This window comes from Spermophilus citellus (assembly GCF_964194105.1).
Source record: "Spermophilus citellus genome assembly, chromosome: 7".
NCBI classification, from domain to species: domain Eukaryota; kingdom Metazoa; phylum Chordata; class Mammalia; order Rodentia; family Sciuridae; genus Spermophilus; species Spermophilus citellus.
In genome coordinates, this window is record NC_138188.1 from 126,296,704 (window position 1) to 126,565,091 (window position 268,388).

The 268,388-nt window shown below is 35.4% G+C and overlaps 4 protein-coding genes, 1 long non-coding RNA gene and 1 pseudogene across 10 annotated transcripts; 2 read left to right on the top strand and 4 right to left on the bottom strand.

Moving 5' to 3' along the window:
- Positions 1 to 65,764: 65,764 nt before the first annotated feature.
- LOC308654027 (uncharacterized protein C3orf38) lies at positions 65,765 to 74,486 on the bottom strand. 2 transcript variants are annotated; one of them, XM_081302859.1, is made up of 3 exons: positions 74,210 to 74,486; positions 71,755 to 71,996; positions 65,765 to 69,758 (listed from the first exon to the last, which is right to left on the bottom strand). In XM_081302859.1, the coding sequence occupies exons 1-3, from the start codon at positions 74,334 to 74,336 to the stop codon at positions 69,093 to 69,095; spliced, it is 1,035 nt and encodes a 344-aa protein (XP_081158985.1). In that variant the 5' UTR covers positions 74,337 to 74,486; the 3' UTR covers positions 65,765 to 69,092. The 2 variants fall into 2 exon arrangements, with proteins under 2 accessions (XP_081158985.1, XP_081158986.1); XM_081302860.1 differs by having other exon boundaries at positions 65,765 to 69,755; positions 74,210 to 74,343.
- A 218-nt stretch (positions 74,487 to 74,704) lies between these two features.
- LOC308654029 lies at positions 74,705 to 91,550 on the top strand. Its single transcript, XR_014023159.1, has 3 exons — positions 74,705 to 74,842; positions 90,716 to 90,797; positions 91,424 to 91,550. It is a non-coding gene; the product is annotated as an uncharacterized lncRNA (long non-coding RNA).
- Positions 90,090 to 165,820, bottom strand: ZNF654 (zinc finger protein 654). 2 transcript variants are annotated; one of them, XM_081302858.1, is made up of 9 exons: positions 165,475 to 165,820; positions 141,013 to 141,158; positions 118,581 to 118,662; positions 106,334 to 106,469; positions 103,546 to 103,748; positions 102,842 to 102,981; positions 96,627 to 96,768; positions 90,746 to 93,092; positions 90,090 to 90,163 (listed from the first exon to the last, which is right to left on the bottom strand). In XM_081302858.1, exons 1-9 carry the CDS (start codon positions 165,664 to 165,666, stop codon positions 90,156 to 90,158), a joined length of 3,396 nt encoding a protein of 1,131 aa, XP_081158984.1. In that variant the 5' UTR covers positions 165,667 to 165,820; the 3' UTR covers positions 90,090 to 90,155. The 2 variants fall into 2 exon arrangements, with proteins under 2 accessions (XP_081158984.1, XP_081158983.1); XM_081302857.1 differs by having other exon boundaries at positions 90,090 to 93,092.
- Positions 165,821 to 165,993: 173 nt separating this feature from the next.
- On the top strand, positions 165,994 to 169,765 carry CGGBP1 (CGG triplet repeat binding protein 1). Of its 3 annotated transcripts, none has more exons than XM_081302861.1 (3): positions 165,994 to 166,167; positions 166,766 to 166,969; positions 169,175 to 169,765. In XM_081302861.1, the coding sequence occupies exon 3, from the start codon at positions 169,194 to 169,196 to the stop codon at positions 169,695 to 169,697; it is 504 nt and encodes a 167-aa protein (XP_081158987.1). In that variant the 5' UTR covers positions 165,994 to 166,167; positions 166,766 to 166,969; positions 169,175 to 169,193; the 3' UTR covers positions 169,698 to 169,765. The 3 variants fall into 3 exon arrangements, with proteins under 3 accessions (XP_081158987.1, XP_081158988.1, XP_081158989.1); XM_081302862.1 differs by lacking the exon at positions 165,994 to 166,167 and adding an exon at positions 166,177 to 166,652; XM_081302863.1 differs by lacking the exon at positions 165,994 to 166,167 and adding an exon at positions 166,177 to 166,606.
- Positions 169,766 to 207,583: 37,818 nt separating this feature from the next.
- On the bottom strand, positions 207,584 to 208,317 carry LOC308653409 (eukaryotic translation initiation factor 4E type 2-like; annotated as a pseudogene). Its single transcript has 2 exons — positions 208,157 to 208,317; positions 207,584 to 208,032 (listed from the first exon to the last, which is right to left on the bottom strand). The product of its transcript is annotated as a eukaryotic translation initiation factor 4E type 2-like (transcript).
- Positions 208,318 to 228,713: 20,396 nt separating this feature from the next.
- HTR1F (5-hydroxytryptamine receptor 1F) lies at positions 228,714 to 229,814 on the bottom strand (the record flags this gene model as incomplete). Its single annotated transcript, XM_081302281.1, has 1 exon — positions 228,714 to 229,814. One exon carries the CDS (start codon positions 229,812 to 229,814, stop codon positions 228,714 to 228,716), a length of 1,101 nt encoding a protein of 366 aa, XP_081158407.1.
- Between the last annotated feature and the right edge of the window lie 38,574 nt (positions 229,815 to 268,388).

Sequence of the window (268,388 nt, forward strand, 5' to 3'; positions counted from 1 at the left end):
CATATTTGTTTATTTATGTTACTAAATATGGTTTGTTTTCCTCTTTGATTATTTTTCCCCCTTTTACTGTACTACCTCCCGCTGTTGGTTTTCATTGTTATTTTCCATTTCCTCTTCCTGAAATGTTTTGCCAAGGATGTTTTGAAGAGATGGTTTTCTAGCTGCAAATTCTTTTAACTTTTGTTTATCGTGGAAGGTTTTAATTTCATCTTCCATCCTGAAGCTTAATTTCGCCGGATACACGATTCTTGGTTGGAACCCATTTTCTTTCAGTGTTTGAAATATGTTATTCCAGGATCTTCTAGCTTTCAGAGTCTGTGTTGAGAGATCAGCTGTTATCCTGATTGGTTTACCCCTAAATGTAATCTGCTTCCTTTCTCTTATAGCTTTTAAAATTCTCTCCTTATTCTGTATGTTGGGCATCTTCCTTATAATGTGTCTAGGTGTGGATCTCTTATGATTTTGCACATTCGGTGTCCTGTAGGCTTCTAGGATTTGGGATTCTGTCTCATTCTTCAAGTCTGGGAAGTTTTCTCGTATTATTTCATTGAATAGATTGTTTATTCCTTTGGTTTGGAGCTCTGTGCCTTCCTGTATCCCAATGACTCTTAAGTTTGGTCTTTTAATGTTATCCCATATTTCTTGGATGTTCTGCTCATGGTTTCTTAGCAGTCTTGCTGAGCTGTCTATGTTCTTTTCAAGTTGAAATACTTTGTCTTCATTGTCTGATGTTCTATCTTCTAAGTGATCTACTCTGCTGATAGTATTCTCAATTGAGTTTTTAAGTTGGTTTATTGCTTCCTGCATTTCTAGGATTTCTATTTTTTTTTTTATTACCTCTATCTCCCTGTGTAATTGATCTTTTGCTTCCTGGATTTGTTTATGTAGTTCCTTGTCAAAGTGATCTTTCATTGTCTGATTTTGCTGTCTCATGTCTTCCTTGAGACTCCAGATCATCTGAAGCATGTATATCCTGAATTCTTTATCTGACATTCCATCTGTTGCAGCTATTACCTCTTCTAAAGTTGAGTTGACCTGCATTGCTTGTGGTCCTTTCTTTCCTTGTCTTTTCATACTGCTTATGTTTCTTTCTGCTTGGTGAAACTGTTGTGTTTTTGAAATTTTCCCTCTATTTATTTATATTGCTCTTGTATAGTTGAAAAATCTCCCTTGCAGGGCAGGTAGTGGCTGTGATCCTCCTCCAATTGGGGTGATCTGTCTACCACGCTGGCGGGCCGCTAGGTCTGCTCTGCCGGTTGGTCACAGGTCCGCCTACCCTGCAGGCGCGTGGGGCAGCTCTGTCACTCTGCAGGTTGCTGGGCCTGACCTGCCGGTGGGTTGCAGGTCCGCCTACCTTGCAGGTCCAGGGGGAGGGGGCGGCTCCGCCCCTCAGCAGGCCGCTGGGCCTGATCTGCCGGTGGTCACAGGTCCGCCTACCTTCCAGGCACGGGGGGAGGGGGCGGGCCTGCCCCTCAGCAGGCCGCTGGACCTTTTCTGCTGGTGGGTCGCAGGTCCGCCTACCCTGCAGGCGCGTCAATAAAAATATTTTTTTAAATAAAATAAAATAAATCTCTTCAGAAATATTTAAGTTTTAAATTTTAAAGATTTTTTACTTTCAAGGAAAGAAAATGGTCAATGCTATATTTAATAAAATGAGTATCATTCTAAAACATAGTAATAAAAATTGTGCTTTATTATTTATGCATAATCCTAGAAAGAAATGGAAACCCCAAAATCTCAGTCAGAACAATATTAGATATACTCTAAAGCAGTATGTCACAGCAGCAGTACTCTTGACATTGGGTACCAGGAAATTCTTATTGTGAGGGATTTTCCTGCACAGGCTGAGATTATGATGGAAAATGTACCATTCTGGAAACAGTATAGAGGATGACTGGAGAAAAATGTTTTTCTTTTTCTCTCTCTTTTTTTTTTTCTAATGACCATGCTGTTTACTTTCATAAAGGAAATTCACCCAGAAGATTCTTGTCATGGCCTCAGTCATAGAAGACTAGAATTTCAATAGCATCTAAATTAATGCAATTTCTCATTTACATATAAAAAAGATAACTGGACAAATGTTGCATATGTTAGCTTTTTGCTTCTGTGACCAAATTATCTGACAAGAACAACTTAGAGGATGAAATATTTACTTTGGCTCATGGTTTCAAATATCTCAGTCCATTGATTGTCAGCCAACTCTACTGCTCTGGGCCCAAGGTAAAGAAGAACATCACAGAGCACAGAAAGGCAGAGAAACGCTGCTCAGCACTGCAATCAGGAAACAGAGATGGAGAGAGGAAGGGGTCAGGAACTAGATAAACTCGTCCAGGGCACACTCACATTGGCCTACTTCCTCCAACTAAATCCATTTCCCAATTGTCTATTCAGCTATCAATGGATTGGTCTACCAAGTAAATAAATCCATTGGATGAAATCAGCCCTAGTCATTGCCCTAATTAAAGTCCCACCTTTGACTCTTTCTGTACTGGGGATCATACCTGTAACACATAAGGTTTGGGGGACATACCAGATTCCAAACATAACACTGCTCTGACAGCAAAGGAAAAGTGTGAGCATGGTGCCAATTAAGAATATGGTAAAGGGTTGGGGATGTGGCTCAGGGGTACAGTGCTTGCCTGGCACGCGTGAGGCCCTGAGTTTAAATCCCCAAGGACTATATATATATACACACACACACTCATACTCTCTCTCTCTCTCACTCTCTCTCTCTCTCTCTCTCTCTCACACACACACACACACACACACACACTGAAGACAATAGTAACAGATGACATTTTTTAATTCCTGCCATTTGCAAGTCACTGATTCTAGTCACTTTCCACTCAGTAGTACTTACTCATTTCACTGTCATGTAAATTACAGCAGCAAATTACAGAAGGCAAGAAGTTCGACCCATCTTTGAATGTTCCTTGAAATGTGATTCCACTCCTTCTATCAGGAATGGAATTTACCTCTTCATCCCTTCATTCTGAGCTTAACAATGGAATTTGCTTTAATTAAAGGACATAGCAAACATGACTCAAGCAGAGTCTAGGAAATGAACTTGCTCTCTATAGCTACCTTGAGATCACTATATGAGGAAACCAGGGCTAGCCTGTTAAACAGTGACAGGCTCATTGCCTTTACCAGAAATGATACCTGGCAGATATGAGTGTGGCCATCCTAGATAACTAGACTGCTAACCTCCAGACATGTAATTGAAATTATCCTAAATAATCCAGCCCAGGTCAGCCACACCTGTCTAGATCAGACATACCTCCAAGTCAATCCATAGAGTTATGAAAAATAGTTGTTTTTGGTTTTTTGTTTGTTTGTTTGTTTTTGAAGAAAGTGGGTTTGGGGTAATTTATCATATAGCAGAATCTTACTGATAAACTTTACGGCAGTGCTAGGATATGATACTGTGGTAATTAGCTTTCCATTAACAGAACAAATACTTGAGATAATTAACTTGTAAAAGAAGTTGGCTCACAGTTTTAGAGGGCTCAGTCCATGATTGATTGTCCCCATTGTTTTGGGCCTGTGATGAACCGCACATCATGGCAGGAGTGCATGGAGAAAAGAATCTTTTTTTTTTCTTTTCAGTATTTAGTAATGAAAGTTATTAATGCATTAATGGTAAGACATTTCTTGTTTAATATAAATTTGAGGATGTTTTCTAGTTGTGCATGAATGCTGGCAACTTAGTAAAGTTTTGACAATTGTTTAAATATGTAATGTTAAACTTATATTTAAAAAAGCTGGTAAACTGGGTGTTTGCCATTTGCTTAAAAGAAAGAAAATAAATGTGAATGTGTTTGGTGTAAAAAAAAAAAAAAACAAGTTAGGGAGCAGAAGAGAAAGAGATCAAGGTCCCACAATCACCTTCCAGAGCACACTCACAATGCCCTAACTTCTTTCCACCTGACTGCACCTCCTAAAAGTTCCAGCACCTCCCAATAGCACCACCTGGGGACCAAGCTTGTAACCCTGAGACTTGGGAGGTGGGGGAAATTAAAAATCCAAACTATAGAAGATACTAAAATTACTGCTATTTTGGGGTGGGGAATTCAAACAAATGAAAGTCAGGTGATTTGACATGGTTATCGAGCTAAGAAATGATGGAGACAGGATTTGAACTCAGTTTCTAGATTGATGCAATTTCTTTGGTGTTTAGTCTGCAACACTATAATAATCAGTACTGAGTTTTCTCAATTAAGGAAACAGATTTCTCTACTGCTTTAAAAGAAAATGAGAGTGAGGAAAACATGAAAATAAGAGATCACAGGGAAAAACCCCCATCAGGTTTGTCACCAACAACTAAGTTACAGCAGAATGACAATTGCATTGCAGTGATTATCAAAAATAGCAACTCACAGTCCATCAGTCAACTAAAAGACTCAGTATTCTGCAGGGGCTTCTAGGGGTCCCCCTGCCAGTTCATGGATATATGATCATGAATGACATTGCAGTTTGGCATGGATGTATTTACCATATACCTCCATGATGTGCTATCAAAGTGCCTTATAATTCTTCATATTTACTCTTTCTTTCTCATTTAGTGGTGGCAAGTGAGAGGGATTTATTACCATGCCATGATCATTAGGCCTGAAATGTTTGAGACCCACAGCAACCAAGCAGACGGTGAAAGTTCTCCCAAAGCATTCCAACCTGCTGAAACAGGAAACAAGAAGTTCCATGATAATGAAAAAGATAGCAGTGGGAATGTTGTTAGGCACAGGCACCACATAGAATGCAGTTATACTGTAAAGGTAAAAAGAAGCAAATTTTGATTTATTGAGCTGCAATTCCACTGAGGGTTTCTGGTGACTCCAGCTTCACACTTGTGGGTAGAGTATTCCCAGAACCCCTCAATGGACTGATTTCCTGAAATGCACACAGCTGCCTCTTATTTATTTTATTAACTTTACATAAAAACCATGGGAGCGCAGCTTTTACGGTATTTGACTATGATCAGCCTTGTCTTTTCAAGTTGGTGGTAAGAGGGAGAAAAACACAAAATGCAATGGAGAAGCATTTAAAAACTAAGAATTTTCAAAGGACTGATAAGTAGAAGGGTTTTTTGCTTGGGGTCATAATTTAACAATGAAATTTCCTTAGACTTAACGTATGATAATTGATTATATTTCAAAACAGATCAAGATCCAGATTTTATACCATGAAGGACAGTTGTGCAATATATAAACACCTAACTAAAAGTCAGGTGCTGAACTCAATTGTAGACTTCTTATTAAGGAGTAAAGTAATTTAATTTGTTATAGAATCTATCATGGTCCATTCTTAATTTTGTTTCAAGTGTCCAGATTACATCTAAAAAGATTCTTTAAAGTATTCATCATTATTCAAAAATATCATTACAGACTATTAAAATAGAAACTATTAGGAGTCTGCTTCCACATTCTAGAGTTAAAACAGGACACCAGAATGCAAAAATCAGTATATTGCAAAGAAAATTTAAGTTACAAATGCACAATTATTCACTAAATTAATGGTACATTTTATAGTTTTGGAATAAATTTGCATCTTTTAATAAATTCTCTTCTATGATTGTTTTGACCATTTATTATAATTATAGAATATTAAGTGAAAATAAACCACAATCTAGTGTTAATGCCACAAAGTTTTCTTAATCGAACAAGGACATAATCAGAAATTCCTCATGAAGTCCAACATATGGAGTTTATAGCTCTTCAATTATGTCAACATTTATTAGTTAAATAGAAATCACAAATCATCCTTAAGAAAGTGATCCCAGATGCCTGCAATTAATATTTCTCAGTCCCACAGAAGATACTATAACTTAATTCCTAATGTCTTTACTTTCAAGAGCTAAAAACTCACAAATTATGTCATTAGAAACAGCAATGGCTAACCAGAGGTTTGTTGTAATGTATTTTCGTTAGCTGAAACTAATTGGAGCCAAATGAGAAGAACAATATAGTAAGGGCACATAGAGAAATCCTGGGTCTTTAGGAACTGAAATAAATGAGGGTAATCAGCAGTATATGCAGAATACAGTGCATTCAATTAATATAAATAGAGTGCAGTCAGCTGCAAACTGCCACAGAGCATGATGGGTTCTGGAGGATAGCAGATGTCCTATAACACTGGGTAAATACAAACAACATGCCAGACTGAACCAGATCAAATAACAAGCAAGCAGGGAACCAGGAGCTCAAGTGGGAGTCTTTGCAAACTTTTCTGGTGCAATTTCACAGACCATGGTCTGGTCTTGATTGTCAATTTGTGTGGGTTGGCTGGTAGGAGATAGGCTGCAGACAGGTTGCCTTTTCAAAGACAAGAAAAAAAATGTAGCTGAATGAGATAAAGCCGCTACTGTATTTCAACCATGACAACAATTATTTTCACCCATACAGCCATAAAATAAGCATAAGAATTATTTTAATTTTGTATTTGATTTTTATAACAAATGTTGTTCTAAAATAGACCAATTACTGAGAAATCTCCTGGGATATTGACATTCAGTTCTTAAGGAGTTAAACTGTGCAGCTTCACTTTTGTTTGCATGGAACTTCAGAAAGATGGACTTTTAATAATGGACCTTTTTGATGAGTTCCTCTTTTAGAATGAAATAACATTAAACTCATCAATTGGAGCTATTTTGAGCACAGCATATCTAAGCATTGTCAAAAAGCTCATGTGTGAGACAACGTAAAAATGTTTAGAGGTAAAATGATGGGGTTATGAAAGCCTTAGCCTAATCAGTGGATTCATCCACTGATAGGGATTATTTGGGTGGTAGGGTGTATCGGGAGGAGGTTGGTCCCTGGAGGCAGGTCTTTGGGGCATATATTTTGTCCTAGTTGAGCAAAGCTCTCTTGCACGCACTCATTCTCTCTCTCTCTCTCTATTCCAATCCCTTTTCCTCTCCCCTTCCTCCTCCTTCCCCCTCCCCCCTCCCCTTCTTGGTGGCCTTGTTCTGACCTACTTTCCTCCACCATACTCTCAGCCATGATGTTCTACCTCACCTGGAGCCCAAATGAATGGATGTGGCCTTCTACAACCTGAGACCTCTGAAACCATCAGCCCACAAATAAACTTTTCCTCCTCTGATTGTTCTTGCCAGGTCTTTTGGTCACAACAGTGAAAAAGCTGACTAAATCAGGCACATTTATATTGAAATTATCTTTCTTCCACTGTATTCTAATTTAGAAAGGCCAACCCTATTGTCATTATCAAACATATATGTAATAGGTATGTTTTCAATAGCCACTGAAATAAAACAATGGGATTTCAAATGAGTTCATATTTTAGTCATAAAAGTAATTGTATAGTGAGATTCTTGGATTCAACCCCAACTCTGTGATTGGGGTGATTGTATGTCAGCCTCTCTGGGTTTCAGTTTACTCCCCTTAAAATGAAGGACTGGTTTGGATAACCTTTAAGGTTTCCCAGCTCTCTGAGTCTAGGTAAACTGAGAATCAGTCAAATCGTATGAAACCACTAATAATTCAGGCAGAATGGTCTGTTTTATTGTAATCTTTCTAGCTAAGAATATTTCTGGGGCTTCTGAAGTCCTAATTATGAGTCATTACAGGAAGTCATATAGGAGTCATGCAATAAGGCAAATTGAAAAATTACAAAATATAGGTCAGCAGAAAGAAGAAAATATAAACCACAATCTTAAAGATCTTAAGACTTTACTAGGTAGAAGGGAAGAAGAGGAAGGTAGAAGAGTGATAGAAGAAATACTAGAAGGAAGAAGTGATAGATAGTGTGGATGTAAAGCTAAAAAATGTTGTAGCCAGTTCAGATGTGGCTATAGACATGGTACCTAGACATTAATTATACAAGAAGATGTAGGTATAACATACTCTTCTCACTTTTTTAACTTGATTTGATGCTCAAAAAATCAATATTTTCTTAGGTTATTAAACTCTTCAAAATCAACATTATTAAGCACTAGCTATTAGTAAAAAGGCTAACTACATGCTAATATAGATATACTCCATATATGTGTGTGTGTCTGTCTGAATATATACATACATATACACTAATATTTTTAATTTTGTAATAAATATCCTATAGCTAATGTTTTACATATATCCATCATTTTAGGTTAAATTCCTAGACATAAAAATAGTATAGGAATACTATGCAAAAATTTAAGACTTCTGGCAACCATTGACAAGTCAAGCATGCATTAATAAGTGCTTTATTTAGGACCCGAGGCACAGTAAGGATAATATTAGGTCGTGCCTAGTAAAAAGGGGGTGCTGGGGTTGTGGCTCAGTGGTGGAGCACTTGTCTAGCATGTGTGAGGTACCGGGTTTGATTCTCAGTACCACACATAAATAAATAAAAATAAAGTTCTATCAACAACTAAAAAAAATATTTAAAAAAATAGGAAAGGGTAAGTAAGGAAGACTCTTGTCCTATCTTAATCTGAATTGGTTGAAAATTAGAGGTCTATCTCCTGAAGCGGGATCCAGATTGGCCCTGCTGAGGTGTGAGAAGATCCCTTGTGAAATGTTCAGATCCCAGGCAACAGCGGTTTCCTCATTTAATTTGTCCCCATCCAGTTCTAAATGGAAGAGGCAGGACAAGTAGAATGCCACCTCAGAGACCAATCTCCGGTATCGCTTTTCAGAGTTCTCCATTTCCCTCAGAAGAAGAAAGCAAGGAGGAGAACAGAAGCCAGAACTATACAAGAATGAAGACAGTCCTTTCAATAAATTCATAAAAGAAAGCTACACTCCTGATTTTTCATTTTTAGATCCCCAACCACATAATGAATAGCTTCTCAAGTTCAGTTCCTGAGTTTTCACGTTTCACCTTTGGAGACTTCTATGACTTTCCACAAAGTATATTCACTGACCTTTATTTTTCTGATTATTAAAAATCAAATATCAAGACATTTTCTGATCAGAAGGTCATTAGTATTGAATTTTGCACTTCAGGGGGATTGTAAATGTAGAGGGCATTATTCGCCTTGGGTGGCTTATTGAGAGGTTTCATTTTCTGGGATTCACCACCCCATGTTGAAGGACTTCTTCTTCCCACATTCCAGTAGATATTTACAGTCCTACCTTCATTTTCTTAGAGTAAAAGAGGATCTCAAGCATCGTTGGGGATGGGCAGTGAAGGTAGGGAATAAGAGAACATTCTATTTTTTTTCCTTTTCTTCTGCCCTTCAAACCTGCATCCTATTTCTCCTGACACTAGCAGCAGTTAGTTTTCCATATTAAAAGAATCTGAGAATTCCTTTCCTGTGAGTAAAACAGTGATGAACTTTTGTAGTAACCAGACAGTATCAGTTGCTCCAGGGAAAGTATGCACATCGTTATTTACCGGAAGATGTGTACAAGTTAGTACTACATTCATACAGGACACCAGGTCTGTCCAGGAAAGGATTCAGAACACCTGTTCCCTGAAAACCCAAGGAGAGGTGGCATTTTATAGAAGTACAGAGTGAGCCACTATGAATAAGCCAGCTCATGGATAAGATCCCAGCAATACGCGACAGCAGATCAATAATCAGATGTGCTATCCTAGGCAGGGGAGGGAAGTTGGAGAAGTGGACTGGGTGGGTGGGATGGGGTGAATTATTTTTAAGACATTTGCTTTTCTACAGAAAGAGTACAATCCCTGGCTCTGATAGGGAAGGGCTGCTGATATTTAGAGGGCTGGAAATGTTTCTGGAGGAAGCCTTAGGGAAGTCACAGTGAGCAAAGGAAACTACACTAACCACCCCCTGCAAACAAGGAACCAAGTAGCCATTCGAGGACAATGTGATGAGTAGACCACACCTGCAGAGAGCCATGTGGCAGGTCCTTCCCAGGTCCCACCCCACTGTGGAAAGATCTCCTTTTAATCAGCATGAAAATTATAAGTACTTGTTATAGGAAGCAGACAGAGACAATGGGCTGTAGAGGGCTGAACATCCTCTTTCATTTTCTTGTGTGTGTGTATAGTGTCAACTATAAATACAGTCTTACATTGAAGTATTTTACCCAGTTTCGTAAAAGTAGAAAAATCGGAACTTGGCTGAATTGTCTGCTTTCTAAGAAAAGACCATTTTAGGTTTCTGAAAAATGACTGGTGTTTAAGAGGCATTTTATCCTCCAAAAACATAACCCAAAATTCTTTGATGTCAATGGCTTTTTTTTTTGTTTTATCATAAAAACTAATAGAAATTCAACATAATCAGAAAGGAAAACTAAACTGAAAAAAAAAGTTCATGTAATTTTATGATATGAGGAACTTGAATATGTGCAAAGTGAAGTAAAAGAAAGGATCTTATAGGTTATAATAGTGAGTTTGTTAAGTAAGATGGGTAAACACATCCTGATGACTCAAAAGAGTAACGATTAATATCATCACCTAGTCTCTTACCAAAAGACAATGCAAGCGCTTTAAAAAAAAAAAAAAGCTACAGCAGCTTTAAAATAAAGATGGCTTAGACAAGGGAATATTATACATTTGTACTGTAAGTAAGTGAAATCCTATCAAAAACATAGCTTATATATAAGATTATCATCCCGCCCCATCCCCACATCACATGAGAAGTCTGCAGTAGGATCGGTACACCTAAGATATCAAAACCAAGGTTAGACCCATGACTCTTCACACTGACCAAAACTGACTGCAGACATTGAAGGGTTTCCATATGTTAACATCAAAGGCAGAAAAGGTCAGCATTCTTTCTTTTGTTGCTTTGAATGACTGAGGAGACCATTTCCTAGAAACTCATCAGAGCACTCCTCTAGCACAATCGGGTGATAGAAATGAAAGTAACTGTAAGATGTTGACCAAATTAGGAGCCCATGTATTGTTGGAAAAGATATGGCTCGGCCACTGGACAGGCCAAAAGTTGGCAGGTTTAACCAGACCTGTACTGACCAGGAGTTTGTGCGCGCGCACACATACACACACACACACACACACACACACACACACACACACACTTGTTCCCTGCCCTCTGTGTAGCCCCCTCCCCCACCCCTGCCCTGAGCCAACCCAGGGCAAAGGCTTTTAGAGTTTTAGAGTTTGTGGGCTGCAAGGAACAGCTATTCTCTGTGTGGACTGGCCTCCAATCCCCAGCCCTTGGGTCACAAGCAGCCACGTGCCTACTAGCCAGGTTATCACCAGGCTTAAGATACGAGATCGCAGAGATTATGTTCTGGGCCTGTGGCTCAGACAAATTCAATCCCACTACCCCAGATCCCCACAATCACAAGACAGATCCTCAGCTTAGGCTGTATTTGCAGGGAGCCACTGCGCTGTTTTTCCAGCGCCCTCTACTGGGGAAAAATAACAAACATCACAATGACTTTCAAGAGGAAGTGAAGAAAGTCTCTGATCCTAGAGCATATATCGAACCGTGCGTTCAGAGCTGAGATAATAAATTAAGAGCTGCCCCATCCCAAGATGATTTCATATTTTATTGGCCCGAAATTCATGAAATGCACATGCTTAAACCAATAGTTGGAATTCACATCATAATGGGCTTAGACTAATCAAGATTTACCCCTAGGACTGAAAAGGAACTTTCTTTGGAGTGCTGGTGAACCACAAGGTCAATCTGGGTGGTGTCTTCAAGAAGAAACCTGCGAACTGACAGAGAGAAACCAAGAAACCATTTCTCTTTAAAAATAATAAAATTGTTCCAGAAATATCTTAACTATAGTAAAAGTTTCTGGAATAGTAGAATTTTATAATAATTAAGTAGCTGAGGTTAGTCAGCTACTCAGAAAGCTGAAGCAAGAGACTTGCAATTTTGAGACTAGCTTTGCCAGCTGAGAAAGACCCTGTCTCAAAAAAAAAAAAAAAAGCCTCTAAGTTTTTCATGGTGTGAAAAATTATCACTGTCTTGAAACCAGAAGCTTCTTTTAAGAAGGAAAAATTCATGCTTGCTTGATAGGAAAAGACAATGGTAGAAAATTTCAAGTACCCATCAATAAAATTTTCTCTAATCCTCATTTACAGAATTCTCCAGAAACTATTTGACCACCTAACTACCATCATCCCAGACCTCTGATGCAGCTTGGCTTTTCCTTTTATTACTTGTTGGTCTCCACTCTTCTGTTGCACCTCTCAGTCTTACCCCTGTAGCACCCCATTTTGGAGCCTGTCTTGAAGGGCCCTGTCTTCCTCTCCATTACCCTGCTTCCTCCACCGGATAAATTCACACTGCCCATATAGACATTCACAACACTGTCTTCTTCCCCTTTCAAAGGGAGTTACACCAAAGGTGTGTCTGATGTTGAGGGCATTGTTAATCACAAATGTTACTCTGGAAATCATGCCTGTTTAATCTGAAACATTATTTGAAAACATTATTTTTACCTATAAAAGGAAATGTGTAGTAGACATTGTATTCCTTTTACAATTCTGTTTTTTTAAAGACATTTTAATTTCACATACTGTCACTTTCACTGGGACAAAGTCAGGCTTACATTTTTTAAAAAATTATCTCAAATTGCTTTTTCTAATGAAGAATTATCTCCTGCCAACTCAATCAGTAGTCACCTCTAGCACATAATGCTTCTCCTGGTGGGAATAATCCATTTAGAGAAAGTTACAAGAATTTGCCACTGAGAGTCATATTTCTAGGTAACACATAAGAAAGCTTTGGTAGCAGTCCAGTGTCATTTCCTTGAAAGTTGATGCGGGATAATGTTGCTGAGGAATATTTGAAAGCTGCCAAGACCTTACTGAAGCACCTATATTTCAGGGATTATGTCCACTTTGAAATGTGGGGGTTGTATTTATCATAAATTTGGCTTTGAATATTGAGTTGGGCATTTGTGAGACTGCAAAGCTTAGCAATTAAGTTGTATTTTGATGTGTGACAACATTCAGACATCACATAGCATAACCAAAATGTATGGGAAACTCGAAGTAAAAATGGGTCTCAGAGATTTTATATTGGAGTCGTTATGAAAGCTCAAACACATCCTAAAACTGACCCAGGCTCAGTATATTAGAGGAGAGAGTAAGGGTTAGACTTAGACTAGATATGAAAGGGGATGCTTCTTTATGCTTATCCCTCCCAACAACCACCTCCTTGTCCTGAAGTTTGCACACACTCCACTCATGCTTAGCCTAAGAAGGGCCTGCAGTTCCAGTTTTCTTACATCTGGAGTCTCAGTGCCTTGACCGGGTATGAGCTGTACAACCTTGACAGTATTATTTAACTTCTTCATGCTTCAATTTTCTCTTCTGGAAAACATAGATAAAATGATACCTACCTGTAATGGTTGTTCTTAGGTTAAAAGACTCAATACACATAAAATCTTTGTAGTAATGCCCGGGATGAAGTAAGTGTATATGAAATCAATATAGAACATTTTTTTTCAAAATTGGGGGATCAAAAAAGAGCTGCTTTAATAATATACAAAGTTTAGATAATTTGAGGGTATAAAAATATAAAAATATAAAAATCTTCACTAATTGTGGCTAGTAAGTCAAATGATCAACTTAAATAATTGGAATGCTGAGTTATATATTATCTGGAAGTTTTATTTTGCAGTCATGCATCAGATAATAATGTTTTGGTCAATAATGGACCACATAGATGATGGTCATCCCATAAGATTGTAATGGAGCTGAAAAATTCCTTTCACCTAATGACACCATGACCATCATACGTGTGTCAGTGCATCATAACACAATGAATTAGTCATGATGTTTATGTGATGCTGGTGCAAACAAACCCATTCTGCTGCCAACTGTATAAAAGAAACACACATACAATTAATTATGTACAGTACACAACACTTGATAATATATTGCATAAAAGTCTAGCAGATATAAGTATCTACACATATAATACTTGATGATAATAAACAACTATGGTACTGGTTTATGGATTTACTAATACTACACTTTTATTATTTCAGAGTGTACTCCTTTTACTTGCGAAAAGAAGTTTACTGTAAAACAGTGTGCTTTTGCTTTTGCAGCCTCTGTACCACCTTTCTACCTTCTCTTGGTTGAATCATCTTCTCTTGTGCTGGATTTAAGCTTGTTTGGTTTTGTTCACAATCGCTGTGGAAGCGAAGGGCACATATATAGGTGTGTGGAGCATCATAGCACTAGCCTTGTGTAAGTACACTACATGATGTTCCAACAATGACAAAGGAGCCAAATAATGCATTTCTTAGAACGCATTCCTCTTGCTAAGTTGCATGTGACCATAAGTAATTGTATGTCCAATTTTAAGCATATGCCTCCTGAAATTTTAAAATAAACAAAATAATGTGAATTTTGTGAATCATAATATTAAATTCAGTGAATATTTATTGAACAGCTACTAAACATAAGGTTATTCCAATTATCTTGTTGTTGAAAAAATGCAGTACTTAGTGATATAACAACTTTTATTATGTGAATTATGTAGCAGATCAGGAATTTGATTACAGCACAGTAGCAGTGGATTGTCTCTGTTTCATTACTGATGCTTCTGCAGGGTCAAGATGGTTGGGACAGCTAGACTGGGACATATGTCCCAGAACTTCATTTTGGATGGTCAGCTGGGTTTCTCAGTTTTCCTTTATATTGCATCTGCTGGGCCCTCTGTGCTCACAAATGGCTTCTCCACCCAAAGGCTATACTGCGATGGCAGGCACAGATGGGTCTGTTGAGATCTCTCTCTCTTCATATGGCCTTTTCATGTGGCTAGCTGGGGCTTCCTTAGAACATGATCTTCTCCATTCTTAGACTTTTTATGTGATGATTCATGGCTCCAGGAGCAAATATTCCAAAAAGCCCAGGTGGAAACTTCAAGGGGGTTAATGATCTATATCCAGAAACCCCACAACATTATTTTGCCACATTCTATTCACGAATACGTCATTAAGTCCAGCCCCAAATCAAGGAAAGAATAACTAAAAACCACTTCTCAATGGGAGAAAGAGCAAATAACTTGGGACCTTTTATCTACATCCAAAAGTAACTAGTCATTGACTCTTTGTGTTCCGAGCTATGCCCTTGACAGACTTCTCCAATGGTTGCTTACCCTGCTATCTCTACTCCTTAATGAACTTTAATCTCACATTAGCTCTCATTATTCCACTAAAATTCTTCTTACACAAGCCTTCATGTTAGAAAATATAATGGTAAATGTCTGTTACCTTTTTCTTTCTTGATCTTCTCAGCAGTTTTTGACAGAGTTGAACACTTTTGTAAAACACTATCTCCCTTAGGCTTTTTGACACTGTACTCTCCAGTTTTCCTCCCATCTCTCTGTTTCTTCTTGGTCTCTTTCCATCCTCTTCTGCAACACCACCAGCATCCCCACACATATTCACATCAGTTGTTACTTCTGTTTTAACTAGAACTCAAGTTCAACATTTATCTTTATTTCTACTGCTATTAACCTAGTCAAAATCAAAATGCTCTTGAATCTGGTAGTAACATTCTAATTGGTCTTCCCCTGGAGACTCCTTGCCCTTCTAATCCGCTCTTCAAATTATCTCCTGAGCATTAATTTCATGATTGGAAACTATTGGGTTATTTTCTAATGATCTTAAAATAAAACCTAAATCTTAACATCTCACCCCATTTAATTCCCTTCTCTACTTTGCTAACTTACTCAAGTTCCTCAAAAGTCCTTGCTGTTTTCATTTTATGATCTTCCTCCCTACTCATCCCTCCAGATTGAAAATGCCTACATCTCTCCTATTTTTATCCTAGCTAACTCCCACTCACCTGACTAAATGTCTCCACTTAAACACCATTGCCTCAGAGAAATCTGCACTTGCGCCTCTACCTAACAAATGTTTTCTCATGATTGTTTCTCATAGAAAATTATTATTTTTCTTCCTGAAAGAATGTAAAATGTCATTTTTCTTCCTAAAAACTAATTTTAATTATGTATTTTCTTATTTCTTTAATGTAGTCTCTTATAAATGTTTGATGAAGTCAGAGATGCTATTTTTTCCTTCAATATTTTAAGTATAATGGTTAAAATTTTGACTCTAGAATCAGACTAAATGGTATATATTCTGGATCTAGAACTGGCCGTGACCTTAGCAAGCTATTTAATATCTTATGCTTCAATCCCCTTGTCACAAAATATCTTTCATTGGTAGTTCTGTTATTATTACTTTATGCACAGTGCCTAGAATATAGTTGGTGCTAAATTAGTGTTTAACAACTGAATGGATAAATAAATTATATTTTTATGTATTAGTCTATATTTTATAAGCATATTATATGCTAGTTACATTTTTTAAAATAAGGTAGTATATGTATATGAAAGAGCTGAAGAAAAATTATTCTTTTTCTACCAAGCTAAGCATTTCCCATGTCTACATGCCTAGTCCATATAAAAATATATAAATGTCACTTATTTGTTTACAACTCAAATAAAGGTTAACTCCAATTAGTGTTACTTGAAAATTTATACTCTCTGAATTAATGACATTCTTATTAATAAGTTTTTCTGTATTTATGGCTTATTCTAAATTAGAAGTAAATTCTATGTAATGACAAATCATTCCAGTTGATTTCTAAAATCATTTCCAATGATATAGATGAGTAAAAAGTTTCACAAATAAGAATATATCCATGATATTATATATCATAGAAAAAAATTTATTTCAAGAACAAAAGCAAAAAGGACTCAGAAGTAGAGCACTTGCTTAGCATGTGCAAGGCCCTGGGTTTGATCACCAGCACTGAAAAAAACAAAACAATAAAAAGCAAAAAAGTATTAATGTATATAAAATATTCCTTAAAATAATAGCACAATCCCCAAAACTTAAATTGTTTTCAATTATAATCATGTGACACATATTATGTAAGGACCATCTAATAATCCATAACTTTCCAACTTTCCTTTCTAATAAATTTTGCCATTTCTATTATGAACAAATTTCTCATGAGAAAACAGAAATGGAAATTTACTCTGTTTTAGCTCAATATCTTCAAATTTTTCAAATCATTATTCAACCATTTCTAAACAGAAAATAAAGAGTCTTGGTTATGGCTAAATCCAGATATAGATTTACTTATTTTATTTTATTAATTCAATTTCATGTTTTCTTTTAAAATAGAACATTCATTAAAATCCCAAAGGATATATTCATGGAATCAAATCATGTGTGCATTTGCATGTGTCATAGATGAAATTTTTTTAAATTATATTGGTTTATATAATTAACCATAATCTGCCCCAATTTTTTCAACAAAAAAATCTTCCTAAGAGAGTTTAAAAAAAAAAAAACATTTATAAGAACATGATGTGTGTTAGGGGAGGGGAATATAAATACATTTTCCTATGAGACTCTCCGAAAAGACACAGTAATTTTATTAGGAAATGTTTTTTTAAAGAAAGAAATGTTTTCAGCTGGGTGTGGTGGTGCACACCTGTAATCGCAGCTGCTTGGGAGGCTGAGGCAGGAAGATGGCAAGGTTGAGGCCAGCTTGAGCAATTTAGGAAGACTCTGTCTCAAAAAAAAAAAAAAAAAAAAAGGAGGCTGGAGATGAAGCTTAGTGGTATAGCTCCCTTGGGTTCAATCCTCAATGCCACAAAAAAAGACAGTAATGTTTTCCAATTCACTGTTTTTTATCTTGAAAAATCGTGGCAATTGAACATTGTATTCCTATGCTTCTCACTGAAAATATCTAAGAATAGTAAATAATTTTATCTCACAACAATCCTTTAATTAACATATATGCAATTTTTGGCATCCTGAGAATAGTTACATACAATGTTAGTAAGTTCACTGACTTCAATTTTACCAAAAATGTCTCCATATTCATTTTTTAATATACCATGTTGGCAAATTATTCTAATTCTTTGAAAATTATTAGTTGAAAAACAATTCCATTCTATCTGTTCTACTAGATCACACTGTAACTCAAAACCACAGTGTCCCATTGCTGATATCACACTGGTACAATAGAAAGAATTTTTTTTTAAATGGCACCCCTGAAAAGATCTCACCCCTGAACCCCAGTGGCTGTGAAGAAAATGTCATTCTTGTGACTATGTTGTGCTACATGCACAGTTAATCTTAGATAGAGAGTTTATCCAGGTGAGCTTGAAAGCAGAGTAGCTTCTCCAGCTGATGCCAGAAGAGAAAATCAGAGAGACCCAGTGCTTGAGAAGGACTTGGTAATATGCTGTGGCTGCTTTGAGAATAAAGGGCAGCTCCTAGGAACACAGATGGCCTTCCTGAGGTAATAAATAATCACTCATTGATGACCAGCAAAGAAAGGGTACCTACTCTTCACAATAATGTGAAATCATGGGAGATGCCCAGCTCCTAATGAGAACACAGACATCCAATACCTTGCATTCAGCTTTGTGATACCCTGAGCAGAGAATCCAGCAATGCCATCCTGGATTTCTGACTTACAGAACTAGGAGATAACAAATGGGTTTGAGTGCTAGCTTTGTGCTAACTACAGCTACAGAAAAACTAATACAACAGGAAATAAACAGTCCTAGCATCCATAAAGCCACCGAACTTAGAGTTGTATGTTAGTTAGGTCTCAAACAAATCATTTAAATTTAACATCTGTTGATATCAAAACCATTGACCAGTATGTATATTAATAAAACTATAGATTGCATTTGTCTTTTAAACTTATTTTTTTGGTAATGATAAACATGTTATTGTGAAAAAAAACCCGTGAAAAAAATTCCAGTACTACTTTCTAACAACTAGACAATTTATTAATAATGTGTCTGAAGGTTGAAGAAACATTGAAGCTACTAGGTTTCTAAAGGGAGGTTCATTTCCACCCCAGACCCATATTTGGAATCATTTTTTATAGTTTGATAATACTGCTTGTCAGCAGCAGTATACATTCTTGTTCTAAAATGTACCCCTATCATCCAAAATATTATTCATGATTACCCACATATGCCTGCCACACATCTGTTTTTAGCTTTATCTCCCTATCCCTGGATTCCATTCTAACTTTTCAAGGCATTGATTTCTCAAAATTTCATCAACCACAAATTAACCACCCTACCAACCCCTCTTCCATTTCCAAGTGACTATCAGCACCTGAAGTCTTTTAAATATCACAGTACTTTCCTTGCCTAGCATTTCTTTCAAGCCAATTTTCAATAAACCTGACACATTAGAGTAGTTTAATAAATATAGATGTGAATGACTCATTAGTAGTAGAGTTGAAAGTAATTAACAATTGGTTTAAAATGAAAGGTGAATAGAGAGAGAGATGTAAAAAGTAAAAAAAAAAAGTTTAGGTGACTTGAATGTGGGGGGAGCCTGTAATAATAACAACAAAGGAAATACAGAAGAAGTCAAATCTGGAAGGAAATGAGTTGATTTTGGATATACTGAGATGTTTATTCAAACACAAAAGGGAAAGATTTGTACCACAAGCTTTAGAATGTAGCCCTATTTTACAACTTTATACAAACTCTTAATCTCCTTTCCTGCATTTTGGACTCCTCAACCCATTATTATTAAATGAATCTATATTTTTCTTTATACCTCGAAACTTATTTTCATTTGTATATAATATGACTGTTCCTAATGTAAGTATAAGCCCACACTCTCATTTATGAAACCATCTATTATGTTTCTCTTTGTAATTCAGGGAGTAAAAATCTTCTTTAGGGAATATTCTTCCAAACTTTATAGCTAGTTTACTATTATGACCAAGCAAGGAAATTTCACTTCCAAGTGTAACCACAAACCCAACTACTTTCCTCTGTAAACTATTGTTCCAACATATTTCAGCCTGAAATTTTCCAGCTGTGCACAAGGGCTTCTCACAACCACATGGAAACTATTTCTTGGGGCTTATTTTTAATTATAGCCTTTATTCTCCTTTGGTTCTTCAGATATTTCTGCTCCCAAGGTTACATGATGCTCCAGAGACATAACATTTGTGACACCACCACCGTATGATATTCTACAAAAATGAATATCATAGGACTGAAGGAAGCTGCACCACAGAATTTGGATTTGTTTTTATAGTTTATTCAGAAAGATGTCCACACTACCATTAATGTATGTGCTTTGAACTCATCAGATGTTATGCATCCTGTTTGATGCCTATAAATACCACACAACTAGGATCCCACAAAATGTCATGCTAAGCAAGATCCATACCCTTAATGATAGAAGTGGTAACATACATTACACATCCTTCCAGCAGGAAAATGTACTAAAGAACATTGTGTAACTCATCCATCTTGAGAAGTAACCTCCTAATGACTGATGTGTCTTTCTGGCAAAAGCTTTCAAGTAAACTTTCTAGTGAAGCTATGTCTATTTCTCAGAAATGGCCAAGAATAAACCAGAATGTCCAGTAAGGTACATATAAATGTTTTAAATTCAGTACGAAATAATCATGGTGGGTATATTCACAATTCTGTCTCAAACAATCAGAATCTCAAAAGTCTAGCTAGTTTAAAAGTAGTTGCAGAATTTGTGCATTTTAAGAAGTCATGGAAAACATTCAAGATGTGATCTATCCAACCAGAACTCAGGGTCCACTACTTTTTAGGGACTATTTCAGAACTGTCCAAGAAGATCAGAGTGATTATTGTGCTCCAGTTATTTGATAAAGGGTCCTCTGGTCAATTGCCTTAATTGTTTGGTATTAATTTAGTAAAAAAAAATCCATACACTATTGTCAACATAATTTTTTCTCCTGTAAAATGGGTATGAGGTGGAAAAAAGGTAAAAGGTAGAATAAAAGTGCTATGTATTATTGAAAATTAGTTAACTTACAGAGATTAGTTGTGCAAGATAGAATCATATAATTATCTTTCTACAGATGATGAATCTGAAATCAGGATACAAAGTGGGTTTTAAAATAATGGATGATTTCCAGTTTTCCCAACACCATTTGTTGAAGATGCTATCCTTCCTCCAATGCATGTTTTTAGCTCCTTTATCAAATATAAGATAGTTGTAGCTTTGTGGATTAGTCTCTTTGTCCTCTATTCTGTACCATTGGTCCACCCGCCTGTTTTGGTACCAGTGCCATGCTGTTTTTATTACTATTGCTCTGTAATATAGTTTGAAATCTGGTATCGCTATACCACCTGATTCACACTTCCTGCTTAGAATTGTTTTTGCTATTCTGGGTCTTTTATTTTTCCATATGAATTTCATGATTGCTTTATCTATTTCTACAAGAAATGCCATTGGGATTTTGATTGGCATTGCATTAAACCTATAGAGAACTTTTGGTAATATTGCCATTTTGATGATGTTAGTTCTGCCTATCCATGAACAAGGTATATTTTTCCATCTGTGGTGAGCCGTTTCTTCGGACTGTGGTCGCCATTACAAGATGGCGCTGGCTCCGCTGTGGTCTGTGACAAACAACTCCTTATTTGGGAGAGTTGGCACGTGATGTTTTAACACCCTATGAGAAAGCTCCACGTAGCAGCTTCGCATTGGGGCTTGGGATGCTTTATTAAGGCTGGGAGGGGCGTCCGAGAGGGAGAAGAAGAAACATCAGGGGCCTGAATAAACGGCTGAAAGAAGATTCCTGTTGTTGCGTCTTCCTTGCGGGCAAGGGGTCGCGACAAGTGGTGCCGAAACCCGGGAACCAGAACTTTCAGCCGTCAGGGGTGGTGCACCGGTTAGTCCCAGGTAAGTGGGATCCGCGACCAAAGCGGGGATAGTCCCAGTAAGTGGGATCCGCGATCAAAGCGGGGTCAGCTCCTCTACAAAGAAAGAGAGAGCTTTATATTTTATTGCAGCTGCACTGTGTACTTTCACTTTTGTTTTCTGTGTTTCTTTTGTTGCTGTGTCATGGGTGCCGCATCTTCAAGTCCGCTTCTTCTGGCCCTAGACGGCCTGTTACGTTCCAAGGGCCTGGAAGTGAAACATAGTACTTTACAAAGATTTTTACAGAAGATGGATATTGCTGCACCGTGGTTTGCATTTTCGGGCAGTCTTACTATACCTAGTTGGGATAAATTAGGCAAAGATCTTGATTTTGCTTCTGAGCAGGGCATATTAGAGGGCGGGGTGATACCCCTTTGGAAAATGGTCCGTAGTTGCCTCACAGATGGCAGATGTCAGGAAGCACTTACTAAAGGACAGGAAGTTCTAGAACAATTACATGAGGAGAAATCGGAGACGGCAGGAAGTGAGGTATCTCGGGAGGATGGAAGTGTGCGGAGCGTGAAACAGGGGAAGAGACGATTGTATCCAGATCTCAGTGCGCTGCGCACACCCCCATGTGAAAGTGGGTCAGAGGAAGAGGAGGATGAGGAGGAGGAGCTTGGGAGGCTGTCTCGCCAGCTAGGGAGTTTAGCTATAGGAGAAGGGAACAAAAATAAACAGGAGCTCAAGAAATGTGATCCTCCGGATCCACCGCCGTATGGCGGGGGTGTTTCGGGGAGAGCTTTCCATGCTCAAACATGGAGGGCTGTTAACGCTGAGATGGGTCTTGCTTATCCAATTTTTCAGGATGATAATAGGGGAAGATTCCATGAGCCTTTAGATTTCAAAATTGTGAAGACTCTGGCGGAGTCTGTGCGCACTTATGGGGTGGATGCCGCCTTCACACTAACTCAGGTGGAGAGTCTGTCTAGATACTGTATGACTCCCTCTGATTGGGCTAGCCTTGTTCGGGCTTGTGTTTCCCCAGGTAAATATTTGGACTGGAGAGCATTTGTGCTAGAGGGCGCAATAGAGCAGGCTGCCCAAAACCATGCGGCGGGACACCCTCATTGGGATAAGGACATGCTTTTGGGGCAAGGTAGATTTGCTAATCAACAGACGGGATTCCCTCTTGAGGTATATGATCAAATTAATAACATTTGCATTCGGGCATGGAAGTCACTTCCAAATAGAGGAGAGGTATCTGGTAATTTGACTAAGATTATACAAGGCCCTACAGAACCCTTTTCAGACTTTGTAGCAAGGATGGTGGACGCCGCTGGAAAGATTTTTGGGGATCCTGATAGAGCCATGCCCCTTGTCAAGCAATTGGTCTTTGAGCAATGCACCAAGGAATGTAAAGCAGCAATCGCTCCTTATAAGAACAAAGGCATAGAAGCATGGATGAAGGTGTGTAGAGAGATTGGAGGACCTTTAACTAATGCAGGTCTTGCAGCTGCTGTCCTTCGGATTACAAAAGGGGGCGGTCCTGCCGCCAGAACATGCTTCCATTGTGGTCAACCCAGTCATGTTAGACGTGAATGTCCCAAAAAAGACAATTCCAAAAAAGACAATTTTACTGGACCTTCTCACGGTGGCCTTTCCAATGGCCTTCGTCTACCGGGGTTGTGTCCAAGATGCAAAAAGGGGAAGCATTGGGCAAGAGAGTGTAGATCAGTGAGGGACATCCATGGACAGCCTATTTCAGCTGGGCCAAAAAACGGCCGACGGGGCCCTCGACCCCAGGGCCCACAAATATATGGGGCAGTGGAGAATGTCACACCCGAACCCGAGACATGGCCATCTCTACGCCATCCCATGAAACGCGGAGAGCCACTACAGGTGCCGCGGGATTGGACCTCTGTTCCACCTCCAGACTCGTATTAACACCTAAGATGGGAGTCCAATTGGTGGAAACTGAGTTTACAGGGCCTCTACCGCCTGGCACTGTAGGTTTGCTAATTGGACGTGCATCCTCTATTTTACAAGGTCTTCATGTTTTCCCCGGAGTCATAAGTCCTGATACTGTAGGGATAATAAAGGTTATGGTGGAAGCTCCAAGGGGCATTGTGTCCATCTCCCCAGGGGATCGGATTGCTCAATTGCTAATTTTGCCTAGCTTACATAATCACTTCCCTGCTGATTCAAGGTCACGGACAGGGAATGAGATTGGTACCACCGGAGGGAATTGTGCCTATTTGTCACTAGATATGAGCAATCGCCCCACTTTGGAATTAAGCATAGAAGGTAAATCTATTGTGGGATTACTGGATACCGGAGCAGACCGTAGTATTATAGCACTTAGGGACTGGTCTAAGGGATGGCCAGTGCAGACTTCTGATCAATCCTTGAGAGGACTTGGATATGCCCAGGCCCCTCAGATCAGCTGTAGACATCTAGTCTGGAAGGATCCAGAAGGACATAATGGTACCTTTCAGCCTTATGTACTTGATTTACCTATCTCTCTATGGGGCCGTGATCTGATGAAAGACATGGGGTTCACTCTTAGTAATGACTATTCCCCAGTGTCTCAACAGATTATGCAAAATATGGGGTATAGGCCAGGTCTAGGACTAGGAAAACATTTACAGGGACGTAAGCATCCTGTACAAGGTCATCAAAAGCTTGACAGATTTGGTCTGGGTTTTTCCTAGGGGCCGCTGGGGCTCAAATACCCATAACATGGCTCACCGAGGAGCCTGTTTGGGTGCCTCAGTGGCCTCTTCCCTCGGTTAAATTGGCAGCAGCTCATGCTCTAGTTAAAGAACAACTTGACTTGGGTCACATCCAGCCTTCTACTTCTCCATGGAATACTCCCATATTTGTCATTAAGAAAAAATCAGGGAAGTGGCGCCTACTGCATGATCTACGAGCAGTTAATGCTCAAATGCAACTTATGGGGCCCATTCAAAGAGGGCTGCCTCTGCTCTCCTCGGTTCCTCAGGGTTGGCACATTATTGTTATTGACATTAAAGACTGTTTCTTTTCTATTCCTTTGCATCCTAAAGACTCGCAGCGTTTTGCCTTCACCCTTCCCTCGTGTAACCACGAGGAACCAGTTCAAAGGTTTGAGTGGGTAGTGTTGCCGCAGGGAATGGCTAATAGTCCCACGATGTGTCAGATGTATGTGGGGAAGACACTCGCACCTCTCAGACAAAAGTATTCCTCCATCAAGATCATTCATTATATGGATGATGTATTATTGGCTGCTAAATCAGAGCAGACAGTTCATGAGGCCTATAAAGACCTAGTGAAGTTGTTAGCTCAATATGGACTGCATATCGCACCTGAAAAGATTCAAACAGGGGATTCTATTAAGTATTTGGGAGCAACAATTGGGTGTGACAAATTACGACCACAGAAAATCACCATACGAGCTCAGGATCTCCAAACTCTAAATGATTTTCAAAAACTGCTGGGAGATATTAATTGGATACGAGGATATTTACATATTTCTAATGTTATGCTACAGCCTTTGTATGCTACTCTTAGGGGTGATCCAGATCTTACTTCCCCTCGTAGCCTCACCAAAGAGGCTAGAGCGGCCCTTATGACAGTAGAAGAAGCTATACAACATGCTACTTTATGCAGGCTCCAGAGTGATAAACCTTTCCAGTTATGTGTGCTTGCCACTATGCGGCAGCCTACTGGAGTACTGTGGCAAGATGGACCTTTGCTATGGATTCACCCACATGTATCCCCAGGAAAATCCTTAGAATATTATCCTGATGCTGTTGCAGCATTAGCACTTAAAGGGATTCAACAAAGCATTCAATTTTTCGGACAATCACCTTCTTCTCTTATTATACCCTACACTAAAGCTCAACTTAGTGTCTTGTGTGCTACTCTAGATAACTGGGCTATTCTATGTTGCTCATTTCAAGGGGATATTGATAATCATTACCCTTCTCATCCGTTACTCCATTTTGTTAAAGAACATCCTATCATTTTCCCTAAAGTAACTTCATCCAGTCCCATTCCGGGGGCTGTTAACATTTTTACTGATGGTTCCAAGTCTGGAATGGGAGCTTATGTAATTAATGATTCTCCCCCTGTCCAGCATCAATTTGCTCCTGGAAATCCACAATGGGTAGAACTACAAATTGTTATTGAGGTTTTTAAACAGTGTTCTTTTCCCTTTAATCTCATTTCGGACTCCATCTATGTGGTGCAAGCACTACAAATCCTAGAGGCTGTGGGAGCTATTAGTGATGCCCGTAATGTATCTGCTTACTTTAATCAGCTTCAACAGCTTATCCGTGGCCGCACTGCTCCTTTTTATCCAGTGCACATCCGGGCTCACACCTCTCTTCCTGGTCCGTTATCGCAGGGTAATGCCTGTGCGGACTCAGCCACTAGAGGTCAGTTGATCTGTTTGGCTTCCTCCTTAGAGGAGGCTAAATTGTTTCACCAAAATTTTCATGTTAATGCTTTAACACTGCGCAGGCGTTTTTCTATTTCAAGAGCAGATGCTCGGCAGATAGTATTACACTGTCCCCATTGTGTCACATTTCTTCATCCCCCTACTTATGGAGTGAACCCACGGGGATTGAAGCCATTGGTTGTCTGGCAAATGGATGTGACACACATACCTGACTTTGGTAGCCTCAAGTATGTCCATGTTTCTGTTGATACGTACTCTGGAATTATTCATGCTTCTGCTTTATCGGGAGAAAAGGCACGTAATGTCATTACTCATTGCCTGGAGGCCTGGGCGGCGTGGGGTGCACCTACGTCCCTTAAGACTGATAATGGACCTGCTTATACTGGAAGACAATTTACATCTTTTTGTTCTACTATGGGAGTGCAACTTACTCATGGTTTGCCTTACAATCCTCAAGGGCAAGGCATTGTTGAGCGTGCTCATCGCACCTTAAAGGAAACTTTACATAAACAAAAGGGGGGAATAGGTGCTGAACATACTCCTAAAGAACGCCTGTCCTTAGCTCTCTTTACCATTAATTTTTTGAATTTGGATATTCATGATCGCTCTGCGGCCGATAGACATGTGTCCCCTCAGCCCTCTGTGATTGGCTATGTTAAGTGGAAAGATGTTCTTACGGGCCAATGGAACGGCCCCGACCCCGTGCTGACATGGGCACGAGGATCTGTATGTGTTTTTCCCCAGGATCGCACGGAACCGTTGTGGGTCCCTGAACGCCTGACAAGAAGAGTCTTGACGTCGGCTAACCAGCAACAGGAAATACCACAGCAATCCCGTGATGAGGATCTTCATTCTGCTAAGTGCTCTGGCTCTGGTGCTGATGCCGATGACACAGATGACACCAATGCAGTGGTGGGCAGTGGCACGGGCTTGGCCAATGCCAATGCCGGTTCATGGTAATTCTAGTGTCCTCCCCACTCTTTTCTCTACCTCATGTGAGATGTCTGCTCCCTGTGCCTCTCCTAGAGGGGACGTGGATAGCATTTTTAATCAATCTCAAGTTAATCTCACAGGAGTTTTTTGTTTCAGCCTTGGGAACACTCATTGTATTAGTCTTAAGACCAAGAATTTGACTAACTGGGAGGACCCATTGCGGTCCAGTCAGGTTTCAGGGAGCATTCTCAGTGCTGTGCTGAGCCAAGTAGTCTCAAGGGAACAAACAGGCTCAGGAACCCCCGCAAATAGCTCTGCTTTAAACACAACTACCTTGGCTATTATCTCCGAGGTACTAATCCCAGTGCCTCCTTCTTCTAATAGTCTTTATAATGCCACCCATTTTAAGGCCTCTCCTTACTGTACCCCTAATCTTGGTTTCCCCCCAACATTTACGCCTTGTCAGGATCATTCTTGGGAGCAACGTCAAGTTGCTAAAGGTTTCTCCCTTTCCCCCTCTCTTAAGAGGTATGTTTATAACTTTAACAACAGTGTCAACTCCTCTACAGGAGTGGGTTGGTCCTGGTTTCAATGGCTGATCTCCAATGAAAAGGGGGCTTCAGCTGATATTTCTGCACTGGCTCAATTGCTGGGAGCCAAAAGTTGGCTGGCTAATGTTTCTGGCACTGTTAGGGAGAGTGAACGAGGTAAAAGACTCACATCTGTTTCGTTCAACTCTCTGTTATATAATGCCGCATTGCCCCCTGCAATGGTCTGTGTCCAATCCCCGTTCTTACTCCTTTTGGCTAATGACACCTCGTCAGGGGTGCTGGATTGTTCTAGTGTTACCTGTCTCTTATCTGAGTGTTGGAATGGTTCTTGGACTGTAGCGGTGGTTATGAAAATTCCAACTTTTGTCCCAATCCCAGTCACTGTGGACCCTGACGAATTCCCCATTGTTGAGCTACTTAGAGTCCGCAGGGATTTTGGAATCACAGCTGCTATAGTGACAGCCGTGGCAGTATCTGCTGCTGCAGCGGTCACGGCCGGAGTGGCCATGGCCAGTCAAGTGCAGACTGCTGCCACCATTAATCAAGTTGTTCAACAAACTTCCACCATACTTGAATCCCAGAATACAATTAATCAACATATTTTGTCAGGGATTTTAGCTGCCAACCAAAGAATAGATTTACTCCAAGCTCAGGTAGAAGAATTGGCTGATTTGGTGCTTTTGGGCTGTGTTGACCAACGTGCACATTTATGTATAACCTCTGTCAGATTTAATGATTCCAGGAATGCCTCCCGTATCATTGGCGAATACTTGGCCGGAAATTGGTCCATGGCAGCGGAAGACATGATCCAGTCTCAACTAACCCAGATAGCTGTCTTGAACAGTACCCATGTCGATCCCGTAACTTTGGGTCAATTCACCGATTGGATATCCTCTGCCTTTTCCTTTTTTAAAGAGTGGGTGGGGGTAGGCATTTTTGGTGCAATGTGTTGCTTCGGTATGGTTCTCTGCTTGTGGTTTCTCTGTCGCCTCAAGGCCCGCAATGCTCACGATAAAGCTATGATCATACAAGCTCTTGCAGCTTTAGAAAATGGCAACTCACCTCAAGTTTGGCTTGCGCAAATTAAACAGTAAATCTTTGACATGGTCGTCGCACCCCAAGTCTTACGGACATTGCACTGGGATCGACATGTCTTTCCTTGTTATTCTCTTAGTGTTGGAAAGCCCTTGCACTCTGCCGGCTTTCCTACCATTGCACGCAGATGGGTTTCCACACTAGTGCTTTTCTATCGCCTTAAGACCCGTGCCTTTCTTTTAGGGTGTTGCCAACTTGTTTGTCGTCGTATTTCTATACAGCCACAGTTCAGCCTTAGCTATCCCCCTTCGTCCACCATCGTCACGATACAGGATGCGAGGCAAGGCACTGCACTTGAGTGATCCTTGAAGTGGACCTCAAGGAGAGCATGTCCTATTGTATGCGGGTTAGACGCGTCCACGCCCCGTCCCACGGAGAAAAGCGTCGGCTGATATGGCCTCAGATCTGGGGAAGGCGCCTCCTTGGGGCTGAGCCATACTATGCAGCCACTTCTGCACAGTGGGATAGGACCTCTACTCTCTCCTGTGTTGTTCTTAGAAAACAAAAGGGGGAACTGTGGTGAGCCGTTTCTTCTGACTGTGGTCGCCATTACAAGATGGCGCTGGCTCCGCTGTGGTCTGTGACAAACAACTCCTTATTTGGGAGAGTTGGCACGTGATGTTTTAACACCCTATGAGAAAGCTCCACGTAGCAGCTTCGCATTGGGGCTTGGGATGCTTTATTAAGGCTGGGAGGGGCGTCCGCGAGGGAGAAGAAGAAACATCAGGGGCCTGAATAAACGGCTGAAAGAAGATTCCTGTTGTTGCGTCTTCCTTGCGGGCAAGGGGTCGCGACATCCATCTTCTAAGATCCTCTTCTATTTCTCTCTTTAGGGTTCTGTAGTTTTCATTGTATAGGTCTTTCACCTCTTTTGTTAGGTTGATTCCCAAGTATTTTTTTTTTTTTTTGAGGATATTGTGAATGGAGTGTTTTTCCTCATTTCCGTTTCAGAAATCCATATGCAACAAAATGAAACTGAATCCCCTCCTCTCGCCATGCACAAAAGTCAACTCAAAGTGGATCAAGGAGCTAGATATCAAATCAGAGACTCTGTGTCTGATAGAAGAAAAAGTTGGCTCCGATCTACATATTGTGGGGTCGGGCTCCAAATTCCTTAATAGGACACCCATAGCACAAGAGTTAATAACAAGAATCAACAAACGGGACTTTCTTAAACTGAAAAGTTTTTTCTCAGCAAGAGAAACAATAAGAGAGGTAAATAGGGAGTCTACATCCTGGGAACAAATTTTTACTCCTCACACTTCAGATAGAGCCCTAATATCCAGAGTATACAAAGAACTCAAAAAATTAGACAATAAGATAACAAATAACCCAATCAACAAATGGGCCAAGGACATGAACAAACACTTCACAGAGGAGGACATACAATCAATCAACAAGTACATGAAAAAATGCTCACCATCTCTAGCAGTCGAGGAAATGCAAATCAAAACCACCCTAAGATACCACCTCACCCCAGTAAAATTGGCAGCCATGATGAAGTCAAACAACGAGTGCTGGCGAGGATGTGGGGAAAAAGGTACTCTTGTACACTGCTGGTGGGACTGCAAACGGGTGTGGCCAATTTGGAAAGCAGTATGCAGATTCCTGGGAAAGCTGGGAATGGAACCACCATTTGACCCTGCTATTGCCCTTCTCGAACTATTCCCTGAAGACCTTAAAAGAGCGCACTACAGGGATACTGCCACATCGATGTTCAAAGCAGCACAATTCACAATTGCTAGACTGTGGAATCAACCCAGATGCCTTTCAATAGATGAAAGGAAAAAAAATGTGACATTTATACACCATGGAGTATTACACAGCACTAAAAAATGACAAAATCACGGAATTTGCAGGGAAATGGATGGCACTAGAGCAGATTATGCTTAGTGAAGCTAGCCAATCCCTAAAAAACAAATACCAAATGTCTTCTTTGATATAATGAGAGCAACTAAGAACAGAGCAGAGAGGAAGAGCAGGAAGAAAAGATTAACATTAAACAGAGACATGAGGTGGGAGGGAAAGGGAGAGAAAAGGGTAATTGCATGGAAATGAAGGGAGACCCTCATTGTTATACAAAATTACATATAAGAGGTTGTGAGGGGAATGAGATAACAAACAAGGGAGAGAATTAAATTACAGCAGATGGGGTAGAGAGAGAAGATGGGAGGGGAGGGGAGGGGGGATAGTAGAGGATAGGAAAGGTAGCAGAATATAACAGTTACTAATAGGGCATTATGTAAAAATGTGGATGTGTAACCGAGGTGATTCTGCAATCTGTATTTGGGGTAAAAATGGGAGTTCATAACCCACTTGATTCTAATGTATGAAATATGATATGTCAAGAGCTTTGTAATGTTGTGAACAACCAATAAAAAAAGAATATAAAAAAATAATAAAATAAAATAAAATAATGGTTGAGCAAGAAGTGAACCAAAGTATTTTGCTCTGCTTTGTTTTAACATTAGTTCCTGTAGTTCTTTTGTTATGCCACATCAACATCTCAAATTTATCACATTATTAACACAATTTTTTGCTTTAAAAATTGCTGTTGCCAGAGATGAAATGCATAAATAACTATGCTATAGGACAGTGATTCTAATGGTGTTTTTCCAGGGCCAGTACAGCAGCAGCACCTGGGAAGCTTTAGAAATGCACATTCTTAGACCCCAATCAATTCTAATGACTCAAAGTCTCAGTGAGTGGGCCCCAGCAATCTGTGTTTTAACATGACATCCAGCTGATTCCAATGCACACTCAAATTTGAGCTCTGGAACTACCATTCTCACTGTTTGCTATGCATCTGTGCCACCCATACAACATTTAAAACTCAGGGACTCCCCAAACCTGCATCTGAGTAATTCTTTCACAAAAGTGATAGTGCTATTAATGTAGAATTTTCAAAATATTAATGAAATTCAATTGTTTAACAAATAACTTTATTATTTTCATGTGCAGTCAATCTCAAAATACATTACATCAATGTTTTTCAACTGAGAATGATTTCATCCCTTCCCAGGGAAAATTGACAATGCCTGAAAACTGTTTTTTTTTTGGGGGGGGTTACAAACTTGTGGAGATGTGCTATTAGCATCCTGCAGGCAAAAGGCTAGTGATACTAAATAATTCTGTAGTACCCAAAGCATAATCCCCTCACAGACACACAACCACACAACAAAGAATTTTTCAATCACAAATTTCAATAGTTCTGAGGTTGAGAAACCATGCTCTGTAGGATGAAGAATTCAAAGATGCAATAAACATCAAGAACATGATGCATAATTATAGCTATTATTCACTAAAAATATTTCACCTAACTCAGGTTGGCAAAATTTCTCTGTAAAGAATAACAGTCAGTGTTTGAGGTTTTGAAGACCACATAGTCTCTGTCCACCAATTCAACTCTGCTGCTGAAATGCAAAAGCAGTACAATAAGTAAGCAAATAAACATAGATGTTTTCCAATAAAACTTTATTATTGGAAACTGGCAGCTGGTAATATTTAGCCTGTGGATAATTTCCAACTCCTGGAATAGGTCATTCACATGCTTAATTATAGTATAGTGTAAGCCACATGGTTACAGTGTTATAACAAAAGAAGGAGACATGGGTGACATATCTGAGAAGGCTTCACAGTGGAAGAAGCTTTTAAACTGTCTTGAATGATCATGGAAGATAATACTTGTATTTAGGGAGAACTTAATCTCATTTTATTATTTGATTCTCACAACTGTTCTATGGCCTTAATAGGGCATCAGGAAGATGGGTTTGGGAGATGAGACTGGATTGGAGACATGGGATGGGAAAGTGGGTGTCCTAAAGAGACCTAAAAGAACATTATAAAATGAGACTTTTGTTTATAAACACTATAAAAGCTTTGAAAGATTTAATATAGGAAATGACCTGCTTCCATTTAGTAATGAGTCATAATCCAATAGGATTGGTTTTCTTACAAGAAGAGGAAGAGACAGCAGAGAGTGCCTGTCTCTTTCTTTTTCTCTCTCCCCCACTTCCTCTCTGAGCATGCACAGAGAAAAGACCATGGAGAACAGAGATGTCCATTTCCAAGCCTGGAAGAGAGGTTTCATCAGAACCAAACTGACCGGCACCTTGATCTTGGATGTCCAGGCTCAAGACATGTAAGCAAATTAATCTCTGGTATAAGCCACCAAGTCTATGGTATTTTATTAAGTAGCACAATCATAGCAATACATTAAGCAATCTGTTGTGTCCCCAGAAGAATATCCCTTACCCTGGAAATGAACTAGTTCTAAAAAAGGTCTACATTTACCCACCCAAACATGGCTTTAAAACAAGTCCAGAAAGGATCACACTTATTTGTAAGTGGTGTAACTGACTGCAAGAACAAAGAACTTATTAAAGGAATATAATAAAATTCAACACTCAACAATGAGAAATTTACACTGTTCAGTACATAATCAAACATTAATAAACATGACAAGAAGCAGAAAAATGTAAACCAGATAAAAATTAATATAAAAAGGCCAATAAATGACAAATGATGAAATTAGTGAACAGAGATTTTAAGAGGTATAATAAATATTGTAAAGTAACTCAGAATTTAAATAAATACAATAAAGAAAGGAATAAAAGATATAAAAAGTCAAATTAAACTTCTAGAATGAAAAATTGCATTATCTGTAATGTAAACTTCACTGGCTAAGGCAGATTAAATACTTAAGGGTACAAAGGAAAGAAAAGTAAATGGGAAGATACAGCAATAAAAGCTATCCATAATATAGCTCAGATGAAATAAAACAAACAAGCCGCAGAATGGGAGCACATGTGGGTAATCCCAGCAACTCAGGAGGCTGAGGCAGGAGCCTCAATTTAGTAAGAAGCCTCAATCACAATTTAGTGAGACCCCAGCAACAAAGCCTCAGCAACTCAGCAAGACTCTGTCTCAGAATAAAAAAATAAAAACGACTGAGAATGTAGCTCAGTGGCAAAGTGCCCACCAAAAACAGAAGGGGGGAGGGGGGAAAGCAAACCAACAATAGAAACCAAATTCTCAACCTAACCTATGAATTATTGGAGTCTTGGAAAGATAAAAGGTGGAGAGAAAGTGTGGGATGAAACAATTGGGGAAATAATAGCAGAAATGTTTCCAACTCTGATAAAAATGATGAACTCAAAGATTCAATGTTAAGGGTCTAGGGATACAGCTCAGTTGGTAGAGTGCTTGCCTCACATGCACAAGGCCCTGGGTTCAATCCCAGCACCACCAGAAAAAAAAAAAAAAAGAGATTCAAGATTAACAAATTCCAAGCAAAATGGAAAGAAAGAAAGCTGGGAGGTGGGGGCGGGGAACTAAACGAAGAGTATTATAATTAAATTGCTGAAATGATTAAGAAAATCTTCAAACCAGGGAAAGACATTATGCACAGAAGGCAAAGAAAAGAATAACTCCAAATATCTCTTTGGCAGAAATAACAGAATGGAGCCATATCTTTAAAATGCTAGGGAAAAAAATAATAATCAGACTAGAATTCTGGACCTAGAGAAAACACATTTAGAACTGAGTGAAATAAAGAACTTTAAAAAAAAATGATGCAATTCATAGTCAGTGGACCTGGACTAGGGGGAAAAAATGCTAAGAGAAGTTCTTATAAAAGCAAAAGAAAAATGGTCCAGATGAAAACTGGAATCTACACTAAGGAAAAAAGAGAATCAAAAACAGCAAGTATTGAGTATATACAAAACATCCTTATCTCAAATTTAATCTCTTCAAAATATAATTCCAAAAAATATTAAGCAAATGAATCTTCCAAATCTGTTTATTTTTTAAACAAATTTTTTATGCACCTGTTTGGGTTAACTGTTCACTTTCTCCCCTGAGGGTAGACTGAAAACAGAGTGAGTTTGAGAGAATACCATATCTTCATTTCATCCGTCCATTAACATCTAGTCTGCATCTTTCCCTCTTTTTTTCCTTTATGTTGCAGCTTTAGAATTGATGAATATAGATGATATATAATTCATTAGAAATCACACAATTTTGATGCACCCCTAGTCACTTCAGAATATAACAGCCACTCTCCTGGACACGCCTTTCAGTAAGGAAGATGCTGGAATTCTCAGATCCAGCAAAAAATGCACAGAGAGAAATGGCAAGTTCCCTGACAGAACAGGACCCAGGCTTTCACAGTGAAATACTATTCAGACTTATAGACCTACATTCTCTCCAATTATGCACTGAGCACAATATTTGAGATTTTTTTCTCCTTAAAAGTAAAGATAATAAACATTAGTGAAATATAATTTGAGTTTAATAGTACAATTTTTTTCAAGTAAAAGTTAATTCCTTTCAACTATCATTACACAAATCCATTTCTGAATGGAGAATTACCTTGTGATACAAAAGTAAAATATAATCACCATAATAAAACATATTTTCAAAGAAGATATTTTTTGGTGTCTTGTTATTGTTGTTACTGTTGCTATAGTTATTGTTTGTTTATTTTGTTTCTTGTGTTTACCTCCAAAGCTCAATATCTTAAATTTCACAAATCTCACATCCAAGTTCCTTTCTGGGAGAGGAAATACAAAACCAAAGGGGCGGCAGGGGGACCTATTTTTAAATCCTTAAAGTTTTTAATGTTTAGGATTAAAATTTATATAGCTAGCAGAAAGGAATATCTTCTTGCTCTCTTCTCACAAACTCCCCAACAGCTTTTCACAGAGCTTGGAAAACTTCAGGAAAGGGCAGTTGGGAAATGTACAGCAACCAATAATAAGTTATGGTTACAGGTAGATAGGAATAGGAAGTTCTGTGTGCAGTTACACAGTAGGGGGACTATAGGTAACAATAATGACCTGTACACTTCAAAAAAATAGGGCAAAGAATATTTAAAGTTCTTACCATAAAAAAGGACAAATGTTTGAGGAGACTGATAAAGCCAATCTAAACATTACACAATGCATATACATATTGAAACATCATGTTACCCTAGTAATGTGTACAACTTTTTTGTTTTTATCCATCAGTTAAAAATAAATTAAATTTTTCTCTCCACATATCCAGGAAGAGTGCCTGACACACAGTAGGCATATTCATACTTGGGACATGAATGAACAGCTAGATTTGCAGGTAAACTCATGAATGCTATTTACAAGGAGTCCCATTTGATTCTTGAATGAAAGCCATGAGCTGTAGTGGTATTTGCTATTATTTTATATGCTCTAGTGCCTCTTTCAAGAGCACTACATTTTGAAATTGGTTTAGTTAGCATTATATGGACTCTTAGTTGTTGTATGGAGAATGAGACCGTTAAAAGCATCATGTTACATGTGGACATAGAGGGGTTCCAGATGCATAAACATTCTAAAGTTCCCTATCAAAAGAAAGTGTGCCACACACATGTATGAACTTATATCAGGAAAGAAAACACTAGTTTATGATAAGATATTATAGAATTGTAAGGAAAATCAGTGCAGGCAGAGGAAATCCATGTTCCAATATGAGAACTCCACATTCTTTGCTCATGGCAAGGTGAATTTATGTTACAACATCTCCACACTGTGGCCAGACCAAGAATCGTTTACTACTCTGGGTGAATTCAAGCTTTTCAGGTCATAAGGGTAATGCTCCTGAGCATTGATTCAATTCAAAATGAAACTGATTTTAAGAGTCTCTTGAAAATTAAAATTAGTCCAAAAATGTTAGTGCCCCTTAATCATCATTGCTTAGTACAATGTTAGCAAAGTTTACTGTGGCTTTTTTGTCATGGTCTATAACAGTCTTTCATCCCACATACATCCAAAAACTATTTTTATAAATTCAAATACAAAAAAAATTCAAACACATTATTAAGGAAAAAAATTTTAAAGAACTATGATAAATCTCTCTCTGTCTCAATTCTAGCAGTACTTCCTTTATTAACCATTACGTGTTAATGATTAATAATGTCAACCAAAATGTGTCTATCTGATCTTCAATAACCTGAGATGCAAACCTGATTTATGTTTAAATTATATGATAATTTTCAAAACTTCTGCCATTAGTTTATATATCTAAGACCTACTGTTATCATGTCTTCAAAATGCCTTTGTGCATAACACTTTTTCTGGTATTGAGTGAAGAGTAGCTTAATGAAGGACAAAGAGAAAAAAATCCAGCTGTACTTCCCAATCCTCCTATGTCAAGCCTTTTTGACAACCTGACTATTTTGTTTGAAGTGAACTCACAAAGCATCTGACACTTGATAACAGGTTTGATTGCTTTGTTTAAAAACCTAATTCTACTTGTGTCTGGTGCTGGAAATTGAACCCAGGGCTTTGCATATTTTGGGCAAGTGTTCTACTACTAAATTATATCCTTAGCCCCCCAAAAAATATTAATCTTTAAAATCCCTTGATTAGTGTATCTGTTACTAATTTTACCACATAATAGAGAAAAGGCATCATTAACTAAAGTCATTCATTCTTCTTTCATCCAACATTGACAACTTTTTATATTAGTCTCTACAGATAGTCCAGCAATGATTATTCCCTAAATATGCACCTCTTGGAGGGCAAGAACAAAGTCAATGTCTGCATGTTTCCTCATCAGTTCCTAATATAGTTTGGTGTCCGTAATGAAAGTCCAATAATATTTAGAATGACTGAAATAAGCAAGTAATTTTTAAACATTATATTTTGTATGTTTGTCATTGTTTAACACTGCATCATAGGTAATGGGTTAACATGCACGTGATTTTACCTTGTCCCCTAATTTTTCTAGGATTCTCATTTCTCGCACATCAGATGATTAAGAAGAAATGACTTTTAATGTCTCTTCCAGATTTGAGACTCTATGATGACTCTGCATGTAAAAACAATAATTGAACAAATATAATTTTTAAAACCCAATGTCAAACATTTAGAATTTACTATCATTTTTTAGAGAAATACCTCAAGTAGAAAGCAACTATGAGTCTGTAAAGATATGAATTAGACCATGTGATTGTTTCAGAGAAAGAACTTGAATATGTGGACTATCAAAACGATGCCATTGTATCTAAGGGAGAGGCTTTGTCATGTGCTTGACAGATTGATAACTTTAGTTAGAAATAAAATCATAAATGAATTCCATTATTTCAAAAGATGTAGCTTAAATAGGTAAACATTATCACTGAAATCATTGGAGCAAGTCATTTTTAAAACCTTGGGGGATTGGAAGATACCTCTGTCAACAGAGAAAAAAATGAAGCTAGACTGTTTGACTGCACTTCGTTAGTCTTGTAAATATTTCTGGAAACTATTGTTTGGTAAATGCCCAGGAGGTGAGAAAGTCTCTGGAAGAATGATGAATAGGAAGGGAAGTAAGACAATCAACTAATTGGAACCAAATGTCACAATTAAGTAAAATAGCATTAGAAATGTTATATGTTTAAAAACTAAGTTACAACTAGAACTTCATTACAGACTTTAACAATGCATTGCATTTTTTAGACACTCTATTAAAACCAGTCTTTCAATAGGTACTGGCGATCTATGAATTATTAAATTCTGTTCTACTTCATCCATATGACTTCAGCATGATTTTGTGACCACCTACTTGGTCCCTTTCTTAGAACTGTTTATGTGACTCTTTCTGGTTCTCTTCCAGCATCCTAAAAATTGTCATTCCAGAAGATTCTCTTCCACAAATATTTTCTTCACTTGTTCTCTTTGCATGGAATCACAACTGCATGGTTTCTAGTATCACCATTGAGAAGACACACGGTTCTGAGGAGCCTTCTCAACATCTTCCTAGGGAATATACCAAATTCAAAGTGTAAAAACGGAACTCATTATCTTTCTTTTCAAAACCCCTGTATATTGATATTGGTTCCTATGCATTCTATAAGTATTTTGCCATCTAGCTTCAAAAATTGGAATTATCTATGAAACTTACATGGCTTCCCTGCCCCTGTGCTCAATCAGACGCTGATCCTTCTCATTCTTACCTCAGTAATGCTTCCATCCATTTTCTTTCCCTCTTTCAGTGCTACCTACCATCTTAGCCACAGATGCAGCTCCCTCATCTATTACCAGAAATATTGAATATAGTTCTCTGAGGACATCTCGCATATAATTCATCATTTTTACATGCTAAGGCTTGGCTTATTTTGTACCATTTTGATATTTCTAAATTCCAGACCAAATCTGTTAATTTTCTACAAAAAAAAATCCTAAATAATGTTTCCATTTCATATAAAACAAAATAGAAAACACTGATGGTCACAGCTTTTCCTAGAGCATCCTAAATTCTCATGTTCCCTGCCTGTCTCCATGTTCCAGTGAACCACTCCCATGTTCTCTCAGTTTGCTCCTAGTTTTAGTGAAGAAGCTCAAGCATCTTCTGATCGGGCATGATGCTCTCTTTACTCTCATCTGTGCTTTCACTTCGTTTGCATCCTTGGCCAGCTAAATCAATATCTTCCTCCAGCCAAAGTTGATCTTGACTCTCACCTCAAATCTTATTATATTGGAATATTTCTCATTGCAATATTATTCACAATGGGCAGAATATGTGAACAAAAGGAGTGTCCATTGATGAGTCAATGAGTAAGGAAAATGTGGCATACAGCTTCTCCTTGACTTATAATGGGGCTGCATCCTAATAAACCCATAGTAAGTAAAAAACAATGTATGTTTAAAATGCATTTAATGCACCTAACCTATTGAGCACCATAGCTTAATACTACCTATACTGTAGAGCATCCATTGTTTATCCATAGTATCTCATGAATGAATGGGAGCTGCAGCTCTCTGTTGCTGCCAAGAGGCAAAAGGGTACTGAACCTCATGTTGCTAGCCCAGGAATAAATTAATCAAAATACACAGTACAGTTTCTACTGAAAAATATAAGTTATACCATGGTTAGTTGGGGACATCTGTATGGGAACAATAGAAGATTACTCAGCATTCAAAACAAAGGAGGTCCTACCATTTGCAATAACAGGAATGAACCTAGAGAATGTTATGCTAAAAAAAAAAAACAGGCTAAACACAGAAAATAATGCATGATTTCACATTCATTAAGAAACTTACTTGGCTTCCCTGCCCCTGTGCTCAATCAGATGTGGAATCTAAATTACATGTGGATTCTGAAGAAAAACCAAAGTTGATACACAAAGATAGACTTGCCAGGGAGGCAGAAGAGATTAGGGGTAAGGAGATGGAGATCAAAGGATACAAGGTAACAAAAGTAGGGTCAACAAGTTTTGAGATCTACCGTACAATGTATGCACTATATTTTAAAATCCCGTGTTTAGGATCTTTTGCTAAAAATGTAGATATTTCTCTCTCTCTCTCTCTCTCTCTCTCTCTCTCTCTCTCTCTCTCTCTCTCTCTCACACACACACACACACACACACACACAAACAAGTATTATGATTTAGACATGAACCCCAAAAGCTCATGTGTTAAGACAATACAAGAATATTCAGAGGTGAAATGATTAGATCATGAGAGGTGCAACCTAATCGATGGATTTATCCACTGATATGAATTAACTGGGTAATAACTGTAGGCAAATAGAGTATGACTGGAGGAAGTAGGTCACTGGGAGTGTGCCTTTGGGGTTTATATTTGGTCCCTGGTGAGCTCACTCTGATTTTTTGCTGCCATGTCCTGAGCTGCTTTCCTCTCCCAAGCTCTTCTGCCCTGATGTTCTGCCTTACTTAAGATCCAGAGCTATGGAGTCGGCCGACCATGGACTGACCCTTTAAATCCCTGAATCAAAATAAGTTGTTCTTGTCAGGTCTTTGGTCACATGGACAAATAAACTAAAGCAATAAGTAATTTTGAAATGACAAATATGTTAAATTGTTTCTTTAAAGTAACCATTTTACTGTTTATATATATTTCAAAACATCATGTTGCACTCCTTTCTTATATACATTTATAATAAATAAGTGTAAATAAACATCTTTCAAACTTACAAAAAGAAATATATGGAAATATGTAAGAGGATAAACAGGAGTCTATAAGTAACAGAATTTAAAACATAAAGAACTCAGTGTATCCTTCCCCAAAAGAATTCCCTCTCTCTCACACACACACAGAACAAACCATAGCCATAATTTTGGCATATTCCAAGGTGCATGCTTTATAACTTTGCCATATATAGTTTTTTTTTTCATTTTTAAATATATTGATTTTATGCTGCATATCTTTTTTCCCAGTATTGAATAGAATACAAAGGTGCTTCACCACAAAACTACATCCCCAGTCCTTTTCTTAACATTTATTTTTTTATTGGTGCATCATAATTTTACATAATATTGGGATTTTGCCATATTCATACATGCACATAATTTGATCAATCTCATTCCACTTCTCTCTCCCCCTTATCTGCTTGCTCTCCTCTACTGATGTCCTTTCTCTTTTAATTATATATAAAAGCAGGATTCATTGTGATATATTCTTTCACAGACACAGCATAATTTGGTAGATTTCATTCCCCAGTGCTGTCCAATGCTCTCCCCTTCTCCCTCCTCTCCATCTCCTTTAGAAAACATTCAACCCTGGACTTTCTGAGTTTGGCTTATTTCACTTAGCATAATGTTATCCAGCTCCATCCATTTATCAGCAAATTACATAATTTTATGCCATCTCCTTTTAGCTACCCAGGTGTAATTATCTACTAATTCTAATTTCCCCCTGTATGATCCATTTTCACCTTTCCTAATTTATTTGTATTAGCAAACACAAAAGGATGACTTTTCTATCCTCGTAATAAAGGGAAGCTCATTTTTTCTCCAGCTCCAGCTAGTACTCATTTTGTTTACTTATTACCCATTTATGACAGTTGTTGTACTCAAAATCATTCTCATTGGTGTATTGTAATTATACATAATGTAGGGATCATGATGCCATGTTCATGCACATAATTTGTTCAATCTCATTCCCCAGTTTCTTCTCTTTCCCTCCCTCTCATCAGATTGCTCTACTCTACTCTCTACTGATTTCCATTATTTATACGTGTGTACTTCCCAATGCCCTTTTCTCCTCCCTATCTCCTTCTACTCTATTTGACTTCTACCTATTTTTGTAAATCTCTCTTTCTTTATTCCTTTTTCCTCTTTCTGTAGCTTCCACATATGAGAGAAAATATTCAACCCTTGAATTTCTGAGCCTGACATTTCACTTAGCATGATGTTCTCCAGTTTCATCCATTTATCAGTAAATGACATAATTTAAGTCTTATTCATGGCTAAGTAAAACTCCATTGTGTGTACATGTCACATATTCTTTATCTATGTGTCTGTTTATGGCCATCTGAACTGATTCTATAACTTGGCTATTGTGAGTTGTGCTGCTATAAACACTAATGTGACAATATCACTATAATATGCTGATTTTAGTTCTTTTGGATAAATAGCTGAGTCAATAAGGTGGCTCCTTTCCTAGTCATTTGAGAAATCACCATCCTGCTTTCCAAAGTAATTGTTCTAATTTGCAGTCCCAAGAACAATATAAAAGTGTACATTTTCCATGCATCCTTTAGCAATTGTTATTCGTTTTCTTAATGATTACCATCCTAACTGAAATAAGATGAAATCTCAGTGTAGTGTTAATTTGCATTTTTCTGATTTCTAAGGATATTTAACATTTTTTCATATTTTTTGGCTCTTTTTGTGTGTGTGTGTGTGTGTGTGTGTGTGTGTGGTGCTGGGGATTGAACTAAGGGCCTTGTGTATGGTAGACAAGCACTCTACCTCTGAGTCACATCCCCAGTCCTTGTATTTCTTCTTTGGAGAAATATCTGTTTAGATCACTTGCCCACTTTGATTGTGTTAATTTTTTGGGGGGAGGGGGTGTTAAGCTTTTTAAATTTTTTATATATTCTGGATACTAATCCTCTGTCAGCTGGCAAAGATTTCCTCCCATTCTGTGAGTTTTCTCTTCACTCTCTTAATAGTGTCCTTTGCACTGCAGAAGATTTTTAATATGATGCCATCCCATTTATTGATTCTTGGTTTTATTGTTTGAGCTTTAGGAGTTGATGCCTGCACCAATATGTCGGAGTGTTAGCAGTTGCAGTGTTTCTGGTCTAATTTCTATTCTTTGATCTTCTTTGAGTTGGATTTTTGTACAAGGTAAGAGAGAATAATCTGGTTTCATTTTTCCACATTTAAATATCCCAATTTTCTCAGCACTGTTTGTTTAAAAAAAAAACTTCTCCACTGTATGTTTTTGGCACCTTTGTCAAAGATCAGATGACTATATCTATGTGGATTTTTCTGTCTTCTAATCTATTCTACTGGTCTTTGGGTCTGTATTCATGCCAATACTATATATTGCTTTTAGCTCTGTAGTATAATTTGAAATCCAGTACTATGATGCTTTCAGCATCACTTTTATTGCCATCCCCAACTCTTTTTATATTTTGTTTAGGGATAGGGTCTCACCATGTTGCAGAGATCCTCTAAGTTCAGCCTCCTGAGTATAACAGGCACGTACCCCTAAGTGCACCTTACCCTATAATTTAGGAGGATTTAGTGCAGCCGATGGGGCGGGAACATGATTAGGTAAACATTCAGCCTTGCTGACATATATAATCCCAATTCATTTATTTTTACCAGTATATTCAGCTGCAATCATGTACAATTTATTCATTGTCAATGATGAAAACATTTAAATTTCTTTTACATCTTTTATCAAGAACAATGTTGCTAAAATCACTTCCTTGTGCATGTATTCCAGGGGTTTTATACCTCCATTTATATACATAGATATTAAATTACTGAGTTGCAGGATTTCTTCCAAAGTCAATGCCCTGGATGACCTAAGGACCTCCCACCAGGCACCACTTCTCATAGGTCCACACCATCACCGAGGGAAGCAAGCTTTCAACACATGGACCTTTGGGTGACACCCAAACCATATTTAAGTCATAGCACACAAATTCTAAAATTTATCAACATATCTACATTTCTCCTGAAAAAAATTAAAGGAGCTTAAATATCCAATTGGTCCTATTTCCAGAAAAGAATTCTAAATAGTATCTTTTCTTATAGCATGTAACTTAAACTTCCTAATAGTAAGGTTATTTGCATATTATTCAAGGTATTATTAACTTCATGTAGGGTACACATATTTCCTCCTCATTTTCTCTCCCATAGAAGGTTTTTAAAGAATACTTGCATAAAGAAAAGATACAAAATATATTTGCAGTTTTAAACTCAAGACTGGCTGTCCTAATTTCTATTGAAGAATGGCAAATCTTTAATATGCCAGTCTTTAAAAGTGATAAAAAAATAAAACAGATTAAGCAAATTAGACTATTGTCATTACTTACCAGAGTTACCTTAGAGTCAAAGAAGTAGATTATGGTAAGCTTGTAAAACTTAGTTTTATTGTGATACTGATACTTCTCCTGTTATGAAGCTTCTGTTTGCTCTTCAGATTGGCCAAACCTGACTTTTGTTGGGAAAATAAGTTCATATCTTTTCCACTTATTTAAAAATATAGTACACTGTACCTCAATAAAGTTAATTCCAAAATTATAAAAAAAGGAAGTAGGGTGTCATGAACTTCAGAGGAACGAAAAGTTTTGAGGAAATTTACCAACCCTACTAAGTCACCAAAAATATGTAGGAAGATAAAATTTTTCTAACTTTATTTTTTTGTAGTTAAATTAATCATTGATGACCTTGTTGAGAGGCATTTTAGTGGAATCATTCAAAGTGAAGCTAGATTGCCCTAGGTTGAAAGGTAAATGGGAAGTAATAAAAATAAAAAAATACTAGTACATATACAGAAGTGTATATCAAAAGAACAAAAAGAAGTAAGAAGGCAGAACTGAGAATGTCTGATAGCTTTGTTTTCAGATATTGATAAATTTTGAGTTCAGTAACCAGAACCTTTTTTTAATTTGTTCTAATTTGTTATACATGACAACAGAATGCATTTTAACTCATTGTACACAAATGGAGCACACTTCTCATTTTTTGGCCTTACAGGAGGCAGAGTCTCACCGTTAGCACAATCATACATGTACATAGACTAATGTCTGTCTCATTCTGCCATCCTTCTCACCCTCACAGCTCCTTCCCTCACTCCCTCTGCTAAATCCAAAATTCCTCCACTCTCCTCTAGCCTCCTCCCCCTTGCCCTCACTTTATGAATCAGCATCCGCAGATCAGAGAAGACATTTGGATTTTGGTGGGTTTTTTTTTTTGTGATTGCTTTATTGCTTTATTTCATTTAGTATGATATTCTCCAACTCCATTCATTCACCTGCAAATACCATAATTTCAGTCTTCTTTAAGGCTGAGTAATATTCCTATACATACCACATTTTCTTTATCCATTCATCTGTTGAAGGGCGTCCTGGTTGTTTCTATAGTTTAGCTATTGTAAATTGAGCTGCTATAAACATTGATGTTACTGTGTCACTTTAGTATGCTGATTTTAAGTCCTTTGAGTATAAACCAAGGAATGGGATAGCTGGGTCAAATAAGATGAAAAGAAAGCCTACAGAATGGGAGAAAATCTTTACCACATGCACATCAGATAAAGCATTAGTCTTCAGGATATATTAAAAACTCAAAAAAAAAAAAACCCACCAAACAAACAAATAACCCAGTAAATAAATGGGTTAAGGAACTGAACAGAAGATATATAATTGATCAACAAATATGTGAAAAAATGTTCAACATCTCTAGCAATTAGAGAAAAGCAAATCAAAACTACTCTAAGATTTCATCTCATTCCAGTCAGAATGGCAGCTATTAAGAATATAAGCAACAATAAATGTTGGCAAGGATGTGGAGGAAAAGGTACACTCAAACATTTCTGGTAGGACTGCAAATTGGTGCAAACACTCTGGAAAGCAGTATGGAGATCCCTTAGAAAACTTGGACTGGAACCAGCAATGTGGAGCTCATTGAGCATGAAGATAATTTGAAGTTATTTGTGCACACATTAAATCTTGTTTTCTAGTATCATGAAAACAAGATTTGTATTTCTTCATCTTTGCACACTCCATACACCTGACACAGTATCTTATATGTAAACAATGCTCATACAGATTTGATGAGAATATCAAAGTATCCTCAAAATATTCTTATTTGGGGGCTGGGATTGTGGCTCAGCGGTAGAGCACTCGCCTAGCACAGGTGGGACTCAGGTACGATCCTCGGCACCACATAAAAATAAAGGCATTGTGTTGTGTCCATCTACACCTAAAAAAATAAATATTTTTTTAAAAAATATTCTTATTTGGAATTATTACAAAGCTGGGTTGCCAATTATCAGTAAAGGAAGTTCTTTCAGTCTTCTGATCTGCGGCTACTATACAAGGAAAAAAACCTTATGTAATAGGAAAGTGAAAATTTCACATGTAATTTCTAATTTGTATTTTCATTCATACTTTTCAGGACAGGAAATAAGTTTCCAGAACCAAAAGCATATTGCACATATTACAGGCACTGCAATGATACCTGTACTTAAAGAAGTGCCAGTCTTATCAATCCAGGAGGATTTTACTACCGCAACACAATTACTTATCTATCCCACCTAAATCAGGATCAAAATTGTTGGATTTTTCTATGCCAATAATACTATTTTCAGCTTTCATTTAACACAGCAAGAATCTCATCCTCACATATGGAAGATATACTTACTTCTGAGTTTGTGTATTAAGCTTTCTTCTCAAAGCTTGATTCAGGTGTACAGGTTGTGTGTGAAAATCCTGTAGATATATATATGGAAATGCAGACGGATGCATGAGAACATGGAATAGAAGCTGACTTACTACCCATTTCTTATTTACTCGCCTTGTGCCCTAACATTTCCTACCCCTTGTGGTCCTCAGTAATTATAGCTTTGGGTACTGAGTCATGGTCTTGGCTCAAACAGAACTTACATGGGCCAGTGATTTTCAAAGTGAGTCCCCAGACAGCAGCATCAGCACCATCATGGAAATGAGAATTGCAAATTTCTTGGAGGGGGGCAGTAGTAGGAATTTCTATTACAGCAAGACTTTCAGGTGATCTGTATGCACGTTAAAGTTCTACTCGATGTAAGATTGTTTTGTATGTTCTTCTGGCTATCTCTAGAAATACTTTTATAAAACATTAGAAAAATTTTCAAGCATTCAAAAGCAGATAGTATAATGTTTCACATCACCACTGACCTGGCTAAACAATCATAATTTTAAAAAATCATTTCATCTTTTCCCACTTTTTAATGTTGTTTAGTTGTCACATGGTATAATTGTTTTGCTAGCAAATCTGTCAAAAAAACTTGCTAAAATATTTAAGGGTGAAATAACATGATATCTTGGATTTGCATTATAAAGAAACATATTGTATTAATTATAGTTGCCCCAAAATTATGGGAATAGTGGCTTCTCTCTTACCCAGTGTGCTATAAATTTTGGTGACTGTGATGGTTAATTTAATGTGTCAACTTGAGTATACCATAGGGTGTTCAGATCATTGTTTCTGGGTCTGGTCTGTCTCTGTTTCTGAATGAGATTAGTGTTTCAATCAATAGACTTGATGTAGTGAATGGCCTTCCCTAATGTGGGTGGGCAACCTTCAATCTTTTGAAGGCCTGAATAGAACATACGCCAGAAAGAGGAAAAAATCTCTCCTTTTTTCCTGCTTTACTGTTTAGAACATCTCATCTCATCTTCTCATCTTACTCTGCCTTTAGACAGTATTTTTCAACTTGTTTTTGAAGTTCCAACTTGTAGGTGGTAGATCATTGGACTTCTCAGCCTCCAGAATCATCTGAGCCAATTCCTCATAATGATTCTCCTCTTAGTTCTGTTTCTCTGGAGAACGTGGATGCCAGTAAATATGGTGACTACTGCAAGAAATGCTATTCGAGGAATTATGCATTACTTTTGGGGAGGAACAGATAATCTTTATGATCTCCACTAACTCTAAACCATATAATTACATGATGAAATGCATTATTTGTATTAAATGGTATTTTTAATTTAAAATATTTAAATTACTAAGATAAATTCCTCTCTGAAATCACAAGAATAATCAAATATATATTCATATGTAAATTTTAGACATAACTAATGTCACTGACATAAAAAGTCTGTTTATATGTTGTAATTATGATATTAGAAATACAGGTTTCAAATCATTGAAACAAATCTTATACATAATCACTATAATCATCATGGAGGATTTGCTGTATTATTAATCATATCCCCAAACCAGAGATGCATTAAATAAATATATCTACACTATAAAGTACTGAAAGCTATAGTCCACATTCATTGAATACAATAAAATCCATAGCTGGAATATAAAATAAATGTTATTAAATAACTGACCATATTTTAAAAAATGGCAATTTGTAGTCCAAGAATATGGCCTCCTTTGAAGAACATAACAAGGGGATTATATTTCTCTGAAGCACAGAAGACATCTAGACCTGAGATGATGGTTGGATTTGCTCTCTTTCTAATGCCAACTGATTAGGAATAGTGCCTAGATAAAAGTATTCAAGAATGTGTGGTCCCCTTTGAGCTCAGTGGGAAAGAATGATAAGATTGATTATCCCTGCCTGAAAAGAGTTTGGGGTGAAGGAGGGAGGAGGAGTTTTGGAGTCAAGTATTTACCAACTCTCCAGTTGATCAGTAAACATTTACATTCTACTATATGTCCACCCTATCACCTCTACCACCTTGTCCAGCTATAAATCATTCATATTTAAATTGTTAGCAGTTCCTCCAAAATATCTCCTCTTGCAGCAAAATTGCCAATGTCTTGGCTGGGCACAGAATCACGAGCCACCACACACCTTGTAGATTCACACAGCAATCTTTATTCCCGAACTCACACCGGCCTCTACACACGTTCTGGGGAAATCCCAGTTCTGCTGCCGCCCAATTCACCTACTCCATGAGGCTTTTTCCCAAAATACTTTCTGAATCTCACGAGAACTCAACGGGAGCTCAGGTAGCAGGAACGCCCTAATTCCAGCAGCAATAATCTTCAACCTCCAACTTCCCTAAAACCCATATTGTCCTAAACCTGAACGCCTTAAACTTGTCTTAAACTGGGAACGCCCTAAACCCAAGGACCCGGATACTTCCTCAAACCTGATCAGCTCTAAACCCGGATCCGCCCTGGTCCTTGAGCAAGGTCACCTTACATGCAATGTCAACAGCGAAATTCCAAGGCAAGTCCATTTAACAAGGGGTACACTGGCAAGGAAATTTCGATGCGTCATTCCTACTTGGCAATGGCCCTCAGCACAAAATAATGGTTATTTTTAGTGGGCAAATCACTTTGTTTTCAAATTTGCAAAAGACCAAGTAGAATTCCAGAACTTCGTTACAGCAGACAGTCTTCATCCATCATCATATTATAATAATAATGAAGAGGGATGGTTAGGCCAACCCAGAGAACATCAATTTGGAAAAGAGAAACTAGAATGGTGTGGATCACAAGAGTGTTAAAAAAAATAAAAGGCTCCTTCAGTGTCCCTTCCCCTATTTGGATCTACTGGCACCCCTTGACTCCTCCTGAGTGGTGATTAAAATTCCCCTTGCTGCAGCCATCAGCACAGCTGTTAACTCTCACTGCTGGCATCTGCCCCAGTACTCCTCTGGTTCTCACATAGCCAGACTACCCTGGCATAGAAGATTCATCACAATCATAGTTGTTGCTTGTGGTGGACCTGTCATTCAACAAAGAACATGAGGAAATGTAAACTAAGAAAGACACAGCACTTCCTGGGAAAATTTGCCATGGTATGTCTTTAAATGATGGGATACTCTATTATACTTAAGTACATTTTATTTTATTTACTAAAATTATAATTATATGCAATTCCCAGGAACTCACATGCTGATAAAAGAGAAATGTGCCAATTCTTTAAAACATCGTGAAAGCAAGGCCAAGACTGTCCAAGTGAAAGTTAAACAAATCTTCAAAGCCAGTAAAGCTTTGTACCCTTGGGTTAATAGAGAATATTTCTTTGTAAATGCCACAGTAGGCCTCTTTTGTGTATGTTTTCTGTTAACCTTCTTGCTCAGGATGCAATTTGAGGATTGAGCTCCTCTGTAGCCTCTTCAAGTACAAGTTATTTTCTTTCCCTTGCTACTACGTCTTTATGAAGATGACCATTCCTTCCTAAAAATTCTCAGCTCAGAATCCACCATTCATCTATGTCAAACACCCTCCTCTTGTTATCATTTACAGTTACTGGGTCACTTTCCATCTTTAAGACTTTTATTTATTATCTATAATAAATGTGATTTTGATGAAATTCTAATAAGCAATAACTGTGCAATTCCTCCTGATCCTTTTCTATTCCTTTTCTCCAATTCTCTCCTCCTTCCCACTTGCCATTGACTGAAATCATATTCTTGAAACATTTATATGTTCAAGCCCTAACTTTCAATGTGCTGATATTTGAAGATGTAATAAGATGTAGGGTATGCTGATAGGAGTAGATAATATTGAACCAAAAATATGAACCCAAAAAGATGAACAGGGAAGAAGTAACTTTTAAACATCTAACTTTCAAATTTCTGTTCAACACCCCCAGTGGGTACAAAATGTTGCTAAGAAACTCTACTTCATTTTCCTAATTCGGGGACATTTCCACTCTCCTAAGCAACTATGTTATATTTCTTCCCCTTTTCCAAAATAAATAGATAGTATAGATAGATCTTATTATATCATACTACATTTGGCCTTTAGGAGGTAATTGGGTTAGATGAGGTCACAAGTGTGGGGCCCCTTATAAGAAAGGATAATGGACAGCTTCCATCTCCTCTTCCATTCCTCTCCCCACCAGCAAGCACCAAAGAAAGGCTATGTCAGGAGGACACAGCAAGAAGGCAGTCACTTGAAACCCAAGAATGGAACTCTTACTAGCCACTGATCCTGAAGATTTCTTGATCTTGAACTTCCAGTATCCAGAAATATGAGTAATAAATTCCTGTTATTTAAGCTGCCCATTCTATGGTATTTTATTATGGCATCCATGATGACTAAAACACTATATACTCGATCAGCATACCCTATATCTTATTACATGCAACTGCAGCCCCTTCCATTTTACTTATTTATTTGTTCATTTGTTTATTAGAGACAAGGTCTTGCTGTTTTTTTCCAGGCTGAATTTGTGATCTAAAATGACCATCCCATTTCAGCCTCCCAAGAAGCTAGGACTACAGGTGTAGACCATCATACTTGGCTACAGCTCCTTTTAAAAATCAATTTCAGGTATCCTGTTTTCTATTCACTACCTCTTAAATTTCTTAGTGACTTTTTTTTGAGAGAGAGGAGAGAAGAGAGATGGGGGGGGGAGAGAGAGAGAATTTTTTTTAATTCGACATCTTTATTTTTATGTGGTGCTGAGGATTGAATCCAGCGCCCCGCGCATGCCAGGTGAGTGCGTTATCGCTTGAGCCACATCCCCAGCCCTTAGTGACTCTTTTTAATGCCATGATTCCAAAAATTTTTAGACCTATAGTCCATTACTCATAATATTTTCAATGTCCCATATGGCTTTTGATCCTTCAGTCCCTTTTTTGCACTATCCAGGCACCACTGTCTATCATCATCTCTCATGCATAGACCTTCAAATCTTTTTTTCTTTCATTGCACTCATCTAGAAAAACCCCAAACTCTCGTTAAATTCAACTCCATTCTTACTCCTTGATGCACCCAAAAAGATGAACATGGAAGAAATAAGTTTTAAACATCTAACTGAAATTTCTGTTTACCACCCTAATGGGTACAAAATGTTGCTAAAAACTCTACTGCTTTCCTAATTCAGGCACATTTCCACTCTCCTAAGCAACTATGTTATCTCTCTTCCCCTTTTCCAAAATAAATAAATAAATAAATAAATAGACCCTCACTCCTCTCCTTACTCCTTAATAATGCCCTTACTCCCAATTTTAGTAATAAGTAAAAACAATCAGAAAAAAATCCCCTCATTCTGTCTCCATCACTCTTCTGCACCTGTGCTGTGCTCTTCTATTGCTGTTGACACTTACTGCTAATGGTCATTCATGTAGCTGTTTAGGGCATGCAAATGCCTGAAGCTGCAGGGTGCTCAGTAGGTTTAAGGGGCATCAAGGAGCTTTTTACTAGAAATGGTTCTAAGCATTTTAAGTCGACTAAGTGCCACATATCAACCCAATGAAACAGGAATTGTTTTTCATCCTCACTTGAAAAATGAGAGATCACAGGCACAGAGGTAAATTAATGTGTTCCCTGGTCACACAGCTAGTGAATTGACAAACTTGTTCCCTTAACTTCTTCCTGTGTCGTCTTCTGCTATGTTGCATTTATGTGATTGAACTCTGCTATCTCACACCATTCCCACCCATTGTGCCCTAAATCCCATTGCCATTTGATTATCATTCCAGTAATTCTATCCCCTTACAGTGTCTTTGGTTTCGGTCTGCAGAATCATTCCCATTAGGGTACACATTTTTTCTCATCTTTAAAACCCTCCCATATCTTCCATGTCCCCGAAATTGCTACTTCATCTGTTTTCCTTTAGAACAAAACCCTTATAATGAGTGCTAATTACTCCAATACCTTTCCCTCTATTCCCTCTCATAAACTTTTGACATCCTCCCTCTGTCACTGCACAAAGTCACTCCTGCCAAAGTCACCAGTGACTGATCAAGTAAAACAGTTGCTCATTCTCTTCTTGAAAACATTTTCTTCAGGAGATTTCTGTGTGACTGCCCTCTTGTGGTTTTCTTATTATCTATCTGGGCACTGTTTTCTATTTCCCTTATGGACAACCTTTCATTTCCCTTTCTCATTTCTCCTTCCAGAAATGAGAAATGAATCCAGAACTCAGTCCTCAGACCATCATCTAAATTCATACCTTGACGGTCTCAGCTATTCTCACTGTGTTCAGTTACATCTTTGTGCTAATGATTTCCAAATTTATACCTTTGGTTGGAATCAATTTTCCAATACATGCTTTGGGTCTTCTTAGCAGTGTTTGAATGTTACTTAAGAAAATTGACAAAGGAGTAATTATTTTGTCATCAATCACAAACTTGACACCTCTACTTACAAAGCTATAAAAAACATGTTCAAAAACAAATACATCACTCCTACCCAATTCTGCTCCTCCTGCAATTTCTTCATCCTAGTACATTACAACTCCATCTTTCCAGGTTTTCAGGCCAGAGCTTTGGAGTCACTGTTGCCTCTTCCCTCTCTGCCCCATTGTTTCAGTTCTCCTTTGAACTTAAATGTGAATAGCTCTCACAAACTCCACTGCAAACACCCTGATCTGATCTAAGATCATTTCTTACCTAGTTTACTGCAAACATCTTCCTAACGGGTCCTACTGTTTCCACCTACCTTTGGTCATACTTGTTCTCATCACCAGAATCCTTTTGAAATACCAGAGGATATCACTTTTCTGCTTTAAATGCTTCAGTGGCTTCTCTGTGTTTGTGGAATAAGCCCATGTTCTCCTGCTGAACTGTTAAGGCCCTGGCATTGTGTCCCTGCTACTTCTCATTTCCCAGTATTCTTCCTTTTGTTCTTATCCATGGTGGCCACACTGGTCTCCCTGATGCTTCTCAAGCCTGCTCAGCACCCTCCCACTCCAGGCTTTTGTAGTGGCTGACCTCTCTGCCTGGACAGCTACATGATCATTCCTTTACCACTTTCAGCTTTGCTTGAATATTGCTGTCTTAGGGAAGTTCACCTTCACCACTGTATGTGACAAATAACCCCTCTTCAAAATTTTTCTCTGCTTTCTTTTTTCCTTAATAGCATTCATCACCCTAGCTTTGTATGGCATGTTTATTGTCTTTCTTCCCCTACTAGAATGTAAACTCCATGAGAACTGAAGGCATTTTTGTGTCTTTTGCACCCTTTCTTTCATTTACCACCAAGAAGGTGTTTAGAACATAGTAGGCACAGAATAAATTCTTAAAACCAAATAAATGTTTTTATAATTGACTAAGTTGGCCAATTGGTTGGTTTAAAATTTAGAGTGGCATCTTATTTTCATGTTTCTATAGAAGAAATTTGAATCAAATCATGTTTAGTAACTTCAGATATAATCTACCTTAAGGTCTTTAAAATGATGTTGCTATTAATTGTTAATAAAAATATTGTTAATGATTTTATGTCTCCTTTATTTATATTCCCCACTGAGCATCATGCTCCAGATACATGTAGCTTCAGATGTATACCATTGCCATAATCTGCTAACTTGCTTCTCCACCCTAGCTATTAATATGGTATTCTATTCTATTTTACATGCTGCCACCAAATTACTCTTTATAGAGAGCAATATGGAAATCACTCCTTGGTTCAGAAAACTGTGGTGAAATCTCAATGCCTAAATGTAAAGTTCCAACTCTCTCTGGCCCTAGTTCACCTCTTGACATTTTGTCTACTACTTACCTTCCTCACTATACTCCTGCCACCTGCCTGTCACTTCTCCTGCTGCAAAGTTTCTCCTCTACAGAAGAAGCAAATGCTTTCATTAAAGATCAGATCATAAATATTTGAGGCTTTATAGGGCATGAAGTCTGTCACAACTACTCAAGCCTGACCTATTCAGACAGAAACAATTATTCCAAGAAATAAATGAATGAACATAGATGTGTTAGAATAAAATCTGAATTTCCCACATTTTTATATGGTACCAAATATTATTAATTTTAATCATTCAAACATATTAAAAACCATTCTTAGCATAAAATTTCATAAAGAAAAAAAAATTTAAAAAATATTGGAACAGCTTTGGTTCATGGGCCATAGTTTGCCAACCTCCTTTCTATATATTATTTTACCTAAGTCCTGCTCTTCTTTCATCGTTCAATCTATTCTGTGAATGTCACCAAATTTGTTAGTACTAAGGGTTCTATCTTCTCCTTATTAAATTTCATTCTGTTTATATAAAAAATTTACCATATTGTATACTTCTGTCCATTACTATATAAAGCCAATCCTACAACATAGACATAGAACACTCAGAAAAATCTTGGCCACAAGATGTCACTAAATTTCCATATTCTTGTTTAAGATATTATTATAAGTATCTTTCCTTCAAAGTAATCAGCAGCAGTATTTAAGTTCTGAACAAAAAGAGGATAATGTGCTTTGATTCTTTCTTAATTTCTTAATTTTAAAAGAAAAAAATGACTAGGAAAGAAGGCATGAGAGAAAGACAAAGTCATTTTGCTGTATCATCTTAGTTGTTATGAGCCTTTACAAATTTATAAAATTTAATAGTAAAATGTAATACAACAAACATTTAAATGGAACTAAAATTTAATAATTTTAAATTGTACTGTAAAATGCAAAATCTATTGCAAAAATTAATTTATCAAAATCTTCAGAAAATTAGTAACTTTTGTTTATATGAACAAATCTACACATTAAAGCAAATTTACCTTAGCAAATCAAATGTTTATTCAACAGAGCTCTATGTGGCCCTAAGACTTTTTTATTACTCAAGTAAACTTAGTCTTGAAAAAATTACCTTTGCTAAGTCATTCAATATTTATAGTATTCACTACACTGTACGTATCTTGAAGAGTTGTTTATCGTATGATGCATCTTTTATGGGTATAAGTTAAATTTATACAGATTAATAATAGTTAAAAGAACTGAAATTTCTCAACATTCTGGATATTCAAGATATGCAGTCTAACTCAAATTGGACATCAAGTTATGAATATTAACTATTTCTTCAATTTTCATAGCATTTTTTTAATGAAATGTTTTAAACCACATTATTATGTATTTTAAGAACATTTTAAGTAATCATTCTAACTCTGGCATAAGTAGACACAAATTAAGGTCAAACTAAAAAAGCCCTGGCAATTCCTAATGGTAAAATATCATTTTACCTGAAACTTAAACTAAACAAAAATTTTTGTTTCTATTTTTCTAATGTTTTACTAAAAAAAAAATTTCAAACATAATGGAAAGTTGAAAGAATTATAAGTGAGCACCTGTATATTTATAAGATTTTACTATTCACATTTCAGTGTACTGACTTTATCATGTCTATCCATTTTATCCTTCCTTGAACCCATTAATTCATCTTATTTGTATAAACATGTCAGAGTAAATTGCAGATATCAGCATATCAGCATACTTCCTGATTCATGTACCCTGAATATATCAACATGCAAATTATTAAAAGAATTAACTGGGAGGTTATTATATGAAGGTGGTTCTGGTGCCCTAGATTCTTATGCAAGCATACCAAAGTCCAAGACACATAAATGGTCCTATCCTAAGAAAACAAAAAACAAAATTTGAGCTGAACCAATCAGAAACTTCCAACTAACATGTAACTAGATACACTGGTAATCAGAAACTCTCAATTAACCTCTGGCTAGAAAATTTACCAGTGAGAGTCTCCCAACTAATCTTAACTAAGGCCTTTAAAGCTACTTTCACACTTTAAGCAATCAAATATTTTCTGTCTTGCTTCTATGAATACCTTGTTTACCCTTGACCCTGGGCCCCTTCAGTGGAGCCCAAAATACTTATAGTTTCATGTTGCCCGACTTATAAATATCTGCTAAAATAAGCTTTTAAAATTTTAACATCGCCTAATTTTAACAATATCATCAACTAGAGTTTAATACTTCTTTGTGTGTTTACATAAAATTTACATACACTACAATCCACAACTCAAATGTGTACTTGCTGAGTTTTCAAGAAATACATATACCTACACACAATAAAACCTTATCAAAATATAGAACATGATGGTTATGATTTTGATTTGGAATGTCCTTCAAAGGTTCATATGTTGAAGAATTATCCCCAATGCAGAAGTGTTCAGAGGTGGGCTTCTGGAACATGATTGGATTATGAGGGGTCTGACCTCATCAAAGAATTAATTCATTGATAGGACTCATAATTGAATGAACTATTGGAAGGTGGTAGAAACTATTGGAGGTGGGACCCAGCTGAAGGGAGTTGTCATTGGGAGTGTTCTCTTTTTTTTTTTTTTTTTTTTTTTTAAAGAGAGAGTGAGAGGAGAGAGAGAGAGAGAGAGAATTTTTTTTTTAATATTTATTTTTTAGTTTTTGGCGGACACAACATCTTTGTTGGTATGTGGTGCTGAGGATCGAACCTGGGCCGCACGCATGCCAGGCGAGCGCGCTACCGGTTGAGCCACATCCCCAGCCCCGGGAGTGTTCTCTTGAGGACAATACTTCTCCCTGACTCCTTACCCCCACGCCTTTCTCTCTCCTTCCTAGCCACCATGAGGAGAGCCATTTTGCTTCACCACACTCTTCTGCCACGTTCTGTCTAAACTCAGGCCCAAAGCAATGTAACCAGATGGACTGAAGCATCGTAAAATAAACGCTGGAGTTGTGGCTTGTGGCTCAGTGGTACAGTGCTTGCCTAACATGTGTGAGTCACTGGGTTTGATTCTCAGCACCACCACAATAAATAATCAAAAAAAAAAAAAAAAAAAAGTCCATTGACAACTAAAAAAATCTTAAAAAAAAAAAAATAAATAAACTTTCCTCCCTTTGAGTTGTTTTTCTCAGTTACATCGTCACAGAAACAAAAAGCTAACACAACCACTATTGCCTAATGAAGTTTAAGTGATTACAATTTTTTACTCACACATTTAAATTTCACACTGCCATCAAATTTCTTTTTATTTACTGTTCTATTTGCTTTAGACCTTCTTCCTAAATAGTCTTGATTTTATTTTCAAACTGGTGCTTTGTGTTAACCTGCCATAAGGCCCACTGGCCTTGGAATCCTAATTTAGAGCAGTTTTATCTCTTGACTATTAGGGATATTGTTGTAAAAGATCCTTTTTTTTTTCCTATAAAAATTTATGCCAATGAGAAAATTTACCATTTTTGATGAGCAATTTTTTTTCTCTTAAACACAAAGGAATATGAGTGTGTGCAAGTACAAATACAAAAGGGAAACAATATTCACCATTTTAATGGTTATGGGCTGTTACCTGCTAAATCATTCCTTCCTGCAATTTCATATATTTTACCAGTACTTCAGAATGTGATTGCATTTGGAGTAAGACTTTCAAGAGGTAAGATTAGAGGAGGTATTTAGGGTGGGGCTCTAATCCAATGTGATGGTTGTTCTTATAGAAAGAGTATAGGACACTTTCCCTAAGCCCCTGAATCCCTTCCTCTATCTTAAACCCAGAGATTAGGCATTTCCAACTTCCTCATGGTATGCTATCTTTAGCTCCATGTTTCATCCAACCAAAGAAACTCTTAGAGCCCTTTCCAACACTACAAGCACCAACATTAATGCAGAATCTCTGCTTTGTGGGCTTGTATCAGTAAATTTGATCTGATTCAACTTTATGTTCCTTCCATCATAGCACATCTTTTAGAGTCATTCCCCACACACATTACTCAGATTTCTGTTCATATAAATTAGAAAACTTACATGATAAATTTATACATTCACTAATTATAACAGTTAATAAAGATTTATTTTGGTAAGGAAATAACAAAGAATATAAAAATCATCTGATAAAATCTCCCCTATCCTCGAAAACAAATTTTGCAAAAATATGTCCTTACACTATGTACTTCTAGAAGAAAGATCATTCACTGATAAACGATGTTATTCTGAAAATATAATTGTGTAATTCATAGAATTTGAAGCCCTCTCTCTCTCTCTCTCTCTCTCTCTCACACACACACACACACACACACACACAGGGCAAGCAAACTCTACCACTCTACCAATGAGTAACACCCCCAGCAGAAAATATGTTTTTAAGTTTTCTCACTTCTGTACTGAAAATATTTCAAACTGAGCCTTGATTGGATGGAAAGTAAAAGCAGAAAGCGAAGTGGAAACTAAATCGCCAAATACTAAGGTTATGAAAGGACAGAAAAAAGGGACCTTGAATGGCTGCTAAAATGCAATTGACAATTTCAGTTCAATTATTTATTAAAAAAAACAGATTACTGATTTTTTAAAAAATACATAAAGTCAGGTCAGCAGAAGCATATAACTTGTTGAAACTTGATAAGAATGATGTATATATTACTATATCCTTATAGCAATAGGAAGCTTGTCACTCTTTTGCAAACATGCTGAGAGGAGATGTGATTTACAGTTTCTTTATTTTTGTGTGGTACTGGGAGTGAACCCAGAGCCTCATGCATCCTGGGCAAGTGCTCCACCCTGAGCCAAATCCTCTGCCTCAATTGTGTGTGTGTTCATTTTCATTTTGAGACAGGGTCTCAGTAATTTACCAACTCTGGCCTCAAATTTGCAATCTTCCTGCCTAAGCCTCCAGAATAGCTGAAATTATAGGCATTTTCCACCTTGTCGGGCTGATTTACAAAGCTTACTATTTTTCTTACTAATTGACCTATGTAATTCTTTTTCAGCCACATACTTTCTCTCACAATAATCCTTATGCCTACTATCACAAAAAGAAAAATCCACCTGCAGATAATGTTAAATGCATTCTCAATCTGTCCTTTGTATTTACCTCACAGGAGTATTCTTTCATGTTCCCTGCAGTATTTGGACGTGGTTTTGAATAAGCCTCAAAATGTATTGTTTCTGAAGCAAGTGGAAACATTGAAACGGTAGGGAGAAAAATGAACCTCTGCAGAACTGAGCCATTCGCATCTTAAACTAATCCTGTCTCCTTGTCATTAAAATTCACATTATGAACCTGGAGGAATGGCTCTTCAAGACAATGGATTGGCTGAAATGTCACTTGAGCAAGGTACCTAATATCAAAGGAAAGGCCATTACTAATATATCAGAGAAATATTTTTTAATTTCATCCCTTATCTCAAAACCTCATGTGAGCACTTTTCCTCTAAGCAGTCACTATCAGAAGAAAAAAACAATGTTGTAACTTCCTGCCCAGTTTTTCCCAAAGTATTATAAAATAATGCAGATTTAAGCACTCAAAACTGATTATATTTCTACTCCCTCCAACAATGCATTACCATCTTGATAGTATTTTATTACACTTCTTTTTAAGAAAGAGGGGTGTCATTGTTTTTTGTATAGTCCTTTTACCCAACAAATATCTTCAGGGCTGCCCAAGTAGCTGGTGCTCCATCATTAAAGGTAATGATCTAATCAGTCTAGTCCCAAGGACATGTTTTATGTCTCAGGATAGTCTATAATGGGTTTTCAGGGATAAATGGAACAAGAAATTAAGAACTCCTCATATATTTAATACACATGTCAAATAATGATTTATACACTTCACATCAGTGGTTTTGTCTGAAAAATGAAATATCTTTTCTAGTACACAATAGGAATTGCTCTTCCATGTTGTCACCAAATTATGCTATATCCTTTTGATAGAACTTTTCTAAAAGCTTGTTTTATTATATTTGTTATTATTGTTGAGACAGTTTTTACAAGCTTCTCAGCAAATGTCTTACGTTTGACTTTAAGGATATTCTGGATGGTGTGTCCACAATTTTTGACTCATTTATCTTGCATGACAAATTTGAAACTGGAATGTTATTATTTAACACTTGCTCAGGAAATAAATTGTCTTAATAAATTCACTTACCAGAGAAATCAATGTGTTTTTAAAATAATGTGAACACTGATTGATGACATATAAATATTTGACAGACAATATGATCCGCTGATCCATAGTGAGTGGGTTGCAGACCAAAGACAATTTCATATAGTCATCATAATCTTCCTTGTTTGTTTCAGCTATTATGAAACATCAGTCACACAAAATCTGCACAGCACATACTAGTTTTTTCTACTATCTACATTGTGGTATTGTTATGAATAGTTGTATTCACTGCTATTTTTATCATTTTCAATACGTGAATTTAGTGAATCAGAGATGTAACAGTGTCATCTATGAAATGCAAACTTACCAAGCATTCAAATTATAGGAAAGATCATTAGTAAGAGTGATGATGAACACCCTGCCAACTTCATGTTGGCTGACCTTAAACTGACCAACCCAATGATCTACAACCAACCAATCATGCACCTATATAAGATATTTAACTTTTAAATTTTATTTTTAAAAAAAAGGTTTTTTTTTTTTGTTTTTTTTTTCCTAGTACTAGGGATTGAACACAGTGCCTCACACAGGCTAGACAAACATTCTACCACTCAGCTACATCCCTATCCCTTATAAAAACATTGTTAAACTTAATGGAATTTTCATGAAAATAATCTTCCATTTAAATCTTTAAAAATATGTAACTTAATTACCCAAGATTTGTAAAATATATATGAATTATGTGGGAACCTACTTTTTGTGCATTTTTCCCCCTCTCTGAAACTGCCAAACTATTAAATGTAGACTGCCAAGGACAACAATTCTTTTAGCAGCACTGATCTAATCAAGAGGGTAGGATTGTACTATCTAAGAAAAACATAAAAAGATGACAATAGTAGAAAAGCATCAACAAAAGATGACAAAGAAGCATTTCATAATAAAATAAACTCTTTAATAAACAGTAAACATTATTTTGTAAAAAAAAAAACAAAATGAGAATTGTATAGGAAACCAGAAGAAACAAACAATATACCGAATACCTCCTGTTAAAAATACGTGGCACATATAAAGTACTCAATAAATGTTTACCAACAAGAATGTTAATAGTAAGAATGCTTAAAGCATGAATGTATTCTTCCCTACCCCTACTCTTTTCTTTTCTTGGTATTGAGGATTGAACCCAGGGGCATTATACCAATGAGCTCCCCAGCTCTTTTTATCTTCTATTTTAAGACCGTCTCACTAAATTGCACAGGTATTGAATTTGTGATCCTTCTTCCTCAGCCTCCCACATAGCTGGGATTATGGGTAGGCACCACCACACCCAGCCATTGATGCATTCTTTAAAATCAACTTTCTCTATCCTAAACTCTTGCTCTAGCATAAGCTGCTCATAAAAGGCCTCTTGTATAATTTCTTCTAATTCCTAGGAGCTTAATGATGTCCAGTGATTTAATATTTACTCTACTGACAGTTCCAGCATTAAAATCCTTGGTATGTTTATATTCTGTTGTTTATTCTTGTTTCTGTACTCTGGGTTCTATCATAAATCTGACTATTCCATTTAGTGCACTAAGTGTTGCAAAACCTTCTGTTTTAATAAGCAAATGTTTTATTAAACTTCTTGAAATAACTTTAAATGATTTTATGAGCAGCACCATCCAAGGGCCATGCTTCCTACAGAAAAAGTAGGAAAAATCTGCCAATGTCAATCTTAAATATTTGCCAACTTCTATGTTAGTCTCTTAAAAGGAATTAACTATATTGGGTCATTTTCTTAATATTTTTATTTTCCTCAAGTTATAGCAACGGAGTTACATCTGGATAGACCCAGTATAAATTGAAAATATCTGAAGTCAGAAATGCATTTAATACACCTAATCGACTGAAAACAGCTTGACCTAGCCTACTCTGAATCATCCTCAGATGATTAGAACACTTACAATAGCCCCCAATAGGGCAAAATCATCTAACACCAGCCTATTTTATAATAAAGTGTTAAATATTGAATGCTGTGTGGAAAGTGAAAAACAGAATGAGTTATTCTGTATAAGCCTGGGAAAAGATCAAAATTCAAAATTTGAAGTATAGTATCAATTGAATGTGTATTGCTTTCACACAATCAAGTTGAAAGCTTAAGTCAAACCATCACAAATTGGGGACCATCTGTACTGGCAGACTTTAATTTGGCTTTCTGTCAAATCATTTTGCACTTTTCTTGACTAAAACATGGAAATATTACCAACACATGCAATAAGGCATAAAAGTTTTAACAAAACTAGTTTCAAACAGCTTTGAAATTTCTAGTGATGAGAAAATTTTAAAAAATTTAAATGTCATACCTTTTCATTTTCTATATATGATATAGAATATCTTTTATTTCATTTTGTTTTTTCCTTCGTATGGTCAAAATATACATATTACCCACATATATACATAAAATGTATTCATGTATATTTAAGGAACGCAAAGGTTTTTAATGAGCATTACTGATGAGGAAGCCAGATAATAATTAATTTCTTCAACAATAGCCTACATATTCCTTTAAAGTAACATTCAATTTCCGAGGTGGTATACAATCACAAACCATGTCACTTTAAAATCATACCACACCTCAGAGGTCATTTAACTTAGATGGATCATTTTTACATATGATGAAATCGAGGATGAGTTTAAATCAGAATGGAAACAAAGTACAAGAAAGAACATTAGCTTTGCAGTTTAAAAATATGATGAATTAAAAAAAAAAAGCCAAGATGTACGATTCTCACAATAAAACTGTGTGAAGTTCAGTATGCTGCTTAACATCAGTTTTTTCATCTTTTACAACAGCATATTAAGACCTTGATAATTCTATTACAGTGTTGGTCACGTTAGAGCTCACATGTCATCATTCAGGAAGATAATTCTGTCTTTATTCATTAAAGAAATATTCACTGAGCAGCTAATACATACATATGCTAGGCACTGTCTGTGACAGGGAAAAGTCTAGAAATATACAGGGCTATGAATAGAAAGTAGAACTGTTTTTTTCAGTGTTGGGGATTAAACTCAGGACTTCATGCAAGGTAAACAAGGACTCTATCACTCACTGAACTACATTTCCAGCCATTTATTTCCTTAATCTGTCTTTTAATATCTTTTGAATACCTACTTTCCGTGCAAGTAATTAAAATATAACCATTACAGTCCCTGATCTCGTTTTAAAATCTAACAGAAAAGATAATTTTGTAAATTGGCAAATAATATCTAAAGTGTTAACAATAAACTAAACAAGATGCTCTGATGAACAGTAACTGAGGATTTACTTAAGAAAAAATATTTAAACAAAAAGTCCTTAAAGATGAAAATGAAGCAATCATGTAAAAAGTTTGGGAAACAATATTCTAGGTAGACATTATACTCAGAACTCCTACAGAGAAAACATGCCTGACTTATTGAAGAAACAGTATTTAGATAAACAATATAGGTCAAAGGCATTGTTGTTTTGGAAAGAAGACAACAAACCAGCAAAGGACTATCTTCATACTGAAGAAAATGAGTAAAAAGGGTCCATCAAAACCTTATATATAATTTGAAGTCTGGGTATAAATCTAGGCTGTAACATTATCTATGACAGTTTAGAAGTCACTCAGTCTTGTATTCCAATAAAAGATGTATCCACCGCCTACAGCTGTCTGCAGGATTGAATGAGTTAAGACACTCAATATACATAGACAAGTAACTGACATATAACTGGCATATAACAAAAATCACTTCAAATTTAGCTATTACTCATCCTATGCAAGACACTTGGGAAGAGAAGCTTGAAAATAACAATCCCCAGTTCTTAGTATCTACAACTTATGAAGACAAAAGTAACCTATATGTAACTATCTGAGAACAAGTAAGCATAATACCAACATTTGCACAGTAAATGATGAGATGGAAAAGATTAATGTAAATTTATAGGCTAAATGCTTCAATGATAAGGATTTCCTCAGTAGTTATCTTTTTGAAAACACTGAATCAGAAAAGTAACACAGTTGGCAGTGGGTGATCTTTCTTTCACTTCTTAAGTATAATAATTCAAATGTAACTAATTTCATACTTGAGTATCTATACAGTGCAGATGAAAATTACTAACCAACATTTCACTGAATGACTCATTAAAAATAGTAATGAGGAGATTTAGCAGTACTAAGAACAGACAATTCTAGTCCAACAATTTCATGACTAACACAAATGGTTCTAGAGTAAATATCACATATAATTTAACATTTTTCTGAAAGAATGTTGGGAAGGCTCATGCCAGAAAAAAATAAAGCTAATGCATTTAGCACATTCTGCTACAGTATGAAAACTTTTTCCTTCCAACTCTTAAGTGATTTGTCAAAATACACTGTATTATGTATTGACAATCTACATGTATTAGGGCAGGCAGGGTGGCACACTGTAATCTCAGTAACTGGGAAGACTGGGGCAGGAGGTTGGCATATTTGAAGCCAGTTTGGGTGATAAATATTGAGACCTGTCTCAAAATGAAAAGGGCTGGGGATGTATCTCAGTGGTAGAGGGCTCCTGGATTCAATCCCCAGAATTGGGAAGCGGAGGGAAGGTCTACATGGCTATTTGTAGCCACAGAGCTATTTGTATTTTCAGTTTTCTTCTTTCTGATCAAATAAAAGGAACTATCTGAAGCCTACAAAGGGACTAATGAACCTCTCACCATAAAAACCACCCAAACTCAAAGGTTGAGATTTGAATTCAACATAAATTTGAGCAAATGGCCTATTTAAGTATTATTTTGTCTTACATTGATTTAGTGACTTAGAAATAGATATTTAATGACTATATATCAAATAAACTTGAAAGACCCCAGATTCAGAAAGTCTTATTTCCTAGCATTGCAACTACACTGTCTGTATCACTGTAGTTAAATGAGGAAGGTGAGAGATATATAGTAAGATCATATATATAAACTATGCATCAGCAATGTTCATATTTTAGAAATCCTTCATGCGAATTACCAATATGCATTGATCCTCAGCACCACATACAAACATCATCTTAGGATAGTTTTGATAAAGATCTTGAAAGTATTAAATTTTTCACACTTTATCACTTTCTCCAAGGCATGTTCAATATTTGACACTAAATTATCTTGTCAAAATAAAATAAATCTGAATATTTTTATGCTCCACTCAACAGCATATTTTGACAGGTTTTATCTTCATAGCTAACATCTTTGGAAAAGCAAAAACCATGTGAGACTACTGTACATTAACAGATTTCCTAAAGATTATCCTTTCATCTTGAATATATTGTCTTAAGTCCATAAGCTAGGACTTAAGACAATGCCAAAAATTTTTACTTCTGAACATGTTAAAGCAGTAATCTGAAGAAATATAACAGCGAGAATTTTTTTAACATGGAGAATAATGTCTATACTCAATGTACTTTAGAAAAGCCCATAAACTTACTGAAATATTCAAAAAATTTAATACTATGTGCTAACATATTTCTTCTGGGAAGAAACAATATATCTTTCATTTTATTTTTCATAGGACTTATTACCACCCCCTAAAACCAACTTAAGAACCAAGGGCATAGTTGAGTGGTAGAGTGTGTGTTAAGCATGTACAAGGTCCTCAATTCAATCCTCAGCACCAAAGAACAGTGAAGAAAGTCATCTAAATATGTGAAAACAGAGATCCTGTTCAATCTTTTTTTTTTTTTTTTGAGAGAGAGAGAGAATTTTTTTTTTATTTTTTATTTATTTTTTTTTTTCAGTTTTCAGCGGACACGACATCTTTGTTTGTATGTGTTGCTGAGGATCAAACCCAGGGCCGCAGGCATGCCAGGCAAGCGTGCTACTGCTTGAGCCACATCCCCAGCCCCCCTGTTCAATCTTATCACCTATTAAACTAAAAAAAAATTTTGTGAAAAATGGTTTCTGAAAAAAAAAAAATAATTTTTTTTTCTTTATACCAGTTCTTTACATTCTTTTCTGGTGCTTTTATAACTTCTCAATGGGACTAGGTAATTAGCTTTCTTTCAGAAAAAAAAATGTCACCATTTGATAACACTGGAGTATTTTCCTGACCTGCCAGTGTTTGCCAGTTGCAAGTAGATGACTTTTTCCTATAGCTTGGTATTTTAGCAAGACATATGAAATATGTATTTGGCATTTTAGGTGCTTGTATGACATCCTAATATAACCACTGCTTACAATTTAGTTTTAAAAGATTTTAAAACATTATCAATGCCGCAGTGTGGCTGGGCACAAAATCACGAGCCACTCAAGCAGGAACAAACTTTATTTCCAAAACTCCCTCGAAAATACCACGCATGCGGCCTTCTCCCGGGCCACACTACACCAACAGGAAATCCCTCCTCCAGAATTCCGTCCTACTGTACTTCCCCAACCAATGGGAACTCTCCAGGAGTTTCCCAGAGCTCCAAAGTAGCAGGCTGAGGTGGACCACAGGGGTCTAATCTCCAATTGAATGCACATCTTAACATAATCATTATCATCTCAATGGCTTCCTGGGGTCACCTTTCATCCAAAAATGCCATGCGTCATTCCTACTTGGCTATGGCTCTCAGCAATTATCTAGTAAACTATTTTTAATTCTAACAAAAAAAGGTATTTAGCTATATATGCCCTATTATTAGGCTATGGGGCAAACCAGCCTGAAGAAAATAAAAAGTTCAAATAATCCCCAACTTTGACTACCCAATTATCAGGCATTATATGTAGTGTTGCATTCTATACTATCTGACTGCAGACTTTCCAAATGCTATTTGGATATAACAAACCAACACAGACTTAAAACTAGTACCTCTGCCATCCCCAAACATAAACAGACTAATGTGGTGGCAGTAAAAGATTTCAAAGGACACTTTTAGCCATTATTGAGGACTAAATCAAGCTCCATATTTCATGAACAGATTTTAATTCCTCCCAACATTTTCTTCCCAGTACTGCTTCTTCATATATTTCCTTTGTATCTTCTGTAGCATTAGTGCTCTTAAACATATCCCAATCACCCTGAGCTTTCAAGGTCAGTAGTTCTCCTCTCAAATCTATTAGTTAGGGGCCCAGAAGTTTCTGTGTATCCACATATAAAATTCAAACAGATTATATGACCAAAAAAAACAACACTGACAAGAAGAAAACGTAAATTATTTTTTCCCCTAGTATGTAAGCTTTTTTTGGCTCACACATTTAACTATTTGATTCAACATGAGGCTCTACTATGTTCTCAGATGTGGGGATTCACCTCCTGAAAAAAAAAAAAAAAAAAAAAAAAAAAAGTCCCAATCCACTTAAGTCTAGATTTCAATTTTTAAGGCTGATTAAAAATGTGAAGAAACTGCAGCATTCCTTGGGCTTTCTACAAATTCAAATATGCAATCCTGAAGACAGCTAAAGGAAATCCCTGCCCACCTGAGCATCTGTAGTAATATTTCTGCACTACCTGACATCAATAGCAAAAGAGATGAAGTGTTTTGAATTTTATCATTTATTTAGGATATTTATATTTTATAATGGTACTTCAAACCTAGGAAATAAGATAAAACTCTAAACCCAAGCAGTTATAGGATAGGTAAAGATGGACTTATGACCTGATTGTCTAGCTTATAAAAGTATGAGATAATTACTTTTCAGATGGCTGTTTTCGTTATTACTAATTATATTATACCAGTAGTGTGACTAGCAGCAAATTTGTTTTATTTCAGCTCAATGTCTAAAATTTTATCTAAGAGCAAGACAAATGTAAAGTAAATCTAAACAATACACTATTCTTACACAGACAAAAGGGATTTCCCTCCTTTATTCTTATTTTTATGACATATCAATTTGTATTCCTCATAAGAAGCATATCATTAAAAAAGTGTTTTCCTCCTGCTTCCAATATTCATCTGTCTCCCCTAGACAATCGTGAGCAGAGTTAAATGTAAAAACTTAACACATATAAAACATCATTATATTATCCCATTAAATTTTTTCCTAAATGTACTTTTATAAATCACAATTCCTAACTAAACCCAGTATCAGCAAATAGTTGTTGGGTGATGAGAAACTTAAACTTTAAAGCAACTACATAGTTGCTTTAAATCTGGCAACTCAAACTTATAAGTCAAATTTTATAACACAAATTAGAGGTGAAACACTAAGTTTAAATTATAGTGGGGATATATTATGCATTTGCATATATGCATGCCCATGTTCTAAGTTTGTTTGTTTGTTTTTGGGGGGGTGGGGGGTCTCCTCTATCAAGATCAATCAGGAGGAAACAGTAATTCATTTTTTTAAGTTGGATCTAGGCACACCTTAAAAATTTCAACAGTTACTTTCTTTTATATGGTGCTACAATAAATGCTCTATAAAACTGTTGGCTGAAGCCTTGGTAAGAATAAAGTCTGTTTTGAGGATAGCATTTATCATTCCCCAAAAAAGTTCAGAAAACAGTGCATATTAAAAGAGACTTTTAGCTTGGATCAGAGCAGCCAACTTTGAGAAATGGTTCTATACTTATATTTTTCTCCCTCTGCTAAATTTTTGGTCTTTTGAATGTTATTTGAGTTTTCTAAAATGACAATACTGAGTTGACATTAACCATCTCTAAAATATCTAAGATTTTTTAAAACAATACTGTACTGAGATGCATTTGGAAAATATTCAATATCCAGACCTTGATCAAAGTAAATGAAAAACTTAAAGAGGATAGCCTAGAACACTACTAATCCTTTGCTGTATGGAAAATACAGATACCAATAACTACTAAGTGAAAATTAAGATATTACCTGGTTTCTAAGGCACACAGTTATATACAACATCTAAAGTGGGATTTATTTGATAAACTGCAGTAAGCTCTCCAGAACATTTGATGAAACTCAGGTAGAAATAGGCCAAGTATTCACATAATGTGTCAGTCTGTAGTCCAGAAAGCATTTGAACTAAAATATGTCAATCCTTACCTCTGAAATCACTTAGAAATTACTGATGCAGTATTTGAAAAGTTTCCACGTGGAAGACTTTTTAAGCTGATATAACAGTGCTCAATGCTCTAGAGGGTTAGGTAAACTCAATTCTCTTTTTTTCTAACAATGCCTCATTTCCACTACATAAAGCTTGGTCTCCAGTCCCACTATCCACTGTCTGCCTTACAGTAAGTTTTAGTTCGTTGTCACCACACGAAGTGATTACATTATAAAAGGCCTCTAGGTCACTCTGTTCAAATTTAACAGCTGGTTTCAATGTTGTTCCAGGAGCAAGGGAACTTTCTCCAACAATTCTCAGATTGATAAATTTGATTTTCCAAGTATTTTCCACAAAAGGGCAGCGGATAAGTCCAAAAATTTGTTCAAAAATGCCCATACAAGTGTTCCCTCGATGAACAGTGCCCGCAACACCAACCATAACTAACCCATGTGCGGAAGAAGCACATTTTAGTCCACGGGAATCTAGGTTGGGGCTGAGAAAAAGAAATTCTTCTTTTACTAGTGACAATAAACGAAGGCTTACAATTTCTGCTCCATAGTAGTCTATCACATTTTGTTCTGAAGTATTGTAATAAAACCTAAGTTTGACATCATGCCAGAAGTGTTGTGGTCCCCATTCACCTTGAGGTGGGCCCAGAAAAGGATTCTGAGAATTAAGAAGTTCAAAGAACCAACGGCAGAATTCTTCTCCTAGGCGACGAAAATCAACTTTTTCAGCATTTTTTCCTTCTTTTGCCTGCTGATTGAAAAAAAATAAGATTTACCTCTTATAACAACTTTTCTATTTAGTTAATGTATTGATTACAAGAAAGGGAAATGAACTACATGTGAACTGACTGAACTCATTATGCATAAAAAGTAATTTTCCAAAAAGGAGAAAAAATTTTCAGAAATTTCCAGCTTAACCAGCTGAAAACTCAGTAAGTAGAGTTTAATGAAGGCTAGCTGGCCTCACTGGCATGCCCCTGTGGTTCCAGCCACTGGGGAGCTTGAGGTAAGAGGATCTCTTGAGCCCAAGAGTTGTTTGAGCCCAGTCTGGGCAACATCCTGTAGCCTGTTCTTTTTTTTTTTTCCCTCCCATGGAAAGATATATTAAAAAAAAAAAAAAAAAGAGATATGACAGTAGAGTGCATTACAATTCTTATTACACATATAGAGCACAATTTTTTTTTCATATCTCTGGTTGTATGCATAGTATATTAATGATGGTGGAATAAGTATACACACGTATGAATGATAAGGGAACACCATGTTCAATGCCCATGAATTTGACGTTTTAGATGAAATGGACAAATCCCTTGAAAAATGTCATAAACTAACAGGGCCCTTCAACATCAGCATGAACAGTCAATAATAATGACTATACAAGCATTCCCCCCCCCCTCCCAGTTTTGGCAGTGCTTTTACAGGTGTAGATTTGTCAAAGCCTTCAAGCTGTATGCTTCAAATAGATGCACTTTGTCATATATAAATCACATTCAATAAAGGTGATAATTAGCATTTTTATGTCTTTAAACAGATACTCTAAGCTGATTGAAATAAGTCATTTTTTTCTATGACTGGAGCTAATTTTATTATTTTTTTTACAAAGGAAATATTACTCCAAAATTATACTTGATATACCTGCTAGTCTCGATCTCGTTCTCCTATGTATTCCACACATCAAAGTACCTCATTGAGATGGTAAAAAAGCCTATGCTTATTGAACGTCTGCTATCTAATATGCTAGATACAAAGCCTGGCACTTAAGTATTATTTCCTCCCATCTTCACAATATGCCTTAACACAGATATTACTATAATTTTTTTTGTGTGTGCATGCTGGGAATTAAACACAGGTCTTCATACTTGCTAATTTTACACTATAAACACACCCAGAACTAACCCCATCCAGCCCTATTATAACCATTTTATAGATGAAGAAAACAAGGTTCAGAAAGATCAAGTTATTTGCCTAAGCTCATGACCTATTACATGCCAGACCCTAATATTAAGTTACATGTGCATGATTTCAAAATCCATTCTCTTGTTAGTATGTTAAGTAAAAAAGTCTTTAGAAGATTTCTAATGTGAAGGCAAAGGAATCACCTACAATTCACTGAATAAGTATTTAAATACTCTCTATAAAATGCTCAGTGGATACACAAGAAATAGGAATAGCCAATGTCAGCTGAAGAAAATCACCACAGGACTTTTTCTAGTCCAAAACTTTAAATTTCTTTCATTTTGCATTGATATCAAAGAAACTCTTAAAAATGAAAAAGAATTTGCCAAGCCCAGTGATATATACTTGTAATCTCAGCAATATGGGAGGCTGAGGCAGGAGGATCACAAATTCAAAGCCAGCTTAGTAACTTAGTGAAGCCCTAAGAAACTCGGTGAGACACTGCTTCAAAATCAAAAATAAAAAGGGCTGGAAATGTAGCTCAGTGGTAAAGAAAACCTTGTTTCAATTCCCAGTAGCAAAAAAAAAAAAAAAAGAAAAAGAAAAAGAAAAAAGGATTTATAATGGGTTTCTTTAAAAAAAAAATATTAGAGAACTAGAGTCCAAATTCAAATTAAATAAAACTTACAGTTTATACTCTGAAAGTCTATTAGTCTTCATTGATAATAAATGAAGAAAACATTTTTTTCTCTAATAAGTCAATAGACTATTATACATGGGATTATCTACATAGTTTTAAATGAAAAAAAAAAAAAAAAAGGTTCAGAATGTAACCACAATATCTGATTTACCTGTTGAAAGAGTCCGAGGTCCTCTGTCTTTGTAACTGGCTCCTGTGTTTCCTTCAGTTTCAGTTGCAATTGCTTTTCCCAGTAATCTTTTGTATGCTGAATTAGATTGTGTTTTTCAGTAGTTGGAGGTATAACCACCCCCTGTGTTGCCAAGTACTTAAATATGACTTCTCGGTGGACTTTTTTACGTTTAAGAAGCTCTTCTACACTTTGACTATACACTAATATTGCACGAATAGCATCTAGAAGAAAATTGCAATGATTAACAGAAAATCATGAGGTACTTGTAAATGTGACTAATGTCAGCAGAAATTCTATCAAAAAACATTTAAGCTATTGTCATGTTATTTGCTTTTGCATGAGATAGCTATTATTTTTAAAAAATAGGAAGTGGATTGTCATTTTTGTTTTTTTTAAATTCATTTATGCTTTAAACTTCCCTTACCCCTCAAAAAATATCATTGGTTACTATTGTTTCCCATAAGTAACAGTAAAATACTCAGATTATTTTAAAAATTCATCTTTTAAGAAAAAATTGAGCCAGAAAATTTTTTTCAATAAAGCCAAGAGATATAAATTTATATCAACCTCTAAAAATCAGTAAAATTACAGTATTTTAGGTGTCAAATAATTTTAGTTCAATTTCCTTATTCCACAAACAAAACTGAAAACAGGAGGTATCAATAACCATATTTCTAAGATATGGCAGATCCAGGACTTCTTTTTTAATTAAAAAAAAAAAAAAAACTACATATAAAACAAACCAAAGAATATTTGTGATGTGTTAGGTATACAGAAAGGCAATATACTATACTCCCAAATACATACCTTATAAAGCTCTTGAGACAGGAAATTACAAGTATTTTTAAGGCCCTACTTCACCCCTCCCTGATGCTATTACTCTCTCTTCTCATCCATCTCAAAGTAGCTACTATCTTAGATATTTTCATTTCCTGCTGTTTTCTATATAATTGTATAGAATATGTATTCCTAAACAATATATTTACAATATTTTTAAATGTTATAAATTCAATCCATTAATGGATGTAGTTTTCTATAATCATCTTTTCACTTAATGCTTTTTAAAATTATCTGTGGACAATGTAGCTCTACTTAATTCATTTTCACTGCTTTATTATAGCTAATTATGATTATACTACAAGGTTTCTATTCTTGTTTAAAGACTTTACTGTGCCTGTCCTATACAAACACTGCAACTTTGAACATTCTCATACATATCTCCCACTACAGAGAGGGGTTAAGTAATCTCTGGGAGCTTGCTAGAAATGCAGAATTTAGAGCGTACCCCAAAACTACTGAATCAAAAACCTACATTTTAATAAAATCCTTGAGGAATGGTACATTTAAAAATTTGAGAAGCCGAGGTTTAGAGGATGTCTCTCATCTTTCATTTTAAGAGATAATGTCAAACTCCTTTTCCAAAGTCATATTCTAATTTACATTCCTCCATTACTTGTCAAAGAGTTGCTGCACCTGGCACCAACACCTGTGATTTGTATTGCTAATGTTTTGTTAACCTGGTACACAGAAAAGACACACTGTGTTTTCGACTTTTATTACTTTGTTTTTTACAGAGGTTGAATGTTTTTCTTTCCTGGAATGTCTTCAAATCATGCAAACAATTTTGAACAGGGACGTTTTTATTTTATTTTATTTTTTTACTTATTTGCTTTAGATCCACTACCAATTATATCTAGCAATTTTAATCTATTACAATTTTGAAATTAAAACTCACCATGATTGTTAAGAAGGCGATTAACAGGCAAATATAATCGATGAAGAAGTATGTTAGTCTAAAACTATTTTCAGTCTAAATTCTTAGGTGTATTCCTTTAACGTTAAACCTAGAAATATCTACCAAAATGTGTACTACCTGGCTCTGAAAGTAATTCTTAGTACACAAAATATTCTCGGGAAAATTTTGGCTCCTGAGAGACAGGCATTCAAACCATTTTCATTTTCATTACTGTGACTTGTTTTACGTAAAAGAAGAATCCAAAGCGTCTATAATACCGGCCCCACTCCTGGAAAGCTTGAAGAAAAAAGCCTGAGAAATGGCAGCTGCCTCCTCAGGAAATCGAAACTGAGAATAGAAAACAGTCTGGCTCCCTGGAAACGTGAAAAACGATTACTGCCATGCTCCGAATCCTCGAACCAACCAGCATTTGCTCACAACATCAAGGATGAAAACCTGCAAGCTGTACCATTGCCAGCGCCACCACGTACCTCCAAGACCAGGCGGCCGGGGTCTGTGTGTGGTTCCAGAGCCGCTGAGCAGCTGCCGTGACCCGGATCCGCAGAATTCCGCCCAAGCATGACTAGAGGACCAATACCAGGAGGGCTAGGCTTCCAATCCCTTCCACTCCCACGCTCCCACAAGCTTGGAGTCTGGGTGAGGTCTGGGCCGCCCTCGGGGAAAAGGGTCTGTCCTTACCTTGGCGGTCCTCAGGGTACACTAGGCGGTTGGTGACGGTGTCGCATAGGGCCATGATCTCGTCGTTGTCCAGTAAGCCGAGCAGGTGACGACAGCCCTCCATCTCTAAACTGCTAAGACCCGACATCTCGACCCCCGGGAAGGGGGGAGAGGACGACGCCAATAATGTTGTCTCTACCGCCCACCGGGCCCGCGCCTTAGCAACAGAAACCGGAAGTGCCTTGCCAGTCGTTCGCCGCCGAAGGGTCTCAGGTATTCCAGGCCCCTGGGCGGAAGTGATCGCTAAAGAGGTCAATTAGGAAACGCTGTGCTCCCGACTTGTGGTTCCGGGCTGTCTGAGAGCAAAGTTCCACCTATCCCGTTTAAGAGAAGCTCAGCGTTTCCACGGAGAACATCGACCTTCCATAAGAGAGCTGGGTGCAAAAAGAATCCCTGAACGCGTCAGGAGTCCTTCCTCTGAAAGAGTGCCTAGGAGGGCTACGCAGGTGCAGGTGCGTGGAAAGCCGGAGGCTGCCAGGCGCAGGGCGAGCTCCCGTGATGCCGTGGGGCGGTCCAATGGAGGCGGCTCTTCCCCGCCCACGGGCCCGGCCCCCGGGAGCGCTTGAATGTCTTCTGTGGCCACTTCAGAGCTGGGTGAGCCGATAGTTTAATATTTTTAAGTTACATAAATTAAAATAAGCGTTAACATTATACTGTGAAAAGTTGAAAAAAAATGACAGTCACCTGTCGAATCCCACGTCTGACCACTTCCCAGCTGACTCCCCTTTCCAGCTGGCTGGGATCTAATACTGCCTTCATTCCACTAGTCGCCGGCTCCATCCTAGGCAATTTAAGGTTAGGAGTTCTGGAAGGCTGGTGGCCAGGTTTTACTTCGCCGTTTACTTAATTGATTGTGAGCTAGCTCCTTAAACTTTTTGACCCCCCCCCCCCAGTTTCCTGTCTCTAAATGAATCTAGTAGAGACACAATGTCTGGCTCCTAATAGAAGCTTAGTATATGTATATTAGCTGTTAGTAGTAATAGTAGGACAACCCACATATACCGAGAGAAAAACAGCCATGCTCTGCTAGATTCAGGAATCACACTTAAACACATTCCTTGCTTCTGCCTTCTGGGTTTTATCTATACTTTAGATGAGTTAACGTTTAGCGTCTTCTCATTTAGTAGATGAAATGTGCAGCTTCTAAATGTCAATACGTGAGGATCCAGGTGAGCAAATGTTAGCACTTTTAAACAATAGCTAAATGTCATAAAATACACCCTGTGGTCTTTAAAACAAGGCATGGTTAAATTACCAATGGATGTTATTTGGTGTACCATTTACCCATTATACACCAATTCGGTTTTTTATTAAGCATTGATGAATTTCTATTTTACTACTTAAGATTGTGAAAAATCTCAATATCTATCTATCTATCTCTCTCTCTCTCTCTCTCTCTCTCTCTCTCTCTCTCTCTCTCTCTCTCAGAGCTTTCAGGAGTTTTTCTAGCAAAGAGCTGTAGCCAGGCATCCTGTCACAGGTCTGTAATCCCAGCAATCCAGGAGCTGAGGCAGGAGAATCACAATTTTGAGGCCAGCCTGGGCACCTTAGAGAGTCCCTGGATTCAATTCCCAGTAAATAAGGGGGAAAAGAGAGATAAAATTAAACGCTTATTTCTACTGGTGTGGGACCTCATGGAAGTCATGCCTGATTGTCTTTTTATTCATTCATTACTTCATTTAAAAATAATATTTATTACGCAGCCAAATGTCAATTTGCCAGGTATTGTTCTTTGTACTGAGGATAAACACAAGGCCTTTGGGGCTTGCATTCCAGTGGAAGGAAACAGAATATAGACATGTAAGAAACTGTATACTCTGCTGGTAGATGTTATGAAGAAAAATAAATCAAGAAGTTGTAAGGAAAGGCTTCTCAAAGTGACACTGAAAGAAATGTCAGAAGGAAGTGAGAACATTCCTAGGAATGATCTAGGAAAAAGAAATAGTACAGATTTTGTAGATGAAGGGATGTTCTTGGCACAAAGGAAGGAGGTATACGAGGCTGGAGTAGCTCAATCCTTAAGGAAGACAGTGATTTTATATTTATTTTGATTTTTATCAATGGTTTGTAAATCCCTCTCCAGAGCAGGCCATAGAAACTAGAATTTTTCTTCCCCAACATGGATCATAAAACCTCTAATCTTCTGCCTCTCTGTCTTAGAACTGGTCATAAAGAAATTCTTTGACCTACCCTTGTCTGAAAGTTGGTGGTAAAACCTTCCTCATTCAAAAGGGGTCTTGTCCCATACCCTGGAGGAAGGAGTGCTGCACAGAGTGGCCAAGAAGAATGCTTAGCAGACAAACCAACCCCACTCCATCTGTTAGCATTAGATCACACCTCTTTTGTTGAGTTACATTTTGATGTGGTTGTTTATGCTTCAGTCATGTTTGTGCAGTGAAGTCTCCAAAAAACAAGTTTCCATAAAGAGTACACATTCCATAGAGCTTGTGACTAGCTGAACAAATGAAACTTCCTGGAGGTTGGCACATCTGGAGAGGACATGGAAGCTCTGAGCCTCTTCTCCCAAAGTTAGACCTTTACAGTTCATCTGTATCCTTTGTATATCCTTTGTAATATCCTTTGTAATCAACTAGTAAATTTAAGTGTTTCCCTGAGTTCTGCAAACTCCTAGAGCAAATTAATCAAACACAGGAAGAGGTTATGAGAACCTGATTTATAGCTAATCAGTCGGAAGCAAAGATAAAACTGGGGCTTCAGACTGGTTTCTAAAGTGGATCAGGGAGCAAATAATCTTGGAACTGAGCTTCAACCTGTGGGACCTGATTCTATCTCTAGGTATAAGGTATTAGCATTGAATAGAGGACACCCAGCTGGTGTCCTCTACAACCAATCAATTAATTTTGCCACTACAAAATTAATTGATTGGTTGTCACAGGGGTCTGGGGAAGGATCTACTGTTGACAGTAATCTGTATTGTGAATATATTAGGAGAAATAGTTTGAATTAGACTTTATTTTTCCTGAATGTAGCACTATTGACATATCTTGGGAAGGATAATTTTTTTGTCATAGGAATTGACTAGTGCATTGCAGGATGCTTTTGAGCATCCCTACCTTCTATCAACAAGGTGTTAGTAACCACCTCCTTTTAGTTGAGATAATCAAAAATACCTCTATTGTTGCCATATGTTAAAATCACCCCCAGTTGAGGACCTCTGATATAAAATAACCTGTCAAAGTGTTATCTGAGATAAAGAAAATGTTCTGTGTATGTACTGCCAAATAATAGTAGTCATCAGCTACTGATAGCTGTTGAGATCTTATAATGTGGCTAGTACAACTGAAGAACAGAACTTAAAGTCTTATTTGAATTTCAGTTAAATCATAATAGCCACATGTGGCTAGTGGCTATTGTATTGGATGATACTTATACTGTATTGTTTGTTGACACTAGTAGAAGATGAGTTCTGTGAAGCAAGGATGTTTGTTTTGTTCCAAAGACCGACACATAGTAGGTATGCGATGAATATTTGTTAAATAAATGAGTGAGTTGTAAAGTCACTTGAGGGTTTTAAGCTGAGGCATAGAGTAATCTGACTTATTTCAAACAGGATCACACTTTGGTGGTGAGAAGAATAGAATGAAGGAAGGCAAGAGTGGAAGAGCCAAGCCCAGTGGCCCATACTATTCCAGCTATTCAGGAAGCTGAGACAGGAAGACCATAAATTCAAGTTACACCTGGACAACTTAGTGAATTATAAAAAAAAATAAAACAAAAAGGTCTAGGGATGTAGCTCAACTGGGTTCAATCTCCAATACCACAATTTAAAAAAAAGTAGAGGATAAGGGTCCTCCAACTAGGATACTACCATAGTAGTCCAGGTGAGAGAAGATGGTGGCTTGGGTGGAGGATGTCATAGGAATGACTACAAGATTTTAATTGGTTTGTACCACAAGATTTTAATTGGTTTGTACTGAGAGAAGGAATACTGGACAAAGTATATTTTAATAGGAATACAGAATAATCAAGGTCAGGCTTGTGGAGCAATGGTGATACCTAAGAAAGATTGAATTAGTAAAGGTGGTGCAGGAGGAGGCTGAAGAATTACCTGCGAGGGAGAGCAGTAGTGAAAAATGCATAGAACAAAATGGCATGATGAGGGCAGTTGCCGTTGTCAACATGACTGGAACCAAAATTGGGACAGTAACCATAACAAGAGAAATTTAGCAAAATCATAGACAAAAATCAGCACCATGCCCCTAACAGACTTAATTCTTATAACCTTGCAATTCTTATATCAACTTTTATAGATAAGGAAGTCTGATTTCAGTGGAATATCCTTAATTCCTTAGGTTTATACTATCATAAAACTATCATGCTAGAATTTTAGTACAACAAATCTTCATGCCTGTTTGACTGTTTTCAGTAAACATTACACTGAATTCTTTCTTGAACAAAAATAAAAAATATTCTCCAAGTTTGAGCAGTTTGAGTTATTAGGTCTTACTAGTTGAATAGCTATTCACCCAACTGTAGTTATTTAAGTACCAACTAATGGGAAAATTTAAATGTCTTAGAAACAGTTCCTGAGAAGGATCTTATTAATCTAAGAGGAAACAGATTACTTTCTGGTGAAATAAAATTAACTATATTACTCTAGATCTGTGGTTTTCAAACCTTAGCTTACACAAGAATTACTTGGAAGACTGACTTGTTAAATGTCAGATTGGTTCTCAACCTGACCAATATTTAGCATTTCTAACAATTTCCCCAGTGATGCTGATTCTGCTGTTCCAGGGTCCACACTTTTACGAATCACTGCTAGTAGAAGATAATGAAATATCAGTCAGACAATGAAATATCTGTATCAGACTTCATCCTGACTCTGAAATTACTGATCCTCAGGCCATGCTAGCCCTTTCTAATTGCATATATTAGATTCACCCATATTCTATATTTGTAGGGAAACTTACATGGCAGAATGGAAATATGGTTTTAGGACACTTATGATTTTCATTCCCACCTCTCCATTTATTAACTGTGTGATTTTAGTTGGTCTTTGAGTCTTGGTGTCTGAAAAGCAGTGTTTATGTTTATGCTTGAGTTAACAAGCATAAATTATAGAGGTACTACTACATAGAAAGTAGCTGATACACAGTAACTTAGTAGAATAAAAGAATTTCTTCCCAATTTAGAGGACCTATCAAAAAAGAATGAACCTCTTATTTTTAAAATTTTTATTCCATATAATATTGGATTGACTCCACTTAAAATTGATATATAGCCCCAACTTCTGTTGCTGTTATCCACTGAGTATTGAAATCAATAGAAATCTGATATTATGCTAGGTGCTTTGGTATTGTGTCCCCCAAATGCTCATACCAACACCAAAGCATCTAGCATAATATAAGATTTATATTGATTTCAAAATCAGTGGATAACAGCAATGGGGGGGGGAGTTCCATCCTTGGTTTAATGATACCAAGGTAGTTGAACTCTTATGAAATGATCAGCTCATGGGGGTACCACTTTTTTTTTTTTTTGGAAGGAATCAATGTAATTCTCAAAGGAGTTGGTTGGCTCCTGAGACACATTTATTATAAGAGTGAGCCTGGACCCCCTCCCCTCTCTTTTGTTTCCTTGCTGGCATATATGCCTCCTTTGCACACTGGTTCCATTTCTGCCTCTCCACATGTTGTGATATATCCAGGTGTGGCACCATGCTGTTTAGTGCTTCGAACCACCAGAATTGTGAACCAAATAAACCTCTTTTAGACTTTATCCAGTGTCAGATATTCTATTAAAACAACACAAAATAGACTAAGACACAGTGAAAAGCAACTTAATTGGGTTATCGTTAAAGCATACTTAGTAACTAGAATTCTTCAATTCTAGAAACTTGGAAGTTTCTGGAAACTTCGAGAAAGTTATATAAATTCCAATAATTTGCCCAAATATCTTAGTACATTCATTGTTCAAAAATAGTTCACATTTAGTCTAAGATTATATTAATGTAATTATGTCACATTTTATTTTATATGACACAATTTTTCTCCACATTTCTTATCGGTACATTACAGTTTTATATACTGGTGGCTTGTTGTTACTTATTTGTACATTCACACAATACATAATATAATAATATAATTTGCCCAAAAATACCAGCACTTTCCCCCTTCCTTACCACCTCCCACCTCTTGGTTCCTTCCCTCTTTTGATATCCCTTTGATTTTCATGTGAATTGCATCCATTTTTCTTTTCCTTTTTCCCTTCTAGCTTTCTCATGAGAGAAAACATACAGCCCTTAACCTTCTGAGTTTGACTTATTTCACTTAACATAATAGTCCCTAGTTCCGGCCATTTGCCTGGAAATTACATAATTTCATTTTTATTTATGGCTGAATAAAACTCCATTGTGTATATATACCAGATTTTCTTTATCCATTCATCTGTTGATGTACACCTAGGTTGACTGTGCTGCAATAAACATGGGTATGCATGTATCACTGTAGTATGATGATTTTAATTCTTCAGCATAAATACCAAGGAGTGGTATAGCTAGATCGTATGGTGGTTCCATACCTAGTGTTTTGAAGAACCTCCATATTAAATACCAAGGAGTGGCATAGCTGAGTCATATGGTGGTTCCATGCCTAGTGTTTTGAAGAACCTCCATACTGATTTCCATATGGTTATTTTCATTTACAATCCCATCAACAATGAAAAAGTGTTCCTTTTTCTCCACATCCTCTCTAGCATTTATTATTATTTGTATTCTTGATGACTGCTATTCTGACTGGTGTGAGATGAAATCTCAGTGTAGTTTTGATTTGCACTTCCCTAAAGTTGTTGAACATATTTATGGGGAAGCAGCCAGCACCTTGCCAGGGGCTCCTTTTTCCTCCCAAGAAGATATAAGCCACCAGAGAAAATAAGTCAGAAATAATTGAAGTTTTCAAGTAGAGCACCTGATAGATCCAGCCTACACAGGAGCTGGAGCTGGACAAATAAAAAATGGCTCCTGTAGTTTATTTAACAGAGTACATCAAAGGCAGAGATAAGGTTTCAGGGTTGGAGTTGGAGTCTTGCTTCTTGATGTCTTGCAGTCAACAGGTCTATTGGCATCTTGGCAAGTCACATCCATCTCTGAGAGGCTATGTGGCTGCAGTAGGTCACCCCCATCTCCGTTGCTGTGTGGGACCTGGGAAAGAGCTTGGATGGGGCTCATAATATGTCTGAGTGGTCTTGGCCAGAGGAAATTTCCACTGGAAGTTCCCAGATGCCAGATTCTCCTATTCAGTAAGCTGTGATGCCAAGATAGTTCTCTCTTCACATTCCTAATTATTTCCTTTGCTGTGCAGAAGCATTTTAATTTGATGCCATCCCATGTATTAACACATGGCACTATTTCCTGAGCTTTAGGGGTACTATTGAGAAGATGTTGCCTGTGCCTCTATGTTGGAATGTTGACCCTACATTTTCTTCTAGGAGTTTCATAATTTCTGGTTTAATTCCTAGGTCTCTGATCCATTTTGACTTGATTTTGGTGCAAGGTGAGAGATAAGGGTGTAGTTTCATTCTTCTACATGTGCATAATCATTTTTTCCTGGCCCAGTTTTTTTAAAGGCTGTCTTTTTACCAATGTATGTTTTTGACATCTTTGTCACAGATCAGATGACTATAGATGTGTGGGTTTGTCTCTCTCTATATATATTCTATTCTGTAATTTTGGTCTATATGTGTGTTGTTATGTCAGTAGCATGCAGTATTTGTTTTTATAGCTCTGTAGTATAAATTGAAGTCAGGTATTGTGACTGTAGCTTTTTTCTTTTCTTTCTTTCTTTTTTTTTTGGGGGGGGGGCTTAGAATTGCTTTGGGTATTCTGGGCCTTTTAAATTCATCCAAATGAATTTTAGGAATTTTTTTCTAGTTCTGTGAAGAATGTCATTGATATTTTGATGGGAATTGCATCAAATCTGTATATTGCTTTTTGTAGTAAGTCCGTTTTAACAATATTAATTCTGCCTATTTACAAACATGGGAGGTCTTTCCTTGTTCTCAGGTTTTCTTCAATTTCTTTCTTCCTTCAGTGTTCTGTAGTTTTCATTGTAGAGGTCTTTCACTTTCTTGGCTAGATTTTATTTATTTATTTATTTATTTATTTATTGGCTATTGTGAATGCAATTGCTTTTCTGTTTTTTTGCATAAATAGATTTATGTGATGAATTACATTTATTGGTTTGTATATGTTAAACCATTCTTGTGTCTTTGGAATAAAACCAACTTGGTCCTTTGTACAGTCTTCTTAATATTGAACATGACTTGCTAGTATTTTACAAAGTACTTTTGCATCTAAAGTTCAACAGGGATATTTGTCTATAATAGTTTTCTTGTATTGATGTGTCCTTATCTGGTTTTGGTATGAGTGTGATATTGGCTTTATAGAATGAATTTCGAGCCTGTAGGATGTGACTTTTACAAACAATTTACAGTTGGGTCTCATTTTTTAATCCATTCTGCCAGCCTATGGCTTCTAATTAGAGTTGAGACCACTTACATTACTACAGAGAGATGTTTATTAATTCCTGGCATTTTTATTTACTTATAATGAGCTAGATTCCTATTTGTTTAGCTACTCTTCAAATGGAAGTTGTTCATCTGTGAACTCTTTTGAGTTTGTTTTTGATTTCTACTGTATGGAGTATTTCACTAAGTAAATTTTGTAGTGCTTGTTTAGTTGCCATGAATTCTTTTAATCTCTGTTTATCTTGGAAATTTTATATTTCTCTTCAATTTTGAAGGATAACTGTGCTGGATATAGCAGCCTTGATTGAGTTATTTTCTTTTGGGACTTGGAATATATCATTACAAGCCCTACTGCCTTTGAGAGTTTGTACTCAGAAATCAGAAATGATTCTGATTGGCTTACCTCTAAATGTGACCTAATCTTTTTGCTTGAGGCTTTTAAAATTCTATTTTTGTTCTGTATATTAGGCATTTTAATTATAATGTGTCATGAAAAGGTTTTTATTTTGATCTCGGGGTTCTGAATGCCTTCTGTATCTGGAAATCCATCTCATTCTGAAGCTTCAGAACATTTTCTGTTGTTATTTTCCTGAAGATATTAATTTATTCCCTTGGCCTACATCTCAAAACCCTCCTCAATTTCAGTGATTCTTAAATTTGCTTTCTTAATGTTGCCCCAGAGTTCTTGTATATTCTGATCATGGTCACTCTTTTTCCTTTAATAATGACTGACTGTTCAAGGCTGCCACATTGTCCTCCAGCTCTGAGATTCCGTCTTCAACATGGCCTACTATAATAGAGAAACTTTCAACTGAACATTTTATTTGATTTATTGTGTCTTTCATTTCCAAGATTTCTGGGGGTTTCCCCTAATATTTCTATCTCCTTATTGAATTTCTCATTCATATCCTGTACTTACTTCCTTATCATAAAGTTGTTATTCTGCATTCTCTTGATCACTTTTTAAATGATTCTTTGAATTCTTTATTTGATATTTCATCCACATCAGTATCTTTGGGTCAGTTACTGGTGAATTATGAACTCTAGGAAGTGTCATATAACATTGTGTGCTCATGTTTCTTGTATTTCTGTTTTTGAATCTGTTGGGAGGCATTTCTCTTCTGCTCTTATGTATGGGCCTTTTTAGGGCACAGTCTTCACTTGCCAAAATGTCCTAGAATAATCTAGATTGAGACTCCCCTTGTAAGTGTGGTATCCATAGCCTTGGTGTTAATTCTGTTTTTGCTGTCAGTGGATGTCTGTAGGTGGGACCTGGGGACCTACCCCTGTCTGTTTCTACTTGGGGTCTGGTCATTAGTTTGGATTTTCATCTTTTGTATGCTTTGTATTAAAGGGTAACTAAAGATTGAGTGTCATTAATTTGTGTGTGCAGCAAGGTGCACTACCAAAAGGTTGAGTTTAGTCCAACAGCAGAGTCTCTAACCTTTGAACTTACAGTATCCATGTAGGTTCCCAGAACCTCACAGAATAGGGCAAAACAAATAATAGAACCAATGCAAACTATATATAGCATTAAAATAAATACCCAGTTCCTATTATGACATGTGTAATATTATTGCCAACAAAACAGGAATGTGAGGTCAGCAATTTTCAGTAGTAAAAACAATAGCCATGAACTAAATCTGGCTTTAAAGCATACTACTGTCAACTGTGTCATCCACAACACTACTAATTTCATCATCAATAATGATAGGGGCAGGAGTTACATAAATCAGTTTTAAAAGATAATCAAGATACAGTTAAGAGAAAATAAAAAATTGAACAGAGACTGCAGAAGAGATGTAGCATGTGATGCTAATAAAGAAGGAAGAGAACAAATACCAGAAACAAAGGAGAGAAAAAGAGAGAATAATAGAATTTGGCTGTTAATAGAAAAAATGCAATGAAAACATACAAACCAACAATAGATAAAGCCAGGAAAAATAACTACAGTAAAAATTGAAAATGTGAAAATTGAAGGAAAAAAGAAACAAATATATATGTATATGTCTCTGAACCAATCAGCACATCAAGAAAACACACACACACACACACACACACACACACACACACACACAAGGGTTGGGGGCGGGGAGACCTTAGTTTCCACTAATGGTGGTCAAAATAGTCACCAAAGATGTATGGGCATTGACTCTGCCCACCTGTCTTTCCATGTCTTCTTGAGCTATGTCCTGAAAGCAAAAGCAAGGGCTGTGGGTTGTTAAACCCTTACTCTTTTTATATTGCTCTCTGAGCTGCGAGTTGTAGTAGCTTAAGTCTGAATCTCATTCAAATAATTCTCAGCTTTCCTTCTCAGCAGTATAAGGTAGAATGGAGTGGAGTATACTGTCAGTTGGAATTTTGTCAACACAGACCAGATCAGTGCACTCCTAGGGTGCAGCTGCTTCAGAGTTAAGGGAATGGACTTCTGAGGGGTGGGGCTTAGGTCTAATCAGGCCTCAGGGACTGTTTTGAGTGGTATCTGCTCTAGAGAAATTTGATCAACACACCCTTAGGGCCTGAAAGTTGCTCCTATCTTTTGGGGTTCTGGATCTAAGGAGCATCCCAAGAATGGGAGCCAGTTTTCCACACATGATGGTACCCAGAACACAGCCTTCCCAGAATTAATCCCTAAGTGTATTCATACTCCCATTCATATTTCCGGCCTGCTTCTGCTGGTCACTCGAGCCTCCAGACTAAAAGAGAAGTAAGCTGGACTCCCCCTTCCTTTTTCAACATGAATCCTCCTAGTTACAATCTTCTCTATGCCTGTTTCACTCATGTTCTTCTAGGTACACCTTACACCGCACAGTAAGCGCTTGTGGACAGAATTTGGCTGTTAACGGAAGAAACTAAACAAATAAACTGAAAAATATACAAATCAAAGAATCCTAACTCTCAAAAGAGAAGGCAAGGAAAATAACTATATTAAAAATGCTAAAATTGCTGATACCCTAGCTCTGCAACAACAGCCGCAGCGTGGCCACTTCAAGATGGCTCTGCCTCAGTTCTCTGAGGTCAGTTGGGAAACAGCCCTTTTCTTTTCAAACACTAGCGCTTAGGGCAGCCTCGGGATCAGTTAAGTTCAGGCCTGTTTTCTGATCTCAGGTTTTTATGTACCAAATCTGTTTCTGTATTCTCCCTCCCTGTGGTAAACCAGTGCCATTACAGCTGCAACTGGCTCAGCTCCAAGGTACTCTGTCATCTTTGGTTAATATACCCAAATTTGATTATGACATTCTGATTGTCCAGTATTGAATTTTAGCGAAATCTCTTTCACCCATCTCACTGAGGAGCAGTACTGGCTGCTTGAATCCCATGCTGCAGAGCAGCTAAGAATGTAGCCTTCCTCTAAACTGCTGTCTTGAATCCCCAATCAGAATTTTACACCTCAGAACTATACTGTTTCAACAACTTTCTCATTTGTGTAATATGTGCAAATCATGATAAATCATTATCTATACTTTCACTTGCAGTTCTATCTCATTGCATTAAAAGTGGTTATTTTTCTACACAAAGCCTCATTTTTCCCACTTAAGTGTTATGCCCAACAACTTCATTTTTGGTTACACATTATTAATTGACCTAAACATTTCCCCAATGAAATACTTTTGTAAGAATGTACTTCATTGTGATTTATATTTTAATATTTGTATGTGCTGGGGATTAAAACCAGAGCTTCACACATGCTAAGCATGTGCCCTACCACTGAGCTACACATCTAGATCTCCCTGTTCAAGAGATTGAGTCTCCCCATTTCTCAGGCTTGCTCCAAACTCCTGTGCTCAAATGGTCCTTCTGCTGGGACCACAGGCCTGTGCCACCATGCCCAGGATATCCTAATATTTTAACATGACTTCAGTCTACTTTTTTTTTTTTATTTTTTAGCTCAACCACAAGTTCATCTTTGTAGAATTACAAATATAGACATGTCCATATCACTAGACAGTGAATGAATGGGTAAGCCTTTGGTGGAGAGTTCTGGTATTTCTTTACCCCCGCTAAGCAGAGTTCTTTATCACACTGAAACCACTTACCTGAAGTGTCTTTAATAATAGAATTCTGTCATCTGTTGTTCCTGCATATGGACATTTGTTAAAATAATGTTTAAAAATGTCTATTTTGTGTAAACTGTTAGATTTTTCTGTATTATAATGTTTATAAAAAAAATCATACAATAATCTGATTGTGGTAATGACAGTAACTGAAATACCCCATTCCTTTAATGATGAGACATAAAATATTTTACCTTAAATAAGCCTAATTCTTTTTGAAAGCATGTACTACATAAAACTGAACACTTGCATTATCAACAAGGACAATGTTTTATTGAACAAATCTATGTACAGTACAAAAAATTTCTTGAAATGAGACACTATTGTTGATTTATTGCAGTTCAATGGCTCAGTTTTAATTTGTACTCTTATAAAATGCAAGGTAAAATAATTTAATGTTCAACAAGGAAGCACAAATTTCCTTTCTTGCTGAATCAGTCATATCTTTCACATATTACAATTCCAAAATGCGTATGCAGCATTTACTCATTCCAAAAAGGTGTTTTACAGTACCAAATAAATTAAAAAATAAACACTATCATCCCTTTTAGGTTTTTTCACCCATACAATAGTATTAAACCAAACGTGAAAGGAGTACGGCTGAACCTTCTGTGTGATTTGAAAAGAATCACAAGTTCAATGATATAAATTATGTATGCGTTATATAGTTGGTGGTTTTTTTAAAAAAAGGAATATGGCTAAAGCCCAAAGTACCAGTGTCCTTGTCCACGGAGATTCCCCTTTTCAGTATAGTCTATGGTGAGCAGCAAAAATTCAGACTTGCTCTTTTCTTGACCTCGCTGACACAGCAGAAAGTTAATATTTAATTTTTTGAAGGAAATTTTTATTCAAAACAAAGATTTGAAACTTGATTCATGTAAGATGTCATATCCTCAAGAGAAGTAGAAAAGAAGAAAACAAAAATAATCTGAGGAGTAAAAAGACATTTTCCTTTTTTTCTGAATCCCAAATTAAAACTGTTAGAATTTTATGGACTCCATAAAAGCAAAAAGATGTAGGTTTACATTTTAGAAGACAGAAGAAAATACATTCGTTCAACAGGCGTTACTTGAGAAGTGTATAAATAAAAAGAATAATGTAGTTAAGTAGAACTTTATGACATTTCTTGATTTATATCAACCAATTTGATATCTTGCAGAAATTTTTCTAACACAAAAGTAGGAGTAAAACTTTGGAGTAAAAACAAAATAATATCACGTGGAATATGTTTGAAACATCTTAGCATGAACTTCAAAATCAGTGAAAATATTAACACTTTGTGGGCATATATTTATGTCAATGATTACAACTTATAAAAAAATTAAAAGTAAAAAAAATGTGGCAAAATTCTATTTTAAACTTCTGGAATGTACAAAGCAGAAATTTTATTTCAAAAAAACTTCATTGTCCAGATGAACCAGTTTCCAAACAAAATTTTTATTACAAGATGTATTTTTAGAATGAACTGAAATAAAACTCAATTATTACATTTTCAGTATCACGAAGTATGGAAAACATTGTCCTTTAAAGAAAGGATTTAAAACCTTGATTTGGAGTTGTTTTTATTTATTTGTTATCTACATGTAAATTCCACAGCCTAATGTAGGCTACATAACAAAACAAACTTAAATTTCATTGGAATGGACGTAACGACCATCATTGCATAGTAGTGAATGCCCATGATAAATAAACTAATATAACTGAGACATAGTTTTTAGATCATCTGATCTAATATGACCTGGAAATCAAATTTAATAAAAGTTTGCATGCTACTCTGGAAGAAATGTCCCATTTTTTCCTAATAATCTTACTCAAAAAGCTCCACTATTCCTAAAATTTATAGTAGTAGGATCTGATGAGATTGTCTGCCTTGAAAAAAAAAATTAACAGCTGAAATAATTGGAATAGTTGGCTGACATCTGTATATTAGTGGGTCAGTTTTTAAAGAATTTGCCTTTGCATTTTACCTTTTTACTCCTGTTTTACATTAACATACTATTAGGTAAAAGATCTTTAAGCATCCTCCTTTCAACAATGGGACAAATGGAAAACATCTGAGAGGGTATTTTAAAAATTTTTTAAATGTATGTTTTAATAATTTATTAAGTTAAATCTTCCTTAGGAAAATTACTGGTCACCAAGGAAAATAATGCATTAATATATCTCTTATTATGTTCCTGCTGTGCAAATTTTTGTGTAAATACTTACTTTTATATATAAACATTACTATGCAGACCAAATTCATCACTAGTGAATAAAAAACATAAGTAGTATGGCTTATTTTGGAATTAATTGTAACTAAATAAAATGAATGAATTCTCAACCTGATTCTTAGCTGACATTTTTTAAGCCAGTTATTTTCATAGGACTGTACTTAGATAACTCATACTAATGTCTGAAGGACCTTACTATGAATCATCAAGCAATGTCCTAACATTATATACAAATAAAATATCCCAGTGTGCTTTTACCATTATTCACATTGAAGAATTTGCAATTCAGTGTTTTCCTTCAACTACGTAGCCTGTAATGGTCTTAGATTCCTCCCATAACACCCCCAAATTACCAATGGTACTTTTCCACTTAACTGACACTGATGTCTTTTAAAATATAATCAATTTATATTACAAAAGTGGAAAGTGGAAGGTTCTATCAAGAGCTCATTAGCAAAGCATTGTTTTTTTTATTGTTTTTTAATTTTAAATGCTGGTATCATCATTCATTGAGGTTTGGTCTGTCTAATCAATCTGGAAACAATTACAATCTTTAATAGATAGCACGGTGATAAAGCAAGCTTTTTTCTATGTATCAGCTACTAAATTATATCACAAACCAAATAGCAGTGGTTCCTTAAAAGGTTGACCAGAAAGAAGGACATAATCTGATTATGCATGACAAAAAAAAAAACAAATTCCATTTGTAGAATGATTTACATTGTTTATTATTTTAAACCAGCTCTCCCTCCACCTCCTTTTTTATACTGGGTTAACTTTTCCTTTTCTGTAAGGCCATAGCAGGGTTATTTTTTTCCTCCGATTTGTTGCCCAAACATGTTTTCACATAAGCAAAACTGAACATGCTGCTATTAATCATAAAGTTTTTGAAAATGTGGTTTTCTGGATAACTGGTACTTTGGGAGTTTTATAATAACCCTTTTGGAGTCTAAAACCAGCACATCTCCTCTGCAAGTTCATTCTAGAAAATGTGCTTTGTCTTTCATCTTTAGTAATCCGAGACCACTCTAAAATTAAGGCCATCAGGGAAATAGCAAACTGATGATGCGTTTTCTTGAAGTAGTGTTTTGTGGTATTTTTTTTTTTTTTCACACTACTGCTTGATCGACAGATCTTTCTGAAACATTTTTATCAGGCACCTGTAAAACAGAACATGTCTATTAATTCAAATTTTATATGTGTTCAAAAGGAATTCTAAGTCTGATTCCCATTTAACTCATACCCTTAGTCAAAGGATATTGCATTAATAGAAAGGCAAGCTCTTTTTTTACTCCTTTTTGTTTTCTTTCAACTATTTTCTTCTGTTTTTTATAATACTCAACTTCACTTGATTTATATTCTGGCATGCAGCTGAAAAAGCATTTCCATAAAAATTATTTTGTTTCTAGAAATTTTATTACATGAAATTTTAATGAAGAAAAGCCTGTGATATAGTGGAAAAAGTAGGATAAAATATACAAAACTTTTATTCAAGTCCTGGCTTCCCCAAATTACTTTCCTATGACTACGCAAAACTTGTGAATTTCAGTTATGTGATCTATAAAACAGGAATAGAATATCACCTAACAGTGCTTGTGAATTAAAGGAAGTAATGTGTGGGGTGGTGCTTTATTACATATGTTGTGCAAATGTTATTTTAGCCCCATAAAGATGTATTATACCTATATTTATGGAACTTCATATTTCTACAGATACATCTACTGAGAACATGGAAGACTTACTTTCATCATCTGAATCAAATCCAAAGAGTGTCTGACATTTCTTTTGTGCAAGGTGAGCCTCAAGTGCTTCTGCATTACAGTAGGTGGTCAGGCATTTGCCACATCTTAATCTTTTCACTGATTTTTTATAAATGTTATCTTGATCAGAACAGGCATCTACTCTATCAGTCAGAAATTTTCTGCGTTTTGGCATACTAAGGTACCGTTCATCAAGGTAACTAGGAGGCAATGGTCTAACATATGGCTTTGTTAAAATTAAGCCATATGAAGTATGTTCACTTGCAAGATTTGGTTTGGATGGTGCCTGAGATACTGGCAGGGTATTATGTTCTTGTGGTACAACAGAGGGTAAAATAGAACCATTTTCTGTCCTGATTCTGTTTCCATCAGTTTTCAAAGCAGGATCTGATGAAACTAGAGGTGCTTGCTCTATTTCACTGTGTCCATTGACTAAATCACTAATACTACAACTATTCTCTGAATTTGGCTCTATGTCAGGCATCTTTTGGTCTATCAAGCTTATATTTGAAACAGTGTCATCAGAATGTTCATTTCCATTCTGGACTAAACTGTCTGATTTGTTTTCCATACTTTCTATACATGTCTTTGGTTCTGTAGAATCTCTCCTTGATTTGCTAGTAGGAACTGGCAGACTAACAGTTTGTTTCTCATTACTAGATGAGTCTTTCTCCTGATGAATAGAATTTGAATCTGTATGAACATCCAAAAGAACTGCTTCACTTGGTTGTGCAGACGATTCTGGTGTTTTACTTAAATAATGCTGAGCCTCATGTTCATATAGCAGAGGAAGATCTTCAAAAAGCTCATGGCATTCTGGAAAACTACACTGAGCTTGAAATATCCTGTGACTTTTTGTATGCTGGGCAAGTTGGAATGGCAACTTAAACGACTCGTTGCAATTAAAATGCAAACAAAAGTACACATTTGGATAGCTGTGTCTATTAAGGTGATCTATAAAATGTTGAGAATCTTCAAACTGCCTTTGGCAAAATTTGCACTTTCCTTTGCTCCACTTCATTACCGTTTGTCGCACATTTAAGTCAGTTGGATGTACAGTCCTTGCATGTGTGTTTAGAAATCCAATTCTCTTAAATATTCTGACACAGCCAAGAGCAGGACACTTAAAATTTCCTTCTTGATCTGTAGCATATATGTCTTTTGGATGGCACACAGTTCCATTGATTTTATGAAGTACTGAAGTTTCTTGATTCAGGTCATAATCATCATCTTCATAATCACCTTCTTCATCCTCTTCCTCCCCGTAGTCATCCTCACATTGAGGTAAAGGCTCTGAAACATTATTTAAAGAAGTATCAGGATTGCCATTTTCAATAATGTTTTCAATCACATCTTCTGGTACACTTAGGGGAATTTCAATGAATTCAGCCACATGCTCAGGAATGACTTCTTTGTTTCCATCACTGGAAGCAGTCAGAGTTCCTACTTTCAAATCCTTGTTATCAGAATTTCCATTTTCAAATGAAATGGAAGGACTGGAATAATTTATTTCTTCCAAAGCAGTGATTTCCTGATCATCTTGTTGAGCTGCAGCAATTTGCTGTCTCTGTATCTTCTTAACATGATTCTTTAAATGCTTCTGCATAAGTCCTCTGTTTCTAAATTTCCTACCACATATTACACATGAAAAACTGCCTTTCTTCTGATGAGCCTGGGCATGCCTTACAATATGACCACCAAGAAATTCCTTGTTGCATAGCATACACCGATGCCTAGGAACATTGTGATCCACTTTGGAAGTGTTAAGAGCTGCAAGGTTTTTCTTTGTATTAACATGACCTCTAGGTTGCACTCCAGACAGATCATCAACATCAGTCTCTCCAGTGCTCTGATCTGTAAGAGAGTCAAGCCCTTCATCTAAACTTTGCTGTTCCACTGTCTTTTTTAGATTACCTGTAGAATTTTCCAGTGTACTTTCATTTAGAAATCTAACTGCTGATTTATCATTCAGTAATGCCACACAGTTCTTCTTAATCATTACAAAGTTCCAAAATTCAGGATCAAAAAACAATCCCTTTTTCAAAATTGGAAGTAATTCAAAACGAACACGATTTTGAACACTACTTGTGCCTTCATTATATTCTTCATCTGGACGTTTGTAAAGCTCTTCAACAGTATGATAAGCTTCTAAGGAGCGCTCTAGAAAAAATATTGAAAGCGCACAAATCCTGAGGATCTCCAAATCATTTGGCAAAAAATGTGCAATTGTTTTATAAATTAGACATTTAGTCTTAGGATCATCATGAAGGTCAAGTTGTAGAGCACAACCACAAATTTCAACACAAATTTGCAAGCCTTCTTCTTCAACCTGTAAAAAGAAAAATATTACTACTAAATAACTTTTTTAAAAAAGTGATTATAGCAACTTTTTTTAAAAAATACAATTATGAAGGGAAACCTTTTAGCACACAGTATTTCAAGGTGCAATTTTCCTTAATTGGTAGCTTTAACTCCTGTTTATTATTCTCTTTCTTTTTTTAAAACAAGAAATCTGAAATAGATAGGACATTAGTTTTCACTTTAATTTTCAAGTTTAACAAACTCAGTAACCACAACAAAATATTTCATAAGATTCTAGTTATTACAACGGCTTACAAATGCAAGCTTGATTACTTTATTACTTTAAATACCACTCTTACATTCTTTGACAGAAGGGTTAACTTGGAAATAGTGTAAGAAATAAATAATTTTATGCCAGGCATGCCTGTAATTCCAGTGACTGGGGATACTGAGGCAGGAGGAACACAAGTTCCAGGCCATCCTCAGTAACTTAGCAAGCTTTGTCTCAAAATTTAAAAGTAAAAAGAAATGGTGAGTACCTCAGTGGTAAAGCACCCCTAGGTTCAATCTATAGTTCCAAAACCAAAAAACAAAACTATTATGGAAATTTTTATAATGGTATATTAAACATTACGTATTTTACTGTTAATATTATTTATTTTCAATACTAGGAATCAAAGCTAGGGCTTCGTGCATGCTGAGTAAGTGCTCTATTACTGAACTACCACCCCACCCCAAGAAATGTTTATCCAAATAAAGTGTACATGAACAGAGTAGTTATCATTTGGCAATCTAACAGAATATCAGAATACTAAGCCTACTGGAAAATATCTAAAAATAATTCAAACTTTAAAACTTTTATTAATTACTCAAAGACAAATGTAACAGCCTTTATTTAGGAATCTGTTGTTGATCCATCTTAAGTTATAAATAAATAATTCCTCTAATAATTTGAAAGAATCTATAAATACTTAAAATCATACACACACACACACACATATACAATGTACATACATATATGGTGCATATGTTACATAGTCATACTGCCTGCATATTATTATACATGACAGGAAAGAGTACTATCTTGCCAGCATCATGCCCACTTAATTCCTTACATGATGTCAAACCTTGCTTAACTAATTACAGTTCCCAAAACAGGCCTTAACTTCAGAGACTGTTCCCACTTTATCCGGGTGATAAATTCCTACTGATCTATTCCTTATTTTAGTATCAATTCTACTCTGTAATCAGTTCTCTCCATTCATCTTGGCTCCTGCCCTAAGGTAATCACTATTCTTTCCACTAAGAAAGACTTAACAATTTATATCTAAGAGGCATTTACATATTGTTTTATAATTATCTACATATATGCCTACCTTTGAATTCCTAAATCACAGGCACAGTATCTCATTTTTTATATCTTCCTATGGTTAGCAGGGAAGTTTGGTACATAGTGACCACTGAATAAATGTTTGCACAATGAATGGTAATCAAATTTACTCTACTATCTTTTGATTGCTCCTATAAATCCATCACCTATGGCTTGAAGTACTTTCTGAATTAAAAATTTTTAAGTCTATTACAATTAATTTTCCCACCTACATTTTCCAAGTATAACAAATTCAAGATCCACTAGTTTAAAACATAATTCCTTCTCTACCTTTCTCTTAAGTTCTGTATACATCCTCTGTCTTGACTTGTAAGATTATAAAGTATTCAAATGCACAAGTTTTTTAAAATTTTAAGATCATCAGAAAAGTAAATAGGCTATTTCCTTACCTGAAATCCTTTAGTGGTTTCAGAATGATAAACTGAAGTTACAATGTTTAGTGAAGCATTCAAGTCCCTTTAGGAACAACCCCTAACCCCTAAAATCTCAACTCCCATCCACTTCACCATGCTTCTTGTTCCCCCATTCATGCCACCAGAGAGTTGTGAAAAATAAATATAAAATGAGGAACAAGTGTTCTATAAACTACAAAATTTTCTACAAATGTTAGTACTGTCCTCATCTGTTAAAACCCAACCTAAAGCATCTTCCCTTCTATATGAAGCCTTGGCAGATACACTATTTGTGATACCTTCTTCCGAATTCACTGTTAACTATGCCTTTTCTCATAGCACTGAAACACTTGAATGATCTACTCTATCAGATAAAAGCTTTTTTAGTAGGGCATAAACCATTAAGCATCATATTTTTAATGTTTATTTTATCTTTGAGTTTTTCCTCATTATTATGTATTCTTAGGTTAACCAGACACACGAAAGTAAGAAAGCTCTATAAATAATCAGAAAAATCAACATAATATAAACTTCCTATAACACAGGCTCTCAACTTTTGGTACAAATGAGAATTATATATAAACATAGAGATAAATAGATGCATATGGATACATCTTGATTTTTTAAAATGAAGTCTTATCAGTGGACTCAGATACTCATCATATGTTAAGTGTTCTATACCATAGTTTGTTTCTATACAGGAGAGGTAACTCTGACAATACATTTGAATAATAGTTAACTATTCAGTAAGGACACTATAAATGCAATTTAAAAATTAGAAATAAAAAAGCAAAGCAAAAACCAAACAATGCTGCCAACTTTATATCATGGGAACACAATTACTATATGGTCATACATCTAATGAGTGATGTGATAATGTGATAAATACATAAATAAGAAAAAATCAAAATATATTATTGAACAGCTGTCTCCTTACATATTTAAGAGTAACTTACATAAATACTGAATTAAGTGGAGCTAGAAAATGGAGGATAGCTTTATCTTTCCTGACTTTGTATTGAAAGTCTTGTTAGTATTTCGAGTGAAAGTCATTAAAAAAAGACAACATATTATTTAATTGATGCCTCTTTATGTATTTAAAAGTAACCCACAAAAAGTTAATTAAATGGAGCTACAGAATAAAGGGTGGCTTTATCTTCCCTATCTTTGTATTCAAGATCATGTTAATAAAATTTGAAGGGAAAAGTACAGAATTCACTTTCATAACTATGTAAAATTCATATATAGAATTATGATCATTTGCAAGTGACCCAAGAAAAACTTGATTCAGGACTATTTTTAAAACCAGGCAATGAGTTTTTGTAATTACTTTAGATAAATACTTTAAATTTTGTCCTTAAGTTTCAAAACATGCCAGAATTCATTGTTCCTTTTGATATAAAAACCAGTGTTAAACTATAAACTAAGCTTCTCTGTGACAGTGAACGGGTGTTCCCTATAGACGTGTAAAGGTCATTTGCAAATTAATATTTTACAGTTGGAATTTAGGATAATGTCAAAAGTGACAACATATTTAGTCATAGGAGATAATAGCTTCTTATTGAAGCAACTGTTCCCAAATTTTTAGTAAACTGACTTTTTTCCCACATTGGGAGTTTGGAGTTAGGGGAGAGGAGGATGTAATATATGGAGAATGAAGTCTTAAAATCCTCCTAATTTTTAATTTTATAGTCAAATAAATTTTATAAGAGATTCGAGTTTCAGTGAATTGTCATTTAAATTTAATTTAAAATTCAAGGGATAAATATATCCTATTTACCTCATCTTTAATGATTTTCATGAAAGGAAATATGACTCTCACATTAGTTGCTGTTCTTAAAAGCTGGTAGCATTGATCTACAAAAACTTGTTTTGAAGGATTAGATTTAAGCTGTAGTTTACTCCATATGAAAATCAACTCCCTGTAAATGAGAAAAAAAAGAGAAATATCAAAAATACAGTTTATTCAAATACAGACATTAGCTATCTTTCCCTGATTCTACAATGCCGATGCCCTGGCAAAGATATGCACGAAGTGGGTGTAAATGTGTATGCTGACCCCCAAACTACTTCTGCTATCTATCTAAGTCTAACAGAAGCTAAGATAAAAAGAGACCAAAAGGTACAGTTTTGCAATGAAGGAATGAATTCCAGTCATATGTTGGCATACTAGAATTAGATCAAAAGAGAAATTGTAATCCCAATGTACCAATGCTGATATAATTTCAAAAAGCCATAAACTTTGGTTTATCCTACTTATAAATTTAGAAACCAATGTTGTAAACTATCTTAATCTATTAAGGTACCAAAAGTAATATACATTAAAATTCTGAATAATCGTATTGATTCTGAAATTGTTTTGTATGTTTTAAATCATTCTTTTTTTTAAGTTCTAATACTTTTAAGCAGATAAGCTATGTACCATTTAAAGTATTTCAGAGGTGGATTCCTTTCTAAAATATAGCCAAGCTTACAGGATAAATAAGGCTAGAAACTGTGGGTTTTGAGGCAAAGGTAGAAGATATAATTGATATATTTGATTATCTCATTTTAACAAATTAGAATTTTTTAAAATTTGTCATAAAAGTTAGGCAAAGCATCATAATCTAACTGATAAAAAATTTTTTGAGTGATTTAACTGAATATGTACTTTAAGCCGAGCACATAGGTATTCAATCTGTGGAAATTTGCAGCCATTTAAGCTGACTGGGCACCTTTCTTCTTGGAGCCCCAGGGTGCAATACCTGCAAACAGCAGCATCCTCAGTGATAACTCAAGTGTGTTGCTTGTTTAGATTACCCTAAGGGTCCTTTGAAAACAGGATCCAATGGACCTTCCTGTCTCCTAGGCTGTTCATAATGGAGGGCTCCAGACAGGTATTTGAAATGCTTTTGGAAGTCCCCAGGGCACAGTGATCAGAGATTATACTGACCACACGTCCATCTGCACCAAGTTGCAGAACAAGGAGCATGTGATTAAGGTCTTAGCCAGGGCTCAAGTTCAAATTCCCTGGTCACAGAAGATTCACATCTTAAAGAAGTAGGGCTTTACTAAGTTTAATGAGATGAATTTGAAGACATGGTGGCTGAGAAGTGGTTCATCTTGAATGGCTATGGGTCTTATTCATCCTTAATCATGGTTCCTGGACAAGTGGCAAGCCCTGCACTTGTGAGGGCTTCCCCTGTGCTTCCTGTCCCCTCTTTAGTCATGCCCACCAATAAATCCTACTTCCTACCCCTCTCTCCAAATCTAAGGACACTTTGATTACCATATAGTCTACTTAAGAGATAAAATACAGAAAACACAACACAGAAAATAATAGCAAGTAAAGAAGTAAAACCAAAATTCCGTCTCTATTTCATACTAGCTGTGTGGATGCTCTTAAGTTTCAGTTCACCACACATCCTCCTTTAAAACATTCACCAGGTTTCACACCTTCCTTCCAAATCTCTAGCTCTCAATTCTTTCCAATCACAATAACCTAGTTAGAATTAATCATATTCCTGGCAAATTGTTGATCTTTTTCTAGATCAGTAACACTAAATATTCCTCAACCCTGTTAGGTCCGAACTTGTTTATTTTCTAGCACATTTACATTTCAATTATATTTTTGCTCTCAGCTCTATCCTTCTTTCTCAGTGCTATCTTAGGCCCTTTAATTTTACAGATGTACTACTACAGTGGTTGCTAACCTGATTTGTTTCCAGCCTCCTTGATCATTATACTTGGTGCTTATTCAATGATACTCAGTGTTAACAGCAACAGAAACATGGGTGAGTGAAAAGGATCAATACTTGAGCCTTAAGTAGTCTTCTAGGGTAGTCTCCTCATTGTCGGTAAAACTGCTTCATTTATTTTCACTGTTGTTTTTCCTGATTGTACTCCTCATTTCAAAGATCAGCCATCTTTCAAAGTTTCTCTTCATGAATACCCCAAACTAAAGTGAAAACTATTTCAGAACAGATCTCATCCCTCTTACCTTTTATTCCCTTCATACCTTTCATATGCTTCCTTGTGTATGTTTTATAGGTTGCATTTCCCCACTTTTAATACATTATAAATCACCTCAATGACATGTTGTACAGTGGTAATAGAGGCAAGAACACGTAATTGGGGATGAAACCCCTAAGTTTCAACATCACATTAAATACTAATTGGAGGTAACAGTGAGCCATAAGTTTCTGGGAATGGCTCTAATATTATAAGGGTGAAACTCCCATGGTCATGTCTCCTATGTGACCTCTCTTCCCACTTAAGATATTAATTCAGGAGTGGGAAACTGACCCCAATCAAGCCAGAGTCCCTGGGGTATTAACTCTAAATTATGAAACTTGGGGACTCTTGGTGTTCTGCTATCAAGAGCAGGAGACACTGAAGCAAAATGACAGAGAAAACAAAATTTTAAGTCCTTTTAGTGGCTGTGTCCTTAAGTGGATGAATGGATATAAAAAATGTGGCATTTATACACAACAGAATACTACTCAGCAATAAAAAAGAACAAAATCATGGCATTTGCAGGTAAATGGATGGCATTAGAGAAGATTATGCTAAGTGAAGTTAGCCAATCCAAAAAAAAAAAAAAAAAACAAATGCCAAATGTTTTCTCTGATATAAGGGGGGTGACTCAAAGTGGGGTAGGGAAGGAGAGCATGGGAGGATGATTATTTCTAGATAGGGAAGACGGGTGGGAGGGAAAAGGAGGGGGAAGGGGATTAGCAAGGATATAGGAATGTGATAGTCATCATTATACAAAATATATGTTATGAAGATTTGAATTTGGTGTCAACATACCTTATATACAAACAGAGATATGAAAAACTGGTATATATGTGTATTAAGAATTGTAATGCAAAAAAAAAAAAGAGTACGTGTATAATGGCATAATTTTGGCGTGAACATACATTATATACAGAGTTACGAAAAACTGTGCTGTAAATGGATAATATGAGTGAGTGTAAGGCATTCCACTATTGTCATGTATGTAAAAAATAACTAAATAAATTGTGGGGGGGGGGACAAATTTTTTAGGAAAACTAGCAATCTCCCTGTCCCTGATAGCAGTTATCTTGAGGACTGACTGTATTTCTGCTCTTCTTGTGTCTCATGTCACATTCCAGTATGCTTTCAATAAATATTATCTTTCCTCTATGCTAGTGAAACACATCTCTTACTCCCAGACTAGTGTAAATTACAACTCCATTTTTTATTAGCTTTGTGACTTTTATCTCTTTCAGCTACAGCTTCCTTATACATAAAAACTGAGATTATTACTATTCAACATTTTTTAAAAATATTATTTTAGTGTTTGAAAAGAAAGATTGAAGATATATTAATTTCATTAAATGCTTTGGTTTCAGAAGTTATCAAAAGGGATATCAGATGTAGTAACTGAAATTTCAAAAATAAGACTAAAAAGCCAATGCTCACTTAACTTTTATTCAGTATTTTTATTAAAAGAATTAAGGGAGATAAATGAAACACATAAATGAAATGTCTAGCATATATTGACATTTAATCGCTAATTTTTTATGTTCATTTCTTGTCTTTGTAATTTTATAGTGCCAAGCACTAAGATTTAGTCAACAACCATTTTTACGTTGATAATCTGGTAATCTGTGTATGTGTTAGGGGCGTGGGGGATTGGGAACTGAATCAGGGCCTCACACATGATAACATGAGGCAAGTACACTATCACTGAGCTATACCCCTAGCCTGATAATATGGCAACTATTATATTCCTAAATGCTGAACCCTCTTGAAGGACTGACTATAGTAAGAGAAACTACACATGGAATGAGATAAGAGATGATGGTGGACATTACAAATAAGAAGTGTTTTATGAAAAGACGGATATGAATGAAGGGAAACAGATCAACTAACTATATTTAAAAAGACATACCATAGCTCTTCAACAAATTTTAAAACAAAATGACAGTTGAAAATCATGGGAGAGATATTCTACTCAATATCATACAAATGAATGTTTAACATATTGGAAATGTATATTTTTTTACTTTACAGCTTGTTTAAGAAAATAATTTGAGGTCCTTACAGACAGTCTTAGGGCACAAAATGAAGGGAATTTTTTTTCTTTTTGTTTTATGACAAAAATCTTTATTTCCCTTTTATTTCATTAAGTCATAATTAAGTCATAAGAAAACTTGATAAACAAAATAAATATTCTAAGACCCTAATAAGTTTGCCAGAATGGGTTACCAGATGGATTTTAGTTGTGTAACAGGCAAAGCAGAAATCTTAGCATGCAGTTGTAAAACTCCATTTTGAATGAATTTATGAGATCTTATTTTTACTTGTATGTTGGATTTTGAGGGAAAACAAGAAAAAACACCTTGAAAACCACCGATAGTCCTCATTTAGAAATCCATAAAGTCAAGTTAATAAAGCTCAGTTTTCCTTTAATCAGAAGGTCCATTCAGTATACAAACACTTCCCAGGTAGCTTATAAAGGGCCCTATTAACTACTAATATAATCAACAAGTTACTTAATTTCTAAGAGAAAGCTATAACAGAGTCTACAGTCACCCTAACAACATGGGGTTTTTCCCTTAATTTGATGCTTATTTAGTAGGTAATGTTTAACAGCACAAGCTGTTGTGTGAAACTGCCTAGGTTTGAATCCTGGCTTTACTTCCAAACTGAATGGCTTGAACATAGTATTATCTACTCCATAAGACTGTGGAATAAATGAGATAATACGATATCAAACATAAGAAGCACTCACTAAATGTTGGACATTTTTGTTATTGTTGTTATTAATGACAATGAAAAAGAAATGGGGATAGTAGCTTGCCCTGTTGGCTTGAGATAGAATAAAACTAGATTGTGGACCAGACGCAGCAGGGTACATCTGTAATCCCAGCCATTCAGGGGGCTGAAATGATGCAAGAGGATGGCAAGTTTGAGGCCAGCCTCAACAACTTAGTAAGGTTCTAGCAACTTAGCAAGATCCTGTCTCGAAATTAAAAATAAAAAGGAATGGGAATATAGCTCAGTGGTAAAGTGTTCCTGGGTTCAATCCTTGGTACAAAAAAAAAAAAAAAAAAAAAACTTAGGTTTTTCAGAAAGAAGGGTCAAAAAGAAAGACTCTTTTCTGGTTAGAAAGCAGGAGTCACACACACACACTGTTTCCAGCAGCTGGAAGATAGGCATTATTCCATTTTAAGTTCCCTCTTTAAAGAATAAAAATTTAACAAAGAAAAGAACAAAATAAAGCAGATCTTTCTGTTTGTTTGTTTACACTTGATTCCATTCACTTCTGAATAAATTAAAAGACTAAAGATACCCTATTTAAATAGTTTGCTAGAGCTAAGGGCAGAGAACATTCTTATCCCCATCGGAAAAGATCTATTATCAGTCATGACTATATTCCATTTCAGAATACAAAACATGATAATACTTTTAAAACTACTTAAAAGTTCACGTGTCTCACCACCGTCTCCTTGTTCTCTTCCACTATTTGCAATTCCAGTTGACATGGTCAATTTTTCAAATAAAAATAAAAAATTTAACTAAGAAAAGTATACTACTCGCCTAGAAGACAAGTGCACTTCTTCCTAGGTCCCTTTCTGTAAGCTATATGAAAATTTTAATCTATAAAACAAAAATGTTCAAATATAATTTGGAACTATATGCCTTCAATATATTGTTTTAAAGAACTTAAAATTTGAAAGCACTTTTTAAAAATCCTACTTAAAACTTTTAAATAGTTTTCAAATGTTTTTTTAAAAATTCATGCTCCAAAACTTAATTTCAAACATTGTTTCACTATAACACATACCTTGAAAATTTAAACAATGAGTTACACATGATTATTTTCTTTAATTCTTATAATATACTATTGTTCTTTGCACAAAATTTTTAAAATAGCTTAATATTTTCACACAATATTAAAATAGCTATGAAGTCCAAACTGCTAATCATTTCTCCCTCTGGTACCCATCTTACCATTTTAATTTCTGTATTAGGTATACTTACCATATACAGTACATATCACCATTCTGGAGCTGTGGAATAAGAAAGGATTCACAAAGTTGCAAAGCTAACATAGTCTTGCCTTCTTTTTCAGTGTTACAGATGATATCAATTCCACTCTTACAGTCTGTTTTCAATAAATGCTGTGAGAAAGGAAAAATCAGTTCATCTCATTAAAAATGTCTAAAAAGCTAATTTCATTAAGTATTTAAACAGAAGAAACTACTGGCAATGATGAATTATAGAGAAATATTTTAATGTTTCTTATTTTTACTGCATAGCACCTTCATTTTATAATGAGTGCTTGTAATCTCATTAATGCCTAGAACCTGCAGGCAAGTAGTTTCCATATTGGGAAAAGATTCATTCTTAATCTTGAAAAAATAAATAAATATGAGCATTTAGCATTTTAGTACATTAGGTAAAAGGCAAAATCACAGTATTTTTTGCTTTTTATTTGACCCTTTCTGTCACACCAAAAGTTCAAGTAATGTTTATTAGAGAACATATTTTATTAATTTCATTATTTGTTAATATCAGATTCTAATTCAACATGTATTTAAAGAAGGGTGCCAAAAGAAAACACATCTAGATAATGTGATCTTTAAATCATTGGTGTAATGAAAAAAATAATTCAATAATAATGAGCTATCCCGCCCCCCTTTGGTAAGGTTAAAATGGTAATTGGCAAAAATCTCAAACAATACCTCACGGAATAGCTGGTCTTCCACAGGTGACATAAACAGACATGTGAAGAATGCTTGATGGAAGTACAAGTCTTTACTGATTTCTGGGTGATTTATACAAGATTTAATAAGAGCCATTGCTTCAGGTATGCGTTCACAAGCAATTAGGTATCTGGCACGTAGTTCAAAGAACAGTGGATTTTCAGAACTTAAATATTTGTTCACTATATTAAAAAGAAACACTCTGTTACCCTCAAGAAAAGATTCTCTAAAACTTTGTTTGAAACTTTACCACTAAAATATGATATCTAATGAGATTAACAAGTTATTTAACTAACATTTTCTTTAGTAAACTTTATTTATGAAAAGAATTTTCAGTTATATGGTTGGAAAAATGAAAATAAGAACAATACCAAAACAGCACTCAAGAAATATTTGCTGATTTCTTCTCAGTCTAAAGAGTTAAAAAAAAAAAAACTAAAATTTAAGAAAGGGAAAAAAATTAAATTTTCCTCTTTAGTTTGATAATATGTTTCAAAGGGTACTGGCTATGATGCCTTTCTAGTCTCAGATTACATAGTTTCTCTTCCTACAGCCCATTATTTTAATTACTATAAGATTAAAAAGCTGAATCCTAAATTATCACATTAAACCACACTAATTCAGATTAATTAGAAAAGCAATATGTTAGTGAAAAAACAATAATGAGATATATTTTATTTTAAAATAAAATTTATCCAAAATAGTGCCAAATAGAACTGCTTGTTAAAATGCTCATGTATTACATAAGGATAATTACTAATTTATACCTATATTCACACAGTTTGAAATATACAATCACTCTTAACTACACAAGTTTATTTAGACTTAACAACAACCTTATGACAGGTCTTATGATATTTGTGTTATAGGTGACATTTCTTGAGTCTCAGAGAGGTCAAATAACTTGCCCAAGGAAAAAAATTTTTAAGTGGCAGGACCAAAACTGTAACCTTTATTTTATGACTTTGAATCCAAAACTGTTTGATTACTTACATATGTTTAATCAATGAAGGGCTTATAAGTAATGTTTTATTTTGGCTTAAACATTAGCCTTGTAATTCTGGTTATGATATGATGGACAAACACAGATTTGTAATTAATACATAAATAAACTTCACCCTAATCTTTACTGTAATGATCACTAACTAAAGAAAAGTTTTCCATGTTAATGAGGCTCTAGAGCAGCTTTTCCAGAAGCTTGCTAGTGTAGTTATGAAAGGAATATTTATTATTCTAATGTGATATGCAGTCTAAAGGGCCATTATCCCTTAGAACAACCAACAATAGGTTTGCTTTAGCTTCTACTCAGAGGCTAAAAATTCCTGTAGAAGTCCAAACTTTCTTCTCCCTTTTCCTCCCTCCTTTTGAAGCTTTTGTCTATCTCCTATCTCCACTGGCCACATTTCCCAGTAAACTTTGCCTTTCCTATATTAGACACTTTATACTTTTCCTAAATAATCTAACTCTTTCTCCTCAGCTTCAACTGTCTCCCTCTCCTATTTTCTCTTCTTTTCTATTTTAATCCCTTTCCAATATCCACACACATCTCTTTTGTATCTGTTGGGTTCTCTACCACTGTCATATATACCTTAGTCCTTTTCTTAAAGTCTTATCTCAAATACCCCACTTTGTACTTATTCTCCTGGTTTTCTCTCTTCATCTTCTCTCACTCTCATAGTTCTACATTTGTATCTGCAGGTGGTTTATTCTTAAATATGAGAATCACAGCCTCCTCCCTCCTTCAGCTCCACTTACAACCTACCCCACACTTAACTTGGCGTAAATGGAAATATCCTAACCTGCTCAGCATAATCTATACTATAAAGTATCTTTCTCACCAGTCAAGGACTAACTGGTTCCAGGGTTGTGAGCTCTTTTTTCTCTGGCTTTCCTATAACTTCGCTTTATAGGCTCCCTCCTCACTTTCAAATGTTTCCCACACCTTTGTGCTTATATTCACAGCTTCCAAACATTCTATGTTTGGTGACACAAAATATTCTTAAGTTCAGAACAGTTTAATAATAGGTGACCCACACACACACACACACAAAAAAAAAAAAAAAAAAAGATTAAGTAGCTGACAGACTCTCCTGACTCAGAAAGAAATTTTGGCCCACAAGGGTCACAGGAGGATTACTATTTGACAGGAGGTGATGTCAAAGAAGGATATAGGTAGTAAGGGGATGAAATAAAACTGAACTTCTATTAGTAGATGAAGTTTAGAGAAATACTGCTCTATGGTATTTGGAATTAGTATTAAAATGTATTTATTCATTTAGTTAGTCATTCATTTATTCAACAAATACTTATATTAAATAGTTACTCTACACCAGGCACTGGACTAATTGTAGAATATACAGTGTTGGTGAGAATAAATTCAGAGTTCCAGCCTTTATGGAGTTTCGTGTAAGGGAGATCCCATGTGGTTTCATGAAAAGTTTTTGTTTTTACTTTTATAAATAAGGATATTCTTTCTTAAACAGATTTTAAAACTATAACGGAAGTGATAAACTCCCTATAAATAAGTAATATTCAGTAAATACATTCTCAATTCCCATTACTTGAAATAAATGTACCTAATCTAATGTCAAAAATCAGTCTGGGCCAGATCAGAATAACAATTTAAACATTCTTCATTTGAAAATAAATTACTCCATTATTCAGTATTATAAAATAAAGAGAAATGACTACTGCTGCTCTAATAAGGAAACAAAATTGTGTTTGCTTCTCAAAAATGTTGGTTTTGATTTTGAATCTCCTGAAGTACCTATCTCCTGAGATGCTGGCTGGGCTTTAAGAACAGCTTGCAACACTGGATCTTCCCATGGGCCACCATCTCTAATGATTCGCGTCACCAGTTCCAGATTCACATTTCCATATCTGCGGAGGTGATTCTGGCATTCCTAGGAAAGAAAAATCATTTTGGCTTTGTGAATTTAAAGGGATAAAAACTAAACTTGATAATCACTGCCAGTAAAAATCATTAATGGCCAAATGAGACAGCTATTAAATTATAAAAGAGAAAGGGGTACTACTGTAACATGTAGGGTGACAAAATCCCATTAGTACACAAACTGGCCTTAATGCCAAAAGTTACACAGAATGTACATAATTGGACTTGGAAAATCCCATTAAAACAAAGATGAAGTGTAACCCAAGGGAAAAACTTACAGAATGCATCATTTCTAGGAAAAGAACCAGATTGCAAAGAAACTGAAAATTAAATGTTTGGTTAAAATTGTATTAGTACTCAAAACTTCAAATGGCAGGCAAGAGCCGAACAAGAAGATGTAGAGTAAGCCATGCTCAGTATGCACACTCTGGTTTGCAGGTAGACATAGGTCCCCTGCCCTGCCCTGAATTTATGCCAGATTCTAAGTTGTGGTAGAAAGCTGGAAGATGTTCAGTAATTAGATATGTAGTTTGGGGATGAAAAAAAGACAAGTTGACAACCTATAATGTGAAAAATTTGTAAGAGGTTTAAGATATATGTTGGAAAAAAGATACATATTGATAAAGGGTAATTTGTCTACATATCTGTTTTCTTAAGGATATGTAAAATGTTTTGGAGAATCATTATAATATGGAATTTGCAATAGAAGTTACATTTGTAAGCAACATTTAATATTTAAGAGAACCTGGTTTACTGAACTTGATTCTAATAAATTTGATTAGATTGAAATTTACAAGATTTGTTTGGCTGATTGTGCTTTTTGAATCATTATACTGTACTGTTAAGTATTGTTTTTTAAGATGTTTCAGGAAATTTAGTCTGATAATTTCAAGATTAATTGAAGTCAAAAGTATTATTTTTTAAAATACTGAGCTTGACACCTTAAGAAAAAAAAAGACAACTGACAAGTTAAATTTTTAAATATTAACTGTGTATCAATTAAAATACAGGCAATTGCCTGATTTTTTTTCTATGCTCACAAATACCTCAGACATTAAAAACTTAGTAAGGTTATAAAGCAAAGATTCATTATCAGATGAACTATCAAGCTACATATTCAAAGTGACTATAAATATTTTACTTGTATTAAATAGTCAGATTCTATCATTTGAACATTCCATATTAGACTAAAAAGTGATTTCTGTATGCCACCTTAACTTCCTGGCTAAAAAAAGAGGTTTCATTTGTTTCAAAAGAAAACATGATAGAAGAAATCAAATTTTAAGCAAATGAATAATTCAGTCATATAAGTAAAAGGATTGTTAAGTCTAAACATCATGAAATAAATCTTAAGTGTTACTTAAGGATGTCCCCAAATTAAAATAAGCAGGCAAACAAAAAATCTTATAAACAGTGGGCAAGTTACTTAAGCTCTCTGTGCTCCATCATTAATCAACAGCACCTACTTCGTATGATTGTTGTGGGGATTAAATAATAATATATGGTATTTAAAAAGTGCTTGGGACAGTGCTTCATTATTAAGCATTCAATGAATGTTAACTTTTATTTCTTTTAGTGTTTTTTAACATTTTGAAAAGGTATTTTATTTCACAACACCCAGTCACCTTAACATTAAAAAAAGAGACTTCACTATTTCCACATGTGAGAGAATACATAAAAAATATAAAGTTATTGATCAGCATAACAGTTGTGAAACATAATAATGATCTATGGCAGAAGTTTCATGGTTAAAAATAATCATGAATTTTAAGCCTCACAAGGTAAACAAATACTACACACACACACACACACACACACACACACACACACAATTGCCCTTAAACTATTAGGAAGCTGGCCTTTGGTCCAATCAAAGCAAGAAATAAGGTAAACTGGACACTACCCCCTGAGTCACTGGTTAGCCTAGTTCTGCTGCTGAACCCTCAGACAGTCCATTTTTCTAGCTATCTAATGGTAATTGAGGCACAAATTATATAACTATTAGTGTTGAACTTAGAACTGAACTTAGGCCCAACTCAAAGTGTACTGCCTATTTCCTAAACTTGGCTAAAAAAAAGAAACGTTTGGAGGTTTTGTTTAAAAATATTCTGGATCCCAACTTAAACCACTGAATCAGAATTTGTAGGGGAAAGCCGTGACAATCTATTTATTTAATAATTCCCACTTAAAGGCAACATTGGGATAGTTGGATTTTGGAGTCTTTTTCGAGATAGGATCTCACTGTGTTACAAAGGCTGACCCCAAACTCTGGACCCAAGAAATCCTCCTGCTTCAGCCTCTTCGGTTACTGGGACTATGGACACATGAAACCATGACAGTTGCATTTGTTTTTGATGCCTACATTTAATGTACACTGCATAAATGTTGTTATAAATTATATACTATCAGTCCTTCTAATAAAAGTTAGTAAATTAGCTTGTATTCAAGTTTTCTACAATAAAATAAATTCTAAATTGTAGCTTTGTTTTGTTTTTTGTGTACATACTTTTTCTCTTTCTTTTTTTTTTTTTTTTTTTTTTTTGAGACCAGGTCTTGCTCAGTTGCTGAGGCTAGCTTCGAACTTGCGAACCTCCTGCCTCAGCCCCTGCGTCACTGGGACGGTATGCATCACCATGCCCAACCTCATATAAGTACTTCTTACATCAATATACCATTATTTTGGAAATCACTCCTATGGAAATAGCTCTTAATAGGAAACAGGAATGAAATAAAGATTTCATTGTGGTTTATTTAAATGGACAAGATAAAAGAGAACAAGTAAATTTGAAAATGTTTTTTGATTCCTTCTTCCTTAAATAGTATGTTGGCTCTTTTTGTATGGTATTCAATTTAACACCTCCAAAGTGAATGAGAAAGAACTTAAGTCACTGTAGAATTCAGTTTATTCTCTCCTGGGATATATATGCAAATTAATGTTTACTTAAATAATGATTGGGCATGTAATATTGACTTGATCTTTTTTAAGTCATCTATCATTGTTATTATCTGCTACACTATGCTAAATATAATCTCCTCAGATGCTTCCAATCAACCTAGTGTCTTTACCAATGTAGAAAGAAAACGAAACTCTTTACCTTACTCTTCTTTTAGAATCGACTATAGGATGGGATTTCTATTTTATTCCAGAAGTAAGACTTTTCTTCCCTGAACTGGCTGCCATTGTAATATGGCAACATGTATCTGTAAAGCCGTAGACTGATGTTAGGATCCTTCAGAATGTTGTCTTGAACCCTTATCATAGAATGAAATTCTTAATACTTTCAGCTCATATAAAAGACCTCCAAGTACCTACTCATTCACCTATTACACATCAGGAATCCTTTTCTCCAACCTGGTATCTGCCCTGTATCCAGATTCAACTTGTATTTTCTTGCCTATGCCTTTTTCTTGTGTCATTCTCTCCTACAACATCTATAAACCTCTCTAAACCCTATCTTTCCATAGTCCCACTTCCCCTGAGAAGCCTACACTACTTTAGTCCATAATAAATTAATTGTTCTCCTGAAGCAAAGTGTATATCAGTCCACTTTCTGGTACCTCTCTTATATGAGAGCCATGCATCATTATCCTAAGTGTTAACATGTTATTTTCTTAGGTTGTTAAAAAAAAATTTTCAGTCAGGAAATGTGCCAAAGATACCTTCTTAATAAATTTTTCATGAAAAGAGTGTTTTGTGGAAATCTGTGTGAAGTGGAAGCATTATGGAACACCTGTTATTTTGAATTAAATACAGATTCCAAAGTTGCAGAATACCACATTTATCAAATTCATCAGTTAGTTACTGTAGCAAATAGAAGCAAAAATGTTAAAAGGTCTTCAATATGGTTAATTTTATGAAATGCAGCCTTTAAATTAAAGCAAAATCTTGATAAAGCTTTGAAATGAAATGAGAATGACCATATCATCTTTCATTATTATACTTTCACTGGTTATTTTATGGAAAAGCACTTCAAAAAGTTGTAAAATTTGGACTGGGGATGTAGCCCAGTGGTAGAACACTTGCTTGTCATACCCAAAAGCTGCACCCCCCGCCTCCAAAAAAAAAGTTGTAAAACTTAAGGACGTTGTCATTTTTTCAAAGGAACAATTATATTAATTTTATGTTCTTTCTATGATGAATTCCTGAGGAATATTTACCTGATTTTTTTGGGGGGAAAAAAAGTTCTGAGTTTGCCCACATAAAATGAAGGGAAGAATTAACAATGAAAAAGTTATTTGTTTTTCCAAAGAAAGCTGTTATGGAGAAAATTAGTTTAAAATGAATATTTGAAAGTATTTGTATCATTACATGATCACTGTTGCCAAAAACCATTATGTCACATATAAAAACTTAAAATCTTTCATTTGGAACATTTTAATGAGTTTTTAATTCATTTTTAAAAATTGATAAGTATTAGATTGGAAGTATGTATAGCTCAATGGTAGACAGCTTGCCTAGCATGAGGCATTGGGTTCAATCCCCAGCATGTGAGAAAAAGTGAGAAAGTTAGTATTCAAACCACTGATTTCAGGAATAGATAGACATGTCCTAGTCAAATTTCAATAAAACTTTTTGAATTACTGGCAAAAGGTATTTTAAACTGAGTATTATGATTTAGAGTAGAACATTTTTCCATTTGAATGTACCAAACATATCCTCATTCTCTTCACCTGTGAGAGCAGTTTAAAATCAACCATCAACCCAGAGGCTAGGGAAGCTGAGGCAGGAGGATTTCAAGTTCAAAGCCAGAGTCAGCAAAAGCAACTCAGTGAGACCCTGTCTCTAAATAAAATACAAAATAGGGCTGGGGATGTGGCTCCATGGTTAAGCACCCCTGAGTTCCAATCCCTGGTACCCAACCCCCCACCAAAAAAAAAAAAAAAAATCAACCATCAAAGTAAACTGAACCTAAAAATCACTATATGAAACAAAAAGACAGACTCCTGGAGTCTATCTAGAGAACAGGTCTCATTACTATCTATGCTAGAAATTAGGCAACTTACTTAATCTATAAATTTTATTTGAGTGAAAAATGTATGAGTCTTTCTGGTCATTTGTTTCACTATTTAAAAATGAGACTGGACTTGGTACCTCCTGCAGTTCTTTACTGCTCAAATTTTCTATGGCATATTTGATCTGGATAAACAAAAACTGCTTCAAGCACTAATATGCTGAGAATTCTCCTTATTTGTGTTAGGACACTCTTACACAATCTGCTTTCAGTGAATACTGAATGCTTGATATGGTTAACACTTTGAAACTAGCTTTGACATCACTGATTTTGAAGGCAATTCACATGCCTACTCCTAACAACACTAGACTATAAGAAGCTAATAATATAAAATCTCCCTTTATGGTTGGATATTATATGTGAATAACTATTACTGCACAATGCTTAATATCCTTTTTTGAGATGACTGCTCTTTTCTGTGTCAGGGTATACTGGCCTTTCCTATAATAAACACAACCTACTAATGCTGGTAGGTTATATTTATTGTAGGAAATATTTTGGGAGGCTTGCTCTTGGCTCCTTGAGCATAACTGTCTCAAATTTATTTACTCTAAATTTCATCCTTGAAGTAATTCTGCCTCTAGTACCTCCTCAAATTATACCTGTTTAATAGTTGAAGATGTTTCTTTTTCAAATAGATTATTTTTTAAAATACACAAAGTGTAAAGATTTCTGAGGTGTGATATACAATTATTACAGAAGCAGGATTAACTATGTCAATGAAAAAATACCAAACTTTACCCATTCAAACAAAGTTTATCCAAAGAATAGAATCTCAAAATGATTTGAGAATCAAAACCTTTTTTTGGAGTGGGTGGGGCAATACTGGGAATCAGACCCAAGATCTCACACATGCTAGGCAAGTGCTTTGCCACTGAGCTACATACATCCCCAGCCACTTAAAATTTAAACGGTATGCATCACCATGCCCAACCTCATATAAGTACTTCTTACATCAGTATACCATTATTTTGGAAACCACTCCTATGGAAATAGCTCTTAATAGGAAACAGGAATGAAACAAAGTGCTAACTGTATGGTGCACTAATCAAATATGTTTCTTTCATAGACAGTGAAATCCTTTCCCTATACTTTTCTCATAATTAAGCATATTTCAATTTCCCTTTTCTTACACATTGTCAAAGTAGAGTCTAAGTAAATATTTGATATTTTTATCCAACAACCTTGATTGATCTGTCCCATTTTAGTGTACATGGTGGTAACCAATGGACTAAAATAGTTTCAAACAGTATACCTATTTGTTTTATGTTTACATTTGCTCAGCAAGGATGATCTCTAAAAGGGGGTTAGTTTTTCTTTTTCTTTTTAAAGAAAGGAATGACTAGACATCAGAAATAACTGTGAACATATTTATTATTTGTTTTGGCAAACATTCATATCAGGACTAAGGGATTAAGACTACTAAGTATTGGTATGAAAGGGATGAAAGTCAGTTTCTGCCTACTAGAGAGAGAATATAAGTGGATTAGTACTTTGGTAATGGTAGAAAAAAAAAAAAAGAAGGGGAAAAGTCCTATGTAGTCAAGATGGATTTGAGCAGAGACAGATAAGAACTTCTATTTAAGAAAATAGAAATTTCAAATATAAATATTTGAAACTGCTCTTTCCAAATGCCTTGCTATAAAGCTAATATGATTATATTCTTTTAATCAGCACTATACGGTTGTTTTGTTTTGAATACCAAGAATAGGCCTTTGCCAAATTAAATCTTTAAGAAACTTTTTCCACATATTCCAGAAAGGGGTCATAGTCTACTTTTTTTTTTTTTTAAAGAGAGAGAGACAGACAGAGAGAGAGAGAGAGAGAGAGAGAGAGAGAGAGAGAGAGAATTTTAATATTTATTTTTTAGTTTTTGGCGGACACAACATCTTTGTATGTATGTGGTGCTGAGGATCGAACCCGGGCTGCACGCATGTCAGGCGAGCGCGCTACCGCTTGAGCCACATCCCCAGCCCCATAGTCTACTTTTTAGTGGCAAGTCTGTAGTTCTATGAGAGATAAGTACTAAACTCTTTTGCACAAACCTTTGATTATATTTTGCTCTTATAATGCTATTACAATAAGATAGCCTTGGGCCTACTCCTGCTTGGAAGATGGCATCTCACCTTCCACTCACCCAAAGGACACAAAGATAAAAATGCTATGAAGTTACAAGAAAGCTTAACTAAGGCCTAATTCTAGTTTGGGGGAAAAACAGAAACAAAAACAAAACAAACAAACAAAAAAAGATCTCTGACTTTGACTTATACACTAACTCCAAAGTAAGGGGGATAATGTTTTCTCAAAGATTAGGGCAGGCTCATTTGCAGAGCTGGATCAGTAAAAAAAAACTTTTAGATTACTGTTTTGGTTAACATTTTAGTCACTATCTGAGTCTTTTAATTTTTAATTAATTTTAAAAATCCTAACATCTGTTTTTCTCTCGCTTAATAAAAGTAATATATGTTCTTGGTTTTAAAAAAAATTAGGAAAATGCAAACAGAATCATGAGTTTAACCATTTATTTGTCATTAATACTTGGACGTTCCAGTGATATTTAATAAAGCAAGTCTGGAATGGGACTTATATCCTTCTATAGCCTGTTTGTATCTGTATAATCACTGCCCACTTAGCAAAGGATACCACTTTACATGGTTACTTCAGCTTAGCTTTCCCCAGAATATACTTGATTCTTCCCTATCTTACTTATCCCCATTTAGTCAATACTATAATCTGAGACTTTAGTTCCAGATTAATGTGGGTTTTTTTTTAACAATTTACATTTTTTCCAGAATCAGTTGGCATTAATACAATCTTCACAATAGTCATAACAACAATAGTTTACAAACTCTTATTTCCTCAGGTTAGTCCCATTTCTTTTATTGTGTAAGGATCCTAACTGTAAATTCTTTGTTTAATCATATAGGATGCTTCTTTGTTATCCTGATAGAAGTCCTGTAGACACTTTGTTTTCCAATTATTTAACTATATATTTTTGTTGACCTCTCTCATAAACTATAGGGCTTGGCAGCTATATTATTAAATTTTTTTTTCCTTCGAATATCTCCACAGATATTATTTATTTATTCTGGCATTTGTTACCATATGAGTTCATTGCCAGCCTATTTTTCCCCCTTTATGGAAATCCTGTGGGAACTTTTGTTTATTTTGAAAACTGAAAACTATAAAAACATATGCCTGAATAAAAATTATAAATTTTTAAAAAAATAATTTTCACAGATTATTTCACAGCACTTTCAATTTAGTAGTTTTATCTCCATGCAATATTTTATGTTCATAAAACTTCATGGAAGATAATTTGACCTTAACCTCAGCAAGAACATAACATCCTTTTTAAAATTTTTACCATTTTATCTTACAATGTAACTGATGAAAGTGGTATTTATTCTCTTTAATCATCTCTGTGTGTATATATGTATGTACTACTGGAGTTTAACCCAGGTTGCTCTCCCACTGAGTTTCTCCCCCTTCCCTTTTTTAAAAATGTTTTTATTTTGAGAAGGGTCTTGCTTTGTTGCCAAGTCTGGCCTTCAACTTGCAGATTCCCTGCATCAGTCTTCAAGTCACTGGGATTACAAGCCTGCACCACCACACTCAACTCTTTGGTCACGTTTATCTAGAATTTTTAGAACAGAGAGGTGTTTTACTAGTGGACAGATAAGTCTGTATTAATTCCTTCAGATCCAAAAAAAAAGATAAGGGCAAGGTTTGTATACACAACAGTAATTTTGTTAATTCAGTGGCATATAAGGGAGTAAGCAGAAAGCTTCAGTGGGAGTTAACCACATTTCCTCCCCATAAGACTATCCCTCAGTATTAGAACAGGGAGAGTTTCATTTGGGTCATACTTTCATTTTCTCAATGGTAAGAAGTCTTTTAGGCAGACCCATACATTCCATTTTTAATGTGAGTATAACAGTTACACTAGGATTCCTGCTTCTGGGTCTCTACTATATTCCTGATACACTTTTCAGAAACACCAACAAAGATGAGATTGGCCACATACCATATCCCCAGGATCTGCTATTTCATCCAGTCCCTGTTACATGCTAATAGTGGGGGATGGGATCACTGGATACCCCTGAAAGCTTTTTCTTTTTTTCTCTTTCTCATATATTTCCCTATTTTATCATATTCAGTCAACAAAGTATTGTTTGAACCATCACTCAATATGATTTTCAAGTCTGAGTACTTTACAAAAGGCCTTTATCCTAGTTTCCAAAATTCACAATGATTTTTCCCCTCATTTTTGCAATGTAATTTTGCTGGGTATCTAGAAGATTTTTTTAATGATAATGATGTGTGAAGCAGGTTCACCATTTGAGAAGTGTGTCATCTTATGTTGAGATAAAGAAACTTATTAGAAATCAAAGCTAAAAAGAAACTTAGAAGTCAGGAAATGGAATATCTGGCTATAAGAATGGAAGTTCATCTCGCAATAGTGCAAACAAAAATTTCAAAGAGAAATTAAAATTCTTAACTGTACAACTCAGATTTTAGGAGATCCGAAATTGATAAAATAACAGAATAAGTTCAAGAGTTAGGTTTTGGTTTTACTGTAAAATCTGAAATTAAGGCATTAAGACTTGAGAATCTACATCCTGCACCAGACAGACCTTCAGAACAGTGACATGGTCATTTTGCATGGAATGCTATCAAGCACTTTACTAACTATTCAATGACACTATGCATGAAGTACAATTATCATCACCAATTTACAAATAAGGAAAACATTACAGAAATTACATAACTTTCACAAAATGACAGAGTGGTGAAACTGGGATTTTCACAATTGAAATACGGGAGGGAAAAACAAGAAAGTATACTCAAATCTCGTAAAGAATATTAGTATACTGCAACTCCGTATGGTCCAGGAATGGCACCAGCAATATCACCTGGGAGCTTGTTAGGATGCACACTATCAGGTCTTACCTTACACTATACCTTTCCTATTTGATTATAATCTGAATTTTAACAAAATCCTAAAGTGATCTAATATACATTAAAGTATCAACAACAGGTGTTTGCCCCATTTATGGAAGACAAAAAAAGAACTCCATCTTAATCTGGTATAATTCTACAAACAATGAATAGGAATCACTTAGAAAAATAAGACTTACACAAGTATAGTACATAAAGATATTTCAGCCGGGCACAGTGGCGCATGCCTTTTATCCCAGTGGCTCGGGAAGCTGAGACAGGAGAATCACAAGTTCAAAGCCACCCTCAGCACAAAACATCAAGGCATTAAGCAACTCAGACCCTGTCTCTAAATAAAATACAAAATAGGACTGGGGATGTGGCTCAGTGGTTGAGTGCCCCTGAGTTCAATCCCCGGTATCCAAAAAAAAAAAAAAAATTTTTTTCAAAAGGTGACATTAGGATTTGCATTGCCTTTTCAAAGATCAGACAAAAAAAAGACTGGATAATTTTCAAGCTTAGCAATACAAAGTTTTAGGGAGGTATACATGGATTATATGTTGACCTTTGCTAGATTTCCAGAGTTGGAGGCCTAGGAAGCAACAATGGCAGTAAACTCAATTTAGAAAATGAAGCATGATTCCCTAAGTAAAACTAAAATGGAAAGAAAAGGTGAAAACTCTCCTAGGTGTAGGAGTTAGAAAACTCAAAAGAAATTCACAGTAGGAAGAAGCCACAACCACAAAAGGGGCAGAGATTTTTTTAAAAGCAGTAGGTTAGGTTTTAGTCTTTAGAATTCAGCTGGGATTAGAGCAAGAAATAAAAAATTAAAAAAATGTGGAAAACCACAAATTCTCCCTTGAGGGATTATTTTAATAACAGAATGGAAACCCTGCTTCTAAGAGAATAAGGATGTTCCCTTTGTAAATGTTATGTTTTTGTACTTTTAAAATAGAAATACTGTCTCTCAATAACTCCAATATACTTAGGTGATTCCCATTATCAGTGCTCAGTTGACACCTCCATGAGGTATTTCCTGATCACACCATTTAAAACATTTCATTTGTGTTTTCCCGAATACTACCAGGTCAACGCTCTCTTAATTTCCTTAATTGTTCTTTTCTAAAATACTCTTCATTTACAAAGATCTTAGTTACTGTCTTTCCCTATATTAGAATTAAACTCTCTAATACAGAGTCTTTCTATTTTGTTTACTACTGGTTTCCCCAGAGCTTAGTGCCTGGCACATTATGGTGAAACAATACATATCTGAGTAAAAGTTCAAGAATGGATTGCCAAGAACACAAGTGTCAAAGGAAAAGTGGAATGGAAAATTACAAAGTGCCAGACACTAGAATACATACTCTAATTAGATCTTGAGTTCCATAAGAACAGATATATTGATCTTCTACTATGGTAAGAATGGATGAAGTAGAAATACCAAAATAATTTATCTAATACAGCAATATTCCTGTATACCATAAGCTTTTATTTTAACACCACAGTAATATATATACAATATGTTGGAGACTGCCACTGATGAAGTTCAAAACATATTTTCCTTTATTCCAGCCAAGAGAAGTACTGTCAAGATAAAGGACACATGAGTAAGCCAAGGAACTAGTTTGTTGCTACCCAGGTAGATGATAAAAAAGATCAAATATTCTTTTCGTCTACAGGAGGGGTCTTGACATATTCTGTCATTCTTATCTGGATTTATTCTCTCCTACACCAGATGCATCAAAAAAAAAAAAAAAAGCGAAAAGCTTTGCTAGGAAGGTTATTTTGAGATGAGAAAATCAAGGTATAGCTAAAGGAAAAAGGGGCATATAACAGTCAGTACTTTACTTCTATTCTAGCCAAAAATGCTTTTCACCATGGTTAAGTTCAATATATTACAGCAATAAAAAGTGAGATATATGCCAAAATGTGCATCAGAATCTACAAGGACAGTAGCAGCTCTGATCTAGCAAATGTGGAACTGGAATCTTGGCTATGAACTGCTTTGGAATACAGTTAAAAATTAATTTTAAGACCTTTCTTTATCTGCCAGTAGTCTTAAACACCATCAACTAAGTGATCATAAAAACTTGCAAGCAGTAAATAACCAATAAACCATTTTTAGGCTAGAATAAATGTGTACTAAATGTAGACAAAATATTTTTTACCTGGAATGATCCAAGAATATCTTTTAGGGGCTCTTCATAAAACTCATCTCTTCCAAAGAACAGCAGCAACTCAAAGAAACTCCTAGAAAGAATAAATGAATGATAACTTTCAATGCTTGAGTTTTTGATCCAATTTAGATGAATATCAAGTGATAATAGCTGTCTAATGCTAAGCATTTTATTTTAAACCATCTGGTTTTAGAAAAAACTATCATTTATAATTCAAATTATGTTTTCAGTTAGATTTTAAAAGAGGTAGCCTAAAAATATATACAAAAAAAATACTAAAGTTGCTACAGAATGGAACAATTACAATATTACTTATGCCCACAACTGCAATCAAATTTAATAGAATAGACGGAGGTAAAAATGATGACCATGCATGGCAGGGCAATCCAAAATAGGCATAAAAGTTCAGCTCTACTCTAGTATAATGGGCCCTAAGAAAAAATTCAAATTTTTTCAGAAAGATACAAGGAATGGGTAAAACTGACACAACAGCATAAAGCAAGAGAGTCACCCTGAAGTTCTTAGCCAACATTTATATTAGAGAATATATATTACCAACCAAATCAAGTAAATAGCACTTTTCCTCAGACTCTAGGCTTACCTGGATTCTCCAACTTATAGCAGAACTGCTCAAATACTGTTACTAAATACTTTATGTCCTTTTAAAAATTCATGATGTCATAAAGAAAAAAATATGCACTATTTAGGAATCATGAACATAGAAGATTATAAAATTACTTAATATTTTTGACAATCCTAAAGTAATGCATACAAATGACTGGCCTTTCCAAATCATAGATTCTAATTCATTTACCATATACTCAACTAGAAATATCTAAGATGTTATTATTATAAATGTTTGCCTTTAATAAAAATAAATCTTTAATAAAGACTGAAACTTTAAAGTGGAGCTGTAACTATGAGAATAGTTTTAAATTAAAAACAGTTAAAAGTAAAAATGATAAAGAAATAATCTTTGCTGATTTTCCTAATAAAAAGCTCCCATAAACCATTTTTTTTAAAGTCAGCACACTAGAAAATTGGGAGAGAAAATTATTTCACAGAAAATACAGGCAAGTAGACTTTTTTCCAAATATGAAAAATGCTCTCTTATTCACAATTAAATGAAAAAAAAAACTAAAAAGACAAAAATCCATTTTTCCTATTCTGTTTACAAAAATAAAACTGTCAATGTCTTCTATGATGGCTCCAGTATACAGAAGCACACTGTGATACCTTGTGGAAGAGAAAGTAAATGGTACTACCACTTTTAAGAGAAATGCATTAAAATCATCAGAATTTAAGGGCTGGGGATGTGGCTCAAGCGGTAGCGCGCTCGCCTGGCATGCATGCGACCCAGGTTCGATCCTCAGCACCACATACCAACAAAGATGTTGTGTCCGTCAAAAACTAAAAAATAATTAAAAATTCTCTCTCTCTCTCTTTCTCTCTCCTCTCTCACTCTCTCTTAAAAAAAAAAATAAATAAATAATAAAATCATCAGAATTTAAAACACAAACATACCATTTAATCTAGCAGTTTCACTTAGGAGTTTCATCCTCCAAATACACAACACATAAATTCAATGATATATTGTGGTTTAAATCTGAAATATCCCCCAAAGTTTCATGTGTTGAAGGTTTAGTCCTCAATGCAGCAAGTTCATAAGAAGGGTTTTGGGGAATGGATTGGATCTTGATGTTTCTAAAGTCATCAATGATTAATCTATTGAGGGATTCATAGCTGGATAGCATTAATGGTAGGTAGTGGAAAGTAAAAGAAGAGGCAGGTCACTGGAGCAGCATCTTGGAAGGGCATTTCTGTTCCTAGGCTCCTTCCTAGATTGCTCTCTGATTCCTGGCTGCCATGAGGTGAGCAGCTTTCCTATGCCATGTGTTTCTACCATGATGTTTTGTCTCACTTCAGGCCCAAAGCAAAGGAGACAGCTGACCATGGACTAAAATCTGAAACTGTAGCCAAAACAAATCTTTCATCCTCTAAGTTACTTTTCTCAGGTATTTGTCCCAGCAACAGAAAACTGACTAACACATATACATACAAGGATATACATCAAACATGCCTTTTTGTAAAAAGAGACTAGAAATCTCTTAAACATCCACAATAGGGGCCTGAATAAATCAAATATAACCATATCTATACAATGAGATACAATCTAAATGGTAATGAGAATAGGTTACTTTTATATGAATAAAGAAAAATTCCTAAGATATATTGCTAAACAAAGATGCAGACATATATTCATTAAAATAGTACCTTTTATCACAATTTTGCTTTCTACGATCAACTATAGTCCAAAAATATTAAATGGAAAATCCCAAAAACAAACCATTTAAGTTTTAAATTATGTACCACAATGTATTATGGTTTGGATACACAGTGAACCCAAAAAACTCAGAATGTTTAGAGGTGAAATGATTAGATTATGAGATGGACTCAGCCACTTGAACGGATTAACAGGGCTGTAACAGTAGGCGGGTAGGTTGTGGTTGGAAAAATAGGTAACTGGGGGCATGCCTTTGAGGTTTACATTTTGTCCCAGGTGAGCAGAGCTCACTCTCTGCTTCCTGGTTGCCATGTTCTGAGCTGCTTTTTCCCTGCCACACCATTCCATCATAATATTCTGTCTCATCTTGAGTCCAGAGCTATGGAATCAGCCAACCATGGACTCAACCTCTGAAACCGTAAACCAAAATAAACATTTCCTCTTCTAAGGTGTTCTTTTAGTCACAGTGATGCAAAAGTCGACTAAAACAAGTAGCATGATGAAATCTTACACTGTCTCATTCTATCCCAAATAGGACATGAATCATCCATCCTTTTATCCCCTATATCCATACTGTATATGCTATCTGCACCTTAGTCACTTAATAATTGGTTATCAGATCATCTGTCAAGTTACTGCAATGCTTGTGTTCAAGTAACCCTTATTTTACTTAATAATTGCCCCAAAGCACAAAAGTACTGATGCAAAGAGGTATCTGGAGACAAAAGAGAAAGACAGAATACCTCTGATATTATATGACAACACTGCAGGACATGCAGACATATTTAAAAAAAAATAAGTACGTATGAGGTTTGTTACTATCCAAGGTTTCAGGTGTATACTGGGTGTCTTGGAATGTACCTCTCAGAGAAAGGGGTCTAACTGTGCATTATTTTTGTGCAGGAACATTCACACTAACACATATAGATTAAACACTGTCAGATTACCTTCAGATATACCCTACAACCTAGTAAAACCAGTTGCCTCTACACAGGGTGAACAAAGATTAGGGATAAGGGATGAAAACGAGAACTATTTTTCATTACTGATCAATTTGTATTTATTTTACTATTAGTATGTATGGGAAGAACCTTATCTATTCCCATTATAATAAAGTACTACTAATAATTCACATCTCTCTCATCTTTAAAGTTCTATTGTACCTGTCTCCACTCCAGCTATTCCACACTTGCCCAAAATCCATGTTCAACACAGCTACCATTGTTATCACCCTAAACATGAAAATGATCCCACTACTTAAGAGATTACAAACTACTGTTTAAACTGTACCATCTAACACATGGAGCTTCATAGGACACACTGGTTTTGTACGGATAATGCATTTGAAAAGCATTTTAACTGGTTGTCAATATTTTTAAATTGTGATATATCTAATCAACCTAGATTTCTCTTGAGTTTTTGAAAAACAGAAACCTTAAAACACAAGACTTGTATTTTTCTAGGAGAGTAAGCTGAGAAGCAACCGCAAATAGGGCATGAACGCGACCCTTCAATTTGTCAGTCTCCATCCACCTCTCTTACTTCTTTAATACACTGCCTATTTAACTTTTTACTTACATTCTCTTCCTGTTTTAGTTAGGATTTGAGATAACTGATCTACAAAAACTCCATATTTCTTATCACAATATCAGAACCTTTCTGTGATCCAAATCTGTCCTTATACACTAAGTTTTTACCATAATGTTTATGCTCTCCAACCATAAGAAATTTCTCTCCATTTCTTTAAAAAATACTTATGTACTTTCAGATCTTCCAATCTATAACTTCCTCGAGATCATGCTTACATGATTTCACCTAGGAACATGACAAACCCCCACTCTTTTCAAACATACACCATATTCTTCTGTACATCTATTCTCCTTGCATGTATCTCTATAATACCATGTCAAAATATGAGGAAGTTGTTTGTACTAAATAGAATACAGTGAGATTACATCATAATATTGAGTAAATCATATTAACTGATGAACCGATTAATTACAAAGGAGAAAGCTATATAAAGGTTATTAGTGGAAATGATATGTGTAGTGATAAGCAGTAAATTTAGAAATTAGTATGAAGATCAATATGACCTTATAAATAATCAAAATATGGAGGAGAATGTATCAGTCTTTTTGTTAATATAACAAAATACCCAAGGCAGGCTAATTTATAAGGAAAAGGGGTTTATTTTGGCTCATGATTCTTAGGTTGCAAGGTCTAAGGGCCACATGTGATGAAGGTCACCAAGGGTATTTTGTTTTGGAGGAATGTCCCCAAAGTTTGATGTTGAAAGTATGGTCCCCAGGGCTTGGGTTGTGGCTCAGTGCTAGAGTACTTGCCTAGCAAGTGTGAGGCACTGGGTTCAATTCTCAGCACTGCATATAAATAAATAAAATAAAAGGTCCATTGACAATTAAAAAAAATAATGTATGATCCCCAATATTCAGAAGAGAGGCTTTTGGGATGTGTTTAGCTCATGAGGGCTCTGATCTCAACCCTGTGTTAATTCACTGAGGGATTCACAGCTGGATGGCTCTACTGGGAATTAGTAAAAATTACAGACCCTAGGGCATGGCTGGAGGAAGTAGGTCCCTGGTGGTGTTTCCTGGAAGGATATTTCTTCTCTCATAAGAAATCTTCTTCTCTCTCACCCTCATCCTCCCTTTTATCTTCCCTCCCTACCTCTTTCCCCTCCTCTCTCTCTCTGCTTGCCATCTGCTATAAGATGAAGAGCTTTGCCCTACCACACCTTTCCACATATTTCAGTCCACTGTGAGCCAAAACAAAACTTTCAAAAGTTGATTTTTCTCAGGCATTTGTCTCACAACAGCAGAAAGCTGACTAAATCACAGGACATCATATGGCAAGACAGAGGGAGAATGCATGGTTGGTGTGTGTCTGTGTTGTCTCTCTCCATTTTTATAAAGCTGTCTAGATTCAATTATAGAGACTCTAATGACCTTATCTAATCCAAATCACTTTCCAAAGGCCCCACCCCTAAGAATCATAGTTAATTAAATTTCCATACTCTTAAGTCCTCACAATGGGAATTAAATTTCAATACACAAAGACTTGGGGGACACTCCAACTAAATCTGAACCATGGCAAAAATGTAGAATTATTGTTTGCATTATGTGAACATGAATGTGGACCTGTGTATGCTCCACCACTAGCTACTTCAATAATAAAACCCAACTCAACTATAATATTTAAATGTGAAAAATACACATGGTAAATAAATAAAAGTAAATAAAAGCAAAACAAAATGGTCTAGCTATTTCTGCATGAGGGAAAGATTCAGGAAACTCATGAAGCATTTGGGGAAAAGGCCAAAATCATCAAAGGAAAACTCTAGATTATATGTAGAAGTAGAAATGTCAAGTTTCAATGTCATTTACTAACTCACGCAAAGCATGAAATAAATGTTTAGGGATAAACTTATCTAGTCCTCATGGAAGAAAACTTCACAGGGTACAGGTATTTTCAAAAGTCAGAAAAACATTTTATGACAAGTAAATATTACTTGAAATTCAGATAAATAAGGTATTAATGGGACATGGTCACATCCATTTGTTTACATACTGACTATGAGTGCTTTCACACTACAATGGTGGAATTAAGTTGTGGCAATAGAGACATTATAGGTGAGAACCTAAAATATTTACTCTCTTTACACTTTCATGGTCTAGAGGGTGTAGAATCACATCATATGAATTTGAATCTTAGCTCCAACATTTATTTACTTGATGTGTAATCCTGGGAAAATTACTTAGTATTTCAATACCTCAGTTTTAGCTATAATATAGAAATAATAATAATAGCTGCCTCTTGAAAGAAAAGCACTTGAAACAATCCCTGGAATTTAGTCCTAAAGATGTTTGCTGACAAAAGTACAGGCATAATAGGAGATGATTCAGTTCAAAATAAAACAAATCATAAAATAAAGCCAGTCACACATTTTTTTTGGTTTCCTCATACATATGAAAGTTATGTTTATACTATACTCAGTGTGGTGTGTGATAACAGTATTCTAAAAATCAATGTACAGGGTTTGGTATATAGTTCAGTTGGTAGAGTGCTTGCCTCCCATGCACAAGGCCCTACGTTCAATTCCCAGCATTACAGAAACAAACAAAAAATCAATGTACATACCTTAATGAAAAAATATTTTTTAAAAAATTATTTATTTTTTATGTGTAGATGGACACAACATAATGCCTTTATTTTTTTTATGTGGTGCTGAGGATCGAACCTGGGTCCCGCCCGCGTGCTAGGTGAGTGCTGTACTGCTGAGCCACAATCCCAGCCCATGAAAAAATATTTCTATTGCTAAAAATTTTTAATGATAATCTTAGACTTCAGTGATTCATTCTTTTTGCTGATGTGAGGGTCATGTCTCAATGTTGAATGTTATTGGACAGATCAGGTCAGTAGTTGCAGAGGTAAGGTGGCGAGAGAGAGAGAGAGAGAGAGAGAGAGAGAGAGAGAGAGAGAGAGAATTTTTTAATATTTATTTTTTAGTTTTCGGGGACACAACATCTTTGTTTGCATGTGGTGCTGAGGATCGAACCCGGGCCACATGCATGCCAGGCAAGCGCACTACCGCTTGAGCCACATCCCCAGCCCCTGGCAATTTTTAAATATAAGACCATAATGAAGTTTGCCACACCAAGTGGCTCTCCTTTTCATTCAGAAAAGAGGTCATTGTAGCATGTAATGTTGTTTGATAGCACTTTACCTATCAAAATATATCACATGGTATAACACGAAGTAGAATTGTTGTCAGTATTGGAATTAATTCCCTCAAACCTAGCTTTATCAACTACATTTACATAATATTTTAAATCCTTTGTTGTCATTTCAAATATGGCGGCAGTATTATAACAAGAATAGATTCCATCTCAAAAAATCACTCTTTGGGGGCTGGGGTTGTGGCTCAGTGGCAGAGTGCTTGCCTAGCATATGTAAGGCACTATGTTTGATTCTCAGTACTGCATATAAATAAATAAAATAAAGGTCCATTGACAACAGAAAAAAAATTTTTTATTAAAAAAAAAAAAGCATTCTTTCCTTTCCTTTTATTTTCCCCCTCCTCCTTCAAGACAGGGTCTTCCTATGCTGCCCAGGATGACTTTGAAATTCTGGACTCAAGCAATCCTCCTACCTCAACTTCTGCAACCTGACTAGAAACCACTTTATTTATTCATAAGAAGCAACTCTCCATTCATTAAAATTTTACCATGAGATTGTACCAATGTAGTCATATCTTCAGGTTCCAAGTTTAATTCTAGTTCTCTTGTTCTTTCCACAACATTTGCAGTTACTTCCACTACTGAAGTACTGAACCTTTCAAATTCATTCATAAGTTAGATTCAGCCTGTTCAAAACTCCTATTAATGTATCTATTTTGATCTCCTCCCATTTATTGCAAATGTTTTTAATGGCATCTAGAATGCTAAATCCTTTTTAGAAGGTTTTCAATTTACTTTGTCCAGATTCATCAGAGGAACCACTGCCTACAGCAGAAAGCCTTATAAAATATGTTTCTTGAAGGATAAGACTTTAAAGTCAAAATTACTCATCATATGGTTCTCTACCAAAGCTCTTGGGTAAATGAGTGCAATTAATGAGCAGTGATTTTAAAAGGAATATTTTTTACCAGGCAGTGGTTCTCAAGAGTGGGCTTAAAATATTCAGTAAACCTTGTTGTAAATAGGCATGCTGTCATCCATTGTTGTTACACTGATAAAGCAAGAAGAGTAGATTGAGTATAATTCTTAAGGGCCCTTGGACTTTCAAAATGGTAAATGATCTTCAACTGAAACTCACCAGCCAAATTAGCCCTAACAATATTAAATCTGTGCTTTGAAGCCTGGTACTTTTCTTCCCTAAGAGTTCAAGATAGCTTCTTCTTTCATTACAAAGTTGATTCATCTACACTGGAAATCTGTTCTTTGGTATAGCCAGTGCTGTAGTTTTTAACTTAAGTGTCCCACAAAGGCTTGTATATTAAAGGTTTGGCCTCCAGCCTATAGCAATATTGGGAGGTGGTAGAACTTTTAAAAAGGAGGCTGATTCATAGTGGGGTAGGGAGGGGGAGCATGGGAGGAATAGATAAACTCTACATAGGGAAGAGGGGTGGGAAGGGAAGGGAGAGGGCAGGGAGTTAGCAAGGATGGTGGAATGTGATGGACATGAATTGGTGTGAATATACTTTATATACAACCAGAGATATGAAAAATTGTGCTGTATATGTGTAATAAGAATTGTAATGCATTCCGTTGTCATTTTTTAAAAATCAATTAAAAATTAAAATAAAATAAATGAATTAATAAAATAAAGGTCCAACAACAACTAGAGAAAAAAAAAAAAAGGTGGCACCTAGTGGGAAGTCTTAGCCACTGAGGGTGTGTCCTTGAATGGGATTATGGGACACTATTCTCTTTTCCTTTATTTCCTGGCCACCATGACGTGAACAGCTTCTTCGTATGCCATGTACTCCTGCAATAATGTTACTGCCTTGTCACAGCCTCAAAGCAACAGGAACAACTGACCATGGACTGAAACCTCTAAAACTGTGAGTCAAAGTAAACCTTCCCTCTTTTAAATTTGATTATTTTAGGTATTCTGTGTTAGGGTCTGTAAACAAGTCTGGATGGCGCCTGGCATTTTGCCAGAGGGAGTAATTTGTGAAGTGGAGATTCCTTATTGGTTGACTGCTGTATCTAGTTAATGTTAATTAAGATAAGCTGTGTGTAAGATATATATACTCCTCCTGTCCTACAATAAACGGCTCCCACTCCTGCTGTATCAATCTACACAAGTTGCTCGTCACCCCCTGGTTATTTTGCTGCAGCCGGACTGCAGCATTCTGTTTCAGGAATAGAAAACTAACTAACACAATCACCTTCTAGATAACTTGCTATAGCTTCTATATCAGCACTTACTGCTTCACCTTGCACTTCTGTTATTAGGACAGCTTCTTTCCTGAAACCTCCTCAGCCAACCTCTATTAGCCTCAATCTTTCTTCTGAAGCTTCCTTACTCAAGTTTGAATCTTAGTTCCAACATTAGTCTTAGTCTTCCTTACTTAAGCCTTTCAGAGAACTGAACTGATGAGAGTCTTCCTCCAGATTCGCCTTTGGTGTAAGGGAATGTTGTAGCTGTTTTGATTTTCTATCCAAACCACTAAAATTTCTCCTCATGAGCACCTGTGTGTTAACTGCAATAGCACTTTTAATTTCCTTCAAGAACTTTTCCTTTGCATTTACAACTTGGTAAACTAGAACAAGAATCCTAGATTTTGGCCTATCTCAGCTTCCTTTACTACTATTAATTGACATTATTATCCAAGTTTCCTTCAAAAAACTATTTAAGTTACTCTGAGATTTGTTCTCCACTATACATGTCAGTTTTGTTGAAATATTACATCAATTTCGCTTCTTAAATTATGAAAATTTTTTTTAAATATCTGGTTACTTTTCAAAAATTTCCAAAATACTATTATCACTAATATTTATATCAGCTTTTATTATTATTTAATAATTTGTTCCTCTAACATGTTTAACATAATGTTTAATATGTTAGTAGTCTATACATTAATTAATTGTACTCTTGAGCAAAATCATAGCTTACCTAGAGTCATTTACTTTAATTAAGAATTATCCAAGATGAAATTACCTAAACAAAATGAACAAAAATGATTTGTAGTGGGACAAATACTTATAAATGGTGTGCTTTTTGAACTAAAAAATAGATATCCCATACATAACCACAATACCATTTACAACTTAATTTCCTGTCATCAACCAGTATATTCCTATTAGCTATGCAAGCTTAACTATGTTACTGAAATCCTTATTGAAAATACTAACTATAATCTGTCTTTTGTATGCTCAGAATTTAGGCCATACTTTTCCATATCTTACAAATATGGTACCAGACTTCCTTAAATTTACAGACAAACACAAAGTATTTGGTAATTATAACCAGAACTACTCTTTCTTTCTGGATCTCTACAGTCCATCAGTAATTTCCACATAAAAGTACAAGAATGAGGATTTGCACATTTACCTACCATAGGAAATTCCATTAAATCATAATACATAATTATTCAAATATAAGATATCAATTTTCCAATTTAAGTCAAAGAAAATTAGGTCTAAATAAGTCAATAATAGAATAAAATTTCACTATTCACGCTTTATAACACTCAATACTTAAGAATCTCTTCTATATGTATTAACTCTAAACCATTGCTATCTTCTAGATATTTCTACTCAGTGCTACTTAACATGAACAAAGAGCATTTACTTTGACATATTCAACCTTCCATCTTTAAGATATTTTCACATGTTTACTGGGGAAGGAAAAGATTCTAGGTTCTATTAATGATTATGCCCCTAAGAATAATTTAAAAACTAAATAAAATAGTGGCCTTTGCCTTGACTAAAAATTCAAATATATTCAATATACTCTTCTCACCGCATTTCTAGACTAGGGAAAATGGCCTGTCTGTTCTTGGAGTTTATGTGGTGTGAAAATTCTCAAGCCAGGAATTTAGTTAATACTGGTCCTGAGCTAGTAATATCCCCCCAGAACCCGGTTTAAAATAAAAAAGCAAATCCTTTCTGTAGAGCTCTTGTTCAATCCAGGCTTCAATTACTAACATATTCACTAAAAATGTACACATTCACCTTGTCAATAAAAATAGCAACAACAAAACCCAAAAAATACAAGGAAACACAGCACGGTTAGCAAGTGTCAATAGAGTAAAGTTAATTTACAAGGACTTAATTTATTAAAATCAGAGAATATAAAATTTGAGTATCACAAAGTTTAAGAAATAAAAGCCAGGCACATTGGACCACAACTATAATCCCACGTAATCAATCCCAGCAACTTGGTACACTGAGCCCAGAGGATGGCAAGTTCAAGGCTAGCCTCAGCAAATTAGGAAGGCCCTCGCAACTTAGTGAGACCCTGTCTCAAAATTAAAAACTAAAAGGACTGGGGATGTAACTCAGTGGTGAAGCAGCCCTGGGTTCAATCCCCCATTACAAAAACAAAAAAGAAACAAGCAAAAAGCCTGTGGTGAGATGAGAGGCAAACAAAGCCCATTTTCTGAGTGAAATTTAGATGTGTAATCCTATACCATGGATTATAAATGGCATAATTTATACCAGTGGAATAAACACTAGGAATACTTAGCAAAATTACAACCTGCTCATCCTTTTGCCCAGATTCTTATCAATCTAATGACAGAAAAAGCAGAAGGATAAATGCAAAAACATATTAATCATAGCACTATTTTCAGTAGGAGAAGGATGGAAAATACCCAAATACTTCAGTAAAAGACAAGCTGAATACAGTATGATATATCTACACAAAATGGTATGAACTATAAAAATGAATTTTGAATAGTCTTTGTTATAATATCCAACATATAATAAGTGTAAAAGAGCAGGAGAAAGTATATACATGTGTTTATCCAAAAGGACACAGAAATAGTTTTATAATTTTTAAGTTGGATCTTATTTTTCCATCCAACTAATTTGTGTTTTTAATAGGAATTTATATCATTTATATTTTATGTAATTTGTGATATGTTTAAATTTAAAACTTAATGTTTTGTCTGTCTTATCTGTTCATATGACTCTACAGACACATTCATTTTGACTTTTTCTTTCACCTTCTTTTACACTTAGTAATTTTATTCCATTTTTTCCTCCTTTTTGGCTTAATGTAGCCACTAGCCCAGGTTAATGTAGCATAGGTTTTACAAATATATATCTTTTAAAATCCCAGCCTGCCCACAAATAATACCATGCTATTTTAGGTACAATAATCCAGGTGTTACTTTTATCATTTATTTAGTATGCTATAAACTAACAATCCTTCACTACAATTTTGCTTTATTTCCAGCATTTATAAACATGTTCTAGGGCTGGAGTTGTGGCTCAGCGATAGAGCTCTTGCCTAGCATGTGCGAGACCGTGGGTTTGATCCTCAGCACCACATGAAAATAAATAAATCAAATAAAAGGTGTCCAACTACAACTAAAAAATAAATATTAAAGAAAAAGAAAACATGTTCTGTAGGCTGACCTTAAGTTTTGTAAAATTTGCCAGGTGCACACCTGTGTAATCCCAGCCACTTGGAAAAGCTAAGGCAGGAGGATCACAAGTTAAAGGCCAGTCTTAGCAACTTAGCAAGACTCTGTCTCAAAATAAAAAAGAGCTTGGGATGAAGTTCAGCAGTATAGTGCCCCTGGATTCAATCCCTAGTACCCTCAAAAGAAGGAAATTTTATAAAACTTATACGGGAATGTAGCCACACCCATTCATTTATATATTTTCTATGAATACTTTTGTGCAAAACAGAGTTTAAAACAGAGATCTTATGGGTCATGAGTCTAATATTTGTTTTCCTAAAAGATTTTTTTCCTTCATCATTCCTCTTTGGAAAGTTGTTATTTCATTGTATTCTGACTCGTATAGTTTCTAAAGAAATATCTGCAATACTTCTTTAGTTTGACTATGATGCCTCTAGATGATTTAGTGCTAAGTCCTTAAGTGTATGATAGGGTGGAGGGTTTTAAAAATGATCCTGCTTGGTGTTCTCTGAATTCCTGGATCTGTGAATTGATTTCTCTCCTTATTTTAGAAAATTCACAGACATTGTTAGTCTTGCTTCTGCCTCATTTTCTCTTTTCCTTATGAGATTCTTTAGTAGACATAGTTAACAGTTTTGTATTTTCCCAAAGTTCCTAGTAGCTATATTCTGGTTTCTTTTCTCTTTGCCTTTTAGTTTGGATGATTAATCCACATTCAAAATTCATTTTTTTGTCCACTGTATCATATATACTAGTGAACCAGGAGATTCATCTATTGCTGGTTTGTTTGTTTCCAGCATTTCCATTTAAATCTTTCCTAAAGTTTCTCTCTGGTTAAATCCCCAATCTGTTCAAGCACACTGACCATCATTTCCACCAGAGTCCTTACAGCTGAATCTGGTTCTATTAATTGCTTTGTATCTTGATAGTCGAATAAGATGGTAGAGAATGAGATACATACTATTTGTGCTTAGAAACAGGAGTATCTTTTCTTCTCCTGTGCCTTTTATTATGAAACATTTGAGTTAAACTAGTCATGAGTTTAACTGGCTTCACATTGCTGTTTTATTGTTTTTAGAGTGGAGATTAGGTTGCCAGATAATATTTTTTTTAGGCTCATCCCACAGGCCACAGCTTGTCAACCCCTAAGGTAAAGATGAATGATATTAAGAAAAGGAATGTATAAAAGATCTCAATCTTTTATACATAAGAAATACAATGTCTAAGATACAAAGTATATTACAAGGGACTAATAGCAGATTAAAAACAGAAGATACTATTCATAAAAGCAAGACAGAGAAATAGAAACTTTTAAATAAAACACAAAAAAGAAAAATAAAACTAAAAAAAAAAAAGCCATCAATAAGCTATAGAAAAAGTGCTAGTTCCCTTCAAATGGTATTTCTGAAAAAAGTATAGTAGTGGTTTCTAAAAAATGGATTTTGAAGAAATTTTGAAGTTGAAAAATACTATAACCTCACAGAACAAAGAAGCTTGAGATCAGGAAAAAATAAGGAAAAACTACATAAGACATGTTAGAGATTCCTTAAAATCAGCAATAAACTTCAAACACCAACAAGAACATGAAAATGCCTGCTGCATGATGGTAAAAAAATATTTATATTATCACAGACATGATAAAAAATATATAATAGCAGACAGCACATAAAAAGATGCTTAGCATGAATAGCACTGAGGTAATACAAACTAAAACCAAAAGAAAAAGATAAATAATAAATGTTAGTGTAGGTGTGGATAAACTAGACCTTCCATAAGTATTCGGTTAGAATTTTAAACAGTACAGTCACTTTGAATAGAGTTTAGAATTTTATAAATGTTAAACATAAGCTTACACATCTAACAATTACATTTCTAGCTATCTAAGAGAAATGATCTGTTGACACAAGACATATATATATATAAATGCTTATAACCAAAATATCCAAATAGCCATCAATTGGTTAATGCATAAACAATTGATACCTATTCAAAAGAATATCACTTAGGACAAATAGAAATGAACTATTGATATATGTTACAACATGGGTAAGCCTCAAAGAACTTTCTGTGGCAGAAGATCTAGTTCAAGGGTAGAACAATTGCCCAGGATGTGAAAGCCTTGGGTCCCATCCCAGCATCACACACGTTATTCTAAATGAAAGCAGTCATATTAGACAGCTTTACAAAACTCTCCCAAATATTTTCACTTGTGCATAAAAGCACATTATATGACATGAAGAGAAACAGCAACTCTAGAGAAAGAAAGTAACTGTGGTTTCCTTGAGCTGGATAGGCACTGGTGACTGCAGATGAACATGAGGGAGAGCTTTGGAGGTTCATAAAAATGTGGTAAAACTAGATTGTGTTGATGGCTGCACATCACTATAGATTTACTACTATATCATAAAATTATATACTTACAATGGAAAAAATTAAGTATATGAAAATTACATTACTTAGTAAAATTAGGAATAAAGTGATAACTAGTAAGAGGTAAGGAGTAGGGAGATATAATCAAAACAAGATTGGAAGTATTCTGCTAATTGCTGAAGCTGGGTGAGAGGTAAGGATGGTTCTTTATATTGTTCCTTCTACTTTGGCGTATGTTTGAAAATAATCATAATAAAGTTTTGTCTTAAGACACTATATTGACAAAGGTGTGAGGAAATGGGTGATCTCTTAAATTGCTGGCAACAATATAAATTAGAAATTTACTCAACCTTTACAGAGGAAACTTGGCAATATTTACAAAAATGACAAATCTCATCTCTGATCTCGAATTTCACTCCTAGGCTAGGCAAATGAATAATAATTCATTAAAGGATAATTGATTATAGCAAAAGATTGGAACAAAACTAAATATCCATTAGTTAGGGACTATAGTTATAAGACAGACACTCTATAGCCAATTTAATGACTGATGAAGCTCTTTCTACACCTATAGGGAACAATATCCAAGTCTTGAAAACAGGTTCAAAATAAAATGCATAGTATATCAATATCTGCCTAAAATGATGAAAAGAATATTATGAACACTTTTCTTCTGTAAGCATACAGTATCTCTGGAAGGAAATGAAAATAATTACATCAGTTTACTACTATAATGGAAACTCACATAAATGTAAATGGCAAGGATTTATCACTGCATATTAAGCACTCTTCTTGAATTATAAACAGATATTATCTACACAAAATTTAAATAAAAAGTAACAGAAATAATATGTCAAGCCTATCAAACTAAATTTGAGACTCTGATTTACTTCTAGAGTAGTCAATCTGATCTCTGATATTTCTCATGCTTTAGTTAATTTTAGCTTTTCACTTGTATGCCCCTGGTTGTACTATTTGAGATTAAAGAGCTACATGGAGAATAAAAGTGCAAGAGCAGAATCGTTAATGAAAGGGGAAAAACAAAAAGCAATAGAAAATCTTTAAAGCAGCCACTTCAAAATACCACATCATATACATGGAAACAGCCAAGAATGACAGCTGATAGTTCATCCAAAAAAAAAAAAAAAATGCAAACTAAAAAGACAGTAAATGGACATCTTTAAAGTCCTGGAAGAAAAAGGTAAACAAAACAAAACTGTCAAACTAGAATGCAATAATTGGTGGAAATGTCTTTTTTTTAAAAAAAGTCTTGTCAGTTATACTGAAATCAGTGTACTTTGATAATTGGTAAACGAAGGTCATAGCAGAAAATTGGAAATCAGCAGGAAGGAAGAAATGAGAGCCTTTCTTGTTTTTTCCTTATTCTTATTTCTCCCTTGCCCCTATGTTTCAGGATTCCCTTATATCTCTTCATAGATTATATCTCTTCATAGATTCCCTTTCACACAAATTGGTGCTGCTTCTCCTCCTCAACCATCTCCTGGTCTCTAGGGTCTCATAACTTCTCTTTGTCCTCCTATTCAAGAGCTAAAGCAATTTGAATAGTTGCTAATATCTAGGTTCATCACCCTCTGTCTCTAGATCTTCTAATACCTTTAAAACTGGTTCTAAGAATTTAATTCTCTCTACTGAATCACCTTGCACTGGCATATCTTACATTTTCCTAACTAGGTATTTACTGAAATCTTAATTTAAAAAAAAATGAAAAAGAAAACAAAAATGAACAAGGAGGAAGTAGTTTCTTTGCCCAATTCTATAACTAAAATGAAAACCTTTTTCAAGATATCAAGGCTTAAGAAAACTGTAGCCTATAGACTTCAACTAGCACTTAAACATTAAAAGCATACATAAATTTGATGACTTGACCAAGATGGAATGCCTGGAAACATTTCTGTATAAGCAATGATGAGCAAAATCTTATCATTTATTAATAATCACAAAAGCATTTCTTTTTTCTTTTTATTTGTCTTACTTCCTTCTACAGTAAAGCTAATAGTATCTCATTCTAGTTCTAGAAACCAAAAAATATTAGTGGAAAAGAAGACTGTACTTTTTTAGTAATCTGAGTTAGCACAAGATTAAGGCATTCAAATATCAGAAAAATTCAGAAATAGATTCATACCCTTATAACTATATACATCATCTTCTAAAGAATAATTGTTCTTCCTAATAGCAATAGCTTTTAGCCTACTTTTTTGCTGTCATTATTTTGTATCTACACTGGCCAACAGAATTATCAAACTTTTCTTCATTTAGTTATAGCAGAAAAACAATAAATATCATTTTTCCAAAACTCTACATGTACATTCCTCTAGATTTTGATGTACACATATCCTGTTCCTATCCATATTTAGTATATCTCATCACATGATCATTTTCCATTCCTGCAAACACAAATTTACCACTAGATTATCCCCCTCTCTGTGCCCATAAAAATGACTACAGTTTCAACTACTTAGAAAAATTAACAGAAGAGGCAAAAAAATAAATAAATAAATACAGAAATAAAGATGTTACAACTAGCACTAATTGAAATTTTGAGCTTCTAAACATGACCAATACAAACAAATGTACATAGGTTTATCTAATATTAACTTAAGCTATAATACATCCTGAAAACAAAATATCAATGTAATAGTAAAGAACAAAACAATAAGATTTTGTAAAATAAATAAATAAATAAATAAATAAGGTCACCTAAATAAGTAGTCCTAAATAAAAGAAAAATATCTTTCTTCTCAGAGAAAACAAAAACAGGCTACACAATCTGTATTTCTCTCTCAAAATAAATAAATAAATAAATAAATAAATAAATAACACCTGCAACAAATAATCAGTAAAGATAATGGATGCAAATTGAAAAAGGTGTTGAATAGAAGTTGGTCAATATAATTAAAAAGAGTCAAGAAGCATTAAGAATATTCTATGTGGTGAAGAAGGGATATAGTGATTAGTACCTACCTCCCCCACCCAACTCCACACCCCACACTCAAACAAATGTACCTATAAAACTAGTTCTTCTCCCTTTAATTTCTAGGCTATTTCCTAAATTGGTTGAAGCCTAGATCTAAGTTGTATATGCAAATAAAACTTCATTGCAGTATAGCAGAAACTAAAGTTATGCATAAATGCTACGTTCGAAATATAGTACAATTAAGCAGTATAATCAGAAAAGATTAATGATCTACCATTACATGCATGGAGTAGCCCAAAAATGCTGAAAGAGAAGGGTCTTTGGTCTTCTAAGCACATGATACATCAGGACATGAACTTTTTTGTCTTTGCCACTGCACATACAAATGCTACTAGCTGAACTAGTTTCCTCATTCAGTGATGCTTGTAGACTAATGGCTTTCAGGCAAATATCTACTGTTCCATCACTCATCTCTGCCTGGAATGTTGAAATCTGTGAACATTTACTTTCCTTTGGGCAAAAGAAAGCTAGGAAAAGAGCATTAAAATTTGCTTTTATTTTATATAAAATGAGTAAGCTCTATGGTCTCTGCCTAAGGGTCCACAGGTTCAAAATGTTTGGCTTCCTTTTACCTGTGAAACTTACAGTATTCAATCAATCTAAAACAAAAAGAAAGACAAAAAAGAATTTAATTAACTCAGTTTTGCAAAAGTAGCCCAATTTCTCAAACCTCTGTTTCTTATCTATAAAGATGAATCTTCATTTCTTTAGAAAATACAGCTTACAAAGAACCAGAAAGTTAGACAATTACACTTAAAGAGAATTCTCTACATGACTATTCATTCCAAATCATTTGGAAAAAAATACTCTGATAATAAATAAAAATATAATCCACTTTCCTTCCCTGTAAAGAACACCTTAATAGAAACTTTGTTTTTAAAGTCTTCTAGCCTACAGAAGGATGATCTTCATATAAATGTAATTACAAACTGGGCAAAGGATTTTATGAAAGTGGGGCAAAATACAGTAACTTCCATATTTTACATACAACAGGTATTTTATATGTATAAAATAATTGCATAAGACAGAAACTTATTATGTAATAAGTTAATTCCTTGGCACACTTATATACATCTACTATAAGTATATAAAAATTTTGAATATAATGATGCAAATTATAAAAAAGAATTCTACAAACACATTCTAAATTTAACAAATTGTTAACATTTGACTTCCTGGTCCAGGTGCCTTGAATGCTGAATATGATTCTGCAGCTCCTTCATCTAAGTTATTCCTATCATTCCTTCAGAGCTCAGCAAGTGTTCGTTCACCCAGAAAATTTTCCCTGACATCCCAGACCAGATCAAGTTCTTTGATTTGTTCTCTGATTACTGAAAGTATATCAAAATTGCAACTATATAACATAACTGCTGATTTACTATTCTGTAGCTCTTTAAAGTCTTTCAGGACTTTCTTATTTCCTATTTTATCACTTGAACCAAGCACAGAGTTTTAGAGAAAATAAATGAATGGGTAATTATGGAATAATTGTTAAATAAATCTTTGACCAGAAAATTCATCTAGGTAAAATAAAATCTGCCATTACAAACTTACTACTCTTTTAATACAACAGCATTTAGCTAATTCTCCATCTTTCTTCTGACATGGAAAATATAGTTCACTAGAAAACTGGAAATTAAAGTAAATCCTAAGAATACAGAACATTTTCCTTTTAAGAAACATTACTACTGCTAGGTGTGGTGGCACATGCCTGTAATCCCAATGGCTCTTGGGAGGCTGAGACAGAATTATGAGTTCAAAACCAGCCTCAGCAATTTAGCAAGGCCCTAAGCAATTCAGTGAAACCCTGTCATGTGACTCAGAAGTTAAGCACCCCTGGGTTCAATCCTCAGTACCAAATAAAATAAAATTACTACTTAGTAATCCAGATTACTAATTTCTTTCACCAAGCATTCTCCGTCTTAAGTAAAATTTGATTCTGCTTAATATTACTTATTACATGAGCAGTAGTAAATAATCTAGCAATAAAACAGAAGTCAGTATATGATATTTTAAATAAAAGTAAACTTTTGAAAGGTCTAAAAGCATTTTTACATTACAACACTATAACAAAGATAAGGAGGGAATCCTAATGGGCACTGAAAAAACAGAATAATAATAATTGCTTTAAAATAATTTATTTCTTTTATACTTATTTTCCTCAAAAATCAGTAGAGAATAAATGGAACTATTTTAGTAGCCTGTATAAGATCATATAAAAATGTTCTTTGAACATCTATTTTTGTCTACCTAGCCAGCCTTCTTTTACACAGCCTGCCATACTTCTTGAGGAAACTGCTTATTTCTCTAACATCTTTGTGGTTGGGGGCTACCAATGTAATATCCTTGTTTTCCCCAACCATGGGGTGGACTTGTCATTAGAACAAGTCAAAAATTTTACCGATTCTTAACTGAGTGATTAATCCAAATGGTGGACACATAATACAGGTTGGGCCAGGTATTTTCCCAAGATATTTGATTGGAAGTAGTGGGGTAAAGGTATTTCTTCTCCCTTGTTTAATAAACTAAGCTTAATCTTCTTTTGTTGTTGTTTGTTTGTTGTATCAGAGCACTTAAACCACTAAGCCATATCCTTACCACTTTTTGTTTATTTTGAGACAGGGTCTTGCTAAGTTGCTTAGGGCCTCTCTAAGTTACTAAGGCTGACTTCAAATTTCTGATCCTCCTGCCACAGCCTCCTATACCACTGGGGATTATAGGTGTGTACCACCATGCCTAGCAAAGTTCAACCTAGAAGTGTCAGCAGCTCTGAAAAAATTAAGCCAAAAAAGCAAAGATGAAAAAGGAAAAAAAGAGTTCTAAATGATATTTTATTTCCTAAACTCATAAGATCCTGAAATGAATTCTAGTTCTTACTTTTCCATGGTTTAGTAATCTAATAAATCATTTTTTTTATTTGCTTAGTTAGTTGGAGTAAGGTTTTTCAGTTACAATCACAAAGTCCTAATATAGTCCCATATTCCTTTAGGCATCACAAAATGAATACAAAGAAAAAAATTTTTAAGTGATTTTTTTTTTTAAATACTGTCTCAATTTTACAAATGTAAGCAATGTTATACTCTTAATTCTTCCATTTCACAATTTTAAATATATACAGATCAATTAAACATGTACTGTTAAATTTTGTTTGTTTTATATTCTTGATTATTTATTATTTCTTTATATCTTTATTTCTTCCAACCTTAAATGTTAACCATATTTTCTTAATTTCAGTCTCATTTTTGCTATCTCATTATTCCTTTCACATAGCACAATGTTGTTTTAATGTTTTTATATATATACATATATATGTATCTTCTCAAATCTCTTAAAATGTTAATTATAGATTTTATATTTCATTTTAATATTTTAGTTTTTGAAGCATTAACACTATTCTTCCAATCTCTTTTTGGTTTGCCTTCATTGTGTTTTTCTTCATGTTATTCTTCAAATGTCTGATGATTCCTGAATATCCATTAATATTTAAAAATAGGGCCATAAGCAAGTAATTAGAAGCTTTGTGAGCATATCTAGGTTCCTTGACTAATAATTTTTTTCTTTGTGGTTTTAAGTAATTAGCTATTTCAATGAAGTATACTTAAATGCCAGAATGTACAGGTCTATGCTCCAGTATCATTTAATTTCTTTGGGAGAAAATAAAAGTAATAAATACAGTTCGCTACTCTACCCTGGCCCTAAAGCCTAGTGACTGAGCTAAATGAAAAACCTGCAATTCCTTTATCTGCACACTCCTAAAATATCTCATTCTCCATAAAATTTTATATCTACCATGTTCCAATTCCATCCCTGTTGGTGGAAGGAGGAAAGACAGAAAGGATTCCTACTTACAGAACAGGGAAATCTTATTTTAACTGATACACATAGTTTAAAAAAAAAATGTTTTACAAATAACCAATATGTACATACAAAAAAATAAATAAAAATTAATACTAATCCTATAAGACATTCCCTGATATTTTCTATTGCCTAAGTAATGGTGATAAATACTTTCACTATTATTGTATGAGTAAAACTTAAAGCTAAATAAATATAAACAAATAAAAGTTGTAACTTGTTTCCGTGGTTTCAATTATCTCTCCTCTATCTGCTTTCTGAACTCAAGAAAATTGTGGTTATCTTTCATTTGATAATGATCCTTCTCTATTCTCTTTACACTCTTTCTCTTTTACTTCTTTGCGATAATTTTAATGGACACCTGGGAGGACAAAGACGAGAAATTCAAGTGCCCAGTTTGTAATCTTCAATTCACTATTCCCACAGACATTAAAAAAAAAAAAAAAAAAAAAATTTCCTAACTTCTTTCTGGCATATCTTAAGGTCCCTCTGCTAATTACCATGGCCTCAATTGCTGGGACTTACTATTTGATTGCAAAGGCAATCTGGGGAATTAAAAAGCAAATCCGAGTGCTTATAGTGATCAGAAGAATCTATGTGTCAAAATTCGATTTAACTCTAACACTAAAGTAAATTTTTGTTTAAATATTCAAAATTAAACCTAAATACTTCAGTGAGGAAATGAAAAAAAAATTTAGGGCGCATTTAAGGAAAATTTTCTTCAGAAGAAGAAATAATCAAAACAATCTCTCAAATACATCAATAAAAATAATATACTTATTTGAAATAAAAGAGTACTTACACAGCAAGACTACTCAAAACATATTGTACGTGCTCACATTCATCCGGGAATGATGCACTGGCGGAAGTAAAACAACAAAGTGCTGTCTGAAGAACCTGAAGTTGCGGCAATGGGACCTGCCATCTTCCAGCATAATCTTCAACCACCTGAAAGGGAAGCAATCCAAAAAGTACGTTACTGTAGAAAATGTTCTCAACTTTTCAAATTTAAAGGTGTGAAGAAAATTTACTGGATAAAGTAAAACTTTAGTTCAGCATGAACACAGATGACCTGAAGGATGGGGGAAAGTCCTGTACTATTTATTTTCATCGCATACATCTGAAAATAAAATCAATTACTAACTTTAAAAACATGTAAACAAAACAGCATATGAATGACTACTATTCAACTGTTAAACTTTACCAAATTTCTAACAAATGCTCTTCATGTCCTATATCCAGCTATTTAATAACATCCATCTATTTAATAACATCCAGCTATTTAATAATTGGTTAAACACCAATTATTAAATATTAAAATAGCTACAATATAGTAATAAAGAAAATGAGGAGTGTGTGTTATTACCATCATTATTATTTATAAGGCTCTAAGCATTCTGTCAACAAATGAATGTTATACATTGGTTGTGAATATTTAACAGATATCCTATTATTAGGAAGAGTCCAGAATACAGTCATTCATTTTTTTCTTTTGCACTTTAATTTTCCTTTATTATATTTATAATTTACTGTGGATGACTAATACTTATCAATATTCCTTCTGTTGCCATCAGCACTGAAAGCTGCTTTGTGTCTGGGTCTTCCCAAACCACGAAAGTAAATAATTCTTTAAGTTCAACTGAATTTGGAGGTACTGAAATTCTGATTTATTTTCCATTTATCTTATACAGAAACCTGATCTGTATGAGGTATCAGGGAAATGAAAATTAATTTTTAGAATCACAATACATATAAATCATCTAACCAAGCTCTCCAGGCCAGATGGCTTTTATGTATTTATTCATTTATTCTAATTAGGTATATATGACAGAAGAGTGCATTTTGATACATTGCACACAATTGCAGAACAACTTTTCATTGCTATGATTGTACAGGATGTAGCATCCACCATATGTGCAGTCATACGTGTACCTAGGGTAATGATATCCATCTCACTCCACCATCTTTCCTGTCTCCAGGCCCCCTCCCCACTCCTCCCTTCCCTTTGCCAATCAAAGTTTCTCCATTTTTCCCATGCCCCTCCCCTGTTATGGATCAGCATCCACTTATCAGAGAGAACATTTGGCCTTTGTGTTTTGGGGAGATTGGCTTACTTTCCTTAGCATGATATTCTCCAACTCCATCCATTTACCTGCAAATGCCATCATTTTATTTTCTTTTAATGTTGTGTAATATTCCATTGTGTATATATACCACAGTTTCTTTATCCATTCATCTACTGAAGGGCTTCTAGGTTGGTTCCACAGTTTAGCTATTGTGAATTGAGCTGCTATAAATGTTGATGTGGCTGCATTACTATAGTATGCTGATTTTAAGTGTTTTGGGTATAGACCAAGGAGTGAGATAGTTGAATCAAATGGTGGTTCCATTCCAAGTTTTCTAAGGAATTTCCATACTGTTTTCCAGATTGGTTGCACCGATTTGCAATCCCATTTGCAATGTATGAGAGTGTGCCTTTTCCCCCACATCCATGCCAACATTTACTGTTGTTTGTATTCTTGATAACTGCTATTCTGACTGGAGTGAGATAAAATCTTAGAGTAGGGTGATTTGTATTTCCTAATTACTATGGAAGTTGAACATTTTTTCATATATTTATTGATCAATTGTATATCTTCCGAGAAGTGTCTGTTCAGCTCCTTAGCCCATTTATTGATTGGGTCGTTTTTTTTTTCTTCGTGTTAAGTTTTTTTGAGTTCTTTATATATCCTAGAGATTAGTGCTTTAACGTGCGTGTGGCAAAAATTTGCTCCCAAAATGTAGGCTCTCTCATCACTTTATTGATTGTTTCTTTCGCTGTGAAGAAGCTTTTTAGTTTGAATTCATCCAATTTATTGATTCCTGATTTTATTTCTTGTGCTTTAGGAGTCTTGTTAAGGAAGTTGGGGTCTAATCTGACGTGATAAAGATGTGGGTCTACTTTTTCCTCTATTAGGTACAGCGTCTCTGTTCTAATTCCTAGGTCCTTGATCCACTTTGAGTTGAGTTTTGTGCATGGTGAGAGATAGGGGTTTAGTTTCATTTTGATGCATATGGTTTTCCAGTTTTCCCAGCATCATTTGTTGAAGAGGCTATCTTTTCTCCATATGTTTTTGGCACCTTTGTCTATGAAATAACTATATTTATGTGGGTTTATCTCTGTGTCTTCTATTCTGTACCATTGGTCTATTTTGGTGCCAATACCATGCCATTTTTATTACTATAGCTTTATAGTATAGTTCAAGGTCTGGTATTGTGATGCCTCCAGTCTTGGCTCTGTCAATTAATTTCATGAAGTTCTTTTCAAAATTATTCATCTTTTCAAAGACACATGTAGGGAACAACCTTGAAAATAAGAGATGATGTTTCCCTCCAGAGCAGTAAGCCTCAACTGTCCAGAATAAAAAGTCAGACTCTTCTGCTGAGGCAAGGTCAGAAGACATGCTTACAGAACATTATATAAGATTAGGGTTCCTTAAGTTTGAGGTTCCTCAGATGGATGGAAACCTACTCAATTCATTATCCATCTGGGCCACTCACATCAACCACATGAGACTTGAAGGGCAAGAGCAACCATCATAAACATGAAAATCAAGTTGTTTGCTGGGCCATGATTAATAAGAGTCCTTTTTTCCTGAGCAAATGTTTTAAGTCTTCTGCCAGCATTCATGAAATTGTGGAAGGATTACCTGGATAAAATCTCAGAATCTTTATAATTTTCAACAATTCCAAATGGTAATACCTGGTACCCTGAACATTTTCTACAATTATCTGGGAACATATTCGGATAAAAAGTAAAACTAGAGGGGATTATTTCTGAAAATCTGTATCTCTTCTAGATCTTGTGATTCTCACTAGCTAAGAAAAAATAAAAAGTACTCCTAGCTATGCTTGCCCCAAGTAGGATCTTTCCAAACCATTAAAGTCCAGTAAAGAATGAATGTCAAATAAACAATATGACCTTGTTTCCAAATTTTCTCTTCACTAGGATCTCTGGCTAACTTTATTGTCTCTTTCAGGCCACCATACCACTTTGGTGCCACATTAAAAAAAAAAATAGATTTTTGACAACCTCACAACTTTCTATCTCCAATCCCAAATAGTTTCCCCTAATTTATGTTTACTTACACCTTATTCATTTCCAATTTATGGACTTCATTTCTCCCTTAGAAGACTTCTATTTTCTCAGGTTATGTTTCTCATTATAGCCACCCTTATTTACCACTACCTTGCCTGATCTAGCTGAACCCAAACCTAACATTTAAAAAAAAGTCCTGGTGAGCAAACATCTCCAACAGGTTTGCTACAATACCCTTGAAGAGGCATAAAAAAAAAATTAAATGACATTTCAATGTATTTTTACACTAATGTCATGCAGTGCTAATTCACTGTAACACTATCTCTCTTTGAAATATTTTCCTTAAAATATATAAACAATTACACTGCCCTATTACTTGGAAACTTTTCTCCTACTTTGAGTGCTACCATAAGCTTTCAGCAAATGGGAGCTGATACTATGACATCAGAATGTGAATGTGCTTTACCAGGCCACAGTGCAGAAAACAACATATCTTCCAATTTCTTTTTCATATTTTAATAACTAACAGTCTTAACATAATGATAGATAAGAATAATGCTGAAATTGCTATAAACAATAGGAATGATATTTACCTAGATCTTAAAAATCTGTCCTTACTACAGTACTCGATTCTTAAAGAAAATGGTGTTTAAAAGTGGAAAATCAAAGTCTGCAGTCCTTTAGGGATTGGAAGAAACCCTTTCCTCAGCCAGGAATGGTACTGCACACCTAAACACAGTGACATAGGATGGAGATGTAAGAGGACGGCAAGTTTGAGGCCAGCCTCAGCAATTTATCAAGACACTATTCTCAAAATTTAAAAAGGAGTATGGATGTAGCTCATTCATTCAAACCCTAGTCGTCCGCCCCCAACACACACACAAAAGAAACAAACATTTTTGTGGTATTTTTGGAGACCATATGAACACTTTTGAAAGAACTTACAGCTAAGGGTAGAAGCAAGCCATGATATAAGGGGCAATGAAGAGAAGGGCAAAACTTCTTCCAAAAAAAGATGCTGGAATAGTCAAGTAGTATTGCAGTGCTTTCTCAGCATTCCCATTTACAGGCATATATACACCTCCCCCCCCAAAAGTGATACAATGTGTACTATATAGTGTCACATCTTAATTTACCAGCATAAATTTAATGTAAGAATGAGCACAGACTCAGTCTGTCAAAATAGTCAAAATACTGATTTAATGTAAACCTTTTAGAAAGTAAAAATATTACTAATTTAACATCACTAAAATACACCATATAGAGACTGGCGTTGTGGCTCAGTGGTGGAATGCTTGCCTGGCATGTGTGAGGCACTGGGTTCAATCCTCAGCACCACATAAAAATAAATAAATAAAATAAAGGCATCGTGTCCATCTACAACTAATATATTTTAAAAAGCAAGGCCATTTAAACTCTTATGGACTAAATTGTGTCCATCTAAAATCCCATATGATGAAGTCCTAATCTCCCATGTGACTGTATTTAGACATAGTTTTAGGAAGTAATTAAGGTTAAATGAGGTCATGTGGAAACTTATTATGATAGGATTAGTAGTCTTAGAAAAAAGAAATGGGAAAGAGATCTCTCTTCTACAAGCATGCACCAAGGAAAAGTCACATCACAGCCAGAAGGATACCATCTACAAACCAAGAAGACATTTCTCACAAGGACCTGACCATGCTGGTACCCTGATCTGGAACTTCTAGCCTTCAGCACTGTTAAACAACAAATTTTTGTTGTTTAAGATACCCAGCTTAAGGCATTTTGTTGTGGCAGCTTAAGCTAATTCACGCATGTACAAAAATATGGAAATGTAATAGTTCAGAAACAACCAAAAAATCATTTAATGTGATCAACTGAAACACGGTTATCTATTTAAGTGGGCTCTCCTTTTTTTAATCTTATATAACAAGGAAGGACACCAAATATTAGTTTGTCGTTGAGCAAACAATGATCCTGATGTCTAAACTCAGGTAATGATTAATAGACTAGATCATTAACAATTTTATTTCTCTTAGTTCGAAAAGCTGTCATCCTCCTTGAAATCTCCATTGTCATCAGCCTTCATTATTTTGAATAGTTCACAGTCAAGGTGTTCACTAATATTAATTTCACCACTTGTTTACAATGAAATCATTCAGAAGACATGTTGCAATTATCTTCCATTTTAAAAGCTTCTAAATGGCTCTAACACATATCTCTATTTGTTCAACACAGATCACTACCATCTATGCATTTATAAGCTGCTATTCTCTGAGTATAGGCTTTGGAATCATACAGACCTAGTTTGAGTTTCAGCTCTCATTTATCAGATATGTAATCTAACAAATATAAAAACTCTTCAGTAAAATGAATTTAATATTGCCTTAATCACAAGCCTACTGAAGAACTAAGATTTTAGTGACTATATTATAGCAAAGTTATGACATGGTTAATTATTTGTTTCCAAACATGATTAAGTACAATAAACTTTAAACTTTTAGCAAGGAAACAGGTCACTCTCAAAATCTACTCAAAAACCACTGCTGAGTTCCAACTATTTAGTTCTATACTTATATAACAAATGAAGCATATTCTAGATAAAGCAAAACAAATAAAATGTCTCATGCCTGAAATATACCTAAGAATTCATTGTTTTTACAATTAACAATGGTGAATGAAGATTAAAAAAGAAGAAAGAAAGAAAGAAAGAAAGAAAGAAAGAAAGAAAGAAAGAAAGAAAGAAAGAAAGAAAGAAAGAAAGAACTCTACAATCAAAAATAAATTGGGTGGCTCAGCAGTAGAACGCTTGCCTAGAACATGCAAGGCCCTGGGTTTGAGCCTCAGTACCACATATAAATAAATAAAATAAAGGTACTGACAACTACAACTAAAAAAAAAAAAATGTTTTTTGTCATTTTGGCTTGTTCTATCAGGATAACTCCGTAAACAAAAATCTAAAAACTATCAAAATGGTTTAGAAATACATTCTAATAAAGTAAAAGTTGTTTAGATCTGTGGTAGCAAACAACCTAAAACCTAGTACTTTCCAATGCTTAATAAAGGAAGTTCTTTTTTTTAATAACTTTATTTATATATTCATTTCTATGTGATGCTGAGGATCGAACCCAGTGCCTTACAAACATGTCAGGCAAGCACTCCACCACTGAGCCACAACCCCAGCCCTAAAGGAGCATTCTTTATTCTTTACTCCTTAAGTTTATATTTCTAAAACCTGAAGGTCTTTAAAAGGTTCTATGCAGGTGGTAAAACTAAACCTTTACTAATTAGAAGATGGAGTAAGTGTCCTTAAATCTTAATAATCCTTACAATCTTACTGTTAAAAAGTATATAGAAGATTTTCTAGTCCAACCTACCAATCAAAACATGAAAACCCATTATTATATCACTCTTAGAGGGGTAAAGAATATTAATACTGCTACTAATGGATAATTCATTTCCTCAAAAGACAAATGTACTCGATTTAACAGATCAGACTCATTTATTGGAAAATTCTTTATTATTAAGCAAAAGCTATGGACATCCTTTAGTTCTAGTTTAAATTTCTAAAATTATATAAACAAACAGAACACTGTGTCAAACTTTATAAACCAGCTATCATTCACATTTTCATAGACTCTTCTCTCTCTTCTCTAAATTAAACACATGCTTTCAGCCATTTCAAATATTTCCCAATAGTCTCCAAAATTTTCACGGTTCTCACTAGTATATCCTGCTTATTCTCCAAATTGTCATCCATGTTCCTTTTAAATATAGTTCCCAGAATGGAACATAAGACTCTAGACAATTCAATCAGAATCAGTGGGCTTATTGCATCCCTGTTTTTGACCCTATGATTATATTTATACAGTTTGAAAATAGGTTTTACAAAAATGCTATATATTTTCCATACAGATTACTATTAAATCAGTTCTTCTGTATCCCATAACTTTCATTTTTTCCCTTTCCTGGTGTCTGGCCCAAACCTTCAGTCCTACCTACATATCTAGCTAATACATTAGTTTTTACTCCTAGTTTGTGTTGCCAGTCACACAAACTCTGACACATCAAGGTTGTATATAAAAAAATAATTCACACATAATAGAGCCAAATTCAGATCCTTCAGTATATATTAAGGACAATTAACAAATATCTTTTTAGCAAGAGTGATCAATTACTAACACTAATCCACCTCCTCATATCTCCTTCTTTCCATAAGAATGTCCTGAAAAACTTTTGTAAAATAAAAAACTGATGAAATCTATATATCCCAAGGCTGTCACATCTCCTATATCTTTTACCAGTAATCCTATTTTTTTAAAGAGAGAGGAGAGAGAGAGAGAGAATTTTAATATTTTTTTTTTTCAGTTTTCGGCGGACACAGCATCTTTGTATGTGGTGCTGAGGATCAAACCCAGGCCGCAGCATGCCAGGCGAGCGTGGCTACCGCTTGAGCCACATCCCCAGCCCAGTAATCCTATTTTTTAAGAAGTAGAAATAAAAACTTTCAATGATCTGATTTAATGATCCCGAAATGACCAACGATCAAAAAAAAAAAAAACCCTTTTCTAAGTACTGACTTCCTTTTTTATTTAATAAACTTCAGTATTCTACTCCATGTTATACTACTTTTAATAGTCTTCATCATTCCCAAAACCACCTTTTAAAAAAGCAGAGTATTTACCCATATCTAGATTTATGACATCTCTTCAGTTTTCTGTTTCTTCAAACACTACTATAATTTTATACAAAATGTTCCTTGTTCCCCACAGTGTACTAAGTTGTCATTTACCTGAGAGATTTACACTTACTTTGAAACTCATACCAGATTTACTTACATATTTTGGTCTTTAATTCTTTTAGCCACAGTTAGTTCCTAACTTGAAAATCATTCACCTTGTGAGAAAACATATTTTTAAAATGAAGTAGTTATATTTTTCTACCCAAAGCATTCATATTCATTGATTTAACAGAAGATAATGAACACACACAGGAAAGAACAAAATTCAATAAAGTCATACCAAAGGAACTCATTCCATCCAAAAGGAAAGAAAATATATATCAAAATCCTACTAAATTAGTTTAGCACAAAAATCAATCAAATATACATAAAAGTTTAAAACAAAGGGTATTATACTTGCTAATACAAGAATTCTAGATTTAGCATTACCATATTAAACGCAAATTCACTTAATAAAATAATTCAGCCCATGAAGTAGTTTTTACTGTCACAATATCCACCTAAAATTCAATACATAAACAAAATAAAGGGTTTCTGGTAAGTCATGAAAAAAATACAGTACAGTTATATGCTACAAAGAATTACCTCCACATTAAAAATCAACTTTGGCTTTACAGCAGACTGCCATTAAACACACTGTAAATAAGACTTTGAACAAAGATATTTAGTATTAGTATTTAAAACTAATTGTGACTTCTGTTTTTCCAATATTCTGCTAAGCTGTAGTTTTGTCAGTCTGTACTTGAACAATATACAGCATTTTTCATTTATTTTTCATCCATGTTATTTCAATTAAGAAAAGGTATCGCTATCTCAGAAGCAGTGTATTTTTATATTATTCTCACAATTGGAAGTTTTTGTATGCTTTATGAATAAAATGAGGGACAATGACTTCCCATAAAACATAAGTACATAACTTTTCCTTCTTATTGTGCCTATCAACTTCATCTATAAGCCAAGGCAACGAATTAGAAAGCAGAATTCCTATACTGGTAAGTGAAAGAGAGATGAGAAGGGACCAGTAAACCACAAAAACCCATCAAGTATTCTTCTCCTCTATCTCAATTCTTCTTTTTTTGTCCTCTTCCTAAATTCTGGATATTTAGGAAACTACTTCTCTTTTTTTCTCTACACTCTCACATTCATAAAACAAGAACTTAGTACTTTCTCAAAAGTTATCACTGTGAGAACAAATTTCATCCTCCCCTAAAATTCCCTTACTATGATCATATAAGTAAAACAAAGTCAACAATACTAGTGAAAACCCACTAGCTCCAGGACAAGGTTAATGTACAGGTTTTATTTGTCTTTTTCTTGAGTTTTCTGCATTCACTGCATGTGAGGCAGCTTAAGACCTACACATGGTAGCCTGGGAATCTGTTTGAAAATTTGACTTTCCTCTTATGAACACATCATTTTAAAGGCGTTAAATAAACTTTGACCCCTGTCAATTATGTGAGTTCCCATTTGTTTTGAAAATAGAGGGGAGAGTATATAGTAGTTAATGTTTTCTTCATAAACATTATAATTGGTACCTGAATAGGGAAATCTAAGAATACATACATAAGGAGAAAGGGATGATCAAATTAAAATGAGAGGTGAACAAACACTAAGTACCGGGTTTGCTCAGCCTCAAGATGAACTAAATCTGTTTAAAAAATAAAAGATATACTTACATTAAAATAACAGAAGAAATAAAGAAAAATAAGATTAAGGTGGGGAAAGGTAGGAATTTCCTTAGGAATATGAGTTCCCTCAAAAGCTACATTAGAAAGATACCAAAAGAGAAAAATGAGTTATATACCAAACTAACTGGTCTTAAAAATGGAACAGGGAGGAAAAGAAACATTATAGTTGTTATTTATAAGAAAGGAAGAATAACTGGTTCCGATGGTACCTGACTGAGAGACAGAAGTTAACTGTAGGATGGAAATATCAAGATTCAACCAGATCAGAAATCTAAGTGTGGTAAAATGCTCTTTTAAAGGCAGATGGAAAAAATGATAATAAGAGAAAGCAAAAAAACTGCACCTTGAAAACTGAGACTACCATACAAGGTAACATAAAATCTGTACAGCTTTGAGAAGTAAAAAAGAAGGGAGAGGGCTGGGGCTGTAGTTCAGTTGCAAAGAGCTTGCCTAGCATGTGTGAGGCATTGGGTTCAATTAACAAATTAAGTAAAGGCATTCAGTCCATCTACAACCACAAAAAAAAAAAAAAAAAATTAAAGGGAGGGATATTATCTTAAAATACTGAACCATTTCAGGTACATTTCTTGTTAACAATTATTACAAATGGCAACATCATACAGCAAGGTACTATAAAGGAAAGTGCACCAGAAAGTTAGGTCTCAGGAGTGAACAGGAAAGGCAAATGTTAAAGAGAAACAAAGAGGTCAGTGCTAGGTTTAATGTTTGGGCTACCAAGATTTTCTAAAGTAAGGAGGATGACAGTGGGCAAAAGTTTTTGATACTGAAAGCTTTTGGATGAATTGAGGACTCCTTGACTTTCATCTCTGTATTATGGAAGATACTGTAAGAGACTGAAAGAGCAAAAAGAAAAGAAAAAGGAAAAGAAAGAGGCCAGCCAGACTTAAGAATAGCCTAAAATGTAAACAAAAATAAAAACCAGCTATGTTTATCTAAAATGACATGACATATCCTACCACTGCTGAAAGCAATGTGATAAGCAGTGTAAAAGAAATGTTTACACTGCCAATAAAGTTTAACAAATTATGAAAGACCTAGAGCAATTAAAAGCAGAGTTTTTAAAAAGGACTAAGAAAAAGAAAAGACCAGATATTATCTTCACTGGGCTCTAAAAAGCATAAACTTCAGAAACAATAACAGGTAATTGTTGATGAGTTTTACTGGTAAAATTAAGGTACAAGTTACAATGTCTGCAAGTTGGTACAAAAGATTGGCACCATGCTAAGGTTGAAGAGAAAAACTGACTAGTTATCCTATTTCCCGGGCATTCTCCCTCTTCCCTCCAATATCATTAAATCATACTGGCAAAAGTAATGAGAGTCAACTGTACTATATGCTAAATTCAGGGAATTACTAGTGTTTCTAGATTTAATGAGTATTGGACTGCATTCAATAATAAATATTTCACCTACTGACTTTCTGAACTCTTTTTTTTTTTTTTAGAGGGGGGAGAGAGAGAGAGAGAGAGAGAGAGAGAGAGAATTTTTTTTTAAATATTTATTTCTTAGTTCTCGGCGGACACAACATCTTTTTGTTGGTATGTGGTGCTGAGGATCGAACCCGGGCCGCACACATGCCAGGCGAGCGCGCTACCGCTTGAGCCACATCTCCAGCCCCTGACTTTCTGAACTCTTAAAAAACAAAAAGATTGGCATTTAAATAATTATCCTTTAGTGAGGTGAAGGAAGCCACCCAAAACAGAGGAAGACAACCTAAGCTACAGCTTGAAAAATCCCCTCCTCTAAACCACAAGAGACCCTTTGGTTTAGATGAGGCAACATTCTAGAAAGGAAGGAATTTGAGATTTTAATCTTTGGACTCTAGATTTTCTTCTTGTAAAATAGGAGACATTCACTCAATCAAATTTGATATACTGCCTTTCAATTGACTAAATATGATACATTTAGTCTCCTGTACCAAAGCTACTTACATCCCCAAATTACAACTTAAAAGAAAACTTTAAACTTAAAAACTATCATGAGGAAGAGATGTAGCTCAGTAGTAGAGCACATACTAAACATACAAGGGGCCCTGGATTTAATCCCCAGCACTGAAGGAACAAAAAACAACAACAACAACAAAAATCATACCTAAATTAACTAAAACAGAAAAGCAGCCTCTATTCAAAGTCCATTTAAGTTTTATAGTTCAATAAACTTAATTATCAGTTACCTTAAAATTAATTGTTCTAAATGGGAAAGATATCCTCAAGATTAATTAATGTACATTATGGCTAATGATTAACAAATTCTGTTATTCCTTTCTTTTTTAAAGAAACTTACTAACTTTTCTAATCCAATAGAATGAAAATCATAGTGTTAATTTAGATGTCTTAATTGTTCCCTCTACCATCTACTATTTATTGCTAATATTACTACCATATACCGATATTCAGATAAAAAACTCAATGCAATTTAATAGAAATCTTAGAATTTCATAGAATTCTTTTGTCTTGTTTTTACAATCAACAAGATTCAGCTAAATTCTTTATTTCCACTATATTTCTTGAAACCATTCCTGCCACTCTATTTTCACTGCAATCATTCACCCAGGCCCTTAGTCACTCCCTTTCTAAAAAATTAATAAAGTTTCCTTTCTTTGTGTAGGTAGTTCATTCTTTAACTCCTCTAGTCTACCTTAAAACATTTTAAGATTAATTAATGATGACACTGCTTTGCTCTACAAAATTTAAAACCCTAAGCCAAGATCCAGACCAATACTTTTTCCCCAATCTAATACCTACCAATAATTTCTACATTCTAGTTCAGTGACGTTCTAGTTCAGTGGATCTTAAAACTTTAGTATGCATTAGAATTAGTATCAGAACCTGGAAGGCTTGTGTAAAACATAAATTGCTGGACCCTCGCCCCAGGGCTTCAAATCATCTGCCATTGTGGGAAACAAAAATTGCATACACACTCTATATAAACACAGCATAACATGTAGGAAATCAAATAAATTAAATAGCATCTTGACATATTTCCCTTTCCTAGCTACATATTTTGGGAGTAGGTACTTAACCTGAGTCTCAGCTGCATCATTCATAAAATTAAGATAAAAATATACTTATAAAATGGTTGCAACGAATAAATGAGAATCTAGGACAGGAATTGACATATTTTTTTCTTAAAGAACCAGAAAATAGTTTATGGGTCATACATCCTTCACCCCAATTACTCAATCCAGCTATATCATGAAAGCAGTCACTGAAAAATATAGAAATGAATGGGCAAATTCCAATGAAGCTTACTTGCAAAAATAGGCAGCGCTACCTATGGATTACAGCAAAGGTTTACAACTTTTGGTGTGTCTGGATTGTTGTTGCCTTATTTGTTTGTATGGCAAGTTTTAAAATTAAGAGAATCATAAAAAATCTTGGACTAGCTCACAAAAGAAAATGGAAATTAAGTTTTTACAAGTAATTTCAGAAGGTTCAAGCCTTCCTGAAGTATGCAAATGGCTCTTATGGATTATCATCAAGAAATCCTGTTCTAGTGAAATAATTCATCTGATTTTTCTTCAAAACACTTTTCCTCTAAATTTGGGATGTGACTATGCTGGGAATGGATTTTTTTTCTAGATCATCACACAGTTATTAAAAACAGTTTTATGGCTGAATAATATTTTAGTTTTGGGAAGTTAAAAATATACTCAATTATTTTAAAGATTCTGGTTGCTTTCCCATTTTTAACTCATTATTTCATTAATTATAATTAATCTTATAATGAAAAGCTTTATTTCCAAATTTATATTTTCGAATATAAAGTTCTATAAGAAAATACACATTAATATAACATAATATATAATATATAGTTTGATAAGAATGATTATGTCAAAAGGTATAAATTATTATTCAGATTTCTAATATACTGTGATGAATTGTAGGACAAAAGGTTGTGATGTTTTTTTACTCCCCCAACTGAAAATGAGATAGGCATTTTTTAACCACACCTTCATGAGCATGGAATATACAAATTTTAAACTTTACTAATTCTATAATCTGGGAGAGCTCTGGGAAGTTTTTCAAAGGATGGTAATAGAACAAATTAAATAAAATCCAAAAATGTATTATCCATTTTGATTTTGTAGGATTACTCAATGTTAAATCTAAAATATGGGAAAGTAAAAATTTAATCATTTATAAACATTTAAAACGTATCCCATACCTTCCTGCATTCAAAACACAAATAACTTCTACTGTTTGTAATCAGAGCTTTAATCAGAGAATAACTGCTATAGTAAGTCACTGCTTCTAAGCATATCCCATTTAAATGGATTAAGGAGGAATATTCAAAGAACTGAGAATAACTTCCTGCCAGGAACTTCTAATATCTTTAATTTTTTTTTGTCTTTCTTTCATGTTCATGAACATCTTCAGTTTTTGCTGCTATGGGTCTTTTTTACTGTTTAATCAATATCCATTCCACTACTTCAGCTCAATCAATATTAATATGCTACAGTATCAAATAGATGCATATCTATAATATGCAGATACTATAATACATACCAAGTAGATATTCCCAGGTATAATACAGTGTATATGTGTATTGTACTAGGGAAGTACACAGGCTGATTCTTGGCAGACTGGCCAGGTTCCAGTCTGATTATCACATACTAGCTACATGACTTAGTCAAGCCACTTAATTTCTTATCTTAGTTTCCTGATCTGTAAAGTGAGAATAATGTCATATTCCACATGTATGTGGAAGATTAAAAAAAAAAAAAGGCTAAGTACTTTTCATACTTTCCAAGGCATAGAAAACACTGAAACTATGAGTTATAGTTATATGTTTGTATACATACAAAACATCCCAATGTGATTTCCAGATATTAAAAACATAATATACACACATCAATCATCAGTGCTATAGTTTGAATATTTCCCCCACAATTTCATATGTTGAAAACTTAATCCCCAAACCCATGTATTGATGGTATTTGGAGTCAGTGCTTTTGGGAAGTATAAGATCACAAGGATAAGACAATCATTATGGAATTATGAGTTTTTATAAGAAGAGAAAAACATAAGGATACACCCATCATTGCTCTTTCGATGTGATGCTTTCCATCTTGTTTAACCTCAGCAAGAAGGCCCACACCAAAAGCAGCCCATCAATACTGGACTCCTAACCTCCAGAACTGACAGAAATGTTTCTTTCCTTTTTAAATTACCAAATCTATAGTATTCTATTTTAAACACAGAAAATCGTCTCAGACAATTAGCAGTAGTAAGAATTTAAGAATTTAGAACACTGAAACTTTAGAGTAGCAAAAATACTGGTAATGTCATTTAATTCTAATTGTAGAAATATGTTAATAAACTGACTACACATATTTTGAGGATAGTACATACATACATATAAATACATATTTTCACAGTACACACAGCAGTGCTTTGACTTATCTGCTAATATCTACTCATATAACGACTTTTCCTTCTGTCTTTTATCCCTTCACTTCTCTGTGCTGTTTGGCCACAATGGGGCCAGAAAATTATTCTCTTTTTTTCCTCAAAGTTAACTAACCAATTAATTGCAGAGTATCACTCAACCCTTAATGAATGAGTCATGTTCTCCATGTCTTCACCTAGTAAGCACTGATAAACAAAGGTACAAACTAGTGGTCACTCTACAATCATAATTACCAAACTCTAATAGTGCTGAGGTCAGTTCAATCTACTTCTCAAATAAGTTATCATCTTAGACCTCCATTCTCTTTAATCTCCAACCACCTAATGCACTCTTAAAGGATGAACTATTTTCTGTAAAGCTCATATAAAAGCAATCCCTCCATGTATGTTTTGAAACTTGTAGTTCCTTCCTTTCAGGAATTTTCTATTATTATCACTTATTTCTTCTCCTTTCAAATGGCTCATTCTAAAGGTGTTAAATGAACCCAATTTATTTAGTTTAAATTTCTTCCATTCAATCCACAATCCTTCTCATTACTACCCATATCCTTCCTTCTCCTCTACACATTATATATACTGCCTCTATTTCTTCATCTCCCATTCCTCAAACTACTCCAGCATGACTCGTGAACCTATCACGAAGTCCTTTCTTGGAGTTGCGAAAGATTCCATGTTAATATAACTGAATCTCAACAGCTTCTGATGCAGGTTACCACTCACTCTATCCTGATACATTGTCTCACCTTGCCTTCAGTGAAACTATAGTTCCCTGGTTTTCTCTAATCTCTTCAATCCTTCTCAAACTTCATTTGAAGCCTCATCCACTCCTACTAGGCCGTTTAATTTTGGAGTTCCTCAAGCTTCAGTATTAATTCCTCTTATTTCCCTACTTGATTGTTTTTGTCCCTTGTGAGTGCATTCACACATCTGGCTTCAGATAACAATCACACAGCTCAAACCTCCCTTATGAGCTATAATTTCTGTTAAGTCCAACTATCTTTAAAATCTCCTTGTTCAAAGCAAAAGTACTTTAAATTCAACATGTTCAAACTAAACCAAAGAATCTCAGCAGAGCTCAACTTGTCCAAGTATCCACATTAGCATATCTACTATGTATCCCCAAAGTCTTATATAAGTGACAAGCCTCAACCCTCACATCAATGATTTTATTACTGCTCAGATAAAGAGTCTGGGTTATTTTCATATTCACTGCTGCTTTTGAGAGTTGAAGGTATAGAGTCTTAATGTGCTAGACTTTAGGAATAGGAACATAAATCACTCTCCTATAATATTTAGGTTGCTACAGTATCTTCACTAGCCCTAAAATCCTGATGAGTACATATTAATATACATTAAAATGGCATTCAATCAAACAGATTTTTATGATCAAATTCTTTCAAATACTTCACCAGACACATATTTTATCATAAATTTCTTGAATTTAAAGTTCTTTCTTGTTTGTAACTGTTAAGGTATAGTTTAGCACATTTTGGCAGGAAAAAAAAATCAGTGCCAACATTAACAGTACAACTGGTGCCTTACTTCTTTTTGGCAGAACTACAAAATGATGGTATCATTAAAAATCTTAAAAGTAACAAACTCCACTTAAAATATTTTCTTCTACCATTTTATCTACAAAATTAAAACTGGGGATAGGACCTTATACATACTAGGCAAGCACTTTACCACAGAGCTATACCCTTAGCCTGAGGGGTTTTGTTTTGTTTTTGAGTTTTTTGTTTTGTTTTGTTTTTTAGTACCAGGTTTTAAATCCAGGGGCATCCTACCCTTGTGCTACCTCCCCAGTTCTATTTTTTATTTTGAGATATGGTCTAGCTAAGCTGCTGAAGCTGGCCTCTATCTTGATCCTCTTGCCTTAGTCTCCCAAAGGGCTGAGAATACAGGCATGTACCCCCCATCCTTGGCTTGGGACAGATTTTTTTAAGAAATGCAATGAATAGTTATTTAGAATGGTAGATATATATCTAATGCAAGTTTTTGTATAAATAAGTTATTTAAGTTTAGGATCTAATTAGTCAACCTAAATGACCTTTATTAAGTTCACTTAACCAATTCTTTAATTAAAAAAAAAAGGCAGTTCACATATTTGGGGGAAATAACAAAATTTCATCATACTCAAAATAACTGAATTGTAGAAAATAATCTGTGAAGCAGGAAAAGAAAAAAATATTATTTTATACCTTATTTTTCCTTTGATTATAACAGAAGTAGGTTTAATCAAAAAAATCTAAGGAAATAAACAGGTTTAAGAAAATATATGGTATAAGAAAAAGAATGATCTAGGGATGTAGCTCAGTAGTAAAGCAGTTAATATATAGGGCCCTGGATTCAATCCCCAGGAACACAAAGAAAAAAAGTTTAAAAGCAAGAAAAATAAAATTCAGTAATAAATGTACCACTAAGAAGTCACCCACTGCTAACAATTAGGCATAATGTTTTTCAGTCTTTTTTATTAACAAAACTTAAATCATCTGTGTCCTGTCTTTGCAGAAATTAAAATGACATTCAATCAAACTAGAGGTTGAACATCCTTAAATCAAAAATTCAAAATCCAGTGCTCCAAAACCTGAAACTTTCTAAGTGCCAAAATGGTATCACAAGTCAAAAATTCAACATCTGACCTCAGGTGACAGATCAAAATCAAAAATGCAAGATTCACCAAAAATATCAAATAAAATTACCTTCAGTCTACATATATGAAGTATATATAAAACACGAATGAAGTTTATATTGGGTGTTGGGTCCCCCCCCAAGATATCTTATTATGTACATGCAAATATTCCAAAATCTAAAAAATTCCAAAATCCAAAATACTTTTGGTAACAAGCATTTCAGATAAAGGATATTCAACTTGTATAAAAAATTTCCCATATGAAAAAATATTATTTGTCTTTGGGGGTGGGAGACACAGAATTCCATTATATGTAAAGCTCTTCTACCATTTCTCATTAAGATTATTTTTTTTCAATGATTTGTTATTATAAATAATATCATTGTGAACAGTTAGAATTCAACCTGAAAAGCACTAAAAAACAATAATACTTAGTTCCCCAAATATAGTCATCATGACCTAAGATTCATTTAAATTTTTTTCCTAGTAAAAAAGTTAATGGTTTTCCATGAAATTCACCTTTTATGAACTGGAAGTATCCAAATGTGCCAAATTTTAAAAACAATTTTTTAAAAATCACTTTAAAAAAACAGCTAAAAATTTTACTTTGCAATTTAGAAATAAAAATAAAATAACTCTGCCAAAGGAATACATAAAGTAAATGGATGCAATGAAATTATTTCTAGCTCTGAATACAGAACAGGTCAAAAACACTCTTGCAAAAGTAATAAATCACTGTAGTTACTTTTAATACTTTTTCTTTTCATCATCTTTCATGTCTATTATTCTTTACTGAGCTAGAAAACTAATTTGAGACTTCTAGTTAAGTATGGCAAATTGAACACACATTTACTTCTGTTCCCACTTGCAAACTCCACTAAAATAACAGTAAAATATTTTTGTTTTAAAAGACCTAAATCCACAAGGACAAAAGGAATTAGAAAGGAGATGACTATATTTGGGTAGCTAGAAATTAGATGGATGGGTGGTAACTGGCTAAACAGACCTAAGAAACTGAAACCCATTCCATGAGTGGAGAGAATTTAGGAATTGATTTGTGCCTCAAGAGCCTCAGAACCCCAGAAAATCTCAGGAATTTGAGGCACCACATACCTCTAAAAATGGAAATAAAAGTAAAATGAAAGAGAGAGATATCAATTTAAAATGTTCCCAAGACTCCCTTCATAGCAAAACAATGGAAGCTACCTCCTAATTCTCTAGGGAAGCTGAAAACTAATTTTCTGGAGAGAAAGAAATGAAGTGCAGAGGGAAGTTTGAAAGAAAGGAAGTATGGAGAAAACAGGATAAAATCAAAGTGTACATACTGAATATTCTGAAAGTCAAAATGGTCATGTAGTCCCTACCTTCCTCAATTAAGTTTACTGATCAAATGCACAATTAAAGAAAAAACAGTCAGGTGTGGTGGGGCACACCTGTAATCCCAGGCACTTAGGAAGCTGAGACAGGGAGGATCCTAAATTGAAGGCCAGCCTCAATAACTTGGAGAGGCCCTCAGCAACTTAATTGAGACCCTGTCTAAAAATAAAAAATTGAAAAGACTGGGAATGTAGGTCAATAGTAAAGTGCCTCTGGGTTAAATCCCTCCTTTTTAAATAAAGAAATATATTTATAAACATGGAGGTAAATACTAAAAGAACTAAGAATTATAAGGATTGCCTTTGAAAAGTAAGAAGTAGAGAAGGAAAGAGAGCATGACTGCTAGTTTTTGTACGCTATGACTCTTCCCACCATGAAAAATTAGTTATATCTATAATTCCTATTCTTATTTTCTTTCTTCCCTACTAGCAAAATCATAACACATGCACTAATCAGGAAAACATAAAAATTTGAACAAAAAATTTCCTACCATTCTTTTCAGATGTGGATAGTTAAACAACCTGGAAGAATTCAATAAGTAGGATTTGAGGCAAATGATTTTTTTGTTTATCCCACAGAGATGCCTATTCCTACCACTTGGAAGTCATATGTGATGGCCTGAATTTTAGCAACAATTTTGGGTCAAGAGACAAACTCAGGCTAGGAAGGCAAGGATGACTGATATGTGTAAATGACAATACAATAATGATAAGACTACTATACCATCCCTCTACTTACTATGTAAGACTTTTTACATAAGAAATAAATGCCTACCTTGTTTAAGCTACTTAAGTCAGATTTTTATTAGCAGAAAAATGCAAGTCCTGATATTTGGCTTAGTATTTTTTAAATAATGTACATGGATAAAACTAGAGATACATTAAAAGATAATTTCAATTAATAGCAAAAATTGGTAAAAACTTATTATACAACTTAAGAAACTACTTCCAAACTAGAAGTATTATGTAAATTCTATAGAAAAACTAAGAGGTTTTCCCCCAAATTAATACCTCTAAAGAGACATACAAGTTATTTTATAGAAATAATAAAATTTTTTCTGTTAAGTATGTGTTACAGTGCCTACAAGAGTTCATCAAAATTTTTTTTAAATAATCATTAATTACCCTTTGCCACATGGAGCATTAAACATATAAAATATCCACTAAGCGTCTCAAAAGTATAGCAGAATTTCTCCACATAAGCATTATTAATATTTTAGACCAAATTATTATTTGTTGGACCTCTTCTGTGCATTATAGGACATTCTCTGACCTCTACTTACTTGCTGCCAATAATGACAATTAAAAATATTTCAAGGTTCACCATATGTAGTGGTACACATCTGTAATCTCAGCAACTTGGGAGGCTGAGGCAGGAGAATAGCAAGTTAAAAGCCAACCTCAGCAGCTTAGCAAGACCCTATCTCAAAATAAAAAATAGAAAGGGCTGGGGATGTAGCTGTGGTAAAGCACCCCCAGGGTTCAACCACCAGTACCCAAAGATAGACAGGTAGGTAGGTAGGTAGGGAAATAGGTAGGTAGATAACCATTCAAATGCCTACCCCTCAAGATGCAAAATTTCTAACAGAGAAAATGTAGTTGCTCTGCAAATCATTGGTTTCACCAGGAGCATCTGGTTATAAACAGAAATAGAACAGAATTTAAGAATTGTAACATTTCTAAATTTTCTCTTAAGTGTATTGTAGGATACAAACTATAAACTACCTTCATATTAGATTATCTCTAATGCCCCTTTTAAACTCAGTCGATTTCATATGACAGAAATATTAATAGCTTCTATTTAAGCCTATTTATGTACTAAGTATTGTACTAAGCACTTTATGTGCACTGACTCATTTTATACTCATGACATCCTCATGGGATGCCTATTAAGACAACTGTAGTACAAAATAAATTTAAGGTCCACTTTAATTAACATTTAAATGTGTTTCCAGAAATATTTATTATTTACTGTATTCATTCTGCCACCTAAGAAGAAAGTACCTTAACTTGTTTAGTTTACAATTTTTCAATATATCTGGTAACAAAATAAGTTTAATTATTATAACCTTCAGGAATTCAGGAAATGTTCATAGCACCTAATAAGTCAGAGAAACAATAATGATCTGTTTCTTTAAATATTTTTTCCCATTATGGCATAATGAAACAATACTTTTTAAACTTTTTATCCATGATTCCTTGAGTACTTGCAGGAACATTTTTTTCTTCCCTTTGTACCAACTTGCCAAAAATATTTTTTTTCACTTTATAATTATTTGAAGATTATCTGTAATTTTAATCTGCTTTTCAGTATATACTGATGACTAGGTCCAAATCCCATCTTGCCCACCCCCTGGAACCTACACAAGTTAATTTGTTCAGGCCTAAATTTCAACTAAAGGCTAAGAGTTAAACGTCTTTAAAAAAAAAAAAAAAAGTTACTTTCCCTTACCTTTCATCATCGAAGCAAATTAAGTATTAGTTAAGAGCCTATTTTATGTAAACATTTGTTTAGAATCTACTCATAAAGGCAAAAGGGAGTATGTGATAGGGCAGTTAGTTCAACGTTACAGATATCTTCTGTTTTAATTCTCATTACAATGACAGACATAGGACCTCTCTTCAAAAGAAATGTTCCTTCCTCTCTCCCTTCACCCACAAAACTAACTGCCAAGCATTTTGATTCATATTTCCCTCTAAAAGGAGAAATATAAATTGGAGCTTTTCTTCTCAATACCATGGGGCTGTGAGTATATTTCATATATTGAGTTAACTGACACCTACCAAGTGCATGTTATCCATTTTAAAGATTACCTGTGATTAAGTCATTTTCTAATGAATACATATTATTTAATATTACTCTCAGTAAATAGTAGAAATCCACATCTTTAAAAAGAAACAATTTAGGAAATTAGGTTATATAATCTAGTTTTCATACTGATAAAACAGAAGTCCTAAAGTAGAACTTTATTAATCAGTAGACAAAATCCAACTTAATACAGGTGATTCTTTTTATTCCATCTACTAGTCTGAATATAAAAAAAATAACTTCACAAAACTCACCTGCAAGGTAGAACCAAAACAGAAATTCAAGAACAGACTCTATTGGTAATCTAGAGTATTATAAAATAAGTAGTTCGATTTCAGATAAAAATTGTTAACATGAAAGTATGTCATTATAACATTCACAATTTAACAGTACAAACAAAAGCCCATTAGGTTCTTCCCACTTAGTTTTATCTTCTAGGATATTCAGCAGATAGTAGAATTTTATAAAATAGTCAACTTTGTTCTTAACATTTTTACTGTCAATGATCTGCCAGTTTCTCACACGCTAAACTTGTTCATTTGTTCTTAAAATTGATTTCAAGAAACAAGAGTAGTTAGAAGTTCTCCAAAATACTCTGTTACAGTTTCAAATTCTTCAGCAATTAAGGGTTATTTGATCAAGTAAATAATAATAATAATATGAGCAAAACTGTGCTGTAGCTCAGTGTTAGAGCTCAAACCCTAAGTTCAATCTTCAGCCTTTAGCGCGCGCGCGCGCGCGCGCGCACACACACACACACACACACACACACACAGGCACACAAGGCCAAGTTGCTTTTTAATGACATAAAAAGCAAAACAGAAAAAATTGGAGCAACTTTTTTGCCCCTGAATACATTAACAACATCAACTGTACACTAATTTTCAAAAGTTTAAAATTCCTGCTGATAAAGTCTACCATTAATATGGTTTCTAGAGGTAAAACAAGTGCTCTGAAAATAAGACATTGAACTTCTAAATCCAGTGACTGTCAATTATCAAAATAAAAATACATTTTCAAGAAAATCACTAAACACAGAACAATGCCAAAAAAAATTTGACACACCCTTTATACCAAGACAATTTCAATCTTCAAATTATCAATTACACTAAAGGCCAAAAAAAAAAAAAAAAGGACAACTTAAGCATTAAAAACTTACCTGAATATGCCAACTTCATCCTTTTTCTTTCAATGTTTAGAGGGGTATAAAACTCAAATGTAAGTAAAAATGATGTCCACTTGTTAGCTTTATTTCATGCCCGTTACTAGAAAGAGATTAAATTATCTGATCCAAACCCTTACATATTTACTCATTTAACCACTATCCCTAATTGACATAGGAGGAAACTGAAGCACAGAGGGGTTAAGAAACTTACACAAGGCAAAACAGCTAAGAAGTGGTGGAGCAAGGATTTGAACCCTGTGCATCCAAGATATAAATTTTAAAAGGAGTAGGATGAACAAGGAATATTTTTTTCAAAGTAGTTTGCAAAATAACGGTATTGTAAATGAGAACAAAACATTTAAATAATAAATGTATGAAGGTAAGACTACAGATTATCCAAACTTTACTCGTGAACAAGTAGGTTAGTACATATATATATATATATATATATATATATATATATATATATATATATATATATATATCTTAACAGTCAAATACTAACCTACATCCAATCCTAATGGCAGTCTAATTGAGTAAAGGGAAATAATTTACTGTCACTGTTTGGACACTAAATTTTATAGGCTAAACAAAACACACCGTAATTTAAAGGACGGTGGGGATGGTGATGGTGATGTAACTAGAGCAATAGTTTAAGGAAAACGACTTTCTCCATGAGCAGTTAATTAGTAAAGAGTGCGTGTGTCAAGAGAGGGAGGTAAGGAAAGGAAGGATGACAATCACACTCCCTTAAAGCCCCCCACCCCGGGGGTGGGGGGGGACTAAATCACTGAGGGTCAGAGCCAAAACAAACTGGATGACTGACCCAGCGGGATCTAGGGAAGGGATGACAGGGAGACCCCCAACAGAGGGGGAGGGGTGGCGGTGACAGGAGAGGCAAGAGAGAAATGACATGCCTCCTAACCCCCTAAAAGAGGAGTACACAGAAGGCAAAGGGCGGAGAGGGAAGACAAAATGTTATCCGAGGTTCCAATGAAGTGAGAAGGAACAGGGTAGAAAACAAGAAAGGCGGGACCCTCGGGCAGGAAGGGGTCTGTTTGGGGCAGAGAAGGCACGTCAGTACAGAGCTTTCCATCCAGCTGACCCTCCTTCTCCCCAGTCTCTTCTCACCCCCAAAACTCTCACTTTCCCAACAACCGTAAACCCACAAGTCACTCTTCTCCCCGTCCCCCACCCAGAGCCTGATAGGTACAGGCGGAGAAGGGGGGGTCACCCTCACCCTCCTGCTGGACTGCAGAAGCGAGTACCGAACATAGCGCAGATTGGTGGACCAGAAGGCCACGAGACGCAGAGAGGCCCAGAACCCGGGTGACAAGTCCGGGCGGCCGACGGGCGCCTCACCTGACAGAAGCGTCGGCAATAATCCCGACTGCTGATCCCGACGCCGTCGCCGCCGCCACAGCTGCCGCCACCAGCGCCACCTCTGCCGTCGCCCACAGCTCTAAGCCCTATGGGGCCCGGCGGCGACTCCACAATGGCCACGAGCTCTTCTCCGAGGCGCTCGGCCTCCTGGTCGCTCTCTTCCTCCGCCATGAGGCTCTCGCCGCCCAGCGCGTACCAGCCCCTGCGCCGCCGCCGCTGTAGCTGCCTCGGCTAACCTCCTCCTCCTTTAGTTCCCTCCCCCTTCCCTCCGCCCCTGCCGGACAGGGGCCACTCGGATGGGCTCTACTTCCGGCTCCGCCCACCCACGCCCCCAGTTGTCATTGGAGAAATATAACCGCCAATCATACTCATTCCCGCCCTTCCACAACTATTGGTTAAGTAAGCCGTCTGTTTGATACAGCCGTGGTCTGTTGGTCAATGCTGCTCGGCGGTTGCTGGGGACCGCCTACGGGCTCTGCCATAGGCGGTGCAGGAGGACGGGGCGCGGCGGGGGACACGGCGGCCGCCGCGGGGCTGGAGCGGGCAGCGGCGTCGGCTGCGACGGGTCCTCCTCCTCCTCCTCCTCCCTCACCCCCTTGCACCTCCTTTTCTTCCTCTTTCCTTTCCGGCCGGATCTCGTCCACTTCCCCTAACAGCGGCCCGGATCTTACGGTACCGTAAGCTTGCGAGGCCAAGGGTGGGCCCGGCCGTTGGTGTGGGCTGTGGGCCCGGGGCCTTGGGTCCCGAAGCGGGAGCCGGGGGCGGGGCCGGGTGCCGTTGTCGGCGGGAGGAAGAGGGAGGAGACGGGAAGCCTGACAACTGCCGCCTCCGCCAGGCGACTACCGCCTCCTCCCCTGAGACGGCCGCCAACTCGGCTGTCGAGTTCCTGGGCCCACAGCCGGCAGCTGAGACACGGCCCTATCCAGCTAGCGGGTGGGCGCGGTGGGGCGCCAGTGTGCTGAGCTCGGCGCGGGAGAACTGAGTCTGGACGCCAGGAACGTCCCGCGCCCCGCCTCTCCCCACCCCCGCCGGAACCCAGGGGCCTGGGGAGCGCGAGGAGATGTAGAGCGGGACGGAAAACCTAGAAGATACGGGGCTGAGAAGTGTGGGGGTAAACGTGAGGATCGAGTTGGTGGCGTGGAATTAACTAAATAGAGGTTTTAGAGACACCTGCGTTGTAGCCGTTGATTTTCTTTTTCATATTTTTATCCACCTTTCTTTCTTTCCCCTCCCCCATTTTTCTTTTCCATTTGTTTTCCGTGTTTTACAGTAAAGGCATGACTTCCCGGCACCTCAGGGAAAATAGGGTGCAAGCCCAGAAACTATTTCCCCACCACCACTTGTTGAAAAACTGATTTGAAGGCGTCTCCGGGTGTGAATAAACGGAAAGTGCCAGGATTTGATGTGTCTCAGGTTTTGCGCTGGAGACCCTTCACTACTAAGTATCAAGAAAAAAAAACTGGAAACTAATCCGGTAAACATTTAAACTTGAAAACTTCTAATGAGCTTCATTTTGATCTTGTAAATTAGTTGCTGTTTTCTTTTGTTCGCTAATTTCTACAGTCAACTTTTTAAACTTCATCGTTTGTTTAAAATATCCTTATCTTCTATTAAATACATTTGTTGTTTGGGTCTGTCAACTGGAGCATCCTCTGCTGGGTGAATAGCTGCCTCTGCAGTAACAGAAACAGACTTTTTAAAAGTTCCAGGACTTTGGAAAGTGTAGACCTTTCACCTTAGCACAAGTGATTGAACACTTTATACTGCAAACAATTGCATGTTTGTGTATTGTTTCAAAATTTGAAATCAAATATTTAAAGGTAGAATACTTTTCACATAGAAAATAGAATTTAAAACATAACTGGGTACAGATATTTAACGTTTTTCATGACTACCTTAAAGACATTGATCATAATCAGGATTAGTTTGTTATAGGAGTGTAAAATACATACCATTAACTTAAGGTATAAACATGTAATGATAACTTAGTAAATACTGAGCAGGAATCTTATCTGTCTTCTTTGCCATTACAAACCTATAACCTAACATTGTACCTGACAAATGAGAGTTGTACACTAAAACTTTTCAATGCAAAAAAAAAAATACAATTTAAGCCTATTAAAACCTAGATTTTATCATAATTTTCAGAATTTCTGCGAAATGTTAAGTCCTCTGGATTGTGTCCAGAGATGTCCAACACACTGACAGTTTAAAGTTCTTTGGAGTGAAAATTCATGTTACTCAGCTATTAATTCTGTACTGTGGAGTAATACAATGTACTAGTACATTGTTTGTGATTATTCTTATAAAACATAATTCTTCAGAATATACTTGGGAATCTTTTTCTTTACATAGTTATACAGAACAGAGTTCCGATTCAGTTTTCTCAAATTTATTTTAATATCTTATAAACAGGGAAAAAATAAGACTTAGCTAATCATTTTTCACCAACTAAAGTATATTGGTTATCTCAGGTCACCAATGCCTTTAATTTATGTTTTTAACATTTAGTCCAATGGTCATAAAAGTTTATAATTAGGATAAGTTGATAAATTATTAAGTTGCTTCTAAATTGAGTAACTATTTGGACAAATAGTTAAGATGCTCATTTGCTTTTTTTTCCCCCCTCCTTTTTTGGTGTTTAGAATTAAACATAGGTCTTCACTCCTGCTAGGCAGGTGCTCTACCATGGAGCTACATCCCTAGTCTTTCATTTACTTTTTCCATCATCCACTTTTGAATGATCATCTATCCTATTGGACGCTATATTAAGTCTTTGATTTTATCTAAATTATTAGTTAATAGTGAAATAAATATTATCTAATACAGTTGTTCATGGCATAATGGCAAAAGGAAACCAAGCATGGAAAATAGAGCACTTTGCATATCTTGGATTATCATCTTTCAGAAAACTTAGGAGTTGTATACACGCATTAGCAAATAACTTACTTCAAGTTCTATATATTGACTTTAAAATTTAGTGTCATTGTTGCTGTTAACTACATTTGGTTTATATTCGTTCTTATTTTTTACTTGGTCTTCTCTGAATAATTTTTGAGAGTACATCCCTCTTCATATAGAGTTATACCAATTTAATGTCCCACATGTTAGAAGAAACTTTGTACACGTTGAGTTCCTAAAATAATTTGCCCCAAAGTTCAACTTTTTATACTTGTCCCAGAAAAAAGCTCTCTTTTTTTAATTTTTTTAAATATTTTTTTAGCTGTAGATGGACATTATGCCTTTATTTGGGTTTTTTTTTTTTTTTTTCATGTGATTCTGGGGATCAAACCCAGTACCTCACACATGCTAGGCAAGCGCTCTACCACTGATCCACAACCCCAGCCCAAGAAGCTCTTTTAAACTCGAACACATATCTAAATTGGATAAGATTAATATAATTAGTACTCGCAAAGTTTACTTTGATTAGGTTTTCCTGAAAGATAGTGACATATGGGATAGTTTGAGTTCTTCCATAGTTCTAATTTATTCAAATATCATTAATAAACAAAGAATTAACCTAGTCGTTAGTGTAACTTTCTCTAGTTTTGCCTTTCTGTAACATTGAATGTTTAGTTAAGATTTAATGGAGTCTTTTAATTTGAATTAAGTTTTTTATTGTCAGTTACTTCTAAAATAAACTTTGTCATATACTTATTTTTGTTTTTTGTCTTGAAAGAACCTAATTCAGGATTAAAATGGAACGATTTGTAGTAACAGCACCACCTGCCCGAAACCGTTCTAAGACTGCTTTGTATGTGACACCCCTGGATCGTGTCACTGAGTTTGGAGGTGAGCTTCACGAAGATGGAGGAAAACTCTTCTGCACTTCTTGCAATGTGGTTCTGAATCATGTTCGCAAGTCTGCAATCAGTGACCACCTCAAGTCAAAGACCCATACCAAGAGGAAGGCAGAATTTGAAGAGCAGAATGTGAGAAAGAAGCAGAGGCCCCTAACTGCATCTCTTCAGTGCAACAGTACTGCGCAAACAGAGAAAGTCAGTGTTATCCAGGACTTTGTGAAAATGTGCCTGGAAGCCAACATCCCCCTTGAGAAGGCTGATCACCCAGCAGTCCGTGCTTTCCTGTCTCGCCATGTGAAGAATGGAGGCTCCATACCTAAGTCAGACCAGCTGAGGAGAGCATATCTGCCTGATGGATATGAGAATGAGAATCAGCTCCTCAACTCACAAGATTGTTGACAAGGAGGTTACCACCGTTGTGATCAAGATAATAATGTGGAGTATTAAAGTTATGTGTTGATTGTGTGGTTCATTTTTATATTTATTTCATTTAAAATCATGTGATGCAGAATAGTTTTGCAATGTGTATATAGTTGCAGGCAAAAAAAAAAAAAAAGAAAGAAAAAAACCTCACTGCAAAACTTACTATTAATTAATTTTAGTCACCAATGGTATAAAGCAAAACTTAGGTATAAGAGTGTGCTAGGATACCTGAAGTCTGATGGTTATCTTTAAAATTGATGGTTTTTCTCCTGAAATGTTTGTGCATGAAAGAACAGCCCTGCTTTTTTAGCCCTGTTGCCATGTATGATTATTCCTTGTGAGATTACTTAATTTTTTGGATTGAAGACTAGCCTAGGAAATTGAAGCTGCTGTCAGGCAACACCACTTACAGTAACTTAAAGAAATTATTTCTGATTAGAGGATCCTCTTCAAAATGGAAGAGATGGTGGGAAACTGTTCTTATATCTTCAGATCCCTAGTAGAAATGACTGTTTATTTTGAACAGTTTTATTTGTATATGAAATACTTACCTAAGTACCCTTCAGTTCCTCATTCTTTTCTCCCCCTTTTTTCAGGCTTGTATTTAGTTAGCAGCTTCTAGTGACCAAAAGACTAAAATCTTTCTTCTAATGTCAGTGCCAAAAAAATATTGGGGATTTTGCAGTGACAAGATTTTAGTCTCTTATATAAACACAAACTTTTGAACCATAGCATTCATTTTAAGCATCATCTTAAATTTGTCTTGGTGTCACTTCAGGACTGATGTTTTAATTTAAACTGGTAGATATTTCGTGGTTGAGTTTCCTCTTTTTATGGAGAATTAGTAGTAACTTTTTGGCTGACAGATAAATAATAAAGAAATTGCTTTCTACACTTTTAATTTTTCCATAAAATTTTATAAGAGTTTATTTAGGTAAATAGACTAGACTAGAAACAAGTTTACTTACTTTCATTTTTATCTGCTTTGCCTCTGGTGGTATAAGGTTTTTAAACATGAATGGTAAACAATTGTCTAGAAAATCTGGTGAGATTTTGTAGTGGAGATCTAGCAGTATCCTGCATAGCTGTTTGGGTGAGGAAATAATCAGTTCTGTTAAAGGTCAACCATGTTCAGAAAATGATCTCTTCCTGAACCTCACTGTCCTATACGGTTGTCAGAGTAGTGTAGCCCAGCTAAGTGCTCTCCATCAGAGATCCAAATTATAGTTTTTAAAAATTTAACAGCTGAAAACTTGAACCAGAGCTTTATTAAAAATTGTTAGTTCTTTGAAAACATTCAAGTTAAAAATATTGATAAAATTTATTTCTATTACAAAGCAGTGACAAATGATGCCCTATGTTACTTTTAGAGGGAGTTATCTTTGAGGTCATTTTTACCATATATCTTCATTTAAAAAAAGAAAAAACCAAAGTGAGTAAGAAAATACTAAACATCTTAAATGTCTTAAAAATTTAAGTTCCTAATTCAAATGGTCAGAGTGGCTATCTAATATTAAATTTTCTTTTCATTTTTAAAAGCCTGCTACCAAAATCACTTTGTCAAAATTTGAACTTTTAATTTTTCTCATGTTTGGTTATGTTAAAGTAGCACAATAAATGCTTAGAGTAGTGCTCTTATTGGTAAAGCACATACACAAGGAGACCAGCAGCAAAACAACCAAAATGTGTTTTGCTTTTACTTCTTGAAAAGACTTTGCAGGCAACCATGTTTAATTTGAATTTTTTAATATGGTAGAAGATCTAAGAAGCTAGGAAAATAATTGAGTTATCTAGAACATTTTCAGAATACAAAAATAAATTTATATATACAATCATTCCAATTTTTTGAAACTCCTTGTGATTTAGACTACTCCCTGTTGTTTGGGTATTATTTGCACTACTATTAACTATGTAGTGGAAGACCAAATTAGAACCCAGCAAACTGATTGATGTTACACTAGAAAAATCAGTAATTCACATTTGAGTTTCTAGCAGTTATTTCTTATTTGATGATAATTTAGGTCCTGTGTATTTTATTGAGTTCTTTCAGGCTCCTGACTGTTCCCACATTCACTGTATCTAGGGACATAGTCCATTCTGTTAAGATTATATCATGTCCTTAGAAGACTTTTCCATCCTAAAGTGGGGGGAAGGGGTAATATTAGTGTTTCTTTACTGATTATGAACCGTTCATTCCCTGAAACTGGTTAACTTTGTCTTGTGGTTAAATAAGAATGATTGTTTTAGCCTGCTCAAACTGGTAAAGATCCATGAAACCATGATTGGCATATGTTAGGTAACAAATGAGAATGTCCGAGAGGCTCTGGAGGTAGAGTGAACATGTGTACAGAAGCTTTCAATCTTAACTATATAGTGTTAGTGTGATGCTATCCTATTGGAAAAATAGCAACTTTTTTCTATTTTATAAGTTGTATGCATAAACATAAGATTTGTAATGTTTCATTTATAAACTGCCTTCAACACATGCTTACATGTCAATAGTATTTTCCCAAAGTATGGTAGTATGTCTTCCAGAATCTCACTATATGCTTACAGTAAATAGTTCCTAGCTTGTTGAAATGTTGAACATTTAATTGGTTTCTTTTTGATTATATGGGGCATATAACAAGCCTGAAGGACATTGTAATCATTTTTACAGGGTGAAAATTCAGAAAGATTTTGTATGAGAGCCTATATATATAGTTACTTTATCCATTATCATCTTTGATTAGGGCTTTTTTTTTTTTTCTCCCCCAAATGCTACTTCCAGTTAATGCATTTGACCTACCGAATTTTCAGGGACCAGCAAACCTTTAAAAAGTTCTGCATCTTACCTGTTGTAATCACCTAAGTATCAGTTTGGGATTATTCTGAAGTATTAATTGCTTAAAAGCTATTTTAAGTACAGTTGGTAAGATGGCCACTCTGAAAGTTCCGTGTTAAAACTTTTGCCTAAAAGAATTTGTGTGTGTATCTTAATGGAAAATACCTACAAGCAAAATAAAATTTAAGGTGGCCCAAAACAAAAGGCACAGTTTACCATTGATGCTTAGTCTTTGTAAGGGCTCTCTGTTTTGACTCACTTCAACTGCCACTAAATGAGGGCAGATAACCTTTAAACGTGTTAATTTGATTGATTTACATGGAAGGTTAGTTCTGTAATTTCATTTAAAATATTACCTAAAGTTGCTTTAGCTTCTGGTCAGCACTGATTAAAATGTGAATAGTCAAGTGGCTCTTTTAAACCTTGGTTTATATCAGCCCTTACTATCATAGATTTCTGAGGTAAATACAGTTCTTATCTAGTGGTATTTTACTTGTATCCGGAATACTGTATTAATTAAAATTTTACTATGTTAATTTTTGTATTCCTGTGCTTATTTTTTGTTGTTGTTTTGCTTATGCATGTATCCTTAGTATAAATGTATTGCTTTTTAATGAGGTTTTGTCTTTGTGACTTTTAGAAATAAATTTCAAAAAGCTGTTTCAGAAGGTTTTGGAAGCACATTTTATTTTGCAAGCCAATGACAAATATAGTTCATAATTTCAAAAAATCAACAGATTATATTAATTGACTTATTTTTCTCCCAGTTAAATCTTCCCTTTTTAGTTTTAGTCCTTATATTTATTATGTCAAACCACACATTATAGCTACAGACCTTTTTTACCCAAAATAATACAGGTAATATTTAAAATTAACCAGTGCTTTAGTAGGAAACATTTCAATTCTCTTTTTAGGAATGGTAATTAGGAAACAAAGGGCTTCATTTGCATCTTAGAAAAAATTTTTTTTATTTTTATTTTTGAAAGATCTGCTTTATTTTGACCACTTGAATTAGGAAATTTTTCAAAAGAAATTTGAGGGGGTAGTGGGTACTACCAGGGGTTGAACTCAGAGGCACTCAACCACTGAGCCTTATTCCCAGCCCTATTTTATATTTAAATAGAGACAGGATCTCACTGAATTGCTTAGTGCCTTGCTTTTGCTGAGGCTGGTTTTGAAGTCAAGATTCTCCTGCCTCAGCCTCCCTAGCCCTGCTGGAATTACAGGCATGCACCTCCACACCAGGCAGACAAATTGTTTTTTAATAGTTTTAATACCTCTGCCACTTAGATTTCTCAAGAAAACAATTTTTTAACTAATTTTTTCCTGGAATCAGTGATAAAAAAAAAAATTCTACATCTGGTTTAATATCACTAAACCATCCTGATCTATATTTTTCCTAAGGAATTTCTTCACAACTACTAATAAATGTGAAATAATTGGATGTATATGTCTCCAGGTCACATACTGTTTTTACTTTTCTTTGTGTACATTTGAGTTGTATCGTGTGTCTGTACTATTGTGTGTCATTCTGCAAGATTCTCTGTCAAGACAAGCTAATGTTTCACTGAGAAAGCTAAAACTAGAAAGGAATCGTGTGAAATTTATCTTATGTATGACATGACTCACATCTAATTACTCCTTCACTGTGTTAACTTGAATTCAGTGGTTTAATATCCATATTATTGAGAGTGAATGCTCCTAGCTCACTTTTTTAAAAAGTGTTTTTTTTTTTAAACATGACAGCAGAATCCATTTTGATATAATTTACAAGCATGGAATCCCATTCTTTCAGATGTGTGTCATTTTCATACATGTACATGAGAAAATATGTCAGATTCACTCCACTGTCTTTCCTTTTCTTGTACCCCCTCCCTTCCCTTCATTCCCCATTGTCTAATCAATTATATTTCTATTGTTCCCTCAACCGCTTCCCCTTATTATGGGTTAGCTTCCACATATTAGAGAAAACATTCAACCTTTGATTTTGGGGAAATGGCTTTCTTCACTTAGCATGATAGTCCATCCATTGCAGACACATATTAATAAGTAATTCTTTAATTTATGGCTGATTAATACTCTGTTGTATATATATGCCACATTTTCTTATCCATTCATCATCATTCAAGACTATATTGAATGGAAAGGGTGAAAGTGGGAATCCCTGTCTTGTTCCAGTTTTAGAGGGGATGTTTTTAATTCTTCATTTACAATGATGTTAGCCTTTGTTTTGTCATATATAGCTTTTAATGTTGAGGTATGATCCTTTTATCCCTATTTCTTCTAGTGTTTTAATGATGCATGGATGTTGTATTTTGTCAAATGCTTTTTCTGCATCTGTTAAGATAATCATGTGATTCTTGACTTTAAAGTCTATTTATGTGATGTGTTATATGTATATTCATTTCCATATTTTGAAACAAGCTTGCCTCCCTGGAATGAAACCCACTTGGTCATGGTGCACTATCTTTTTAATATGTTTTTATATGTGGTTTGCCAGTATTTTCTTGAGAATCTTTGCATTTATTGGTTTGATGTTTTTTTTTTATTGTTGGTTGTTCAAAACATTACATAGTTCTTGACATATCATATTTCAAACTTTGATTCAAGTGGGTTATGAACTCCCATTTTTACCCCGTATACAGATTGCAGAATCACATCAGTTACACTTCCATTGATTTACATATTGCCATACTAGTGTCTGTTGTATTCTGCTGCCTTTCCTATCCTCTACTATCCCCCCTCCCCTCCCCTCCCCTCTTCTCTCTCTACCCCTCTACTGTAATTCATTTCTCCCCCTTGTATTACTTTTCCCTTTCCCCTCACTTCCTCTTGTATGTAATTTTGTATAACCATGAGGGTCTCCTTCCATTTCCATGCAATTTCCCTTCCCTCTCACTTTCCCTCCCACCTCTTATCCCTATTTAATGTTAATCTTCTTCTCATGCTCTTCTTCCCTACTCTGTTCTTAGGTACTCTCCTTATATCAAAGAAGACATTTGGCATTTGTTTTTTAGGGATTGTCTGGCTTCACTTAGCATAATCTGCTCTAATGCCATCCATTTCCCTCCAAATTCTATGATTTTGTCATTTTTTTAATGCAGAGTAATACTCCATTGTGTATAGATGCCAAATTTTTTCTATCCATTCATCTATTGAAGGGCATCTCGGTTGGTTCCACAGTCTTGCTATTGTGAATTGTGCTGCTATGAACATCAATGTAGCAGTGTCCCTATAGCATGCTCTTTTTAGGTCTTTAGGGAATAGACAGAGAAGGGGAATAGCTGGGTCAAATGGTGGTTCCATTCCCAGCTTTCCAAGAAATCTCCATACTGCTTTCCAAATTGGCTGCACCAATTTGCACTCCCACCAACAATGAGCAAGTGTACCCTTTTCCCCACATCCTCGCCAGCACTTGTTGTTGTTGGACTTCCTAATGGCTGCCAATCTTACTGGAGTGAGATGGTATCTTAGGGTGGTTTTGACTTGCATTTCTCTGACTGCTAGCGATGCTGAGCATTTTTTCATGTGCTTGTTGATTGATAGTATGTCCTCCTCTGAGAATTGTCTGTTCAGGTCCTTGGCCCATCTGTTGATTGGGCTATTTGTTATCTTATTGTCTAATTTTTTGAGTTCTTTGTATACTCTGGATATTAGGGCTCTATCTGAAGTGTGAGGAGTAAGATTTGTTCCCGGGATGTAGGCTCCCTATTTACCTCTCTTATTGTTTCTTTTGCTGAGAAAAAAAAACTTTTTAATTTGAGTAAGTCCCATTTGTTGATTCTAGTTATTAACTCTTGTGCTATGGGTGTCCTATTGAGGAATTTGGGGCCCGACCCCACAGTATGTAGATCATAGCCAACATTTTCTTCTATCAGACGCTGTGTCTCTGATTTGATATCAAGCTCCTTGATCCATTTTGAGTTAAGTTTTGTGTATGGCGAGAGAAAGGGATTCAGTTTCATTTTGATGCATATGGATTTCCAGTTTTCCTAGCACCATTTGTTGAAGATGCTATCCTTCCTACATTGCATGCTTTTAGCCCCTTTATCAAATATAAGATAGTTGTAGTTTTGTGGATTGGTTTCTGTGTCCTCTATTCTGTACCATTGGTCCACCCGCCTGTTTTGGTACCAGTACCATGCTGTTTTTGTTACTATTGCTCTGTAGTATAGTTTGAAGTCTGGTATTGCTATACTGCCTGATTCACACTTCCTGCTTACATTGATTTTGCTATTCTGGGTCTTTTGTTTTTCCATATGAATTTCATGATTGCTTTATCTATTTCTACAAGAAATGCCGTTAGGATTTTGATTGGCATTGCATTAAACCTATAGAGAACTTTTGGTAATATCGCCATTTTGATGATGTTAGTTCTGCCTATCCATGAACAGGGTATATTTTTCCATCTTCTAAGATCTTCTTCTATTTCTCTCTTTAGGGTTCTGTAGTTTTCATTGTATAAGTCTTTCACCTCTTTTGTTAGGTTGATTCCCAAGTATTTTATTTATTTTTTTTGAGGATATTGTGAATGGAGTGTTTTTCCTCATTTCCATTTCAGAGGATTTGTCCTGATATACAGAAATGCCTTTTGATTTATGCCTGTTGATTTTATATCCTGCCACTTTGCTAAATTCATTTATAAGCTCTAATAGTTTCTTTGTAGACCCTTTTGGGTCTGCTAGGTATAGAATTATGTCATCTGCAAATAGTGATAATTTAAGTTCTTCTTTTCCTATTTTTATGCCTTTAGTTTCTTTCATCTGTCTAATTGCTCTGGCCAGTGTTTCAAGAACTATGTTGAACAAAAGTGGTGAGAGAGGGCATCCCTGTCTTGTTCCAGGTTTTAGAGGGAATGCCTTCAATTTTTCTCCATTCAGAATGATGCTAGCCTGAGGCTTAGCATAGATTGCTTTTACAATGTTGAGGTATGTTCCTGTTATCCCTAGTTTTTCTAGAGTTTTGAACATAAAGGGATGCTGTACTTTGTCGAATGCTTTTTCTGCATCTATCGAGATGATCATATGGTTCTTAATTTTAAGTCTATTGATGTGGTGAATAACATTTATTGATTTCCGTATATTGAACCATCCTTGCATCCCAGGGATGAATCCTACTTGATCATGATGCACAATTTTTTTGATATGTTTTTGAATCCGATTCGCCAGAATTTTATTGAGGATTTTTGCATCTAGGTTCATTAGAGATATTGGTCTGTAGTTTTCTTTCTTTGAAGTGTCTTTGTCTGGTTTCGGAATCAGGGTGATGTTGGCCTCGTAGAATGAATTTGGAAGTTCTCCCTCTTTTTCTATTTCCTGAAATAGCTTGAAAAGTATTGGTATTAGTTCCTCTTTAAAGGTTTTGTAAAACTCTGCTGTATACCCATCTGGTCCTGGGCTTTTCTTAGTTGGTAGTCTTTTGATGGTTTCTTCTATTTCTTCAATTGATATTGGTCTGTTTAGGTTGTCTATATCCTCCTGACTCAATCTGGGCAGATCATATGACTTAAGAAATTTATCGATGCCTTCACTATCTTCTATTTTATTGGAGTATAAGGATTCAAAATAATTTCTGATTATCTTCTGTATGTCTGAAGTGTCTGTTGTGATGTTGCCTTTTTCATCCCGTATGCTAGTAATTTGAGTTCTCTCTCTTCTTCTCTTTGTTAGCATGGCTAAGGGTCTGTCGATTTTATTTATTTTTTCAAAGAACCAACTTTTAGTTTTGTCAATTTTTTCAATTGTTTCTTTTGTTTCGATTTCATTAATTTCAGCTCTGATTTTAATTATTTCTTGCCTTCTACTTCTTTTGCTGTTGTTTTGCTCTTCTTTTTCTAGGATTTTGAGATGAAGTATGAGATCATTTATTTGTTGGTTTTTTCTTTTTTTAAGGAATGAACTCCAAGCAATGAATTTTCCTCTTAGAACTGCTTTCAATGTGTCCCATAGATTCCGATATGTTGTGTCTGTGTTTTCATTTATCTCTAAGAATTTTTTAATTTCCTCCTTGATGTCTTCTATAACCCATTGATCATTCAGTAACCTATTGTTCATTCTCCAAGTGATGCATGATTTTTCCTTCCTTCTTTTATCGTTGATTTTCAGTTTCATTCCATTATGGTCAGATAAGATGCATGGTATTATCTCTACTCCTTTATATTGTCTAAGAGTTGCCCTGTGACATAATATATGATCTATTTTTGAGAAGGATCCATGTGCTGCTGAGAAAAAAGTGTAACTGCTTGATGTTGGGTGGTATATTCTATATATGTCAATTAAGTCTAGGTTATTAATTGTGTTACTGAGTTCTATAGTTTCCTTATTCAACTTCTGTTTGGAAGATCTGTCCAGTGGTGAGAGAGGTGTGTTGAAGTCTCCCATGATTATTGTATGGAGGTCTATTAGACTCTTGAACTTGAGAAGAGTTTGCTTGATGAACATAGCTGCACCATTGTTTGGGGCATATATATTTATGATTGTCATGTCTTGTTGGTGTATGGTTCCCTTGAGCAGTATGTAGTGTCCCTCTTTATCCCTTTTGATTAACTTTGGCTTGAAATCTATTTTATTTGATATGAGTATGGACACTCCTGCTTCTTTCCGCAGTCCATATGAGTGATATGATTTTTCCCAACCTTTCACCTTCAGTCTATGTATATCTTTTCCTATCAAATGCGTCTCCTGTAGGCAGCATATTGTTGGGTCTTGTTTTGTGATCCATTCTACTACCCTGTGTCTCTTAATTCGTGAGTTTAAGCCATTAACATTTAGGGTTTTTATTGAGATATGGTTTGTTCTTCCAGCCATATTTGTTTATTTATGTTACTAAACATGGTTTGTTTTCCTCTTTGATTATTTCCCCCCCTTTACTGTCCTACCTCCCACTGTTGGTTTTCATTGTTATTTTCCATTTCCTCTTCCTGAAATGTTTTGCCAAGGATGTTTTGAAGAGATGGTTTTCTACCTGCAAATTCTTTTAACTTTTGTTTATCGTGGAAGGTTTTAATTTCATCTTCCATCCTGAAGCTTAATTTCGCCGGATACACGATTCTTGGTTGGAACCCATTTTCTTTCAGAGTTTGAAATATGTTATTGCAGGATCTTCTAGCTTTCAGAGTCTGTGTTGAAAGATTAGCTGTTATCCTGATTGGTTTACCCCTAAATGTAATCTGCTTCCTTTCTCTTGTAGCTTTTAAAATTCTCTCCTTATTCTGTATGTTGGGCATCTTCATTATAATGTGTCTAGGTGTGGATCTCTTATGATTTTGCACTTTCAGCATCCTGTAGGCTTCTAGGATTTGGGATTCTGTCTCATTCTTAAAGTCTGGGAAGTTTTCTCGTGTTATTTCATTGAATAGATTGCTCATTCATTTGGTTTGGACCTCTATACCTTCCTGTATCCCAATGACTCTTAAGTTTGGTCTCTTTATGTTGTCCCATATTTCTTGAATGTTCTGCTCATGGTTCCTTAACAGTCTTGCTGAGCTGTCTATGTTCTTTTCAAGTTGAAATACTTTGTCTTCATTGTCTGATGTTCTATCTTCTAAGTGTTCTACTCTGCTGGTAGTATTCTCAATTGAGTTTTTAAGTTGGTTTATTGCTTCCTGCATTTCTAGGATTTCTGTTTGTTTTTTATTACCTCTATCTCCCTGTATAGTTGATCTTTTGCTTCTTGGATTTGTTTATGTAATTTATTGTTGAAGTGATCTTTCATTGACTGATTTTGCTGTCTAATGTCTTCCTTGAGACTCCAGATCATCTGAAGCGTGTATATCCTGAATTCTTTATCTGACATTCCATCTGCTGCAGCTATTACCTCTTCTAAAGTTGAGTTGACCTGCATTGCTTGTGGTCCTTTCTTTCCTTGTCGTTTCATACTGCTCGCGTTTCTTTCTGCTTGGTGAAACTGTTGTGTTTTTGAAATTTTCCCCCTATATATTTATATTACTCTTGTATAGTTGAAAAGTTTCCCTTGCAGGGCAGACAGGGGCTGTGCTCCTCCTCCAGTTGGTGTGACGTGTCTACCACGCCTGTGGACCCCTGGGGCTGCTCTGCCGGTCAGTCACAGGTCTGCCTACCTTGCAGGCGCGGGCGGCGGCTCTGATCTGCCCTTATACCAATTGGGGTGACGTGTCTACCATGCCGGGGGGGTCGCTGGGCCTGTTCCAGGCGCAGGAGGCGGCTCTGCTCTGCCCCTACTCCAATTGGTGTGACGTGTCTACCACTCCGGTGGGCCACTGGGCCTGTTCAGGGTGCGGGCAGCGGCTCTGCTCTGCTCCTACTCCAATTGGGGTGACGTGACTACCATGCCGGCGGGCCTCAGGGCCTGTCCCGGGCGCAGGCGGCGGCTCTCCTCTGCCCCTCCTCCAATTGGTGTGACGTGTCTACCACGCCTGCGGACCGCTGGGCCTGTTGTGCCGGTCGGTCGCAGGTCTGCCTACCTTGCGGGCGCGGGTGGCAGCTCTGCTCTGCCCCTTCTCCAATTGGGGTGACGTGACTACCACGCCCGCGGGTTGTTGGGTCTGTTCCGGATGTGGGTGGCGGCTCTGCTCTGCCCCTACTCCAATTGGTTTGATGTGTCTACCACGCCGGCACGCCGCTGGGCCTGTCCCGCCGGTCGGTCGCAGGTCTGCGTACCTTGTGGGCTCGGGCGGCGGCTTTGCTCGGCCCCCACTGCAGTTGGGGTGAAGCGATACCACGCTGGCGGGTCACTAGGCCTGTTCCGGGTGCAGGTGGCGGCTCTGCTCTGCCCCTACTCCAATTGGTGGGTTGTGTCTAGCACGCTGGTGGGTCGCTAGGCCTGTTCCAGGCGCAGGCGGCAGCTCTGCTCTGCCCCTACTCCAATTGGTGTGATGTGTCTACCACACCGGCAGGCCGCTGGGCCTGTCCCGCTGGTCGGTCGCAGGTCTGCCTACCTTGCGGGCTCGGGCGGCAGCTCTGCTCGGCCCCCACTGCAGTTGGGGTGAAGCGATACCACGCCGGCGGGTCACTAGGCCCACTCCGGGCGCGGGCGGCGGCCCTGCTCTGCCCCTACTCCCATTGGTGTGACGTGTCTACCACGCTGGCAGGCCGCTGGGCCCGTTCCGCCGATCAGCCGGTGGTCTGCCTACCTTGCAGGCTCGGGCGGCAGCTCTGCTCAGCCCCCACCGCAGTTGGGGTGAAGTGATACCACGCCGGTGGGTCGCTGGGGCTGTTCTGGATGCGGGCTGCAGCTCTGCTCTACCCCTGTGGCCCCCACAGCACTCAGCAGGATCTGGACCGAGAAGCAGTCTCCGCCGGTTCCTCAGCCCTGGGTCAGAGCAGCTCCAGGAGCCAGAACTCAGCCGCTCTGGGCTCTGTGCATGCTCTGATAGGAGCAGTCTCCATGAAGCAGTCTCCGCGGGCTCCTTAGCCCTGGGCCAGAGCAGTTCCGGGAGCCAGAATTTGGCCACCCCAGGCTCCGTGTATGTTCTGATAGGAGCAGGCCCCAAGAAGCAGTTTCCGCGGGTTCTTTAGCACTGCGCCTGAGTAATTTGTCTGCGAGACGCAGGTGAATGGCCGCCTGAAATTACCTGTTCTATGGTTGAATGAGCTGCGATCAGTCGAAAACAGGGATGATGACGTCAACTCTCCAAGATGGTGGCTGCTGTCTTCCTCTGTGGTCTGACCGGTGGAGAACTGAACTGGACCGCTTCCTTCCCCCGTGTCAAACCCAGAATTCAGCACTGTGTACAGTGATTGCACAGCTGGCAGGAGCCCACAGAATCCGCAGCGCTGTATCTTTGCATTGCTATCTCTTGCTTCCCAGCGCGAGCCGCAGATTCTAGCCACGGGCCGATTTGCTGAATAAGCGGCATGACCCTCTGTGCGGACAAATCACTCGTGTTTGAGCCCCTGTAGCTGATCCTTGTGCGATGAAAATCCTTCCACTAGGTTTTGGAGCACCCCAGTTTTGCTAGAAATTCCTAACAAGATAGTTTTTAGCTGTTCTAACTCATCATTCTTCTGAACAGTGACGCGATACACGGGAGTGATGCACTCCCTTCGCCGCCATCTTCCCCCTCCCCTCTGATGTTTTCTTTCCTTGATGTGTCTGTCTGGTTTTGGTATCAGGGTGATATTGGCTTCATAGAATGAGTTTGGAAGAGTCTCACCCCCCCCCCCAAAGAATTCCAGGTCACAGGTCACATATCTCCAGGAATTTATTAATGTCTTCAAGATTTTCCAACTTATTGGAGTATATATTTTCAAAATAGCTTCTGATTATCCTCTGTATTTGAGAGTGTCTCTGTTATCTCCATTTTCATCATGGATTTTAGTAATTTGCCTATTTTCTCTCTTTCTCTTGGTTAGCTTGGGTAAGGGTTTATCAATTTTGTTTATTTTCTCAAAGAACCAATTGATTTTTTGAATTTTTTAAAATTTTGATTTTATCTGTTTCAGCTCTGATTTTAATTATTTCCTGTCCTCAGCTTATTTTGGTGTTAATTTGATTTTCTTAGGACTTAAGATGTAATGTTAGCTTATTTATTTGGCATCTTTCTATTTTGTTAATGTATGAGCCCAGTACTAGGAACTTATCTTTTAGAATAGCCTTTACAGTATCCCAGGGATTTTGATATGCTGTATCATTATTTTCATTAATCTCTAAGTTTTTTTTCAATTTTATCCCTGATTTCTTCTGCTATCCATTCATCATTCAATAATGACTTAGTCTCCAGGTATTAAAGCAATTTCTATTTTCATCTTATCATTGATTTCTAATTTTATTCCATTGATATCAAATATAATGCAGGGTATTATCTATATTTTTTTTTGTATTTGCTAAGAGTTGCTTTGTATCCTAAAATATGCTCTATTTTAGAAAATGTTCCATGTGTGGCTAAGAAGAAAGTGCATTCAGTTACTGATGGATGAAATAGTCTATATATGTCTGTTAAGTCTAAATTATTGTGTTTTTTAGTTCTTAGCTTTTTAATTTAGTTTTTCTTTGGATGATCTATCTATTCATGAAAGAGGCATGTTAAAGTCACCCAGTAGTATTGTGTTGTGGTCTGACTGATTCTTAATATTGAGAAGGGCTTGTTTGATGTATATAGATTCTCCATTGTTTGAAGCATAGATATTTACAACTCTTATTTCTTGTTGTTTTATGACTGCCTTAAGCAGTATAAAATGGCCTTCTTTGTCTCTTCTGATTAACTTTGGCCAAAAGCTCACTTTATCAGATATTAGAATATAAACCCTGCTTATTTATGAGATCCATGTGAATTATAGGTTTTTTCCCAGCCTTTCACCTTTAGTCTGTTTATGACTTTGCCTATGGGGTGAGTCTCCTAGAGGCAGCATATTGTTGGAGCTTTTTTTTTTTTTTTAAATCCAGTATGCCATCCTGTGTCTTTTCATTGATGAATTGAGTTCATTAACATTCCAGGTTATTGTTGAGACATGATTTTTATTTCCTGTCATTTTTATTTATTTCTAGTTAATAAGTTGGATTAGAGTCTTCTATGCTATTCTTCTAGTATAGTTTTACCCTCATTTCTGTTCTCCATTTCTTCCTTATGAAATATTTTGTTGAGTATGTTTTGTAGTGCCAGCTTTCTCTTTGTGAATTTTTTTTAAATTTTGTTTATTATTAACCTCATCTTCAAATCTGAAGCTTAATTTTGCTGGATATAGTATTCTTGGTTGGCATCCATTTTTTTTTCAGAGCTTGGAATATAGTATTCCAAGACTTCCTAGCTTTTAGGGTCTGTGTTGAAAATTCAGCTGAGATCCAGATAGGTTTACCTCTAAATGTAACCAGTTGCTTTTCTCTGTATGCTTTTGAAATTCTATCCTTATTCTGTATGTTAGGCATTTTTATAATAATGTGCCTAGGAGGGACCTTTTGTAATTTTGTATATTTGGAGTCCTGTATGATTCCTGTATTTGATTTTCCATTTTATTCTTAAGATTTGGGAAATTTTCTGTTATAATTTCATTGAAATAAATGTGCATCTCTTTAATTTGTACGTTAGGCAGGGCCTTCATCTACCCCTATGAATCTTAGGTTTGGCCTTTCAAAGTTATCTCATATTTCTTGGAGATACTTTTCATGGTCTCCTAACATCTTTTCTCCATGATCAACTTTATTTTCAAGATTAGGTACTTTGGGCTGGGGTTATGGCTCAGCAGTAGAGCACTCGCCTAGCACATGCGAAGCCTTGGGTTGGATCCTCAGCACCACAAAAAAACAAACAAATAAGATAAAGGTTTTTTAAAAAAGATATGTACTTTGTCTTCATTGACTGAAAATCTATTTTTCAAATGGTCTAGTCTATTGGTGATACTTTCCATTGAATTTTTAATTTGATTTATTGATTCTTTCATTTCAAGAATTTCTGACTGATTCTTCTTCAAAATTTCTATTTCGATTTATTGAATTGATCTTGCACTTCTTGTATTTTCTCTGTGATTTCACTCCTTACATCATCTTTTATCTCATAGATCAGCTTAATTATAAATTTTCTACATTCCTCTCTTACATTTCCTCCACTGTAATATTGGTAGAGTCCACTATTGAGTCATTCTGGCTTGTCTGGGATGGTTTGTTCCCTTGATTTTTTATATTGTTTGTGTGTCTACCCATATATCCATCTGAATCTGCAGAGCTTCTATTCTATGAGCTTTTAGTAATCCTGTAGGTTTCCTTTGCCTCATAGATTGGGGGGAGCCAAATAATTATTACCAATGTATATACAATATAAAGCACTAAATTAAGTACTTAATTCCTATTATAACACTTATAATGTTAAGTGACACAATAAACTAATGGGAGCCTCAGCAATTTCTATCAGCAAAGATAGCTATCATGAATTATATCTGGCATAAAATCAAACAATAGGTGTTATCTATGACTTCTGTTGTATTAATTGTTGCTAAAGCATTAGTGGTGGGGTCTGGCATTTTTATAAACCAATTAATGTTAAAAGAAGCTAAGAATAGTTTTTAAGAGGAAAAAAGGAGAGATCAGAGAGTAGAAATGGTTTGTAGTTCCAAGATAGCAGAGATGACTATAGGATGGTTTGTTTATGATGGGGGAGGAGAAAAAAATAGAAGTAAAATAATTAAAGGAAGAGTGAAAGAGCAATAGAGTTTGGCTGTTAGCAAGAGAAAATAGAGAAAAAGAAAGGGAAACAGAGTTGTGATACAGACAATACAAAATCAATCCAAAATATACTAATCAAAAAAACCTAACCCTCAAAAAACAGAATAAGGAATAATAATTACCTTCAACAAATGCTAGAAATGAGGAAGCAGAAACTATATGTATAAATGTCTACCATGTATCAATCAGTACACACTCAAAAACAAAACAGAACAAAGCATGGAAGAATGAACAAGAGTATGTACTCCCTCCTTGTATATGCTCCCTGTCTCCTGGTATCATCCTGCTGAGAAAGGAAGCTTCCTTTTTCAGCAGGATGGTATGGGGAACAGTGGGAGATGCTGTCTACTCCCCTTCCAGAGTACAGATGTTGCTGGGTTTTGTGTGACTAGAAGTGAAGTTCTTAGAGGCAGGGATTAGGTCCAGATTGCCCCAGGCATATCTGGTGTTATTGAATCAGTCAGTGCACCTCTAGGATTGTACAGCAGGAGTCTCCCCAGGGCTCCACTTGTGGGAAGAGAGAGCCAGTCCTTTGCTGCTTCTGTCTCTCATGGATACTGCCTTTCTGGCTTCCTGAGATCCCATCCAGATTCTCACATCTTCTGCAGCTGTGGGGTTCAAGGGAGGAGAGGGAGGCAGGCTCTCTCCACCAAATGTTAAGATAATTGACAATGAATTGGGCAACGGGAGTACAAAGTTCTGGAATAACAATTTCTTAAAATCAATAACCTGTATTTCCCCTGAGCAAAATGGTCTTTGTGCCAGAAATTCTCCTGATTTGCTATGCTCAGTCTATATCCTAGGGCTGGCATCTGCTGGATTGATGTATTGGACTCAGTTCCAAACTCATGGATCTAAGTACCCAGTCTGAGTTGGCACCACTGCAGCATGAAGATACCAAAAATGTCTGCAGCTTTGGCTCCTCATGCATAACAGGCAGACCCAGGATGACATTTGTGTACCAGTTTAATGATCCAAATAGTTTCTGAGTTGATCAGGGCAGACTGCCCTACCGGTTCCAAGATTCTCCATGCCAAGACCGTCCACAGCACTTTTTAGTCTTTTCTGACCTTTTGTACTAGTTTTCCCTACTCTCACTAGGAGCTCAGCTCCAATTCTGTTCCTTTCCTTGTCTGATGCACCCGAATTTTCCAGTCTCCAAGGCTGTCTGTCCATTATTGAGTGTAAGTCCCTTTTTCACCCACCTCACAGACAAGTATTTTTCCTGGTGCTTCAGTCCCATGTGAGGAAAAAGCCAATTCCCACTTGTTCCCCTAGCTTGCTCTTATTTACATGTTGGAATCAAATGATTTTAAAAACCTTTATTTTCATATTCTTGGTTAAACTTGAAAACTAATATGCAATCAACCAATATTTACTGAATCTCTACCACATGTCTGACAGTATTCTAGCCATGGAGGAAACATTACAGAAAATAAAATTCCGTGCCCTCAATGAGTACATATCCTAATCATGACTCATTGTCACAATAGGGTGCCCCCTGAGGTGGGGGGGGCAAATCTTGGTCTTTCTATTAACTCCTTTAAAGCATTTCTCATGAAACTTGTTGCCATCCAAATGATTAATACTGGTTTCCTGTGAATCCTCAAAGTCTTGATATGTTAAGAAAAACAATGAAAACTGATAGTTTGCAGATTTTTTTTAAAGGTCTAAAAATCTATTCAGGATGGGATTTGCCAATTTAAATGTAAAGAACCTGATACAGACATTTTAATAAGTTACCCAAAGTAATTCATTAAAGCCAAAAATTAATTGAATATTCACTATCAAGATAGGATGTGCTAAACCACACAGTAACTACTGATTACCATAGTCCAGCAGTCTGATTTAAGTTAGCAGCTAATAGATGCTAAAACCTTTCCTTTTTAAACATGGAAGGAATCACTGTACAATAGAAGATCTTGTATTCATTTTCCCTCTAATTTTTTTTTTATTTTTACCATACTCATACAGTATCTATTTAATAGTAATAATGTTCAATTTTATGTATTCTTTTTAGGCTATCAAAGGTCAACTTTATGATTGTATCATACATAAATAAGTTAGCTAATTTGTAAAGATACAAGTGAAAAAAGATTCACTTTAATTGTAAGCAGCTGCAAATATTCTAAATGTTCAGCAATAGGGCAATGGTTGAAAATAATGGCACATCTTTATTACAAACTATTCTAGTTATCTAAAACTATGGGCCAGAGAATTTGTCTGGACTAATTGCTAAGTTAAAAAAATTCCAATGTATTTTCTCACTTTTGAGAAAAAAATAGAACAATGCTATATAAGAGTAATACATTTGTCTAGGTGGGTAGGCACACACCAAACATTAAGATAATTGACAATGGTGACACTGAATGGGCAATGGGAGTTGCCATAAAAAAATAATTACCTGTTTTTTTATGCACTTCTGTATGGTTGATTCATTCATACAAGCATATGGTGTCTTTGTCACATACATTAAATATGAAGCAACTTTTATTGAAATGAGTTCACATAATAGTTATACCCAAACAATAAAGAATAACAATATTGCATAATTCATCTAACTTATTAATGAAAATAAACAACTTTATTTCCTTAATTTTCTTAAATTTTATTTATTTCAATTGTTGGACAAATATTTTAAAGTAATTTTTTAAAAAATATTTACTTTCATAAAATTTAGCTGCACATTTACAAAGTTAAGTTGTATTTCTCTCAAGTCATTTATTACTAAGTAGGTAATAAGGAGTCAATTTCAAGTCTAAATTAATATCTTCACAATTTATAAGTCATCTACAATTTCTGTTGTTTACAGTAGTTTTATACATTACTCCATTGTATTCCAATAGGACTTTAACAAACATAAATTTAATCACTGCTAAAATTCTGTACCTGCGTTTCAAAATATTTCCCATTAATGGAAACCTTCAGAAATGTCTTCAACTAATGGAAAGAAGAGAAATGTCATAGAATATCATTGGGTAATTCTTTATAACTTACAATGATGTCTATATATCACTTCAATTTCCTACTTTAGGAAATCAGTATCAGATCAGAATTAGAACTCTAAGCATGATAACCATTTATCATCTACTCCTCTCCAAGAAGATTGTTATTCCAGAACTTTGTCTTCTAAATATTCTTTTCCTACTGAGGGATCACCCAGAATCTTCTTGCTTCCTGACACAATAGTAGTTTGCTCCTCAGTGTAGTAGTGACATACAACAGTCAAGGTACAGCCTTTCCTTCTATTAATGGAGGGGTGTGTGTGTGTGTGTGTGTGTGTGTGTGTGTGTGTGTGTGTGTGTTTTGGTACCAGGGATTGAACCAAGGGGTACTTAACCTCTGATCCACATCCCCAGCCCTTTTTATTTTGAGACAGGGTCTTACTAAGTTACTTAGAATCTCACTAAGTTGTTTAGGGCCTTGATAAATTGTTGAGGCTGACTTTGTACTTGTAATTCTCCTGCCTCATCCTCCCAAGCCTCTGGGATTACAGGTATGCACCACCACACCTAGCATGGCCACATGTTCTTAATCTCTTTATCATTTCTTTTTTCTTCTAGTTACTCCTCATCTCTTCCCTTTGAAGATTCTTAATACTGAAGATCTGGCTGGTAAACAATCAATTGACTGTGAGATCAAAAGAGTTCTAACAAATTCATGCCTAGAATCCTTGTAGTCATTTGTCTACTTTTTTAGTTGTACCCAAAAACGAAGCAGATTTTTGTAATCCAATCTCCAAATACTAACAAAATGTCACATGTAGACGTTTTCATCAAGTCATACATGAACGTGACTCCAGAGTCCACAGTTCTACAGAATTAGGTATTATAATAAAATTTTCTACCATGGTTGTTAGGCAATTAACCTTAAATTCATTTGATGAATATTAATGGGTTTTTCAGATGGATTTTTTTGTCTATTAACCAGTACTAATGAAGCTACAGCTATAAATAGTTTATTGATTTAATTTTTAAAATAAGGTTGTAAAGAGTATCAATTATTATACAAGAAATAAAAAACAGATCTTTTGAAATTGTATCTAGCATATTTTGATTTCATTTCTTTTACTTCTGTATTCTTTATTAATTTTTTTTGTCAAAACATTACCTACACATAGTTTAAGAAATCAGATAATGATAAATGATCTTAATCATTAATCCCTGCCTCACTCTCTCACTCTTCCTTCTTTTCAATACCCTTCCCCCAAGTTCACCTACTTTAAACTCTTTTAGCTGATTCTTCTGATTCTTACATTCATGTTTCCAATAACATGCTTACACTATCATTTTTGATTTGTCACTTTTAGACATGAAGCTTAAAATAAAAATTTTGTATTTTTCATTATTATCTCACACTTTCCCCCAACATAGTTTTTTAAAATCAAAAGACTTTTCAATTTTAATGACCATGTATATGATTGTCCACCATTGAACCAAATAGTATATTTTGATTCTTTTCATTATCACAGCATTTTAAAATTTTTCTTAAATTTATTGATGTTATCCTTTTAAATTTGTGTTTCACTAATTCCAAGACATATGATAAATACCAATAAAGGATCTTTCTAATATATATATATATATATATATACACACACATATATATATATATGTATATATATATATACAGAGAGAGATTATATTTTATATATATATATATATATATATATATATATATATATATATATATATAATTTCCTACTTTAGGAAATCAGTATCAGATCATAATTGAAGCTCTAAGCCTGATAACCATTTATTATCTATTCATTTCCAAGAAGATTGTTATTCCAGAACTTTGTCTTCTAAGTATTCTTTTCGTACTGAGGGGTCACCTAGAATCTTCTTGCTTCCTGACACAATAGTAGTTGTTTGCTCCTCAGTGTAGTAGTGACATACAACAGTCTTTTCTTCTATTAATGGATATATGTGTGTGTGTGTGTGTGTGTGTGTGTGTGTGTGTGTGCGCGTGTGTGTGTGTATTGAGCTAATATTTTCACTTATTTTTCTATGAATTTAACTTATTTTTCTAAAGATCTTTCTTCTCAGCCTTCTGTTTTCCCTCTCAAACCTGAATGCATTTTTCTCTGGGTCCAATATAATGATTATCCTGGCATATCTCTTTGTCTGACTGCTTTTCTGGCTAGATCCTTTCTTTCTTGTTTCCCATATCGTGTGTGTGTGTGTGTGTGTGTGTGTGTGTTGCTTAAAATTGAACCCAAAGTCTTGTTCATACAAAGCAAGCATTCTACCAACTGAGTTATATCCCCAGACCATGTACCCCATATCTTATGTATTACTTAATAGATTGCTTGGCTTAACACACTAAAAAGCTTCCTAAGAAAAAAAATACATGGAAAGTATAACTAAAATTGACCTTTTTACCTTCTCATGTTTAATTGAAAATCTGGTGGGGTGGGGTTGTGGCTCATTGGTATAGCACCTGCCTGGCACAAGTGATCTTCAGCACCAAATAAAAAAAAATAAACAAATAAAATAAAGGTATTGTATCCATCTACAACTAAAAAATTAAAAAAGAAAATTTGACTAAGCAGGTTGAAAATAATTTTCTTTGATAATTTTGAAAGCACTGTTCAAAAAATATAAATAACAGCATTATACAGTCTTTCAAGATACAAGTTAGATTAAGAAATTTAGATCTTTTCTCAATCTTTGCTAATATATAATGTGATTTTATGTAATTTTTAAGTTATGTTTATAATATAAATATTTACTGCTACAAAAGCAGCAAAACAGTAATCCCAGGATTACCACTGCATGGTATAGAGAAAAGCTAGTTCTGATTGGAGTACAAGGAAAGAGGATGAGGAAAGAAGATCTTCACAAAAATAAATGAATTAAAAATAAATATATTATTTTATTTTTATGTTATTACTTTGCTCATCTACACTCCTCCATTTACTTTATTCTGCTTTTGATGTTTTCTGAACATTTACTTTTAATAGCATCCCATTTAGGTTTATGATTATAGTATTTTCTTTTACTTCTCTGTAACTATTATAAACTTTTAAAAGCTTTCTTCTGCTCCAGCATTGTCTCCATTTTCTCTAGGTCCTCTATTCTTTCTTTTCTTATTTTTGAATACTGAGGACGAACTTAGGAGCACTCAGCCACTGGGCCACATCCCCAGTCCTATTTTGTATTTTATTTATAGACAGGGTCTCACTTAATTGCTTAGCACCTTGCTTTTGCTGAGGCTGCTTTGAACTCATTCATGATCCTATGGCCTCAGCCTCTCTAGCTGCTGGAATTACAGGCATGTGCCACCATGCCCACCTGACTAGGACCTCTACTTCTGTTCCTTTCACTGTCTTTTTCCTATTATAAATGTTATTTAAGTATTACTTGGGTGCTTGTTAATACTGAATGAGTAAATAGCTAAATGGAATCCCTGGGTGCATAGGTGAGACTTGGCCACGGGTAATTAAAAGTCAAACACAATTGTTGACAAATGCTAAAAGTCAGTTTTTGAAAATATTTGATCTAATATTTTCAGTTTCTTTAGTCTTGAAGGGAGAGGCTTGAAAAAGATGTATAATATGCCCAATTACTGACATTCTGAGATCAGATGAGTTAGGGAGCTGTTATAAGTTGAATTGTGTGCTCCCCAAATTCATATGTTGAAATCCTAAGCTCCAGTACCTCAGAATGTGACCTTCTCTAGAAATAAGGTTGTTGTCAATGTAATAAGAAAAGGCCATAATGTAGTAAAGTGGACGGTTAATTCTATACCATTGGTGTCCTTATAAAAAGGGAAGAGTCGGACAAAGAATAAGACAAGCACACAAGGAGAACACTCTGTGAATGTGAAAGCAGAGGTCAGAATGATAAAGCAGAGGCCAAGAAACATCAAGCCAGGAGATCACTAGCAACTAGGAAAAAGCATGGAAGAAATTCTTTCTACTCATTGCCTTCAGAAAGAATCTTCAGATTCTTCAGAAAGAATCAACCACGGTGAAACTGTGGTCTTGGACTTCTTGACTATCAAACTGTCAGACAATACATTTCTGTTCTGTAAGAAAACCAGTTTGTCATGTGTGGTGCATTGTTGTGGCAGCATGAGGATAAATTTAATATGGTTTAATATGGAATGATTCTTTTAATTCCTTGTGTTGGCCCTTTACATTCTCATCACCCTCTTGATGCAACTTGCTTTCTTCAAACTGGTATTCCTCTGGTCCTGATTTTCCTAGGGACCCACTCCCACCACTCTTCTTTGCTACTAGACCTATAACTAGACTCAAAACCAGCACACTCCTATAAGTGAGGTATGAAGTGTTTCACATGAAGATTTGCCCTACACTTTAAAGGACTACTTGAGTTTTCTAATTTACATCAGCAAGAACCTATGGAACACATGGAAATGGACAACAAAAATGTGAGATAATGATGAAAAAGATTTAAAGTACCATCAGGCCAAATTTGTTAATATGTTGCAGCTAAAGGTGGGGGCTTACGGAAGTCAGATGATTAGTGGAGTTTTAGTTCAAATCTGTCTCACAGTGGATCTAGTGGGTTCCTGCATCCGTCCTGTGGTTATTTTCCCAGTTTTAGGGTATATAGTTCAAACAGACATACTTAGCAGCTAACAGAATCCTCATGTTGGAACCCTGATCCAGGCAGTAAGGGCTACTATGGTAGCAAAGGCTAAATGGGATGATCTCCAGCTAAGAAAATAGTAAATCAAAAGCAATATCACTTTTCTAAAGGAATTATGGATATTCATGCCCCCAAAGGCTTAAAAGATGCAAAGGTACTGATACCTACCAGATCCTCATTCAATTTGCCTATTTGGCCTGTGCAGAAGACAGATGAATACTGCAGAATGATAGTTGGTCATCATAAGTTTACTAGATTGTGACTCCAATTGCAACTGCTGTGACAAATGTGGTTTCATTACTTGAGTAAATTAACACAACCCCAATAATGAGTATGTACTTATATGGAAGATTTTTTTTCTACATACCTGTCAATGAAGACCATCAGGAACAGTTTGATTTTATTTAAGGAACCTTCATATTCCTTCTTCTTAGCCACATGCCAAAATTTTGTTCACAGGGATTTTGATTGCTTTTCACTTCCACAAGATATCATAACATTGGTCCATTTCATTGATGATACTATCCTGAATGGATTCAGTGATCAAAATATAGAAACTACCCTAGACTTAGTACTAAATATATATTCTTATACACCATGCATAAAATTAAAAAAATTGTAAGTTGAAAAATGGTAAGTCAAACCACCATTAGGCAGGGACCCTACTTGCAAATATGGTCACATTTACTAATACTAGGACTAGGATTTCAGTGTATATTTTTAGAGGATGCAATTCAACACATTTTAAAATCTTGACTCATTGACTTAGTGCATCAGTCAAAAAACTCTTCCAGGTATCATACAAAACCAAAGGTATTGATAACATTAACCAAAATGATCAATCAGGTGATCCAAAGAGCTAAAAGAGGACATTGTAAAAAATTGACTATTATGAGAATGCATCACACAAGAGGTACTATACCCACAAGAAAAAGAACAGACTGCAATGAAAAGGTAGCAAACAGGATAGTGTATTTCATAAAAAATAAAAAGATAAAGTTGAACAGTCAATGCCAAGTGATGCGTTTGGCAGTTAAAGTTATAAACTCTCCCAACCAGTTAAGCAACGGGCAAAGAAAAGATTACCAGAAAAACTGAAAGTTTAAAAACATGAAGGAATCATTTAACATGGATATTGTCTATCATATAAAAGTATCAGAAAGTCAGAAAAAGAAGAAATGATGGGGATATCTAAATAAGTAATTGAAGAAAGGTTTCCATAACTCCAAAATCACAAGTGCTAAGATTTTTAAAGGTACTCCAAATGTTAAGATAAAAACAAAACAAAATAAAACAAAACAAAACAAAAGCAAACACACCAAAAACTTTGTTATAGACAATTAGTTGTGAAGTTTCAGGACTCTTAGGACTCAGAAGAATTTATAAAAGCTTCTATAAAGAAAGAACACTATCCATTAAAAAACGGATGCATTGCAAATACCGTAAAGTAGTGTGTGCATGATATTTCCTTGCTTTGTGTCTCATGATTCAGACAACTCTTTATGAGAGGCAGTGCTATAGCATTGGATGGTATTAGATGTCAATAGACCAATTTCTTCAAACTGCCAACAATAAATTATTTTGAAATTTCAAATATATACTTACATAAGCTAGAATTCAGTTGTGAGATCAAAAATAAATAACTTTCTGACCTGAAAAGTCTCCAAAAATTATCCCCCACAAAATCTCCCTGGAATAATTACAAGAGAATACTTGGTAGAAAAGCTTTAAATGAATATAAGAAAGCAGAAGATATGATATTATACAAGAAAGCACATACAACATGCATTTCAGTATTAGTATTATTGATGTAGAATGCTTAAAAATGGAAAAATATGGTTATAAAACTCCTGATATCAAAATTTTAGAGAGTGGAGTAAAATAATAGAGAAAATCTAAAAATAAGTAAAACTTAAGAATGTACTAAGACATCTTAAAAAATCACAACTTTTAGTTGGTGCTGTAACTATTAGATATTACTAAAAATATAAATTTGTACATAAATACAGGAACAGGAACTAGCAACTTCCAATCCCATTAATGGACATGAAACTTAGAAATTCAATCAATCAAACAAATCCATAAAGAAACCAAAAAAAGTAATGGAAAAGGCAAAATATGAATGGCAAGAACAAGTCCAAATATATTGGTCATTACAATATATGTCAAAGTTTTCTATTAAAAGAATATTAGATGTATAGTTTTTAAAACTCTAGGTATTGTTGAAAAGAACTGTTCTAAAATTTTACCAAAAGTTTGAAAACAATATATTAATCTAATGCTGAGAATTTTACAGTAAAGAACTAATAGATTTCACAATCATAAAATAAAAAAGAGTAGTTTTGTGTTGATAAAAATATTATATCTTCCTTCTACCCCTTGCTAATTTCTCTCTCTCTCTCTCTCTCTCTCTCTCTCTCTCTCTCTCTCTCTCTCTCTTTATTGGTAGTAGAGATTGAAACCAGAAGTACTTAATCACTGAACCACATCTCCAGCCTTATTTAATTTTTATTTTGAGACAAGGTCTTGCTAAGTTGCTTAGGGTCTTGCTGATTTTCTGAGGCTGGCTTTAGAACTCTGGATTCTCCTGCTTCAACCTTCTGAGCCACTGGGACTACATGCCTGCACTACTACACCAGAGCTACAGAGAAATAGTTAAGGAGACCCCAATAGGCACTCATATTGCCTTAAAATTTATGACATTTTTTTGTGTGTTTATTTTTTATGGGTATATTCTGTTCACAGTTAGCTTAAACAAGAAATAAGTATTTCTCACAGTTCTGGAGGGTGGGAGGCCCAGCTTCAAGGTGCTGGCAGATTTGTTCTGGTGAGGACAGCTTCTTGGTTTGCAGATGGCCATCTTTATGCCATATCCTCATATGGTGGCAGACGAGAGGAGCACATTCTTGTGTTCTTCTTATAAAGACATTAATCCCATTTGTGAAGGTGCAGTCCTTGTCACCCTGTCACCTCCCAAAGGCCCTACCTACTAATACCATCACATCAGGTATCAGAATGGCAACATATGAATTTTGTGGAACACAGTCATTCCACAGCATTAAACTACACAGACCTGACAAAACCCACAAGATGATGTGTATGGCTGGACTGCATTTCCCAGCCTACTTCTCTAGGTGGTGGAATTCTGACTGAGGGAAGGTGAATGGGTGGTGAATGTTATCTTCTTTCATGCAATCTTCCATTCAGCCCACTGCTGGCTCAACCCTGGGTTCTAGAGAAAAGAAGAGTCACAAAACAAAAGGAGTTCAAGGGGCTGAATTTGAGGTTCCACAAAGGTAGGAGGAAATACTGATAGTATCTTGTCATCAAGAAAGATTTCTTTCTACAGAAGTAGGTAGTAGATCTTCAGAGTAGTAAATGTTTTCCTTCTTTCAATTTGATAGTATTAGCATCATAGAAAGATACACACCTTCATTCCACACACCTGTGTTCTGTTTGGTCAAATAAGAGTCCTTATTATATTATATATGATAATTTTTTTCAGCGTTTCAATAATCAATAGATTTCTTCATACTTATGAGAGAATAAATTTCTTCTTAATTTTATCTATTTATGAGTGAATCATTTATATATCTGTATATTTGATGTATATTTGTGTGTGTGTATGTGCATGTGTGCACAATTTCTAATCGTGGTTCACCATGCTATATTTAAATTTCTGGCTTTTTACCCCCCTGATGTCATCTTTGTGCCTTTCTAGGAATTTGTCAATTTCATCTAAGTTTTCTAGTTTGTTAACAGAAAGTGGTTCATCACATTCCCTTATAATCTTATTAATTTTTCTAAGGTCTGAGTAATACTCTTATTTTATTCCTGATTTTAATAAACTGTCTTGATAAGTCTTGATAACATTTATTAATTTTGCTGATATGTATAAAGAAGCATATTTTTGCTTCAATGATATCCTCTATTTTTTCTGCTATTAATTTTTTGATTGATAAGAATTATAGATATTAATAGTATTAGAAAAGAAGTGGAGAGAGACAAGACAGGACTTCGGAAGGAAAAGTTAGTTTTTTAAAAAATGAGAAGCATGAATATCATTTGGATTGTGCTATAAGACAGATGTTGATAGATGATTAATAGATGTTTAAGTTTTAAAAAATTTGCCTTCCAGAAATTCAGTAGTTTCTATGGTTTGGTAATATTCTGGATTAAGTTACTTTGGCATTTTAAAATAGTTTCTGCTTTTCAGTTACCTAATAAAATTCCTTTTGTAGAAAATACCAACACAAAATATATAGGCGGTCAGTACAACTAAAGATCAGCAAGCTATGGGTGATAGTTCTGTTCTGCTTGCCTATAACTTATTTACATGATTTGAATGAGTTCCTATAAACTTCTCTGGGCCTCAATTTTTACTTCCATGAAATGACAAGTGTGGTCTATGTAGTCTCTAAAATGTTTTTTGATGTAATGATGAGAAAAATTCTAGTGTTTACTGAGATGTTGAAAATGTTGGTAATGGTAGCACGCACAACCAGCTTTTAGAAAAACAAAAACTCCAGAAGTACTTGAGCAATTGGAGGCCCAGAGGAAAGAGGAGGACAACTATAGGCATTATGCAAGTTCTTCCTGAATTAGTAATTTATACTGGTGTACAACAACTTGAGTATAAGTGTCTTAGAGTAAATTTTAGAAGTAGTGATATAAAACATACCATAGAGTAGTCATAAGGTAAGATAGAATGTGATATAGGAGTAGTAATCTGAGAACAGAGAGGAACAATAAAAAATTATTCTTCCTTGTGGGTTTGAAAAAAATATGTTGAAGTATATCATCTCCAAGCAAAAATTGCTCACAGTTAATTGGGCCATGTGGTGGATTAACAATTACCTAAAATTCACTGAAATTCCTCCTATCCATAGGAGAAAATCTATGTTCCCTCACTTTAAAACATAGTGGACTCTATGACTTCTTTGACCAATAGATTATGGCAGAAGCAATGTTTTACTGGGCCAGTCTACACAACCAGACCTAAAGAAATCAGCAGCTTCCACTGCCTGTTTCTTGAAAATCTTCATGGGAACGCTGTGTTATTATATGAAATTTGACTACCTCACAACCATCATACTGGAAAGGTCACATGTTGGTGCCGTGGTCAACAGTTCTGTTCAGCTGGACTCAGTTCTGTTCAGCCTTTCCTATGTAGTTGCCCGTTATGTGAGGGGATGATCTTTAATAATTTCCATGCCACCACACCAATCAGTTGTATAAAACCCACTGACTCAATCATTCCCACATGAAGCAGAAGAGTCTGTTCACAGACTTGCTCCACTTCCTTACCCACAGAATTGCAAGATGAAATGCAATAAAATTGTTGCTTGACACTGCTAAATCTTGGAGTTATTTGTTATGCAGCAATAGATAACCAGAACAAGATGACTAAAGATTCTTAGAAGTAGGTCCTTTTTCCCCCCTGAAGTTTTATTTGATGTGTGGCATCCTGGGGAGACAGCTTATGAAATCAGATTTTCTAATCTTAGGTCTTTTTCATGATTTCTTGAATGTTTCATCTGTAGGAATTCTGTTGTGCTTATTTTTGATCTTTACTTTCCTATTTTGGGGTGGCTGCATGCCAATCTGAGGACAAGAAATCCTTGTCCAATGGGAATCTAGGACCTACTAGATAAATTCCAACAACTTTTTTTTATTTCCAAACAGGCAATTTCTACCCAAATATTACTGCTTCCATGATTGACAACATGTTCAGAGTAGGAGAAATTCCACTTTTATTTTCTAACAGCTGAATTTACATAAAAGAGCTGAGACTTTTGAAATAGAATTTAGTTTTACCAATTATATTGATCCTGTTTCACCTTAGGCAAATTACTCAAATTTTCTGAGCAATAGATGTGTTGTCGTCATCAGTCTTCTTCTTCGTCTTCGTCTTCGTCTTCGTCTTCGTCTTCGTCTTCTTCATAAAATGAGAACAATCTTTATCTTGTTATAAAGTTAGTAACAAGTATAAACATAAAAAGCATGTGCCATAAAATAACTTAGCAATAAATATGACATATAAACATTTAGGATGTAAAGAATTTGGCCATTAGAGTAAATTTTTCCCAGGTTCAAGTTCCAATCTGCTTCTCTTTCCGTTAGATTCAATAATTCCTGAATGCCCATCATATTTCAGCTCTGACCTAGTCACTGGAGATACAAAGATAGGTAAGTCACAGATTCTGGCATTGATGAACTCATGGATTGAGGAGGAATTTAGAAATCAAATCAAATAAGTAAAAGCATCTAGCTCCACACTTGACTCATTGTAAGGTCTCACCTACACATAGTGTGTTATAAGAGCAGGGCACAAAATACAGAAAAGCTACCGAAACGAAGAATGATCAGTATGTAATTCAGGAGAGACTGCCCTATATGCATGAAGACAAATGACATGAGATAAATCATGTTCTGAAAGTCACAGTGAGAGGAGATGTTGAGAACAAGGAAAATGTTGTTAATTAAAATCTAGGCCACAAAAATCCATGTGAATTACATACGCAGAATTAGCATAAGCCTTAGATAGGCATGTTATAAAAGGCTTGGTAGAGAATGCCATTTCTTTTGCTAAGAAGGTTTTTAAAAAGGTAAAACAGAGCAGTTGGTGCCAGCAGAGTGCAGAGTTGCCAAATTGGGCCATTACACGGTGAGAAAATGAAAGTGAAACTAATCAGAGTAAACTCTCAGTAGCCCAGTTACTAACATGAATGTGCACATGTGTGTGTTTACATGTGATCTACCACACTCACTAAAGTCAGATAATTTCTACTCTCATAGACATACAACACCTCCTGACACATATTCAGCCAAAGGCCTATTACAGGCAAGATGAGGAGCATTACAAGGGAAAACTGAAAAACAGAAGACAGAATTCTCACTGAGCCCCATCTGCACCATCCTCCAGGCCCTTCTTCCAACCTCCTGAATTTCCCTGTTACTTTTCCAGATATAAGAATTCAATGGAGGATATTTAAAAGAAAATGTTATGCTATAGTCACTTATGTTGGCACTTCATTCATGCAGAAGTATGAACTGAGTACTAACTGTATTCCCACTGTACAAAATCATGCAAATTATATTTTCAACACAAGTGACTTTTATGAACTATTTTAAGACCAATTACAGCCTTAATAACTTGTGATCCTGAAGCCAAGATATTTGGAACACAACTAGTTTTGCCTAAAGGAACATTTTATTTTATCTGTGTTCCAGACTTCATAACCAAACTTAAATATGTCTGGTTTTTTTTTTTTTTGAAAATGAGATTTATTTAGGATTAGATTAGCAAATACTGATATGCCTCTCTTCCACTATCACAAATCTTGAAAAAAATAGAAAATGCATGAATAATTAATTTGGTTATTGTGTTCTGTTAAGTGTCCAAAACAGAGGTAAATAATATCTTTTTAAGAATCTGGGGGCATAAGTAAATAAATATTTAGATCCTGACTTAAAATATCTTAAGATATTTCTACTTTAAAGATCATTAAAATATTTTAAAGTAAAAAAGGTAATTGAAATACTAAAAGCATAGATAGAAAGCTAAGCTTTAGGATCAGACATGATAATTTTTTTAGATATTTCAATATTTTATTGACTCTATGTTTTTCTGTGGTTTCTAGTTTTCCTATTTATATATGAAATTCTAAAATATTTTGTATTGATAAAGTTGATTCTAATGCAATTTAAGGAATTTTTTATTCTTCTGAGTACCTATTTAAAATTTTTTTTTTTTTGCTTCCTAGGAAAATATTTGTTATTGTATGATCTGAATAAATGTTAAGAATTCAGAAATACAGAAATACATACCTCGAAGATTTATAAGAAAAAATATATTTTGTTTAACTATTTTGAAATACAAGATTTCTGTATTTTCTATTGATGAATCATCTAGTGACTTTTTTGGGGGAAGGGCGGGTAGTAGGGACTGAAACCAGAGGTACTTTACCACTGATCTACATCTCCAGCCCTTTAAATTTTTTATTTTGAGACAGAATCTTAGTAAGTTGCTAGGGGCCTCTCTAAGTTGCTGAGGCTGACCTAGAACTTGAGATCCTCCTGCCTGAGTCTCCTGGAGTCACTGGGATGACAGGCGCATGCTATCATGCCCAGCCAAACTCTTGACTTTTTAACACTGCATATCATTCATCATTGTAACTCATTTGGTATGATAATATTCTATGAAGTTTATATATATATACATATATATGTATATATATATAAAACTTGTAGGTGAACACAATACCTTTATTTTATTTTTATGTGGTGCTGAGAATCAAACCCAGTACCTCATGCATGCTAGGCAAGCACTCTACCACTGAGCCACAATCCCAGCCCCTCTATGAAGTTTTAAATTGAATAAATACTTGAATCCATTAGGGATTCAGAATACTATGGACAAACTTTGCTCACAGGAAAAATGAAATAAAGCCCAAGGAAATTTTGACTCAGAAAGCAAATCTGAAATCTTTCAGAGATGTCCATTAGTGAGGCTCTATGAAAGGGCATGATCTTTACATTATATAAAATATAATTTCCATGTGTTTTAGTCAGCTTTTTTTTTTCATTATTGTAATTAAAAGACCTGACAATAACAAATTTAGAGGAGGAAAAGTTTATTTTGGGGTTCACAGTTTTAGAGGTCTCCATCCATAGATGGCCAACTCCATTCCTCAGGGCCTGAGATGAGGCAGGACATCATGGTGGAGTGTGGCAGAGGAAAGCAGCTGGCAACAAGGTACCCAGGAAGCAGAGGAAGAGAGCTCTGCTCAACAAGGACAAAATATATACCCCAAAGGCATGCCCCCAGGGACCCACCTTCTCCAGCCACCCTCTACCTGCCCACGGATATCACCCTGTTAATCAGGAGATTAAAGCACTGATTGGGTTAAGACTCAGCACACAATCATTTTACCTCTAAACTCCTTGCATTATCTCACACATGAATTTTTTGGGGATACCACATATCTAAACTATAACACCATATCATATAATTAATCAGTAATAGTGATATCATACTGTATATATTTTGACCTCTTAGTTTTCAGACTCACCTTTTGGTTTTTTGTATTTTAAATTTTTATTAAAAATTGTGGCTGTTTACTACATTGAAGAATAGTGACTAGACAGAGGGAATTTACTTTGGATCATGCATTGTCTATAGAGTGCAGAACATGCAGCTAAAGCAATTACAACATAGCCCCTATGCAATTACATTTCTGCTATGCTATGGTTGGAATAGGATTTCAGTGTGCTTTTCAAAAGTTCATGTGCCAGGAGCTTGGGTCCTCAGTGTGGTAATGCTGAGAGGTGGTGGAAACTTTAAAGAGATGACATCTAGTGGAGGTGATCAGGTTTTTGTGGATGCCCTTAGAAGAGATGGATATAGCTCTGTCAGGACCTGGCTAGTTCCTGTGAGAGTGAGTTGTTATTAAGAGTGGGGCTGGCCTCTGAATCTCCCAGTCTTGCACTCCTGCCAAAGTGATGCCATCTGACTTGAGGCACTTGCCACAGATCTAACAGAGGCACTTGCCTGAACTGAAATTTTCAGGGTCAGAAACTGTGGTCTGAAGAGGCAAAGAAGTATGCCTGGAATCAAGAAGGTTTATTGGGGTATTTTATGACAGCAACAGAAAGCAGACTAGACAATCATATATGCCAATTATTTCTTCCTTAAAGAGCTTGGGACCTTTAGCCAGAGAATCTCTGGGTCTCTGGAGCACGTTTAGTCAGATGTAGAGTAGACTGGACTCTTTAGGGAGTTATTGTCCATGGAAATAGCCCTCAACCAGTAGAGAGTTGGTGAGTAAATATCCCCTTGAATGGAACAACACTAAGGGGTGCTCTTTGTCTCCCAGAGGAGGTTCTGATTCTGGAAAAATCTCACCTAACACAAAATGAATATGTTCTTTGAAAAAGATCAGTGTCTTAGCCCCTTTCAACTCCTACCAATTTTAACCATCTCAAACTATGTTGACATTATTATTAGTTTATCTCAGAGCACCTACTGATCATCTTTTTTCATTTCTTTCTTTACACTTTGTTTTTCTTTTTGTGGGGTAGAGTTCTAAAAAAAAAAAAGTTATTAACTGTTCTTTTCTCTTCTTCCTGGGATGTTTCTTCCAAAAGTATTTTCAATAATGGCTGTATGTTATTAAACTTCTGAGACTTCTTATCTTCTTACCTTCATATTTATTTATCTATTTATTTTTTGTTGTACACAATACCTTTATTTTATTTCTTTATTTTGATGTGGTGCTGAGGATGGAACCCAGGGCCTTGCATGTGCTAGGCGAGCGCTCTACCGCTGAGTCGCAATCCCAGCCCCTTACCTTCATATTTAAATAATTAGTTTGATTTAAGATTCTAATTCAAAGTTCTTCAGCACTTTGAAAATATTACTCTGTTGTCCTTGTACTTCTGCTGTTGTTGTTAGAAAGCCTGAAGTCATTTTAATTCTTGCTTTTGAATTCTTGTGGATGGTCTTATTGCATCTCCCTGGAAACTTTTCAAGTATTTTTTTTTCTTGTATATCATTTATTTTTACAATAACTGCAAGATAAAAAATGTCCATATTACTAAGATAATACATATTTTTGGCATTCAAAGGCTATATTATTGTTAAGAATAAAACAAGTTTCGAAGGTCACTATAATTTGAATGGCAATTGTGTCAGCCATGGAAGTAGGGATGCCACTTAGATCTCTTCTCAAGAGAAAGCTTGCCACAAAGAGTATAGTGAGTTGACAGCTTCCAACTCTTTCCAATTAGCTCCCTGGAGAGATTAAATGCAACAAGGGTACTAGTGACTGAGCACTACAAGAGTACTAGAGCATGGTAATTTCCTCTCAAATTGTAAACTCCTCTGTGAATAATCTATGCACTAGAGCTCTCCATTGAGCTGACTGAAATTTTCTTAGAGCTGCATCATAGTCTGAGGCTCTTCCTCCACAGTCTTCCTTCCTCCCTTTCTGAGTTGACAGATGTGCATGGCTGTATGTGATTAAACTTCTGAGACTTCTTATCTTCTTACCTTCATATTTATTTATCTATTTATTTTTTGTTGTACACAATACCTTTATTTTATTTCTTTATTTTTATGTAGTGCTGAGGATGGAACCCAGGGCCTTGTAAACTATAGACTATCATTGCCTACTCTTGCTGCTCCCTTTTTTCCTTATCTTGCACCCCAATTATATATCTTCTTGCCTTATGTATGTATGTATGTATTTATTTATTTTGGTATCAGGTATTGAACCCAAGGGTGCTTAACCACTGAGCTACATGCCAGCACCCCCACCTTTTTCTTTTTTTATTTTTTGAGACAAGGTATCACTAAGTTGCTTAGGGCCTCACTAAGTTGCTGAGGCTGGCTTCAAACTTGCAATCCTCCTTTCTCAGCCTCCTGAGCCTTTGGAATTACAGGCATAATCAGCCTGTGTCAACCTTCATCATGGTGTCTGCTTCTGGGGGCCACAACTGACAAGATTAAGTGAGTGCATGTTGTGTTGGTGTTTAAGTAACAATCCAGCTAAGAGGAATTAAAAGCTGATAATGTCTCCATGGAAGTGAAAGGACTATTATCCAGCAGTCTATTTTTCCTATTCTCTGTCTCCTCAGGGTTTACAGCGAAATTAATTTTGGTCCCTCAAAATTGGTATGATTTTTATATGTTCTTTTTACTGTAGCCTCTGCTGACTTACATAGCATATTTTATATTTATCACATAAAAGGAATGCAAATGCTTACCATTATGTCTTTTTTTTTTTTTTTGCTGGTATTTCCATTTATTACCGTGGCAGACAACTGCTCTGAAAGTGCAACACCACATCTCCTGTCACAGCCTCTGCTCCTTCCTCACTGGCAAGGATTTGGAAGTTCACTCTTGGAGCTCTGTGGGCCACGAGCTTCTCTCTGGAAAACCATTGCCACTGCCAGTGTCACAGGGAAAACACACACATACGAACAGAAGGGTACAAAGAGAAGGGCACTGGAGAGGAGTAAGAGCCAATTCCAAAGAGAAGCCCCAGAAAAGGGCTTGGACACAACTGCCCCAACTGTGACTCCCCTTTCTCCAGTGGCAACCTAGCATACTGGTCATGTTAGCCCTGGCAGACCTTTATTCCCTCCAGAATAGGTGATGCCGTGACCGTAAACCATAACCATGTCACATCTTGGCATATTAGAGGCCTGTGGAGTCAAAATAAATGGAGAGACCTTACAAGGTAGTTTGGAAAAAAGAAGGGGGGGGGGGCGTCGTTTGGATAAACTGACTATTCAAGCTATCACTTATGCTGTTAGGCAGAATATCTGAGAGAACTCTGGGGCAAGATGCTGCCTAACAGGGATGCCTGTTCTAACCAACATAAGGTCAGCATATTTTTGATGGGAAAAAAATAACTGTTAAATACTACAATGGCCAAAGGAAGGGGAAGTATGAGCAGCTCTTAGAAAACAAAGGAGATTAAAAAAAAATCTTAAAAAAAATAAAAGGCTAAACTATGGACAATATACCTAAGCACTAGGCCTGACAAACTCCCACTCATTAAACACACTGTCCAGGTCCTCACACACCCACATGCAGACAACAATCAAGTAGATACCCAAAGGCAGGCAAATCCAAATGTCTGCTCTCTTTGGAATTTACATGGCAATCTGAGTTTAGGCAAAAGTGAAGACCTCTTGGGGTCTATTCAAATCTCCAGGGGCAGCCTTTGTTCCCCACTAGAGCCAATGTTGCTCCTGGCTTTGCCTGAGCCCTTCACAATTGTCTGTACAGAGAATGCATTCTTCATATTCCTGGAGTTTCAATCATAGTGATATCTTCTTCTTCTTGGATCTAACTTCATTTGAAATGGAAGCACCTCCCTCTTGGCCCTTGTACTCCTCTGTTTTCAGGAAGCATTCCCAGTGGTGATTTGAGGGGGTCGGGAGTTGGAAAGTTGGAAGAGAGTAAGATAAATACAATATGGGAATGCCTGTTACTCTCATATAATTCCTAAGACCAGCTGGCCAAAGATCCCTCAGGCTTCAAGGATACATTTTAAGGAGAGGGCTTAATTTAAAGTACTGTGATCTCTGCTCCACAAGAGCCAAGTAAGACAGTGCTTCTAGGAGGCTGTGGGAAGACTCCTGCTCATTACTTACTTGAATCCTAGGTGCTCTTTTAACCTCCCTGGCTTCGGTCCTTCTGGGGTCACACCACCTACCTTCTCTGATGAGGGACTGGTTGTTTTAGAAGCATACCTGCAATGGCCTTCACCAGCTCTGTGTGGGCAACATGTGTTAGCACACATCTGCTACATACATACCCAGTGATGAGGACTGAAAGGAGGTTCTCCAACCACCACAGACAGGCATAGCCATGAAAAAAAAATCATTTTTCTCAAGGAATGTAGAATATACACGCTAAGTGTTAATACCTAGCAATAGCCAGCTGTCACTTCCCTTCCTCAGTGAGGGGCATACAAGAACCCATAGAAGCAGGCTTGGCACACACACCCTGCTCATGGGGGACAATGTTTCCATCACGGCCCTCAGCACCAAATCCGCCTTGGAATCTAATTATCATCTAGTTCCCTCAAACTGGGTTCTGCTCAAGCTTAAGTTACTCTCTAAGCCATGCCAGTGGAACCAGTGTTCCCACAGGGTTATAATTCTGTGTCTAAGGAGGAGAGAGTCCCATAGGAGGGAAATTGGAGGGCGTAAGGCAGGAGAGAGGACACAAAATCCTAGGCAGTCATCGCATCAATAACACATTTTCAGAGAGTGGTGGCCTGGGGGAGAGGATGAAACAAAATGGTCCCAATAACTTGGTGGCAGAGCTGGTAGAGTCATTCGGCTGCTCTGGAACTCTGCAGAAGCTGTTCCTGGATGCACAGGCATTCATATTACTGATAATGCTCATCCACAGCTCCAGCCTGTCCACGTGGTCACAAAGCCCTTCGCAGAGCAGGAGAGGAGCTCAACAGAGGGCCTGGAAGGCATCTGGACAGCACACAGCAAAATGAAAGGCTGCACTCCTCCCTCCCAGAAGCCCCTAAAAACAATGTCTATTACAAAATCACGTTTTCCAAATCTCCGCTTTATAAAGTCAGCAATGCTGGAGGCTGTCTAGAGGAATCCGTCCTCCAGGAATGAGTGCAAAAGGGGAGCACATGGCTCACTGACATCCCTTCAGCAGGTAGACGAAGGACTGGCAGAGGCCTTCCATCCATTTCAGACAAACACACATATACAGAAAAGGATTATTGCCAGCTTGCGTACTTTCACAATGTGATTTTTGTATTTCGAAAGCTTGAATTGTCCTTGATGCTGTCGGTGTGCGTTTCGTATTCCATAATGGTGTTGGGAGGTGGGGTAAGCATGCGCGGAAGCGTATCACAGATTTGGGCTGTGGTTGCTTGGTCGCTGGCTGTCTTATTCCATATGGAAATAATGTCCTCTTGAAAGTGGACAGAGACCACAGCCCTACAGATCTCCTTCCCAACCATGAACTGTTCCCCCAGCATAGCCAGGATGAGATTCTCCCAGCAAAGAGAGGCCAAGCCCTTCCACAGCTGGATAATCAATCCACTTGCCACCCTTTTTATTTGCATCATCTTCCCACATGGGTTTAATTCCTTCTTTGAAGAGATGGAAGTCACTGTGGCCTGTCAGGTCCCCAGGATGTACCATGTGGCTATAAAACCTCCAGAACTGCTCCACAGAGGCCAATCTGCTTGATATTCTGTTCATAGCTCTGAGAGCTGGTGGGACGGCTTGGGGTCCTCCTGGAGTACCAGAATGTACAGTTGTACCGCAGGGGATGCTCTGCCTATCCAGGAACAACAGCCTTCTACTTCTTGCTACTGCTCTGGCTCTTGTCTCGCTCTGTTTTTTCCTTCTCACCCTCTTTCTGTGTGCTGTTTTCTTCATTCTGATCGTGGTCCCCACTGTCATCATCTTTCAAGGCGTCGAACTTGTTTTCATCTTGTCGCCGCCGCTGTCTCCACTGTACCATTATGTCTTTAATCCATTCACAGTTTACCAAAAACAAAATTTTGCCACCATAGATCATAACTATGATACAGGTTTGGTAGTACTGATTATGTTGTTTCTGTTTGCTTTCTTAGTGGTTTCTGACTCATTGAGTTCAGGGTGTTATGCTTTACAAAACACCGAAAGTTAAGAATTCAGACACCAAAAATTTATATATATATTTTTTGTAGGTTATAAAAGAAAGTTTATAAAGATGACTGAAGAGTGCATATCTCAAACAAACATAAGAATTGTTTTTAAACACCTGATGTATTGTGGAAATGTTCTTTGCAAATACAACGTCAAGGTTTATTTTTTATTTAAAATTTATTTTTAATCGTGTGATTGTGAATATTTATGAAATACAATGTGATGTTTTGAACTACATATGTATATATTGGAAGATGAAGTCAAGCTTAATTAACATATCCATCACCTCACCAACTTATCTTGTGTGTGATGAGAACATTAAAACTATTATTTTAGGAATTTTGAAATATACAATTCATTATTACTAACTGTGGTCACCATGCAGCACAACAGATCATTAAAACTTATTTCTTAGACTAACTGAAACTTTATACCCTTTGAATAACATCTCTCCCTCTCCCATTCCTTTTTCCTTCCCCCTCCTCTAGCCTCTGGTAATAATTTTTCTATTCTCTACTTCTCTGAGTTCAGCTTTTCAAATTCCACATGTAAATGAGATCATACAGTATTTGTCTTTCTGCACCTTATTTCACTTTGCATAATATCCTCCAGTTCCGTCCAACTTGTTTATTTTTATATTAAAGCATACTGATTCAGTAAAACATTAAGAACCTTCGTAACTTCACTTTTTATGTTTAGTTGTAGTAATTTGTATTTGATGAAGCATCTAATAATTTATAGCTACTCCCCATTTCAATTGATTCAATTATTGATATTTATGGTAAAAAGATTTTATTTCTTTAGTCTGAAGACTTTCTCCAATTTTAGGTATTCAGCCTGCCAATATAAAATTTGGGGACATGTTATGAGAAATGTGGTTTGTAGTGGTGTGAGTATGTTTATTTGCATCTCAGTTTTAACTCTATGTTCATATGCATTCTGACTTTTTCACTCTAGTGGTATTACTTTTCTGATCTCATAGCTTATTTTCCATGTCCACAAAAACCACAGAGCTACTAGGTGTCACATAACTGTTGTACAGCAGCAAACTTTTGCTCAGAGCCACCGGAGTGCTTGTAGTGCATTCTTTCTATCTAGAAATTAACAGTATGTTGGATGAATCTAGATATTCTGATCTTTCCACAATGATCTTTTGTAGAGGGATTCACCAGAACTTGGTAAGCTTACACAAATATGATGAATTTTCTAATTTTAGTTAGTTATCTGCCTTCTGCTTTGATCCACACACTGTATGACTAATTCTATTCAATACACCCTTGTCAGGAGCTGCCACATAGGAGCTGAGCATGTGCCCTTAGCCTTGAGGGATGGAGGTGTGGAACTGGCTTGCCTGCAAGAAAGCAGGTGGACCTCACCTCTGTTCTGCAGGGAAGTGAAGCTCTGGGAGTGGGTTTACCCAATGGGAGTGGGCTGCCTCCTTGTTCTTTTGTAATACTACCCTTTAACCTTTTTGGATGGAATGTTCTATCCAACAGCTCTTCTCAATAAAAACAGGGTTTGGGAGCGTGCTCCCTCTCTCTCACCTGTCTCCCTTGTTTTTCTCTTGCCCCCCATGTGGGAGCTTACAGCTGAGGCAGAGGTGCCGTCCTGAAACACCCTGAAAAAGGTATTTTTTGTGTTTGTGTGATTTGTTCATGCCAGTCCAATTTGCCTGAGTAACCCTGGTTTCGTAGCCTGCATAGGACTTGGGCTACCCTCTCTCCCCCAATAAAAGGGTGAAAATCCCAATGTTATGTCAGCTACATAATGTTCTGGGGAAAGTGATACCAAGAATGTTGACACGTGATTTCATTTCTTTTCCGGTTCAGTATTAAAACTTTGGGAGGGGTTGGCATTGTAGCTCAGTGGCAGAGCACATGCTAGCATGGGCTTACCTAGCATGATTCTGTTTTCAGTAGAATGTGATGGGTAAAGTTTGTGTGAACTGGCTTTAAAAAAAAGGAAATAGAGACAGCATTACACTTTCAGCAGTTTATTGTTAAGGGAAGGGGAGAGGCAGAAAATTCTCTCAGGACAGGACACAATGCATATATAAAACAGTATGTATATATAAAACAAGATAGCATTTGCATGTCTTTGAAATTGTCATCTGACTATGGCTTTATTTCAGGACCACTTTTTTTTTTTTTAATTCTATTTCCTTTCTGTTGTTGTTTTTTCCTGTCTAGCTGTTCTTTGCAGTCCTGCAGAATTCCTTTAGGGCGCCGTATTCAAATGCGTGCCAGGTAGCACACAGAGGGGATTGCCTGAATTCTTGTGCTGTTGGAAACTTTTGTTTCTTAACCACACATTGGTTTTTCAATTGTTTGTCTTATGCCTATTCTCCCCTCCCTTGACTTTTGACTTCATTGTTCACGTTCCCTTACAACCATATCTTGCTGTCTTGACTGGATTTTCAGCATTGTTTTTGAATCTATAAAATTGTCTAATTTGGGGCCCAAAATTAAATCCTTTCTGTCCACTGCCTGGTGATGCATATTTTAATTCAACCCTCGGACCTACGTTGTTTACTGAAGGTACACCAGTGGAAACCACACATTGAGTTGTTAGCCTGGAGTTCTAGATCACTGTCTTGGTAAAGCCATGGCCAATTCATACCCAGATAAAAGTCTTCCATGACTAGTCAGCCTGGTATGAGAGGTTGAAGTCCATTACTCTATGAACCAGAATTCCTGGGCTTATTAACCAGTAATAGAGGCTAAGGTAGAACTGCTGGCTCTGCATCCAGAGGTCCAATCACCACAGCTCTGGAAACCCTCAGAAGGTTGTGGTTTATTTAAGTACTAGCCAAAGCATTTTCCCAGCCCTTTACTCCTGCTCCTTGCTAATGCTCTGTGTGTTGACATGGAAGTATGCATAAAGGGCTTTTGCTGAATAATAAATATGATGGTTATCTTGAGAAAATCACTTGGGCTCTGGTTTCAATTGCAACTGAATAACTGCTTCTTTTCATAGAATGCCATTTTTACTTGAACTACTGATCTGCAGACCAATAACATTATTTAGACATGGGTATTTGACAGATTATTTCTCAAAGATGAATGAAATGAGCTTGCCATTTCAAGGGAAATAACCAACAGTGTTTGCTCCCAATGACAAATTTTATATTTTCAATCAAGAGAGAGTGCGTCATTCATATATATATATATATATATATATATATATATGGCTTATTTTAGTATTTTTCTTATGTAATATTTTTCTATAGTTACCCAAATTAAAGGCTATAAAATTATCTTTACTAAGTGACTCCTCCCATACGGTATTATTCATTTAATCGAGATGATCAACTTGTACAAGTCTTTTGGTGGCAAATGAGCTACAGAATGTCAGAGCTAAGAACTACACTTAAATGAGATTTAGCAATTTTACTATCTTACCAGTAAGGGGCAGCAAATAACAATGTTTGTTTGAAATAATAAACTGTTACCTGAAATTAATTTGAAAACTTTCCTCCTCCTCCTCCACCACTTTCCTCCTCTTTTTCTCCTTTTTCTTCTTTTTTTGCCTAAGTATACATCCCTGACTCTTTAGTATACATCCCTGACTCTTTTCCTTAATCTTCTTACTGATGCTAAAGCCAGAGATATTGGGAACGAGAGGGATGTTCAAAAGGTAAAATGAAAAATTATAACATTTAAAATACAATTCTAAGGGTAAAATCTTTTGATTGATAAATGGTGATTCTCAAAATTTTCAAGCTGGGTCTTAGTAACTCCACTTAGGAGGTATCCACAAAAATTAGCTAGAATCCATTAACGAGGAGAGACTCAAAGTAACATCTTGCCTCCATTTGGTATTCCTCTCAAAACACTGGTTTCTCATCTGAGCTTTAGCCACTTAGTTTCTTTTAAAAAATTATTTTATGTTAATTTATGGAACATAAACATAAACCAGGAGCCATTCTAAGTACTGGAGACAACTGATAAACAAAATATATGACAACCATCTTCATGTGCTTTCTTTAGCAGGGGAAAGTTATTAGGAAATAAGGGAGGGGCTATATAGAAAAGCACAGGAGAAATAATAAACTCCAGAGAACATGAACAAAGAGTGAGACTAGTGATGGGATAGACTAATGCCAAGTTCTAGCACTGGCAAGTTTTCTTCAGTAACCTCTTTTGATTCTTTCACTGAATTTTCCCAACCACAAATGCCTATGTGAAAAATCTAACATGTTTTTCTTCTAGTAGCTGGGTGAACTATCTGAAGACATCTTTCTCTATGAGCAATTGAGCTTAGTTATTTCCAAGTAAATTCTATTGCTCTAGTGATTTCTGCTTTTTCTCAAATTCAAGAACTGTTCTCCTCTCCTTAACACTCTTCCATTCCTTGGTTTGGGAAAAGGCCACACTTCTGTTGTTTGATCTGTATCAATACTATGCTGGAATTTTTGAAATGTAATTCAAATTATATGGTATCCATGAGTACTCTTCCTATGCTGACATCAGTATCAGCCAAGATGCAATTACATCAGGTACAACCAAGATGCAATCTGTTGTGGTGACTTCTCCTTACATCCATCCCAAATGGCCCTGGGAGGGTAGTGGTGTACTTGCACTCTTTCTCAGTCTCATTTTTGCACTTGATCTCAGGCTTCCATATCCTATCTGGAATCTTTGGGAATAACTCCAGTGCCATCACAGGCCACAGGATATTCACCGTAACTGCATCAGATTTTTTTTTGCCTCTATATTCTGTGCAGCTATATAGAAAATGTTATCATGGTATTACTTTGAATTAGAACATACTGTGGAATAGAAAAATTTCAGCTGGTCAGGATCTCAAAAGAAAGGTAGGCTTAGAAACTTTTCACTTTCATCATCTCTGGAGTTTTCTATTAAAGCCAGATTTAAAGACAGGTAGTTAGTGTAGCTAGGTAAATTGGGTCTGGTGGAGAAAATGGAGTCTGATTTGAGTCCAGGAAGTTGGAAACTGCCCCTGGGAGACTGGAATGTTCTTATCTCCAGAGACCTTTGATACTTCCCCTCCCCAAAAGGTTATTAATGAAGCAACTCCTGAGGAGACAGGGAGCTGCTAATCAATACCTGGCCATTCCACTAACATCCCCCAGTCACTCTGCAGGATGGGAAGAAATGAACAAGATAAGGGAGAAGAATACAGGAGAACAAGTGAAACTTTAGATGAATAAACGGGACAGGACTTCTTCATCCCATGGATCCTGCCTCTGGGTTCGGTTCCCTTCTTCCACCCTGGAGAAGTCTGTTTTACTACCCTTTAATAAAGCTTCTTACTGTCTACTCTATGCTTGCCTCGGTGTGCTTCTCTGGTGTTATACTTCAACATTTGAGGAAGCAGGACTCATCAAGGTAACCAGTAACTGGCAGTATTACTATCATCTACCCCCATACTTGACACCTTTACTGTTGGAGAGCTTGAATGAGAAAAGTAAATATTCCTTTAAATTTCTTCTAGGTTACTTTGCATTAAGTTTTCTGAACTTGAAGGACAATATTTGCATTTATTCCAGGGAAGTTTCCTTGAATGAGGGAGAGTCAACTAAAGGAAAGAAGATGCTGGGTGTAGTGGGGATGGGGGACCAAATTAAGTTATGATTTGCATATTGGCCTATGTTTTCAACTATGCTGCTATTTGACAATCAAAACCAAATCAAGAGTTGGGTGTGGTGGCATATGCCTGTAATTCTAGTGATTTGGGAGGCTGAGGTAGGATGATTGAAAGTTTGAGGCCATTCCCAGCAATTTAGTGAGATACTCAGCAACTTATCAAGACCCTGTCTCAAAATAAAAATGACTGGTATGTCGCTCAGTGGTAAAACATCCCTGGGTTCAGTCACCAGTACAAAGAAAGAAAAACAACAAATAACTTTTATCTCAAGCACCTTGTTCTTAGCCATTCAAAATGTAATAGTTCCTAGTTGCATGGCATCTATACAACAGAAATAAAAATTTGCAGTTTCAAAAGCATTCTTGTTTCAAGGTTGCTAATGTACATCTGCATTAGAAAATAATCACATGCCACATAATGATGTTTCTGTCATTGATGAACTGCCTATATGGCGGTAGTCCTGTAAGATTATTATAGAGTTGAAAAATTCCTATTGCCTGGTGAATGCATAGCTGAAGAAAAGACCAAAAACAAACAAGAAAACAAAAACTGCAAGAGAAAAAAAAAAAACACCAAGAAAGGTAGAAGAAACTTTTGTAGACTTTCAAATTCTCCTTAAAATGTTCAAAAACATGGACGCCTACACAGAAAGGTTTTCATTAATAAAGAGGAATGTTCATGATGTAATATCTGCTTACAAGCAAATCTATGAGGAAACAAAACAAAAACAATCAAAAGAAATAAACCAAATAAACCACCATAGATCCATTTCTGGAAAAATAATTGACATCTCTTCAAGAAGAGCCTCAGGCAGGTCCTTCAGCAGGTGTTCCAGAAGAAGACATTGCTACCAGAGGAGATCATAGCCCTAGGCACTTTAGTGCTCCTGAAGACCTTCCAGGCAGACAAAAGGTGGAGGTGAAAGTGGAGGTGGAAGTTAAAGACAGTGATATTGATGATCCTGACTCTAGTGCATGTGTTTGTTTTAGTTTTTAACAAAAGAGTCTAAATAATCTACATAAATAGAGTCTACATGAATAAATAAATAGAAAAAATTTAAAGAACAAGGATATAAAGAAAGAAAATATTTTTGTATAGGTATGCAATGTGTTTTTAAAGTTGTGTTATTATGAAAGAATCAAAAAGTTAAAATTTCAAGAATTTATGAAGTAAAAAGTTATAGTAGGCTAAGGCTAATTATTACTAAAGAAAGAAAAATAATGCCTAATTTGATACTAGTGCACACTAATGTCATGTTTACTCTCCATTCACTCACTGACTCACCCAGAGCAAGTTCCAGTTCTGTAAGTACCATTCATGGTGGTGTCCTGTACAAGAATACCAGTTTTTATCTTTTGTACTGTATTTTTATTGTACCTGTTATGTTAAGGTACATTTATATAGACAAATTCTTACATTGGGTTACAGTTGCCTACAGTATTCAGTATAGTAACAAACTGTATAGGTTTGTAAACTAAAAGCGATAGGTTATAGCATACAGCCTAGGTGTGTAGCAGGCTATTCCATCTAGGTGTAAGTACATTTATATGTTTTCACAGTGATGAGATTTCCCACTTCTTAGAATGTATCCTTGTCAAACAATACATAAAATACATAACTGGGTAAGGGGTCCCCTGCCTGACCCCAAAACTCCAATATTTTCTGTGAGTTTTAGATTTGCCAGCAGAGGGCAGCAAATAGCGGCACAAATCCCTATATTTTAAAATGTTTAAACATCAAAGCATGAATGTTCACATTACCTAAAGTCAACAGTGAAAGCTTTTCTTGCTATAAGTAAGATTTTTGCAGAAACTTTATGAAAATGAAAATAAGTGCTAGACAGGCTGTCGGTGGAAAAAAGTAGTAAAATGTATTTTTGGTAACTTTTATTCCTCTGGAACTTCTAGAGCTTTCTTCCAGACAATGAGGACCTGCTAACTGACTCTGGATACTGAGCATGCTAGCTTGCCTCATGACTATTGTACCAACCCAACAAAAAAAATTTCTTATATTTCATTCTGAGTGTGTCTTCTTCCATGGATCGTGATAATTTAAATAGGATAATTACTGTTACCATATGCATTTTCCATTAGACTAATTATCTAAAATGAAGCTGTTCATAAAAAGAATAATTATTTTTATTGCAGGATTTTTGTTTTCTTTTTTGTGATCCTGGTGATTGAATCTAGGACCTTGTGTATGTGAAGCAAGCACTCTACCAACTGAGCTATATCTCCAGCTCTGTAGAACAGTTTTTAAAAGCAAATTTTAATTTAGTAATAACAGTGAAATGAAACAGGACTCCCCAATATCTAGGGAGATGATTAGATAAATAATTACAAAAATTTAACAAAATAAGAGAGAAGAGAAAACTTACAGCAGCAACAAAACAAATAAAAAGTTAAAAACCATTACAATAAGTGAAAAGAAATGGGGCCATGAAAGAAACAGAAAATACTGTCACGGTGTATTATAATTTTTAAGTCTTCACCTTTCAGAATAAAATTATTGGAGAAAATGAATCTAGAGTGTCCTAAAAATTCTCATAAATATCTAATTTGGCAATTTGTAAACTGAGGAATTAAGTAGGTAGCCCCAGAAAAATGAAGGAGAACCCCCCCCCCCCGCCCCGCCCCATACAACTCCATTTGTACTCTTGGAAATTCATCAAAGAAAAGAAAAGAAAGGCCAATAAGCTTACTATCTTTAAAAGAATTGTGCAACGATTTAATGACACCAAACCAATCTTATAAATGGATCTTAGAAAACAACTCTTCAGCAAGGGTAACACTCCTCCACAACAGGGCTCCAACCTTGCCATCCCCTTGAAGGGAAAACCAGCTGGTTATGGATAAGATGGGAAGTGACATAGGAAAATTTATATGCCACCTTTAATTGGGAAGTAATACCTGATGATATATGTGATCAAGGTAAAAATAAATGATATGGCAATTATGAAACTATAATAAAGAAAGAAGAAACAGAGGGAGAAAAGAAGGATGGAAAAAAGAATGATGGGAGAAAGGAAAGAAGATTGAGAAGAAGGAAAAAAGAGAGAAGCTAGAATGGAAGGAAAGAACCAAGAAAACTTGACATTCATAATATGCAAAAAACTAGAAGTAAGCATAATGCAAACCACAGAAGCAGATGAATATTTTATGGTAGTAATAATGTAATAAATAAAATAACTCAATAAAAAAGCTAAAAAAAGAGGATTAAAATTTACAGGTTAAAAGAAGATTTCAGAAATAAGAAAATAATCTGAGAACCAACACATAATTATAGATATAATAAATAAATTGTAATATCAGAAACAAGGGATAAATTATAATAGAGTAAAACTTGAGATACTTATAATGAATGCACAAAAAAAAAAAACTTGAGAAATTTTACTTCCATTACTGCTCAAATGGCAAACTAAGTACCTAAACAGATTCTTTGCTGCAAATAAATAAAACTGTTGAGGAAAAATACTAAATGCATGAAAATGCTGGCCAAATAAAAATACTGTACTACTTGGACCCCAAATAAGCTTAACAAAGTTAAGTCAGGAAGACTGGGAGAGAAACACTGATGTTGTCCTCTGGCCTTAATGCATTAGCTCAGCTCAGATGACCTAAAACATTAATTGTTAAAGTTCCAAGGATGAGACACAAACTCCATTAAAAATGAACCCAGATACTAATCTGGAGTTGAGAAAAAAAGAAAATTTACCATCCTGAAACTTGAGCACTGAACTTTGATTTTGATTGGAGGTGGAAAGAATTTATCCTGAAGATTTATAACCAGAATCTGGCTGTCATTTGAGTTTGTAAGCTGAATTCACACTATGTGGTGGATTAAACACAGATATATAAAGAAACTCAAGTCAATGATTTAGTTTAAATTGATGCAGCACTGATAATGCCCAGTCACTGGATAGAAGCAAATGCCCATCCTCCATGAGGGAATTTCTACAAAGTTCAAAAGAAAAGGAGAAGCTCAGAGTAGAGAAGAAAATCAACATACACGTGTGGAAATAAGGTGCCAGGAATGAGTCCAAGTGTAAACAATGCTAATGTCAAATGTCTTCAAATACAGGAACTACAAGGCTGAAAAAATAAAAATTGTGTTTGTTTAAATTTTTCAAAAACTGCAAAGGCATAAAATCATGAGTGAAGAGCAAATGAGTTTGTAAAAAACCTAACACCAACGCTGTCAAGGCTCAATGCGAGAACTAGGGGGCAGATGTGATGGTGAGTTTATGTCTGAAGAGCTAATTGGGCTTTTGGCTCCTGATTTCATTGCATACCTGAGTGATCAAGTTGTGGATGCCCTCTAAAGCTGCAGTATTCTAAATCACAGCTGCATGTATTAACATGATTGCAGAATCAAAAGCAGAATGAGAGGGAAAGGGAAGGGCGAAAGGGGAGGTGAAAGGGGGAAACAACAAAACCAAACACCCCTCCTTTTCTCCAGGAAGTAAGATGACCATTCATAAATATTTGAGAATAGGTGCAACTGTTTGTTTTCCTATTTCCCCCTTAACATAGTTTTCTGAATAATTAATGAAGATATTACTTTTTCCATGGGATATATGCAAACATATTATTTATTTAACCAGCATGAATAACCTTTTTTTGCATCCTCTTAAATTCCAATTCTTTTCTTGTCTATCAAGATTTATTTTGGGAGGGAAAAGTTGAAAGAAGCTGTTTTTATAAATTTTATACACAATTCAACGTAATTACATTCAAAATTGAATAGTTAAGATTGGGAGTCAGGGCAACCCCAACCAGGTTCCCTCTTACTATCCTTGCAAGAGTTCTGTTTTTATTCTTCACACATAAATAAATTCTACTCCTTTCAATTAGAATGAGAAGGACAGGAGGAGGAGGAGGAGGAGGAGGAGGAGGAGGAGGAGGAGGAGGAGGAGGTTGGGAATCTGAATAAAATATATTGGTATTCTGATATTATTTAGTAATAGTATTTGGTACTACTTTTACTACTTTATTTTACTAATCTATTGTATTTATTTAGTTCAGGAAGAAAGAATGACATGTTCTGCATTGAGTTTTTAAAAATCAGAATGTCAACTATCTGATTTTTGTGAAGTTAGATGAAGAACCAGAAGTTAAGTGATCATAGGTCTCATAATCAAAATGAGAGGCATTGACTTTAAAGCTCAAGCTGCCAACAACACTATGGAGAAACTCTTGGACTCTTAAAATCCATGTTGGTTACACATTCTTATTCTTTCTTTGTAGTTTTCTTAACAGAATGTTATAGGATATTTTGAAGTCATTAAGTTAAGTTGAAGTGAACACTCATTATTTGAAGAATATGGTTTATTTCACATTTTAATGCTTTGGGGTTAAGCAACATTCAATTCCAGCATACATTTAGTTTTATCACCTTTTTAACAGCAACAAATTGAGTATATTTCTATATTTCATAGGCTATTAAAATTCTTGTTTGAACATTTTCTATAGTTTGGGCAATTGATATTAAAATTGTTAAAATAAATCTAACTGGCTTTTCATGTGTTTTTAATGCTAAGGTACCAACTTATAGATATTATTTTTCATCAGTGGGAAGATTTTCAGAAATAAAATGCACTGGCTCAGGTTAAGGGCAAATACATATAACTTTATTTGAGACATTATTCAATGGAGAATATAAATAAGGGAAGTCTACTAACTAACCCCAAACTTCAAACTTCAAATGTTTTTCATATGATATACTAACAAGAATAAAGAAAAGGACAGAAGATTCCTAATATGTGCATGCATTTATAATTGGAGTTATTTTGATATAAATATGCCAACTACAATAGATAGTATTTCAACATTTAGATTAATAGGAAGATATAATAGAAAAGAAAACCAAGCTTAACAAAATATCATTTTGAGTCCAGTTTCATATTTTGAAACACCATGTATAAATAGAAATGCAATAGATTATGAACTTGAAATTCTCCTCTTATTTTTTCTTTTAAGAAGTATATAATTATAACCTGAGGTTTTGGATGAAGGGACAACTATGACCACCTTTTTGGAGAACAAGAGAGATACAATTTGGTAGTCAATTATTATGTGTTTCCCAAGGTTGGACTAATTCTCAGTTATTTGCTGTAGAGTTGGACAGGTTTAAATGACTGACATTTCTGTTAATTTTTTTGCTCAGTCAGATAATACTTGTACCATAATCATATACAAGGGTGAAGTGGGTATGGACATGAATTATTTCTTTCCCTCTTAAGATGCTTGAGCTAAGGGAGATTGATAAGAAATATTGTTTCTCCAGCTCTTGAACATATGGAGTTCTAGAATAACTCAAGAAGTAAGAACTGTTCCTTTTGAACTGAAGAACAGTTTGCATTTTCTACTTCAAGGAATAGGCAATTGAAAGCATTTTATATATTGTACATATAATTAATGATGAATAATAAAATGAATAATAAGTTACTTATTAAAATTTATCATTATAAATAAATGTATTTGGAAAATTAGTGTTCTATGACTTTCATTTATTTCATTTTCAGTAAGATATTTTCTAATCACTGAAAAATAAAGATTGCTTTTCTGTTTTAGCAGTTTTTCTAATAACACACTTGTATTTATTTTTATTAAAAATAGGGGTAAAGGGGCTGGGGTAGTGGCTTAGAGGTAAAGAGTTTGCCTAGCACATTCGTGGTCCTGGGTTCTATCCTCAGCACCACATAAAAATAAATAAATAAATAAAATAAAGATATTGTGTCCAATTACAACTAAAAAATAAATATTAAAGAAGAATATATGTTTAAAAATGTGGTAAAGATATACCAGCTGTTTCACTATATTCTAGTTACTAGAACACAGTGAAATGGACCAAGCTCACGTAGGATAGAAGATCATATTCCAAACTATTGGGAAGCTGGACACTGTAGCCTACATCTATAATTCCAGCTTGCCGCAGTCTTGGCTGGGCACAAGACCACGAGCCACTCACAGCTTTGTAGATTCAAACAGCAATTCTTTATTCCCAAACTCACACCGGCCTCTACACACACGTTCTGGGGAAATCCAAGTTCTGTTGCACAATTCACGTCCCAAATCCTTTCTCAATTCCACGAGCACTCAACGGGAACTCAGGCAGCAGGATACGCCCTATTCCCAGCAGCAATAACCTTAAACCTGGAACTGCCTTAAATCCAGATTGTCCTAAACCGGGAACACCCTAAACTCAAATTATCCTAAACCGGGATACTTCCTAAAACCTGCAGGATACACCCTAAACCTGGATCCACCCTCGTCCTTGAGCAGGGTCACCTTTCTCAAACACACATGCAATGTCACAGCGAATTTCCAAGGCAAGTCCATTTGACATGGGGTACGCTGGCAAGGAAATTTCCATGCGTCATTCCTACTTGGCAATGGCCCTCAGCACCAGCTACTCAGGAGACTGAGGAAAGAGGATTTGAAGTTTGAGGCCGGCCTCAGCAACTTAGGGAGACCCTTAGCTACTTAGTAAGACCCTGTCTCAAAATAAATGCAGAAAGAATTGGGAATATACTCAGTGGTAATATACCCCTGGATTCAATACCCATTACAAAAAACAATTTTTTTGGAAAGGTATGAAAAAGATATTTAGAGACATAAGCACATGTCTCTTAAGTAACTTACAATACTTTTTATTGGGAATAAAAAGCAAACACTCATAAAGAAAGCAGGGATAGTTAAAATAAGAATTATTGGAGATGATATTATGTGAATTTAAGCACAATAGAAATTCTGTTTCAAGGAGGAAGTAAAATTTAATCTGAAGGATAAATTACTTAATATCAAGGTGGTGGGGGGCATTTCAAGTAGGAGGAAAAACAAAACAAAACTGGAAAACTGATGGTGACAATAAGGAGAAAGACACATTACAAGAATAATGAAGAAAGGGACCAAATTGGAGAAGATAATATTTGTTAGGGTCAAGGAGGATAGTGGGAAATAAGATTTCTCAGAGAGTGGTATCTTTTTGTTATTAACTCTATGACCCTAAAAGTCAGGCAAGAAAATCTAGACGTAAAGTAACAAGCAACAGGGAGCCATCACTACTTCCTTCAAATGTCAATATTCTCATAAAAATCAGTAGTGTTTTTTCTTAAATTTAATAGAGCTTAAAATCAAGCCTGTATTCTTATTTTCATTAACTTAGAATTCTCATTTTAAGTAAAAATTTCCCCTTTATTGTTTACTGGATTAAAATAAAACATTAGTCCTGAAACATTTGAGAAATCATCTCCAAATTCATCACTAGAAGAAATTAATGCTAGAATAACTGTGGTTATAATTTTAATAGGGTAGACAGATCACATTATATTTTCCTACAGAGGTAAACAGGCAGGCTTTTAGGAATGGGAATGGTAGAATGGAGCAAGAGAAAAGACTAGTGGGTCCCCTCAGGGTGGCATTTCCATGGCTCACATCGGGCTATACTGCTCTACAGGAGGAGGCCACCAACTACTTATTTGATTCTCTCTTGAATCAGAAAGCAGCACACAATGCAGAGCTGTGTTCCACATAAATGTTTACTAACTCATTCTAGACTTACTACAGAGAATAACGATAATGATAATGGTAATTCCCTTTTTTTGTCCTTCATTGTTTTTAAAGAGTGTTTAATTTCACTCAGTCTCCTGGGCCTTTCAACTGTAGTCTGAGGGAAAACAGTATAAAACCAAACTTGCTCAGCATCAGGTTAATGATGAGCAAAAGAATCAGGATTCATAGTTAGCCTTTTCTAATTTCAAATGTAGAGAATTATTGATTCCTTTAAACAGTTGCTTCATTTGTAATGAATAACTTTCTTGCCTTAGAAAATTTTAACAGTATTCTGATTGAGAATAAATTATAATAGTTGTTTTTAACCCAAATGCTTTATAATCCTCTCAGCAACGCTGATATGGTTTTGACTTCTGCTTCTATATAGTTTTGCATTAGGCACTTTTCATGTAGTAGCAAAGTTGTTTTCTGGGATTTTGAGTCAGTAAAATGGTGGTGAAATTTCATTTTTACTTATCATATCTATGGTCCCACAAAACACTTAACTAGCAAGGAGCTTTAAAGCTGTGGTCTCAAGAATGAAAGCTCTAGACTCCACTTTCATTGGAATAATCTAAGATTCTTGCTAAAGACCCAGATTCTTGAGCTCCATTTTGAACTCACAGACATAGTTTCTAAAGTCTGAAATTTGAAGTACTCTGCTTCAACTTCCCATTTCTTCTTCAAGCTCCATAGTGTGCTATGTTAAGATTGATTTTTTCCCCCCTCAATTCAGTGTTTCTTTCTTTCTTTTTATTTTTTTTGGTACTAGGGATTGAACCCAGGGTGCTTAACCACTGAGCCACACCCCCAACCCCTTTCTTATATATTATTTATAGACAGGGTCTCGCTGAGTTGCTTAGTGCCTTGCTAAATTGCTGGCTTTGAACTTGTGATCCTCCTGCCTTGGACTCCCAAGTGGCTGAGATTACAGGCGTGTGCCACCATGCTAGGCCCCAAATCAGTGTTTCTTAATGTCAGTTTGCATTGCAAAATGGCACACAAAATGACCCAGCTGTATAATATAATTATGTGATAGTAATGATGTACACAATGTAAGTATAACTTTTAGGTGTGAATCTTAAGTATATATGGTTTAGGAATACTATTGTAACTTAATGAAAAGATATTGAAAAGCATAGGAAGAAAGACATGTCAAGCTTTGCTGGGTCCACATAAATGAATAATATTATTTTAGTGTCTTTGCAGAGGTAGAAACCTTCTATGAGAAAAGCTGGAATTGCATCTAAGACAAGCTCTAATGAAAGACTGCTTGGACATGATTTGTTGTTATTCTTGATAAAGATAATATTAGACTTTAATATTATTTAAACAGAATTTCATTATTTTTGACCAGAGATGAAAAATTCTTAAAAAAATCTGTTTTTCCTAGGTGGAATTTAAATACTACCACATCTTGTAGAGATGTTCTATATTAATAACCAAATTTATTATAATGTTGGAAAATATTTTTCAGCAATATTTTCCTCATTTTAAAAAATGAGGGAAAGTTAACTGAGTGAAAAGACCAAGAAAAAGTATCACAATGTCACATGAAAATATTTATTTTATTTATGATTAAAATACTAATTTTCTTTTAAAAATAATTTTTGGCAAAATAAGAGTCTACATTTAATCTAAAACCTTAGTTATTAGAAAGATATTAGAAACACATCTCTGAAGCAAATTAATATGGACACATTTTAAATTAAGCAGGATTATTTTTTAAGGACTTTGGAATATATTAAGGAAAAAAATCATTCATATTTTCCTTCTGTTGAAATACAATAAATTTGATTTTCTGACCTATAAGTCAAAAGTAGTTTTGTTTTCTATTCACAAGAAAACAGTTCTTCCTTGAAACAGAGGACTGCCTTTTAGCAAAAACTGCATAATTATTTTCTGTTTCATGATATTTTGTGGAGCAAATCATATTTTCTAGTAATTGGCTTTCAGTTAATTCTTTATTGTTTTTTGTTTTTTTTTTCATCTTTTTTTTTATTGGATGTTCACAACTTTACAAAGCTCATGACAAATCATATTTCATAAATTAGAATCAGTTGGGTTATGAACTCCCATTTTTTCCCAAATACAGATTGCAGAATCACATCGGTTACACATCACATTTTTACATACTGCCATAATAGTGACTGTTGTATTCTGCTACTTTTCCTATCCTCTACTATCCCCCCTCCCCTCCCCTCCCATCTTCTCTCTCTACCCCATCTACTGTAATTCATTTCCCTCCATGTTTGTTATCCCATTCCCCTCGTAAACTCTTAAATGTAATTTTGTATAACAATGAGGGTCTCCCTCCATTTCCTTGTGATTTCCCTTTTTTCTCTCCCTTTCCCTCCCGCCTCATGTCTCTGTTTAATGCTAATCTTTTCTTCCTGCTCATCCTCCCTGTTCTGTTCTTAGTTGCTCTCATTATACCAATCCCTAAAAAACAAATACCAAATGTCTTTATTGTTTTTGATTAAAAAAAAAAACTTGGGTAAGAGGAACAAGATTAAAACTGAACCTACTAGTACGGGGATTGTGCTTTACTAAGGGAAGTAGTCTGTAATCGATTCAACTAACGTAAGTAACATAGATGGCTGGGGAATTCACAAACCAGAAAAGGAAAAGGAAGATTGGTTTCCGGAATTCAAAAAGAAAATTGGTCTTACTTAGGGATCAACTCATCAACCTGGATAAAGCTGTTTGTGCTATGGGCCTGTTGTAAATCAAAACAAACAAACAAAAAACCTATTAACAAAAAGAAAATAAGCCTGGGCACTGTTTACAGCAGAAGTGGATTTTCAAGCAAAATTCGTGCATAGTTATGTTTAAAGATAGTCTGCTTTACTGAATTTAGTATCCATTTGCTTGACTTCTTTTTTGACTTTCTTTGATTTTCACACATCCTTCATTTGAAAAGATACAGAGGAGTATATAAAAAATAAATTCTTCACTTAATTTTTTGGTATTGCTATCTAAAATTTCTATCAGGAAGTATAGTTTTATTTCTCCTACTTAATCACTTTCTATGATATTTATATTTTCTTGCTCTACATTATTAGTTAAATATATGAACTGCTATATTATTTTATTTATTATAGATTTTTTATTTGCAAAAATCATGAGCTTTTAGTAACTTGTAAAATATTTCATTGAGAGACTAAATTGTATATATTCTGGGAAATATGTTAAGTAAATGTGTTTTTAGATAAATTGCAGATTATTAGCTCTTTCATTCCTTACCATTTAAAGATATTAAAGAGACATTACTCATATTTGTTCATGAGGGATGGCAGCATCAGTATGGACCCTCAGCTTATGGGGAAAACACATAGATGAAGTGAGAATTACTGCAATGTGCTGTGGCTCCTTCAAACTAAAAAAATGGAAACACACTCAGAGAAATAGTAAACTTGATTCTTTGCTGAACTCCAAAGGAATATTTGATTTCCCTGTCACTTGTGGCATAATCTTTCTGGATTTGAGCTTTCATCCAACTCAAATCAAAAGGCAGTATCTATATTCAGGTGGCCCTCACCTGTTCTTTTGGGTTGATGGTTTGTGTCTCTTATAATTCCCCATCTCTCACACACACACTCTCACACACACAGACACACACACGCACACACACACAAATTCACGTGTGTGTGTGTGTGTGTGTGTGTGTGTAAGAGATGAGTGAAAATAAATTAACAGATCATTTTAGATTTTTCAAGTTCTTTGAATGAATCAATCACAGAATCAAAAATTGGTACTTGAGGATGGGAAAGAGATGTTAAGAGAATGAGAACTACCCCGGGCTTTGGACTTGAACAAAGCATATGGATCCTTTAAGAAAGCACAGTGAGGACAAAATACATGGCCCAAAGCCTTACATATCTGTTGTTTTGTGGTCAGAGAGAGAAAACTCATCTGTCATTTTTACTTGGGCCAGAAGTGGTTAGCAATGCCTAGGAGCTCTGTTATGTCTTTATGTAGTTAACATATCCCCAAGAGAAATCATCATTTCATCAATAGGTCCTTTCTGTTGAGTTTCTTATTCAGTTAATGACAACCTTATCTCACCAACTTATATTGCTTCATAACAACTTATAGCAACTTATATTGCTATATAACCTGTAGACTCAACCTATATTCCTGTCTCACTTGTCTCTTCTTTTGATTTCCATTGCCAGAACCGAGTTCAGAACTTCATCAGCTCTTGCCTGGATTATCAGTTTGCTTTCTAACAAAAACCATTATATCCAGTAGCTCAAACCCAATCAAATTTTTTTCATCTTTTTGTTCTAAACTGTAATACTTCTGCTAAAAAGTACCAGTGAACACTCAATGACCACAATAAATTCATAAATTGATAGTAGACTTCTCCTCCTCCTCCTCTTCCTCCTCCTCCTCCTCCTCCTCCTTCTCCTCCTCTTCCTCCTCCTTCTCCTCCTCTTCCTCCTCCTTCTCCTCCTCTTCTTCTTCTTCTTTAATGTGGAAAGGCAGTCATTAACAATGCCCAATGTTTCCTTTAATCTCCTTTGCTCTAAATATCTGTCAAACTAATTGTTACTTCACGAACATGCCCCATGAACATTTGCATGACACAGCCTGATCTCTGATATGGCCTCCACTTGGACAGCACTTTTCCATTTCTCTTGCCTAAACCCTAGTGTTATCTGACACCACTTTTAGATCCATTCTTTATGAAAATTTCCCATTCTTTTCTCAACCAGATGTGATCAATTTTTCTCTGTATCATCATAACTATGTAAATAACTTTCTTGACAAATCCTTGTTTGTTCTTTTCTATCATAGTTTTCATTGTATTGTTTTTTATTTTTGACTATGAGCATATATGAAGAGAAGAAACTGTATTTTATTTTTTCCTGTATCTTCTATTTAATACGTGTCTCAGTGTCTTATATAAAATGGAAACTGTAAATATGTATTATATTAGGAGCAATGTATCATAGATATATTTAAAAATGATGTAACACACTCTTAATCACCTCCCCCAGCAAAGTTAAAACACAAAGTTGTGATTCAAAAATAAAGGTATATGTTGTTTTACAAATAGTCTTGGTTTATGATGAGCCTTCTCAAAGATTATTTGTTTCCACCAATCAGAAAACTAGAGGTGGTTTAATTAAAAGGAAAGTTCCTATTACATTCTCTCTCATAAAAAGAAAATGATGTTTAAATCAAAGGTATGGAGATGAAGTATAAAGTGACAGATTTAGTTAGTAATTGAGCTAATTAACATTAAAAGAAGTGAAATGCATTTTCTGTTTTAAATAAGAGATTGGAAATATAATAAGTATGGTGAATAACCTAGAATGCTTAGTGCCTTAAATCTGGTTCTAAAATAAACAAGGGGAAATTATAATTTCCTCCCACTCCTTGGGTGAGGATTTGATTTCAAATGTTGATACTACATGGTTAAGATAATATTCTTCTAGAAACGTATACCAAACAGAAAATTTAAAATGTACTCATTCATTATTCAGAATTATTTTGCCATACCTAACTCATTTTAGGATTACTCTTTACCACCAAAATAAAAAGACAGTATTGATCCTTACTCATACTAAGTAAATTGTTATGCTCAGGGTAAGGTGGAAAAGGGCCAAAAATGGTTAAGAAGGAGAAATGTGTGCATTGTAAAATTATATCTTTTTTGTAAAATAAAGGATTATACAATAAAACAATAGGATCATATAGAGATTATGGATGGAAATATGTTGTTAACTGAAAATTCTTCTATAATTTTTAAAGATATAAACCTGGAAAATTATTGTCATTAATACCATATACTCATATTTTTTCCAGTTATCATTTTAGATACATAGAATAGGCAAAATATTTTTTATAACCTGAGTAAATTATTTTCTAATTTTGATTGGAATGATGAAATCAATACACTTTCTATTAATGATTCTAATAAAATATAAATTCTATCCTTTTAGCAGCTTTAATATGTCCTCTAAAAGTTTTTAATGGTATATTATTTAACATTCATTTAGTTACTCTACTGAAAGATAAAAAAAACTCTACCCTAAAATGATAAACTTTGTTTAAACTAACATCGGCAGCGCATAAGTTTTTGGAATGCTTTCTTAAAGTCTTCATTAAAGATTGTATAAATCAGTGGATTTATAAGGGAATTGAGATAACCAAGCCATGCCAAAAAATTTGACATTTCTTCAGAAATTTTACATTTTTCACAAACATTAACAACCAATTCTTTTACAAAAAAAGGAAGCCAACATATCACAAATGCACCCAAGATTAATCCCAGGGTGGTGGCTGCTTTTCGTTCTCTTGTCCCTGAGATCTTTTGCCTTCTCCAAGATTTCTCATGCTTCAACTCGCACCTGGAACTTTTCACTGTGCTATGAATTCTATCAAAGTCTGTTGATGGATCAGATAGAGACTTTTCTAGCATGTAGGGTGTGGAGACCAGTCTAGTGTTTTTCTCACCACTCTCCAAGAGGACTTGGCCATTCAGATCCTCCTTTGCAATTCTGCTTGCTTGTCTCTTGTGGTATAATGTTTTTGCTGCTCTATATATTTTGTAGTAGAGGATCAAAATCAACACAAGTGGGATGTAGAAAGCTCCAAATGTTGAGTAAATGGTGGAAACAATGTGGTCATGCTTGATGACACACTCATCATTTCGGCTAGTTCCTTGGTGTCTCCAGAATAGAGGAGGCATGGAGATAAAAACTGATATAACCCAAACTATTGTAATCATAATGCCAGCGTGCTTGGGAGTCCTTTTTCTGGCATACTCAACAGCATCAGTGATTGCCCGATAGCGATCCAAAGCTATAGCTGAGAGATGCAAAATGGAGCAGGTACAACAGATAATATCGACACTCAGCCAAATGTCACAGACCACTTGTCCCATGATCCAGCTCTCTCTCACAATATACACAATACTGAAGGGCATCACCAGGACAGCTACAAGGAAATCTGTGACTGCAAGGGAGCAAATTAAATAATTGGCTGGGTGGTGCAGCTTCCGGGTCACAATAATTGCAGCAATCACAAGGGAGTTGATGGTCGTTGTCATCAGTGCCAGCCCGGAGAGAGTGAGAGACACAAGAATTTTGGCTGGCATTCTGTTTAACAGTTCCTCTGAGGTCAAGTTTTGATCAGATGAATTTAAGAAATCCATTTTTTTTTTGTTTTAAAAGATTAATATAGCTGAAATATGGATACCTGTAACAAAGGAGGGGAAAAAAAAAACAGTTCAGAGAAGGTGTTGAGAATTTTCCTCTTCCTTTTAAGAGTAACCTTTTAAAAAGTATATGTGTATATTTTCCCAGAATATTTTATGGATTCAAAAAATGGAGTTTGGATTGCAAACTTTATTTTTTTTTCATTTAATTGAATGAATTCAATAAGAACAATAACAAATAGGTAACTTTTAAAAACATTTCTCAAAATATGACTCGCATAAAAAGAGTTTTATGAGTAAACTAGCAAATTACTCAGTAAATTATCTACCATTATAGAATTGCTTTTAAAAAATTGTAGTAGTCCTACCTTTTTCTCTTTGTCTATAGCAGAAAAAAATTTAAAAGCACATGTAATTAATATCTATTTATGCACTGTGTAATGTAATATAAGAAAGCATCATATTAAGGGCAGTATTCAAAATCATAAACAATTTTATACTTAATTCAAAGTTACATTGAGAACATTATTATTGTGCTCATAGGACTACAGGAAAATTTAATATATTTTATGCCAGGATATAGAAGTTACATAAAGGGAAGTAAGTAAAAATTATTATATTTAGCATTCTATGGTATTTAATGAAATTAGGAAAATGTCAGAGTGTTTAGTAGTCTTTGTGAATGTAAGCACTTAATTTGGTTTAAAAAGATAAAATAAGATTAGTTGGAGTCAAAGAACCATAGAGCATTGCCCATTATAACAATGATATATGTGGTCAAACATTCATGACAGCAATAAAAATAGGGAAACACCCAAAGAAAAATTAGATTAACATAATTTACTGAGAAACTCCTGGAAACAAGAATGTGAGAAAGAGTGCTGGTGAAAAGCTATGTAGCTGCCCGTAGTGGAGAGAAACTCATAGATGCTGTAGCACTGAAAAAATTAAGCAGTTGAGAACAACTATGCTGATTATGCTGAGAAACATGACTCCCTGGACCACTAGCATCATCATCACCCAGGAACTTGTTAGAATTGTAAATTTTATGACCTCACACCAGACTTACTGAATCACAAAATCCAGACGTGGGATTTTTTTTCACTATTTATTGGTATATTATAATTATGCATAAGAGTGGGGTTCATTGTTACACATTCATACATGCATATAACGTGACAATATGATTTGGTCAATATTGTTCCCTAGTATTTTTCCTTTTCTCCCCTCATACCTCCCCTTGGTCCCTTGATCTCCCTTTACTTTTCGTGTGATTCACCCCCTCCACTTTTCATCTTCTTTTTCTTCTCTAGCTTCCACATATCAGAGAAAACATACGACCATTGACAGATTTCTGAGTTTGGTTTATTCCCTTAATATAATGCTCTCAAATTCCATCCATTTTCCTTGACATAATTTCATTTTTCTTTATGGTTGAGTAAAATGCCTTTGTGTATATATACCACATTGTCTTTTCTATTCATCCTTTGATGGACACATAGGCTGGTTCTATAATTTGGCCCTTGTGAATTGTAAATTATCTGGCTTCTAATTAAGAATAACATACACTAAAACAATGATTGTAAGCTGTGGGTAGAGAGTCCTCTTTCAGAAGAAAGGTAACATAGTCACCACAATGGTGACTTATAAAGAAGAATAACTTTCATTTCAGGGTGAGTGCCATTCTGAGCTCTCCTCTCTGGCAAGTTCACCTTTGTAAACGGGATGCTTGGTCATACATGTAGTTGTTATAAGGAGTAATACTCTATGGTTCTTTGACTCCAACTAATCTTATTTTATATTTTAAACCAAATTAAGTCCTTATATCCACTAAGACTACTAAACACTCAGATATTTTCCTAATTTCATAAAATGACCATAGAAGGCTAGATATGCTAATTTACCTCAGTAAGTGGGCTTTTTGGTCAAGGAGCTTAGCAGACCTCACAGTTTTTGTAGATTCTCTCAGGAAACCCATTTTTTTTTTTTTTTTTTGGAGGGGGTTGGGGAGATAATGGTTATGTGTGAAATGCTTTCTCCAAAGCAAGGAAGATATATTAGAAGCATGGTATATTAATTAATTTTTACTTCTAATCCTCTTTTATTCTTTAATTATAAAATTTACACTATTTTCTCAATCTAAAAACAGAATCGTTTCTTATTTATTTATTTTTGCAGTGCTGGATATTGAACCCAGGTGCTCATACATGCTAGATAAGAGCTCTATCACTGAGCTATACCCCTTGGATACTTTCTTAATTGGATAATTTATTTGCAATGATGTTTACTTAGTGTTATGGGAGTTGATTTAAAAGAGTTGACATTTTCCACATTACAAACAAAAATAACTTTCAACAGTAATTTGCCTCACACACAGTTTGGGTCTAAGAGATGACCCTGAAATGTATTTTGGTAAGCATATTAAGTGAGAGAAACTGCAAGTAGTTATGTGAGTTTCCATAATAAAAATCACTGCTATGGGAAATTGGACAGTTTAAAACTAGAAATCGAGTTATTTGATAATTCAACAGATTTTTCTAAGTTTCACATTGTAGCATTTAAACTAGCCTTGATAAAATGGTCCTTAATCCCAGGAAAAAAAATCAAAATTTTTGTCATATGAATCATATATAGTATTTTGCAGTTTACCAGAAATTTTCCAGTATTTCATTTAAAACCTAATTAATCTTCCAATTGTCATAGACAACAAAGAAAATAGGACAACAAATGCAATCAATCACAATAGGGTTTTACTTTCATTTGACTTATTTCCTTACTATTACAGTTAGAAATTTAATAAAACATCTATCTTCAGACATGATATTTGACCAGATTCCTTCATGATCCTTTATATATGTGTGTGTGTGTGTGTGTGTGTGTGTGTGTGTGTGTTTACATGGACATAATATCTTTATTTTGTTTACTTATTTTTATGTGGTGCTGAGAATGGAACCCAGTGCCCCACACGTGCAAGGCAAGCGCTCTACCACTGAGCCACAGTCCCAGCCCCATTCCATTATATTTAAAGTTCCCACTGTGTGTCCTCATAGAGTTAGGCCCACCTCTTTCGTAGGGCACAGACTGTGTTACTTATGCTTCTCCTGCTCTTAGAACATAGACAACATTCTGTATTTCAAATGTCTTTCCTAGGAATTAGTCAAGATTCCTCTGTGTAAAGGCTGTAGTTTACGCAGTTATATGCAATCTTCCTGATAACAGCAGAGAGCAAAATTCTCTAGACTTTACTCTGCATAAATATTTGCCAATTTGCTGATCTAGCCACTTGGTACATTTTCTCTTTTGTTTATACACAGCATTTTTTAATCAAATATTTGTTTATATTCAGTAATCTGATTTTGATGTCCCATATATTTTGTACTTAGGTTAAACTATTAGCTTCTAGAGGCATAATTTAATATTTTTTTCTACTGTGAATAAGGTATATGTGTGCACAGGTATGTGTGTAATACAAATGTTTTTTTTTTTAATAACATTGTAAAGAGGCAAGATAGTAAAATTCAGTTCCATCAAGACCTCATGAGAAACTATAACTTGACTGTTTCAATTAAATTAATAATAATATTCATCTTTTCTGAGTGTTTGCTTTTATAGGTGTTACACAGAATGAGCCTTCTGTGAAATGAGGCAATGAGAAGGTTCCTCTTCATATCCCATTTCTTGCAATAATGCCAGAAAGATTTCATACAGGTATGAATTTATTAGGAGGAATAGGAAAGGAAAAAAGGGACATTCTTAAGGCAGAAGGTGATCCTTGCAGAGAAAAGAACTTGCCCTCCAATTTTATTGGGAGCCCCAGGAAGTTTACAAAGTACCACCCAAGCCCACCTTCTGACTTTTGACTGGCAGCATAGGAACCTCATGGACTGCCTCCAAGAGATGGTGTGGTGCTCACAGAGGAATTTGATTCTCCTTTTTTTTTTGCCTGGATTTCCTGCCCCTTTGATTGGTTTATCATCCTTTGAAAAGCCCTCAGCAACTTTCTTTCTGAGACTCAGGTGATGGGTGGTTGTGATGATATTGGTGATCAGGGAAAGTCTAGGCCATCTGGTAGGGTGTGATCTAGTCTCTAGTGTCAAGGGAATGTAACAATGGTTGGGGGAGATTTTAACATTCCAAGCCTCCTTCTTCTTCTTCTTTTTTTTAAATATATATTTTTTTAAATTTTATATTTTAGTTCTCGGCGGACACAACATCTTTGTTGGTATGTGGTGCTGAGGATGGAACCCGGGCCGCACGCATGCAAGGCGAGCACGCTACACATCCCCAGCCCTACCAAGCCTCCCTCCTTCTTTGAGGTGCTAATGTATCAGAAGGCTCCCTGTGGTTTTGGGTCAGGCTTCATTGTTTTTCTCACTATTCATGGCTGACTAGCTATCTAACAGAGATACTGTATTAAGCCATTTATTTCTTAATGCTACCTATGAGGTAGGCACAATTATTATTTATAGGAAAACAGAGACATAGAAGTTTAATAAACTTCTCTATAAAAACAACATAAATCATTGGTGAAATAAAACCTTCTCTGAACCATCATTTTACTCTAAAGAGATTTATTACTTAACAACTCTATTCTGGTCATGCAGTCTATAAAGTAACTACTTTTTCTATTCGATAAAGATTTTGTTATAAAGTGAGAAATGTGTTTAAAGGAAGCAAATATCAATAGAATAAACATTTAAGGTAGTGGCCATGTCTACGTGTGTTGATTGTAATAGGAGGAATGTATTCTCAGGATTTTCTAATTTTTTTAAAAACTGCTTTCAACTTTGAGACTTCCTTTCTGTTCTTGTTATATCATTCCCATTTATTCTTTTTTTAAAAAAAACACATTTTTAAATTGTTGATGGACCATTATTTTATACATTTATTTATATGTGGTGCTGAGAATCAAACCCAGTTCTTTACACATGCTAGGCAAGGGCTTTACCACTGACCCACAACCCCAGCCTGCCCCATTTATTCTTAAAAACTCTTTATTGAGTGCTATTTATATTCTGATTGATCTGATAGCTACAAAAGGTATCTATCACCCCCTCCCCACCACAAAAACCTAGCACCAAAAAAAAAAACCCCACACAAAACAAAACAAAACAAAAACAACAACAACAAAATAACAACACACCGTTCTTGACTTTAAGAAGATAGACATGGTAATGAAACAGCTGAACACATAATTATAATCAATTATAAAAAGAAATGAGGGCATTATGAAGGCATAATGTTCTGGAAATGCAAAGGAGAGAGAATTAATCAAACCATGTGTTGCAGTTTAGATATAACATGTCCCCCAAAAGCTCATGTATGAGATGATATAAGAAAGTTTAGAGGTGAAATAATTGGGTTATGAATGCCTTAACCTATTCCATGTATTAACCTCCACTCCACCCCATAGGCTTTAATAACATAGGCAGATAGGTTGTTGCTAGAAGAGGTGGGTCACTGGGGGTGTGCTTTTGTCCCTGGTGAGGAACTCTCTCTCTGCTTCCTGGTGTGATATCCTGATGATAGGGGACAGACAGATGTGAGTGGTGGCAACATGAGGTTAAGGGAATAATTCTATAAAGTGGACCCATTGTGCTGAGCCTTTAAATGTGAGAATTAGAGAAAGAATAATAAATATCCTGTAGCCTATAAAACATGCAACTTGTCTAACTATGTCATTAATTATAATAGAGGAAAATGACATTGATCTTTCATTGACCTTCCTTTGTCCTATTGTCAGCTACCATTTCAGAACCATGGTATGCTGAAGTAAATGTTCAGGCTTTGAAACAGGTGCATGCCAATTAATCAGACCTAGGCAAGCTGTTGGTCTCATGATCCTTGAAGTGACTACTTTAATTTTATTCATTGTTTCTACAATTACAGACTTTGTAGCTATATATTTAAAACTTACAACATGTAAATTTTCTTAATAATTTGGCTTAAATCACCTTCAAGTTCCTCCATAGTCAGATGGATATTGATGCAAGGATTGAAACTAAGTTGAATGCTTTAGAAGCCACTGTAATAAATAATGCAATGAACTCTCTATGGTTTAAGGAAAGGCTTCAATGCCATGCTAATTATAAATATGTCTGTGTTACTATGGCCAAATACAATGCTTCCCAATAAAATTGGGAAAAGATTAAAAATCTTCTGATGAGTTTTTGGCAGACTAATAATAATAACCTGGATCTTTCAGAGTTAATTGAATGGCTTTAATCCTAAAAATATGTTGAAACATTTTACATGGTATATTATTCAAATGACATATTTTCTACTAATTCTTTTCACATCTTAATAGTAGGTCATGATGTCCTTGGACCAAAAATTCAGTAACTGGAAATTATAACCCCCCAATTGCATTTATAAATTAAGAAGGGGGTATGTCAGGAGCTGCCACATAGGAGATGAGCATGCACTCTTAGTCTTGAGCAATGGAGATGTGGAACTGGTTTCTGCTGCATGCACCTCTGCTGGTCAGGGGAATGAAGCTCTGGGAGTGGGCGTCACCCAGTGAGACTGGGCTACACCCCCCTGAAACCCAATCTCTTGCCTCATTTTGGTTGAACTTTCTATTTCGAATGTCTTCCCCTCAATATATAGGATGGTTTCAGGCATGTTCTCTCTCTTTCCAATGGATTCTGAAGGCCGAGAGCCGTCCCTGATTCCTGCAAGCAAAAGGTATTTCTGTGTGTAGAGTGCTTCTTTCGCCGTTTTTCTTAGTTATTGATGTAGCCAGCTGTTGTGAACGCAGCTCAGGTCGCCAGTCTGGCTAGCTGGCAATAGAGCCCCACATGCTTTCTTTTACAAGAATCAATTTACCTGCAGCCCTGCCTTAAGTAGACATGATATGTTTCATTCATTAACAAACTCCCTGCTATCTGAAGGAGAAATGCAGGCCTGAAATAGTGGTGATAAAAGAACTCATTACACTGAAGGGGGAGACTTTTGTCATCCTTTTCATAGACCATACCCTGAAACTCAGGGAAATAAGGATAATTCCTCCTAACCACAAAATCTGTAAGAATTTGTCATTAAGAATCCAATTAGAACTAGGTAGCATGGGCCAAGGTGACCTAGAATGTTTAGGCAGTGGGGACTTGAAAGTCTGATGTCATCCTGCTATCAGTCAGGCAAGACTCTCTGAAAACTTTTTTGGGATCCCATAAAACTGGAGTGCAGGAAAGGCATGGTCCCTCTCCTGTTTCAGGAGACCCACTCTCTCCCTCGAGAGTATTCCCTTTCCCTTTTCCTATCCCTTTAATAAACTCATGTCTGCTACTCTGAGTGACATGTCTAATATTGTTCTGACTTGAGCAAATGAATTGGGATTTGATTGGAGGGTATTCATGCTGCCTCAGTTTTCTGGAAAGTCCCAGATCTGTAACACAGAGCAGTTTCCTCTGCCTCACTCTTTGACTATGATGTTCTGCCTCAGCTAGGGCCCAGAGCAATGGAGCTGGCGAGTTTGCAGTTATGTTCAGAGTTTGGGGATCACAGTTAATGACTGTAGGCCTGGATATGAAAACATTAAGGATTGTTCAAACTTTATTGTTCCCATGGAGACTTGCTTACAGCAGGGTGTGGCCAACATAAAAGCTTTATACAGCCTTTTGTTAATAGAATCTTGTCCCTAATTGCCATGTATACATTTTTTTCCTATTTCTTTATCCACTAAAAGTTTTTCACAAATAATTTCCTCGCTGTTTTTAGTTTCCACATGTCAATTAGCCAAAGCCAACATCTCATGTGAACTCATGCTGAGTTTACACAGGGAATATGCTGGGTTGTTTGTTGTCAATTCTGCCTCACTATGATTTCCTAAATACTGCCGCAATGTGAAGAAGCCAGAACTACATTTCCCAGAATGCCCCTCTTGTATTGCTTCAGAGGAATTCTCATAAAGATTAGGAGGCAGAAGAACAGGAGGACTGATGACTGACTGATGGTGGATGCATTCAGATGTGTGGGCAGATCTTGACAACAGCTTTTCTGTGTGCTCAAGAAACAGTATTTGGGACTTTCCCCTAGGAAAAGTATGTATACTTTGGGAACTGTACCACTTCCCAGGCAGGCCTGTGAGAATCACCTACTTCAGGGCTTTAGGCTGAGGAACTTCAGTGTCTGCTCCTTTGACTTTAGGAGGCAAATGGATTGAAAATAAGTTTTGACTTTCCTGCTTTGTCCTCTATCTTTTCAACTTTGATTTTAACTCTAATATCTTTATTCAACATCTTTATTTCAGTAATATTTTGAGTGGTTGTTTTACTAACCAGAGCCAGTCTGATATAAGCAAGTATATTGCTAGATGGGTATTGGAAATTAACTTTTCATCTCCCCATTTCTTATTATTAGAGTGATAGTAGTGTTTGATGAGGATTTGGGTAATTGGCTGGAATGTTGACAAGTCTATCCTGGAAAGGGAGGCGGTCTCACATTTTTCCAGTTTTCTGGAATGATCAAAGGGCAAATGAATCAACTCTCAAGAAATATAAATATTCTTATAGGAGTGTTCTACTAAGAAGATTGTTCATTCCTTGGTAGTTATTGACATTCACGTGTAATCTATTGATTTACTAGGTTTAACCACATTTTAACATTTAGAAAGAGAATAATTCTGATTTTAAGTGAAATTTATATACATATTTTTCTGTGTGTGTATATATATATATATATATGTTTATGTATCTATATATGAAACTGTGTATGTATATATATACACACTGTTTTTAAAAATATTTATATATATTTTTTTTAGTTGTACATAATACCTTTATTTTGTTTATTTATTTTTATGTGGTGCTGCGAATCTAACCCAGGGCCTCCCAGTGCTTGGCGAGTGCTCTACCGCTGAGCCACAACCTCAGCCCCTACACACACTGTTTTAATTAGCTTTTTCATCACTATGACCAAAATACCGACAAGAACAACTTAGAGAAGAAAGTTTATTTGGGGCTCATGGTTTCAGCAGTCTCAGTCCATAGATGGACAACTCCATTGCTCTGCACTCAGGTGAGGCAGTGCGTCATAGGGGAAGGGCCGGCGGAAGGAAAGCTGCTCAGCTCATGGCAGGGTCAGAAAGCAGAGGGGTGAGGGGCACAGGGAAGATGAACCCTTCCAGGGCATGCTCTTCATGATCCTCTTCCTCTACTACACCCCAGCCGGTAGTTACCATCCAGTCCATTCAAGCTGGGATGGATTGATTAGGTTGCAATACTCAGAATCCAATGTCTTTTTTTTTTAACATCTGAATATTTCTGCATCAATACAATAGCTTTTGGGGGACACCTGATACCCAAATCATAACACATACGTCTCAAGTGGTTCTGGTTATTGTTTTCACCTGCTTAATAGTCTGCTACACTTGGGAAAATAATTAAATCAAAACAATGACAATCTTATGAAAAACTGCACTATGCTCAATGAACACTGTGAAATAACCTTACAAACACCTGTTACAGAAAAGGAAGCACATAGGCATGTATAGGCTGTACTGATTTCTTGCTGAAACTGAAAGAGAGAGAAAGCAGTGTGTAGGAGGGTGGAGGAGGGGTGGGGACATATGGTAGAAGTGGGTTATGAAGGCAATAAGAAATGGTGCTTATCCTGAGATTGGGACTTCACCTTATTATTACTGTATTAGTACATTTTGTGCTGCTATGACAGAATTCAATAGATTAGGTAATTTATAAAGAACAAAAATTTACTCCTTACAATTCTGGAGGTTGGAAGTCCAAGATCAAAAGGCAAGGAAGGGCCTTTTACTCTATCATTCCATGCCAAAGAATGAAAGGCCAAGAGAGGGAGAGAGAATTAATCAAACTTGCTTTTATAATAAAGCCATTGTTCCAATAATAGCATTAATTCATTCATGATGGAAGAGAATGTTTGACCTACACATCTTCCAGTAGGCACCATGTCCCAATATTTTTGCAATGGAGCTTAAGATTTCTAACACAGGAGCTTTGGGAAACACATTTAACTAGAGCACCTATCAAGCACAATATTGTGAATAAAACCCACAAGTTAAGCAGAGGTTCATTTCATTTCAGCCCTGACTTCCACACTTAACTGTGAACTTAGGAAAGTCACTTCAACTTTCAAAGACTCAGCATCATTAACTGCAAAGTGAACATAATAAAAGTCTGATCTTATAAAATGTTGTTAAAAATTAAATATAAGTCCCTAAGGTGCCTAAGAAGTCTAAGAAACTTAATATTTATATTGATTATCTATAATTTCAAGTTAGCAACCTCCAGCTGTAGGATCGTGGGAAGCAATGGAGAAATCATGGAATAGACCTAATAAGGTATGATTTTTATTTTTACCCCAGTTTTCATTTTGTGGTGTACATAGTACCATCATGGTCTAATATTAAGTTTTCTAATACTATTTGTAAGGAAAATTATTTCTAAAACTAGTTAATTATTGACAATCTGGTAAATATCTTCATCAAGGGAATAAAATATTTTGGGTTTGGACAAAGTATATCTCAAAATGAGATGTTGAAAATAGTTAATTTTTCCCAAACATGAATAAATTATCATGGTGAGTTATTTGGAAAAAATGTCACATGCTTAGGATGTGTTAAAACTTATTGAAAATTGTGGTTTTGACGTTAAAAGATACTTAACTTTAGTGATGATATTTGATTTAATAACTTCAGGGTTTTTTAAGTGCATTATAATTGTTAACCAAGCTAAGCTATTAAGGTTTAAACAATTTTAAGTACTACAATCCTTTCCTCACTTATGTTTTTCTTTATTATTATTATTTTTTTTTACCAGTACTTGACAGGCATTAGACTGTTACTTATATTTTATGCAAATAAAGCTAAATTAATGATGGTACTTCATTTGATCATGATGTTTATTCTTTTCTTCTGTAAGTATGTTCTTTCATCTCTTTTGATTTCCTTTAGGCTTTATATATAAACTACATTTTTACATAAAGTCAGTTTAGAAAGAATTGGCTAATTAACAAAGTACCACAAATAAAACAAATGATTAACAATGACATTTATTGGGCATCCATGGCTTGATAAGGCTGGTATACAAAGCAGAAGTTTACTATCATAGTGTGAGTGCTAATGGCTCTCAGTTGAATTGGGACAGTTGATTTTCCATTTTAAATAATGACATCATAGAATGTTCAGCACTGAGTACAGGGCAGATGTTATATAGCTATAATTTGGAGTTCTGTTCAAATGCAATCTGGTCTTTCAGTCTGCTGGTTAACCAAGGCTAGCAACTAAAAATGAGAAATAACTTAAACTTTTATGCTTGGATAAGACAGGCAGTGATAATGATATGTTTAGCCTAAATACACCCTGGTTTTATATAAAATCCAAAGATATCATGATTTTAAATAAGGTGGTTATATTTTCTGTTTTCATTTTACTTAGTTTGGTTTAGTTAATGTTAGAGAATACAAAGATACAAATTGCAGGAGATGAAATGACTAACATACTAACATCTTGAGATTCAGCACCAAGATAATTATAAGAAACTTGTTGTGTTTGAATCCCAAGAAAGTGAACTTTTCACATACTTTTGCTTAACCTTTTTAGTACGATGATAAAATTGCTACTAAATATTTTTTTCTCTTCTTCAAGATTTTTGGGTTAGCATTTTTAACTTACAAAACAAGTTCTCATTCAGTTTATTACTATTACTTTTTTTTTTTACCAGCATTTGACAGGTATTAGACTGTTACTTATATTTTATGCATTTATATTTTACTTGTATTCACTTTTACAGTTCTTCCATTTGATTACTATTCTATGTGACTATCTATCTCTAGGTTAAAGTATTTTAATAAATAAGTACATTTGAAGCCTATGCTAATAAAAGTCAAATGTTTTGGAGAGAAAATTATAAAAAAATTATAGATCATGCTGAATATTTCAGAAATGACATGGTTAAATGATGATGGTCTGTAAACTACTGAGTTGTGTTAGCATAGAGTCAATCTGAAGGGTCATCTGAATGGAATTACATAATGCTGGAGAATGTAACTGTTGCTTTTGTGGATTCATTTCCTATGTTTTGAGCATCAATCAACAAATACTAAGCAGTGCGATGTGTGTGGATTCTGTATGTGATACACAAGTATTAAAGAGTAGCTTATGCCATCAGGGAGTAAATTTATTTATCAGTAGCTGAGGAAAAGAGACATACACCTATCAGCAAACATTTATTTGTATCCAGCATTACAGCTGGCACTCTGTATATAAAAACAAAATGGCATGTAACATTTTCTCAGTGAGCTCACAATTATGTATATGAATCATTGCAATGTGATGAGATAAATGTGTTCTGGCAGTCATTTAAAAAAATTTCTGGGCATACAAATATTTTCTGTGGTATAATAGTAGCAATGTTAACTATCACAGTTATTGTTAAAAATAGTGAAATGTTTCCCTACCAGCTGATAAATGAAATATTAAAAACTATAATAAGCAGTAAATTGAATGATCCACATTCTGAAATAAACTCATTAACTCAAGTCAATCAATCAAGACAAAATGTCGAAAATTGTCCTTTTATTGTGAAATGATAATAGATATATAGAATATGAAAAAAATCTTGGCAGAATATTAAGGGCTAGGCAGATTTAGACTATAATTGCTTTAGTTCAGGGGATGCTGAGGGAGGATTCAGCATGATGAATGATATTGTTTGTTAAGAGATCTGCTGTACTTGAGACTATTAGTTCTGCAAAGATGTTGCCCTTTGGAGCCAGTGAGGTGTGAGGTATGGCCTGTATGTCGTTTTGTGCACGGAAACTGGTTGCCCTGGTTGTCTGATAGGCAGGCCAGGTGGCAGCAAAGGCATGAACAATTGCTTTTGTCTGCTGCTCTAGAGCTGTACAGCATTTCAAAGTGGCGCTGGTGGTATTATTGTCTTTGAGACCTGTCTCTGGGTCCAGGTCATTTATGAATCAGATATTTAAGTTCCTGCCATAGCATATAGGCAGAATGCCTAGAACTATTGATTAATGCCTCCACCCATGTCACATCTTTGTAAATAGTCCTTCTAATAGAACTTGAGACCATTATATTAAGCAAATAGCAAAACCCAAGAAGTCCAAGGGTCATACGTTTTCTCTCATATGTGGAAACTAGAGGAAAAAAAAAAAAGGAAATGAAAAGTGGAGATTGGGGTGAGGATCTCATGAAAATCAAAAGGAGATTAATAAAGGAAAGTGGCAAGAGGGTGGGAGTCAGGGAAGGAGGGAGGAAGTGCTGGGGAATGATATTGGCCAAATTACATTATTACATTGTGTGCATGTGGGAAAAAGCCTATGCATAAATTCTTTCTGAATTATGGCAGAAGAAAGGAGATAAATGAAGACAATAAGTTTATAGCCAGTGAATGTGTGAGCATGTATGCATTGGGTGGGAGTGTGAACTGGCAGGAACTTCAGGGTTTTCACATCTCATAATCTCTGTTTTCTCTTTGAATGGGAGACAGTGTCATTTGTTGAGAAGGCAAAAGCCAGGGTCACAAAGATTAAGATAAATGTACAGCATAGTTGTTGTAGGAAGCAAGGTGAGAAAAGGCAAATAAAAGAATTCTATGTATTTTTAAAAGTTGAATAGGCATCAATCTATACAACAGTGTAATTTTTCTTTGGAAATGCTCAGTAAGCATAGTAAGTGTGGAACGGGAACATTGATAACTGATATATCTTGCTATGGGGAAACATAATGTAGCAAGGGAGTTGAGGATAGTAGAAGGAAAATAGCTAGACACCAGTTGAAATAAATTTAGATTGCAAAAAGAGAGACAAATATCTCTATCACTATTTTTATATTGATTATATACTGAAATAATATTTGGGGTATATTGGGCTAAATAAATTGTATTATTGTAGGCATAGTGGTGCACTCTTATAATCCCAGGGGTTTGGTAGGCTGAGGCAGGAGTATTGCAAGCTCAAAGCCAGCCTCAGCAATTTATTGAGGTACTAAGCAACTTAGCAAGACCCTTTCTCTAAACAAAACATATTAAAGGGGATGTGGTTCAATGGTTGAGCACCCTGGATTCAATTCCAGGTACCCAAAAAACAAGAATAAAAACAAAAAACATGTTATTAAAGTTTAAAGACAGTTTAGATTACAAGATATTGTGGTTTAGTTATGAGTGGTACCCCTAAATCTCATGTATGAGACAATGCAAGAAGGTTAAGAGGTGAAATGACTGGGTCATGAGAGCCTAAAACTAATCAATGTGTTAATCCACTTGAGTGGATTAACTTGGTGAGGAGTGTAGACAGGTAGGGTGTGGCTGAAGGAGGTTGGTCCCTGGGGGTATGCCTTTGGTATTTATATTTTGTATCTGATGAACAGAGCTCTCTGTTTCCTTATTACCAGGTTCTGAACTGCTTTTCTCTTTTACATGCTTTGACCATAATATTCAGCCTCACCTCAGGCCCAGAGCAATGGAGTCAGCCGTCTATGGACTGAGACCTCAGAAACTGTGAGCGGCAAACAAACTTTTCTCTTCTAAAATTGTTCTTTTCAGATCTTTTCATCACAGTGGTGAAAAAGCTGACTAAACCCCAAGGGGAGAAGGCAGTATCTTGAATGAAATGGTGAGTTAGATTGGATAAGAGAAAATGATAATTTTATCCAGAACTCATATGTCCTCTCCTCTTCTCCAGTTGATCACTAAAATTTTCTCCTCACTTCATAATTTTCCAGTGTTCAACCCTTTGCCTCTGCACTTATCACTCTAGAGACAAATTCTTTCAGAATGGCTTCACTCAGACAAACATTTGCATATCTCTGGCACATTCTCACCTTGGGTTTTTCCTGTAGCTTAGTGATTTTCCAGGTTTCATTCTTAGACCACCAGCATCATCATCACCTGTGGTCTTCTAGAAATTTCAAAGATTTATTTCCACCCTTAATACACCAAAACTTTGGCAGTGTATTCCAGCAATCTCTATGTTACTGCTGACCCAGGAGATCCTGATGCAGGCTTGAGGAGAACCATTGTTGTGGCTGTTCCTGGCATCTTACCTGAGATAACTATTTGGCTAATAAACTACATCACTTCCTTCAATCTTTGATCAAATTTCCACCATTTTACTTCACATTGAAACCTACATTTACCTCTCATCCGCCTTATGGCATCCCTTTCTTCATCCTAACCCAGCTTTAATTTTTCTTTTTTTTCTTAACATTTATAATCCCTTGTAATATATACTTATTTATTTTGAATGTTTTTGTCTGTCTCCACCTACTGGAGGAATTGGCTCGAGTCCAGGATTCTCTGTTTTGTTTATTGATACATTGCACATTACCGGAATAGTATCTGACATACAGTAGGAGCTCAATCAATATTTATCAAATGAATACATATTTTTTAATCATCTGAACAATGATCCAGTCCCAAGGCAGCCACCTTTGCTGGGTTTGTGGTGAGGCAGCTGGATGTCTCATGTATGCCATATGTATGACCCCTCAGTGCCCTTCTTTCGTCCACAGAAGTCTCCAGGGTGCTCTTTGAGCACTCTCCTAGAAGCTTCTTTTTCTCACCTTAGAGCCAGATTTTAAAGTAGTATGCTAAGTGTTATGAAAAAGTAAAGAGTAAGATTGAGTTTTATGGGAGCAGAGAATTAGTCTAGCATGGCAGAAGGGGCCCGAAGAGACAAAGGGTGTGAGGTAGAATTGCAGAATGCAGACACTGCCTCCTGACTTCTAAGGGTTGCTGAATGGAAGATGAAAAGAGCTAGGAGCAGAGAGATGGAGATGGCTGCACAGTGGAGAAGGTGACCTTTTATCTCATTTCTGCCCTCTGCACACTGCCAGAGGGGATTGATGTCAATATGGGAATCTTTTTGGACTCTGACCTCTTCTGTCACATTTTTTTGGTACATGTCCATATTTCTACTCATCTGAAGTATAATATACTTTCTGAAACAAAGTCTACTTGGATCACATAATGGTATTCTGCTCTGATAAAATGTCTGTAATAATACCCAGGAAACTAAATTCATCTAAAATATCTACTTATTGTTTCCAATATACCTGATTATCAAAGGCTTGAAGTTTTTGCTCAATGGGGTTTAAAAATCACAAACATGAGTACTATAAGCAAGAGTTAAATACAATAAATGTTATTTCTATTTAAATTTAATTTATTACTAGGATACTTTAGTTTACTATTGTCATTGTACTGTATCAGGAGTTTTCAAAGTCAATAAATCATTTAAGTAATTTCAAAAGTAAACCTCGTTTGTAGGTTCAGCAAGCAGAATAATTAATTATGAGTTAAGTACTTGAGAAGTTATCTAAGCCTTATCAAAGCAGTTATCTTTTATGCATTTTACAAAGCATATAAAATAATCAAATTGAGCAGAAAGTATTTATTTTAATTATTAGGTAGGTAATAAAGTTTTGTCATTTGGGTTGAGTTATCAACTTAAGACTTAATTCATTTACTATTTCTTGTCAAATGACAATTGTCATAAAGAATGATAAGAAATCACAAAATGCAAAAGATGTCCATGGGACAGACCATTATTTTACAAATATGAAGTTTAATATGTATTAGAAACAAAACACAGTATTCAGCAATCAATTTTTACGTTTGGATGGAAAGTTTCACAAAAGTAGGAGAAAGCCTGATTCAGAAGTTAATTATAAAAGAGTTCTGATGCCTCTCTAATGTGTTCTAAATTTTTATGTCACCCCAAATAGTCATATATTAAAAACCTTGTCCCAAAGGGATGGTATTAGGAGGTAGAGCTTTTGGCAGGTGATTAGGTCTTGGGGGAGGAACCCTCATGAATGAGGTTAATACCCTTATAAAAGAGATTCAAGACCCTCCAAAATCATGTTAAGTGAAATAAATTAGACATGGAAAGACAAGTACCACATGGTCTCCCTCATGTGGAATATAAAAAAATTGATCTCATAGAAGTTGAGAGTAGAAAGGTGGTATCAGAGCCTGGGAAGGAGGATTGAGCTACTGGTATTAAGTTGCAATCAGATAAGAGCAAGATGTTCTGGTGTGCTATTGCTTAATGGGGTGACTACTGATAAGAACAATGTATTGTATACTTCAAAGAACAAGAAGAAAGGAGTTTGGAAAATTTCACCATAAAAATTATGAAATATTTGAGAAGATAAATATGATTAACCTAATTTAAATATTATACAATGTGTATAATTATTTTAATTATTAGGTAAGTAATAAAGAACTAGAAGCAAGGATTTTGAAACATTATATGGTACTCCATTAATATGTATATTATTTATGTTTTTAATGTATCACTTAAAAATAAAAAAAAGTAAAAAGACCTCCTGGCCCTTCCATCATGTGTACTTAGAGTGAGAAGATGACTATCTTTAAAGAAAGAGGTTCTCACCAGACTCCAAATCTGCTTTGCCTTGATCTTGGACCTCTGTGAGAAATAAATTTGTACTGTTTGTGTTATTTTGTTAAAGCATCCTTAATGAACAAAGACACTCTCTTTAGTCCTACCATACCAGGGAGGAGGAAGACATAATAAAGAGTCTCAGAGAACATTCTAGTAAAGAATTCAGTAGATCATCTGAGATGCAGGGAAGCTAAAGAAAGAGGCTGCTATGTTGGCAATTTCAGCAGATGTGGCTCTAACCTGAGTAGAGATAGCCTTAGTTATCAATGTTTGGTATGTATTTGAAAAACAATTCATGGGCATATGGATATTACTTGCCTTAATATCCCCAGGCTAAATTTTACACAAGTCATCTAAAATTAATGTTGAGAAAAAGATCCCTCTGTGCCCATTTAATATCCTCAAAATGTCTTGCAAAAGTTATTACTCATAGTGTGCCATACAAGTTATTCTAAAGACATCATTGTTTAACATCCTTGGAGTTTGTCTATTGACTTCGTTTTTAAGAAACTAACATATTATGAAAATGCTTTTTGGCTGTATGAAAAGTTCAAAATGAAATGAGATGTCTTTTTCCAAATCTTGCTTACTTTTATATCAACTGGTTCTATCTTATAATTTCCATTCTTTTATTACATAATTTAACATTGCTCATCTCTCTTGGACAGAGGATTAGTTTTGTAATACACATGAAAAAGTAAGTGAATAGTACAAAAACTCAGAAGAAATGACGATCAAACAGATTTTGGAACTTTTTTAGAAGACAGTATAATGTATCATATTTGCATAGAAATGCATGTCACTAATCCAAACTTGTTGCAGTTCATGTTATTAACTGAATTAATATGGGTTTATGAAGTAAATGATTGCTTATCCAAAAGAAAATCCAATGACACTAGCCTATGAAAGGGAGGTCATCAACAGGTGATCTTGTATTGTAGAGACAGGATGTGAGGCCATGGTAGGTCACTCAGGACACTGGGAAGGGAACAGAAAAGGGGGATTGCCTCAGTATCTTTGCAGTGCAGTGATTTCTCTCATGCACATTTTTTCTTGGCTTGTTTGTCTATTTACTAATTGTCTCTGCTTGTATACCAAACCATATGAAATAATGGCCTTTCTGTTCTCCAGTAGCTAATTCACTCAGAATTTCCCTGACTGTTCTGAGGAGAGAGTTTGGTGTGGTTTTAGGAAGATGTTGTCAGACACTGTTAGGATACTGGAGTTAGGAACTATGGCAGAGGGGAGAGGGACCATAAAAGAATTTCAGTGAAGGGGCAGTTATTCCAAACTAGTCAAGTAAATCTAAGTGCCGAATTTATAGTACTAAATTATTATATTATTGATTCTCCTTGTTGATGATTTTTAATAGTATGTTTATAGCCAGAGTAAATAAATGACATCAGAGTTAGTAGAATACTTACTTTAGCTTATAGACCCAATTAAAGATGAAAGGACCAGATGAAAGGGTAAGGGCTATGCTGCATTTTCATGTTTGTATTATAAAATTCTATAAATACCTTTTAATCCATATTTGTAATTAGCAGCTCCCTGAAAAAAGTCTGAGTATCTTGGCATTCTTCTAAGGTAGGAAGAAAACTATATCAAATCAATACTCAGTGGCCATGATTTTCGGGGCAAGCACCACTGCTTTGCTAATATCTTTGAAATGTGGCTGATTTTTCATCTCATAGTCATTTTGTATTGGTGAGTCTATTCCAGGGCACTATAATTTCCCAGAGGAAATTATATTATCATGCCAATCTTTTTATAGGCATTCCTTCCCCCTGTCCCGCTTCTTTTATGATAATTAATATAAATCTTTAAGTAGAAGCAAGTAGAGAACTGTAATCATTATGTTCCATGATGTAATCAATATTAGGATGAAACAACTTCAAGTGACTTATGTGGGTATCGGGGGAAAAGAAATTGGTTTGGGTACCCAATTACTGTACTGCTGTAAGAAAGGGAAGGGATGGAAGAAAATGGGCCTACACTTTAGGCCCAAAGTTAAACAAGAAAAATTCACTGGATTTCTCAGTATTAATCTCTGAATATTTAAAGAAGTCCTGCCAAGTAGGAAACCTGGTGCTTTGGGGCTATGAAAAAGAACAACCAAGCACAGTCCTTTTTTCCAAAGGGGTTATGACTCAGTTGGGAAGATAAAACACATGTATTATTAATAGGGTTGGTAAAACTGTGACACAAATTTAGAGATGGTTAAGATCCCTGACTCTGAGGAACAAGCATAAATGCTTTCTCTCAAGTCATTTCAGCCATGGAGGTTGAAAGATCATATACCCAGAAGTTCTTGTTCTGAACTACAAAAATCATACATTTCCATCTACAGAGGTGTTTGGAAACAATTTGATTTTTACATCATTTTTATTAATAATTTAATTATTTTTATCAATTGATTTAATTTTTAAAATTATTTTAAAGCAATCTTCCCAAGCAAAAAATAAGTGAATTGTCAGTTGTGTTCTGTATTTATGACTTTTATTCCCAGTAGATACTTCAGAATTCAGTATAGATAAAACTGAGGGGTACAGATAATAAAGTAAGATGTTGAACTATGCTTTCCATTTACATTACTTAGTCTTCAAAAGTATTTCAGACTTTATATCCTGCTAATGTCCAGGTGATTAATACAGAAAAGAATCATTAAAAAAACTATTATGTATTAAAAAAAATATTATGTTTGTAATGAATTAGTTAACAAAATGGATATACATTTAGTTTCCTTTCTTAAATTTAGAAATAGCTATTTGACTATAATTCTCATGTGCTGACTTAGATGTAACGATATTTCATATTTTGTTTTTGCACATGAATTTTTCTTTTAGCTTACCTATAGTTTTATGCTAAAGAAAATTTACATTTATTCAAATACAAGTTGTTTGTGTGTTTATGACTTAAAAATAAATTGTAGTTTAAAATAGCTTTTTTAGCTACTTTACTTAGCATACTATCAAGCTCCATTTCCATGAATAGATAATGCAAACTATATCTAGGATGTGCTTATTAGTTTTCTGTTTTCCCTTAAACATTACCATTCTAAGTTGCTGCCAAATCAACTATTCTGAATTCCCAAAGAGACCCTTAATTTTTATCAACTCTTTGCAAAAATTCAGATCGCCTCTTTCTCTTTTTTTCCTTTTTCATTCTATATCAACATTTTAATGGTAAAATGTTATATATTTTCATTGCTTATATTCAATGTGTTATTTTTTATGCAATTTAGATATTTGGCTCATTGAGATTGCCAGATTTAGCCAAAACAGACAAAAAGAGAAATGGAATACTTAAAATTGAATTTTATATAAACAATACATTTTTTTAGTTTATCTATATTATTGCATAGGTCATGCTTGAACTGATAAAATATTTATTGTTCATATGAAATTCAAAGTTAACTTGGTATTCTCCATTTTATTTGGCAACCTTAGCACATTTTACCATAATCAGTAGAATTTTTGTGTAAACTTCTCAATTCTCTTCCGGTTCTATCTCCTCTCTTTTATACTATTTCCTTTACTTTCTGATTTTTCAGATTACAAAATGAGAAAATACTGAATTCAGATATATATATATATATACATATAGCCACACAGGGAAGTTGTTCTGTAGGCTTCAAATGCATATTCTTTTCTAATCCACAAGAATCCATTTGATTTTGTAATCCCAGACAAAGACACCTCAAAGAAAGAAAACTACAGACCAATATCTCTAATGAACCTAGATGCAAACATCCTCAATAAAATTCTGGTGAATCGAATACAAAAACACATCAAAAAAATTGTGCACCATGATCAAGTAGGATTCATCCCTGGGATGCAAGGATGGTTCAATATACGGAAATCAATAAATGTTATTCACCACATCAATAGACTTAAAGATAAGAACCATATGATCATCTCGATAGATGCAGAGAAAGCATTTGACAAAGTACAGCATCCCTTTATGTTCAAAACATTAGAAAAACTAGGGATAACAGGAACTTACCTTGACATTGTAAAAGCTATTTATGCTAAGCCTCAGGCTAGCATCATTCTGAATGGAGAAAAATTGAAGGCATTCCCTCTAAAATCTGGAACAAGACAGGGATGCCCTCTATCACCACTTCTATTCAATATAGTTCTCGAAACACTGGCCAGAGCAATTAGACAGATGAAAGAAATTAAAGGCATAAAAATAGGAAAAGAAGAACTTAAATCATCACTATTTGCGGAAGACATTATTCTATACCTAGAAGACCCAAAAGGGTCTACAAGGAAACTACTAGAACTAATAAATGAATTCAGCAAAGTGGCAGGATATAAAATCAACACGCATAAATCAAAGGCATTTCTGTATATCAGCGACAAAACTTCTGAAACGGAAATGAGGAAAAACACTCCATTCACAATATCCTCAAAAAAAAAAAATATAAAATACTTGGGAATCAACCTAACAAAAGAGGTGAAAGATTTATACAATGAAAACTACAAAACCTTAAAGAGAGAAGTAGAAGAAGATCTTAGAAGATGGAAAAATATACCCTGTTCATGGATAGGCAGAACTAACATTATCAAAATGGCGATATTACCAAAAGTTCTCTGTAGGTTTAATGCAATGCCAATCAAAATCCCAATGGCATTTCTTGTAGAAATAGATAAAGCAATCATGAAATTCATATGGAAAAATAAAAGACCCAGAATAGCAAAAGCAATTCTAAGCAGGAAGTGTGAATCAGGCGGTATAGCAATACCAGATTTCAAACTATATTACAGAGCAATAGTGACAAAAACAGCATGGTACTGGTACCAAAACAGGCGGGTGGACCAATGGTCGCCACGCACAAAAGTCAACTCAAAGTGGATAAAGGAGCTAGATATCAAATCAGAGACTCTGCGTCTGATAGAAGAAAAAGTTGGCTCCGATCTACAGATTGTGGGGACGGGCTCAAAATTCCTTAATAGGACACCCATAGCACAAGAGTTAATAACAAGAATCAACAAATGGGACTTTCTTAAACTGAAAAGTTTTTTTCTCAGCAAGAGAAACAATAAGAGAAGTAAATAGGGAGCCTACATCCTGGGAACAAATTTTTACTCCTCACACTTCAGATAGAGCCCTAATATCCAGAGTATACAAAGAACTCAAAAAATTAGACAATAAGAAAACAAACAACCCAATCAACAAATGGGCCAAGGACATGAACAAACACTTCACAGAGGAGGACATACAATCAATCAACAAGTACATGGAAAAATGCTCAACATCTCCAGCAGTCAAGGAAATGCAAATCAAAACCACCCTAAGATACCACCTCACCCCAGTAAGATTGGCAGCCATGATGAAGTCAAACAACAACAAGTGCTGGCGAGGATGTGGGGAAAAGGGTACTCTTGTACACTGCTGGTGGGACTGCAAACGGGTGCGGCCAATTTGGAAAGCAGTATGGAGATTCCTGGGAAAGCTGGGAATGGAACCACCATTTGACCCAGCTATTGCCCTACTCGGACTATTTCCTGAAGACCTTAAAAGAGCACACTACAGGGATACTGCCACATCGATGTTCATAGCAGCACAATTCACAATTGCTAGACTGTGGAATCAACCCAGATGCCCTTCAATAGATGAATGGATAAAAAAATGTGGCATTTATATACCATGGAGTATTACGCAGCACTAAAAAATGACAAAATCACGGAATTTGCAGGGAAATGGATGGCACTAGAGCAGATTATGCTTAGTGAAGCTAGCCAATCCCTAAAAAACAAATACCAAATGTCTTCTTTGATATAATGAGAGCAACTAAGAGCAGAACAGTGAGGCTGAGCAGGAAGAAAAGATTAGCATTAAACAGAGACATGAGGCGCGAGGGAAAGGGAGAAAAAAAAAAGGGGAAATCACATGGAAATGGAGGGAGACCCTCATTGTTATACAAAATTATATATAAGAGTTTACGAGGGGAATGGGATAACAAACATGGAGGGAAATGAATTTCAATAGATGGGGTAGAGAGAGAAGATGGGAGGGAAGGGGAGGGGGGATATTAGAGGATAGTAAAGGTAGCAGAATACAACAGTCACTAATATGGCAGTATGTAAAAATGTGATGTGTAGCCGATGTGATTCTGCAATCTGTATTTGGGGTAAAAATGGGAGTTCATAACCCAATTGATTCTAATCTATGAAATATGATTTGTCATGAGCTTTGTAATGTTGTGAACATCCAATAAAAAAAAAAAGAGCTTTGTAATGTTGTGAACAATCAATAAAAAAATAAAAAATAAAAAATAAAATAAAATAAAATCACTTCCTAAAAAAAAAGAATCCATTTGAATTCAGTTTCATTTACCATTCTAAAATAGAGTTGATTCTTTTCTGTATTAATCACCTGAACAGCTACTATTTTCTGATACTTCAATGATTGCTTCTTTTGGTGATTCATCTAGGATGTTGTGCAATTGTCAGTTGATAACCATCCAAAGAGATACTTATCAAGTGGTGACAAAGCAGGCATTCTCCATTTGCTGCCTGACATTGAACTATCTAGGGACCTCTAAAAAATACTGAATCCTGCTTTCAATACCAGAAATTCTGATTTAATTGACCTGGAGTGTGTCATGGATATTGGGACTTTAAAACACTACCCAAGTGATTCTAATGTGCAGCCAAATTAAGAACCATTGTTTTCAGGGATCAAGGAGAGCATAAACATGTTTGTAAAGAAGTCAAGAAAAAGCCATGGCACATATCTGTGGTCCCAGTGGCTCAGAAGTCTGAGGAACGAGGATTGTGCGTTCAAAGGCAGCCTCAGCAATTTAGCGAGGCCCTACACAACTTGGCGACACCTTGTCTCTAAAATAAATATTAAAAGGGCTGGGGATGTAGTTCAGTGGTTAAACACCCCTGGATTCAATTCCCAGTACCAAAAAACAAACAAACAAAAAATAAAGTCAAGAAAATGTGTTAATGTTGCTTTTTGTTTAACAAAGCCAATTTTTAAAAATAGCTGCCAAGTAGAATTTTTTTTTTCACATAAAACATGAGCAAGTTAAAACTTGCTCTCTTCCTATTTGAATGATATTTGTATTCAATTGAGGTAAAATATGTGGGGTAAAATATGTACTTATTTCATTAGTTAGCTTACTGAGTCACTCCTATTTAGTCTGTAAAATTCATAATCTTTGCAGAAACCATGGTGGTCTCACACCACATCCCAGTGATTTAATTATTCCATTAGAAAATCACATTAGAAAATTACATTATCAAAACAGCGTGAAATATCTCCAAATCAATATCTTAAATCTTTTGATCAATGCATTCTTTTTTATATCTCATACTTGTTTCCTACTACACTGTTGGAAGTCTCATAAACTACCACTTTCTTGATATAACTAGAATATTTTTCAAACTATTTTTAAATTTTGGATGTGAACTTTGTGTTAACATGAAAAATTAGAGGAAGAGAATTTATTAGATTTGTTATAAAAACAAAATATAAAGGTTCTTACTTTAAAAGCAAATACTAAAGTCACAGCAGTGACACTAACACTGGGTTGCAAACACAAAGAACTCCAAGTGCCAGGCTGTGGCACTGAATAGATTCAGGAAGCAAGAAGAATTAAAAATAACAAAGTTTAAATGAATAGCATTACAGACTCACTCAATTCTCCTATAATAGTAGAATTTAGGCACTATTACTGTCTTAACCATACATATGAAAAAATTGTGACTCTGCAGGCATGCGTTCTACTCTAGAAACTACAGTCCAACTACTAAGTGCTACAGCCTTCCTCAAATATCAGTGTTTTCAGTTTGAGTGAGAGATTATTTTCAGTTTGAGTGTCTAACATGTCCAACTATAATACAATATATACATATTTAACCCAAGTCAGTAGTTTCAGTGTGAATGACTTTGAGCTAACTTGTAGTTACAAATATGGATATGTAATTTAGAAGAAGGTTCAGAGCTGAAAAAGAAGATCCATATACCAAATACGTGGAGGTGGCAGTGCAGAATATGACAGTAGATAAAATAGCCAAGGGAAAAAGCATAAACTAAGAAGAGTTTTATTACTGAATTCTGGGGGAACACCTCTAATTGTGGAGCAGTTGGGACACAAATGCATTAGGGAGAAAGAATGCAATCATCCCCTCTCTCTTAGCAATGATAGGACAGTAGATTAAATAAATAAATAAATAAATAGAAGGAAAGGCTATCTTGGTTTAATTGGCCTTGGTAGAACACTCAGTTATAGAATATATACAAGCTGCTTAGTAAAATCCTGTCTTTGGAAATTAACAACATACTTCGAAACAACACATTGGCCAAATAAGGAATTGCAAGGGAAATTTAAAATATTTGAAGAGAATGAGAAAAAAATACTACATATCAAAATTATTGGAGATAACTAAACAGTTCCTAGAGGAAAATGTAGGGCTTACTGCTTATATTAGAAATCAAAGAACTAAGGTTTTATTCTCACAAACTAGAAAGGATAAACTAAATCTAAGAAAATGGAAGTTAATAACAAAGAGCAGACATTAGCATTAAAAAAGGTGAAAATAAAGAGAACTAATAGAGTCCAAATGCTTTGAAAAAGATCAGGAAAAGTGATAAAACTCTAATATTGGTCACAAAAAAAGATGAAACCAATTTACCAATATCAGAAATGTATTTGGGATTTCTATACAAATCATATAGATATCAAAAACGTAATAGGAGAATATTAGGAACATTTCAACCAACTAGACAATTTAGATGAAATAAACAATTTCCTCAAATACCCCAAATCACCATACCTCACTAAAAAAATTAAAATAAATAACCTGAGGTACCTTAAATCAACCAGAGAAGTTGAGTTATTTAATATTTTTCCATAAGGAAAACTCTTAATTCCATATGATTTCACAAGTAAATTCTACCAGACACTTATAAAAGAAAAAAATATAAATTTAAAAATAGATTTAATACAAACTTTTCAGTAAATATAAAATAAACATTTCAAACTAAATTGTGAATTCAACAATATCTCATACCCAAAGTAGAAAAGACATACAAAACCAAAAGGCCCAATATCAACCCAGATGTTAGAATCCTTGCCAAAATGTAAGCAACTGAATCCTGCAATATTTAAAAAAGATAACACATCATGACAAAGTGAGATTTATCTCAGGAGTGCAAAATTACATTAACATTTTCAAATCAATCAATGTAATATATCTAACATACTGACAGAATAAAGGAGAAAAGAAAAATTTTAATAGATTCAGAAGTAAACATTTAACAGAATTTAAATTTGTTCATGCTGAAAACTCTCAGGACAGTAGGAAGAGAAGGGAATTTCTTCCATTAGACAGAGACATCTATTTTAAAAAAAATCTATACCTAATTTCACACTTCCTTGAGAAAGTCTCAGTGCTACTTTCCTGAGACTAGGAATAGGGAAAGATACTTGCTTTCACCATTCATCTTCAACACTATGTGCCACAGACCTTGCAAAAAAGCAAAGCAAAACAACCAAATCAAACCCAACCAATCAAACAAAAAAGACCCAAATAACTGCCCCCCCCCCAAAAAAAAGCCCAAACAACAAGAGCAGCAAATTCATAAGTATTGGAAGGAAGAGTTAGAGCTGTCATTATTTGCAGATGATATATCAGTTTACTTAGAAAATCTACAAGAATCTGAAAATCAACAAGTATAATAAGCCAATTTTGCCATGTTACAGGGTAGATGTTAATAACAGCTCTTGTAGTTTTATATACTACTAACAATTGGTAAGTGAAATTTTAAAAAGTCACATGCAAGAACTCTGAAAACAAAAAACTTGGGAAATAATTTTACAAAAAATATGCAAACCATCTGTTCTGAAAATTATAGAATATGGCTAAGAGAAATTTAAAGAAGATCTAAAAAAAATGGAAAGACATGTATTTGAAGAGTAGTAAAATTAAGATGTCAGTTATACCCAAATTTATCTGATCAATATAGTCCCAGAAAAATTCAAGTGAGATTGTTTTTAGAAATTGGCAAGCTGACTCTAAAATTTATATGGAAAGCTAACTCTGTTTTTAAAAATCACAGAGTTTAGGGATGTATAATTCTTGAGTTCAAGATTTATTCTAAACTTATTGTAATGAAGACACAGTGGTATTGTTAAAACATTAGACATGTAAGTCACAGGAATACTATTAAGGGCCTAAAAATAAACCCATATATATATTTCATTTTTTTTAAAGTGTAAAGTTAATCCACTGAGGGAAAGGCATGTATTTAAAACACTTGGCTATCCATGTGAAAAATAATGAATATTGACCCTTCATAGATACCAAAAACAAACATGAAATGGATCACACCCATAAAAGTTAAAACTACAAAATGGGTTCAATAAAGCATAGGAGAAAACCTTAGGCAATTTAAATTAAGCAAAACTTTCCTAGGATAAAAAAAGAGTACTTAGCAGAAGGAAATCATTAAGTTCAACTTTATCAAGGATTTAGCTTTTTGATTTCAGAAAAATACTATTAAGAAAGTCAAGACACAGAATGGGAAAGAATAATTATAAGACAAAAATGACAAAATATGTGTATGCAGACTTTATATAGATTGCTCACAACTCAAGGAGATAAATAACTTATTTTTTTTCAAGGGGAACATAAAGTATAGATACTTTATAAAAGAAGACATTTGAATAGCACAAATCCAAGGTATATGGTTCAACATCAAAGTCATCAGGGAAATCTAATTTAAAATGATAAGGAAATACCAGATCATACTTATTAGAATGGCTTACACAAAGAAGATGAAGTAAATACAAGTTGCTAGTGAGGATATGAAGCAAATGAAATTCTCATGCACTAAGTATGAAAGTATAAAATAGTACAACTACTTTGGAAAATTATTTAGCATTAATAAAAAATTAAACATACACATGTCATATGAACCAGCCATTTAATTTCTAGATCTATACCAATGAAAAATGAAAAATATATATCCACAAAAAGCCATGTACATGAATATACAATCCAGTTTATTCATAATAGCCTTACACCAGAAACAATCTGAATGTTCATCAATAGGTGAATGGGTAGACAAGACATGTCACTCATGCAAATGAATACTACTCATTATTCAGAGCAGCAAACCAGGTACATGCAACATGGGTGAATCTCTTTATTCTGAGTTAAAGAAGTCAGCCATACAAAGGGTTACATTGTGTAGGGATTCTGACCATGGAAATATACAGGGAAGTGTTCCTCTGGTGAGCAAACTCCCAGGAGGCAACTGACAGTCTGTTTCCCACCTTTAGAATGCCCTGCAGTTTCTCCTAGGAACTAGTAAGATAACTAATCCGTGTGCTATGTCTAGCTGCTGTGGCAATGCCACTAGAGTCTTATCAGCCTCAACCTTGATCTCAGGCACACTGCTCCTGGGAATAGAGGAATTCTCTTATTAGACAACCACAATGTTTTACTGAGACTAAACCTGTCCATATAACAGTAACTTTATACAGTGGACTTTCTTGAGAGCTACACAAAGCTTCTAACATTGCACATTGAAACTTAGTATGTAACTGAGGAATAAGTTGCATAATGTTGCTAGGTCTACAACTTGCCTAGTGATATAATGAACAATATGTACTAATGATACCAATGACCTAAAGTAACTTATTGATATAAATAAAACTTGGTAGCTTGGCCTCTTGGCCATTCTGCCATCTTTCTGCCTCTGCATCTTGTCTCTGTGTTGGAATAACTTTCAGTCTCAGCTAGCAGCTACTAGCAGCTGGGATGTGCCTGAAATATCCACCTTCCTTCAGGCCTGACAGGAGCGCCTGCAGGATAGGGTGAAACCACATCCTCAGCACTTGTGGTTAGCATTGCCAAATTGCCTGGCCAGGAAACTGAGAGTCACGGGCTTCAGGGCATGAAACCCCTGACTCAGTAAGGGCTAAAGACCCTTCCAGATTGCTTTCTGCCACGACAGTAATATTTAAGAGTTTCCTCACAGTGCGGTTACCTTAGGCGGAAGATGATTGGTTTATGGATATTGTTTTGCTTATGTATGATTGACAGGCACGCCCCCCTCGAACCCTATAACAGTTGTGTGCATTCCAAAAATAAACTGAGCTACTGGACCACGACCTGAGTTGGGTCTGCAGCCAGTTCTCTCACTACTTCCCTGAGTCTATGTGTTGATTCCGCATCTCTACCCCCAGCGACAAGGTAGCCAAGTGACCATCGACCACAAAGGGACTAGGAACACATTCATCTCTGTCTCCCTTTTTATTTTCCTTACAACATTTGTCTAAGATTTTCATAAAATTCTGACTAATATAGATGCCAAAAATCAGATCAGTAGTTCTCTCCAGGGATAAACATAGGAAAGAACTGCAAGGAGACCCAAGGAATCTTTTAATGGTGATTTAAATGTATATTTTGATCATAGTAATAGATTCAGGGTGTTTACAAGTAATAAAATGCAAACATTTTTGCATTTTAAATTGAGATAATTATCTTATGCAAATTATTAAGAAGATAAGGTAAGGCCCCTCTCCACATAAAACAGAGTTAGGCATAAAATAAAGCAGAGGTACCCACATCCAGACTATTCATCAAGCAGAAAATAGCATGGAATAGAGCCAGGTTATCTTGGAGAACATAAAAAAAACTGAAGATCCACAAATACAGGCATGATCTAGGATGGAGTTAAAAACATGAAAAGGAATTGAAAGCTTAATAAGTTTCTCTAATTAAAAAAATAAATTCAGAAATAAATTGTTGATTTTTTATTGTAAGATGATTTAGTCTATTCACTCCATTATCTCAGCTCCTAAATCCCAGATTGCCTACATATTTACATTAGTATTTAAAATTTTTCATTGGTTAGTTTTGAGGCTTTTAGTAATATCCTATCAATTTTCCCTTTTGTTTCATTAACAACAAAAACCTTTTTGGACTCTCCACTATGTAAAATGATGGTATTCACATATCTGTTAATCTGCTAAATTCCTTTTTGCCTGTATTTCAGAATTTTTACTTTTACATTGTTGAGGTTGATAACATTTCCCCCTCCACCATATTGGGGATTGAACCCAGGGCTTTTTGTTTGTTAGGTTACCCACTGAAAAAAAAATATTAACCACAATGCCCTTAAGTAAATGAATGGATAAACTATGGCACATTCCAGACAATGGACATGTATTCAGCACTAAAACAAAGTAAGATATCAAGTCATGAAAAAATGTGAAAGAGCCTTAAATTAATATTATAAACTAAAGAAGCCTGTCTGAAAAGAATACATACTATATGATTCAAACTATATGACATCCGGAAAACATAAAATAATTGAGATAGTAAAAAGATGATGATTTCTCAGGTTGAAGGGAGAATGAAGAATGAATAGATGAGTACAGAGGAATTTTTGGGGGGCAGTGAAACTGCCATGCATGAAACTATATTGGTGGATACCAGTCATTGTGCATTGATCTAAATCCACAGAATGTACAATAGCAAGAATGAACCTTAATGTAAACAATGGTGTTTTCTTTGGTGACAATGACGTGTCAGTGTAGGTTAGGTCTAAAAATAAAAGCTGTTTAAAAAAATCCAATGTAAGTAACTGATACTTTTTAGTAAGCATTTATTATTGGGTGGTCTTGACTTTCTTGGGTGTACATTGCCCATTTTTACTATGAGAATAGAAACATTGTCTGTCACAGAGGGTTGTTGAGAGAATTAACTAAAATGGTACATCTAAACCATAGAGTGGCTGTCATATAATATACTCTAATTCATCATTGTTGTTGTTCTTGATGCTAACTAAGGTGGTTATAAATAATATGAACTGGGTACTATGTAAAAATGGTATGAAAAGAGTATAGTCTGAAATTGTAGATTGCTGTATAAATTGATCCCTCTTGCACTCAGAGATATTGGCACAGGAGTAAAAAAAAAATAATTGGTAGGGTTTCCCATGATTTTCAAGGCTGAATCCTGATCAGGGGGAACTGGAGACAGTGAGGGTTTGAGTATGTTCAACTGACATTCTTGGTTTCAAGGCCTAGGATCAACCTGGAGGAAAGTGTAATCAGAGACATCCTGATGAACTGAAAGACCAGGAGTCAATGGTAAGATGTATATGAATGAGGAGTTCAAAGAAGGAAAGAAAAGTAGGTTTTAGAACATGAGCTTTTGGAGTTAGATTTTCAATTGATTAGATTGGAGTATGAGAAGTCCCAGGTGTGGCATACTTTGGGAAAAGATAAATGGAATTTACATGAAAGTTGTTAAAATTAGGCACTGTGAGGCTATGCTGCCTTATATTTTGATTCCCAGCAATGGGAAGGGAAAAAAAAGCTTATTACCCTTGGCCTTTGAACTTTAGGTCTATAGATAGCATGATTTCAGGAAGGTTGATATAAAGAAAATGGTACAGATTTCAAGAGGGAAGGGATTTTGAAGTCATCGTGAGAGGGCAAAAGTCTACAAGTGGTCATAAGAAAGGAAGGGACTCAGCTGTCCTCCTGGTTCCATGTCACAGAAGAGAGATGACTCTGGCTTTCATCTAGGCTTCTTAACCTGCCATGGAACTATTTCATTTTCCACATTACACCCTCCCCATCCCCGTGACATCTCTATGAGGCTTGAAGGAATTTGAAGGCTTTCACAGGAGCCTAGATTTCTGAAAGAGAATAGTTTCCTTAAGGATTGAACAGAAGAGGCATGGGTTTGTATCTTAAAATGACCCTCTTAAGATGTAGACTCAACTCTGAAGCCACCATTAGTAACTGATTAAGCTGTTAGAGGTAGAAGCACTTAAGTAATGAGTCATGTCTTAGCAATTAGAATGGAATTATTTGTAGGACAGTGCTAAAAATGACCTCATAAAAGATCTTTTGTTTTCTTGGCAATATAATTGACTTCTGTTGTGTGTGTGTGTCTCCACAAACTTGTCTCTGAAGAATAAATAAACACACATGTCTTATTAAGTTGGGAGTCCGGTTTTTAAAGAGATTTCTATTTAATAATAACTATCATTTCTCATGCCTAATAGTGGTGCTAAGATAAATACTGATGGAATTTTAAGAGAAACACAATTTGGTTTGAAATAGAATAATATATAAAACTAATCTGGAAACAAATATACTTTCTCTTTTGCAGACCTTAGTAAATATACACAGACTAGTGTTTTAGTGCTTCCCAGCTTTAAGAGTATGATTATTGAGGTCTGTTTAATACTTCTAAAGTGAGATTCTGTAACATGGCTATTAGTATTGTTATCAAAAAGCAAACATAACATTAGACATTAAAATATTCACGGGACAGTCCCAAAATAAAAATATTAAGTGAGCAGTATATTTAAAAGGATATTAATTGCCAGGAGAGCCAAAATACAACTTTCTTCAAATCTTTGTCTTACCTGGGGCTACAAATGTATGCATAAATGAATATAATGAGAAGTAATATAACAGGACAAAGAAATCAATTTTTGGAGGCTATAAAGTCTTGAAGTCTCTTTATTCTATAACCTTTTCCTTTTTAAGCAAGGATCGCTGACTTTTGGTCTTTTAAATTCACTTAGTTTTCAGACAGTATGATAATAACCAACTAGGCTGCTCTGAAAAGTGGGGACAGTCCAGTCAAAATGAATAAAGTAGTGAAATTGGTCAAACTAAAATTTAACCATAAAATTCAAAAGCATTAGAATAGAAAGTTCCTATATTTACTCTTCTTTATTCCTGTAGGATGATAGGATGAGTCTTAGTGTTTTATAATGCTTTTCTAAATGGAGCTTTTCAATGAAGTAAAACTCTAAGAAGCTTAGTAATACCACATAGAAATATTTTTTTCCACTCATTCTTTGACAAAGTCATGCATGTGAGAGGTTTAATAAATTTTTTTAAATGGCAGGTTTGATCCTGACAATCCAAATTTAAAGGAATACCTCACATAATTCTATTTGGGTTAATTGGGGGAAATATTAGCATTTCAATACTCAAATTCAATCATAACTAGACTTATTGATAAACATAGTAATAACTATAATAATATGATTATGGCTAATATTTTTTGAGCAGTTACTTTGTGTCAAGCACTTTAGTTCTCATACACAGCACCTCAAATAATCTCCACTAAAATTCTAGTGAGCAGGTGTTTTATTATTATCTCATTTTACCAAGAACCTGCAACCAGAGAGTGACTGTTGTTGGCTGGTTGAACTCCAGAAACTCAAGTTTTTAAACAGCAAATTATAAAGCTTCTCTCATATTTTCCTGTGCATTTGACATATATGGCTATAGCTAACATAAATGTTCCTAATTTTCTAAATGTTATCATTTTATGTAATAGGATATATGACAATAATTCTAAAGTTATTGAACAAAAACAAATATCAATTTCCTTTTAGTCTTACAATCACAACTTAAGGCTTTGAGAGGATGCATTTATTTTTCATTTGTCAATTAAAAGAGAACTATTTTAGCATTCTATATATAATTGCATTATCTTTAATTATGTATTGAAGCCAAATTTTCCCTGTACTGAAGCATCTAATTTTAAGGCAATTTGAAAGCAAGAGATCTCCATTTAGCATAGTCCTTCTAGTAATACACATTGCAAATTGAATGAATGACAAAGAGAAAATATTATGATGACATAAATATTACCTCAAAGGCAAAAATAATTGTATAACTAAGAGTATAGCTCAGTGGTAGAGTACTCACCTCAATGAAGAAGACCCTGGTTACATCCTCAGCAGCATCACCCCCTACTCCCAAGAAACTCTGCTTCATGACTTCTGTGGGGTGGGGTTGGGGGGACAGTCATGTCCTGGTAAACCTATTGTTAAGTTGAAAATATACTCCTGTGTGTAACCTACTTGTGGTTTAGATATGAATTGTCTCTCAAAAGCTCTTGTGGGAGACAATGCATGAATGTTCAGAGATGAAATGATAAGATTTTGAGAGCTGTAACCTGATAAAGATTAACCGGGTGGTAACTTTGGATAGGAAGGGTGTGGCTAGAGAAATAGGTCACTGGAGTGCTTTGGGGGTTTCTATTTTGTCCCTGGTGAGCAGAGTTTTCTCTGTTTCCTGTTTACATGTCCCGAGCTGCCTTCCTCAGTCACACCCTTCCACCATGATGTTCTGCCTCACCTCAGGCTCAAAGCAATGGAACCAGATGATCTGGACTCTTAAACCATGAGCCCCAACTTTTCTCCTCTAAGTTGCTCTTGTTGGGTGTTTTGGTCACAGGCATGCAAAAGCTGACTAAAACACTACTGAATTTTGTAGCTTAGCAACACAGATGCCATAAGAGTATTTCTCATTTAATCTGTGTTGACTGTCATATTGGAGGCTCCTGTTCACTGTTGCCATCTATCATCACAAGAAAGTATTGTACTGAATATGGAACAAGATAAAAATTTGGAATATGATTTCTACTAAATACATATTCCTTTTGCACTATTGTAAAGTAAAAAAAAATCATGTCATACCACCCTAAATTTGGGGCCACCAGTATTAAATAATACTATAGATTGCTGATTTCTAAGTACAGAGTTCATTTTAAAAGGGGTTTGAAGATACTCATTGAAAGAATAACTTGAAGAGAAAGGTAAAATGTGTTCCTAGAGCCAAAATATTCATAATCATTTTCAGCATAGCTATTGAATCATAAAACTAACTACTTAATATTTAGGGATGAGACTTATTGTTCCTTTTTCACATTTTCCTCATATTTACATGTGTATGTGAATTATCACTTATCTTTTTATTTATACATAGTAGGTATATTCCTACCACTTTCTTGGTGTGAATCAACAGTTGGTTTTAGAAAGGTTTAGAAAAATCTGTTTGTTTTATTCTTATTGAAGTGTTTTGAAAAACAAAGCTGCCTCCCCCTGCCCCCCCTACCCCCCCCAAAAAAAAAAAAAAAAAGCAAAGAGACCAAACTGTTTGGGAGGAGGGAGGAAAACTAGGCAAGCAGTAATCTCCCAATAAATTCTTTCCCAATACCAATGGGCCCTGGAGGAACGGGGAGATACTGAATGCTGGGCTCTGGACTTTGATCTTCCCCTGTTGCAAATTAGTCCTAAATGGAGACACAGTAAATACTACAATTCTGGGAGACAATGAATCCGGAGAAAGAAAAGCAATGGGCAAAATTTAAGTATTCATCTCTTGGGATCTGGGCTCCCATCTCTCCAAGAAACAATGAGTTTCAACCTTTTTACAACTGCCTTTCTGAGTTACAGTTTTAAACTACACAACTAGCTCCTGAAGGTCCAAATGGCACATCCACAGTTTCGAATGAAACTACCCTAATTGTACCCTATAAAACTAAAATCCCCTTCTGTAATCCACAGCCATTTTCGCATCCAGAAAATGGGCCCCTGTGATGTCTGAGTCTGTGAATGAATAAACAGCTTCCCTGAATCTGTTGAGGTCTGTATTGGGTTATTTTGCACTTATAAACAGAAAACTACTTTTGATTATTTTTGTTACATTCTTTGTGGAAAGGTTACAGTTTCTTGTGGTTATATTTCTTTATTACTTCTTAAAAATTTTTCTTGGAACTTAAAAACAAAATACATTAATGGACTAGGAAAAATTATGGACATTGAAGTTTTAGCTTTATCTCTTTACCTTCTATATCACACAAAAAATACAACAATAAGGCCTATATTGAAAGATACAACAGATTTTTTTGTGTGTGTGTGTGGTATAAATTATTTTTTTACAATGATAACCTTGAGACATTTCAAATTTTATTACAAAAGATAAAGTTTAATCCTTTGACTCCCACTGGTGCTGATCTCAAGTTTTATTTCTCAGATTGTTATTCAAATGTCAATATTTACATAATTTATATTAACTAATATATACCAATACCTTCACAAATATTAATAAATTAAGATTCCATAATTCTCTTTAAAAAAGTTTTGTGAATAAACATATCTTATTTCACATTTCTTTAGGATCTTTTTGTTTGCTTGTTTTATTTATTTAGTTTCATGTTGTGCTGGAGATATGATTATTAAAGATACCTTGATTACAAAAACCGACCACAGATTATTAGGAAGAATAAATAAAATCTTTGTAATTAGCACTATGATTTGTTTTTAAGCAAAGTGAGCATGTTGGTCAAATGAATGAACTTGTATGGTTAGATAAATAAAACTTATTTCAGTTACTTATGCTTTATTATTTCATGCATGAAATCTACTTTAAATTATATGAAATCTACTTTAAATTATATGTTTTTAAGGCTCTGAAATTCACTCTAGTTTTCTGTTTTATACAGTATTTTGTAACTTACCATCTTTTTGGAAGTTTTGCTGCAAGAATGGTCAGAAACATTACAGATTTCACCTCCAGTTTGTGGTCAGGATCTCACTGAAATATTATAAAAAAGAATAAAATATTAATTTAGAATTAATTTGTTTAAAAAATAAACCCTATTATATTGTCTGTTGGAATCAGTGACTAGATGATGTTTTTTTTGGAAGAGTAATTCCAAAGTTGAAATTCAAGCAGTCATGGAGACTCAGATTAGAAAGGAAGACAGAAAAAATAATTAGTCTTTTAGATAAAATAGTGTATATTATAGTGTTTCTTTAAAATTATTCACTTTTATTTGCTTAATTTTCTACATTAAAAAGTTATGACAGTAAACTAATTTTTACCATACTGAATTAAAACTCTTTCATGTGTTAAACTCATCAAAATATTAATACATTATTTTGAGTAAGTAATGGACACCTGAAAAAAATCAAAAATTCCTAAAATGTGGGGAAATGTTATGAAGTCTATCTTTCTTAAAGACAGTTATTTCTTTGCCCAAAGCATTTCATTTGCAGTCCATTAAATCAAATTCTAATGAAATTTAATGAAATCTCTCACACTCATGATTTTTCAACAAATAGAAAATTAATGAAACACAACAGCTTGTTTTTAGTTTATTTAGTAGTTCTAAATTTTAGTTTTGAGTACATATGGTAGAATACTTTAACACAGAAATTTTTTAAGTTGTAAATTCCCATTTCCAATATATGTCTCTTTCCTGAGTGAAGCAATTTGACTTAGTGGAAAATTCATAATGAAGATAGGCCAATTACAAGAGTCTCATCCTGATGGAATTATTTAACTGCCTGCCCTCCTTTAGGTTTTTCTATGAGAGGATGGTAGAGTGAAGTTGACTGTTGAGGAATAGTCAATGCAATGCAGAATTCCCCCAATGATGGAGCTTGTAAGTGAGAGATGGGGACATGGGTTTGCATAGAGAGCCCTTCTCTGAGTTACTCCAAGATAAGTAGAACAGCAGTTTTCAGGCTGTGCCTAAAGCTGAGTTACTCCATTTGTAAAGTAGTAGTTTGCTATAAACTATTGCATTTTGAGTACAAATGCCAAGGAAGAATGATTTCATGCCTTGTTGGTACAAGTAAACAACCCTATGTTTCCAGTATGACCAGATCTCATCAGATGTGAAGTCTTCACTCAAGACCCGTAAAAGAAGGAGCCTCCCCAAGACTGAACATAGTAGCACACTGACCCTGTCACCTGGTCACCCATCAGGAGGAGCTTTGCCTAGGTAAACTGTCACAGTGACAAACCTCTGATTTACTGTCTTCATTCAGCTTCAGCAGAGTGCAGTTTCCTCTTGCCCGTGATGACCACATATGGTCCTCTCCAAGTTAACAAACACCTCAAGCTGACACTCTGGGACTGAAACTACCTCAGTCTGAACTCTCCGCTTTGGTAACTCTGTGGAAGTGGTTCTTTAAAATCCTTATCTGACAACCTACAGTGACTTTTTGACTCTGCATTCATATCTTTCTCTACCTGTTCTCTTGGCACACCATCCTGTAACCCTTTCTTAGTCTTTCTGTGACCTATTCATGCCTTATTATGTGAAGTATGATGTGTGACTTCAGTGTTATAGATTTTATAAATTAATATTGAAATAAAAGAACTTGTGTGTGTCCTACTTATGACTGTCAGCTGACCCACAGTATTCTGTGAACTGCCCCTGATGAAAGTGGTGTAGCTTGTGAATTTGTTGTTATTCAATAAATTCTGACATTGTGGAAGGACACAAACATGTTTGTTTTGTTAGTGATATAGCTCACTCACCACAGTTTGGAAGAGATAATATGCTACCCACACACCCTTTC

Coding starts and splice junctions, on each gene's coding strand:
- LOC308654027 (XM_081302859.1), bottom strand. CDS start 74,336: ATGTCGGGTCTTAGCAGTTTAGAGATGGAGGGCTGTCGTCACCTGCTC. Junction 71,997..74,209: donor GTACCCTGAGGACCGCCAAG/GTAAGGACAGAC, acceptor ATTTTCTTCTAG/ATGCTATTCGTGCAATATTA. Junction 69,759..71,754: donor ACCTCGGACTCTTTCAACAG/GTAAATCAGATA, acceptor TTTTTCAATCAG/CAGGCAAAAGAAGGAAAAAA.
- ZNF654 (XM_081302857.1), bottom strand. CDS start 165,666: ATGGCGGAGGAAGAGAGCGACCAGGAGGCCGAGCGCCTCGGAGAAGAG. Junction 106,470..118,580: donor ATATTCTTGGATCATTCCAG/GTAAAAAATATT, acceptor TTTCTTTCCTAG/GAATGCCAGAATCACCTCCG. Junction 103,749..106,333: donor GCCAGCATCTCAGGAGATAG/GTACTTCAGGAG, acceptor TTTTTAATATAG/TGAACAAATATTTAAGTTCT.
- CGGBP1 (XM_081302861.1), top strand. CDS start 169,194: ATGGAACGATTTGTAGTAACAGCACCACCTGCCCGAAACCGTTCTAAG.